Here is a 271,178-nt window from a genome sequence, read left to right on the forward strand (position 1 = left end):
GGCCAATATTGACATCAGGTAGTCTTATTCATAATGTAATTATTACCCTTTTGAGAAATAAAAAAATCTTGAGACAAATGAAAATGGAAACACAACATACCAAAATTTAAGGGATACAGCAAAAGCAGTTCTAAGAAGGAAGTTTATAGCAAATAAAAGCCTACATTAAGAAGAAATAAGATCGCAGATAAAAAACCTAACTTTATACCTCAAAGAACTAGAAAAAAAGAAAAGACTAATCCCAAAGTCAGCAGAAGGAAGGAAATAATATCAAAGCAGAAATAAATGAAAGACGGAGTAGAAAAACAATAGAAAAGATCAATGAAACTAGGAGTTAATTTTTTAAAAAAGATAAGCACAATGGACAAACTTTCAGCTAGACTAAGAAAAAAGAGAGAAGGTGCAAATAAATAAAATTATAAATGGAAGAAGATACATTACAACTGATATCACAGAAATAAAAAAGGATCATAAAGACCAGGCACAGTGGCTCACTTTGGTAATCTCAGCACTTTGGGAGGCCAAGGTGGGCAGATCGCTTGAACTCAGGAGTTCGAGACCAGCCTGGGCAACATGGCAAAACCTCATCTCTACAAAAACTATAAAAAAATTAGTCGGGCATGGTGGTGCTCCCCTGTGGTCCCAGCTACTCGGGAGGCTGAAGTGGGAGGATCACTTGAGCCCAGGAGGTGGAGGTTGCAGTGAGCTGAGATCACACCACTGCACTCTAGCCCCTGTGCCAAAAAGAAAAAAAAAGAAAAAAAAAGGATCATAAGTGACGATTGTCAACAATTATATGCCAACAAGTTGGATAACCTAGAAGAAATGGATAGATTCCTAGAAACATAAAACCTAGCAAGTCTGAATCATGAAGAAACAGAAAATCTGAACAGATCTATAATGAGCTAAGAAATTGAATCAGTAATCAAAAACTTCTCAACAAAGACAAGCCCAGGACCCAACAGCTTCACTGGTGAATTCTACCAAATATTTAAGGAAGAATTAATGCTAATCCTTCTCCAACTCTTCCAGAAAATTGAAGGAAAGAGAAAACTTCCAAACTCACTTTAGGAGGCCATTATTACTCTGATGCCAAAGCCAATAAAGACACTGCAAAAAAAATTACAGACCAATATCCCTGATAAACATAGATATAAAAATCCTCAACAAAATACTAACCAAATTCAACAGCATATTAAAAGAATCATATGCCATAATCAAGTGAGATTTATCCCAGAGAAAGGGTGGTTCAACATATGCAAATATGTAAGATCACATGAACAGAATAAAGAAAAAAATTATACGACCATTTCAAAGATATATAAAAAGCATTTGACAAAGTTTAATATCCTTTCATAATAAAAACTCTCAACAGATCAAGTATAAAGGAATATACCTCAACATAATCAAGGCCATATATGACAAGCCCACAGCTAATATCCTCCTTAATGGTGAAAACCTGAAAGCTTTTCTTCTAAGATTAGGAACCCGGCAAGAATGTCCACTGTTACCACTTCTGTTTAATATAGTACTGGGAGTCCCGGCAAGAACAATTAGGCAAGAAAAAGAAATAAAAGGAATCCAAGTTGGAAAAAAAAGAAGTAAAATTATCTCTATTTATAGATGATACGATCACATATACAGAAAATCCTAAAGACTCCACCAAAAAAACCTGTTAAAATAGACAAATTTAGTATAGTTAAAGGATACAAAATCAACATAGAAAAATCAGCAGTATTCCTATATACTAACAACAGACTATCCAAAAAAGAGATCAAGAAAACAATCCCATTTACAGTATATCCAAAAAAAAAAAATACTTGGGAGTAAATTTAACCAAGGAGATGAAAGACCTGTACACTGAAAACTATAAAACACTGATGAAAGGATGAAGAAGACACAAATAAATGGAAAGATATCCCCATGTACATGAATTGGAAGAATTAATATTGCTAAAATGATCATTGGCACCAAAACAATCTACAGATTCAATGCAATGCCTATCAAAATTCCATGACATTTTTCCCAGAAATAGAAAGAGAATCCTATGAAACCACAAAAGACTCCAAATAGTCAAAGAAATGTTGAGCAAAAGGAAGAAAGCTGGAGGTCTCATACTACCTGATTTCAAATTATACTACAAAGCTATAGTAATCAAAACAGCGTAGTACTGGCATAAAAACAAATGCATAGACTAAAGGAATATAATAGAGACCCCAGAAATAAGTTTATGCATTTATGTTCAGTTGATCTTCAACAAAGGTACCAAGAACATACAACGTTCAAGAAAGCACAGTCTCTTCAATAATTGGTACTGGGAAAACTGGATGTCCACATGCAAAAGAAGGAACTTAGACCCTTGTCTCACCCATAAAGAAAAATCAACTCAAAATGAAATAAAGACTTAAATGTAAGTCCTGAAATTATAAAACTACTCAAAGAAAACATAAGGGAAAAGCTCCAAGACATTGGTCTGGGAGATGATATTTTGGTCATATATGACCCTTGATACACAGGCAACATAGTGAAAAGAGAGAAATGGGATTGCATCAAAATTAAAAGCTTCTGTACAGAATAGGAAACAATCAACAGAGTGAAAAGGCAACCTACCAAAGGGGAGGAAATATTTACAAACTGCATACCTGACAAGAGGTTAATATCCAAAATATATAAGGAACTGAAACAACTCAATATTAAAAAGATAAATAATTCAATTTTAAAACAGGCAAAATACCTGAATAGATATTTCTCAAAAGAAGACATTTACAAGTGGCCAACAGGTATATGAAAAAATGTTCAACATCACTAATGATCACAGAAATGTAAATTAAAACCACAAAGAGATATCACCTCACACTGGTTAGTATAGCTATCATCAAAAAGACAAAAAATAGTAAGTGTGGGTAAGGGTGTGCAGAAGACAGGACCCATGCACACTGTTGGTGGGACTGTAACTTGGCACAGCCATTATGGAAGACAGTATGGAGCTTCCTCAAAAAAGTAAAAATAGAACTACCATATGATCCAGCAATTCCATTTCTGGGTATATATTCAAAGTAAATGAAATCATTATGTCAAAGAGATATCTTCATTCCCATGTTCATTGGAGCATTATTCATGATAGCCAAGATATGGAATCAACCTAAGTGTCTGTCAAGAGATAAATGGATAAAGAAAACGGGATATATCTATGCAATGGAATACCATTCAGCCTTAAAAAAGAAGGAATTCCTGGCTGGGTGCGGTGGCTCACGTCTGTAATCCCAGCACTTTGGGAGGCCGAGGTGGGCGGATCATGAGGTCAGGAGACAGAGACCACCGGGTGAAACCCTATCTCTACTAAAAATACCAAAAATTAGCTGGGCGTGGTGGCAGGCGCCTGTAGTCCCAGCTACTTAGGAGGCTGAGGCAGGAGAATGGCATGAACCCAGGAGGCAGAGCTTGCAGTCAGCGGAGATCATGCCACTGCACTCCAGCCGGGGCGACAGAGCGAGACTCCGTCTCAAAAAAAAAAAAAAAAAAAAAAAAAAGGCAAAAAGAAGGAATTCCTGTTATTTGCAGCAACACGGATGAACCTGGAGGACATTATGCTGAGTCAAATAGGCCAGGCACAGAAAGACAAATACTGCATAATTTAACTTATATGTAGAATATAAGAAAGTTGAAATCATAGAAGTGGAGAGTAGAATGTTGGTGGCCAGATGCTGGGGCAGAGTGGGGCTGGGATGGGAATGAGGAAATGTTGGTCAAAGAGTACGAATTTTCAGTTAGACAGAGGGATGAAGTTCTGGGGATCTCTTGTACAGCATGGTGACTATAGTTAATAATAATGTATTGTCTACTTGAAAATTGCTAAGAGAATAGATTTTATAATGTTCTCACCACAAACTAAGTATGTGAAGTGATAGATATGTTAATTAGCTTGGTTTAATGGTGTCACAGTGTATACATATATCAAAATATCACATTGTATACCTTGAATATATATAACTTTATTTGTCAACTATATCTTAATGAAGCTGGGGAAAAAATCAATAAAAAGTAAACACACACACACAGGACAACTGAAGATCACTTTTTATTTTGTAGAGACAGAGTCTGGTTGTGTTGCCCAGGTTGGTTTCAATCTCCTGGCCTAAGTGATCTTCCTGCCTTGGCCTCCCAGAGTGCTGAGATTACAGGTGTGTGCCACCATGCCCAGCGGAATATCACTTTTACTTAGGAATATAGGTCAGAAATATTTTTTTAACCAGCAAATCAAATCAAACAATATATTAAATAATCAATTTAACAAAATAGGATTTAATTTAGGAATTCAAGAATAGTTCGAGCACTGGAAGAACATGATTTAATATTTTAAGAAATGGAAAGAGAATAAAAACATGATCATAATAACTGAAGCTACAAATTCAACCAGACACTTTTGCATTCTTTAAAACTCATTTAAGATAAAGAGAAGCTTCCAAACATGTTGAAGTTTATTTCCTACAAATCAATCATAAACATTTCAAATAAACACAAATTATTTTCATTAAAATAGAAAAAAGAAGAATGCTGTCTACTACCCCTAATGGTCAACAGTCATTGCAGGGAGTATAACAGATAATGTGGTAAAGTAAGAGAAATAAATATGTAGTTTAACTATGGGGAAAAGCCTGTTTGATATCCTTTTCTATTTTGATTATAAATGTGCTTAGGTTCTTCAAAAGACGTGATCTGAGAGTAGCACATATTAAGGTCATGTCTTATTACTACAGGCTGTTCCAGAAAGGCCATGGGGCTTTCTCTGTTTATGGGAACAGCTGAATATGATCAAAACTGGATGGGCCAAGTGCATAGGGCCTGTGCTGCCAAGACATGCCTTCAAAAATAGGAAGTGAAAATCCAGTCCCATGCTTACGTATCAAATATAGCATTGGCCCTCAAGTTCAAACTGCTAGAGTATACTCAAATTGCTTCATTCAGCTAATTTTGGGAGTATACTAATGACCAAAGGACACTTTACTATAAAGTGACATTTGTTAATAGAGTTCCAGACTCCAAAATGCAGTTTCCAGGATACTTGTTAACAGAACATAGGGTAACCTAATAATTCTACCACTTAGTCACAAACCTATTTAATCCAACATTTTTTCGAATTCATTTACTTAAGAAATTAGATCATTCATTACAATTAATTTGGCAAGCAAAGACAGCCAGCTGCTCAAGTGAGATCCCAAATTTTCTAACAAATTGAATAAACACTAATTTGTTTATTTGTTGATATGATTATGGAATTAGCAAAATGGCCTATTCCTCAGCATGAAAAATTCAGGTCCAAATTGTTTCATTGAGGCTTATTTCTGTTACAAGTTAAATGAAAAAGAGAATCTATTATTCACAAATTTTTTAAAAAAATCATTATTAAAAATAAAGACCATCTGAGCATAGTTTGAAACTTCTAACTGCAGGTTTTCACCTCCATGTGGTCTTCACTTTTTCTCTAACGTGGAGCCCACAGCATACTTTAAATGGCACTCATCCTTCTGAGACCTCTAGTCTCAAAGTGCCTTCCCCATATTATAAGAGTATTATTTATTTATTTATTTATTTTATTTAAAGAGACAGAGTCTTGCTCTGTTGCCCAGGCTGGAGTATAGTAGTGCAATCATAGCTCACTGCAGCCTCAAACACCAGGGCTCAAGTGATCCTCCTGCCTCAGCTTCCCGAGTAGCTAAGACTATAGGCATGCACCACCATGCTCAGCTAAGTATTTTATTTTTTGTAGAGATGGGGTCTTCCTATGTTGCCCAGGCTGGTCTCAAATTCCTAGGCTCAAGAGATCCTCCCACCTAGGCCTCCCAAAGCGCTGGGATTACAGGCATGAGCCACCACACCCAGCCAGAATCTTATTTTTATTTATGTATTTATTAATTTATTTTGAGACAGAGTTTCACTCTGTTGCCCAGGCTGGAGTGCAGTGGCGCAATCTCAGCTCACTGCAACCTCTGCCTCCCGGGTTCAAGTGATTCTCCTTCCTCAGCCTCCCAAGTAGCTGGGATTATAGGCACACACCACCATACCTGGCTAATTTTTGCATTTTTAGTGGAGATGGGGTTTCACCATGTTGTCCAGGCTGGTCTCAAACTCCTGGCCTCAGATGATCCACTGCCTCGGCCTCCCAAAGTGCTGGGATTACAGACGTGAGCCACCTCACCCAGCCTCTATTTTTAATAGGATAAATTTTCATGAAGACCTTATACTGTATACCCTTTATACACATTTCCACTATTTGCTATAGCTTTTCATAATTTCAGGAAAATGCTAAATAAGTTAAGCTTTATTGTTTCTTATCATTTACATTTAAAGCACATTAATTTACAGAAATGATACATTTTGCTCCAAAAAATATTTTTTGTGCATCTGAGGAAAGGGAAATGCTTATTTTTATAAAGAGAAGGCACAGTACTGAAGAATATTTCAAACTTCTTTTCAATGCTTCTAACTCCCTGCTTTCCTTGAGACAAAGACAGACTTACCTGTTTGGAGATAGAGGGGGCAAATAATGGGTTCATGTTTGGTTCTCTCTCACTCTTGCTGCAGACTCATTTCTCTTCTAGCTCACTGCCAAGCCATGAACAGTGAGCTACACAGTGAGTGTACCAGGGAAGGGCCTAGGGCTGCTGCCAGGAGCTCAAAGCACTGTGCAGTGGGTAGGTCTTGAGGCAAGCTAGGATTTTCCATATGACTGGAGAGACAAGTATCTTAATCTCAAATCAGGTTGAATGGGTGCAAAAGCTCTAGATTTGTGGTAGGACAGGAATTTAGGAAGATCGAATCCAACTCAGCATACTTATGTTTGGGGATAATTATTTGATGTTGTTCTCAGCCTGTTAAATATAGTGAACTCCATGTTCCTCTTCAAAGAATCAGTATGTCAGTATGTTCAGTTCTCTTACTCTGTGTTCTCCATTTTAAAGTTTAACTTTCTGGTTCTCTTCGCCCCCTTGCCTCTAGCTTCAGTAAACAACTTTCCTGCCAGTTCTAATCAGTAGTTCACATCTGTTCCCCTGGTCACCGGCTTTAACCTGAGTCACCCCTGGTCACCTGCTCTGTCCTGACTCATCCTGAGTCACCCGTTCTGTAACCGCCTTTCCCGCCAAACTACTCACCCCGCCACTCTGGCTCGTACCCCTGCTCTCTTTAAAATAGCCAATGGGAATTACCTTAGACTGTGTGGTCTAACCCTAGCCAATAAGGGAACGACACAGCAGTAGGAGCTACCTGTGTCAGGAATAAAAACCCCTTCTCCTCCCTTGTTCAGGTGTGCTCTTGCCATTGCTCCATCCGCCAGTCATGCCCTTCTATAGAAGTAAAAATTGCCTTGCTGAGAAAATTAACTTTATGTGAGAGTGCTATTTCTTTGGCAGCACCGAAAATTTATTTATAACAAGCCTCATAGGGCTCTATGTCATTTTTTTTCCAAATTTATTAGAAGGCCCGAAGAAGTATATTTATGTTGGCACAGGCCCACCCCAACCCCTACACAATCACCAAATCACCCACTTCATAGTCTTGAAGAGTCCAAATTAAAAGACTACTGGAAATTATATCTCTGCATTTAACCTTAAATAATACTGGCCAAGGGGGGAAGAACAGATTACTGAAATTCTGAGTAAGCATCTAAATTCAACACTAGATGTCTCTATCCTGATATTTTGAATTATATGTAAAACCTTTTTTTTCTGTTTTATATTCTTCCTAAAAAAAAATAGTAATAAATGCCAGATATTTCACCCTAGATTATCATTAGCCAGATGACTTTTTTTTGGAACGCTTCTCCTTGCCATTCGTCTAGTCTCTGAGAACATAAAGTCTGAATCACTGCAACCATGTAATGTTTTGGAGCAAGGGTTCTCAATCTTGGTTACACATTAAAATAACTTGGCAAACTTTTAGGAAATACTGTGCCTGATTCTCCCCCAAAGATCGGATTTAAATGGTAGATGGTAGAGTCTGGACAGAAATATTTGTTTAAAGTTCTGTAAACCAAAATTAAATTTCTAAGACCCCTCTCCCACCCCCAACTATCTGAATGTGATACGGCTCCGTTGTCTGGAGAAACATCCAGGGTCCTTTGTCTCTCACCAAGAAAATTAGTGACATGGACACACATGGAGTGGTTTCAAGAAGTGGAAAGTTTAATAGGCAAGAAAGAAGAAAACTGCTCCCCTGTACAGAGGGAGGGGGGCTCCGAACGGAAAAACCCCACGTGCAGCGGAAAGCAGTCAGTTATATTGGGAGGCTGGAGGAGGCAGTGTCTGATTTGCATAGGGCCCAGGGGATTGGTTTGACCAGGTGTGTCATTCAGGTAGCCCGTGAAAAAACTGGCCCTGCCACCCTAGCCTTTCATATGCAAATGCGGTTTGCCATGATGTCCTGCACACGTGGCTTTATCTGGAGGTTGCCATGACACCTGGCACACATGGTGACAAGATAAAGAGGGCAGGAGACACCATGTTGAATGTACCTGGCTTCTAGCCGCCAGCATTTGCATATCAGTGTTTGCTAGTCTGGTTTTTTAAGTCGCTTTCTGTTAGAAAAAAAATGCTTTTGGGGTTGCTTTTCATTAAAGGAAAATTCCACTGAGAACTTTCACCCTTTCTGGCTGCCTAAAAATTATTTCTAAATAACTCCCATACTATTTCCACCATCTGGGGAAGTAAATCTAACTGCTGTTAGGGGGTGTTGGATGACAATTCTTTCTGGCTACTTCCTGCTGAAAAAGGGGCATCCTGTGAGGGACAGCAGTTGGGCCTCCTCCTGAGGTTGATGTAAGGGTTCTCAGAAGAATGGCGTGTCCATGTGAGGTTCTGTCTGCAACACCATTTGGAGTTTGATTGCTTCTAGATGAAAAGAGATGCATTTTATAAGAAGGTTTAAAATGTAGAGTTAGAACATGAATATTAAGATTACCACTGTTGGCTGGATGCAGTGGCTCACACCTGTAATCCCGGCACTTTGGGAGGCCAAGGCGGGCAGATCACCTGAGGTCAGGAGTTCGAGACCACCCTGGCCAACATGGAGAAACCCTGTCTCTACCAAAAATACAAAAAAAAAAAAAAAAAAAAAAATTAGCCGGGCATGGTGGTATGCACCTGAAGTCCCAGCTACTCAGGAGAATTGCTTGATCCCAGGAGGCAGAGGCAGTGAGCTGAGATCATGCAACTGCACTCCAACCTGGGTGACAGGACAAGAATCTGTCTCAAAACAAAAACAAAAACAAGATGACCACTGTTAGTGGAAGTCTTATAGACCCTAACTATGACAGTAGAGTTTGATACCTGTTACACCAATGGGTTGTAATACTGGCTTGCCTCCACTAGATGGCGCTGTACATTACCAGAAACATTAATATAAAAGTAACATTTTCCTTGAGAAAAGCATACATTTCCCCCTTGACTTGCCAGTAGAGAACAATTTTAGGCTTAGACCATTTTGTAACTTGCAATATGATTGGGAGAAATACGTTATTGGGTGGCTACGATAACTTTAGTGTTAATCTTGATAATTCCTTTCCTTTAATTACTAAACTCTTTCATGACTGAATTTCACAGACCCTCTTACAACATACTCAAACTTTCTGACCTGTTCTAAACACCCTTCCTTTAAACAACCAGTTATTTTCAGCTGCAGTGAGGGTCTGACTTAGGAGCAACATAACACCCCTCCATGTGAGGTCAAATACCTGAGTTAAATTTTGGAAAGTTTCTATATACCTATCAGGGTCTTTAGAAAATCAGCCTAAGTCTCCCTTTATTTGCCTAAGGTCCTGTAATAAGAAGGGAACTTGAAGGGGCCCCAAATAAGGGGGATCCTCAGATGATTCCCCTGGAAGTTGCTTCTCTAATTTGGGGGAATTAATCTCTTTGGGCCTGCCCAATATGACTGCTAAAAGAGCTGGGTTGATCTTACAACACTTGTAAAGGTTTAGTAAAAATGTCATTCTCTTGTGCAAAAAAAAAAAAAAAAGCCACTTTTCTCTTCAAAGTTCTGAGGTTAAAGAAGTTCCAGTGTTTCAGAGTGCACTCCAGAGGGGTGCAAGATGAAGATAATCTGTTACCCATCTAGAAAAAGAAGTGAGAGAAGGCATCCCTGTAGTCTCCTTCCTTTCTGTAAGTGACCCAGGGTGGAGAAGAAGACAGTGGGAGCATCCCCTCAACTATTTTCCCTCCCTGGTTCCTGGGTCCCGGCACCCTTTTAAATGTGCTGCCCATGGTTGTAGGCATGACCCTCCAAGCCATGGCACCAGAGAAACTAAGCTTTGGGGGCTAGTCATGCTCACCCTGGTAGCTCTAGTCCTCTGCTTACGATTTCCCTTTGACTTTCTAGACTTGTGTGACCTGCGTGCCTCCCTAAAAAAAATGCATCTTGGGAAAGGCAAGGCCCCTCTAATGGAGGGAATGTGGTAGATTGCCTGCTATTATGGCCTGTGCTAAAGCATTTACCCTGAGAAAAATGGTTCCAGTTAACTTCTGGACTTAAAATCCCTTTACTAATTAAGTACTGTCTTAATCAGAGACAGAGTAGTTGCCTTAAGGGGCCATGGGGACCTAATGGGGATTTCCCTGCTGATGGGACAGTACTGGGACCACAATTTGGCTGCGGAGGACATATTACTCCTAATTGTTGAAGGCAGAATTTTCTCATTCACAGGAGCAGCATGAAGCCTGGTTTCCAGTAGAAAGGTGCAAAAAGGAAAAATTGGGAAGCTGCAGTGTACCACAGAGGACCAGCAATGTGTCTTATAAAGAGGATCTCTATTTCCACTATGTAACACTGTTGGCTTAGAAATACCATGTGCTGGGCCAGACACGGTGGCTCACACCTGTAATCCCAGCACTTTGGGAGACCGAGGTGGGTGGATCACCTGAGGTCGGGAGTTCAAGACCAGCCTGGCCAACGTGGAGAAACCTTGTCTCTACTAAAAATACAAAATTAGCCAGGCATGGTGGCACCTGCCTGTAATCCCAGCTACTTGGGAGGCTGAGGCAGGAGAATTGCTTGAACCTGGGAGGCGGAGGTTGTGGTGAGCCGAGATTGCGCCATTGCACTCCAGCCTGGGCAACAAGAGCGAAACCCTATCTCCAAAAAAAAAAAAGAAGAGAGAGAGAAAGAAAAAAAGAAATACCATGAGGAATATTAGCAAAAAACAAATATTAGCGAGGAATATTAGCGAAAAAAAGAAATACCATGAGGAATATTAGTGAGTGACCTCACTGTGGGGGAAGGGGAGACCTCTGTTCCTAGATTACAACAGCATTTCCCTGAGCTATATCCATGGTTATTATAGCATTTCCTGATTTTGCCTAACGGATTACTTCTTCCCTAGGCTGTAAAAATTACCACACATTTGACACACAGAGAGAATAAGAGATATAACGACCGCTGATAGAAAAAGAAGGAAAGTTTTGGCCTGGCGTGGTGGCTCACGCCTGTAATCCCAGCACTTTGGGAGGCCGAGGCGGGTGGAACACCTGAGGTCAGGAGTACAAGACTAGCCTGGCCAACATGGAGAAACCCTGTCTCTACTAAAACTGCAAAAATTAGCCAGGCATGGTGGCCGGCCCCTGTAGTCCCAGCTACTCGGGAGGCTGAGTCAGGAGAATCACTTGAACCTGGGAGGCGGAGGTTGCAGTGAGCCGAGATCTCGCCATTGTACTCCAGCCTGGGCAATAAGAGTGAAACTCTGTCTCAAAAAAAAGGAAAAGAAAAAGAAGAAAAGTTTTGCAATAGGATAGCTGGGGATCTTTTACCAACACCCAGAGCAGGCTGTCAGAGGCTGGGTCCAGTCCAGAAGCCTTTGAATAACACCAGGGTGTGCCCCAGCCAGAAACTCTCAGTTATTTCAGAACCTTTCCTGGCCTCGCACAATGGCAAAGTTTCCCTATGAATAAAAACTGGTTTGAAGGATGGCCAACATTCCCAATAACCTATGGGTATTGGGGGGTTCTCCATGTCCTCCCCAGCAAGTCTGACATTCTTTAAGTCTTATAAGAATGTCAGCCACAATAAGGATATCTAGACAGCTGACAGATGCCCATTAATTGATCTGATTTAAAAATAGAGGCCAAGAGCCTCGGAATGATGGGATCGATTTTGAGTTTGCTCCTCTACTCACCGCTCCAATGAATGTTGTACCTTGGATTCCCAGCCAATGCACCAACATGACATGGCTCCATTGTCTGGAGAAACACCCAGGGTCCTTGGTCTTGCACCGAGAAAATTAGTGACACAGACACAGGTGGAGTGGATTTAAGGAGCAGAAAGTGTAATAGGCAAAAAAGAAGAAAACAGCTCCCCTGTACAGAGGGAAGGGGGGCCTCTGAATGGAAAAAAAACCCACGTGCAGCAAAAAGCAGTTGGTTATATTGGGAGGCTGGAGGAGACAGTGTCTGATTTGCACAGGGCCCAGGGGATTGGTTTGACCAGGTGTGTCATTCATGTAGCCAGCGAAAAAACTGGCCCTCCCGTCCCAGCCTTTTAATATGGATATGTGCGTCGCCATGATGTCCTGCACATGTGCTTTATCTGGAGGCTGCCGTGACACCTGGCACACATGGTGACAAGGAAAAGAGGGCGGGAGACACTATATTGAACGTACCCGCCTTCCAGCCACCAGCATGTGCATATCAATGCTTGCCGGTTTGGTTTTTCAAGCCACTTTCTGTTAGAAAAGAAATGTTTTGGGGGTTGCTTTTCATTAAAAGAAAACTCTACTGAAAACTTTCACCCTTTCTAGCTGCCTAAATATGATTTCTTAATAACTCCTGTATTAGACGGACCCCTCCTCTCTGCCAAGGATATTCCAAAGTTAACCTGCAGTACTAGTTTAGACCATGATGAGAAGGGGGTAGTCAGACATGCCTCGTTATACGCTCTTCCCTTTTGGAATTCAAGAAAAGCTGACCAGCATTAACATCAACACAGACCTTAAGTCTGATAAGAAACATTTACAATTTATTCGCCCTGGAGCCTGCTACCAGAGGCTTCATCTGCATGATAAAACTTTGGTCTCCACAAATCCTGATCATCGTAACCTAGACATTCCTTTCTATTGACTCTAGGTTGTTAGAAAATAATGAACTCTTTCAAACAATCACCAACCAGAAAATTTTTAAATCTACCTGTAATCTGGAAGCCCCCGACTACCTTGCTTCAAGTGCCGCGCCTTTCCAGATTGAACCAATGTACATATTACATTGTAATATTACAGGTTATATTGATGTGCATGTCTCTCTAAAAAGTATAAAAGCAAGCTGTACCCCAGCCACCTTGGGCACATGTCATCGGGACCTCTTGAGGCCTTGTCACGGGCGTATCCTTAACCTTGGCAAAATAAACTTTCTAAGTTGATTGAGACCTGTCTCAGATACTTTTGAGTTCACAGTTCATTGGGTGGCTCTGATGTGAAGCAAAGATTGAAACCCTCAAAGTTGGTGGTAAACGGCTTCTAAACTTAACTATACATTCTAATCACCAATGAGGTCCTCAACAGACCTACCGTAAGATTGGAAAAACCCTGTACTACACTCACACTCAATACACTTCTGTGACCAGATGTGTGGAGTTTTCCCCACACTGATCAGTTCTCTGACACCAACTGGGTGTCCTACAATGCAATTCAGTTCTGACACTAACTGGAATCTGTGCAGACCCCACAGGTTAAGGGTCCAGTCCCACACAACTGTCCCCCAGTTCAGATGACAGTTCCAAGTAGTAGGTCCCCAGGTTACCCACAATTTCTCTCTGATTTGGCTACAAATCAGAAGTTCCCACAACCCCCTTCTTGGGTTCAATAATTTGCTAGAGCGGCTCACAGAACCCAGGAAAATAGTTTATCTATAACTGTCAATTTATTACCAAGGAAATTTTGTTTGTTTGTTATTTACTTATTTTTGGGAGACAGGGTCTTGCTCCGTCACCTAGGCTGGAACGCACTGGTGTGACTATAGCTCACCGCAGCCTTGAATTTCCAGGCTTAAGCAATCCTCTTACCTCAGCCTCCTGAGTGGCTAGGATTACAGGTGCATGCCGCTGTGCCCAGCTAATTTTTAATTTTATTTTGTAGCGACACAGCCTCACAATGTTGCCCAGGCTGGTCTAGAACTCCTGGGATCAAGCGATCCTCCCACTTTGGTCTTCCAAAGTGCTGAGATGACAGGTATGAGCCACCACACCCAGCCACAGAGGATGTTTTAAATGATATAAATCAACAGCCAGAAAAAGAGACACAAAGGGCCCAATCTAGAAAGGTCCCAAGTACAGGAGCTTCTGTCCTAGTAATGTCGGGGTGTGCTACCTTCTGAGGATATTGATGTGTTTGCCATCCACATAAACTCTCCAAACCCCATGGTTCAGGAAGTTTTATGGAGGCTTCATCACACGGGCCCAATCAATTACCACCTCAAATCTCCAGCCACTCTCCCTTTCCTGGAGGATGGGGTTGGGACTGAAAGTTTCAAGCCTCTCATCATGGCTTGGTCTTTCTGGAGACCAGCCCCGATCCAGGAGCCTACCAAGTGGCACCTCATTAGAGCAAAGACACTCCTGTCACCCAGGAAATTCCAAGGGATTAGAAGCTCTATGCCAGGAACTGGGTCAAAGACTTATTAGAACAAAAGATATACTTAGCACCAGTATTGCTCAGGAAATTACAAGTGCTTTAGGAGCTCTGTGCCAGTAACTGGGCCAGAGAACAAATATATACATTTTTCATTATGTCACACCTACTCAATCAAAATTTCTGGTACGAAGCCCGAAATCCATATTTTTAAATGATCCAACTGAGACATGCCCCGGCATTTAAGAGTCACTAGACTGGTTTCCACTTTAGTCTATCCTCCAAGATCTTTTCAGACGTGCTGTCATCACACCTTCTCTTGGATCTCCAATTTAAGTCCCAATCTCTTCATATCTAGATTATTCTAATGAGTCGGTGTTTTCCCTCCTTCAACTCCTCTTGAACGCTGCCACAAGATTTGCTCCAAAAATGTGACTTTACTGCAGATATTTTGACAGAGGTTTCATTTTGCCACTGTGCCACATCAAAGGATCCTATCAAAGCATAAAGTCACTTTTTACAAAACAGTTTAATACTAAGTACAGAAGTTTACCAGGCAGTCCTGCCCCAGTCCCTTTCTAACCTTCAACAAGTTGACTCAGAGTCTTCTCCCAGCTCTGTCCCTTATTCCTCACTCGGATCCATCACTCCTTCCCTAATTCCATTTGGAGCCACCTCATTCCCCACTCTCACCCCTGACCACCACCCCAGGGATACAAATCGGCAATCATGTGAGGCTCAGGGATGGGGTAAGGATTGATATTTTGCAGATTATCAGTGACCTAAAAGCCTAACATTAGTGATTTTTCCCCCTAGATTACACCAATGGCCCCCCTACCACCAGTATCCAAGGTTCAGACTCCACATGTCCGATCAAAGCCACCTGTGGTCCAAGGAATAATTCCAGGTGAACATTTGCCATTCTTTGAGGGGTAAAGCAAGCCATAGTATGAGGGATGTCTGGTCACAGAAGTAGAAAGGGCCATTTTCAAAAGAGAGAAGCTTGGAGAGCATGTGAACTCAAGCCAATGACGATGCCAACCATTGCTGCAGAAAGCTGTGTAAGTGACAGCTTAATTCAACTGCTTGCACAGGACTCACTCAGGCTTCTCAGTGCAGGGAGCCTCACTCTCTGTTCCTGTGGGCCTCACTCTCTGGTCCAGCAAGAGCAGCATCTGGCGCTCCTGAGGTAGCTGCTCCATGTCTCAGATGCCCTGGCTGCTTGTGTATTGGCCTCAGCTCCTGCGGCAGCCTGATGATTTTGCTGCCTCTGTTTACTTCTCAGACTCACTCCCTACCACAGGCAGACTTCCTTTAGGTCATATGGAATGGAAGTAGTGAGAGAAGGCATCCTTGTCTTGTGCTAGTTTTCAAGGGGAATGCTTCCAGCTTTTGCCCATTCAGTACAATGTTAGCTGTGGGTTTGTCATAGATGGCTCCTATTATTTTGAAGTATGTTCCTTCATGGCCTAGTTCATTGAGGGATGTTGAATCTTATCAAAAGCGTTTCTGCATCTATTGAGATAATCATGTGGTTTTTGTCTTTAGTTCTGTTTATGTGATGAATCACATTTATTGATTTGCATATGTTGAACCAAACTTGCATCCCAGAGATAAAGCCTACTTGATCATGGTGGATTAGCTTTTTGAGGAGCTGCTGGATTTGGTTTGCCAGTATTTGGTTGAGGGTTTTTGCATCTATGTTCATCAAGGATAGTGGCCTAAAGTTTTATTTTTGTGTGTCTCTGCCAGGTTTTGGTGTCAGGATGATGCTGGCCTCATAAAATGAGTTGAGGGAGGAGTCTATCCTCAATGTTTGGGAATAGTTTCAGTAGGAATGGTACCAGCTCTTCTTTGTACATCTGGTAGAATTTGGCTGTGAATCCATCTGGTCCTGGGGTTTTTTTGGTTGGTAGGTTATTTCTTACTGATTCAATTTCAGAGCTTGTTATTGGTCTGCTCAGGGATTCAATTTTTTCCTGATTTAGTCTTGGAAGCATGTATGTGTCCAGGAATTTATCTGTTTCTTCTAGATTTTCTAGTTTGTGTTCATAAGGGTGTTCATAGTAGATGCTGATGGTTATTTGTATTTCTGTGGGGTCAGTAGTAACATCCCTTTGTCATTTCTAAGTATGTTTATTTGGATCTTCTCTCTTTCCCTTATTAGTCTAGCTACTGGTCTATCTTACTATTTTTTTCAAGTATCCAACTCCTGGATTTGTTGATCTTCTGTACGGTTTGTTGTGTTTCACTCTCCTTCAGTTCTGCTCTGATTTTCGTTATTTCTTGCTTTCTGCTAGCTTTGGGGTTGGTTTGCTCTAGCTTCTTTAGTTCTTCTAGCTGTGATGTTAAGTTGTTAATTTGAGATCTTTTTAACTTTTTGATATGGGTGTTTAGTGCTACAAATTTCTCTCTTAACAATGCCTTAGCAGTGTCCTAGAGATTCTGATATTGTACCTTTGTTCTCATTCGTTTCAAAGAACTTCTTGATTTCTGCCTTAATTTCATTATTTACCCAAAAGCTATTGAGGACCTTTTTTTTTTAATTTTCCTGTAATTGTATGGTTTTGAGCAATTTTCTTTGTATTGAATTCTATTTTTATTGTGCTGTGGTCTGAGAGTGTGGTTGGTATGATTTCAGGTTTTTTTTTTTTAATTTGCTAAGGATTGTTTTATGTCCAATTGTGTGGTTGGTTTTAGAGGAAGACATACATGCGGCCAAAAAGCATATGAAAAATGCTCAACATTACTAAACATTGGAGAAATAGCAAAGACATGGAATCAGCCTAAATGTCCGTCAACAGTAGACTAAATAAAGAAAATATGATACATAGTCCGGGCACAGTGGTTCATGCCTGCAATCCCAGCACTTTGGGAGGCCAAGGCAGGCAGATCACTTGAGGTCAAGAGTTCGAGACCAGCCTGGCCAACATGGTGAAACCCCGTCTCTACTAAAAATACAAAAATTAGCCGGGCATGGTGGTGGGCACCTATAATTCTGGCTATTTGGGAGGCTGAGGCAGGAGAATTGCTTGAACCCGCAAGGTGGAGGTTGCAGTGAGCTGAGATCATGCCACTGCACTCCAGCCTGGACAACAGGAGAGACTCTGTATGAAATATATATATACAGCATAAATATGATACATATACCCCATAGAATACTATGCAGCCATAAAAAAGAACAAGATCATGTCCTTTGCAGCAACACGGATGGAGCTGAAGACCATTAGCAAAGTAACACAGGAACAGAAAACCAAATACTGCATGTTCTCACTTGTAAGTGGGAACTAAATAACGAGAACTCATGGACACAAGAGAGGAACAACAGACACTGAGGCCTACTTAAGCACGAAGGGTGGGAGGAGGGGGAGGAGCAGAAAACATACCTTTTGGGTACTGTGTTTAGTACGTGGGTGACAAAATAATCTGTACATCAAACCCCCATGACACAAGTTTATCTATATAACAAACCTGCACATGTACCCCTGAACATAAAATAAAAGCTAGAAGGAAAAAGGCAGGTTATATTATCTCACTCCCTGAGGTAGTGGTCCTCTCTGCCTCTCCTTCACGCATTTCGTTTACAACATAGAACTTTCCAAATTTGCATGATTCTTGTATTTTCTCTCTGTAATGCCACCTATTCCTCTCATTTCCCTCTACAGATCCCTCACATCACGTATCTTCTCATTAATGCTTTTCCAATCTGTATTCTCACCCAAATCGCTTCACTACTTCCTCTTGGGAGAGTAATCTGCGTAAGAATAAAATAGATGTAATCTAGTAGTCTTTCTTCTGCTGATGAGGGTTGTATGATTGAAGCACATTTTATCATTCTAACATAATAGGAGGAAGAGTCATCATCTGCTGACATGACACAAAGTCTGTCAGCAAGGGATTAAGAAGAGCGAACAGTCTGTTCTGTTATAATTAAAGCATACTGTAGAGCATTTCATACCATAGTTTAATGTTGCAAATACAGCATAAATTCTGTGAGCACAGGCAGTAAGATAAGCATATTTTTATCTAAAGTACATTAATGCTATTTCCCAAGTAATTTTCAAGGGTTATAAAACTTGAAATTATCAGGCAGATTGACTGCAGCATATAAGTCATTAAGAAATTTCTTCATTATAAGTGAAGTTCATTATTAGATCCCACAATAATTGCTCTATGACAGTCTATAATTAAGTAGCACATGGAATGATGATAATACAGAGTCAGTATATTAGATGTAAATTGTCATGCACACTACAATTCCCCACCATAACAACTTAAAATGACATGCAATTGAAAACAAACTGCAAGTAGGTTGAAAACTACAATGATCCTTAATGATGTTCACTTCTTAATAAACTTTGAGAAAAAAGAATGAAATGAAACATCTTCCAAGAGCATCTTCCATTGCTCTTACCTAGTACAGAGTAGTCACTAAATAATTATTTCTCACATAATGTCTTGAGCCTCATGTTAGCTAGCCTTACCATCATTTCATTCTCCCTAGAATAGTATTACGAGCCTCTTCTCTTTCTGGAGCTGAAACTAACTCTTCAAGTACCAACAGATTACCTAATTTTTTCCTAGTTAACTCCCCTTTTTAGACATTGAGTAATCATAGGTAAACTGTCTTTTCAGTTCTGCCTGTAATTATAGAGCTTTAGGCAAGTTTTCTGGTTTTCATATATTAAACAAGAGGGTTCAACTGGAAGGTCATAACTCTAAAGCTTTAATGTGCTACACCTTACATTATTTTGATACATATCAGGAGGTACCATGCACATCTACCTTTCTTAGTCCTCTCTTTCTCTTCCCTTTTCCTCTTACCCTTCACTCTCATGCCCTTTCTTCCCATTTTCCCCTACTCCCAAAATGGATAAAGCTAAATTTTTAACATTCACCAATACAGACCCACAGGGGCCCTGAGTTCTTCTGGGCATGAGCTCTGAGAAAGAGACCAGAATTCCTGCTCTGATTCCTAAGATAACTGTTACAAAATCAAGAATTTGCCCGGGAGTGATGATGACCGTTAATGGGATAATGGTGGGAAGGGTACGAGCTGTAAAGAGGAAGGTGGAAGTTGATAAATGCGAACTTGGGACACAATTTGACTGAACTGTAGTGCAGATCCTTAGAAAGCAGGAGAGCACTGGTTACCTCTAGCAGGTTGCCGACGCTTCAGAAAGAACTAGGAGACAAAGCAAAGTTACTTTATAGAAATTTAATTTAACTAACTTCATGACTTTGCCTACAGCCAGCTGTAATCACATCCATTCATGTCCATGCAAAATTAAGGACATCCCAAGACTATTATCAAAAAGGTAAGAGATAGCAAGTGTTGGAGAGGACATGGAGTAACAGGAGCCCTTGCACGCCGATGGTGGAAATATTCAATTGGTACAGCCATTATGGAAAATAGCATGGAGCTTCCTCAAAAATGTAAAAATAGAACTGCCACACGATCCAGCAATTCCACTTCTGGGTGTATATCCAAAGTAAATGAAATCAGTATGTCAAAGAGAGATCTTCACTCCCATGTTCACTGAAGCATTATTCACAATAGCCAAGATATGGAATCAACCTAAGTGTCCATCAGCAGATGAATAATGTGGTATATATACACAATGGAATACTATTCAACCTCAAAAAAGAAGCAAATTCTGTCGTTTGGGACAACATAAGTGACCCTGGAAGACATTATGATAAGTGAAATAGGCCAAGCACAGAAAGGCAAGTTCCGCATGATCTCACTTATATGTAGAATCTAAAAAGCTGAGCTCATAGAAACAAAGAGTAGAATAGTGGCTACTGAGGCTGAGGTTGAGGGTTTGGGGGAGATGTTGGCTTAAGGACACGAAATTTAAGTTAGACAGGAGGAATAAGTTCAGAAGACTATCATACAACATGGCAATTATATGGTTGACTGTTGAACAACTTGCGGGTTGGGGCACCAACCCCACATGCAGTCAAACATCCATGTATAAATTTTGACTCTTCAAAAACGTAACTACTAATATCTCACTGTTGACCAGAAGCCTTGCCCATGACAAAAGGTTGATTAACACATATTTTGTATGTTACATGTGTGATATACTATATTCTTAAATAAAGTAAGCTAGAGAAAAGAAAATGTTATTAAGAATATTATAAGGAAGAAATGGAAGGGGATCATCATAAAGGTCTGTATCTTCCTCATTTTCATGTTGAGAAGGCTGAGAAGGAGGAGGAAGAGGAGGGGTTGGTCTTGCTGTCTCAGGGGTGACACAGGCAGAAGAAAATCTGCATGTAAGTGGACCCACACAGTTCGAACCTGTGTTGTTCAAGGGTGAACTGTAGTAATAACAATGTATTGTGTACTTGGAAATTGCTAAGAGAGAACATAAGTATTCCCACCACAAAAAATGATAAATGTGAGGTGATGAATATATTAATTAGTTTGATTTAATTATTTCACAATGTATATATCAAAATATCATGTTGCACATCATAAATGTATACAATTTTTATTTGTAAAGTAAAAAAAGTAAAAATAAATTTTAAAAAAAGAAGTTAAACACATTCAGCAAGTAATGATATTCTGTAAGATGGGGCTAAGTATTTCTTCGCATTTAAAAGGAGGATTCTCTGCAAAAAGCAAATGATAAATACAGGCAGTCCTTAAATACACATAATTACCAAAAATATACAATAAATTAGGAAATATTTATTTGCTCTGTTGAACTCCCTAAACTATCAATATTTAATAAATCAAAGCTAAATTTATTAGAACTTTCTGCCAAGAAAGAATACATCCTTGACAGTCTTGGCAGCACCTCACAAGGGGAATCAGAAATAGAATACTTATAGGGCACTGAGGTCTGAGTTCAAGTGTTTTAAAACAGGCCGTTCAAGGAATGTATATATTCTCTCCCTTGAAAGACCTGTTTTATATATAGAGAAATATATATATATTTCTATAATGTATCAATACAAATTACATGTACAATATATAAAAATTGTTTATATATTATACATACAATTACATATTTAATGATACATAAAAATGTTTATATGTAAATATATGTTTTACATAGTAGTTTAAGTTGGCAGTCACGGCAAAGCAAGGGTCTTGAATAGGTAAACTGTGGCTAAAAAGCAAGGGTTTGCCCAGATAAGCAACGTATTGTCTCCAATAAATTGGTCTGTGAATTTTGGAATTCAATGTATTGTCTCCAATTAATTGGTCTTGGCATTTCCTGAAGCACAGAGTAAAAGTACTTATTGGTGTGCAACCTTATATTTTCTGAATAGGTGTTGTCGGGAACAAAAAAAGTCATGTTCACATGGGTAGTTTTCTTAGTCCATTTTTTCTTGCTATAACAGAATTCCACAGACTGGGTAAACTATAAAGAAGAGATATTTATTTCTTACAGTTCTGGAGGCTGGGAAGGCCAGGGTTCAGGGGTTGCATCTGGTGAGGGCCTTCATGCTGATGGCAACTCTCTGCAGAGTCCCAAGGTGGCACAGGCCATCATATGGTGAGGAAGTAAGAGTGTGCCAGCTCAGGTCTCTCTTCCTCTTCTTATAAAGCCACCAGCCCCATCATGGATGCTTCTTCCTGATGGCCTTATCTAATTCTAATTACCTCCTGGTGTTTCTACCTCTTAATACTGTTACAATGAGGATTAAGTTTACAACACATAAATTTGGGGGGAACATATTCAAACCATAGCAGTGGCCTATAGTCTTTTATAAGAATCGACATACTTGTAAGGTATTTGCCCTTGTTAGAATTAATGAGTATACAAGGTGAAGAGAAGACATGGAGAATCTAAGAATGGCTGAATTGTTCCACATAAGAGCAAGCGTGGAGATACTCAAATAAGAAATATGGAAACTGGAGAAAGTAGGAAGAGCTTGGCAAAGTGAGTACTGGGGAGAGAAGAGGAGAACTAGTTTGGTGGTATAAAGGAGAATGTACAAAAGAGACAATAAGACAGGAAAGAGACTGGACATGAGAGCATCTGTGAAGACTGGAACTGTGGGGAGAGGGAGAGTTATCTAAATATGAGTATTAGGAAGTTTTTGTGGGTGTATGTGCATTGTGCAATATTAATTCCCTGCTTCCAAATCCTCAAGAACTGTTTGGTAAAAACTTGCATGAAAGTCCAGTTTGTGCTTCTTTTAGATGTGTAACCGTTCAGAAATTGGCTTCCAGGGGAACTGGGACATTTAGGTTGTTCTTTAAAAACAGGAAAGGTTGCCTGTACATTCCAAGTCATTCTTCAATAAATAACATGTCAACTGGCTGATTCTAAGATTACCCTGAGATGAAATTTGATGTCTAAAGTTAGAAACTTTGATCATAGTTATCAGTATAACCAGTCAAGAAGAAAAGAGACCTCAAACAGTAGGGGAAATAAAATGGGCAAAATAAAGTAAAGTTATTATATCCAGGCAGTGAAAACATTAGAGAAAAACCAAAATAACAGGTCAAAATCAGAAAGGAAGAATTATATGTTTGAAAGGAAAGAGTAGCCAAAGATTAAAATAGAATCAACATTGTAAATGTCAAGTGGAAGCTATTTCCACACCAAAAAGATATTGGGAGAAATGTGAAAGGTGAAATAAAAAGGAAAAGAGAACAATGATAATAGTTTTGTGTCTTGAAAGCCCATCTGTAGATGCCATATTAAGTGGCTTACTTGGCATTTTATTTTATTGATAATTAAAAGCAACCATTTGCAGTAAATATGTTATTTTTCAGGTGAAAGAAAAACCCAAGAGTCACTTGCCTAATGACATATAACTTGTCAGTAACAGAGTTAGAGTTTGAACACAGGTATATCTCATTCTTCTAATTAATTTATTTTTTTTTTTTGAGATGGAGTCTCATTCTGTCGCCAGGCTGGAGTGCAGTGGTGTGATCTCGGCTCACTGCAACCTCCACCTCCTGGGTTCAAGCGATTCCTGTGCCTCAGCCTCCCGAGTATCTGGGATTACAGGCACATGCCACCATACCCAGCTAATTTTTGTACTTTAAGTAGAGACGGGGTTTCACCATGTTGGCCAGGCTGATCTCGAACTCCTGACCTCGTGATCCGTCTGCCTCGGCCTCCCAATGTGCTAGGATTACAGGCATGAGCCACCGCGCCTGGCCAGGTATATCTCATTCTAAAGCTTATATTCTTCATTATTTGTGGTCTATACTGCTGGTTACTATAGACCACAAATCCAGTGTGTTATCTGGTGTGTTATTATAGAAATACATGGGTGAAGTTTACCACCATTAGCTACAGATTCTGATGGGAGAAAAAAATTTCCTTAACGCAGAATGTCAGATAGCACTATACTGACAGAAGGTTAACTAAGGCTCACGTGAACCCACAATCCTACGCATCAAACCAAAATGTAAAAGTAGTCTGAATAAACTCCCATCCCACAACTGCCTGATGTGTGAGAAGAAACCCTTTTATTTATTTATTTATTTATTTATTTATTTATTATTTTGGGGGGGGCTTAAAAACAAACTTTATTACAAATTATCAAAAAAAAGTGTTAACTCTGAAATATTTAACAGATTTCATTTAAACTCATATGGTCATAAAACTCAAACTATCAAACAAAAATAGCATTATGCACTTAACCACTTTCAATAATGAACATTTAAGAGGAAACACTTAGAGACTCCCGCACAATTTGGGAGCCATTAGGCAACACATATTTAATATTAAGCAAATACAGCATTAAAAACTAAAAATCCTCAAATTTCAAGAGATTGCCTGTTCAAGTCTTTGATATGCATTTGCACATGAGAAAAGAAATATTTTAATATTTCTTCAAATGTAATCTCCTGTCCACCCTTCATTTCATAACTGCATACCCCTCACTCTATTTCACCTACACTGAACCAGTGTTAGTTCAACATGATTGGCTTCACTCGAAGCCCTCTATATCCCATTTCATATATCCCATCGACCACCACTATTCCCTTACATGTTTGCACAGCCTTATACTGAGTATTACATTGCAACTGAGCTTGGGAATTTCAGGTATCCAAAGGTAATTATATATACGAACGATTGTTTTATTGCACAGTTCACAATATAGCTGGTGATTTATACAGCCAACCATCTTAAGATGAATATCGACTATTCAGACACAAACATCAATTTTCTCCTCAACCACTAATGAAACAAGAAAGACACACACATTCGCCACCATATCAAGGTTGTGTTTACTCTGTGGTGAAGTCCTGAGGGCTCATACCACTCTCAGTGTGTTCAGTACAGAATCCATAACATTTCTGGTGGCATCACACATGAAGTATAAGACACAAGACCATAAGTGTCCTGCACTCATGAGCCATTTGTGCCACATACGTAACAGAAAGGCCACTTTTAAAGCTTTTCAGATATTCAATCATGTTTGCCTTTTCAATTTCTTTATTTTTATTTTTTATTTTATTTATTTATTTATTTTGAGACAGAGTCTCTCTGTTGCCCAGGCTGGAGTGCAGTGGTGCAATCTCAGCTCATTGTAACCTCCGCCTCCCAGGTTCAAGAGATTCTCCTGCCTCAGCCTCCCGAGTAGCTGGGATCACAGGCGTGTGCCACCATACCTGGCTACTTTTTTGTATTTTTAGTAGAGATGGGGTTTCACTGTCCTGACCAGGCTGGTCTCAAACTCCTGACCTCAAGTGATCCGCCCGCCTCAGCCTCCTAAAGTGCTGGGATTACAGGCATGAGCCACCGTGCCTGGCCTGCCTTTTCAAGGTTATTACCACACTAGTTCACACTGAAGGTAAAAGCAATAATTAGAATCTCTTATTAACAACACATTTTGACTTCAAGTTCAGACAAAGCTGTTGGTTACAAGTTCTGCTAAACTTTTTGTCAAATTTAAGAAGTCTATAGGACAACACAAAATCATCCCTGGTAATGTATTTGCAGTTTGGTCTTCAAAAGCTGTAAAGAGTAACAGAGAAATAAAAAAAATGCTGAGTTAAAACCATTAAAAATATTTATTAATAATTGTTTTTAAATGCCACTTATTTGAGACAGCAGAAACCAAAGCGTTTTCCTTAGAATTCTCACTTAGCTTGTATTTCACAAAAGTGCTTTAGAACTCAAATTTCTACCACCTGTATGGAGTGTAAAGACAAAAGGAAGCCCAACAAAACCAAAGGCCCAATGGTGTCTATTCCCAGGGCCAAGGTATAACCCCAGGCTAACCCACCTGCCCTGGGCTGAGTAGCTGGACACGCCTGTGAGTGCTCAAAGTCACACACATGAATGAGGGTGTCAGGCACCAAGGTGCCTTTATTTATTCGTTTCTCAAACTCAATTCCCTTCAAATCCTGACTCTATTTAATAGGCCAAAGGATGCTACTCATATTTATTTGGTGCCAAATTATTTTTTTTTTAATCCTTACATCTGCACCTTGAAAGTAAACTGCAATATCCAGCACAACATTGTCAGACAGAGCTGCTATATGGCTATTTAGCTTTATTACCGTCTGGCTAATGCTTAATAAGTTTCATCCTTTACAGCTGGAAGAAGGATGTTCACTGTATTTAACCAGCCATAGTGCATTTAGAGGTAAACAGCTTTTATGGACTATTTGCCCAGAAACTTTCAGTAAACTACCAAGTTGAGGCCTGTATTTTGGTCAGTATGTGCACATATTCACATGCAATTACCCAGAAAGAAGAAAAACTGGTTAACAAGAAACCTACCATCATGTCAGATGCTGGAAATCAATCTTTAGCTACATGATATTTACAGAAAGGGTTTTAAGATTCACAATCCACTTTTTCAGTCTGTCTCTTATATTTCATTAGTCAATTGGAAGTGGCATGAGTTTCATCTGGAAAAAATATTTTCACATTTTCTAATACCTTTGACAAAGAAGTTTTCGTCTGTTAAGGGATGAGAATGCTATTTGGCTATTACCTACTTTTAGAGTTCAAACTAACCCTTCAAATGCCTTTATTTAGATCATACGCTCTCAAACTATCTTATTGTTTTACTGACACAATGGTAAAACTGGGTTCCCAAAATGTCAAAACCCTAATGGAGTCTCTATTTCCAAGAGTAAAATAAAAGACAGCGAATACTATGGGGTGAAAACTATCCTGAGCCTTTCCCGCCCCCCGCCCCACTCTGTAATATTTAGAAACTAGGGGGAAAAAAGTGGGATTGCATTAATAGACTTACAAAACAAAATGTTATGGAAGTGTTTATTTTTTAAAAGGAGAGTTTTAAGAGAACAGGATGCTTGAATATGACCAACTCCTACTCCACGGGAAAAATAACCACAGACCTTTGCTGAGATGGCATCAATAAGTCAAAGAAACCAAGCTAAACAGAATTTGATCTATACACAATATGAAAACTTCTTAACAGGATGGAACACCTATAACAAAATTTAAGTCCCTTCATCTTTCAGCAATGAAATAAGTGAAATTAACATAAGAATATTTTGGAAGGGTTGAGGGTCACAGTCAGAATCAAACAGAAAACTTTCAAACCTAGAAAGCAAAACGGGAACTTTCATAGCTCCTTGATCTACCATATCTAAATAGAAATAGTATAATGACTATCCAATAGGTGATTAGTTTCAAAACTAATACAAGCAATGTATCATGAAAAGCCTCTACATAACAAGCTGTTTTTCTTCTCTGTTCTGCCCCTTTGTCATATGCTTGAGCTTAATGAAGACTATCCTCTGCAGCTGCTCCTGAGGGCACAGAAGAAAGCAATGGAGTAACAAAGGAAGCCTGAGGAGCCCCTGGCCCCTGAGGACCTTCTCTCTGGCCGGTCATAGCAACTTATGTTTTAATGCAGGAGATTTCAAGACTGGTTTGAGAAAAAGAATCTTATCTTGGGGATTAGGTTCCCTGTCAAAGGCCATCAGATGGACAGCTATTTACCAGGCAATTAGCCTAAAGCTCTTAGGTAATGATAAAAAAAAAAAAAAAAGAAAGAAAGAAAAAGAAAACAAAACAAAAAAAAACCCTTACATTTTCCTATTGGAACCTTTTATTCTGTTTTGTTGATGCTTAAGGAAAACAGCTTTGCCCGTAACTCACTGTGGCCTGGAGTTATGACACGAACTTGTATTTGGCCAATTAAGAAAGAGGCCAAACTGCATTCTTCTTAGAAGGTCTATTCAGTTGATAAATGGCACTTAACTGATGGTTTTTTTTCATATAAATTTTAACAAGAACTCATAAGTTGCATTGATTATGCCCCAAGAGATGAGGGACCGATGGTAATTCAGATGGGCACCTCTGAAAAGATTTATCAGTTTTCTGTCCCGTTCCAGCCAGATTTTTTGGAAAACCTTGGGGAAAGACTGAAATTCCCCACCAATCTGAGACTGTAGGCGAGTTTTTACAACATTAATTGGAAAACACAAGAATCCCAACATGGCACCCAATAGACCTCCACCGATAAAATCATTGACCAAATGAGCACTGTGAGTCGTTGCGGTAGGCAGATGCTCCTTAATGGGACCTCGAAGGCCGAAAAACAAGACATTGCTGAGTCCATTCCGGAAAAGAATGGGCACCAAGCCTCGATAATACTCTCCAATTCCATGACATTTCAGTGCCTTGAAAGCCTGATAAGTGTTGGTAAATTTGTCATGATGCTTGTGGTTTTGAAGCAATGTCTGAACTCTTTCCAGTGGAGTGAAAATTGCTTCTGCTGTCCCTGCAAGCACTGCCGCCACGCCATGGGTTGCAAACTCTGGAGCACGGACATGCTTCCGGAGAAGGCAGGATAAATCCTCATACAGACCAAACATAAGTGCAAGCGTAGTTGTCTTCTGCATCAATGGGGGAAGGATTCCACGATACAAATTTCGAAATCCATCCCTTCTCAACTGAAGTACTGCATCCCGGGTTTTGATGCCATACAGCTGTTGCCGAAAGAGGACCTTCTGAATGGGATATGTGATTGCGACGTTGTTGAAGGCTGCACAGCAGCCACACAAGTAATGCTTCATTTCACCAACATTTGTAATATGAGGTGATATATCTTGTTTTGAAGATGTAAGTATTGGTGGCCTCTTTTCATGAGCTTCTGAATCTATCATGTTGCTTAAGATCTTTCTCATGAAGGGCATTTTTTAACCTGTGACATCATCTGAGCCTGGAGTTTGGCAGGATGATAGCTTTGTGATAATGTTCCCAATTTCTTCCATTGTTATTGTTCTGTTAGGTTCTCTCTTCCCGAGTCCATTTTGATAACTGGATTTCCGTTCTCCAGGCGTCCATTTCCCCAACCCATCGCCGCCGGCGCCCCGCAGGACTGCGAGCAAGCCGGGACCTGCGCAGGCGCAGACCATGACCGACCCCGGGGCGGGGGCGCAGCGTGACGCTCTGGGCGCCGCTGGGATCCGAGAAGAAACCCTTTTAAAGCAAGCATGGCAATTTCTTCTAAATAAGCTGGATAAAATTAAAAACTCATTCATCCAAAGATCCTAAAAAATCAACAAATTCCTAAATATTAAATGGTATAGACACAAGTGTTTCTTAAATCACATAACCTTCTCCACGGACACTGTGAAGATGTGTTGCCAGTGGCTTCCCTAAGAGACTGTGAAACTTTTTAAATAGTGTATACATACAAGAAAAGTGGATTTTAGTGTAATCTTGCAGAAGAACAAAACAAACATGGTATCTAAGAGTACAAAGGCACAAAAGTTGAAATTTCATAGTCACTCAGGCCTTGGAGTACTGTATTTTCTTGAAAGGGAAAAAAGTAGGCCAGGTGCAGTGGTTCACACCTGTAATCCCAGCACCTTGGGAGGCCAAAACGGGAGGATCGCTTGAGGCTAGGAATTTGAGACCAGCCTGGGCAACATAGCAAGACCCCTGTCTCTACCCAAAAAAAGAAAAAAGAAAAGAAAGAAAAAAGTAGGTGGTAAGGAGAAGTAAGGAGAAGATGAATTTTTTTTTTAAAAAAAGTTCTGTATACCACATGAAATTTTACTGGGAGGAAAGTGTCTGAGGTTTTAAGAGGCATAAATTAAATAACCTTGAAACCCATTTTGCTCTAGGACTACCCATGTGTTTTCTAGAGTAACCAATGTGTATATTCCATGTATGTGAATGAGAGATGAAAGGAAACAAAAATAACTTCCCTTCCAGGAACAGTGGAAGGCTTCAGCCAACAAAGTAGGTCACAGCATCAGACTACATTGCCTGCTGATGTGTACTGCCTAGTTTTTGAATAGAATCAAATGACAGCTTCCTTGAGATTAAATGACAGTTTCCCTGACCATCATCTTAAAGCACGCCTATGGTGGATCGCTCTAGAATGAACCATAAACCCGAAGTTCTCTTTAAGCTTTAGTGAAACGAAATAGTAAAAGCTTTTCACGGAAAGAGAAGGGAGTCTCCAACATTTATACTGATTGATTTTGGCAGCAATGACTTTCATTAGAAATGTAATTGCTGGGTATGCAAAAATTAGCACTGTTGGGGCTAGAGAGATCTTTGTTTTCCTTTCTTTTGTTTTGTTTTGCTTTTTTGCCTAATATTGATAGTGTTTTCTCGGTTTTGCCATAGCCCTTCTGTCAAGATGCTGGCAATCAGTATATCATGAAAAACAGACTGCCCTTTCTCGCATTTATTGAAGAGAGATTCTCATGATCCTATGGTAAGATAACAATTGCTTTTTTTCAATCCATCCTCCACACTGCAGCCAAAGCAGTCATCTTAGTAACAAACGTGAGCACGTTTTCCCTCACTTAAATCTTTAAATGATTTTACACCTGAAGGACAAAGGTCCCCCATGGTCTGACGTTTTCCTACCCTTGGCGCCATCTGCCTTCACATTTCTAAAGGCACCTTCCGTCCCCGCCATATCAAACTACTCGGGGTCTCCAGAATGAAGAATAATGTGCCATCTGACACTCCTTTGTCTTTATTCGGTTATTGCCTCTGCCTGAAATGTCCTTACTTCTAGTTCCTACTCAGCTTCTGGAAGCCTTCGCTAACTCCTTAGTCCAAATGAGGACCCCTTCTCCACAACACACCCTATACACACTGTGAGTGTGGCACGTGTCACACTGTACAATGTCCACGATTCACAATGCTGAGGGCTTCTTGAAGACACAGTCCACTTCTCATTGAACTTTATTCCAGTTTGTGTCCCCAGTGTCCAGGCATCTGGTTAGGTCTCCAACTGCTTAAGAGTGTAAAGAGTGTTGATGAGTTCTGTATTACTCATGGGTCTTGGTTATAAGAGCCAAAAATACCATTCCAACTGAAGCAAGCAAATCTAGGGGGTAAGGAAAGGAGAAGGAAGAAGGAAGATGAGAAGGAGGTAAGAAATCAGGAAAGGATTTAAAAAGGTGGCATCTGGGCAACATTTAAGGCAATTTTCCAGCTTCTCTCATTTGCACCAGTAGGAGTGGGCCATGTGGCCACAGAGGAGAACATTTCCGAATACCCTTCTGGATCCTGCTGATTTTGGGGGGTACTTACCTCCTTCTGTCCTCAGCACCCAAGTGCCAGATGAGGCAAGTGAATTCCTTTGCAAGAGAGGAAAGAAAGGCAGTTTCAGTGAGAAAATAACAATAAAAAGTGAAGTGGGGGGAGAAATGTATTAGTTCGTGTAATGAAAAAGTTGAGAAATCCAGAAGTAGCAATCACTTTAGGCATTGCTGGATCCTAGAGGTTCAACCACCATCACAAGTACTTAACATCCCTCTCCACGTATATATTGCCCAGCTATACATTCCTCAGTTTTAACTTCATTTTCAGTCAGCTCTTTCTACAGAGTAACATCCTACCTGAAGCTTATTCTGCTAATTTAGCAACTGAAGGATGAAGTGCTTCACTTTCCCAACAGTTCCTGCAAAACAACCCTAGGATTGAGTCTCATTGCAGTTAGTTGGTCTGAACCAATCACTGGGATCAGGGGGATGGAAAATGATACTAATCAAACCTGAGTCACTTGCCTCATCCTGCACTTGTCAGGTAAATGGGGCAGAAGGAGGTAAACCTCCCATCCCGCCCACCACCCAAACCACTGGGACCTAGAAAGGTATTAGGAGGTGTTCCCCTCTGAAGCCACACAGCCCACTGCCATTGGTGCAGATGAGAGGAGCTGGAAAATTGCTTTGGAAGTTGAGCCATTGCCACCTTTTTTTGGTCCAAGCTTGCAGTTTCTTGGGCAATGTAACTATACAGTTTGAAATCAGGCAACTCAGGCAGGCGCGGTGGCTCACACCTGTAATCCCAGCACTTTAGGTGGCTGGGGTGGGGGATCACCTGAGGTCAGGAGTTCAAGACCAGCCTGGCCAACATGGTGAAACCCTGTCTCTACTGAAAATACAAAATTAGACGGGTATGGTGGTGCACACCTGTAATCCCAGCAACTTGGGAGGCTGAAGCAAGAGATTCACTTGAACCCAGGAGGCGGACGTTGCAGTGAGCTGAGATCACACCATTGCACTCCAGCCTGGGCAACAAGAGCGAAACTCCATCTCAAAAAAGAGAAAAAAAAAAAATTAGGCAACTCTACTGACCGATGGCCCAAGTCAAATATGTTTGGTCACAGTCCTAGATTCCAGACCCTTTATTGCGGGATTTTTGTCTCAGCACAGGCCCTAATGCTCTGCTATCCCACCTAGTCCTCAACCTAGTGTTGTCCATGCTGGCTGCCCCAGGGCAGAACCAGCACCCTCAAAGCACAGATAACTTGGCCCTTGCCCCTTGGTTATGTCTGATGGGTGACTCTTTACAATGGAGACCATTGTCACCCTTCTCAGGCTGCTAAATGTCTGCAAGATGTTTGGGAGAAGCCTAAAAGAACAGGAATGAAGCTTCTCTCTGACTCCTATCTTATCTTCTGATATGTTTTCCACACCCTAGGCTTTGTGAGAAGTAATATTAGTTGATGACAGAGAACCCCACTTTTCAATTCAGCGAAGCTCAGAGACGTCTAATCTAACTTTCTATTATTTTATTTATTTAATTTTTTTGAGACAGAGTTTCATTCTGTTGCTCAGGCTAGAATGCAGTGGCACCATCTTGGCTCACTGCAACCTCCACCTCCCAGGTTCAAGCGATTCTCCTGCCTCAGCCTCCCAAGTAGCTGGGACTACAGGCACATGCCAAGACACTTGGCTAATTTCTGTGTTTTTAGTAGAGATGGGGTTTCACCATGCTGGCCACACTGACCTGGCCTCAGGTAATCCCCCAGCCTCAGCCTCCCAAAGTGCTGGGATTACAGGTTTGAGGCACCACGCCCAGCCAGGGACATCTAAGTTTCTAAGTTGATGGCTGTAGGAAGAAAGGGCCTCCTGTAGCAAAGCTGTCTTTTCTTCCCTTGCTGCTTTCAGATTGCCCATTTCTAACAAAACTTGTTTTTCTGGTAGGACCTAACCGAAGGCTACAAAATAAATTCATCTTATTCCATCAGCCTGACATTTTTCTACCATCTCTCTTTAACTTTCAACTTCAGTAGGCTCATGGTCAGAGCACCAAGAGAAAATAGAATAGTTTCACCACTGCCTTGCTATTACTGCACAACAAAATTGCCAGCTTCCTGCCCAAAATCGAGAGGTCCTCACTGCCCCTATCCCATCTTGACTGAGCCACGTCTCTATTTGACAATCTGCAACATGTACTCTCTCACCTCCAGATACGAATTTAGAAAGTGTTCAGAGTCTTGTATTAATTTGTTCAGGCTGTCATAACAAAGTACCATAGACTGGGTGGCTTAAACAAAAGAGACTGATTTCCTCACAATTCTGGAGGCTGGAAGTCCAAGACAACCGTGTTGGCAGGGTGGGTTTCTCCCAGGGCCTCACTCCTTTGCTTGCAGATGGCCACCTCATTGCTTCATCCTCACATGGCCAACTCCCATTCTGTGTGTGTCGGTGTCCTAATCTCCTTTTATAAGGACACCAGTTATAGTGGATTAGGGCCTACCCTGATGAGCTTGTTTTAACTTTATCTCTTTAAAGATCCTATGGAAATACAGTCGCATTTTGAGCTACTGTAGTAGGTACTGTTAAGACTTCAACATATGAATTAAGGAGACACAGTTCAGCCCCTAGGAAGTCTTTCAGTGACAAAAATGCCACTCAAACTGGCTTGAGCAAAAAGAAGGAATGCGTTGTCTCCCATAACTGAAAAGTCAGTAGGGATTGGGCTAGGCTGCATGCAGGGTCATATAACGTCAGCACGAGCCATTTGTCTCTTTTGATTATATTTTTGCGGATTGGCTCTTTCTGTGGTACAGTGATGGTTGGAAACAGCTCCATGTGTACAAACTGTTAGTTGGGCAATGTTATTTGATATAGATTCACTTTACATATAGTTCCAGAAAAGGCTTAGGGTGAAAACTCATTGACCTAACTGGAGTCACATGTCCAACAATGAACCAGTCCATATGGCCAGAGGAATGAAATATATCAATTGCCCATACCTGAATATCAAGCCCACATCTAAAGAAAAAGCATCAGCCCATCCAAGCTAAGTGAGCTCAGACAAAAGGCAGTAATGTATAGAGGTTAGCATCAAAGAGTCTGGAATTTGACCCCTGGATTCAAATCCACACTGACCAACTGTGTGACCTTGGGCAAGTTACTTAACCTCAATTTTGTAAAGCAGGACTATAGGAAATCCAACACCTATAATAACACGCCTCTGTATTTCTTACTGTGCAAGATAACAATGTACTTTCACTTTTTGTTTTTTCTTATTTTTTTTTTTTTTTTTGAGACAGAGTCTTGCTCTGTCACCCAGGCTGGAGTGCAGTGGCATGATCTCGGCTCACTGCAAACTCTGCCTCCCGGCTTCATGCCATTCTCCTGCCTCAGCCTCCCGAGTAGCTGGGACTACAGATGCCCACCACCATGCCCGGCATTTTTTTTTTTTTTTTTGTATTTTTAGTAGAGACGGGGTTTCACTGTGTTAGCCAGGATGATCTCAATCTCCTGACCTGGTGATCCGCCCACCTTGGCCTCCCAAAGTGCTGGGATTACAGGCGTGAGCCACCGCGCCCGGCCTACTTTCACTTTTTCTTGACCACAAGTCAAAAGTCATTTTATCCCAAAATGCCCTTAATCAGAAAAAAAACAACAACAACTTTGGAGCCTTCTTGATATTCCTAACAGGAGAAGAAAAAGCAAGGAAAGGAAGAAAAAATATATCCATTAGAATGTTTTTGACAGCAAGTAATAGAATACCTGCGAAAGTGGTATAACAATAAAAATATTGGTGTCTCACTCACCAAGAAGTCAAGAGGAGGGCTACCCCAGAGGTCACACAGTCTTAGCAATGTCAGAGCTCTGACTCCACATCCCTGCCATTTCTTGGGCCTTCCCCCATGCAACGTGACAGCTGCAGAAAATCAAGTATAATGTCCTCTGATGACACTGTTCAAACTTGAAAGGAAAATAGATTTCTCTTTGTAACATGTTCTTCTTTTAGATGAGAGGAAGACATTTCTAGAAGACCTCCTCTTACATTTTCTCTGTTGCATGCCCACCCCTAGATCAGTCACTGGCAAGGAGAATAGAATTACCACATTAGCTGAGACCAGCCAGGGCATATGGCACTCCAGACAAAATTGGTGTCCTGTTAAGAGGAAACAGGAGTGGCAGATGAGGAGGTAACTGATGGTGTCCGCTAATGACACAGAATAAGAAAAGAAAGGAATGGAGAGATAAATCAAAAGAACCAAGAAAAACAGTGATATACAAAGGAAGCAGGTGGATGAGACCACATGTGCTGCGGAGGAAGCATAGCATCCTCTCCCTCAGACACTCTTCCTTATCCTCTGTCATCCATCAATTTCTCAGTAGCATTGGGGGCATTTATGATTCACACCAAAGGCAGCACAGCACAGTGATACAGATAAAGCCCTGGATTAGCATACTAGCTGTCTATTGCTATGCTGGGGCTCAGAAAATAGTACCCCAAAATAAAGGACTTAGATGCAACCTCAGAAGCAAAAATTTTTCTTTGTTCTTCTCCTCCCCTCCTGTCTCTCAGTCCCATCCTCTCCCGAGGCTAGCCATAGAAACTAGAATTCCTCTTCCCCAAGGTGGGTAATAGAAACCAGAGCCCCTTTTGGTCAAAGTCAGCCATAAAGCCTGAAAATATCACTCTAACTTTCCCTCCATCTTTCCATGTAAAAACTGGTCCTAGGGAAATTACCTGACCTAAGTTTTTTGACTGTAGGTCCTTAAGATCTCCATTCCAGAGAGGGCCCTGCCCCACACCCAGGAGGAAGGAATGCTGCTCAGAGAGGCCAAGAAGAATCTAGACGGGCAGGCCTTGTGGGCTTTCCCCACTCAGTCTATTAACCTTAGATCAAACCCTTTGTGTCCAATCATATTCCCATATGGATGTCTACATTTTGTTGAACCTAAGCATAAAAATGGACAATGTCTCCTGTACCTTTGGGTCTTCATTCTGAAGGCTCATGTATACACATGTTAAAGAAAGATGTATGCTTTTTCTCTGACTTAGCCAGCAAGTCAGAGGTGGCTTTTGGCAGAAGGCCTTAGTTCTTCCCCACAGGGCCTCTTCAAGGGGCTGCTTAGGTTGTCTTGCAGGCTGCTGGCTGACTTCCTCAGACTGAGCGATACAAGAGTGAAGGTAGGAGTGACAATGTCTTTTATGACTTTGCCTTGGAAATCATCCATGTACATTTCCACCACATTTCATTTGTTAGAAGCAAGTAAATAAATCCAGCTCATATTCAAGGAAAGAGGAAAAGCCTATTGAGGAGAGGATTTTTAACACATGTCGATAAATTGGTGGACATATGTTAAAACCACCACAAGAAGCTCCCATTTCAAGCTATCATAGGTTGACTTCCTTCAGGTTTGGAAGGACTCAGCTTTAACCTGACTACATCCAGTCTGAGTCTCCTGGTGTGGTCCCTTTCTGCAATAGTTACATTGTTTCTGAATTGCTTATTCCTGCCTACCACCTTGTCTTTGCTTGAACAGCACAGGGCTGCATTTGACCCTCTTTTGAGGATCCCTTTCTTCCTGTGTAGTTGCTAGTTTATCTATTCATTTATTTCTTTGTTACTTTGCTTTCCCCTTTTTCCTTCCTTCTTCCTTCCTTCCTTTCTTCATCAATTATCTATACACAGGTACTGTGAAGAGTAAAAACATACATAAGACATGCTTAAAAGGTATTCTGAGTTAGAGATTTTCATTCATAATGTAATTCCACTCATCAGCCAAGCAAATTCACCAAATATCTGAATCTAGTAAACATAGATTCGGATTTCAAGATATTTGTATTATAGTGAATCTAGTAAACATAGATTCGGATTTCAAGATATTTGTGTTATAGTAAATCTAGGCATTGATAGCATCAAACATATTCTTCCAGAGTGAAAAGTCCTAACAAATTAAGCTGTTTGGCTAGTAATGAATACAGACAAAGAGAAGAAAGGGGAAGGGGGAAACTGAGTTGAGGGATTTTGTGAGGTGCTGCTAGGGAGTTTAAGAAATTATTGGAAATCAGAAGGGGACAAATTTTGGAAAAAAAGTGGAGAAAGATTCTCTGATTAAAAGAATGTTCTAAGACATTGAAGTATTGGCAGAAGAATAGACGAATAGATCAATGGAATGGAAAAGAGAGGCTAGAAATAGACTCAGACAAATATAGTCAACTGATCTTTGATAAAGGAGCAAATACAATTCAATGGAAAAAGGATGGTCTTTTCAACAAATGATGTTGAAACGTCTGGACATCCACATACAAAAAGAGAAAAAAAATGAATCTAGACATAGACCTTATGCCTCTCACAGAACTTACTCAAAATGGAATAGAATATATGATGCAAACTATAAAACCGAAGATCACGTTGGAGAAAATCTAGGTGACCTTGGATTTGGCCTGAATTCTTAGCTACCACACCAAAAGCATAAAAGAAAAAATGGGTAAGATGTACATCATTAAAATTAGAAACTTCTGTGCAAAACATCACTGTTTAAGGAATTTTAAAAAAAGACACAAACTAGGAGCAAATCTTTGCAAAACACATAGAAAAGGACTGTTATCAAAAATATACAAAGAACTCTAAAAACTCACCAATAAGGAAACCAGCAAAACAATTTTTAAAAATCTAAATAGACAAGTCACCAAAGAAGACATACACATGGCAAATGGGCATATGAAAGGATTCTCAAATCATATTAATTATTAAGGAATTTCAAATTAAAACAGCAATGAAATATTACTACATAACTTTAGAATGGCCCAAATCCAAAACACTGACAATATGCTAGTGAAGATGTGGAGCAATAGGAACACTCATTCATTCCTGGTGGGAATGCAAAATGGTACAGCCAGCCACGTGAAAGACCATTTCTTACAAAATTAAGCATACAAATAACCCCATTAAAAATTAGCAAAAAACATGAACATACACTTCTCAAAAAAAGACATACGAGTGGCCAAAAAACATATCAAAAAATGCTCAACATCACTAATCATCAGAGAAACGCAAATCAAAATCACAATGAGATACCATCTCCCACCAGTCAGAATGGCTATTTTTAAAAAGTCAAATAACATCAGATGCTGGCAAGGCTAAAGAAAAGGGAATACATTGTTGGTGGGAATGTAAATTAGTTCAGCCAGTGTGGAAAGCAGTTTGGAGATTTCTTAAAGAATTTAAAACAGAACTACTGTTCAACTCAGCAATCCCATTACTGGGTATACATTAAAAAAAAACTTTCTATCAAAAAGACACATGCACTTGTATGTTCATTGCAGCACTATTCACAATAGTGAAGACATGGAAACGATCTAGATGTCTATCAACTGAGAATTGGATAAAGAAAATGAGGTACATATACACCATGGGATACTACGCGGTCATAAAAAAGAATGAAATTACGTCCTTTGCAGCAACATGGAGGAAGCTGGAGACAACCATCCTAAGCAAATTAACGCAGGAACAGAAAAGCAAATACCACATGTTCTCACTTATAAGCGAGAGCTAAACACTGGGTGCTCATGGACATAAATATGGCAACAATAGAAACTGGCAACTATGGCCGGGCACGGTGGCTCATGTCTGTAATCCCAGCACTTTGGGAGGCCAAGGCGAGCGGATCACAAGGTCAGGAGTTCGAGACCAGCCTGGCCAATATGGTGAAACTCTGTCTCTACTAAAAATACAAAAATTAGCTGGGTGTGGTGGTGCACGCCTGTAGTCCCAGCTACTTGGGAGGCTGAGGCAGGAGAATTGCTTGAACCTGGGAGGCAGAAGTTGCAGTGAGCCGAGATTGCACCATTGCACTCCAGCCTGGGCAACAGAGCAAGACTCCATCTCAAAAAAAAAAAAAAAGAAAGAAAGGAACTGGCAACTACTAGAGTGGGGAGGTAGGGAGATAGGCAAGGTTTGAAAAACTATTGGGTATTCTGCTCAGTACCTGGGTGATGGGATCATTCCTACCCCATACCTCAGCATCATGCAATATACTCAGGTAACAAACCTGCACATGTACCCACTGAATCTAACATAAAAGTTGAGGGAAAAAAAATAAACATACTCTTACCATATCATCCAGCAATCACATTCCTTGGTATTTATCCAAGTGAATTGAAAACTTATGTCCACAAAAAATCTGCACACAAAATGTTTATAGCAGTTTTATTCATAATTGCCAGAAATTGGAAGCAACCAAATGTCCCTCAGTAGGTGAATGGATAAATAAACCGTGGTACATCCACACAATGGAATATTATTCAATGCTAAAAACAAAAACAAAAACAAACAAAAAAAAACAATGAACATCAAGGCTGGGTGCGGTGGCTCATGCCTGTAATCCCAGCACTCTGGGAGGCCAAGGTGGGTAGATCACGTGAGGTCAGGAGTTCGAGACCAGCCTGGCCAATATGGTGAAACCCATCTCTACTAAAAATGCAAAAAAAATTAGCCGGGCGTGGTGGTGCGTGCCTGTAATCCCAGCTACTCAGGAGGCTGAGGCAGGAGAATCGCTTGAATGCAGGAGGCGGAGGTTGCAGTGAGCCAAAATCCCACCATTGCACTCCAGCCTGGGCGACAAGAGCAAAACTCTGTCTCAAAAAAAAAGAAAAGAACATCAAGCCACTAAAAGGCATGGATGAATTTTAAATGTGCATTGCTAAGTGAAAGAAGCCAATCTGAAAATGCTACATATTGTACCATTCCAACTGTCTATAAAACATTCTGGAAAAGGCAAAACTATATGGGCAAAAGATTAGCTGTTGCCAGGAGTCAGGGAGGAGGGATGAATAAGTAAAGAGAGTGAAATTTTAGGGCAGAGAAACTACTCTATGATACTTTAATTATAGATACAATATCAGCATATATTTGTCAAAACTCATAGAATATACAACACCAAGAATGAACCCTAATGTAAACTATGGACTTTAGTTAATAATGATGTATCAATATTGACTCATCCATTGTAAAAAACTCCACAGTGCCTTAACGCAAGATGGTCAAAATCATACACAAAGAGAAAATTTGGATAACCATCTATCCACTGTAAACCAGACACTGCTTTGAATTTGTAGATGTAGAAAAGGGCTCACAAGGCCATCTAGTCCAATGTTGCTCAAACTTCAGCCTGCATATTAATAGCTTGTGGTGCTTGTTTAAAATGCAGATCCCAACTACTCAGCCATAAAAAGAAATGAAATAATGGCATTTGCAGCAACCTGGATGGAGTTGGAGACCATTATTCTAAGTTCTCACTTATAAGTGGAAGCTAAGCTATGAGGGTACAGAGGCATAAGAATGACACAATGGGCTTCGGGGACTCCGGGGGAAGGCTGGGAAGGGGGTGACAGATAAAAGATTACACAGCGGGTGCAGTGTACACTGCTTGGGTGATGGGTGCACCAAAATCTCAGAGATCACCACTAAAAAACTTATCCATGTAATGAAACATCACCTGTTCCCTGCAAAACTATTGAAATAATAATAAGTAACTAATTTAATTTAATAAAAATAAAATGGAGATTCCACATCCTGCTTTCCAAATTGATTCAGTTGGTCTGGGGTGAGACCAGAGAATATGCTTTTTCACAAGTCTCCCCTTATGACTGACAGAAGATGCAGTAAGTCAGAAAGTTAGTGGGAAAACTTGAATTAGAATCCTCAGAGATCTTTCCAGATCTTCACTGTCTCCTAATGAGAAATGTAAAATGCAAATATAAGGAAAACAGACCCTTATTTTGATTCTGAGACATCAGGACTCAGCTACTCTTGGGGCTGAAGCAACAGTCAAATAACAGATATTATAGTACCTTCCCTGCCCTATAGGACTAGGTTTTTGTATCTTACGCAACACATTAGACATATCCCAATTTTAGTATTAATCGTATGAATTTTTAACTTGCCTCTTCCTCTTACCAGGTTATGAATATCTTAAAAATAGGAACTGTGTCTTATTCACCTTTGTGACCCCCAATACAAGGGCCTGTCATACAGCAGAGCCTCAATAATATTTATCGAGTAGACATTTGGATTAAAGTTTCCTTTTCCAAAGTATTTTAAAACAGACAAAAACGTACAGAGTTAACATTGCATTTTTAATCAATATTGCAGACATTTTAATTATAGAAAACAATGTGATATACTGCCCCAAATGGTCAATTTGTGTAATCAAAGCAACTAAGTTGATATGGAAAATAGGGTATGTGGTATTACCCAACATGGCTTCAGCTTGGCACTTCCTCCATTAAAACCAACTTTTTAATGGATTAATTCCCATGCTAAACAAAGTCCCCAGTTCTGTAATATTTTATTTGAAGCACTAATACTTTCATTCAAACCAGATTTCAAGGTCCTCCTTCCTTAGGATTGTCAATATTCATATTTTAAATAAAATCTTCATTTGGCAAATTAAAACCATTACCTCCTGGAGAATGAGTTAATGGTATTACAGGGATCCATCCAGGTGTTATGTAAGGGGACAATCTATTTATGCTTCAGACCCCAACAGAAGTGACTCTTCCCCACAAAGATGTATTAATAGTTAAAAATAGGCCAGACACAGTGGCTCATGCCCGTAATCCCAGCATTTTGGGAGGCCAAGACAGACGGATCATCTGAGGTCAGGAGTTCAAGACCAGCCTGGACAACATGGTGAAACCCCGTCTCTACTAAAAATACAAAAATTAACCGGGGCATGGTGGCACACACCTGTAATCCCAGCTACTCAGGAGGCTGAGGCAGGAGAATGGCTTGAACCCAGAAGATGGAGGCTGTGGTGAGCCAAGACTGCACCATTGCACTCCAGACTGGGCAACAACTGAGCGAAACTCCATCTCAAAAAAAAAAAAAAAAAGAAAAAAAACAAAAACAAAAACACAAAGTTCTCAGCACAGGCAGGGGAAGATCTGTGGCTCGTGCAGCATTCCTCATGCAGTTATAGAAGCAGGTAACCAGAAAGGCATACTGGAGAGAAGCAAAGACTTCTTGGTAAAACTGAGGAACTTAGATTCAATTCCTAAAGTAAATGTTGATATTTCCAGATGTCAAGACTAAGAACTGTCTGCAGATACAAATCCATAATCTCTCATCTGAAACCCTTGGAGCAGTTGTGTTTCAGAATTCAGAATTTTCAGCATTTCAGAAAGGATACTGTGAAACCCAACTAATGTGGAACACCCGTAGCAGGATGTGTAGCAACGTCTCATATAAAACAAATTAAAACTTCCTCCACGAATTATTAGTAATATCCCATATGAAGGGGTAAGGAGCGTGACTAGCCTCTCTCTGGCTCGAGCGTAGTTTTGCAGTCAAATCAGATCAGGAGAGGGCAGTTTCGCCACCAAATGGGTTTCATTTTCAGAGTTCTTGGACTTTGGAATTATGGATAATAGACTGTTAGTTGCTATAGTAAAGAGATCTAACACAAGAAAATGATACATTAGTGTAGCCGAGGGTAGGAAACAAGAATGTGGGAAACAGGAAAATATAAGCAGACTCTGAAAGAGGACAACAGACCACACAGGCAAACTAACCATTTTCTTAACCACAGTGGCTGAAGGTCTTCGTGACATGGAACTAGAGGCTGGTTTCAGAAACAACTGCATTTCTTTAAAATTACTCTGTAACAGGAAGAAAAACAGCCCTCTCCCACACATTTGGGGACCTGAGAATGACAGATGCCCACCCCAGCTCTCTTTCTCTTAGAAAGCTTACCTGAAAAATTGCCTAAAAATTCAACACAACACTAAAACTAGAAAGAACAAACTTTTTATTTTAGAGCCTTTGATTGGCTTAGGAATGAGCATTACTAGGGGCTTTGTTCTTTAATATATTTCAAGGCACAGTCTGAAAAAAGCAAAGGGAACAAAGGCAAGTGCCTCCGTTGTTGACCCTTTACTTAACTCTTTTTTTTGGCTGGAGCAAGCATCCTGAGTATTTTGCAGATAGAAAAATGTATATGGATGTATTATACTGGCATAGCTGTGAGAATCAACGTTTGTCCTGGGGAGCGTACTGTGTGTTTATGTGTGTGTGTGTCTAATTGATATATTTACTAGTTACCTATTGGAAGTTCTAAAAGGATGAAGAAACATGTTTGTGTCTGCCATTGCCATGGAGACCACAAAGGGGAGCCGACTTGAAGTGGCAAAGCCGACAATGGACCGTTCTTTGGAGCTGAGAGTTGCAAGGGCCCCTTGGTTTGAGCTGCTCAAATTCCAATATCCCAGCTCCATTCCTCACTGGTGCTGCTGAAGACTGAGTAAGTTAGACTTGGGAAACCTCATGCTGAGGATTACCACATCCCACAAGCTACTCAAGATGGTGATGGGGTTCAGGACATGCCACCTCAAAATACGGCACCTTGGCTTTTGAGGAAACAGCAGAAGCAAGATGGTTACTGTGATCTTCTCCTGCCCTTCCCGCCTAAAGACAGGCCATGAAATAATTATCTGGCCTTCCTCTGAAGTGGGCCATAAGGCCCTCATGTGCCCTATACCTGTGTAAAAAGAAAAGTAAAGTACAAGTTCCTCTTCAAAGACTTCCCTCCCTGTCTAATTAGGAATAAATAGTAACTTGTCTTAGAAGCAAAATTTATTCAAAAACCTGTGGTAACATTCTTAAATATCTGCTAGCCGTAATAAAGAAATCAATGTACTTTATATTCTTAGCTCCCACAATTTAGCCTAAATATTTGCCCTGGCATGCTTATACTGGTCCAAGCAAGTGTTAGGCCATAGCCTGTTCTTCTTCCTTCTTTAAAAGTGTTATTACCTTTTTCAGCATTCCGAAAGTTACTTCCTCCTTCCTTTGTTCTCCTCTACCTTTGCCTCTTTTAAAAAGTTCTAAGTTGCTAACCAATCAGGACAAATACAGAATGTGAGGTCCCGTTACAGCCAATGGAAACCAGACACAGCAGTAGGGTGGACGCATCAGGTTAAATGACCCTGTCTCCTTTGTTCGGTGTACTCTCGTGGCAAAACTGCTGGCAAGTGTATCCTTTCTGCAGGAAGTAAAAATGGCCTTACTAAATAAATTAAATTTATGTTCAAGTGGATTTCTTTATGGCACTGGGGAACAAGCATTTCGAACACCTGGAAGAAAGGAATGTCACACTGGGGCACACGGAAGAATCTGAACAACCAGGCCTTGCTAAGTTCTCCCTAGTTTATTACCATTACGTCAGATCCTTTTGAAAGTTGCACATACCAGGATGAAAGCACTTTTGTCAGACCTAGACAAAACAGGGCTGGGAAGGCCTGAAAGAGCGGAGGCTCATGCTACGTGTCTGAGAAGAAGAACTGTTTCCAAGGGCTCTCTAAAAACCCTTCATGCATCTTTTGCTTTGATAAGGCTCATCACTAGACATCCTTTAGGACTGCAGCAATTCGGGGAAGACACACTCGGAAGAACACTTGCCGAGCAATGGCATCTCCACCAGCGAACTGAAAACAACTCTGGCTTTGACCCTCTAGAACTAATAAACTCTGCTTCCAAGCAGCTTGTTTAAATTTCTTTTTCCTAATAAAACTTCCCCTTTACCCTTCTGTCACCGAATGCACTGGTGGCTTGCCATTTACTTCATACATCCTAGATTATAGTCCTTATTTCTATTCCCAAATATTCCCAACATATTTAGAGAGAATTTTTTCTAGTGTCTTTTTTTTCAGGTTGACACTTTTGTCCCCCAATCTTATTTCTCCACAACTGTCCACCTTTTCATCCAATTTAATATAAAAATACAGAAACTTCCCTGTTTCTTTGGGTCACATTTCTTGAGGGCTCCCACGTCACATAAAACATATAATAAATTTGTGTGCTTTTCTCCTGTTAATCTATCTTTTATTACAGGTGCCTCAGCCATGAACTTAGCAATGGGTGAGAAATCTTTTCTCCCCTACAATGGCAAGGTGGGAGTTGATGGGGAGGGGCGGCAACCTAGAGCCAAATTATCAGCCTCTATCAGGATTTACAAAAAAAGGGGTGGGCTTCTAAGAAGACTCTCTCAGAGAAAGCTGTGAACTGGAACACAGGGGAGGGAGGTTAGGATTTGAGGAGTTCCACAAGGTGGACCACCTTTGAGAGATTAAATTTTTGTGCTTTTCATTTGGACTACAGGGAAAATTAAATGAAGCTATTACTGATGTGGAAGGAATAGCTTCCTGTAACAGGAGACTGTGGCTTCCTATAACAGGAGACTATCACAGTTACCAGCAGGTATGTGAACAGTGGCCCACTGCAGAGTTAGGAGCAGAAATGAATCAAATTTCCTCATTTCCTATTATTCTGGAGCAGTGCTTCTCAAACTGTAATGTGCATATGAATCACCTGAAGATGTTATTGTTGAAATGCAGTAGATCTGGGGTAGGGCCTGAGTCTGCATTTCCAACAAGCCCCCAGATGATGCCAGAGCTGCTGCTCCTCCAACCACACTTTGAGTACACTCAGACAATGACCACTGAACAAGGGAGGGCAGCCAACTCCGGATACAAGTAGGGGAAGCAGCATGTTGGGTACCTAATATTTATCCATCGTTGTATGGTGAGATAATTACGGTTCTTCAGTCTCAAAAAGCCTGTCATTATCTTCAAAAAAGGCTAAATTAATGATGCCTCTAAGATATTATTGTAGATTGCTATTTGGAGCAGGGACTCATTTGACTATTTTCTTTGAGATTTAGTCTCTCAAAGTGGACAAAAATTTCTCTAACTAGTTGCTGGCAGTGTTTACTAATCATTGCATTAACAGAGGCAACAATGGTCAGAAATTATTACTGGGATATTGAAACCACCTTTGCAAACATTGTGACACTGAGAGAAGTCTAGCATGGCTGACTCCATCTTGCTTCTAGCCTCATAGGCTGGCTGTCCTCGCTCATTCCTGGGCATAGGCCCGTCAGACCATGGGAGGAATTTAGTTTATAGTTTAACTTGGAAGCAAGAATGATAATAATACCTCCCTAAAGCTGACCCCCTCCTTGTTCAGGGACTGAAACCACATTTGTAAGACTAATGAAAGATCACAAGATTAAGATTATGGGAGGAGCCCAAATTCTGCTACAATGTAGGCATTAGTTACATGATAACCAGCCATTGTTCCCTGGCTTGCTTTTCTAGAATCCCTTACTGCTCAGGAGTCATAAAGCTGGAAGTCACAAGATATGTAACTTCCCCAGTTGCTCCTATAGATGACATCACTATTGTCAAACCTAAGATTGATTGGTCTTTGAGATATTTCTTAGACTTTCGCATTCTGATAACCAACTGACTCCACCTGGACCCATACGAAGGAACTGACTCAACTGGTGACTCCCACCCAGAAATTGACTCAGCACACCAAAACCATTTGGACACTCCTATGGACTTCATTCCCATTCAATCCAGAGCATCCATTCCTTACCCCCCTGCCCACCAAATTATACTTACAAACCCTAGCCTCCAGGCTCTCAGGGAGGCAGATTTGAGAATTATCTCCTGTTGTTCTGCTTGGCTGGCCCTATGATCATCAGACTGTTTCTCTGCTGCAATACCACTGTCTCAGTGAATTGGCTTTATCTGTGCAGTGGGTCAGATGAACCCATCAGGTGATTACAATATTTGTAATTCCTAATAAAAACTACAAGAAGGTTAGAATTTTCTGGGGTGAGCCAAATTAAGAAAAAAAAAAGAAATTCCAAATTATAGGGATTATCAAGCAACATTAGCAAAGATTCTCATCATGTGACTATTATCCTAAGAACATCACCTGGATTGCAGCCTTGTGAAGCCATGAGAAGAGAACCCAGTGAAACTGTGCCTGGACTTCTGGCCTATAGCAACTGTGAGATAATAAAATGGGTGTTTTTCTAGGTCATTAAATTTGTGGTAATTTGTTGCAAAACAATTCTATGCAGCAATAGAAAACTAATATATTTACTGAACTTTTTTCCTACCAACTCTAATCTATTAAGCCTACTGAATGAATTTTTCATTTCAGCTGTTGTACTTTTTATTCTATAATTTTTCTTTAGTGCTTCATTATAGTTTCCATTTCTCTGATTATTCCTTAAAACCATATTTTCTTTAAGTCCTTGGTATATTTATAATAGCTTTTTAAAAGTATGCATTTGTTAAATCCAATGTCTGAGCTATCTCAGCGTCTGTTCTACTTTTTTTTCTTAGCTCTTGCTCTTCTTTGCATGTCTGTTAATTTTTTTTATTGTTTAGTAGACATTGTTGGTGATACATTTTATAGATTCTGAATTTCAATATCTCATTCTCTAAATAATGTTAAGTTATGCTCTTCGGCTGTTAATCATGGTTGATCACTTTGAAGTCGCATGGGCTTCCTTAGGGAAAATCTGTGGAAGACCCAAGATATTTACTAAGCCCACAGAAATCTAATTCCAACCTCTGTTTACCCAGTAGATTTTGACAAGGCTTTGTTTTAGAGGCTTTTTTTTAGAGTGATCTAGAATAAGCCTTGCTCCAGGACATAATCCTCATGACTAAGGCATGGCCTTCATAAATTCCTGGGATATTAATGAGGTCACTCTACTCTGGCTGGAACTCAGTCAATGTCTCTCAGCACTGTTTGATTTCTCATATTGTTCCAAACTCAACTGTACAGCAGCAGCTCTCTGGTAAGACTCCCAAAGGTTCAGTCTGTGCATGTGCAGCCCAATCCTCAGATAAAAACTCAGAGATCCCACAAACACATACCTGCACCCGCCATTTTGCACAGGTGCCTCCTTCCCCATTCCCAGCCCTACCAATTCCAGGCATCTTGGCAGCCCAAACTCTGATCTTGGCCTCCTTAGCTCCACAAGACCACTCATCTTGGCAAAGCCTCCACCTCTCTATGCCACAGCTTGGAAATTGCCCCCAGACAGAGATTCTAGATGAATATAGAGCTTACCTTGTGAGTTTTTCTTATTTCAGTGATCACAGTCTTCTACTACCTGTTACCCAATGTCTAAAACTGTTGCCTCATACAATTTTATTGTTTTCATTCAGCAAGAGGCCTAATCTGGTACTAGGTGCTCAGACATGGCTAGAAGCAGAAATCTTTTTTCATCCCTTTTTAAAAACTGTGGTAAGAACACAACATGAAAGTTATCTTTTTAACACATTTTTAAGTGTACAATATAGCATTGTTAACTATAGGCATAAGGTTGTACAGTAGAGCTCTGGAATTTATTCGTCTTGCATAATCCAGGCTTTATGCAGATCAATTAGCCATTCCTAATGATCCCTTTCTCCCAGCCCCTGGCAACCACTATTCTACTGCCTGCTTCTATAAGTCTGACTACTTTAGCTATCTCATGTAAGTGAAATCACGCAGTATTTGTCCTTCTGTAACTTGACATAACATTCTTAAGGTTTATTCATATTGTTGCATATTATAGGATTTTCTTCCCTTTTTCAAGGCTGAATAATATTCAATTGTATGTGTATACCACATTTTTTAATCCGTTAACCTATCAATGGACTCTTACGTTGGTCCCACACCTTGGCTATTATGAATAATGCTGCAAAGAAGATGGGAATGCTAATGTCTCTTCAAGATCCTGATTTCTATTCTTTTGGATAAATACTGAGAAGTGAGATTACTGGATCATATGGTTGTTCTATTTTTAATTTGTTGAGGAAAGTGACTTCATTGATATTACACCAAAATCACAAGCAACAATCATAAAAATAAGCAAGCAGGACAACATCAAACTGAAAAGCTTCCGTATAGCAAAAGAAACAACAGGGGAAAAGACAACCTATGGAATGGGAGAAAATATTTGCAAACCATATATCAGATAAGGAGTTAAATTTACAAAATATATAAAGAACTATGACTCACTTGGAAGAAAACTAATAACTCATTTTTTTAAATGGGCTAAAGACTTAAATAGACATTTCTTTCATCCTTCCTTTTTAAATGATTGTTTTTCTTTATTATCAATTTTAATATTGAAAAAGCTCTTGTTTTCCAAGTTTTCATAGCCTCTGATGCAAAGGCTCATCAAGTGTTTTAAACTTGGAATAGTTTTTTTAAATATAAAATCAGATTGTATATATGCAACAAAAAATGCTGGAAAGCACTATTACTGCTTTGTCATTTCTTTAAAGTATCATTATGACACACGTATCATTACAAAGTATTTCTCAGGCTGGTATATATCACACAAAAATCTCATCTTTTGATACAGTCTGAGTGGCCAGATCAAGGTCACTTTAACTCATTGCCATTCCTTAATCCTGCAATGAGCAACGAGTGGTAAGAAAGGGAAGGAAAGATGGTTAGGTAGTCTGCCAACATACTGGTCCTCAGATGAGGAGAAAGGGATGTAGAAGTATGGGGCTAAGGGAGAAGGTGACCCAGCGGCTGCCAGCCTGCCAGCCAAATGCGCCAGTGAGAGCCAAAGTGGACAAACAGAAGCTTGGGTCCTCTGATGCCCCAGGAGGGAGAAGGGAGGAAAAGAACATGATTTTCTTCCCTGATGCCAGGCGAAATGTGACATCGAAGTTGAGCATATCCTTCCTAACTTCAGGAGTCCATGTAAATCAGGGATATTAAATTAAGGACTGACTAATGATTATTACTGTCGCAACAGCACTTACATGTCAAAACAGGCATATTTTCACTAATGTGCTTTTTAATGTTTTTTTTGTTTTTGTTTGTTTGTTTGTTTGTTTGTTTTCTTTTTAGAGATGGAGTCTCGCTCTGTCGCCCAGGCTGGAGTGCAGTGGCGCGATCTCGGCTCATTGCAAGCTCCGCCTCCCGGGTTCATGCCATTCTCCTGCCTCAGCCTCCCCAGTAGCTGGGACTACAGGCACCCGCCACCTCACCCGGCTAATTTTTGTATTTTTTTTTTTTTTAGTGGAGACGGGATTTCACCATGTTAGCCAGGATGGTCTTGATCTCCTGACCTCGTGATCTGCCCGCCTCGGCCTCCCAAAGTGCTGGGATTACAGGCGTGAGCCACCACGCCCGGCCTTTAATGTTTTCTTTTAAAACACTTGTTACATTAAGAATTGACACCAGGCAGGCATGGTGGCTCACACCTGTAATCCCAACATTTTGGGAGGTCAAGGCAGAAGGATTGCTTGAGCCCAGGAGTTCAAGACCAGCCTGGGTAACATAGTGAGAGCCTGACTCTACAAAAAATTTAAAAATTAGCCAGGTGTGGTGGCGGGAGCCTGCAGTCCCAGCTACTTGGGAGGCTGAAGCAGGAGGATTGCTTGAGCCCAGGAGTTTGAGGCTGCAGTGAGCTATGATCTGGCCACTGCACTCCAGCCTGGGGACAGAGCAAGAATAAAAAAAAAAAAAAAACAAGCAAACAACAATAAAGAATTGACACCAACATAAACCTATGATGCCATAATAATCATAACATTCAAATATCAGCAAAATATCACTCTGTCATTGAAGACTTAAACAAAATTAGCTGAAACATTCCTACCTACAAAGTGTAGGAGATCTAATGCTCTCTAAAGATTTCTGCAGCTTTCCCAGGGTTTACCTTCTCATGTGCAATTCTGGCTCATGGTTTCTGCTCTGGCAGGACTCACGAATCTCAGTATACCTTGTATACCAAACTAGATGTCAAATTCAACTCCTTGTCCTTGGTTTACACACACACACACGTGCACACACACACATGAACTCATACAAGGCTTTCGTGTGTATAGCAGAGTTTACTGAGGTTTGGAGTTGACAGAGGCATTCACAACTTTGCATTTCCAACAACTTAAAAATTAGAGGAAGTCTGTGCTTATATTTCCTTTGGCTAGCTTGCCATGTTGTTCTGTGGCCTGCATACCTCCAACACCATTCTCCTCTCCATTCCTTCCTCAGAAAATCCACAGAAATTCAATTTCCTCACTTTATTATGTAAAACAATTAAACTTACCCATGCTGTTTGGTGATATCAAGAAAAAAAAAGTAGTTCCCAAACTAAGAAATGGAAGAACTGTGTATTCTGCACCTTTTGGAGCTTGAATAAAATGATTACAGGCAATAACCTGTTTAAAATATCACTGCATTGGCCCCATTTGATCTTTTCACGTTGATTGGCCTAATCAGCACCTCAGTCAAGGGATGAAACTTTGTTATTCCAATTAGTAGCACCACAGATGTACCTTCATCATTTGCTTGTAGATGGCTTTTCTTTCTTGACTGGTAGATAGCTGCCTACCATCTCAGACCACCTTACCGCAGACTTTTTTCTAACCACGGATAGGGTCATGATGAAATGACCTACAAATGTAGGAAATGAAACTGCAAACTATTCTTACATTAAAAAACATTAGCTACCTATGCAATTATTATCTTTCCTATTTAACCCCCTTATTATCAGTCTGTCTGTCTTGTTCTCTCTCTCTTTTTCTCTCTCCCTCCTGTTTTCACTTTACAGGTTCCATTGACACTAGCAAATTAATAAATTTTGACACAAACTCAATATCTAATTTGTCTAAGGACAATGAACTCTTCTAAATAAATAATCAAAAGGCACATGGAAAGATGCTCAACATAACTATTCATGTAAGAAATGTAAATGAAATCCACTATTAAGTTACTACTCCATACCTATTAGAATGGCTAAAACTTAGACTTGACCATACCAAGTGTTGATGAAAATATGGAGGAATTCGAACTCTCATATACTACTGGTGGTGAAATAAATTGGCACAGCCACTTGGAAAACACCAACAATTCCTAAAATGGCTAAGCTTACACTTACTATATTATGCAGCAACTCTGCTCCTAGGAATTTGTCCAAGGGAAATGAAAACATGTCTATACAAAGACTTGTACACAAAAGTTCATAGCTGTTAGCTATGTACATTATGATAACCTAAATCTGGAAATGACCTAAATGCTCAACTACAGGTAAACAAATAAACTGTAGCCTATCCAAAAAGTAGAATACTATGTAATAAGAAGAAACAAAGTATTGATACAGACTGCAACATGGGTGAATTGCAATATCATTATGCTGAATGAAGGAAGCCAGACCAAAAAAAAAGAGTACATGCTTAAAATTCCATGTATGTAAGGTTATAGGAAATGCAAACTAATGCATAATGATAGAAAGCAGATCAATGCTTGAGGAGAAACAACAAAGAATCATAGGGAACTCTTGTTGGGTGGGAGGGTAAAAGATATGTTCATTATCTTGATTCTGGTGGTAACTTCACAGGTGTACACATATATCAAAACTTATCAAATTGTATATGTTAAATATGTGCAGCGTATTATATGCCAATTATACATCAGTAGAGCTGTTAAAGATCTTGGCTATCTTCCATAACCATTCCCTAAATGACAATAAGAGAATGTTCTACGGAAATAGAACTACCTATGTTTTCATATTGTTTCATTTTCTAAATACGTTTGATATTGTGATAAAATGTGAATTATGGGTGATTTTTATTGTTTTTAAATGAGTTTTTAAAATACCTATGAAATGTTATAATATACGTGTATTTTTTTTATTGGAATAGGTATTGGGCTCTGTAAGAGTTCTCAGGAAGTTCAGAAAATGACACTTGTCATGAGTTAGATTGTGTCCTCCCAAAATTCATATGTTGAAGTCCAGACCCCAGTACCTCAGAATGTGACCTTATTTGGAAAGAGGATCTTTACAGAGATAATCAAGTTAAAACGAAGTCGTTAGGTTGGGCCCTAATCTAATAAGACTGCTTTTCTCATACAAAGGAGAAATTCAGAGACAGGCACAGATACAAGAAGAAGCTGTGTGAACATGAAGACAAGGCAAGGCGAGAGGCCCAAAGCAGATTCTCCCTCACAGTCCTCAGGGGGAGCAACCCTGCAAACACTTTGATCTTGACTTTCCAGCCTCCAGAATGGTGAGATAATGAATTTTGGTTACTAAAGCCATCGAGTTTGTGACACTTTATTACAGGAGCCCTAACAAACTCATACAACACCACTGTGAAGCAGAGAGATGACATTCTCACCTGGAACTCAGGACCAGCTCCGGCATTTTTGAAAGAACCCATGAGGAAATTATCACTTGGACCACTCAGAGTAAGAAGCTAATTGCAGCAAAAATAAATATATATGGCTTGAGAGGATTAATAATTCCTTAACTAAGTTACAAGGGGCCGGGCGCGGTGGCTCACGCTTGTAATCCCAGCACTTTGGGAGGCCGAGGCGGGCGGATCACGAGGTCAGGAGATCGAGACCATCCTGGCTAACACGGTGAAACCCCGTCTCTACTAAAAATACAAAAAAATTAGCCGGGCGTGATGGCGGGCGCCTGTAGTCCCAGCTACTCGGGAGGCTGAGGCAGGAGAATGGCGTGAACCCGGGAGGCGGAGCTTGCAGTGAGCCAAGATTGCGCCACTGCACTCCCACCTGGGCCACAGAGCGAGACTCCATCTCAAAAAAAAAAAAAAAAAAAACTAAGTTACAAGGAAAAGAATGTTGGTGAATAGCAGTGATCCTGTGGTTCCTGTTACAAGTTTCTTAAGAGGCAACCGGGGAGAGTCACTGGAAAGAAACCTGGGACTGAAAGGCAGCAGCTGACAGAATTTTGACTTATGAGTCACCGAGGCTGGAGTGCAGTGGCGCAATCTCAGCTCACTGCAAGCTCCGCCTCCCGGCTTCACGCCATCCTCCTGCCTCAGCCTCCCGAGTAGCTGGGACTACAGGTGCACGACGCCCGGCTAATTTTTTGTATTTTTAGTAGAGACAGGGTTTCACCGTGTTAGCCAGGATGGTCTCGATCTCCTGACTTTGTGATCTGTCTGCCTCTGCCTCCCAAAGTGCTGGGATTACAGGCATGAGCCACCGCTCCCAGCCTATATGATGTTATTTTTTAATAAATAATTTAACTTATAGTGATCTTAAAAAGCTGCTATTCAACACCACTGATTATCAAAAATTAGATATTATATTTATAACTAAGAAAAGTCAGAGAAATAAAAATAAGATCAGAAGTGACAAATATGGCACTTACGCCCATGATTTTATTCATTTTGCTCATTAATGTTTAAAATACTTAGTTAAAATTATAAAATAAAATGGTTAGAAAGAGTTAAAATAAAAATTCGACATGGGTGAAGATAATAATCACGTCATAAATGGAGAGCTTCACAGCAGCTGATTTTTAAGAGCAACGCTCTTCTGTTTTTAATCCCACTTTCAGGGGTGCCTGAGAGCTATCTGAATGCTAATCGTGACTCTCATGGAAACAAGAAATTCAGCCTCCTGGCAATCTCTTTACCAGAAAAATCTATCAGGTAGCTCAAAACAATAGCCATTAAATTTATGAAATAGTTAATGTAAACTTTCTCCAATAAATTTCTATGAATCTAATTTTTTCTCAATATCATAGTCAATGACTTTTGTTTGAAAAATGCAACAGAACATTTCCAAGTACCGGCCGTTTCTACCCAACCCCAGCCAGCTGCTATCTGTTCTTGGAATACTGCTCTGAAACTGAACAAGTGAAACTAGAATACATCCAAACCCTTCTCTTAATCAATTACTCCCCATGGTCCTAAGGATATTTTTAAAGAAAAGAAAGTGAAAGTTTCTAATCTCCTCCAGTCATCCCCAGAAGCCAGTGTAGTTCTGGTCCTGGGTTTTTTGAGAAGTCTAAATGTCATAAAATTTGATGACTCTCAGGAAAGACTCATAGCCAAATCTCCACCTATGTGGGTCTGCTATTGATGATTGAATTTTCCACCGTTAAAGAAAAATTACTTTGCTTAAAATATTGTCCTTTTTTAAAATGTAAAAAATTCCAAGAAAACTAAAACTAAACAAAGGTCTATATTTAATGCCTCAGTTAATAAATGATAGCTGACAGAAGATACTGATCGGATGTAAATACACAAATAATATTTTATATCCGATTAGAGCAGGGTTTCTCAATCTTATTGCCGTTGGAGCTAGATAAGTCCTTGTGCTGAAGTTGGGGATGCGCAGGAGGCTGTCCTGGGCATTGTTTTTGTGGGTTTTTTTCCTTTTTTTTCTTTTTTTGAGACGGAGTCTTGCTCTGTCGCCCAGGCTGGAGTACAGTGGCACGATCTTGGCTCACTGCAAGCTCCGTCTCTTGGGTTCACACCATTCTCCTGCCTCAGCCTCCCGAGTAGCTGGGACTTACAGGTATCCGCCACCACACCCGGCTAATTTTTTGTATTTTTAGTAGAGACCGGGTTTCACCAAGTTAGCCAGGATGGTCTCGATCTCCTGACCTCGTGATCCACCCACCCCAGCCTCCCAAAGTGCTGGGATACAGGCGTGAGCCCCCGCGCCCGGCCCGTCCTGGACATGTTACATATTTAGTAGCATCCCTGGGCTCTAAACACTAGAGACCAGAAGCAACTACTCAGTTGTGGCAACCAAAAATGTCTCCAGACCATTTTAAATGCCCCCTGGGAGCAAAACTGCCCTTGATTGAGAACCACTGGACTACAGCTTTATTATGTAATGAGGCTACTAATACATGCAGTAACACAGAGGAATCTCAAAATCACTACGATAAGTGAAAGAAGTCTTGCCTGAAAGAGTATTATTGTATGATTCCATTTATATGAAGCTCTAGAACAGCCAAAACTAAGCTATAGTGTGAAAAAAATGGAACAGTGGTTGTCTATAGGTGAGTGGACACAGCGGCCCACGGGATGAGATATGAGGGGACTTTCTGGGATGATGATAATGTTTTATAGCTCAGTAGGAATTTGGGTTACACACGTGCATGCATTTGCCAAAAATCAGCAAGCATACACTTTAAGATTTGTGCATTTTATTTTATCTAAAGGAAAAAATAACACTAAAAAAATGTTGAACTAATGACATGGATGCTGAAGTATTCAGGGGGAAATACACTGATGTCTTCAATTTACTTTGCAATATATTAAAAAAGGTGACTTGGTGGATCAACAGAAGATGTAGAGAGATATGTGATAAAGTAAAATGTTAATGGTAGAACCTTTGCATACAGTAGTATATGGTATACAATTTTTTAAAGTTGTTTAAATGTTTAAAATTTTTTCATAGTAAAACACTGAGGAAAAAAGATTATGTGGCTAGTAAGTGGTGTTCAAGTTCCTAAGTCAGCAGCTTTATAAATATTTGTGCTGATAAAGCCAGCCCTTTGCTCCCTCACTTCATCCACGTCTTCATTCGAACACCACCTTGTCAGTTATCTCTGACCCCCTTCTGTAAAATAATGCCATGATCCCCTGCCAAGTCCCCAGCTCTGTCTTCTGCATCATCTTTCTTTATAGCACTTACCATAGCCTGACACATATTTATTTCCTATTTATCTCCTTCTGCCAGAACATAAGCTCAATGTGATCAGATTCATTGTCTGTTTTACACACTGTGGACTCCCCAAGGTCTAAAACCATGTTTGATACACAGTAGAAGTTCAACCATTGTCGAATGAAAACAATGCTGAAAGGATCAAGAAAATTTTTCATGTGCAATTGCTGTGTGCAAGATGCTGGGCCAGAAAAGTAAAGCAAGATTGGGTATACTCTCTGTTCTCAAGGGATCTTCAGTCTAGTTGGGCAACATAGGACGCTGATAAATAAGATCATAACAACACACAGCAGTATATGCTAAGTACCAAAGGAAAGCTAAAGAACAAAGCACAAAAGGCCCCTTGGAAGAGAGGAGACTTAAGCTTTTTCTCAAAGGAACAGTAATGACTGCCTGGTTTCCTTGGAAATGATACTTGTCATTATAAATTAATACATTGGGATGCCACTTTTGAGGGTTGTGTGATGTATCAGTTCCCATGAATTCACTCAACTTGATGTATGCTGGCATAATAACACTGTGGGAGTTCCCAAAGCGTTATTGGGATAATGAGATGGGTAATGAGAGGAAGAATTCGAAGACCCAGAATAACTAATAGAATCAGTCTCAGAAGAAGGAATGTGATTTACAGCCCAGGTAGAGAAATTGACTTGGGGCAGGAAAAAGAGGATTTCTCCTTCTGAGCCTACAGGGGAAGAAGTTGCTTGTAAGACTAGAATTGAGTAGGCAGAAGACAAGAAGATAATGGTGTCTATGCCTTCATTTGCCCTCTGAAAGGGGAAAAGGACCTTGGTCAAAGCCTGAGTGTCCAGGAAATGGATAGAGGCAATACCACGTAGTGGTTAAGAGATTCTGCAGACAGAATCCTGGTTAATGCCAATTCTGTTACTTAGTAGCCGTGTTACAGTAGGTAGGCAGACATGAGCAGCGTGGGAGGGGTCCCCCCCACCACCCCCAACAGGAATATCAGGCGACCATCAGGAGATGATGGTCAGGCAGTTCTTAAATGTCTCTCTAAAATAATAATTGGTTGCAGCCAGCGCCAGAGAAAGGCAGTCTCCTAGTAGACAGAAAACACCTGAAACTGGTGATCAACAGCTTCCCGATAAGGTCTCAGGAACTGCGTGAGTGGGCTCGAGCATGTGCACGAAGAGGTAAAATGGCAGAGTTTAACTGGTATATGACCTTCCTCTAGGAGCACTCGACTGGTAAGGAAAGAATGCCTTTAGTGAGCATGCGCACAACTTTAGTAAACACACTGCACATGCGGCCCCTCCCACGTGCTGGCAGGCCAGTGTGCAGGCGGACAGCCCACCCCAGGGGAAGAATCAGGGGAGAAGTAACGCAACCCCAGAAGCACACTCAATGTACTAAACCCCAAGTCAAAGGTCAAACTATGTACTTGATCTCTAAAGTCACCCACTTGGCCCTCCAAGTGTACTTCCTTTTGTTCCTGCTCTAAAGCTTTTTAACAAACTTTCACTCCTGCTCTAAAACTTGCCTGGGTCTCTCAGTCTGCCTAATGCCCCTGGGTCAAATTCTTTCTTCTGAGGTGCCACGTGACTCAGATACGTTCCCTAGTGGTAACAGCTATGTGATCCTAAGCAAGTCACATAACTTATCTGTGCCTTAATTTTCTCATCTATAAAATAGGGATGTGAGATTATAATAGTATCTCCCCCACAGGGTTGTTAATTTAAATAAGTTAATACATGAGAGGTGTTTTGAATAGCGCTTGGCACATAGTATTATTTGGAGGTCTAAGGAAAGTGGGGAAGGTTCGTGAGAGCTTTGCAAGAAAGCATTAAGAGAGGAAGGTTAGGCCAGATGCGGTGGCTCACACCTGTAATCCCAGCACTTTGGGAGGCTGAGGCAGGTGGATCACCTGAGGTCAGGAGTTCAAGACCAGCCTGGCCAACATGGTGAAACCTTGTCTGTACTAAAAATACAAAAATTATCTGGGCGTGGTGGTAGGCCCCTGCAATCCCAGCTACTCAGGAGGCTGGGGCAGGAGAATCACTGGAACGTGGGAGGCAGAGGTTGCAGTGAGCCGAGATTGTGCCATTGCACTCCAGCCTGGGCAACAAGAGTGAAACCCTGTCTCAAAAAAAAAAAAAAAAAAAGAGAGAGGAAAGTAAAATGAATTTTCTCTGATGACCAAATGAGGTCATAGACTGTAGATTAATTGTTGTACTAATCTAAAGACTTAGATTTTCTCCAGAAACACTCAGCCCCCTGTTGTTGGAGAATAGAAAGTGGACTTTAAGATGTATCCAAGATTGAAGGCCTACAAAATGAGTTGTATGGAACCACAATGGATCTACGAGCTGAAAATGCTGAAGAAAGGAGTAGTTCAACTGGTCAACCTGAACACACAGGTCTAACAGAGATGGTTGTAAAGATGTGAGTTTGGGGCGTGGGGTCTTACACTCATGGAAGTCACCCAGGGTGGCAGCAGGAGTGAGGGTAGAAAGGAGGATTTGATTCTGGGGTGAGAGTCATCATGTGTTTGGGAGATTCCTGATGTTCAATCAATGGTGACAACAGGGAAAGGTGCGGGGAGGTGATGTTGTCCATAGAGAGGGGTTAAAAGACAGGGGTCATTTAGGGAAAGCAATTAGCTCTTTCAGGCCTCACGGAGTGGTATTCCTGGAGTGGGGGACAGGAGAGTGAGGGTGTTATGGACTGAATTGTGTGCCCGCCTCCCCCAACCCGTCATATGTTGAATCCCTAATCCCTAATGTGACTGTATTTGGAGATAAGGACTCCAAAGAGGTAATTAAGGTTAAATGAAGTCATTACCTCATTTTGCTCATACTGCCATTAAATGGCAGTCTTTTTAGCCTAATGTCACAACCTGCCTTAGACCCAAAGGATAGTTGCATATAAAGCCTTCCCTTTCTATTCCTCCTGATTTGGTGCCATCCTTCGTGGTGCTGTGCCTGGGTTGCTACAGGAGTATATAGAAACCGCACACCACCACTGTTCTATCCTTTCACCCCCACGACTAGTGTCCTTGTAAGAGGAGGAAGCCCCAGGGGTGCACACTCACAGACGAAAGACCATGTGAGGACACAGTGCGAAAGCAGCCACCTGCGAAGCAAGGAGAAAGGCCTCAGGAGAATCTAACTGGGCCTGAGCTTTGATCTTGGACTTGCAGCCTTCATCACTGAGAGAAAATAAGCTTCTTTGAAGCCATCCAGTCTGCAGTATTTTGTAATGGCAGCCCTAGGAGACTAACACAGAGGGCATGGCCCAGGATCTCACCTTCGTCTTTGCAGGACTAAAATCTAATTTTGTTTGTTTACATGATAGATAATCATTCCAGAACTGACTCATATTTACCAAACTCATAAAAATTTGCTGTGTAGACCAGAAGAATAATTTGATTAACATAGCAAAATAAAGCCTCCAGGAGAACTGGAGCGCACTCCGTCGATGCCAGTGCATTCTCTCCCTGTTGGCAAATATTTGGGAAGCTAAATTATTATCTGAAGGTCACTTGGTGAGCATGGTTTTAAAAGAAAGAGAAGTGGAGAGTATTGAAAGACATTGCTGTAACTCAATGCTGCCAGTGACATGGGCCTGTGACCACAAAATAGGTTTACATCCTCTTTGCTTATTCAACTTATTATGACTCTAACACCCACTGGTCCACTTCCTTCAAAGCGCCTTGCCAGTTATTTGTGGGAGTTTCTCTAGGTCTTGCCTCAAGGGAACTATGCCACAGATCCCTGTTGCTTCTTAACCCTCAACACTGACCATCTTTGTAAAATAGCCACCTGGTGGGGACAGCTGTCCCTCATGATGCCCACTCTAATGCTTCCACTCTGCCCTCAGTGTGGGGACCCTGTTGCCACTAATTCCCCGGAGGACAGTTCAGACCAGACAGTGGCTTTTATTAATTTTTAGTAAAGTAGGAAGACAGAAAATGATGTGGAAACTATCTTATAACTGCTACTGACCATAACCTCAAGAGTTCCTGGAGAGCTTGCAATAGACCTCCTCATAATAAGAGTAGGCCTGACTCCCCAGGCACCTCTAGGCATCCCCACAAATTAAGTTCAGACCCAATTGCACCCGAGGGGATGTCCTCTCCCACTCCGTCCTACCTCAGGATGACTGGCAGTAGAAACAGGTATTCCCCGCAGGGGAGGAACCCTCACACTCACCATGTGATGTGGCTTCACGGCTCAGACACTGCAATAGCAAAAGCCAACACTACCCTCAGTCTTAAAACCTCCCTTTTCTTGACACTTCCACCTTCTAAAGATGCCAAGTATATGGATGTGACTGTGAAATGTGCCCAGATAAATTTTAAGGAGATACAATATTGACTCCTGAGTGTTAAACCAATAAATTACAACATAACAGATGTGATTCACCCTGTTCAAAGGTTACTTTAGAGGTTATACTTTCTCCCAGGCCATAAACAGGAATAACACATAAGGGCAACTGATGCTTGATTGGACACAAAAGGAGACTAGCTTTATCACTGCTATGGACACATCGGAGACAGAATAGGTGAGCAGAGGATGTTGTCTATGTGACGGTAATAGATGGGTATTGGATAATGAGAAGCCATTCATCAGAGCCCAGGAAGAAGAAACCCAGAGCCTGGGAAGAAGAAACACTGAATCTGAGAAACTCAGTCACCAGAGAGTACTTTTCTGGGAAGCTGTGGTTTATGGAAAAGAAGGAATGCAGGTTGGAAAAGCAAAAAGAGAGCAGAGGACAGCTGCTTCCTAATTCCACAGGTAGCTCCCACCTGGGCTATCTCTAGTGTATGGCTCTTGAGACTTCATATTTATTTAGATTCTGCTTTACAGTTTACAAAGGGCTTCATATGTCTCTTATATGCTGAGGAAAGATAGTGGTGTTATATTGCTGAGGGAAACTGAGGCAAGATTTTAGTACTAGTAGAACTATAGAACTGATCTAGCACCCAGATCTTCAGCTTCCAATTCAAAGACATTTCCCCTCTAGGATTGCTGATCCAAACCAGAAGCTTGTCTCCGCAGCTTTGTCTGCCCTTTCTTGTCAAGCCTCCTCATGCCATTGCACTTTCCTACTTGCCTTGAACACCTTCCCTTTATATTCCTCCTGATTTGGTGCCATCCTATGCCTGGGTTGTTACAGAGAGTATATAGAAACAGCACAAGGCCATTGTTCTATCCTTTCACCCTTTGAGATGCAAGCACTATTTATCTTGGAATTTTTCATTTGGGTAATAACTAGACAAAGAATTACAGTACCTACTCCTTTCCTCCTTCAGCAAGGAGTCCTCAGGCAAGGTAACACTACTGGGGCCAGGTTCTCAGAAGAGAAGACTGTGAGAAGGAGGAGGAGGAAGAGGAGGAGGAGGAAGAGAGGAGGAGGAAGAGGAGGAAGAGAGGAGGAGGAAGTGGAGGAGGAGGAAGAGGAGGAGGAGGAAGAGGAGGAAGAGGAGGAGGAGGAGGAGGAATAACAGCCATTTATCATTCTTTGTATTGTTAGCTGGTGAAGCAAAATGGATACACTTTGTCTCTACAAACACACATTACAGCCAATGAGACATAAAAAAGGTGAAAATGGGCTACATTTTAAAAACATTATTTGCCTTGCATATTTTTATGAGTCTCCTTGACCCTGAAACTGAGGAAAAAATAACCTTCAAAGCAGAGAAGGGAGGTAGTGAAAGCAAACCAAACCAGAATACGAGATGAACATCATTGACATCAGAAACCATCTGCTGGTCTTTGTTGTTAAGAAAAACCCGTTAGCCTGGTTTAATGGGGACAGATCAGACAGCATGAGGTGGATTGTGCTGAAAGAAAACATGCAACTATCCCCCTATCCTTTGGGTATAAGGCAGGTTCTGACATTAGGCTAAAAAGACTGGCATTTAATGGCCCTGCATTTGCATAATGACCTTCCTTCTGTAGCTTGTGATATCTCAGCTAATTGCTTTAGAACACTTCTGCTACATCTGGGGTTTTTTTGTTTTTGTTTTTGTTGTTTGAGACCAGCTTTTCACTTGTTTCCCAGGCTGGAGTGCAATGGCGTGATCTCGGCTCACTGCAGCCTCCGCCTCCTGGGTTCAAGAGATTCTCCTGCCTCAGCCTCCCGGGTAGCTGGGACTACAGGTGCCCACCACCACATCCAGCTAATTTTTATTTTTTATTTTTGGGGGTTTTTTTTGTTTGTTTGTTTTTGAGATGGAGTCTCACTCTGTTGCCCAGGCTAGAGTGCAGTGGCATGATCTTGGCTCACTGCAACCTCCAGCTCCCGGATTCAAGCATTTCTCCTGCCTCGGTCTCCCAAGTAGCCAGGAGTACAGGTGCGTGCCACCACGCCTGGCTAATTTTTTGTATTTTAGTAGAGATGGGATTTCACCATGTTGGCCAGGATGGTCTCCATCTCCTGTCCTTGTGATCCACCCACCTCAGCCTCCCAAAATGCTGGGATTACAGGCGTGAGCCACCACGCCTCGTCCATCTGTTAGGTTTTACTACTTTCTAATCCATTCAAAATCCTCACTACCGGCCAAGTCCCAAGCCACTTAAAATTTTTGGAACATGAGGTTGTATGAACCAGAATTCATATGATTCACCTGGTGAGATATATGTGATGTGCTATCAGAAAGAAGGTAATGCCCAGAGAGAACACAAAGTCATAAAAAAAAAATCCTGATTTCTATGTCCTCTTATGTCACAGGGATGAGCTTTGAACAAAGCTTTGTTCCTTCCCATTGAGCTAGAGGAATCTTCCTGTGGATAGAATCTGTGATTCTATGAGTCAGGCAGTTCTCAAACTCCTCTGTGTAACCTGTAACTGAAGAATAAGGAGGTTCATAAATTTGGAAAGGAGAGCTTAATTTCTCAGCAAGACTTGCAGCCTGTATGGTGGCAATTCTGACAGGCTGGGAAGCACAGCCTTCAGTCAGAAGCCAGAAACAGACACTTTGAGGGAGGGGGAAGGGGAACAGGAATTTATGCAAGCAGGGTGGACAATTAGCCATAGATAAATATATCTTAGTTCTTCAGGTAATTCTGATATGAATACCCCCCACATTTAAAAAGCTGTAGGAGGAGTCATGAATATTTATGAGAGGAGAAACGTGCATGTGCAGCTGAGCTTCATGCCCCTTCATGGGTCCCAAAAAATGTCGGCATTGGCACGATCCGATCTTGGCCCTCTAACATCAAAAAGTAAAGTAGAGGACACAAAAACCCTCACTATGCATCCTCTGTGGACTGGCCAGAACCAATCTGTGGTAGGTGGTCTATCATTAGGAAGGAAGCCTGATTGGTTGTGGTGTCAACACTGCAAAAGGGAAGGGCAGCATCTGGCTGTTGGCTGATATCTGCAGTGGTGTCTTTCAGAAAGGCTGGTTTCTGGCCAGTCAAGGTGGCTCACACCTGTAATTTGAGCACTTGGAGAGGCTGAGCAAGAAGGATGGCTCGGGCCTAGGAGTTTGAGACTAGCCTGGGCAACATGGCAAGACCCTGTCTTGTATTTTTTAAAAACTTTAAATAAATACATAAAAATTTAAACATTTTTTAAAAATTAAAAACCAAAAAGGCTAGTTTCTGTTTAGCCATCAGGGAAGAAAGCCCTAATGACGTCAGCAAGGAAGGAGGTATAATGAGGGATGTTCAATCTCTCATCTCATCATGGCTAGGAACTCAGCTTCCAAGCTTTCTCTGGGGTCCCCTTGGGCAAGTGGGGGATCCATTCAGTTGGTGAGTGGGCCTAGAATTTTGTTTCTATTTCTGAAACCTGAGAGTGGTCCCAGACTTTTGGGAGAGAGGGTCCTGGTACCCACCATAATAAAATTCAAATTCTGAACTAATTGTGGTCTTATCCGCCTGTCCCAGGGGCAGTGTGGGCCAGGCACTCTCAGGCCCCGCTTAGGCTGAGCTCCTATTCTATGACTTCATTTTCTCAGCAGGTGAAGCGGGGGCTTGCCCCAGGAGCCAACAGAAAATCATCATGGTGAGGTGGGAAGCACGAGGACTGGAATCAGCAGATCTGAATTCTAAACTTGGTTGGCTACTGACAACCTGTATGACCTTAGACACTTAGCTCTAGGAGTCATTTAATAATAACTAAAAGTATCTATCATATATTAAGAGCCTATATGTGCCAGAGCCTATATTAAATACCTTACATATTTTAATTTATACATGTAAAATAATAAAATATATGTTAAATAATTCTCACAACAACCTAAATGAAGTCTAATATATCAATTTTTATTCTCATAGCATTTTATTTGCTAGAACAAATGAATACATTTAGCTCTATTTGGTCTATAAAATATTTGGAGAAAGCTAAAGTCTTTAAGTATTTTATTTTAGACAATAGAATATAAAAACTTAGTTGATGTCATTACTGGAAAATTATCCAAATATCAAAGATTTTCTCACATAAATCAGTGGATTACTTATTCATACAGTTAAATTCCAGTAAATACAATAAGAAGACAACATCTTCAAGGGTCAGAATAGGGTTTGATGTGTGACAAAATATAATTCAAGTTTATTTCACTAAAAAAAAAAGGTCAATTAGAAAGCTTAGTGGGACAATCAGAAGGGTAGCAAGCTCTGATCAAGGGATAGCAGAGCGTTGTCTCTAAAATGGTGTAATTTTTGTTTTCATTTTGCCAGCAAATGAATGTTGTCAGGGTTCCCTGCGATGGGGAAATTAGGTTAAATTTTGAAAATCAAACTGTTAAAATCCATCATGCTATGCAAGTCCAGACTGCTGAGAAAAATGACTAAACTACAGAAAGTTTTTTTCAGTGAATGGTTGAGAATGTGGGGTTAGAAAGGCAGTTATCCCGTTCCTCACTCATCATTAAGGGTCGTGTCAACACTCCTATAACAAAAGACAGTTAACAAGAGAAAAGCACAACAAATTTACTTAAAGTTTTACATGACATGGGAGCCTTCGGAAATGAAGACTCAAAGACCCAGAGAAAACTGTCTGTTTTTTTGCTTAGGTTTGATGAAGAATGGACAGCTGTGCGAAATGTGGTTAGACAAAAGGTGTGATCTAATGGTAATAGACTCAGGGGGACCCAGCAAGACTGATGCAGATTCTTCTTGGCCTCTCTGTGGGGCATTCCTTTCCTCTGGGTATAGGACAGGACACTTGTCACATGAGGGTCTTCATGGGCAAAGGGAGATTAGAGTGACCTTTCTAGGTTTTATGACTTGCTGTGGGTAACAGCAGTTCTAGTTTCTATGACTCCCCTTGGGAAAGGGGAATATTGCCTTCTGTGACTCCCCTTGGGAAAGGGGAATATTGCCTTCTATAACTCACTTGGTGGGAAAAGGAGGGGAGAAAGATGGGAGGCCAGGAAAAGATCAGAAAGACCTTCTTTTGAGACCTCCCAATCTCCTTTAGTTCAAAGTACTCAGCATGCCAAGACACCATACTTTGGGTATTGTGTTCTGAGCCTCAACAAGGACATGTGGCAAATCACATGTCCATCTGGAGGATCAGGATGTATTTTCTGGAAAATATAATTTTAGCAATATATTTGGGAATTTAACATAAATATGTTGCTGTGTAATTAACTATAATAAATATATAATAAATGTAATAAATGAATTCAGCTAACTTAATGCAGTCTCCTTAACCTCACAATGCATTTTGAAGAATAGGAAAATAATTTTAGATTCTTAGGCCCTTTTAGAAACGTCTTAGGCCTTTTTATACTTCTCATTGTTTTCAATATTTTGTTTCACTTTATTTTTATTTATTTTTTTTGAGACGGAGTCTCACTCTGTCACCCAGGCTGGAGTGCAGTGGCACGATCTCGGCTCACTGCAAGCTCCACCTCCCGGGTTCACGCCATTCTCCTGGCTCAGCCTCCTGAGTAGCTGGAACTACAGGTGCCCACCACCACACCTGGCTAATTTTTTGTATTTTTAGTAGAGACGGATTTCACCATGGTCTCGATCTCCTGACCTCGTGATCCACCTGCCTTGGCCTCCCAAAGTGCTGGGATTACAGGCGTGAGCCACCACGCCCAGCCTGTTTTCAAAATTTTAAATCAGTCCACAAAAGTAAATATAATTAGATATTTATCATCTTGTATTTAATTAGAAAATTTAAATATATGTAGATTAAGGACTTGCCCAAGGAGTGAATGGGAAGGCTGGATCGTGGATTTGTCTTCTGATAATATGATACTCTTTAGAATATTGCTTAAACATGTAAAGCAGAATCTGCAATCAAAGTAAATAATTATCCAGAGCCGACTTTGGATCACATTACAGATATTGACTCCTTTGTACCCTTTGGCTTTTTATAAACACAGCTTTAAACACAAGGTGAGTTACAACTCAAGGTGAATTTATATGAGTGAGTTGAGTCACTTTACCTCTCATTTGCCTTTCCTTGCTAGCAACCTTAAGACAGGATCTGTGTCTCTGTGAACCTAGGGGAAAAAAGGACCAGGCACAGTGGCTTATGCCTGTAATCCCAGGACTTTGGGAGGCTGAGGTGGGAGAATGGCTTGAGCCAAGGAATTTGAGACCAGCCTGGGCAACCTAGTGAGACCGTGTCTCTATTAAACTAAAAAAAAAAAAAAAAAAAAAAAATATGTATAAAAGAATCTATACATAGGCAAGGTGGAATGATTAAACTGGGGAAAGCAAACTATTGTACTCGCAAAAGAAGCTGAGGCAGGAAAATGTAGGAAGTTTCCCCATTGCAGATTGTGATGGTTAATACTGAGTGCCAACTTGATTGGATTGAAGGATACAAAGTATTGATCCTGGGTGTGTCTGTGAGGGTGTTGCCAAAAGAGATTAACATTTGAGTCAGTGGGCTCGGGGAGGCAGATCCACCCTTAGTCTGGTGCACACAATCGAATCAGCTGCCAGCGAATACAAAGCAGGCAGAAAAACATGAAAAGGAGAGACTGGCCTAGTCAGTGACTAGAAGAACAACGCCTAGTGGGCCTATTTGGATTTTTGGAAACAAGACATTCCTCATTTGGGTGTGTTACTCTGGCCCATTTATCGAGTGACCCAAAAGGCTGCTAGTTTTGAGTGGGGTCCAGAACAGGAGAAGGCTCTGCAACAGGTCCAGGCTGCTGTGCAAGCTGCTCTGCCACTTGGGCCATGTGACCCAGTAGATCCAATGGTGCTTCAGGTGTCAGCGGCAGATAGCGATGCTGTTTGGAGCCTTTGGCAGGCCTCCATAGGTGAATCACAGTGGAGGCCTCTAGGATTTTGGAGCAAGGCCCTGCCATCTTCTGCAGATAACTACTCTCCTTTTGAGAGACAGCTCTTGGTCTGTTACTGGGCTTTGGTGGAAACTGAATGTTTGGCCGGGCATGGCGGCTCATGCCTGTAATCCCAGCACTTTCGGAGGCTGAGACGGGCGGATCACAAGGTCAGGAGATTGAGACCATCCTGGCTAACATGGTGAAACCCCATCTCTACTAAAAATACAAAAAAAAAAATCAGCTGGGCGTGGTAGCAGGCGCCTGTAGTCCCAGCTATTTGGGAGGCTGAGGCAGGAGAATGGCATGAACCCAGGAGGCGGAGCTTGCAGTGAGCCGAGATCTCGCCACTGCACTCCAGCCTGGGCGACAGAGCGAGACTCCGTCTCAAAAAAAAAAAAAAAGAAAGAAACTGAATGTTTCACTATGGGTCATCAAGTCACCATGTGACCTGAACTGCCCGTCATGAACTGGGTGCTTTGTGACCCATCTAGCCATAAAGTGGGTTGTGCACAGCAGCATTCCATCATCAAATGGAAGTGGTATATATGTAACTGGTCTCCAGCAGGTCCCAAAGGCACAAGTAAGTTACATGAGAAGGTGGCTCAAATCCCCATGGTCTCCACTCCTGCCACCCTGCCTTCTCTTCCCCAGTCTGAACTGATGGCCTCATGGGGAGTTCCCTATGATCAGGTGACAGAGGAAGAGAAAACTAGGGCCTGGTTCACAGATGGTTCTGTACGATATGCAGGTACCACCCAAAAGTGGACAGCTGCAGCACTACAGCCCCTTTCTAGGACATCCCTGAAGGACAGCGGTGAAGGGAAATCTTCCTGGGGGCAGAACTTTGAGCAGTACACCTGGTTGTGCACTTTACATGGAAGGAGAAATGGCAAAGGAGATTAACATTTGAGTCAGTGGGCTGGGGGAGGCAGATCCACCCTTAATCTGGTGGGCACAATCTAATCAGCTGCCAACAAATATAAAGCAGGCAGAAAAACGTGAAAAGGAGAAGACGAGTCTAGGTTCCCAGCCTACATCTTTCATTCTGGATGCTTCCTGCCCTTGAACATTGGACTCCAAGTTCTTCAGTTTTGGGACTCAGACTGGCTCTCCTTGCTCCTCTCAGCTTGCAGAAAGCCTATTGTGGGACCTTGTTATCGTGTATGTTAATACTTAATAAACTCCCCTTTATATATCTACATCTGTATGTATATAAACACACACATATATAGATATATATATATCCTATTAGTTCTGTCCCTCCAAGAGAACACTGACTAATTCACAGATCAATGAGAAATACAACTAATTATCTTTAAAATGTTTGTACAGGGCCGGGCGTGGTGGCTCATGCCTGTAATCCCAGCACCTTGGGAGCTTTAGATGGGAGGACTGCTTGAGCCCAGTAGTTCAAGATGAGCCTAGGCAACATAGCAAGATCCTGTCTCTATTTGTTTCTAAAAAAGTTTGTGCAATAAATCAACAATTATTATTTACTTTAAATGGAACCATCCATTTATTACATAAAGCAAGGCAAGTCTATAGCTCCAAACCACACTCTATTATTTATACCCATTTTGAAAAGATTTTGTTTTCAAAGTCTTTTTACGTCCTTCTTGATATTGTAGGAAAAGGGGTGGTGAAGAACAGCCTCAGAGTTACTCCAAAATATTCCAGCCTTTGGCCCTCTGCTGTGCAGTTCTGGAGTCTCAATGTTTGTTCATACAGAGGTGATTAGGCCCAGAGAATATTGTGTTACAACATGCAGGCTCAAACTGGACTAACTTGATACAGAAAGCTAATTTCAACACTTACAGTTAGAAATATCTCTTTTCACTGGGAATCTACTTGGAAAATGCAATTGAGATGGTTTTTAAAAATGGAATCAGAACCCAAAACGAATTGAGATGGTTTTTTAAAATGGAATCGGAAATGTCTAGTTTCTATTCAATACTTTTAGTGTTTTAAACTGCTATTTCTATTTTTCTGATCACATACTCAGCTGCCTAATTGTTTCACAATGGTAATACCAATTATCCTCTTGTCTTCCAGAAAGAACACAGGGCTGTTGTCCCTACCCTGGGGAGCAGGCAGGTTAACATTAAAAGAAACTTCCAGATCCTCTTCATCCATTTCTCTTAAAGCCCAGATCCTGTTGCCAGTTCTATGAAACCAACAACATGCATTTTCTTTTTTCAGTCCCACCCAAAACACCAAAATCCCAAAATCTTTTCCATGTTAAATGCCACTTCACCATACAAAGCATGGGGAAGGGAGGGATTTGAAGGAAAAACAGAAAATTCCTATTCTGAAGATACTAGAGAAAAATGGAGAAGATAAGAGTCTCCCATCTTCCGTCTCAAGGTTGGCATTGGGGGAAAGAGATGAAGGGAGTAGAGGGAAGAACAGTTCCCTGTCCCAGCCCCACTATCCAATTCTCTCTTGCCTCTTTTCCCCATCTGTTCTCTTTGACCACCCTCATTGCCTTTATTCAATTTTCCTTTGCAGTATTCTCCCCCTTCAGAGAGCTGCAGTGGTCTAAGCTAAGCAATTCTTTAAATCTCTCTTCCTCCATAAATACATAATCACTGAGAGCCTAACACAATAAGATGAACTAATAGCTGCTTATCACTATCAACATCACCACCACCAGCAACAAAGCACCTCTGCTCTGTATGGCCTGTGGACGAAGCCCAGCCGGTGAAGTTCCACTGCTGTGAGAATGCACTGCCTGGTATTGCTGTCAGAGTGTTTTGACTCTCTTCTCCTCTATGTCACTGCACTTCTTTTCTCCTCCTTTATTTCTGGATGTCCCCTAGATGTCCTTTTTTAGCCTTCCCTCCACATTCTCCCCCTCACCTCTACCTTCCTTTTTCTGAGAACATTCATTCTCCCTGCTTCTGCTCCTTGGCCACAGTGGATTGGTCAGGGGTGCAGACTTACCTCAGGTGAGGCCAGTGTGGCCCATTCCTGGGATCTGAGATCTTGGTATCAAGAAAGAATCATATACAGAATCTAGAGGTTCTAGAATCAACATGATGGTATAATCAGATAGGTACAGAGAATCATATAGAATGTGTATAGATATATAGAATATAGATATGTAGACTCATATAGAAACTATAAAATGTAAGGGGTTTGGAGCTGTTGATAGCCATGTTTCCAATTACTTCTGATTAGAACTGATTGGGTTTTCTCACTCGCAACAAAAAGAATACAAATAAATGCTTCCCTCATGCCAGCCCCTAAACACAGCTTCAATAAATACCAGCCAGATCATGTTTTATTTCAAGGCTCCATTAGCCAATAAATATAAAGCTGACTACAACTTCTCACTTCCTGAAACATGGCCATTCTCATTTTAACGTTCTCATTCAAACATACTGCCAACTAGTATGTTTGGTCAGTTAACACGTTACTCACAAACAGAATCTTCTACATTGAGGTAATAGGTGTTTCACTCTCTAGTCTTTATGCAGGAAAGAAAACATCTCCTACAAGTGAAGATAATCTTTTTGTCTTTCAAAGGAATCCCACTGAGTTGGTAACTATATTATATTCAATATTTTTAAAAACAACCTTGTTAATTTTGTTAACCCCCATGTCTAAATTTCCCATGAGCATGCATTATAGGTCATATTTCTACAGAGTATACAGCGGAGCTTGCTCTGAACTGAAACGTTGTAGACATGCAGGCTACCAGACAGAAGTCGCAACAAACGAGTTGAGTTCCAGACAATATGGCTCATTTATCAAAATGTCAGAAGCACAATTAACTCAAACTTTCATGTACCATGAGCCAAGTCTGAAATTCAACTCCTGTGATGGGCTTTACTCTGCTTCTAATGTACCACCTATTTCCAACATGGTGCTGGCCCTCAGAGGGCCTGCCAGTTACCCTCTCTTCTTGGGATAGCAGCAAAACAAGGTTCCCTTGTTCTTTGGGTAGTTGACGCTACAATCTAAACATAACCAATTAGACCAGAAATGCATGCCTGACACAAATATAGCCATCTAACGCAGTATTTCAGAAACATCTAGAGCATTTCTTATAAACCAGTCTTGTAGGAACAAGCCCAGAGCTACAGGATCAAATTTCCCAAGAAAGGGTTATGAATTCTGTATTATAAAATACCACCACGTGATTCTGATGATAAACCCACAATCAGAACACAAAGGGACATACGAAGTGGCCTGAGACTTCTTCACAACAGGGCTGTGAGGAAGACACCTGTCACGCCTCTGAGCCCAAGCTAAGCCATCATATCCCCTGTGACCTGCACATACACATCCAGATGGTCGGTTCCTGCCTTAACTGATGACATTCCACCACAAAAGAAGTGAAAATGGCCTGTTCCTGCCTTAACTGATGACATTGTCTTGTGAAATTCCTTCTCCTGGCTCATCCTGGCTCAAAAGCTCCCCCACTGAGTACCTTGTGACCCCCACTCCTGCCCGCCAGAGAACAACCCCCCTTTTTCCTTTACCTACCCAAATCCTATAAAACAGCCCCACCCATCTCCCTTCACTGACTCTCTTTTCGGACTCAGCCCACCTGCACCCAGGTGAAATAAACAGCCATGTTGCTCACACAAAGCCTGTTTGATGGTCTCTTCACACGGACGCGCATGAAATTTGGTGCCGTGACTCGGATCGGGGGACCTCCCTTGGGAGATCAATCCCCTGTCCTCCTGTTCTTTGCTCTGTGAGAAAGATCCACCTACGACCTCAGGTTCTCAGACCGACCAGCCCAAGGAACATCTCACCAATTTTAAATCGGGTAAGCGGCCTCTTCTTACTCTCTTCTCCAACCTCTCTCACTGTCCCTCAACCACTTTCTCCTTTCCACTCTTCAATCTCTCCCTTCTCTTAATTTCAATTCCTTTCATATTCTGGTAGAGAGAAAAGAGACACGTTTTATCCATGGACCCAAAACTCCAGTGCCAGTCACAGACTGGGAAGGCAGCCTTCCCTTGGTGTTTAATAATTGCAGGGTCGCCTCTCTGATTATTCACCCATGTTTCAGAGGTGTCAGACCATGCAGGGACGCCTGCCTTTGTCCTTCACCTTTAGCAGCAAGTCCCGCTTTTCTAGGGGAGGGGCAAGTACCTCAACCCCTTCTCTCCATGTCTCTACCCCTTCTCCGCCTTTCTGGGGGGCAAGAAACCCCCAACCCCTTCTCCATCACTCTTAGTGGCAAGTCCCGCTTTTCTGGGGGAAGGGCAAGTACCCCAACCTTGTATCTCTGTGCCCCAATCCCTTATTTCCGTGCTCCAACCTCTTATATCTCTGTGCCCTGATCCCTTATTTCCACACCCCAACCTCTTATATCTCTGCACCATGATCCCTTATTTCCATGCCCCGACCTCATATCTCTGTGCCCCAACCCCTTTCCCACTTTTCTGGAGGGTAAGAACCCCCGAACTGCTTCCCTCCGTGTCTCTACTCTCCCTTTTCTTTAAACTTGCCTCCTTCACTATGGGCAGCCTTCCACCCTCCATTCCTCCTTCTTCTCCCTTAGCCTGTGTTCATAAGAACATAAAACCTCTTCAACTCTCGCCTGATCTAAAACCTAAATGCCTTATTTTCTTCTACAATGCCGCTTGACCCCAGTACAAACTTGACAGTGATTCTAAATGGCCAGAAAACGGCACTTTCGATTTCTCCATCTTACAAGACCTAAATAATTTTTTGTCGAAAAATAGGCAAATGGTCTGAGGTGCCTGACGTCCAGGCATTCTTTTACACATCGGTCCCTCCCTAGTCTCTGTGCCCAGTGCAACTCGTCCCAAATCTTCCTTCTTTCCCTCCCACCTGTCCCCTCAGTCCCAACCCCAAGCGCCACTGAGTCTTTCTAATCTTCCCTTTCTACAGACCCATCTGACCTTTCCCCTCCTCCCCAGGCTGCTCCTCACCAGGCTGAGCTAGGTCCCAATTCTTCCTCAGCCTCCGCTCCTCCACCCTATAATCCTTTTATCACCTCTCCTCCTCACACCGGGTCCGGCTTACAGTTTCGTTCTGCGACTAGTTCTTCCCCACCTGCCCAAAAATTTCCTCTTAAAAAGGTGGCTGAAGCTAAAGGCATAGTCAAGGTTAATGCTCCTTTTTCTTTATCCAACCTCTCCCAAATCAGTTAGCATTTAGACTTTTTCATCAAATATGAAAAACCCAGCCAAGTTCACGGCTCGTTCGGCAGCAACCCTGAGATGCTTTACAGCCCTAGACCCTAAAAGGTCAATAAGCCGTCTTCTTCTCAATATACATTTTATTACCCAATCCACTCCTGACATTAAATAAAACTCCAAAAATCAAATTCCAGCCCTCAAACCCCACAACAGGACTTAATTAACCTCATCTTCAAGGTGTACAATAATAGAGGCAGCCAAGTAGCAACGTATTTCTGAGTTGCAATTCCCTGCCTCCACTGTGAGACAAACCCCAGCCACATCTCCAGCACACGAGAACTCCAAATGCCTGAACCGCAGCTGCCAGGGGTACCTCCAGAATCTCCTCCCCCAGGAGCTTGCTACAAGTGCCAGAAATCTGGCCACTGGGCCAAGGAATGCCCACAGCCCCGGATTCCTCCTAAGCCACATCCCATCTGTGTGGGACCCCACTGAAAATCAGACTGTTCAACTCACCTGGCAGCCACTCCCAGAGCCCCTGAACTCTGGCCCAAGGCTCTCTGACTGACTGCTTCCCAGATCTCGGCTTAGCAGTTGAAGACTGACACTGCCCGATCGCCTCCGAAGCCTACAGGACCATCACAGACGCTCTGGGTAACTATCACAGTGGAGGGTAAGTCCATCCCCTTCTTAATCAATATGGAGGCTACCCAATCCACATTACCTTCTTTTCAAGGGCCTGTTTCCTTTGCCTCCATAACTGTTGTGGGTATTGACGGCCAGGCTTTTAAATCTCTTAAAACTCCCCAACTCTAGTGCCAACTTAGACAATACTCTTTTAAGCACTCCTTTTTAGTTATCCACACCTGCCCAGTTCCCTTATTAGGCCGAGACACTTTGACTAAATTATCTGCTTCCCTGACTATTCCTAGGCTACAGCCACACCTCATTGCTGCCTTTTCCCCCAGTTCAAAGCCTCCTTCACATCCTCCCCTTGTATCTCCCCACCTTAACCCACAAGTATAGGACACCTCTACTCCCTCCTTAGTGACCGATCATGCACCCCTTACCATCCCATTAAAACCTAATCACCCTTACCCCGCTCAACGCCAATATCCCATCCCACAGCATGCTTTAAAAGGATTAAAGCCTGTTATCACTGGCCTGCTACAGCATGGGCTTCTAAAACCTATAAACTCTCCTTACAATTCCCCCATTTTACCTGTCCAAAAACCGGACAAGTCTTACAGATTAGTTCAGGATCTGCGCCTTATCAACGAAATTGTTTTGCCTATCTACCTCATGGTGCCAAACCCATACACTCTCCTATCCTCAGTACCTCCCTCTACAACCCATTATTCTGTTCTAGATCTCAAACATGCTTTCTTTACTATTCCTTTGCACCCTCATCCCAGCCTCTCTTCACTTTCACTTCGACTGACCCTGACACCCATCAGGCTCAGCAAATTACCTGGGCTGTACTGCCGCAAGGCTTCACAGGCAGCCCCCATTACTTCAGTCAAGCCCAAATTTCATCCTCATCTGTTACCTATCTCAGCATAATTCGTCATAAAATCACAGGTGCTCTCCCTGCTGATCGTGTCCAATTAATCTCCCAAACCTCAATCCCTTACAAAACAACAACTCCTTTCCTTCCTAGGCATGGTTAATGTGGTCAGAATTCTTACACAAGAGCCAGGACTGCACCCTATAGCCTTTCTGTCCAAACAACTTGACCTTACTGTTTTAGCCTAGCCCTCATGTCTGCGTGCAGCGGCTGCTGCTGCTTTAATACTTTTAGAGGCCCTAAAAATCACAAACTATGCTCAACTCACTCTCTACATTTCTCATAACTTCCAAAATCTATTCGCTTCCTCACACCTGACATATATACTTTCTGCTCCCCAGCTCCTTCAGCTATACTCACTCTTTGTTGAGTCTCCCACAATTACCATTGTTCCTGGCCCGGACTTCAACCCTGCCTCCCACATCATTCCAGATACCACACCTGACCCTCATGACGGCATCTCTCTGATCCACCTGACATTCACCCCATTTACCCACATTTCCCTCTTCCCTGTTTCTCACCCTGATCACACTTGGTTTATTGATGGCAGTTCCACCAGGCCTAATCGCCACTCACCAGCAAAGGCAGGCTATGCTATAGTATCTTCCACATCTATCCTTGAGGCTACCGTTCTTCCCTCCTCCACTACCTCTCAGCAAACCGAACTAGTTGCCTTAACTCAAGCCCTCACTCTTGCAAAAGGACTACGCGTCAATATCTATACTGATTCTAAATATGCCTTTCATATTCTGCACCACCATGCTGTTACATGGGCTGAAAGAGGTTTCCTCACTATGCAAGGGTCCTCCATCATTAATGCCTCTTTAATAAAAACTCTACTCAAGGCTGCTTTACTTCCAAAGGAAGCTGGGGTCATTCACTGCAAGGGGCATCAAAAGGTGTCAGATCCCATTGCTCCAGGCAACGCTTATGCTGATAAAGTGGCTAGACAAGCAGCTAGCTCTCCAACTTCTGTACCTCATGGCCAGTTTTTCTCCTTCACATCGGTCACTCCCACCTACTCCCCTGCTGAAACTTCTACCTATCAATCTCTTCCCACACAAGGCAAATGGTTCTTAGACCAAGGAAAATATCTCCTTCCAGCCTCACAGGCCCATTCTATTCTGTTGTCATTTCATAACCTCTTCCATTTAGGTTATAAGCCACTAGCTCGTCTCTTAGAACTTCTCATTTCCTTTCCATCATGGAAATCTATCCTCAAGGAGATCACTTCTCAGTGTTCCATCTGCTATTCTACCACCCCTCAGGGGTTGTTCAGGCCCCCTCCCTTTCCTACACATCAAGCTCTGGGATTTGCCCCTGCCCAGGACTGGCTAATTGACTTTACTCACATGCCTTGAGTCAGAAAACTAAAATACCTCTGGTCTGGGTAGACACTTTCACTGGATAGGTAGAGGCCTTTCCCACAGGGTCGGAGAAGGCCACCGAGGTCATTTCTTCCCTTCTGTCAGATATAATTCCTTGGTTTGGCCTTCCCACCTCTATACAGTCTGATAACGGACCAGCCTTTACTACTCAAATCACCCAAGCAGTTTCTCAGGCTCTTGGTATTCAGTGAAACCTTTATATCCCTTACAGTCCTGAGTCTTCAGGAAAGGTAGAACGGACTAATGGTCTTTTAAAGACACACCTCACCAAGCTCAGCCACCAACTTAAAAAGGACTGGACAATACTTTTACCACTTTCCCTTTTCAGAAGTCAGACCTGTCCTCAGAATGCTACAAGGTACAGCCCATTTAAGCTCCTGTATAGACGCTCCTTTTTATTAGGCCCCAGTCTCATTCCAGACACCAGACCAACTTAGACTGTGCCCCCAAAAAACCTGTTATCCCTACTATCTTCTGTCTAGTCATACTCCTATTCACCGTTCTCAACTACTCATACATGCCCTGCTCTTGTTTACACTGCCGGTTTACACTGTTTCTCCAAGCCATCACAGCTGATATCTCCTCGTGCTATCCCCAAACTGCCACTCTTAACTCTTGAAGTAAATAAATAATCTTTGCTGGCAGGACTACGCTGAATCTCCTCAGGCACTCTCTAATCAGATGTCCTGAGTCATCCCAATTCTTAGAGCTTTTATAGCTGTTTTTCTCCTTCTCTTATTCCATTTAGTTTTTCAATTCATACAAAACTGTATCCAGGCCATCACAAATAATTCTAAATGACAAATGTTCCTTCTAACAACTCCACAATATCACCGCTTACCACAAAATCTTCCTTCAGTTTAATCTCTCCCACTCTAGGTTCCCACGCCGCCCCTAATCCCGCTCGAAGCAGCCCTGAGAAACATTGCCCATTATCTCTCCATACCACCCCCCAAAATTTTCACCGTCCCAACACTTTACCACTATTTCATTTTATTTTTCTTATTAATATAAGAAGACAGGAATGTCAGGCCTCTGAGCCCAAGCTAAGCCATCATATCCTCTGTGACCTGCACATACACATCCAGATGGTCGGTTCCTGCCTTAACTGATGACATTCCACCACAAAAGAAGTGAAAATGGCCTGTTCCTGCCTTAACTGATGACATTGTCTTGTGAAATTCCTTCTCCTGGCTCATCCTGTCTCAAAAGCTCCCCCACTGAGTACCTTGTGACCCCCCACTCCTGCCCACCAGAGAACAACCCCCCTTTTTCCTTTACCTACCCAAATCCTATAAAACAGCCCCACCCCTATCTCCCTTCACTGACTCTTTTCGGAATCAGCCCACCTGCACCCAGGTGAAATAAACAGCCATGTTGCTCACACAAAGCCTGTTTGGTGGTCTCTTCGCATGGATGTGCATGAAAACCCCCCATCAGATTTTCCCCTTGGGGTGTCCAAAGGTGACATACATGGATAAAAAACAGAGTCCTGGCCCGGCGCGGTGGCTCATGCCTATAATCCCAGTACTTTGGGAGGCCAAGGCGGGTGGATCACCTGAAGTCAAGAGTTCGAGACCAGCCTGGCCAACATGGTGAAACCCTGTCTCTACTAAAAATACAAAAATCAGCCAAGTGTGGCGGCAGGTGCCTGTAATCCCAACTACTCAGGAGACTGAGGCAGAAGAATCGCTTGAACCCGGGAGGCAGAGGTTGCAGTGAGACAAGATCGTGCCACTGCACTCCAGCCTGGCAACAGAGCAAGATTCTGTCTCAAAAACAAAACAAAACAAAACAAAACAAGAAAAAAAAAAAGAAAAGAAAACAATTCTGAGCAGCAAAACCTGAGAGACTCTCAGAGAGACAACTGTGTGGGGAAAAGAAAGAGAGATCAGACTGTTACTGTGTCTATGTAGAAAGAAGTAGACATAAGAGACTCCATTTTGTTCTGTACTAAGAAAAATTCTTCTGCCTTGAGATGCTGTTAATCTGTAACCCTACCCCCAACCCTGTACTCGCAGAAACATGTGCTGTGTGGACTCAAGGTTTAATGGATTTAGGGCTATGCAGGATGTGCTTTGTTAAACAAATGCTTGAAGGCAGCATGCTTGTTAAAAGTCATTACCACTCCCTAATCTCAAGTACCCAGGGACACAAAACACTGCGGAAGGTCACAGGGACCTCTGCCTAGGAAAGCCAGGTATTGTCCAAGGTTTCTCTCCATGGGATAGTCTGAAATATGGCCTTGTGGGAAGGCAAAGACCTGAAAGTCCCCCAGCCCGACACCCGTAAAGGGTCTGTGCTGAGGAGGATTATTAAAAGAGGAAGGCCTCTTTGCAGTTGAGGTAAGAGGAAGGCATCTGTCTCCTGCTTGCCCCTGGGCAATGGAATGTCTCTGTGTAAAAACCGATTGTATGTTCCATCTACTGAGATAGGAGAAAACCGCCTTAAGGCTGGAGGTGAGACATGCTGGTGGCACTACTGCTCTTTAATGCACAAGATATGTTTATGTATGTGCACATCAAAGCACAGCACATTTTCTAATCTTGTTTATGACACAGAGACATTTGTTCACATGTTTTCCTGCTGACCCTCTCCCCACTATTACTCTATTGTCCTGCCACATCCCCCTCTCCGAGATGGTAGAGATAATGATCAATGAATACTGAGGGAACTCAGAGACCGGTGCCGGCGCGGGTCCTCCGGCGCGGGTCCTCCGTATGCTCAGCGCCAGTCCCCTGGGCCCACTTTTCTTTCTCTATACTTTGTCTCTGTGTCTCTTTCTTTTCTCAGTCTCTCGTCCCACCCAACGAGAAACACCCACAGGTGTGGAGGGGCAGGCCACCCCTTCACAACTGTAAACTCATAGGTAGAGACCACGGGAAAGATAGAAATTTAAGCAAAGGCAGTATTACCTAGATTCATTAGAGGGATTGGCAGCAGAAACAGCACTAAAATGGAAGTACCATTAGAACCCGAAGCGATGGTGGAGCAGTAGACAGACGAGCTGCCGATGTGATACCCGGATGCAAAATGGCGTGCTAGGTCCACAGTATTGAAAGCTCAGTAACTGGGATGGTTTCTTCTGCTTCTTGACTTTCCTTTGGTTTCCTATGATAAACTCCCATCACCTGAGATACCCTAAAAGACCTAATTCACTCACTGGTTTTACTTCTTGAAAAAGAAGAAAGGATTTTTAGAGGAGCGTGCCCTTTCAAGGGCCATAGCAAAGGCTTCTGAAGCATGATTTCAGTCATTACACTAACTGAGGTGAACAGATAATGTATGACATCTATTAACTTACAAAAGCAACACTGTGCTGGTGTGTGTGTGTGTGTGCGCGCATGTGTGTGCTCACCTTACTCTATACAAGTAATAAATCTCTGGCTTTGACAGAAAACTAGGAAGAGATTTATTTCTGAGAATTAAACGCTTTAGAACAGTTCCTTGAAAGCAACGAACCAGCCCAGGTAAATACCATTTATGAAGACTCCTGGGAGTGACAGCCAGGCTTAGTCTGGCAACACCTGGGCTCTCTCTTTTGAAAAAATTTAACATTAAATTTACATAAGCAGGCTAATCTCTTAACATTCAAAATGGCAACAGTATAAAAGCTACTATAAGAAAATTTAACAGGTGACAGAACAGAGCCCTCAGAAATAGTACCACACATCTACAACCATCTGATCTTTGACAAACCTGACAAAAACAAGAAATGGGGAAAGGATTCCCTATTTAATAAATGGTACTGGGGAAACTGGCTAGCCATATGTAGAAAGCTGAAACTGGATCCCTTCCTTACACCTTATACAAAAATTAACTCAAGATGGATTAAAGACTTAAATTTAGACCTAAAACCATAAAAACCCTAGAAGAAAACCTAGGCATTACCATTCAGGACATAGGCATGGACAAGGACTTCATGACTAAAACACCAAAAGCAATGGCAACGAAAGCCAAAATACACAAATGGGGATCTAATTAAACTAAAGAGCTTCCGCACAGCAAAAGAAACTACCATCAGAGTGAACAGGCAACCTACAGAATGGGAGAAAATTTTTGCAATCTACTCATCTGACAAAGGGCTAATATCCAGAATCTACAAAGAACTTAAACAAATTTACAAGAAAAAATCAAACAACCCCATCAAAAAGTGGGCGAAGGATATGAACATATACTTCTCAAAAGAAGACATTTATGCAGCCAACAGACACATGAAAAAATGCTCATCATCACTGGCCATCAGAGAAATGCAAATCAAAACCACAATGAGATACCATCTCACACCAGTTAGAATGGCCATCATTAAAAAGTCAGGAAACAACAGGTGCTGGAGAGGATGTGGAGAAATAGGAACACTTTTACACTGTTGGTGGGAGTGTAAACTAGTTCAACCATTGTGGAAGACAGTGTGGCAATTCCTCAGGGATCTAGAACTAGAAATACCATTTGACCCAGCCATCCCATTACTGGGTATATACCCAAAGGATATAAATCATGCTGCTATAAAGACACATGCACATGTATGTTTATTGCAGCACTATCCACAATAGCAAAGACTAGGAACCAACCCAAATGTCCATCAATGATAGACTGGATTAAGAAGATGTGGCACATATACACCATGGAATACTATGCAGCCATTAAAAAAGGATGAGTTCATGTCCTTTGTAAGGATATGGATGAAGCCGGAAAGCATCATTCTCAGGAAACTATAGGAAGGACAAAAAACCAAACACTGCATGTTCTTACTCATAGGTGGGAACTGAACAATGAGAACACTTGGACACAGCAAGGGGAACGTCACACACCGGGGCCTGTCATGGGTTGCGGGGAGGGGGGAGGGATAGCATTAGGAGATATACCTAATGTAAATGACGAGTTAATGGGTGCAGCACACCAACATGGCACATGTATATACATATGTAGCAAATCTGCACATTGTGCACATGTGCCCTAGAACTTAAAGTATAATAAAAATAAATAAATAAACAAAAAATTAAAATTAAAAAAAGAAAATTTAACAGGTGAAAATGTGAACTTAATTTAAATTAACAAATTGAGAGCTTCCTTTGTATAAAATTTTATTAGTGGGACATTGTTTTGATCATTACAAATAATTTTAATTTTCAAAGTAGCTCTTTTTATGGATCACTAACTAAATATACACATATGTGTATTTTAATATTATAAACTAGGAAGTATCACACACACATGACATTTTCTAATGCACAAATGGAGAACATGTAATTTTAAATCCCAACCCTACAATCACTTAGAAGTTAATATAAATCAGAGTTTAATTTTTTCAATTAAGATCAGCTTTTCTTTCTTTTTAAAATGGTATGTTTCCTATCATACCATTCCATCCCAGAAAAAAATAAAAGAAATAATTAAAAATACTACAAAATATGAGAGTTGTGATATCCCTGTCATAAATAAGGGACTAACGGTAAAACTGATTTTCCTGCAAAGAGTTAAAAATCCTTTATAATATCACACCATCTCATAAGGGGGAACGGTTACACTAAATATAGAACGTCTTGAATGCCTGCAAAGCCAAAATGGTGAATAATAAAAAGGAAATAAGCTGTGAACCAGGTATCAGCCTCCTCAAAGAGAAAAGTTTGTGTGAATATTGGGAACCCTAGAATTGCTTTATCAGTCATCTGAGGACATCCAGACTGCAGAACAATTGTCTTGATCTGCAAATAATTTCTGCTTATCATCAGACGGTTGTGGTGTAATACCAAGAAATAAATGTCTAGCACAGACTTTCTGTTTATGATGTTACACTAGAGGATGTATGTAAAAATGGTTTCTGAGGCTATCCTTACTCCTTGGCTCTTGGCTAGCAATCTTAACAATTTCTTGATATGACACTTTTTTTCCTTTAAGATTTTACTCTAAGGATAATTTTCCAAGTGGGTTGCATTCTGAAATTGTTTTGTTACTCTTAACATTACTCAAAAAAAAAGCTTCTCAGATGTGCAAAGGTATTTTCAAGGGATATAATGGCTGCTTTCTGTTGGGACATAATTCTTCATGAAGCTCTTGCGTTTCTGCATCTCTTGTGAGCCAAAGCATTAACTTCCATTTTGTTTCAGACTACCTTTTCCTGGATGTTTGTGTCAGCCTTGGAAGGTTGAGATCTGTCTCTCTCTAAAACTGACAGTTGGTTGCTTCCTGTCCAGTATAACAAAGCTAATATATCCCCCTACAGTGAAGGTCAGGCAGGTTTGCTTGCAGCCCTCTATAATAGATATTCTATAAATATTTTAGAAACCAAAGTTTGAATCTATGTTGCCCCATAATCAGCCAGTGAAAGCCCATTGAGACAAATGGAACAATGAAGACTGAAATTTAAACTTTTGTTTCAATGTGGAAATTTTGCTATTTGGGCAATTTCACTCATTTAGAAAACAGACTGTAGTTGGTGTCCTTGTTAACCCCAAGTCTTTGCTTAATTATTATTCAGTGCTGCAGCTTATAGTATTAGCTGTGATTTGGGGCCTTAAGGAAGGGCTTAGATTGGCCACAGTCAGGACAAAGCAGCATGAAAAAAGCTGTGGCCAAAGAGAAGCCTGTTACCTGCCAGTGGCCAGAGGTGACCCTGGAAGCCAGCACAGCCGCTGCCCAGACAAGAACAACCAGGACGGCTGTGAGTATCCTGGTGGATGATGAGGGGAACCTGGTCAAAGACTAGACTTCTTCTTTTTTTTTTTTTTTTTTTTTGAGATGAAGTCTCACTCTGTTGCCCAGGCTGGAGTGCAGTGGCGCGATGTCGGCTCACTGCAATCTCTGCCTCCCGCGTTCAAGCGATTCTTCTGCCTCAGCATCCTGAGTAGCTAGGACTACAGGCATGCACCACCAAGCCTGGCTAATTTTTTGTATTTTTAGTAGAGATGGGGTTTCACTGTGTTAGCCAGGATGGTCTCGATCTCCTGACCTTGTGATCCACCCACCTCGGCCTCTCAAAGTGCTGGGATTACAGGCGTGAGCCACCGCGCCCAGCCCAAAGACTAGACTTCTAAAACATCATCTGGGCGGGGTGTGATGGCTCACTCTTGTAATCCCAGCACTTTGGGAGGCCAAGGCGGGCAGATCACCAGGTCAGGAGTTAGAGACCAGCCTGAACAACATGGTGAAACCCCAACTCTACTAAAAATACAAAAATTAGCCAGGTGTGGTGACGCACACCTCTAGTCCCAGCTACTCGGGAGGCTGAGGCAGGAGAATCGCTTGAACCCAGGAAAGGGAGGTTGCAGTGAGCTGAGATCACACCACTGCACTCCAGCCAGGGTGACAGAGTGAGACTCTGTCTCAAAAAAAAAAAAAAAAAAAGATTCTGGGACAAATGCCCATCAACGATAGACTGGATAAAGAAAATGTGGCACATATACACCATGGAATACTATACAGCCATAAAAAAGAATGAGTTCATGTCCTTTGCAGGGATACAGATGAAGCTGGAAACCATCATTCTCAGCAAACTAACACAGGAACAGAAAACCAAACACTGCATGTTCTCACTCATAAGTGGGAGTTGAACAATGAGAACACACGGACACAGGGAGGGGAACGTCACACACTGGGGCGTTCCCCCAGGGCAAGGTTGGGGGCAAGGGAAGGGATAGCATTAGGAGAAATACCTAATGTAGATGAGGAGTTGATGGGTGCAGCAAACCACCATGGCACATGTATACCTATGTAACAAACCTGCACGTTCTGCACATGTACCCAGAACTTAAAGTATTAAAAAAAAAAATGACTCCGAGAGACGAGAATTGAGGGGATAAGTGGTCAACAATAACAATACTAAACTCAGCCAAATTAACTGCTGTATTAAAAATTGGGTTTCAATAATAAAATGTGGCACATCAAACCAGCCTGCCCCTATAAAAATATCAGGTTGATCTATTCATCAAACAAATATTTTTGAACATATAGTCTATGCCCAGGCACTGCACAAAATCCATAGGTATAACATGATGAACAACATGGCTTCCTGCTAGGATCTTAAACACTCAGAGGGGACAACACACCTTACTGGCAATGGCAACATAGTTTTATTAGTTAGGGTATGTTCAGCAAAAAAAATCAATAGGTTTAATAAAATTAAACTTTACTTCTTTTGCACAAAAGTCCAGATAGACAGTCCCAGGCAACTATGTAGACTCCACAATCATCGGGACGATGGGCTTCTACTAAATTGTTGCTCTATCATCGACACATGGCTTCCACCTTGTGGAAGATTCCCAGTAATGGGAGATCTCTCAAGAACCCACAAAACATTCCCTGGTGCCCAGAGACCATCAATGCCAGGTTATCACAGTACCGGTGAGGTAAGGCGTTCCTACACCCTTGCTACTCCTACTTAGGTACTTTTACCAAATTCTGGAAGATTCAGAGTCAGCCAAGTATATTAACACAGGAAGGAGAAGCACACAGTAGAAAAATGGAGAAGTTGGCCATCTTCCTCCCAAACTGAAAGCTTCCCAGGAGAGAAGCCAATGTTAACTTTATGAAATTCAGAATGCTGGTTATTAAAGTTCTTGGAAATTTTAATTATTGAAATTGAGGCTCTTCTTGAGATTTAAAGTGATCAGAGGGCATTGGTCAAAAGAGTTATGGTACCCAATATCTCATTCATCAGTTCATTTCTTCTATTCAATTCAACAAGAATTTCTAGTATGTGTCCTGCATTGTTCTAAGTATTAAGGAATGATATGAAAGAAACAAATCTCACAGTTGATGTGCCAAGCCCCAAGTTTACAATCAAAATAAAGCCTAGAATCTTGAACAGAATTGGTAACTTAAAATAGTGCGGTGGTTGCTATAGAGTGTCGACCTTAAAGAGATTCAAGAAATATGGTTAAATATAGCATTTAGTCAAGCACAAATTTTAAGGATAGGCATCCAGGAACACAGATTCCAAAGAATGGAAGCCAGTGCTCCAAAGTGGAGAAGTTTTGGGGGTCATTTATATAAATAAGGTTTGGGAAGCTTAACAATGTTTCAACATTTTCCACACAAGGCTAGCACACAGTTACAGTAATCTGATTAATTGAGGTGGTGTTCTTTTTGGGAAAGGTATATTTAACATTCCACATTGAGGATATAACAATCATGGAGTCTTCCGCACCATCTGATCTGAGTTAGATGCAAGATAATAAAGGAGGAAAGGCTAGCCATCATCAGGAGGGGGAGGTCTTATGTCTGGCACCATTTAGTCTTTCCTAATTGATTTGCAGAACAAGAACAACGAGAAAGAATGAATCTATAACCTGAGAAGCAGAAATTGCAGCCACATGCATGTGCTCAGACCACACAGTCACATTTCCTTTAAGGCTCAACATAATTTTTAGGCTTCTAAAAATTATAATTAAGTTTGAATTATTTAGGTTTCATACAGCCATTTGAAATCACATCTATTAGAGGGACTTACAGAGGGACTTACGAAGTTCAAATGGAATTTAAGTAAATCATGTTTTAAAATGATACATTTTTTGAGAACTTATTACTGTCAGTCACTGAGCTAAGAAATGTATGGAATTAGGTCAGCCGATCGTCAAAACGACCCATTGAAATAGGAATTATTGTTGCTACACTATACAGATGAAAAAACTCAGATGGCTGGTTAAGTTACTGCCCCAAAGTCTTATATTTGGTAAGGAGGAAAGCCATGGATTGAAAGCTGGGTAGTGTGATTTAGGAACCTTTCAATACTAGCTGTTCCAAGGCAATCTTGTTTGCAGAGATGACAGCCTGTATTAGTCTGTTTTCACACTGCTGTAAAGAAATCCCCGAGACTGGGTAAATTATAAAGGAAAGAGGTTTAATTGACTCACAGTTCTGCACGACTGGTGAGGCCTCAGGAAACTTACAGTCGTGGTGGAAGGTGAAGGGGAAGCAAGGCACCTTCTTCACAAGGCAACAGGAGGGAGAATGAACGCAGGAGGAACTACCGAACACTTATAAAACCATCAGATCTTATGGGAACTCACTCACTATCACAAGAACAGCATGGGGGAAACTGCCCCTGTGATTCAATTACCTCCACCTGGTCTCTCCCTTGACACATGGGGATTATGGGGATTACAATTCAAGATAAGATTTTAGGTGGGGACACAGCCAAACTATATTATAGCCTGTTATTCGCAAGTAAACTCATACATCCAAAAACGTATTATTGTTTAGAAAATATTACAACCTACCTTTAAATTCTTAAAATATTCAAATACTTTCTATAAACTTGATACATCAATCTTGATATCGATTTTGAAATTTAAAGGTACCAGAATATGCCCCACAAAAAATATACCACTTTGACAAGAATTATTTTGAGTTATAGGCAACTGAGAACCAGGAGATGCAGGAAAAGCTTTTTACTTCCCCCTATCTAAAAGGAAAGTATAAAATTTTCCTTTTATAAAGGATATTTATATTTACAAAGGAAATTTCCATTGTAAAGATGTCTCCATACCAAGAAGAGAGGCTCCTGGAGACAACTCTTACCACCTGATATGGTTTGGCTGTGTCCCCACACAAATCTCATCTTGAATTGTAGTTCCCATAATCCCTGTGTGTCATGGAACGGACGAGGTGGGAGGCAATCTAATCATGGGGGTGGTTCCTCTCATGCTGTTCTCGTGAGAGTGAGTGAGTTCACGGGAGACCTGATGGTTGTATAAGGGGCTTTGCCCCCGTTTGCTCAGCACTTCTCCTGCTGCCGCCATGTGAAGAACGACGTGTTTGCTTCCCCTACCACCATGATTGTGAGTTTCCTGAGGCCTCCCCAGCCACGCTGAACTGTGAGTCAATTAGACCTTTTTCCTTTATTAATTACCCAGTCTCAGGTATGTCTTTATTAGCAGCGTGAGAACAAACTAATACACCACCTGAGAGGCTCTTCTCAGCATGACAAAACAACTTTTAGTTACCATGCATTTCCTTCACTCTCCTTCCCAGAACTTGCCCCTAACTCCAGCCCAAATCCCCCTTTCTTTTGTTTAGCCTAAAATGGTATATAAGTTTCAGTCATCTGGCCACCTCCTCGGGCCACATTTTTTCTTTGTGAACTCCTCCAAACTCTGCTATGTGTTACCTCATATAATGCTAATTTCAACATTTTAAAGGCAAAGGGTATGGACAACATTGATGCAAACTTGCACTCCTAGTGCCCTCTAGTGGATATAGTTGGTTTCAGTTATCACTTGGTAGGTTTTAGTGAAACTTTCCATAAAAAGGAATGCTCTGTCACTATACTCTCTCCTCTCTCCTTTCTCTTCCTCTATTTTTTGGTCTTGTCCATGTTCCCAAGATACACTGACAATGTTACTCAGTGTTAATGCTAATAAAACTCTATTTACAAAACAGGTGTTTATTTAGAAAAATAGCCGTACCCATTTATTTGTGTCTGGTGGTTTTTGTGCTGAAACAAAAGAGCTGAGTAGTTGCAACAAAGACTCTATGACCTGCAAGGCCTAAAATATGTATTATCTGTCATTTTACAAAAAAAGTTCACTAACCTCTAATCATGGGACATATCACTAGTTCTGAAAGATGCTTTGGCTAGGAAAGGCTATTCCCTAGTTGAATATGTTTGGGAAATCCTCCATTAACATATTAAGCAGTAAAGAAACCTCTTTAATTTTAATTCTATATTTATTTACTTAGTTTACTCTGGGAATTCTTTTTTTCACCTAAGACCTATTAATATCGTATTCAATGAAACGTATTTTGGGAAATATTACTTTATAATATTGTGTTTTCTTGGAGTCAACAATTCTGTTTTTCACAGTAGAAGAATTGCTTTCTAAAGAATAGCACTATGCTTAGCTTTCATTTATTAAATAACAATATTTTAAAAATCCATTTTCAGCTGGTTATTAAATAACAATATTTTAAAAATCCATTTTCAGCCGGGCGCAGTGGCTTGCGCCTGTAATCCCAGCACTTTGGGAGGCTGAGGCAGGTGGATCACCTGAGGCCAGGAGTTCGAGACCAGCCTGGCCAACATGGTGAAACCCTGTCTCTACTAAAAACACAAAAATTAACCTGGCGTGATGGCGCACACTTGTAATCCCAGCTACTTGGGAGGCTGAGGCAGGAGAATCACTTGAACCCTGGAGGCAGAAGTTGCAGTGAGCCCAGATTGTACCACTGCACTCCAGCCTAGGCAACGAGAGTGAAACTCTGCTTGAAACAAAAAAAAGGGGGAAAAAAAATTCATTTAATCTTGTTATTCTGGAATTTTTTTTTTCTGTTACACTGCTCTTTCTTTGTTATCTTCTGCTTTTTTTTTTTTTTTTTTTTTTTGAGACAGTCTTGCCCTGTTGCCCAGGCTGGAATGCAGTGGCGTGATCTCAGCTCACTGCAGCCTCTGCCTCCCGGGTTCCAGTGATTCTGCTGCCTCAGTCTCCTGGGTAGCTGGGATTACAGGCACATGCCACCAGGCCCAGCTAATTTTTGTATTTTTTGTAGAGACGGGGTTTCACCATGTTGGCCAGGCTGGTCTCAAACTCCTGAACTTAGGTGATCCGCCTGCCTCGGCCTCCCAAAGCACTGGGATTACAGGCATGAGCCACCATGCCTGGCCTGTTGTCTTCTTTATTCATTCATTTAGTTTTTGAGCATGGTCAATTTTTAAATGCTTAATTATGCACCTCGAATATTCAGAAGAAAATGCACTTCTAAAATGATTTTCCGTGATTATTAATGCAGGATTCCACAAAATATGGAAATTAAAAAAGAGTAGGAGTAGAAACTAGCCCTCCTTTTAATAGAAATTTCATACCGTGCCAAAAGCAGCTAGTTCACCTTTTAACAAATAATTAGGCCTAACTGTTGAGGGTTGAGTAAAGCAAAGTGAGTTTACAAAGGAGACTGAGGTAGGGCACGATGGCTCATGCCTGTAATCCCATGTAGGCCCATGCCTGGCCCAAATGGTGAAACCCCATCTCCACCAAAAATGCAAAACTTAGCTGACGTGGTGGCACATGCCTGTGAGAGAGGAGATAAAAAGAAACTAGTTAGGCAGATGGTTAGGGCAAAGAGTCCTTGGCAGAACTTCCCTTCTAACAAAAAGCAGCGCAAGAAATCACTTCTCTTCTAACAAAGAGCAGCCTGGAAGATCAGGCTGCAAACAAAGATAAGGAAGCAGCTCCGGCAAAGAAGGGGAGCTTCCTGGGTAATCAGTAAGCTTCACTTACATACGGTGGGTCCCAGTAAGCACATTCCTTTCCTGTTTTGGACATACTCAGATAAGGAAGCTGGAAGTTTGCATGGAATATGCCTGCAGCTGCACCGATAGGAAGGGTTACCTGGTGCCAGGCACGTCAACCACGGGGGCTTCACCTTCCCCTTTTTTTAAGCACATGCACAGTAGGAAAGAGATAAGCAACATGGAGTAGCTCAGGCCAAGGACCCGCCTACATAATAAAAGGTTGGGGTGGAGCTACCAGACATTCATGCTTTATGCAAATGAGATGCCCAGCCCTCAACAGTTTCTTATAATTCAACTGTAGAAGGGGCAACACTTTTTGGGACACCTCTCTGCAGCAGAGAGCTGTTCTCTTTCTTTCGCATATTAAACTTCTGCTCTAACCTCACCCTTGGTTTGTCCATGTCCTTGATTTCCTCAGCCATGAGATCAAGAACTTTGGGTGCCACCCAGGCAATGAGGCCATTTCACCTGTAGTCCCAGCTACTCTGGAAGCTGAGGTGGGAGGATTGCTTGAGCCCGGGAGGTTGAGGTTGCAGTGAGCCAAGATCATGCCACTGCACTCCAGCCTCAGCAACAGAGCAAAACCCTATCTTAAAAAAAAAAGGAGACTGAAACGAGTATCAGGAATGTTAGAGGAAAACCAGAAGTGTGCCCATCACACTTTTATTTCCATGCTTCCATAGAATCTTCAGTTAATAATCATGGAAAATCATCTTCAAAGTGCCTTTTCTGTGTCTGTTGTGACAGCCAAGATGAGAGTGTCCCTTTTTTCAACTGGAATATGGAGAAAAACAGAGAAGACAGGGCTGAACAATTTTACCGGCAACTCATTTTTATAAGAAAAAAATAATCTTGCAATAAAGCAGGGTGGAGGTAAAATATTCAGCATCAATTTCTGTATCTGCTAATCTTGGTTGGCTGAAAAGTAGCAAAGGCTAAAATTAGTTGTATATATAAGTTTTGATCATAAGATAAATTACTGGAACACAGTATTACTACAGTACCATCTTGCAAATAGTTGGTCAAGAAACTCCTTTTAAAAATGAGTTTAACCAGGCATGGTGGTGCATGCCTGTAGTCCTAAGCTACTTGAGAGGCTAAAGTGGGAGGATCACTTGAGCCCAGGAGTTGAAGACCAGCCTTACCACATAACAAGACCCTGTCTTAATATATTTTTTTAAATAAGTTTAGAAACCAGACTAGGTATGTATAGAAAATAATACAAGAAAAAAAGGAAGAAAGAAGAAGAAAAATTGTCTGAATGATGTTATGGAGCAGACAAAATATGTAACCAAAGATATACCCATAAAAATTTTAAAACTAACACTTAAGGAAACATTTCGCTTTACATAACAAGAGTACAAGGCAGATATATAAGATTACAGAGACAAGATGATAATAATGACATGAAAAAAGTGAAAAATAAAAATATAACCAGGGTACCTAACCCTGGGTGGTTATTTAGCCTTTGAAAAACACAGGTCAGGCCATATTCTAAAGTGGCTACCAAAAGACTTTCAAATATCAGCTGTCTCAATAGCACTAGTGAGTTTATTAATCAACATTGTTGACAAAAAGAAAAGCAAACTCTGTAAAATATTTAAAGCTGTTTATTTCCAGCTAATATGCGTGACTGTGGCCCTAGGGATAGTCTCGGGAGGTCCTGAGAAAGGGTGCCGGAGGCAGTAGGGTTACAGTTTGGTTTTATACATTTTGGGGAGACAGAAGTTACAGGCAAAGACATAAATCAATACATGGAATACATAAATTATATATACATTGGTTCAGCCCAGAAAGGCAGAACATCTTGAAGTGGGGGCCTCACGGGTTATAGGTGGATTCAAAGATTTTCTGATTGGCATTTGGTTGAAGGAGTTAAGCTTTGTCTAAAGATTTGAAGTCAGTAGGAAGAAATAGTTAAGGTAAGGAGGGTTGTGGAAGCCAAGGTTCTTTTATGTAGATGAAGCCTCCAGGCAGCCGACTTCAGACAGAACAGATGATAAATGTCTCTTTTCAGACCTTAAAATGTGTCAGGCTCTTAGTTAATCTCTCCTATATCTGAGAAAGGCCTGGCTGTAATAATGAAGATTTTCTATGGATGCAAACTTCCCCTACAAAAGACACCTTTGCAGGGCCATTTAAAAATATGTCAAAGAAATATATTTTGATGTAAAATGTTTTTATTTCCCTCATGGTCTGCTGTCATGGGATGCTATACCAGTCAGATTGCAATTTGGTACCGTATTGCCAGAGGCTGTTTTGTCAGTCTTGTGTTCTCTAATTTAATGTTAATGCTGGTCAGCTATGTCTGAACTCCAAAAGAGAGGAGGTATAACAAGGTGTGTTTGACTTCCCTTCCTGTCATGGCCTGGAATTTAGTTTTTCAGGAGTTTCTGGGATCCCCTTGGCCAAGCCTAAAAGTCTGTTCAGTCGGTTGGGGGCTTAGAATTTTATTTTTGATTTATAACTTTAAGGAGATATGAGTGGTGTTCAAACTAGGTGTTTGACCAGAGATATTGTACAAACTCCTACATGCTTGGATGAAGTGGCTTAAGAATCTAGTTAGGGGCCGGGTGCAGTGGCTCATGCCTGTAATTCCAGCACTTAGGGAGGCTGAGGCAGGTGGATCAATTGAGGCCAGGAGTTTGAGACCAACATGGCCAACATGGTGAAATCCTGTCTCTATTAAAAATGCAAAAATTAGCCAGGCGTGGTGGTATGCACCTGTAGCCCCAGCTACTTGGGAGGCTGAGGTGGGAGGATCTCATGAGCCCAGGAGGCAAAGGTTGCATTGAGGCAAGATCACAGCACTGCACTCCACTCTGGGCGACACAGTGAGACCCTGTCTTAAAAAAAAAAAAAAAAAAATCTAGTTAGGCCAGTAGCCCATACCTGTCAGAGGAACTTGAACCAGAGAGACTCCATTTTGAGTGAGGTTTAGGAAAATGAGGCTGAGACTGGCTAGGCCGCATTCTCAGAAAAAACAGGCATTCCTAGCCTCTAGACATTTACAGTTAAGGGAACAAATTAATAATGCTTACTAAAACAGACCCAGACTTGGGAATGTCCCGATATCCTGATGTCTGGAGAACAAAGACATTCCTAATTTTGCTTTAAAGATGATAATAACGATTCTTGCAAAATATAGTAATTAAGAAAATTAATTCTTTAACACAAACCCTTGTGGCAGAACACATCTCCCCACATATACAAGCATTGTACCTAGGATGGATGTGTTCCTCCTCTTACTTTCGGGAACGTCCTACTCTATGTATGGAGTAGCTGTCCTTTCACTTTACTTTCCTAACAAACTCCCTTTTGCTTTGCACTGTGGACTTGCCCTGAATTCTTTCTTGGGAGAGATCCAAGAATCCTCTCTTGGAGTCTGGATCGGAACCCTTTTCCTGTAACATACCCATTGGAGTGGCATGCTCCACCCAAGGCTAAAATTCAGTCCTGGTTCTGGTCACTAAGCTATCAGAGGGTTCTGTCCCTTGATTCCTTGTTGTCCATCATATCCGAATTGAGTGACCCCTTCTGCCAAAAGGTAGGGAATTGGAATTTCCCCAAGCATCTAAGTAATCATATGATTGCCTTGTTAATATGAAGTATTTGTATATGTGGCCAAACTCATTGTAACATACTAGTGGGTAGACAGCCTGAGAGGAGGAGAGCTGTAGTGGATGTGAATACACATCCCAGTGTTAGTGATACAGCACTGATGAGTGGAGGAACACCAGGGCTCTTGTCTCACGCGAATTAGATGAAATGACAGACACACGTGGAGTGGTTTTTAAGGAGTGAAGACTTTAATAAGCAAGAAAGAAGGGAGAAAACAGAGGGAAGAAGCTCCCCCGTATAGAGACAGAGGGAGGGGGACTCCAAAGCCGAGAGAGGAGACCCCCAAGTGCGGTGGATACCAGCCAGTTATATGAGGAGGCTGAAGGAGGCAGTGTCTGATTTGCATAGGGCTCAAGGGATTGGTTTGACCAGGCATGTCATTCATGTAGCCCACAAAAACTGGCCCTCCCACCCTAGCCTTTTAATATGCAAATGAAGGGCACCGTGATGTTCTACACACATGGGGATATGTGGGGGTGGCCACATTGCCAGGCACATGGGAGCAAGGGCAAGAGAACAACGGTGGGAATCACCATGTTTGGGGGGATCCAGTTTCTAATGGACTGTATTTGCATATCAAAGGTTGGCAGCCCAGCTGTAAGACCTGGGGCTTTCCTGCTAGATGAGAAAGGTTTCTGGAGCTACTTTAAAAGAAACAACTTAGCTGCTTTAAAAGAAACAACTTTCGTGGCTGGGGGAGGGATAGCATTAGGAGAAATACCTAATGTAAATGGTGAGTTGATGGGTGCAGTTAACCAACATGATACATGTATGCCTATGTAACAAACCTGCACGTTGTGCACATGTACCTTAGAACTTAAAAGTATAATAATAAAAAAAGAAACAACTTTCCAAGGACCCCTTTTCCTATCTGCCTGAAATAATTTATTAATAACTCCTACCACATGAGGCTCGGAATATGATACCCCGAAATATGGCCCTTTGACATGCTGAACTAAAGCAGCAGCCTCAAGGTCTTTCTACCTCCCACCTCCACACTGACTCTACCCCAGCCCTATTTCTCCTAAAGCACAGGATAAGGTTTTTCTCTGATAGTCCTTTATCTACCTTAAGACTGGACTCACCAGAGGGACTGCCCCCTCTTCCCTCTCTGAAATCTCATTTTCTATCTCAGAAAAGACTGAGGAATGAAACCACACCTGGAAAGACTTTTACACAAGATAATGTTTGTCACACGCGTCCGTGTGAAGAGATCACCAAACAGGCTTTGTGTGAGCAACAAGGTTGTTTATTTCACCTGGGTGCAGGCGGGCTGAGTCCGAAAAAGGAGTCAGCGAAGGGAGATGGTGCGGGGGCAGTTTTACGGGATTTGGAAAATTACAGTCAAAGGTGTTGAGTCAAAGGGGTTGCTCTCTGGCAGGCAGGAGCAGGGGTCACAAGGTGCTCAGTGGGGGAGCTTCTGAGCCAGAAGGATTTTCACAAGGTAACGTCATCAGTTAAGGCAGGAACCAGCCATTTTCACTTCTTTTGTGATTCTTCAGTTGCTTCAGGCCATCTGGATGTATATGTGCAGGTCACAGGGGATATGATGGCTTAGCTTGGTCTCAGAGGCCTGACAATGTTTGCCTCTTGGGCTCATTGAAATTCCAGAGAGTCATTTACAAGTTACTGCCTCCAGGTCCATTCACTCCCACTAATTATCATTTACTACTCCTCAAAATTGCCACACCTCCATCTCCCTTTCTTCTATGAAGTAGTACGCATCTGGATCTCACTGGGTTACTGGGAAATTGTTCTCATGTGACTCCCCTGTGCTTAAGCAGGTTAAATAAGTTTCACATGTCTTCTTCTATGATCAGCTTGCTGTCAGTTTATTTTCAGTGAACCTTTTGAAGGCAGAGGGGAAGCTTTCCCTTGGCCCCTACAGCTTGGTGCCCAGAACAGACCCAGTTTATCCCATTGTCCCCATAATTGTAATTGTTAATAGTGCCCTCTTTCACTCTCAAAATGTCTCTTTTGGGATGAAAACTTATGTGGTCATCCTCTCTATAACTCTCATCTACCTATACCTAGTAGAGACTACATGTATCGGCCCAAAATAACCTAGTAATTGTGAATGGCAAAATAGGCCAACCAACACCAAAAGCTTGTAAGAGTTCATAGTTCTGATCAAAAGCCAAGAAATAATAAAATTGATAGGCAGGCTGGGATTGTCAACCCCAGCCTTATCAAGTGTTTAACCTAACTGAACAAATGCGCTACTAGAAACTCAATTTTCATTTCAATATCCTTGAAGTAGAAAAGTAGTCTTTGAACAAATCACTGTATCTTAGAGGCATGTGTTTAAAATACTGGCCTAGCTACCAAGAACTTTTAAAGATTGACATTTCCATGATGTGCCTGACAATTTAATCGACCTTATAAAGTGCTTCTCAGGCTTCCTGGGACAATGTTTCCCAAAGTGTACTATGCAGATCCGTTCTTCAGAACCGGGGCTTGTTAAAATCCCAAGATTTAAAAACAACAAATGAAAACAAATGGAAATTAACAACAAAAACAAAGTTTCATCCCCAAACCAGACCAACGAAATTGGGTTCAGAAGGTAGAACCTCTGGTATTACATTTTTATTAACTCCCTAATGATTATGCTCCTCCTACATTTTGAGAACCATTGCCCCACTGGGTTCTAAAAGCTGCAAGATTCCATAAGATACCTTAGTTCTTGACCAGCTGCAATGTAGATGTCGGAACATTTCTCATGGTCTACGCCCAGAGGTATGCTGATGAATGTTTATCAAATTATTCTCCAGGGGAAAAAATCTTTTAAACTGCTAAAGTTTGTGTAGCACACACTTTACAAGTAACAATAAAATATGCAATACTCTTTATTGTAAATTCCAAAAAGCCAATTGATTCTCAGAGAAGTTTTTTTTTTTTTTGAGGCGGAGTCTCGCTCTTTCGCCCAGGCTGGAGTGCAGTGGCGCTATCTCGGCTCACTGCAAGCTCCGCCTCCCGGGTTCACGCCATTCTCCTGCCTCAGCCTCCCCGAGTAGCTGGGACTACAGGTGCCCGCCACCGCGTCCGGCTAATTTTTTGCATTTTTAGTAGAGACAGGGTTTCACCGTGTTACCCAGGATGGTCTCGATCTCCTGACCTCGTGATCCACCCGCCTCGGCCTCCCAAAGTGCTGGAATTACAGGCGTGAGCCACCGCGCCCGGCCACTCAGAGTAGTTTCTTTGATTTTTGCTGAGCTCTTGTATAGAAAACCAACCTATGTTGCAATTGATAAGCGAGAATAATTTTAGTATGAATGCTGGTTGATATTTCTGTTTACATTAACGAGGAAGAGGAAGTGAGAAAACACATGTTGGATCTTCACTAGTTCATCAGTGATACGGGCAACTTCTTTGTTGAACTGGGTAAAACTTTTCAGATACTGCAGGAATATTTTCCTAAACTATTTGTGCTACTCGTTACAGCTACAAATATGCAACACTTTTAATATGCATCACTAACATTTTCTCCATCACTTTCTTAGGTCTAGCGTAGACAACAAAAATAAATAAATCAAGCCCTGGTGTGTAGCATTTGCTGGTTTTCCTGAGGTAAACATTCTACTATCATTGATTTCAAGCTACCAGCAAGTCACTGAATGTAGGGTTGGCAAGAGATGAGCAGAAACACACCATTGTGTAGTATTTCCAGGATACAGATAAAATAGACATAAATAATCCTGAGTAATATTCAGGAAGTAATTTTGAGTGCTTTATTACCTTTATTTTTAATATATTCAGTTGTAGGTTTATATAGTTTAATTTTTTTATTAGTGTCTGTTTAACAATCGGTTCAATTTAATATTCAGCTGAGTGGTTTAAATATGAGATACCACTGTGATTATGCCTCCTCATTCTTGTCTTTCCTCCTCAGACTTTTTATAAGCCCATGGCCCTAAACTCTCAAGAAGGAAATGAGTGTCCTTAGAATGTGACCTTCCTCTCCAACTTGTCCCACACCTGCTAAGACACAGAGTGGAAGGAGCTGAAAAGCCAGAGACCCACTTAAGATCCAGAAGCATAAGCAGCAGTTGCAGAGAGGCACACAGACTAGCCACCCATCTCTCAAGAAGAGTTGTTCCAAGTACAGGTTTGGAATCTTCAGTCTGAAAACGGGGTCTTTTGATCTCTCCCCACTTTGGTGCAGTCTGCTCCGATTAGTGCCGAGATTGAGACTGGAACAAACCATGGTAGCTGTCAATGGCACAAGGACCCCATCTGCTCCAGACTTGACTGACCCTGGCTCTTGTACTCCCTGCCACCCACTCCTACACCCTGTCTTCCCTCCTTCTCCAATGACAAGAGATATTCATTGAAACAACCTTGCTCCCATTTCTCTATCTGCAGCAGGGCTGAATTGAAATTTCTTATGTCCAAATGCCCATTCTCTGAATAAAAAAATATTTTGAAACCAGACTTTCTAATCAACAGATACTAATACGCTATACAGTGAATAGCATGTCTTTATTCTATTTACAGTATATTTGTTATAAATATAATACATTTTTGAAAAGCTTATTTTTAATTAACTTGAGATTTATATTTTAAACAGATCAACTCAATAGTTAACGTTATATAATAAAGAATATGGTAATTTTAATGACAAAAATCGTATTGTGAAATAGCGCACTCTATACTGAGATGAATGAGGGGAAAAAAGTCAAAACTCCTTTCAAAACTATATTCAAAGCATCAGAAAAAATTTTTTTTTCTTTTTACAAAGTTATGTATAAGTCATAGGGACCACCAAATACTGAAATATGAAGACTCTATGACCAAAGTTCAAAACTGATTTTAAGGAACTGTGTGAAGCAAGACAGGAAAATTTGTATTTAACACTCTATAGAACTTCACAGTAAAGCTGGAATTTAGAGACTAATGGCTTAACAGGAGTACTGCCAACAAGGCCTTTCCTTTCTCAGAATCATCTCCTAATATTCGTATACCATTGACAAGTTGTAACAGCAGACTTAGACTTTGTGTTTTCTTAAGATGGGGCTTAATAAGGTGCACAAATATGCTGATATCCTGTATTATGAGCATGTAAATTATTCTCAGGGTTTAAAGAAATACAGAAAAAGAATGTTAAGTATTCTCAGTCCAACGTGCTTTGCATCATCAACAAAATGACAAGTCAAAGTATTTTGCAGGGATCAGATATCAATCAACCTCCATAACAAGTTAGGTATATCAAATACTGCTGTAAAACCCATCCAGCAAAAACTGATTATTGTGGATTTCAGTACAAATTTCCAAGTTGTCACACATTACTGATGATGATCAGGGCAGGCATGGAATTCTGCTGACTTGTTTCAAACACTGTAACTTGGTCCGATAACTTGGCAAATACCCTAGGAGTTCCAAGGTTATAAACACCTGTATGAACAAAGCATGCTTTCAGCTGCAGACTGTGAATCTCCTGGCTTTTAAGTTGAAGTTTATACTGTGTTTGTCCAAGCCATGTGAATGATCCATGGATTTCCAGTGCTTCTGGACTAAGGGAGGAGGAAAATGTAAGTTGCAGGATTTTTTTCTTTTTAATTTTTTTCCCAAAGTCACATTAACATATCCCTTTCAGCTGGGCGCGGTGGCTCACGCCTGTAATCCCAGCACTTTGGGAGGCTGAGGCAGGTGGATCACCTGAGATCAGGAGTTCAAGACCAGCCTACCAACATAATGAAGCCCCGTCTCTACTAAAAATACAAAATTAGCCAGGTATGGTGGTGCACGCCTGTAATCCCAGCTACTCAGGAGGCTGAGGCAGGAGAGTCACTTGAACCTGGGAGGCGGAGGTTGCAGTGAGCTGAGATTGCACCACTGCACTCCAGCCCATGAGAGAGCAAGACTCCATCTCAAGAAGAAAACAAACATCCCTTTCATCTAACAATTCTATTTCTAAAAATTATTTTATGAAGCCAACTGTTTATTAATAATAGCAACATCATTACTATAACAGCTAACATTTATTATTTAATAGTTTCTATTCTCTAGGCACAATGCTAAAAGTGGATTATTTCATTTAATGCCCTAAGAGTTAGTATATGTTGGAACTTGATTTCAAACCTAAACTTTTAACTCCTTAGTTAGCCATATATAAGTGTCTGTACATGAATGCTTTTAATATTGAAACTGTTTATAATATTGAAAAATGGAAAACCCAGTACCCAATAAAGTATTAATAAATTTATGATACACAAAATCACATATATAGGTGTGTGTTTGGATTTCAGAGAACTGTCCCAGATCCTGTTTGGGGTGTTATACAAAAATATTAAGTATACGCTTTATAGTATTTTTCCAAAAATTCAAAAATTTCTGAATTCCCAAAAGCATTTGGCTCTAGGAGTATCTGATGTGGGACTGTGGATCTGGATTTTTTTTTGTTGTTAAGTACTATTTTATAATCAAGAAAAAAAAATCTTTAATATTTAAAGCCTCTGTAACACATCTGTAAGCCTTCTATATTACCAAACAAAAAACCAGGACAAGCTTGAGTAACTTTCTTATCCATGTTAGGTAATTATTTGCATAATTTCAAAATATTAAATTGCTCCCAAATCAAATAACCTTGCACTAAACAAATCTTTACCTTGTTGTTTTATGCCGAAGATCAACTATGACATCTACATCAGCCTTAGAACAATTGGAAAGTAAAAGAGTGACTGGTACTAAACAAAGGCTATGGAAGAAAAATAAACAAAAAAGTTATATATTTTTTTCTTCTTAAAAGCAATTTTCCTGAAAATAACACTTAAGACTATGTAACAGAGCATAAGCTCCTTAAAAACAATCAGATTCAAGAAGGAAAAAGCTCAAGTTCCAAAATCACTCAAGACAAATTATATTGTAAATAAAAAATATATTAATACAATGACAATATTAAATATCAGAATATATACATTCACAGAACTATTTTATTTTCATTTATTAATCTTCTAAAAACAACTAAAATGTTTCTAGATATTTCACAAAATGAAAAACAAAATCTCAACTTAGATCAATGAAGAAAAAGTAAACCATGAAAATGCCAACAACTAATACTGTTGTCTTTGTGCTTATTAAAAATTACTTAATTTTGAGAACTTGGCCTAGACTGACATTTGTTTTTCTATCAAATTTGCACAACATCATGTTTTGAAGAATATAAGAATGATTTCTATATAGTTATGAGGAAATCTCTTTCGAGTGGATACATTTTGCTCAGGTAGCCTAGTTTCTGATACCATAATTAATAAATTACTAAAGCATAGGAAAAAAGGCAGTGATAGAAGAGGACATGCGAATAGAGTGGTACAGATTTCAAATCAAGAATGCAAGAAATGAATATAACATGTACAAATGAAGCAGGGTTATATACTATTATCTACCTTTTACTCTATAAACACAAAGATAGTAAAGAAGAAAAAATAGTAACCGTATAAGTTCATACACATTAACTTTTAAATTCTGCTCAGATAATATATTTTATACTTTCAGAAACTTTATATCTTCTTACTGAGAAATACTTTTTAAACAATACCGCAAACGTCACAGGTTTCCCTAAACAAAAACTAAGATGATTTAAAATACATACCAGGTTGTACTGGTGCTATGCCCTAACTTCCCCCACAAACTTCTCATGTGGCAAGAAGGGCAACAAAGACTACTGGGTAGGTGTCCAGTCAGTCTGAAGCATCTCATTAAATTAAGTTCCAATTGCATAATTTGTAGCCCAAAGTAAAAATTCAGGAACTTATGCTATTCTGTTCCCATTTGATCCTCAAATGTCAAATTCTTTGTACCTTATACAAATGCTTCTAGTAGAAGAAGAAATGTGAACATGTGGATATCTCCTGGTCCAAAGTGAAACTCATCATCTTCATTCCAGTGAAGAGCACCCCCATCTACCCCAGCAAACTGTAAGTATCATACTGATTCCTCCTAACAGTCACTAACCTCCACTCCCAATGTTCTTCACAAATTCCTGCCAATTCTCTCACCCACACATCTCTGGAACCTGGTTACTTCACTGTATCTCATTTTCCTTACAAGTTCAAGTCTCATGTCTCATTTTACTGCAAGAGCCTCTTAATTAGCACCACAATGCAATCTATTCTTTAACCATGTTTCTCACACTTGAGTATGCACCAGAAATACCTGGCAAGCTTGTTTTAAAAAACCTGCTGGGCCTACTCTCAGAGATTCTGATTCCATAGGTCTGGAGTGTGGCCCAAACATTGCATTCCTAGGCTGGGCACGGTGGCTTGCGCTTGTAATCCCAGCATTTTGGGAGACCGAGGCGGGCGGATCACAAGGTCAGGAGATCAAGATCATCCTGGCTAACATGGTGAAACCCCGTCTTTACTAAAAATACAAAAAGTAGCCGGGCGTGGTGGCAGGTGCCTATAGTCCCAGTTACTCGGGAGGCTGAGGCAGAAGAATGGCATGAACCCAGGAGGTGGAGCTTGCAGTGAGCCGAGATCACACCACTGCACTCGAGCCTGGGTGACAGAGCAAGACTCCGTCTCAAAAAAAAAAAACAAAAAACAGAAATTACATTTCTAAGTTCCCAGATGATACTAATACTAATGCTCCTGGTCTGGGATCACATTTTGGTTGTTGTTGTTGTTGTTGTTGTTGTTTTTTATTCTTTGAGATGGAGTTTTGCTCTTTTTGCCCAGGCTGGAGTGCAGTGGCACGATCTTGGCTCACTGCACCCTCAGCTTCCCAGGTTCAAGCTATTCTGCCTCAGCCTCCCCAGTAGCTGGGATTACAAGCGCTCGCCACCACACCCGGCTAATTTTTTTTTATTTTTTAGTAGAGATGGGGTTTCACCATGTTGACTAGGCTGGTCTTGAACTCCTGACCTCAGGAGATCCGCCCGCCTTGGCCTCCCAAAGTGCTGGGATTACAGGTGTGTGCCACCAGGTCCAGTCTTGGGACCACATTTTGAAAACTGCTTTACACATTAGTTTTTCTAAAATGCTAATCTAATGAACCACAAACAGGGCTGAGAAATCAAAGTTCTGACAACTATTCTCCCACCACTGCATCCAGTGAAAAAGCTGGGCTCTAGAGTCAGACTGCTACCTGTACCTCAGTTTTCTCAACTGTAAACTGCAAAGAATAATAATTGATTCTACCTCTTGGGTTTGTTGTGATTAGGTAAAACATGTTAAGTGCTGAGAATGGTGACTAGCACATGTTCAAAAGCTCCATAAACATTATTTAATATAACAATTTATGCTCATGGCAGCTAAACATAGTATGATTTTATCTTTGTTATCTCCTGTCACCTATTCTTTCTTCTATTCTCATACCTCTACTGCTCTGTGTCCCACTACCATGACCAAACCTCCTACTGTCCCATTTCCTCACATTTCTACTTGTTTTCTGAAACCCCCATTAAATTAAGAATGCTTCCTTATATCCTCCATCTCTTCTCTTTGTGTTTCTACATCTATCTTTAACTGTATTGTCCTCTCAACAATAGATGCTGTATTTCTTCCAACATCTTCCATACCTCAGGGTGGCTGATGTAGTTCTTAATGATTTCTTTCTACTACCTCTCCTGTAAAGATGCCTCCACTTTTTCATCATAAACTACCTTAAGGTTTGTATTCTTTTTTCTGTTCCCATTCTAACAAACACAGTGACAGTAACTCAGTACAGCGAGAATTCTTTGGGGGAAAGGGGAAGAAATGGATATTCTGAAATATTTGAGGTAAAGATGAAGCATGTGTAGTCTGAACATCTGCTTTACCTCCCATTTGTGAATTCATCTGCTGTATCGGTCAAGCAGAGGCATACACCTAGTAAGACACTATTCTCTCGCTACCCTCCTCTGTACTATCTATTGGCATAATTTTAAAAGTGTCAGGGAAGTTTGTTTTCTTCCTTCAACTCCAAGTCTTGTCATCATTTTGGACAACTTCACTGTCTAGGTATATGACTTATTCAGCACCTTCCCAAATCCTGGACCTATCATCTCCATAATCTTCAGTACTATTCAAAACTCAGCCACACAACTTCCATGACCAAACCATGAAATTTTTTCCCATCACATTAGACAACTATCCCTAACATAATACTCGGTCACCCCACTTTGACCACCATCTCCCAACTCTCTAGCTTTCTCAATTATACTCTCTCATCTGTTTTTGAGTTTTACACAGACACCCAGTCACTTGATCCTTCATTTCAATGGTTCTCAACCTTGGTTACTGTGGTAACTGTGAGTACTGCTTAGCAGTTATTCACTCTCTCTGTGGGACTGTGAATCATCCTTGTTGATATGGAAGTGAGGCTATTTGGTCAATGAAATATTAACATCTTTTGATGCAAGCAAAAGTCTTAAATGTGCTTTTGCAATGTGGCTCACTTTTTATACTCCGGAGACATGCCACCAGAACATACTCCAGGTAGCAGCTGCTCCTTTGGACTGGGCCCAAAATATATGTGGCACAGACGGGAACCCAAGTTTCTTCAGGTGCCAAATCCAAACAGCACACAGACCAAAGCACAGCTTCGGCCAAATTATCAACTGGCAGACCCATGAGTATGGAAATAAATGCTTTGTTATAAGCTACTCATTTCTGAAATGGTTTGTTATGAAGCATTATTGTGGCAACAATGACTAATAGAGATGGACATGGGTATGATCTGCAGACATTTTAAAACTAGAGATGCCGGTACCCTGCTTCCAGAGAATCTGATTGAATCAGCCCAAGCATTGGAAATGTCAGAAATTCCCAAATGATTCTAACATGCAGCCAAGGAGAAAACTGCCACATTTTATCCTTGAACCTGCCTTGTTTTCACATACTTCCATGCAGAGTTTTGATTTTGGAATGCTTCATTTAACCCACTCTTCTACTTTAGTTTGATCAAAACTTTCCTGTTTCACATAGATTCCATAGGGTTTTTTAACCCCTAAGTAGAATGATGTAGAGAACTCCTAAACATCCTAGCCTCTCAATGCAGCAAAGGTTTAACCACTAAGGTTAAAAAGAAGCACCAAGGTTATTCAGAAAGTACATGAAGCAGGACGGGTTTAATAAACAGAGCTGAAGTAGAAGATTGGGTTAAAATGAATCACAGAATCAAAATTGTTCATAGAAGTGTGTGAGGTTCAATAAGGATAAAACACAAACATTTTTATTTTCACTTATGGTTGCATATTAGGATCACCTGGAGAACTTAAGAAAATCCAGATGCCAACCCCTACTCTGGGCCAATCAAACTGGAACCTCTGGGGGTAGGACTGAATGAAGCATCTTTCAGTCTTTTTTTTTTTTTTTTTTTTTGAGACAGAGTCTCGCTCTGTCGCCCAGGCTGGACTGCAGTGGCACGATCTCGGCTCACTGCAAGCTCCGCCTCCTGGGTTCATGCCATTCTCCTGCCTCAGCCTCCCAAGTAGCTGGGACTACAGGTGCCCGCCACCACACCCGGCTAATTTTTTTGTATTTTTAGTAGAGATGGGGTTTCACCGTGTTAGCCAGGATGGTCTTGATCTCCTGACCTCGTGATCCGCCCGCCTTGGCCTCCCAAAGTGCTGGGATTACAGGCGTGAGCCACCGCGCCCGGCCCATCCTTCAGTATTTCTTACATTTCCCCAGGTGAACCCTGCATACATCTGTATCAGAGAAAGGAACAAAGCATGAGTACTGGGCAACATTAAGACCATGACAAAGACTTAGGACCACAAGTATTTAAAAAATAACTTAGGATAAAATTTTTTAAAGATCCAACAAGAGTTAAGTGCTGGTGAAGGTATCAAGCAGAAGGAATTCGCATATGCTGCTATTGGAATATGCAAATTAGTAAAACCACTTTGGAGACGTTACTATGTAAAAAAAAAAAGGCAAGCACATATGTACAAGGAAAGGTGTAGAATATTCACAGCAGAATTCAAAATAGTTCAAATCAGAAACTATTCTATGGCTGAGCGTGGTGGCTCACGCCTGTGATCCCAGCACTTTGGGAGGCCGAGGCAATCTGCCTGAGCCCAGGAATTCAAGACCAGCCTGGCCAACATGGTGAAACCGCATCTCTACTAAAAATACCAAATTTGGCTGACCTGGTGGTGTACAGTGCATGCCTGTAATCCCAGCTACTCAAAGGCTGAGGCACGAGAATCACTTGAACCTGGGAGGCAGAGTTTGCAGTGAGCCAAGATCGTATCACTGCACTCCAGCCTGGGTGACAGTGTGTGACTCTGTCTCAGAAAAATTTAAAAAAAGAAAAAGAAGAAGAAGAAAAAAAAATATTTTAAAAGTCCATTAACACTTAAGTAGGTAAACTAATTCTGGTATATCGAAACATACTCACATGCAATGAAAATCAATTCTACAGGTTCCTGCAATGGCTGACTCTTACTAACACAGTATTAAATGAAAGAAGCTAGACATACAAATATACTCTATAATTCTACTTATATAAAGATTACAGAGATAATCATTTAGGTGTTAGCTTTGTTAAAAAAAAAATCACTTAAAAAAAAAAAAAAAAAAGAGAGACAGGGTCTTGCTGTTTTGCCCAGGCTAGAGTGCAATGGTGCAAACATAGCTGACCGTAGCCTCAAACTAATGGGCTCAAGCGATCCTCCTGCCTCAGCCTCCCAAGTAGCTGGAACTACAGGTGTGTACCACCATGCCCGGCTCTAAGTTACTTTTTAAAATATTTTTTCTCTTAAAGTCACTGTCAAGGTCTTAATTTTGCCCAGTACTCCTTCTATGCATCCTCAGCTAGCATCTTCTCAGTAGCTATCCTAAAATTTCACTTTTTTCAAATTCTCTACCCTTTACTCTTATCTCCTAGATTAATTAGCTAACCTTGCTCTTATAACTACCCCCTGAAATGGAGGCACTACATAACGTGTAAGAAGGTCCCTTCTTTAGCGCAAAGCAAATCCTGTCATTCTTCAGTGCATGTATCTTATCTTTCCATCTACTAAGGATTTTGTTAGTTTCCCTGTATCTCATCATTTTCTTCAAGACCACAAACATGCCTATATCGTACCTAGTAAGAACAGATACTCCCTGATCCCTTTTCATAGCCCAGTTTCTTGAAAGGATGGTCAACGCGGTATCTTTACTTTCTTACCTCCTATTTGCTTCTCAACCTATGATGTCATGCTATTCTACCCTCTATACAGTGGCATTCTTCTCAAAAATCATGATCTCCTTATTGTCAGATCCAATGACCTTTTGGCCCATTTACTATTTGACCTTTCTGTAGCATCTTAAACTATTAACCACTTCTCTTGAACTATTCTCACTCAACCTTTGAGATAGTTTCTTTTTATTGGTCTTTTCTTCCTAATTTTTTAATTAGTTCTTTTTCTTCAGTTTTCTTCATAGGCTTCTTTTTCCTTAGCTTCTTTCTCAGATGTTACTGTTCCACAGGTCACCATCCTCTTTCTGTTCTATTCCATCCTATCCCCATCCCCATCCAGGGTGTTTGCACCAAAATTCATACCTTCAATTATTACTTAGATTGTTTCTAATAGGCTTCTCTCCATCTTTTATTTGCAAAACTGGCAAACTTTTGAAGTGTTGCCTGATTCAGGACTTCTTATTTTTAGAATTTTAGAGATTTATATATTCCAGCTATTTACCAAAATTACAAATATATCACATTTGCCATGAAGTTTACTTAATAAATCTTTAACTGATATTGTCTAAACTTGAACTGTTTAGTTCAAGTATTCTATAGACTCAAAAACATTCTAAATTTCCTCTTCAATATTTGGGTTAATGTCACTGCCAAAATAAAAGAAACAAATACACGTGCCAGTGTGTTGTAGAAAATTTTGGTAACAAAAATAAAGCTCAAACCTTTTTTGATGAAATGGATGATTAAATGATTCTGGGTAGTGAAGACTCGTTTTAATGAGACTAGAAAGCTGCTCTACTGATGGCCTTGAGGAAACTGTAATGTTTTCTGGCCTGAAAAATTTCAATAGTTCCATTTCTGGTGGCTCCTGAGAAAAGAAAGAAAAAACATATGACAATAAAAACACTACCTTGTTTAAAAAAAAAAAAAGCATAGTGTATATATACAAAAGTTAAAATCAGCAGAGATAATGTAATGCATGAACAGTACTTTTCTGCTGTTAAGCTAATAGCTGCTATCATTTGCAGTGTAATCTAAGATAAAAAAATCAGTATCTGGAATCATTTATTCATTCCTCACTTATGTGTTGGAGTTAGACTTGAATCTCAGTAGCTTTACATATTAGCTCTGTTATCTTGGATAAGTTACTTAATACTTTAATAATTAATTTCTTCATATGTAAAAAGAAGTTCATGACAATAATAACTTCAAAGGTTGTTGTGATTCTCATCTGATAATACTGCACAGGACTTAGGACTGCAGACATTCGATTGCATAGCACCTATTTTAATAGCTGAAAATCTAAAACTGTTTAATATTTCATTCTGAAAATATCCTGCTGCATTGTATAGTATAATCTATACTATAATGTGCTTCAACTACACTAGCTAAAGGTTAAAATGCACGTAAAAAGTATTAACATAGCTGTTTGTCAGGCACATTATGACTATTTCAATAAATAATCATTATCATCTAATGAAAATAGAGGTCAGGCAGGGTGGCTCACGTCTGTAATCCCAGCACTTTGGGAGGCTGAGGAGGGCAGATCACTTGAGGCCAGGAGTTGGAGGTTAGCCTGGCCAACATGGTGAAATGCCATCTACTAAAACTATACAAATTAGCCAGGCGTGGTGGTACACACCTGTAATCCTAGCTACTCAGGAGGCTGAGGCAGGAGAATCACTTGAACCCAGGAGGCGGAGGTTGTAGTGAGCCGAGATTGCACCACTGCACTCCAACCTGGGCAACAGAATGTGGCTCTGCCTCAAAATAAATAGAGAGACAGAGGGAGGGAGGGAGGGAGGCAGGGAGTTGGGGAGGGTGAGAGAGAGAGAAAGATGAAAGTAGAGAAACATCCCATTTCTACTATTATTTTCTTTCTTGGTTATTTTTTTTTCTCTATTTTCCCTCACCACCCAGGAGAATATTTGATTTATAATTTTCTGATAGCCGAGTTTGATTTTTATCTATACCAGCAATTGGCAAACCATAGCCCATGGGCTAAATCCAGCCTGCATCCTGTTTTTGTAAAGTTTTATTGAAACGCAGCCACATCCATTTGTCAACATACTGTCTATGGCTGCTTTTTGACTTCAATGACAGAAATGAGTATTATGACATAGTCAATCTGGTGAGCAAAACCTAAAATACTTCCTGGCCTTTTTCAGTGTAAGTTTGCTGACCCCTTATCTACACAGTTGCAAAAGCAAGAGCTAAATTTGCTGGAAATAAAATAAAAGCTGGCACTGGTTCCAGATTCATCCCATTAACAACTAACAAATTAACCATATTATATTCAAGTAACACCCTGGGGCTACTGGTAAAAAAAAAAAAAGACAAATTTTAAAAAACACAAACAAAAAAAGATTATAGCCTAATCAGTGGTAACAGACAAGCATATAATCATATGGCCAGAAATTTCATTTCCAGAAATCTATCCCACAAAATATGTAAAAAGCAAAATATTTGAAACTGGTATGATATACAAATGTATGAAAATTGACCAAAAATATCATATAGTCAAATAAAGTTTAACAGCATGTTAAAAATACATATATTCCAATGCTTATATTTGCATAAGCATGGAACATTTCTGGAATAGAAAAGGAACTTGATTATGGGTAATTTCAAAAAGTGGCCCTGAGGAGAGAAAAGAAAACCAGAATTTGCTTTCTCATTTGTATATTTGTTTTTTTTGTTTTAAATTTTTTATCTTTCCAATTGACAGCTTGTGGATATTTTGCTTTTTTGCAATAAAAATTACTACTTTTATAATAAAAATTTTAAAAAATCAGATAAACCAGAGTATATGAAAGAGAACAGAAATGTGATTAAGGGGAAACCAGAGAAAGAAACTATCTGATACAATGTAATAGCCTTTACATGTGGGATGTAGGTGGAAGTATTTTTGCATGTTTAAAAAGAGGAAAATTAATTCAGAAACGTTAAAAAAAAACTGAAGATCTTTTTTAAGTGGCAGAGATTATATACAAATACAGTTCTATTTTGAACTACTGTGCTATACTGCTTTGGCAATTAAATTTTCCTTCTGCTAATCATATGACTTAAAATTATAATTTTATATGCCTGCTGTTGCCTAAACAGAGGATTCAGATTATGAGGACTTCTACCTATACCTCACAGGGTTGTAATTTTAAGTACTGATGTGAACCAACACTTGACAAATACCAAATACCTTATGAATGGTATCTATTATTGTTATTTACCTATGTGGATTACTTTATCCCCCAGTATCAGATAACTTTCTCTAGCTGAATGTTTTTAAAATTTATTTAAAAAAATAAACTATCTCAGACTTGTTTTCTTTAAGAGACAGGGTCTTGCTATGTTACCCAAGCTGGTCTTGAACTCCTGGCCTCAAGCAATCCTCCCACCTCAGTCTTCTATGCAGCTGGGACTAAAGGCATGTACCACCACACTCAGCTTCTTTCAGACTTTAAGGAAATTTAGATTGGTCAATTAGAGATTCAAATACAAGACTAGTATACCCTTGGTACACAAGCATCTTGGTGTATGTATGGGCTACTTGCCAGCTTTTCACAGGATTCAAAATATAACACTTATATTGGTGATTTTACCTTTGTCCAAGGTGTGTCATTTGGCCTTATAGACTGGTATTTAATCTCACTATTTTCTCAGAGTTAAGTAATGGTGAGATGTTAATCACTACAACACAGTTAATGTGGATGAATGCCAATGTATAGTGATAAATATAATTTGCTACCAACTGACCAATGTGCACAGGGTTTCTGTTGGTAGTTTACTTAGGAAGCAAAGTTTCAGAACACTGATTGTGAGACATGAAATCAGACAAGGGATATTAGTGAGGTAACATAAATGTCGACTGGCATCAGGCTGATCACCTGCACAATGAAGATGTAACTACAGAGACACCAAATACTAATGTGGGTAAGCAGAACCTACTTATCCCATGACAATGGTTGGATGAATATTGGCAATGTCTTTTTTATTCTATAATTTTATAACTGACTGACTCCCCTACTGATGGACAGTTTCTTTCTTTACTTATACAGGATGAGCAGCCCAAATCCAAAGATGCAAAATCTGAAACGCTCTGAAATCAGAAATGCTGCAAAATCCAAAAAATTTTGAGTGTTGACATGACACTCACAGGAAATGCTCTTCAGACCATTTTGGATTTCAGATTTTCAGACTAGGGATGCTCACCTAGCAGGTATATGATGCAAATATTCCAAAATCCAAAACACTTTGGGTACCAGCATTTCAGAGAAGGGATACTCAATCTCTTATTTTCTCTCAGGCTGAATTCAGTTTGTGTATGACTAGGAATGCTCTTTCAAATCTTGCATATTTCTGCTCTGATCCATTACATAGTTTTTTTTTATGTGAATGAATCACTTTATGAAAAGAAAAAGATCTAAAGGTGAATATATTTTCAAGGCAAAAAAATTCATGTACAAAATAGTAAGATAAAAAGTAGAAAGACTTTCCTTTTATAAATTCTTAAGGAAAAATGTTTCTAAAACACTTTACACTTAAGGGTTGTATATTAATCTGCAACACAATCAATTTAGCAGGCTCTTATATTTAAAAATAACAAGAGAAATTATAATTCCTTTCTTTTTATAACAACCATTCAATGAAACCTGTAGTTTATTAAACAATATCACCTCTTCTGTCTTTTTTCTTTTTCGGTTAAAATTTTACCATTCATTAAGTGAGCTGAATGAATGTTTACGTGAACTTCATATGTAGTAAATGCATAACATAAGCACACATATAAGTTCTGGAAATAGAATATTTGCTAAAGGAAATAGATTTTGTTGTTACATTGGTAAAATAATTTTGTGCACAGCATTCCCTATATTTATTCTTTATAAGGCAGAACAAAAATTAAAAGACATGCTGATTATAGAACTGCAATGTTGAAAGTTGCAATCTTAAAGCTTACTGTGTACTATCTATTTGTGTGCAAACTATTAGTATGACTGAGCCACTCATATCTGGTTAAAATATTTTTGGTTTCTTAATGCAGTGGAATGAATTTGGTAACTCAGCATTCTTTATTCATTTACTTAATAATTACCAAGTACTTATTATGTGGTAGCACTATCCCAAGAGGTTGTAGTAAAATAGTAAATAAAGCAAACAAATTCAACCTCAATAAATAAGTCTACCTGGGGGATAGACGGAACAATGTGAAAACTGATAAATTACAAATCCTCAATCAACAGATTTCTATTTTCTCTCAGACAATTTTAAAACTGAAAATTATTATGAAATATTATAGCTGTACTTATTTCACAGAGTCTCATTTGTAAAATGGGTGTAATTCTACCTGCCTTGCTTACAGAGTATGAGGACCAAAGGAGAATAAAAGCCACTTTGTAACCTGCAAGAAACACAAATTCAATATGCTCTCAATCAGTTTGGGTACATTTCCTTACTTTCTGCCACCATAATATCTTCTGGTTCATCTTGCATTTTCTCTGCCCCAGCCCTAAAATCAACCATTTTTCCAAGGAACCCTGGCTCCTTTTATTGGAGAACAGTCAGTAAGTTTTCAGGTGAAATTTTTGTTGCAAATAAAAAAACTACAAGTATACCAAACAATATGGATAAATTTCACAAACACAGAAGTTGAATAAAAGAAGCCGAGGTATATATTGTATGACTATTTACATAAATTCAAAAGCAGTAGTTTTGCTTTTGACTTGTAAGTCAGAAAGAAGTAACTATAAGTTTGGTCTGGAAGAGAAAGATTTCTGATTGGAAAGGAACAAACGCAGAACTTCTGGGGTGCTGGTTAGGTTCTAGTTCTTGATCTGGGTCCTGGTTTGGAGTGTTCCTCAGTTTGTGAAAATCAAATAAGCTATTTACTTTTCTGTACTTATGTTACACTTCAGTAAAAAGTTCAAAAATGTATTATTAATATATTCAAGTCACCAAAAAAATACAAGCTATTTATTTGAGACTTCTAAATTATACTGAATACATTTCTATATACCACCTGTCAGGAGGAAAGCACGTGAACAATGGCCTTAGAAGAATACCTGCAACCTTGCAGTGAGCCGAGATTGTGCCACTGCACTCAAGCCTGGTAACAGAGTGAGACTCTGTCTCAAAAAAAAAAAAAAAGAAAAGAAAAGAAAGAAAGAAACCAGACATTTATACCACCTCAAATTATCTCCGCACAAATTACTTACTATTATGAAAGGAAAAACAGTAACTTGACTGTGAAGAAACATGGCACCACCTTAAATGATCCAACACTGATGAGGCAAATTAACATCATGCACTTTCTTATGCAACACATCACTTAGTATAAACTTAATCTAATCATGAGGAGACATGAGAAAAACCCAAAGAGGTATTATTCTAGAAAATAGGCCGGGCACAGTGGCTCACGCCTGTAATCCCAGCACTTTGGGAGGCCGAGGCGGGCGGATCACGAGGTCAGGAGATCGAGACCATCCTGCCTAACACGGTGAAACCCCGTCTCTACTAAAAATACAAAAAAAATTAGCTGGGCGAGGTGGCGGGTGGCCACTGCACTCCAGCCTGGGCGACAGCGAGACTCCGTCTCAAAAAAAAAAAAAATAAATAAATAAATAAAATAAAATAACTGGCCCAAGCTCTTCAAAAATGTCAATGTCATGATCAACAAATAAAGGCTAAGTAACTGTTTCAGATTAAAAGAGACTAAAGAGATATAACAACTGAATGCAAAGCATGATCCTGAACTGGATCCTGGATAGAAAAGAGCAAATAGTTACATGGATGGAATTAAAACCTTTGATAGCATTTGAATATGGATTGTAAAGAAGAGTACTGCATCAATGTTAAACTTCCTGAATGTGATAATGTTGTAGTTTTTTTTTTTTAATGTAAGAGATTTGTCTTTCTTCTTAGGAATACTCAATGAAGTATTAATATTTAGGGACAGAGTGACAGGATGCCTGCAATTTACTTGGGAGTAATTAAGAACGATTAAGGGAAAAAAACTAATACATATGTAAATAACAACAAAGCAAATAATGCAAAATGTCAACCACTAATAACCTGAATGAAAGTTATAAGGGAGTCTTTTACACTATTCTTGAAAGTTTTCTGTAAGTTTGAAAATTATTTCATAATAAAAAGTTGTCAAAACTAATGGGAGGGGTTGCCTTCAGGTCCACGGTGAAATAAAAAAAATAGTAATAATGGAGGTGGGGCCCTGAAAATTAAGATCTGTTATTTAAAAACAAAATACAGGGCCATTGTTTGAATTACTAGACTAAATGTGCTTATATTCTATTCATATTTACTATGAAAGTTTTTCAGTAAGATTAAGTATTATTTTAGGAAAAATAAGAAAGCATACTCAATGCTATCAGCAGCTGCTACACAACTCCAGAGGCCACCTTTTACATATTACAATATACCCTCGGAGCTCTGCAATGATATCCTGTTATAACAAATAAGAAAATATAGAGATATAGTTTCTCTACTCTTAAGCAAATCAATTCTTTTCATACCTATGAATTCTGGATTCAATATGGAATGTATGTGAGGAAACCCCAAAAACCATAACTGCATCTTAATACTCTGATAAAGGTGCTAATGAATTTTAAAATCAATTTATGTTCACTTTTAACTTTAATCATTCTTCTGTCACCAACACCCAACCCAAATACCAATATAAAAACCTGAACATGGCAGTGCGTGGTAGCTCACGCCTATAATCTCAGCACTTTGGGAGGCCAAGGCAGGAGGATCGCTTGAGCCCAGGAGTTCAAGACCAGCCTGGGCAACATGGTGAAACTCCATCTCTACAAAAAAACACAAAAATTAGCCAGGTGTGGTGGCACACACCTGTAGTCTCAGCTACTCAAGAGGCTGAGGCCAGAGGATCACCTGAGCCCGGGGAGGTCAAGGCTGCAGTGAGCCATGATTGTGCCATTGCAAACCAGCCTGGGTGGCAGAGTGAGATCCAGTCTCAAAACAACAACAAAAAAAACCAAAAAACAAAACCTGAACAAACCAGACCCCTTCAAAAACACAAAAGCCAACCAACCAAACAACAACAAAAAAAAACCCACAAGTTCACCAGAAAGCTCCAAAGCAAACTATGTTATCACCTGTTTCTGAGGATATGAAAAGGCTTCTTTTCCTATAGTGCGAAGAATAACATGATGTTGACCTTCCAAAATAAGCTGTTTACTGTCTTCCACAACGTATGCCTAAAAAATGCAAAGTACAAAAACGTTACCGTGCTTGACAGTAACCTCTAAAGTAACCAACCCAATACTTGATAGAAAGTGGAAATAATATGGCCAATATCTATCAATTATTGACACTCCTGGCAATGTCACCATTTCTACTTTTAGTTATTCATTCAATCAATAAAGTATCTATCCAAAAAACAAATCTTTTCACCTCAATATAACACAGTTGGCCTGGATATTTGAGAGAGATACATCATGAAATCCTTTCCAACATTCTTTAGAATTCTTAAGAAACTACTTTAAAAGAACTGTGCTATAACACAAGCTGTTTTCTTTATTGAACTACCAATATACAGCTAAAAGGCTTATTCTTACAGCCTAGCTTCTGAAATGTCCTAGGGTTTATCACACAGCTGAGCAAAATCAGTGAGTACAATCATAAATCCTGTAAGTGGAAATGTTATGTTCATAAATATAAATACATATGCTTTAAAAAAGGCTTTTTTCTTCCAATATAGTGAGCTGACTTTATCTATATTATAATACTTGTTCCAGTTTATAACTCTTCTCTCTCTTCAATTGCTTCTGTGTTGGGGAAAATATAATCTATAAATGGCTCTGATCTACTGTCATTATCACATTATGTGCAAACACAAAGGCTTAATTTTTTTGACAAGCCCGGTATTTTTACTGTTAGGTTCAAAAAACATAAAATTACTCAGTCAAAATGCTATCAAAGTTTCTTCTTGTTTACTTTCAATTTCTATACTTATAATGGACTAATGACAGTTTGCCATCCACAGAACAAACTTTGAGTAGTGCTGCAGTAAGGCATAGGATGGCTCAGGACCTGTTCAGCGTCTATATTTGCAAAACCCAGAAAGGCAGGAGAAGTTAAACACCTGATAGGGTAATGTTTAATCAAGAAGGAATAAGAGCTGACAGATAAGGGTCTGAGACTTGTCAGATGTCTTTTCTGATGATGTTATGGCATTGAGCGACAGTCACCCATAGCCATGGCTAATTCTATAATGCATCCTCCTGCTTGTGCAAAACCTTAGATTTTTAAAACTAACCTTTATTTTGGATTAAAGTTGTTTAGGAGTTGTATTATGTCCCTTTTTCAACTGTTTTTCTTCACAAAAATGTTCAAGCTCTTGGTTTTCTCCTGAATCATATTTCATTCAAGAGTCCTATGCTTCCTGTGCATCTTACTCTACAACTTTAATGACTTTTCAAGTTTTCTTTAATCTAATGAATCATTTTTACATTATCCAGAACTCTAACTAAAACAAACAAAAATCTACCAGTCACTTTCTCCATTGAGTAAATTATAAACTTACCAGGGTACTAGCCACTACCAAACTTAATAACCCATTATTTAATGTATTCAAACTTCCATTTCCCAGCCAAGGAGCATCACAATCTTAGATAACTTTCTTCTTTATGTGATTAGTGATACCAGCAGTGGGCTTTAGGTTCAGGGCCATTTCTTAAAAGATAACACTTTTCCCCTCATCAAAGAATACCATGCACTTAACAATGAGTACAGAATACATTACACAAAACCTTGTCTCAGAAATATTATAGATTGCTACACGGCATAAACCTATTGAATGAAGACACAAATGCCAAAGATCGTTATACACTTATATAATATGATTCTAAAGTTCGGAAGAATTTGATTTCGCCAATAATGTATAACTGATCTTCTTAACATAAAATGCCTTCTATAATCAACAAAAGTATCAATTTACTTAGTAGATTTCATTTGAAACATGCAAAGTCAGCTTGGTTTCAAAAAAATGTTTATTTAAAAACATGGTTTAAAAAGAAACACTTCATAAAAACTTCTGAGTCAATTTAAAATACATGTATTGATCACCTAGTATGAACATGTCTCTTGCATCAAACAACACAAAATCAAAACCTTGTCACAAAGTTCGGGTGATTATTCTTGGACAAGATCCTTAATTTTACTGCAGAATAATTTTTAAAAATAGGTAGTACATGCATATGATACAAAAGGGTGTAACGTAAGAATTAAGACTCCTTTGCAGTATAGTTCAGTTAACTTTAGGGAATACTAATGTCTAAATAATCTCATTCTGGTCTGCCATGTGTGAACCTTATTTGGATCTGATTTTTTTTTAACAGGGTAAAATAGTATATTTAAATAATCTGGAAAAAACTGAACACAGACCATCAATTAGATAATTAAGAATTATTAATTTGGTTGGGAAAGATAATACTGTGCAGTTATATTAAACAAAAAAGTCTTCATCTGTTAAAAGTACATATAAAAGCATTTACAGATGAAATATGTCATTTTAAAAATACTACAGCAAAAAAATTAACAATAAAAGAGAAGAGAAGGTAAATGGATTATATGAAATATGAATAACAAAAAATTAATGGTTTTTGGAGCCAAGGTAGTGGATTTCCAGAGGTTCATGGTGCTATTTTTCCCTCTGTAGAATGTTTGGAAATGCCCCGAACAGTTTAATACCACCTGCTTTCAGAGCTTATCATGTCTACAATATTCTCGGTAACACACAGAAATAACAGTAACACAGAAGAATGTTATCTAATTTGAATGAATTCTTTTTTTAGGCCAAAAAAAAATATGTAACTGTTAAAGTTTCAATATTGAAACTAGAAAAGATAAGCATAAAAAATATAAATAGTAATATACGTTTGTGCTTAGCTTAAGACTCGAGTATCTATAAGTGAGGCTTGCTGAAATAATTTAGTAGCACATACCTTCCATAATATGACAATATTCAAATCTACCTCACTGCATTTTTGAATCAATCTCACAGCATCCTCTGTTGACTGTTTTTCTGTATGCACAGGCAAGTGAGCTTGTGGTTTTTTCAATTCAGAAGATAAACTTCGATAAAAGAAGTCTGCACATGGGCTTGCTGAACTTATTATCTGTTAAAAGAAAATCACTTGTGTTCATAAATGCTTTTAATTATGTTGTCAAAATTTATTTTGTATAACTCAGTTTTAATTAAATATATCCTGCCAAAATTTTTATTTCTATAGCTTATACATACCCAAAATACTTATTCAATAATTCTTGTCAATGTAGTTGAATACAGGGAGGCCACTTGAACATTCAAAAGATTTGGTACAAATTACCCTAAATCTTTTTTTTTTTTTGATACAGGGTCTTACTCTGTCATCCAGGCTGGAGTGCAGTGGTGCAATCTCAGCTCACTGCAACCTCTACCTCCTGGGCCCAAGCAATGTTCCCATCTCAGCCTTCCGAGTAGCTAGGTTACAGGTGCGTGCCACCACTCCCGCCTAATTTTTGTAGAGACGGGGTTTTGCCAGTTTTGCCATGTTACCCAGGGTGGTCTTGAACTACTGAGCTCAAGCATTTGCCTGCCTCAGCCTCCCAAAATGCTGGGATTGCAGGTGTGAGACACTGCACCCAGCTGCAAGTTACCCTGAATCTTAAAGCCGTCACCCCAAAATAATTAAACTACGCTCCCATAACATTAGCTTTGACCTTCCAAGTATCTAGGGAGAATGAATGGGTATCACCAAGAAAATAAAAATAAAATGTTGAAAACCTGTATTTTAAAATGACAGAAATATTTCTCATTTAAATCCAAGGCAATATCCAATGAAGCAGAATGCAAATAGAATTATTAGCATTAACTTGGCTTTCAGGCTTAAACAATGAAAGCATGAGATAAGAATTTTAAATGGACTCAATTACAGGATTTCCCTTAACTAATGAATATTATGCCACATAATAACATCTTTATATTTATGGTTTCCTGTATTACAGGCTATGTATATATCATGTAGATGTTAAACTTCAAGTTAATTATTAAATAAGTATTAAATATGAATATATACATTTTCTCCTTATGAGCGAACTTCTTGTAAAACACTGTCCCCATAGTTTTCTCATTAATCTGTAGTGCTTGGCAAGTTCTATTTATTCAACCAGGTTCATCAAAATGAAAAATGTGTTTCTTTCTGCCTTCACCAGTGCTCTTACACTAAATTATTTAACAACAAACACAATAAAAATTACAATACAAGAGTCCTGCTGATGTTTCTGGGATTTTAAAAGTTTTTAAAGAAATTTAAAAAAAAATAACTAAAGTCCTGAAAACTAAATTCAACTATTCAGGAAGCACAGTATCTCTGAAAGTAATGCATATTTTGAAATTACTGAGCTTTTGAAACTTGGAGATATTTCTAAATAGCTGTTTCCTCAAATGGTAAAAAGATAATGATGAGTCAGATGAAAGCAAATGATAAAAGAAGTACAAAAATATAAGGATGTTTAGAATTATCAAGGAGACGAGCAGAAAGAAGAAATCATCCCACTAATAGCACACAATTATATGAACTTTTACACCCCAGATTCAGCATTTTTCAAAGCAGGTCACTACTTCAGATTATCTTCAGGGATAGCTTAAAATGCATACTCCCAAAGTCCACCCAAGATATAATCAACCAGAGCTTTAGAGGTAGGGGAGGTAAAGCCTGTATTTTTACAAAATCTAGGTCCAATTATGGTCTGCAGGCTAATAATGTCAACCTCACCTAGGAGCTTGTAACAATTTAGAACCTCAGGTTCTACCCAAGTCCTGTGGAATCAGAATTTGCATATTAACAAGATTTCTGATAATTTACATTGGACACATTTTGAAACTTTGAATACCACTGTTCTAGGAGGCTCTTTTTTTTTTTTTCTTTTAAGAGACAGGGTCTTGCCTTGGTCTCTGACACCCAGTCTGGTCTTGAACTCCTGGCCTCAAGCAATCCTCCTGCCTCAGCCTCCCAAAGTGCTGAAATTACAGGCATGAGCCACCACATCTGGCCCTCTACGTAACTCTTATACATAATTAGGATGGAATATCACTGCCCTAGAGAGTAATAGCTTTAAAATCACAATGGAGTCTTATGTATCTACCTTATTATCTGGGTCTCAGAATATGATATGATATGATACGGTATGCCAAAATTCAGAGGGTTATCATCTATATATTCCATTGTGACCACTTTCCCTAATAGAAAAGCTCCCTCATATAATCTTGCTTTTTAAAAAAAATATCCCAAGAACTATACTTACTTCATACGATAGTCTCAAAAGAAAGTTAATTTTAAATAACTACTTAAAATGGTATAGTCCATAAGCATTTTTGGTTTGTTTTGGGGACTGAAGGCAGGTTGCAAAACTCAATAAAGTTCAGATGTTTATTATCCTCCAAAGAGTCTGAGGAGGCTGGGTGCAGTGACTCACACCTGTAATTCTAGCACTTTGGGAGGTTGAGGCAGGCAGATCACTTGACCTCAGGAGCTGGAGACAAGCCTGGGCAACACAGTGAGACCCTGGTCTCTATAAAAAATAAAAAAACTAGCCAGGTGTGATGGCTGATGCCTGTAGTCCCAGCTACTCAGGAGGCTGAGGGGGGAGGATCACTTGATCCTGGGAAGTCGAGGCTGCAGTGAGCTGTGATCACGCCACTGTACTCCTGGGAGACAGAGCAAGACCTTGTCTCCCCCCCAAAAAAAAGCGTTTGGGAATTACTGCGATAAGCCTTGCCAAAAATACCCAGATATGCTATAACTATGACTTAACATCAAACACTACTATGCTTACTTGCATACCTGTTCATTTCCAAAGATGATATCTGCAAAGGTATATTTTTCAGAGGACTGTGTGGCCGCTAAAAAACAGGGGAAAACAAACTAATCATATCATTGGCATAAAATATAAAATGACCATTTAGTAAAGTGTAAAAGTAAAGTGAATTTACCTTCTTCTTTCTCACATCTTATTGCCTTAAAGCAAAACTTTCCCTTCTCCCTACTGGCAAGTTTGGTATCTAGGAAGAAAAAGGGAAATTTCAAAGATGTTTCTCAGTTCATCACATGATAAAAACCAATTCATTATTTAGACTTCCTTGGTCAAAATAGAAAATAATTCGTAATTATAAATAATGTTTAATGAAGAACATCTTTGTTTTTATCTCAATGAAATGACCTCTTAAAAAGGATAAATTTCAATTTTCTCAAAATACATATCCATGTGTGCACATGTATATATATATATGTATTCATATATGCGACATTTCAGATAAACAGTAAGTTTGAAAGATCAGAACACAGGGACTGGAAAGCCCATAATCCTGCCACTCTACCACTTCTTCATTTCCTTTCAGTATGTTTCATATGCATGATTTATACCAACATTACTATACGAACACACTCTGCTATATGTTTTCCCATAATTGCAGGCACTTTTAAAATGGTACTTTAAGTAATTTCTGGTACACATTCTTTTGTTTGAATGTTATATAAACATGACAATTCACAGAAAAGCCAGTCAGTACGTAGGTATGGCTATTCACAGATAAACTCACCAGTGGTAAAGGAAACAAAGAGAAAATTCCATATTCTAGTCTATATATTTTTGTACCAGTTAAGTTTTGTTTTGTTTTGTTTTTTGTGACAGAGTCTTACTCTGTTGCCCACGCTGGAGTGCAGTGGCATGATCTTAGCTCACTGCACCCTCTGCCTCCCGGGTTCAGGCAATTCTCCTGCCTCAGCCTCCCGAGTAGCTGGGATTACAGGCGCCTGCCACCACGCCCAGCTAATTTTTGTAGTTTTAGTAGAGACAGGGTTTTACCATGTTGGCCAGGCTGGTTTCAAACTGCTGACCTCAAGTGATCCGCCCATCTCAGCCTCCCAAAGTGCAGGAATTACAGGCGTGAGCCACCACACCCAGTCCTGGTTGAATTTTTGACAGTAATCATGTACCCAAGCACTGATTTTACAATAAAAAACAAAAAGAAGAAAATACAAGTATAAAAGATGTGGGAGGGAATTTAAAAAATGGGAAAGACTGGATCAAGATAGGTAATTTGACTTACAGTTAGGTAAACTAATGAAATCACAATTTAATGCTTAAAAAAGTTAATCCTAATAATCTTAAGACATTCTGGTACTATTCTGGAAAACCAAGTAATGAAGTTTCAAAATTTATTATGTAGCAGGAAAAACAAACAAACCTTTGTTTTCAGAAAGATTTACAGATTTCTGTAACTTCCAGTGTTTGCTACTACTTGATACTTGCACTATGTGGAATTCCTTAACGCCTGCTTCACTCTGTCAAAAAAAAAGATAGGAGTCATTCAGGATTTAGAAGCACTAAATCAGAATGTTCCGATGAGAATAAAATTCAGACACTGCTACCAAAGTCAATGTCAATTAACATAAGATGCAATTACAATATACATTTCCAAAAACTTATTTAAATCCCTTTCTAAACACTTTCAGAGACATCAACATTTTGTCCAAGAAGTATTTTTGACTATAATGCATACTCAATGGTAAATTTTAAAATACTGAAAGCCACTGAGTTATTAAAGCCTATCACAATGAGCTATTGGTAGTATTTAAAAGATAAAAAATTGTCAATTTTTAATCAAAATTATGGCATTTTCTTTTTATTTCTCTACTCTGAGATATCTCATTCTTATTAGGCAAAAAAACAAGCAACAAAAACTCACATAACAGAATCCTAATATATGGTCAGTACACATGAAATTATTTAAGTAGCATGTATTTTTTTAATTCTCCTGAATAAAAGCTAATCTGAAATTATTAAAATATTCTCACTCTTACTATAAAAATATTGATTTTTGGGGGGAGATCACCAAAGTACAGCACATTAGCCCTAAATATCCTAGAAAGCAGACACCTTACAAATTTAAGAAGTTAAAAGTAAAGAACATTACAGAATTAAGTAACATTTCAAATAAGTACCTGAATTGAATCAATCTAATGCTAAGAGTCCTATTTCAAACATGAGAGATCACACTCTCATCTTTGAGAATACTCATTTTTGGCCGAGCACGGTGGCTCACGCCTGTAATCCCAGCACTTGGGGAGGCCGAGGTGGGCGGATTACGAGGTCAGGAGATCGAGACCATCCTGGCTAACATGGTGAAACCCTGTCTCTACTAAAAATACAAAAAAATTAGCCGGGCGTGGTGGGTGCCTGTGGTCCCAGCTACTAGGGAGGCTGAGGCAGGAGAATGGCATGAACCCGGGAGGTGGAGCTTGCAGTGAGCAGAGATCGCGCCACTGCACTCCAGTCTGGGCGACAGAGCAAGACTCCATCTCAAAAAAAAAAAAAAAAAAAAAAGAATATTCATTTTTACAGCCTGGCCAACATGGTGAAACCCTGTCTCTACTAAAAATACAAAAAAATGAGCCAGGCATGGTGGCATGTGCCTGTAATCCCAGCTACTTGGGAGGCTGAGGCATGAGAATCACTTGAACCCAGGAGGTGGAGGTTACAGTGAGCAACCTGGGTGACAGAATGAGAACCTGTCTACAAAGAAAAAAGAAAAAAAAATGTTCATTTTTATATTAGAGTGCATAAACAGGAATGGCAATATTTCAGAAATTTACTATATAAAGGAAATGGCACTGTTAGAAATGTGCAAGTGAAGATTACCAAGTTAATATTGAATGTGATATATTAACAGAACCTCACAATTTAGTAACACCAATGGATCTCAATGGTGAGACCTAGAAAGTATTTTATGAGATCTTTTAGAATGAATTAATGGAACTATATAGCATATCAGTGTGTACCATATTAATATCAGAAGATCTTTTTATTTGAAGACAGACTAAGGGATAAAATCACAAATCTAATGAAGAATTAAGATGATTTCATACTATTCTACATGAACATTCCTAAAATCCCTAGCTTATGCTGTCTTGTAAAGGAAAACAAAAACCACTACTAAACACAAGGGAAACACTTCAAATATAATTAAAAACAAAATTCAGTTTTAAACCAACTTACAGTATTGGTATTTTCCACATCCACAAAGACTAGCATATTGCCTCCTCTGCCTTCTTCATTTTCAAGAGAATTACTTCTGCAGACAGTGGCCCGTACATTTAAAGACCGACTGGTACAAATAATTGCAGTGTGTCTTAATATTCTGTGCCTGAAGTTAAAAAAAAAAAAAAAAGCACATTTAAGCACAGAGTCTCTATGTTATAATTATCTAATTCCAAATAAAGATTTTAAAAACTGATCACTCTCAGGACCATTTATACTCTAAAAATCCATAGAATACATTAAGTAAAATTACATAGTTAGCCTAACTTCAGTTCAATTCTTTCTATCCAATTTGGAAGGAAACTACTAGTCTCCCTGTCTAAGTTTTTGCCCTGCTTATCAAATTCATCTGTATAACACATAAAAATAATCTTCATATGGTAATGTTCTGATTGTGCTTCTTTCTCTCTCTTTTTTTTTTGAGACAGAGTCTTGCTTTGTCACCCAGGTGGGAGTGCAGTGGGGTGATCTCAGCTCACCACTGCAACCTCTGCCTCCCAGATCAAGCGATTCTCCTGCCTCAGTCTCTGAGTAGCTGGGATTACAAGCATGTACCACCACACCCTATAATTTTTGTATTTTTAGTAGAGATGGGGTTTCGCCATATTCATCATCTTCATCATAAGGTGTCTGCTTTCTAGGATATTTAGGGTTAATGTGCTGTACTTTGGTGATCTCCCCCCAAAAATCAATCATATTCACCATCTTCATCAGCCATATTGGTCAGGCTGGTCTTGAACTCCTGACCTTAAGTGATCTTAAGTGAGGCCCACCTCAGCCTCCCAAAGTGCTGGGGTTATAGGTGTGAGCCACTGCGCCCAGCCTTGCTTCTAATAGTGGTTCTGAAGCTACTGAATGACTACCAAATAAAGTTCAAACTTTAACCTGGTATTCAAAACTCCTCACCATATATAAGCTTTACATTTCAAAGGTTTCTTCCTCTTTACTTCTTTTACAAAAATTTTACACTGTGGCTGAACTAACTACATTCAGTTTGTGTTCTCTAATCTGTAAATCTTTACAAATAAAATATATACAGCCGCTCCCTAGAATAATACCCACTACTCTCTTGCATATCCCTCCCTTGATATTCAAATGCTAAAATCTTTTTTTTTTTTTTTTTTTTTTGAGACAGAGCCTTGCTCTGTCACCCAAGCTGGAGGACAACGGTATAATCACGGCTCTCTGTAGTCTTGACTTCCTGGGCTCAAGCGAATCTCCTGCCTCAGCCTCCCAAGTTATTCCTAGTTAATTTTGTAAAAATGACAATGGAGGTATCAAAAGAAAATATTCTGTTGAACAAAATATAGGTCATAGATCCTGGATGAGCCAGTTAGCTTTGATTTCTTCAGTGATCATCTATTGTAACACCATTATAATCTTCTCTTCTGTAAATATGTACTGTTTTTCATACATTCTTGTGGGGCAAGGGGGAACACTAGGGAAAAGGTAAAACAAAACAATTTTCTTAAAAAAGGATGACTGAGACGACCAGGCAGGTTGTCTTCATACATAAATGACGCCCTATTTTAATACATGGTACCTGTTAATTTCATTATTATGTGATAGCTCTGTCTACAGTACTTAAATCGTATCAAACAATTGAGAAGTTTACAGACAGAAGCAACTAAAAAAATGTGTGCCGTTAAATTTTATTTTTTCATTTTTGGGTACCTAGAACTTACAGTTCTATTTGAGACAATTTCAGATATAAATATCCTGCATAATCTGGAACAGAGTAATTTCTTAACATGTTAGTAAATATCAAAATGTTTATCTGAATATGTGCATATACATTGAACATAGATGTTAAATTTTATAAGTTTTATAATACTAACCGTATTTTTGGCTGCTTTTTGACACTTTCATAGTAAAACAAAAAGTTAATTTCATGGACACCTTCTTCATCAGGCCCACGTAACCACATTGGCAGCTGCACTGAGGCTCCGGGTAGAAGAACAGTGTCAGGAAGGGGAACAGGAATCACCTCTGGTTGACTTCCTGTGCCAATGCCAAAGTCTACAGAAGAAGCTGATGATATGAGTGCTGTACACACAGAGGTAGCATCTGTCACAACAGTCTTGTAAGCACTACAATTCTCAGAAGCTGAGGGACTTAGTGGTGTTAGAACAGCAGTATTACCACCGAAAGTAAAGAACTCTGGACGTTTAGAAACAACCTTCAATCCAGTAAGTGGACATTTGCTGACATTGACAAATTCTACATATGCTTTTCGGATTTCTCCACAGAGAAGCCCTGTAGGAAAATGTATAAAGAACACCTGCATTGGAGGGAAAAAATATTATTATTTGTCTGTTAAAAATTTTGAACCTCTAATGAATAACACTTTAAGACACTTTTTTTTTTTTTTACCAAAGGTTTACAAGTGTTTCATTAATTCTTTGGTATCTCCCTGAATATGTGGCAGTTAATGACTCCATTTTAGAAAATATGATGAGACAGAAGAATGTTACTCTGCCACTCAGTAGTGATTCTAGACTTATGAATTAAAGGTATACTATCAGTACACAAGAGGGCTAACATGTCAAAATTTCACAACTTGGTAGATTATGGACCAGAAAAGTTGAAAGTAATTTAACACGGCTATATGAAGTAAATATCAGTTTTATAACCCTTATAACTGTCAACTAAAGAAGCAGCTCAACTACTTATGTCTATATCATCAAGATGAAAAGATATGCCAGATTTACTATGGGTTTTAAAGTGAAAGAATGGGCAGATCTATGATTTCATATCCATAATTTTAAAATCCAAAAAACTCCAACCTCAGGCTTTTAGTAACTCATGTGGGGGCAAAACCTGACCTAATAGAGGCTTTTTATATTCTTTCCCATTTAGTGTGATATTAATACAGTTCATGCAAGAAATATTAATGTTTGGTTACTAGGTGCTGCCACAAAGCAATGGGGTTTACATAACTTCACACACACACTTCTAAAAAAAATTTTTAAATTGATTTCCAACACACATGTGGCCTCAATATTTCAGATGAGGGATTGTGGACTTGTGCTTAAAGAGACAGAAATTTGGGCTAATGAAATCATACAGTAAGTTATCTGCATTTAAAAGATCTTTAAGTATACTGGCTGGGCACAGTGGCTGATGCCTGTAATCCCAACACTTTGGGAGGCCAGAGTTGGTGGATCCCAGAGTTGGTGGATCCCTTGAGCTCAGGAGTTCAAAACCAGCCTGGGCAACATGGTGAGACCTGTTTCTATCAAAACTACAAAAAATGAGCCGCACGCCTGTGGTTCCAGCTACTGGGGAGGCTGCAGTGGGAGGACTGCTCGAGCCCAGGAAGCAGAGGTTGCAGTGAGCCAAGATTGTGCCACTGCACTCCAGCCTGGGTGACAGAGTGAGACCCCATCTCAAAAAACAAACAAACAAACAAACAAAAAAACAGATATTTAAATGTCACAACTAACATCTAAGCAAGCAGGAAGATAAAGGTAACAATATGAGTGAAATGTTCTAATAAAGTTATAGCTGGCAGTCACTTCATGAAATTCCAGTGAAAATATGTTTTTGAATCTAAATGTGAGTGGGACTTCATTATGGCCATATTCTTAAAAAGAAAAAAATCAGATGAAATTTGGGGACATTAGAAGCTTTAAAAATAAATGAGAAAACAAGGGATTAATGTAGAAATCCCGCACATAGATTTAATAGGATAAAAAAATAAGCTAGACATAGCATTATACTGAAGACACTGACTCTCTGTACTGATTAGTCAGTGTCAAGCTTATAGTCGAGCTAAAACTTGTGGAGGAATTATTAATTTTGTTATTACATCCAACACAGCTGCATTAACAAAAAGTGAAATAGAGTATTCAGTGTGTAAAAACACACTAAAATACATAGAGACACCTAGATACCATCAAGAAGGTTACAGCATTGGTAAAATGGTAACAGTGATAGAACACATAAAAGACTAGTGGTACCAACTATGTATAGGATCACATGTACCTTCAGAACACAGGTTTACTAAATACACTATTTTGACTCTTTAAGAAGAACAAGGCCAGGCACAGTGGCTCACGCCTGTAATCCCAGCACTTTGGGAGGTGGGCAGATCACGAGGTCAGGAGTTTGAGACCAGCCTGACCAACATGGTGAAGCCCCGTCTCTACTAAAAATACAAAAATTAGCCAGGCATGGTGGTGCGCACCTGTAATCCCAGCTACTCAGGAGGCTAAGGCAAGAGAATTGCTTGAACCTGGGAGGCAGAGGTTGCAGTGAGCCGAGATTGCGCCACTGCACTCCAGCCTGGGTGACAGAGCAAGACTCCGTCTCAAAAAAAAAAAAAGAACAAGTATATTTAGCCTTTACCTCAAATGCTCAGTTGCTGAAAGTCCTTTTAAATAGTTGATATTTGTGATAGCTTCAAATATAAATGGAAAACAAGACCAAGAACTCACTATCTCACTTCTAATTTATCCTGAAGATATACATGTGTGAGTACAAAATGACATGCTTAGGATTATTCATTGTGGCTTTGCCTGTAACAGAAAATGACTAGACACAAATCAAATGGTCTAGTTGAATGATACATATATATAATAGTGCTTGTGCGTAAGAAATTAAAGGAGTTTGCTCTTTTCTCTGCTTCTCTACATGTTAAAATTATTCCTAACAGAAACAATTGTATTAAAAAAAAAAGATTTAGGGGGAAAGATTTCTAATCCACATAGCTCATTGTTTGAGTTCAGTATGCTATACACATAGTAGTATGCAAATGACTCTTATTTTTATCTTCTCTCAATGAGCTACAGTAACTTTCATTCTCACCCTTGTTTGATAAATATATATTGTTACAGATTATTTCATCATACAGTATAGATGGGTAACTACTTCTACTATTCCCTTAAACATCTCAAATTCCATAAAATATTTCTGAAATATTAGGCACAGGAATATTCTATGAATTTTTTCACCAGTTTTCATGTCTTCCACTGTCTGTCCAAATATGATAAATGGTCTATTAGCTGACTTCCATCATAATCATACCACCTTGTTGAACTAACCAACTTCCCTATTCTCTTACAAGAAAATACTGAGTGATGTTTATGGAACTGAACATCAGTGGCTTTAGGCTTTCTGTAATGCCCATCATATTCTCCTTTCAAGAGTCACTATCTATTCCCAAACTTGTTCACATAAATTAAGTATTGTGTAAACTGCTTTCATCCATAGCTGAAAGTATAGCTTTTATCTGTAGATAAAAATCCAGACATACACAGTGTTTAGATTACTTGACAAACTGTCTAGATTCTCACTCTGAAGAAACCAAAACTGGAAACATAAAGTGCAACTTATGGATGTAGTTTAATGCATGAAACAAGATGAAACTCCTATCAGGAAACCCATACCAGCACTCATAGAAAAGGTCTCTGCTCTAAATCCACCCCCGCAGAAATGGTGAATAAATGTACATCAGTATGTTTTAAATTAAGGTAAAATGTTTAGGGTATGGATCTACTGATTTTTTTGTTTTTCACTTTACAAGCTTTGTTTCATCAACCAAACACCATTTTTGTTATGTAGAATAAGAGGCCCTCTGCTCTAAAATACCCTCTTCAAGAACTGCCTCTATAACAAAATTTTTCTAAAATTGTGATATGCAAGAAGCAAAGTTAAATACAGACCTAGCAATATCAAAAACCAGATGAATGTAAATATAAAGACTGTTAAGTTCAACAGAGTTAAAAATCCAAGAAGATATCTGGTTTAAGCTTCTTTCCTAAGTGAAAAAACTTTCACTTAGAAAATGAAGGCCAGATAATTAGGGATGAGGCTTAAACAATGTAAAAGTAAACCTCTATTCATAGGAATATGTTATTTGAGAAGCATTGCATTTAAAAACCATCTGTACATTTAACAATCTTAATAACTGAAGAATATTTAAATGATATGGCTTATTGAAAATCATAGGTGCTGGGCACGGTTGCTCATGCCTATAACCGCAGCACTTTGGGAAGCAGAGGTGGGTGGACTGCTTGAGCTTAGGAGTTTGAGACCAGCCTGGGCAACGTAGTGAAACCAGTCCCTACAAAAAAACACAAAAAAATTAGCCAGGTGTGGTGGCATCCACCTGTAGTCCCAGCTATTCAGGAAGAACACTTGAGTCCAGGAAGCCAAGGCTGCAGTGATCAGAGATCATACCAAGCACTTCAGCCTGGGTGACAGAGCGATCCCGTCTCCAGAAAAAAAAAAAGGGGGGGGGGGGCGGTGGGGGAGGAGAGAAAAAAATCAAAGCTAGCAGCTAGCACAATCATTAAAAACAGTATATTTTGGTGTCTTACACTGATTTATTTTGACCACACAGATCAGAATCTTCCCATCTGAAAGTAAGCTCTAACAAATTTTTAGAAACGTAATTCCAAACAAAATGTTCATTAGTTCAAGACTTTTAAACAATAATGGTGAATAACCCTAAAATAACATTTGACTCCTGACTCATTTCAATTCATCATCAGCTTTTTAACTCCTAGGCTTTACCAATGCAATTCTAATCAAAATTATTATTGTGGGAACTTGCAAAGCCTGGACGAAAATGGCACAAGTATTAAGAAAAATGAAAAAAATTAAAGATTATAAAAGGGACTTGGCTTGCCAGATTAAAAAAAAAAATGATGAAGCAACAGTATAGTACTGACACAGAAAGAAATAAGGAAATATTATCAAACAGAGTAGACTGCATCTAAAAGAGAACCTGGTATGGATACTTTCAGAATATTAATATAATAGAAAGATGGCATAATGAGTTGCCCACATTCTATTAATGGTACTGGAACTAAAAAACAAAGTTTGAGCCTTATCTCTTGACAACCAGAAACTGGCATTTGGGTCAGTCCATAAGTTTTTTTTATTGCCCTACAAAATTCTTTACATGCATCACAATTAAGCAAGGGTTAAATGTGGACAGAATATGGGTAGTTCAGCAATGCCCACCTCTCAGCACACACCACCCATCACCATTTTCATGAGTATGTTACCTATATCACCACTACATGTATAGGATTACTACCATAAAAATCATCCAGTAAGAAGAAAGGAAATAACATCCAATTAAAAGAGTTCCCAAGCACTTTGGGAGGCCGAGGTGGGCGGATCAGGAGGTCAGGAGATTGAGACCATCCTGGCTAACACAGTGAAACCTCGTCTCTACTAAAAATACAAAAAATTAGCCGGTGCATGCTGGCACCTGTAGTCCCAGCTACTCAGGAGAATGAGGCAGGAGAATTGCTTGAACCTGGGAGACGGAGGTTGCAGTGAGCCGAGATCCTGCCACTGCACTTCAGCCTGGGTGACAGAGCAAGACTAGGTCTCAAAAAAAAAAAAAAAAAAGAGTATAAGCAGGCAATCATATGGACACATGGAGGGGAAAAAAATCATACAAACAAAAAACACTGATCAACCCTATCAGTTATCAGAGAAATGTAAATAAAAACATCATTTTTCAATCTGATTTGCAAACATTAAAAAACAAAAACTGATATTATCCAGAATGACACAGATGTAAGGCAACAGGTACTCTCACTCTGAAGAAAAGTGCAATTTACTATAGTTTTGCTGAAGGTTATTTTGTAGTGTATTGCGAAATTTAAAATTTATATATCTCTCCACCCAGTAATTCCATTTTTAAAGTTTAGTCAAATCTAGAACATGGACAAAATATATACATGATATTTACTGCAGAATTGTCTGTATTGATGAAAAACTAGAAGTAAACCCATTAAGAGCATGAAAATATATTACAGTATATCCAAATAAAAGAATACCATATGTAACGGTTAAAAAGAAGACTGAGTTATGCTGTTAAGGACAAAAAGCAAGTACAGGATAAAACGTGTAGTATGATTGCATCTATAATTATTAAAACTATATATAAGTGCACAATGCAAGGTCTGAAAAGATAAACAGCAATTTGGTATCACTGGCACTTTTGGAGGTAGGTTGCTATCCTTGTAAACCCCCTACTAGAATAACTTGAGGATGTGGGAGGAAGGGCCTTTTTCACCCTTACATTACATGACCCTACCACCTTTGCCCTGCTCCTCAGGTATAAGCCTGATCCAAAGTGGACCACATCTTTCTTCTAGAAACTTGAAATTTGAAGTGGCTCAAAGACTGAAAATTGCTGGACTAGGGTTATATCAAAAGCAATGCTTTCTAGAGGCTTTAAAACATTTGCTCTTAAATTCCCTGGAGCTTCTGCCACTTCTTGTTCTATTATACTAAAGTATAATACTAAAGTATTATAGAACATATTATAATACTTTATTATAATATGTTATTATAATATGTTCTATAAAATATAAAATATATATTTATATTATGTATTATATAATATATATGTTCTATAAAATATTATAATACTTTAGTATTACAGAACAAGATCCTTCAACTAAATAATACATTTCTCTTTCTCTGGCTATACTACCTAGCAACAGGTTCTATCTTTTCCAAATTTTAATTTGTATGGTATAAAAGTAGGATAGGATGGGATAAGAAGGTGAAGATAGGAAGAAGGTGAAATACTGCTTTTTATTCAGATGCTTCTACATTGCTTAAGTTTTTTTATAAGCATTCATTCACAAATTATTTTTTATAACTTATGAAAAAGAGTCACTCATTTTTAAAATCAGAGTGGATTTTTTAGAAGTATTTTTCCCAATTTCCATTAATATTTTGAGGGTTATATTTTATAGCCTGGCTATGACTTAATGGCAATTTGCATGATTGCCTTACATTGTGAATTAAATATATTTAACACTAGCTTAATAATAATTTAAAAGTATAGTTCAATGTAATATCAAAAACCTCAGAGCCTAAAATTAATTTACTCAGAATATTTGCTCATATAGATAAATTAAGTCCATGAAATTTTAAAAAGTGAAATACCTCCAACAGTGGCATTTCTTCTGTGATTATGGGATCTAAACGTCGATCAGGGCCATATTTAACAGATGTTTTCTCTTCTTTTGTGTTGTTAAGTCGAGGACCTTGAATTTCTAAATCCTGCTTCCCTCGGACTGACATACTCAAGGAATATTTTCCTGAAATAAAAAACAATCAATGCCCTAAAATAATTTGGTATGTTAACTGACATCAATTTAACTTGAATATGTGAATATTGTAAGTTTCAGATTATTTCTAGAAAAATTCTAGACAATTTTGATTAACATGATTAATCAAAGAATTTAGTATATTTTCATTCCATGTTTAACACCAACTAAGGTATGCTACTTAATTTCTCACTTGGTTTTAGATATACTTTGCAAAAAAAGACTACACATTACTCAATAGGAAGCCCTCTGAAATCTGTATTTAACCATGTGCCTATTAACTAACAAAACCTGAGAGAATAATTATCTTAGGTCCAACAATTTAATTTAGGCCATGAGAACGGTATCTATTCACAAAGAAAAGAAGTGGAAAACAATGAAAAGGTCAACTTTTTACTTTTACTCATATTCAAATATATACACTAATTTGAATTATTTCTGGAATATAAATAACTGAATCTTCTCAAGAGACTGCACAAAGAAAATTAAATACAGTAGAGTTTTCTCAAAATTAAACTTGTTTAATATTCATGTGAAATTTTTCCCAAAAGCTTCCATGTAGTGCATGTATGTGTGAAAAAAGCTAGAGTATACAACTATCTTTCTTGCAGGACTACTTAAAGCCTTTAATGTGCCGAAGGTCACTGTAATAATCTCAAGCCAGATATAAAATGTATTGATTCCCACACTTCATGTGACCCAAATCCTTATTAGCATTTTACATAATAATGAGCTATACTAAATCATGAAAACTCTGCTTAGAAGATAGGATTTTAACAGTTAATTCAGTCTCTTCCCATTAATATTATACAATAACATATAAAGTATTTTTTAATGCATATATTTGGTGCCTTAAATAAAACAACTACCTATATTTTACTGACAACCATAAATTTGTGTACTAGATTAAGATCCTAGTTACATACAAGTGGGAAAAGAAAGGAGATTCAAAAAGCTGTTAATATCCAGTTATCTTGCTTTAAAAATGCAATAAATTAGCATTTTTAAATTATAAATAATTTAAATTATAAATTATATAAATTATAAATAAACTTTGTCTGGTTCTTGTCAACCAAAAAATACAAATACAGTACTAAAATGCAGAATACCTTACTCAATTTTAGTGCAAATTTTTTTCTTTAGTAAAATGTTTTTAGTTTCTATGGATTCATTTCACTTATTTTTCTTAAATGGTGTACTGAATTATCCTAGATACCCAGGGCAAGTATATTTAATTGAAAGTTAAAAGAACCAACAAATTTTCCAAGTGTTCCCACTTTCTCAATGTTAATAATCAGCTTTTGTAAATGCTAAATTCATGTTTGTCAAGGACTATTCAACTTAATTTGTTGTAAAATAAGACATATCTATTAAAATGAGCCAGAAGTAGGAAGTTTCATGGTAAACTCCCTCTCCTAGCATCTTTTCAACTTGAACTCAAATAACTACACACAGTAATTACATGGTAATGTTAAATCTTGAAGGGTTCCCTGAGTTTAAAAAACAAAGAAAACTATGTTAAATGCACATATCGTGTAGTTTTCCTCTTCAAAAATGTGTAGAACATACTGTATAGTGCACCAAGAATATCAGATTAACACTAAAGCCCTACTCTTTCAAGACAGAAGATAGAACTTAAGGTATTTAATATCCAGTGATGTGAAAACATAGGTCTTTAATTTGTTCCATGTTTTATAAAAAGGAAATATTCAAAAAAAAAAGAACATATTAAGATGGTTTTTATATTGGCAGCAGACAATCAATGGTTAGAATTTATTTGGTTAGAATTTACTAAATTTGGATCAGTGACAGAAAAAAATACAGTCTAAAAATTAACAAAAGAAAATATATCAGAAGGGAATCAAGTTGTTTACTTTTGACGCTAGAGATGATGTTAGAAGTTAAAATAATCTAAATTTGTCATTCTTACATCTGGCTAAATGTCTTTACTTAACGATACATTAAACCTATTTAGAAAATACATCATTTTTGTCCATTTTATTCTATGGAGTGATTTAAGAAAGTTTTCTAATTGTTTACCAATGCTATAGCCTTTACCTGTGTGACATCCGGGAAGAGCACCAATGCCATCTACTGTCATAGAGCCCTGAATAGTGCCAAGATTATAAACAACTCCCAGAATATGCAGCTCCCCTATGTGATGGGGAAAGAGCTTTAGTCTTGCCTGTGGAGATATTTAAGTCAGTCTTATTATGTTTTCATAATATCTTAAATAGCACAATACCTAATTCTATAATGTTGCAAAAACATAAACTCATGACCTAAACTTTTAAAATGCCAATTAATTTATGAAAAGCATCTTCTTCAAAAGAAAATGTCTAAATTTAACAATTATAGGCCTAAACCCTCAATAATAACTTTTCATAAAAAGCATATCAAGAAGAAAGCAACAGGCTTCTCAGGAAACTAACAAATCAAAGACCACTGCAAACCACCAATTTCCTCCTGAGCAATTCCTATGTCCTAATCTTCCAAATTTTAGTTCTTAAGAAAACTAGAATATAAAATAAACTGAATAAAGATTATTTAAAAATTTGTTTTCACCTTACTTTCAGAAAGGCATAAAGCAGAGAAATGATAAAATAATTACCACTTTTGATTCTTCGCCATTAATTAAGAACTCTGAAATAACTTCAGCTCCAATCATTTCAGGTTCACTTGTAACCTAAAAAATAAATTTCATAAATTATACATTCCAATGAACAAAGTATCAGATTATTAACACTCCTATATATCAATACTTCAAAAAAATAACACTAATTAAAGTCTGCATTTACTTGGTTTTTACCACATGCTGAGCTCTACACAAAGTGTTTTTATTTCCACAACTAGAGTAGACCCAGGCTGTAGTAGGCACTCAATATATATTTTTTTCATTTTGTTCAGTCCAATTCAACTGAGAAGGATAAGCAATCGATTCAAAGATGCCACTATCCACATGCCTGTAATCCAAGCTACTCAGGAGGCTGAGGCAGGAGAACCGCTTGAACCCGGGAGGTGGAGGTTGCAGTGAGTCAAGATGGCGCCACTGCACTCCAGCCTGGGTGACAGAGCGAGACTCTGTTTCAAAACGGGAGCATATCAAAGATACCGCCACCAAGATAATAAAACCCTGAGAGAAAATACCTAGCTGCTCATAGTCAACAATGGCCAAATGGTCATTTAATTTAATCTTACAATAATAGCAAATTTCTTCTTTTGCTCTGACCAGCCTCTTTTTCAAAATTGGTCAATTACATAGAAAAGATAATGGTGGGCTAAGCATGATAAAGAAAGACAGGTAGACAATAACAGCAGTGGGAGAGAAGGGAAAAAGGCCTGTTTCCCCCAAAGCAATGACATTTCTCTGGTCATGTAGCAAAGCAGAGCTAATTGGCTCATACTGGAGATAAACCTGATCCTCATAAACGCTATTATACTTTCACCATGACATTATTTAGCACAAGAAACAAAAAACTCCCTACATTCCAGTTCAGCATCTTAGTCCATCACCATCTTAGTCCATTTTCTTCATTTCTTAGTCATGAAAAAATCCAGAGTTTGCAATTTATAGAAAAATATTATTTTAAGAAACACTTCATCATACAAATGAAAATATTCACTTAACTTTAAACCTCCTTTAAAATCTCCCATATTGAACAGACTAATATACTTAAAAAGCTAATAAATCTTTTTAAAAAACGTTTCCAAGTTTAACCGCTCATACTGAGTATTCCAGGCACCCAAAAGATTAGAAAAATTGCAGAAGTTGCTAAAATTCAAGTCAGAATACAGCCTGGGAAATCTCATTCAAATTATTAACAATGAATATAAATAATACAAAATATCTTTGACAAATTTAACCAGCAAGACTTATTTATTTATTTATTTATTTTTTATTGTTTGTTTACTTGTTTTGTGGTTTTTTTTGAGACAAGATCTTGCTCTGTCTCCCAGGCTGGAGTACAATGGCATGACCTTGGCTCACTGCAGCCTCAGGTTCCAGGACTCAAGCAATCCTCCCACCTCAGCCTCCCAGGTAGCTGGGACTACAGATGTGTACCACCACATCTGGCTAATTTTTAAATTTTTGTAGAGATGGGGGTCTCACTATGTTGCCTAGGCTAGAGCAAGACTTAAAATAAGGCAATCTTGAAAAAATCAAAACACTTGAGCACCAAAATGCTGGGTTATTTCCCAGTTCCAAAATCCTTTTTTTTTTTTTGCCACATTATTAAAGCATTTAGCAAGGTAGTATAAAAAAAGCAAGTTATATGATAGATACTGGTGACTAAACTAATAAATTAGTAAGTAAATATATCTATTTGTCCAAGTTATTTCATTTACAGTCAGGTGGGTATTAATAAAGAAACTATTTGGCCACATCATTTCTGCTTCAAAATTAAGTATCTTAGATACATAAAGGACTTATTAGACACGGAAATGAAAAGAAAAAAATATAAATGAGGTTTTGAATAGGCAATTCACAAAAGAGGAAAAACAAAGAGTTTCAACTTCACCAGCAATCAATGAAATGGAAAATAAAACAGTTAAGATGGCATTTTAAAAATATCAAATCAACAAAGTTTTTAAGTTAATACTGCTTACTGTCATAAAGATTAGACACCCAAACCCATATGCTGCTTAGTAAGAAGCTCATTGGTATGAACTTTTATGAAACCAGCAGGGCACTACAATACTTTTCCCTAAAATCTTCACTTCATGCCCTGGAATCTTCCCCACAAAAATAATCTAAAGGTAAAAAGCCACACACAAAAAAGTGCACCACAGTATTACCGTGATAGTCAACAAATGGAAACTTGCCAAAAAACTATCAAAGATAGTAAAATAGCTTATGAATCACTCATATGATGGAATATTATGCAAAAATAAAATATTAAGACACTTTGATATCAGAATACGCCTATAAAACAACACAGAATGTAAAAAGCAACATACACAGTATGAAGGAATCCCAAATATGTGGGAAAAACATACAAATGAAAATAACTGGAAGGCCGGGCGCGGTGGCTCATGCCTGTAATCCCAGCACTTCGGGAGGCTGAGGCGGGAGGATCACGAGGTCAGGTCAGGAGTTCGAGATCAGCTTGGACAACATGGTGAAACCCCATCCCTACTAAAAATACAAAAATTAGCTGGGCGTGGTGGGGTAAGCCTGTAATCCCAGCTACTCAGGAGGCTGAGGCAGGAGAATCACTTGAACCTGGGAGGCAGAGGTTGCAGTGAGCCGAGATGGCGCCACTGCACTCCAGCCTGGGCAACAGCGTGAGACTCTGTCTCAAAAAAAAAAAAAATAAAAACAAAATGACTGGAAAGATACACAGCAAAATGTTAAAGTGGTTATTTCTAAATATTATGAAGACAGATGGTTTCACTTCTATTCCTTATGTTTTTATGTATTTTCAATTTTCAAAAATAAGTACATATCATAATTTTTATAACTAAGGAAAAATAAACCAAAAAGAAGTATAGCTCACTGAACAGAGTACATTGAAATGTTACTACAGCATTTGTTAGGCTGTAGCTGAAACATAATTACAAATACCTTTTAATAACTTACTAGTTGTTTAACTTCTTCATTATCCTTTCCACTGAAATCTTTAGGATGAAACTTCCAAAGCAATGACAAATCAGTCAACAAAAGTAGAACTTTCAAAGGGTTTCTAAAAGCCACTTCCACTGTAATTGGTTCTATTAAAAAAAAGGCCTAAATTAATAACTTTAATAAACATCACACCTCATTCTCAGCTTCGATCTTCTAAATGCATCTTGCTTTCATAGCTCTGCATTTCTGCCTAGACTGTCCTTTATTACCTTATAAATGTCCACGTATTCAGGATTCTGTTGTAATACTACATTACCTCCTTGAAAAGATTTCCCCAATTTCTCTGTACTAAAGAATGCCATTCCCTCTTGTATATTCCAACATCACATTGCAAATAGCTGTAGAAGAGTCCCCCTTGTCTGGTTTTATAAATGCAGCTCAGTAAATTATGAGTTCCTAATTTATTTTTGCATCCCCAGCACCAATTATGTGTGCCAAACAATAAATTATCTTCATCATGCTGTAAGTAAAACAAATAAAAAACAGAAATAAAAATTCAAGTATATCACCTTCTACAACTGCAAGTGGAAATCTTGAATTATCTGAGTAACTGTTCAAACAGTATTGTGTGGGATGAAAATTGGATGGAATTACTCCTTTGTTAACCACAGAAACAACTTGTTCCTCAAGTTCTCGCCACTGCTGAGAGGATTCAGAATCATATTCTTGATCAAGACTTACATGAGTAGCTGCTTGTTTTTCACCTAAAAAAAATTTGTTAACAACACGTTTATGAAGACTTGCCCTCAAATAAAACATATTTTAAATAGACATAAGGTACAGAAATAAAAAAATATATATATATACATTCACTCTTGCCTATTTCTAATTCTGAGTGAAAAATATCCTCTCATTAATCCTAGCTTATCTGGATTTTGCTTATAATACTGATGTTCTTTTCCTCCTGACTCTGAAAGAATGTATTTTCCCTCGTGTCCACAAGCAATTTTTATATAAAACATTTCAAATATACAGAAAAGGCATGGAGACTAATATAACAAATATTTGTATACTAAAATTTAACAAATGTCAACTTTCACCTATGATCCCAAATATTTTTAATAAAAAAAAAACATCACAGATAGAGTCGATGTCCTCTCTGCACCACCCCCAATCTTATTACTCTCCTTCGCCCCCACTGGCATCACTTCTTCCCAGAGGTATTCCAAAGTTAAAGTGTATCATTTTCATCCATGATTTTACCACATAAGTATATCTAAAAAATGCATAAAATTAGTTTTTATGTTTGAAACTTATACTGTAATTGACTCTTCACTCAGCATCAAGTTGTGGGAAATGTAGAATTAGCATGAATTCTCATGTACTGCAGCATGAATCCATTATGTGAATATACAAAACCATATCAATTAATCCTCTATTAGGAATTCTATTTCTTTCACTCTTTTGCTACTACAAACAATGCTACTATGAATATGACAATTTAAAAAAAAAATACTAAATCGTATCTCAAGGAGAAACGTTGATTAAATTCAAATATAAGAATGTTTAGAATGACAAAGTTTAACAGCCATCGAGAGCTTTAAAATATATGCATTTATATAAAATATATTTGTATAGATTTAGGGGGTACAAGTTATGTTTTGTTATACAGACATATTTTCTTGGTGGCAAAGTCTGGGCTTTTCGTGTAGCCATCACCCAAATAGTATACATTGTACCCATAAGTAATTTCTCATCCTTCATTCCCTACCCTCCCAAGTCTCAATGTCTATGTGTACACATTATTTAGCTCCAACCCCAGTTATCGATGGGAGCATGTAGTATTTGACTTTCTGTTTCTGAGTTATTTAATGTAAGATAATGAAGAGCTTAATATATTTATACTTTTGTTCCATTATTGCCATTCTAGGGTTCAATCCTAAATAAATCATCCTGCATTTAAAAAAAAGTCTTACAAGAACAGCAGAACATTGGTAACTGTTCTTTACTTCTATGTACATTTGAAAATTTCCATAAGACATTTAAAAAACAAATTTTATCTACAAAGATGTCCATCACAATACGATTTTTTTTTTTTGAGACAGTCTTGCTGGAGCGCAGTGGCGAGATCTCGGCTACTGCAACCTCCGCCTCCTGGGTTCAAGCGATTCTCCTGATTCAGCCTCCCGAGTAGCTGGGACTACAGGCGCATGCCACCACGCCCAGCTAGTTTTTTGTATTTTTAGTAGAGACAGGGTTTCACCATGTTGGCCAGGATGGTCTCAATCTCTTGACCTCATGATCTGCCCGTCTTGGCCTCCCAAAGTGCTGGGATTACAGGTGTGAGCCACCACACCCGGCCACAATATAATTTTATATAAGCAAAAGATGGAAACAGTCTATATATATCAAGTGGATGTTAAAATAAAGTACTTTATAAGCACTGAATAGAATATTTTACTAACATTAAACGTTTATGAAGATTATATAATAACAAAAGCATTCTTTAAGTGAGAAAAGCTGTTGTAATTACAACTGTTTTGTTTTCATTTCATTGTTTTTAGTTTTTAAAGCTGGAAAGAGAAACACCAAAATAGTAGTTATCTTCAGGTGACAGGACAAAAGAAGTAATAGAGAGCTATTCATTTTCCTTTTTTTTTTTTTTTTTTTTTTTTTTTTGAGACAAAGTTTCACTCTGTCGCCCAGGCTGGAGTGCAGTGTCGTGATCTCAGCTCACTGCAACCTCCGCCTCCCGGGTTCACGCCATTCTCCTACCTCAGCCTCTTGAGTTGATGGGACTACAAGCATGTGCCACCACGCCCAGCTAATTTTTTGTATTTTTAGTAGAGATGGGGTTTCACCATGTTAGCCAGGATGGTCTCGATCTCCTGACCTCATGATCTGCCGGCCTCAGCCTCCCAAAGTGCTGGGATTACAGGCATGAGCCAATCGTACCCGGCTGAGCTATTAATTTTCAAATATTCAACTATACATCGTTTTTTAAATGGAGAAAGGAAAAGAAGTTTTTTTTAAATTGTCATTAGGTAATTAGGCTAAATAAAACTTTACTAACCATCCGCTGGTCGTCTGTCATGGCCAAAAAAAACCCGTGTTGCTGAACTGTTAATATACGGTAAAGGAAGCTGTGGCAAAGGACCATCTGGTGACAGCTGACTTACATTCTGAGAGAAATATAAAAGGGAAAAAAAGTAGTTTTTGTGAAAATGGTATTTTTATTTGTTTCCTCGTTTCTTAATACACAAGGCATTAAAAATATGTTAAGCAAGAATATTAAGATATGTAATTACTAGTTTTATTTCTCATATCAGTCATAAAATTTTACAACTCAGAAGCACTTCAGATATTTATTCTGCCTCAAAAGAATCTTACTGAGGTTACTCAGCTAATTACCTGGATGTTAAATATGCAAAACTTATTTTAGTAAGCGTTTTACTTCTTATGACTCATTATAGCATCCTATCTGCCAAAATTCTAACCCATATAATTTCAAATTAATAAAGTCTAGACCCTAAAGGTAGTTATTTTCTGCACGATAGATATAATATGCACTATTCATAGGCCTTGGGAAAAAATTTACAACTTCCCATTTTTTCCATAAAACAATGCTTTATATGTTTATCTGCTTGCCTCAGTGAAACAGTCCTTCTTCCTGTTAATTTTTCTCCATTGCACCATAATAGCCTGTCTACTTTCCACAGATCCATACCCCCTCATCTTTCACAAGGAAAAGAACATAGAATGTCCATCTCCAAAGGATGGTAAAGAGAACCCACTTAAAACCAACTGTAAAATCAGTTGTGAGTCTATAAAAGCATGATGAATAAAGAATCCAGAAAACCTGTGGAATCTTTTTTTTTTTTAAGATTCTAAGAACAGCCACAAATCAAGTGTTCATTGTAATATTAAAATTCTCTTTTCAAGAACTGTGGAAGGGGCAATGTAACCAAGATCTATAGCCAAAAAGCCTAGCCTGCCACAGCTTTTTTATGACTGATAACTACATATATTCTAATAAAACTATCGTAAGATATGGTAATAAATAAATACTTTCACACTAAAATACAGTTTTAATATCTATTCCTGAATGAAAATAAGCAGTCACCTTGTAAACATAAAGATATTCTCTGAGGAAAGCCCCCTGTTGAGCAGCAGATTGTTTACTTTCATTAATTAGAATATGCCTAAAAGCAGACACAGCATTATCCAGCTGTCTAAGAGTATAGGACTGGCGCCCAATAGTGAAATTAATGTGATCCTCTGCAAGAGACCAGCCTTTTCCTTTGTAAACTTGCATGGCTTGACAATAACAGCGTAAAGCATGCTTTTTCTGTAAGAAAATAAACAAAATAATGTATTATACTCCAAATTTGTTTGAACTAGAAAAAACAAATACAAACACACACATAGAAACAATTAAGTAACTGGTTCTTCCTCTAAGGGGGACTGGGATAATGAAGAAAATAAAACTAACATTTATGATAATCCCTTCACAATTATATATGGAATGATATAGATAAAGTTACCTGAGCCATTGTGTGTGTGCGTTAGATAGGAGTAGGGTACCTAAAGGAAGAAAAGGGAGGCCAGACTGCTTTGACATTTACCCACTACTTCTCTGAGCCACAATTTCAAAACGTCAACTTCAGAGGAAAGAGCTTACTTCTCAACTTGACTTTATCTACCTTAAATTCTTTCTGGAAAAAGGCAAGGGATATGTAAACAAACTTCAACATTTAAAATGGTCAGATTTCACTAATATGATGATGAAAAAAATGTTCTCATACTTTAACTAGAAGCATGCTATGTCTACAAAGAGTTTCTCCATATTAAGTAAAACAATAAACACATTTATCAAAGTTTTTTCTTGCCTACGATCAGAGACTTACATTGAATGTATGTGGCCACATATGCCACAGTTTTCCACAGTACAAATAATATATAATAATATATATAGTAGTATATATAATAATATATAAATAAACTTTTTTTTTCTATATTAAAAATTCACATACTGGACCAACCATGCTGATCCCAGCCTGCCTGCCTGCCTGCCTGCCTGCCAGAACTCACTGGCCAGTGTTGTGACCACTGAAAGGTTATGCCTCACACGGTTCAAATAAAGCAGTGGGCTAGGACAGCAGCACAGTAAACACTGCCTGGGCAAGACATGACGGGGTTCTCTGCCAGCATCAGGTGCTACCACAGCCTCCTTTTCAAGGTGCTGTTGGCAAGTGTCAGGGCATACTTCCTGGTATTCAGTGCATTTACTGCAGGACTTAAGAAGAGCAAGAGATTAATAATATACCAGAATGATATACAAGATGTGTGTTCAAAATGGAAAATTGCAAGGAATGCCAAAATCTTACAAGTATTGCAATAAGAATGCAATATTTGTGGCAATAAACATCATCAATGTAAAAAATCAAAAGAGGTACACAGAAAGACAGATCCTGCATGTTCTCACTCATATGTGGGAGCTAAAACAGTGGATTTCATGAAAATAGAGAGTGGACTGGTGGTTACCAAAGGCCAGGGAGAGTGGGTGATAGAGAATGAAGTTGATTAATGGGTACAAATACATGGTTTGATAGAAGAAATAAGACCTAGCGTTAGACAGATCAGCAGGGTGACTATAGTTTACAACCATCTACTCTACATTTCAAAATAGAGAATTTGAATGGTTCTAAGGTGATGGATATCCCAAGTTCACTGACTTGATCTTTATAAATTATATGAATGTATGAAATTATCACGTATTATACCCCAAACTATGTATGTTTATTATGTATCAATTTTTTTAAAAGGAGAGTATTTTCTTCAAGATCGCTTACAGCCGGGAGGGGTGGCTCACGCCTGTAATCCCAGCACTTTGGAAGGCTGAGGCGGGCAGATCATGAGGTCAGGAGATTGAGACCATCCTGGCTATCATGGTGAAACACTGTCTCTACTAAAAATACAAAAAATTAGCCGGGCATGGTGGCGGGCGCCTGAAGTCCCAGCTACTCAGGAGGCTGAGGCAAGAGAATGGCATAAACCTAGGAGGCGGAGCTTACAGTAAGCCAAGATTGTGCCACTGCACTCCAGCCTGGGCTACACTGCGAGACTCCATCTCAAAAAAAAAAAAAAAAAAAAAAAGATCACTTACTAGGGACCTCAGATCCTCAGATGCCAGTTCTCCTCAGAAAGATCAAAGTAACTAATTATCCAAACAGAAAACTGAGAAAAGACAGCCAGGATATGATGAAGAACCCATGGAAAGAAACTAGAGTGCAGGAAAGAAAAACAACAAGAGTTTGGCAGGGATCGAGTGCTGAGGAACACAAAACCCCATGGAAAGGGTAAGTGGGAGTACTTCTCTGCTGCCCTCACCCCTCTGACCATCTGTTCACCATCCAACTGATGGGGAGTCCCTCTGCCCTCATGATGCAGGACAACACTAACAGTGGCAGTTTGAGAACGTCCCAGGGACAAGGATGTGGGTGGCCAGCTCACACAGGCATGCCCGCCCTCCTTTCAGGCCTGAACTGAGACAGGAGATACCACTGCCCTGCCCAGGAAATCTCTGCTCTTGAGTCACCACCGCACCACCAGATCCCTAACATATTCACAACTGCTGTGACATTAGCAAGTTTAGGAGACCAGTGGGTCCCCAGAGAAGGTGTGAGACCCATGGAGATGTAACCGTTAATTTAGGCTGCCCCTAGGGGAAGGGGGGACAGTAGCCTGCCAAAGCCCCACCTTGAGACAAAGGTAATGCAAGCAAGCAACAATCGCTGAAGTGGGCAGCCCCAGCGGCTGGAAATGAACATGAAGAGGGGATCATTTCCCGCCCACCCCATCCACTGTTGTGAACACAGGAGAGGTTCTCCCTGCTGGGAGCTGGCAGACGTGTCCTTGGGGAAAGCACTTTTCATGCTTTTTGTGGTGGCTCCATCACAGCTAAAAGTGAGCCTGGCCGGGCGCGGTGGCTCACACCTGTAATCCCAGCACTTTGGGAGGCCGAGGCAGGCAGATCACAAGGTCAGGAGATCGAGACCATCCTGGCTAACACGGTGAAACCCCGTCTCTACTAAAAATACAAAACATTACCGGGGTGAGGTGGCGGGCGCCTGTAGTCCCACCTACTCGGGAGGCTGAGGCAAGAGAATGGCATGAACCCCGGGGGGCGGAGCCTGCAGTGAGCCAAGATCGCGCCACTGCATTCCAGCCTGGGCAACAGGGAGACTCCGTCTCAAAAAAAAAAAAAAAAAAAAGTGAGCCCATGGCCAGGCACGGTGGCTCACGCCTATAATCCCAGGCACTTTGGGAGGCCAAGGCGGGTGGATCACCTGAGGTTGAGAGTTTGAAACCAGCCTGACCAACATGGTGAAACCCCGTCTCTACTAAAAATACAAAATTAGCCAGGCGTGGTGGCGCGTGCCTGTAATCCCAGCTACTCGGGAGGCTGAGGCAGGAGAATCGCTTGAATCCAGGAGGCAGAGATTGCAGTGAGCCGAGATCGCACCATTGCACTCCAGCCTGGGTAACAAGTGCAAAACTCTGTCTCAAAAAAAAAAAAAAAAAAAGTGACCCCATGCCAACTGGGCTTGCAGGAAGGGCAAGGCCCAATTCCCCCTCCCTACAGAGAAGCATCCGGGCAACAGAAGGTGGACAAGCTGCAAAGCTGTTTACTCTGTACTAGAGGAAGAAGTTCCGCCCTGAGCCCATTTTGGTGGCAGCTGCCCGTTTTGGTGGAAGTGTACTCTGGTCAGAGCCTAATGGACAAAGTCTACATGAACTGATGGTTGTGAGCCCTCTGACCGGGGCGTGATAAGGAAGCTTCTGTCTGCTCAGGATGAGCAACTGGTGCACCCCATCCCAAAAAGGATCAAATAATCTATAAAGTAAATATTATCAGACTAACAACAGACTTCTCAGAAGAAACCTTACCAACAAAAAGAGATTTGGGGCCTGTTTTTACCCTTTTTAATGACAAATAAAAACAAAAACAAAAAAACTACTAGCCAAGAATTTTACAGCCTGCCAAACTAAGCTTCATAATTGAAGGAAAAAATAGTATTTCTCAGACAAGAAAATGCTAAAGAAATTTGTCACCACCCGACCAGCTCTACAAGAAATGCTCAAAGGAGTTCTAAACACGGAAACAAAAGGATGATACCTGCTAACCATAAAGATACACGTAAGTACAAAGTTCAAAGATCCTATAAGGCAGTTATACAATTGGGACTACAAAGCAACTAACAACATTATGACAAATACAAAACCTCACTTATCAATATTAACTTTGAACAAAAATAGCTTAATTGTTCTACTCAAAAGACAAGATCCAAGCATATGCTATCTACAAGAGACCTATCTTCTGTGTAACGAGATCCACAGGCTCAAAGTCAAGGGGTGGAGAAAGATCAATCACGCAAATGGAAAACAAAAAAGAGCAGGGGTTGTTATTCTTGTTATCAAATAAAATGGACTTTAAACCAACAACATAAAAAAAAAGACAAAGAAGGGAATTATATAATGATAAAGAGTTCAATTCAACAAGAAGATTTAACTAGCCTAAACATATACACACTCAATACCAGAGCATCCAAATTTATAAAACAAATACTACTAGACTGAAGACAAGACAAGCAGCCATACAGTAATACTGGGGGACTTCAACACCCCACTGACAACACTAGACAGATCATCGAGGAAGAAAACTAACAAAGAAACTCTGGAATTAAATCGGACTTTTGACCAAATGGACCTAATAGACGTCTACAGAAGATTCCAACTGACAACTACAGGATATACATTTTTCTTATCTGTGCATGGAACATTCTCTGAAGTTGACCATATACTGGGTCACAAAGCAAGTCTCAAAAAATTTTAAAAAGTCAAAATCATATCAAGGATCTTCTCAGACCACAGTGGAATAAAATTAGAAATCAATACCAGGAGGAACGCTCAAAACCATACGAGTACATGGAAACTAAGCAACTTGGTATTGAATGACTTTAGGGTAAACAATGAAATTAAGGCAGAAATTTAAAAAAATTTTGAAACAAATGAACACAGAAACACAACATATCAATACCTCTTGGATACAGCAAAAGCAGTGTTAAGAGGAAAGTTTACAGCACTAAATGCTTATATCAAAAAGACAGATCTCAAATTAATAATGTCACATCTAGAGGAAACAGAAACAAGAACAAACCAAGCCCAAGCTGGCAAAAGAAAAGAAATAAAGATCAGAGCAGATCTTTATTCTTTAAATGAAATTGAGACCAAAGAAATCATACAAAGAATCAACAAAATAAAGTTATTTGAAAACACAAACAAAATTGATGAGACTACTAGGCAAGATTAAGCAAGAAAAAGAAGAGATGATTTTAATAAGCACAATCAGATATGACAAAGGTGACATCACAACTGATACCACAGAAATACAAAAGGTCCTCAGAGAATACTATGAACCTCTATGCACACAAACTAGAAAACCTAGAGGAAATGGGTTAATTCCCAGAATCATACAATCTCCCAAGACTGAACAAGGAAGAAACTCAAATCTTGAATAGGTCATTAAGTAGTTACAAAATTCCATCAGTAATTAAAAAAAAAAATAAATAAACAACCAAATGAAGCCCAAGATAGCTGGATTCAAAGCCAAATTCTACCATATGCACAAAGAAGAGCTGGTACCAATTTTACTGAAACTATTGAAAAAAAAAATATATATATATATATATATATATATATATATTTTTTTTTTTTTAAGGAAGAAAGATTCCTCCTTAACTAATATCATCCTGATATCAAAATCTGGCAAGGACATACACACAAAAAGAAAACAAGTCAATACCCATGATGAACACAGATGCAAAAACCATCAATAAAATACTAGCAAACCAAATCCAGCTGGACATCAAAAAGTCAAATTAATCACAATCCAGTGGGTTTTATTCCAGAAATACAAGGATGGTTCAATATTTGCAAACCAATAAATGTTACTCACCACATAAAGAGAATTAAAAACCATATGATCATCTCAATAGATACAGAAAAAGCATTCAATAAAGTCCAAAATCCCTTCATGATAAAAGCTCTTAACAAACTAAGCACTGTAAGAAACATACCTAAAAATAATAAGACCCATATATGACAAACTCACAGCCAAAATCATATTGAATGGGGAAAAGTTGAAAGCATTCCCCCTAAGAAGGGGAACAAGACAAGGATGTACACTCTGCACTCACACCACTTCTATTCAACATAGTACTAGAAGTCCTAGCCACAGCAATCACGCAAGAGAAAGAAGAAAAAGCATCCAAATAGGAAAAGAGGAAGTGAAATGATCTTTGTTCAATGATGACAAGATCCTATACCTAGAAAACCTAAAGATTCCTCCTAAAGACAGTAGTCATTAGGATAAATGACTTCAGCAGTTTCATGATACAAATTTAATGCACAAAAATCAGTTGTGTTTCTATACAGTCATAAAACTCAGGATGAGAACCAAGTAAGAACTCAATCCCATTTACAACTGCCACACACACACAAAATAAAATACCTGGAATACATTTAACCAAGGAGGTAAAAGAGAACTACAAAACACTGATAAAAGAAAGTACAGACACAAACAAAAGAACAAAAAAAACCCACGCTCACAGATAAGGAAAAATCAATATAGTTAAAATAACTATATTGCCCAAAGCAATCTACAGATTCAACAAACTATCTATCAAATAAATAATGTCATTTTCCACAGAATTAGAAAAAACTATTCTAAAATTCATATGGAACCAAAAAAGAGCCTGAGTAGCCAACAAAGTCCTAAGCAAAAACAAAGCCCGAGGCATCACATTCCCCAACTTCAAACTACACTACAAGGCTATAGTAACCAAAACAGCATGGTACTGGTACAAAAAATAGACACATGAACAATGGAATAGAATACAGAACTCAGAAATAAAGCAGCATACCTGCAACCAACAGATCTTTAACAAAGTCTACAAAACTAAGCAATGGGGAAAAGGACTCCCTATTCAATAAATGGTGCTGGGATAACTGGGCTAACCATATACAGAAGAATGAAACTAGACCCCTACCTATCACCATATGCAAAAAATTAACTGGAGATGGATTAAAGACTTAAAGATAAGACCTCAAAGTATAAAAAAATCCTAGAAGAAAACCCAGGAAATACCCTTCTGGACATCACCCTTGGCAAAAAATTTATGAGCAAGTCCTCAAAAGCAATGCCAACAAAAACAAAAATTGACAACTGGTACCTAATTAAACCAAAAAGCTTCTGCACAGCAAAAGAAACTATTAGCAGAATAAATAACGTCCAAAATCTGAGAAAATACTTGCAAACTACACATCCGACAAAGGACTAATATCCAGAATCTAAAAGTAACTTAAATCAAGAAAAAAAATCAAATAATCCCATTAAAAAATGGGCAAAGGACGTAAGGTACTTCTCAAAAGATACACAGGCAGCCATGAAAAATATGAAAAAATACTGAACATCACTAATCATTAGAGAAATGTAAATCGAAACAATGAGATACCATCTCATACCAGTTTAGAATGGCTATTTTAAAAGGCTATGGAGAAAACAGAACAGTTATACACTGTTGGTGGGAATGTAAGTTAGTTCAGCCAGTGTGGAAAGGAATTTGGAGGTTTCTCCAACAGATAAAAGAGAACTACCATTCAACCCAGTAATCCCATTACTAGGTATGTACCCAAAGAAAAGTAAATTGTTCTACCAAAAAGACACCTGTATTCTTATGTTCATCACAGCACTATTCACAGTAGTAAAAACATGGAATCAACCTATGGTGCTCATCAATGGTGGACTGTATAAAGAAAATGTGGTACATACACACCATGGAATATGACACGGCCATAAAAAAGAATGGTATCATATCCTTTGCAGCAACATGGATGGAGGTAGAGGCCATTATCATAAGTGAAATAAATCAGAAATGGAGAATCAAATAGGCATGCTCTCACTTATAAGTGGGAGCTAAACAATGGGCATGCACGGACATAAAGAGGAAATAATAGACACTGGGCACACCAAAAGGGGAGAAAGAGGAAGGGAAGGAAGTGAGGGTTGAAAAACAACCTACTGGATAATATATTCACTATTTGGGTGATGGGTTAGTTCTCTGAAGCCCAAATCACAGCATTACACAATATACTCATGCAGCAAACACAGACATGGACCTCCTGAATTTGTAATTATTTTTATTTTTATTTTTTTCGAGACAGAGTCTCGCTCTGTCGCTCAGGTTGGAGTGAAGTGGCACGATCTCGGCCTACTGCAACCTCTGCCTCCTGGGTTCAAGCGATTCTCCTGCCTCAGCCTCCCAAGTAGCTGGGATTACAGACGCATGCTATCACGCCTGGCTAATTTTTGTATTTTTAATAGAGATGGGATTCCACTATGTTGGCCAGGCTGGTCTCGAACTCCTGAACTCGTGGTCCACCCACCTCAGCCACCCAAAGTACTGGGATTACACGCATGAGCCACCATGCCTGGCCTCTGTAATTACTGTTTTAAAAGAGGTACAGCCAGGCGCAGTGGCTCACACCTGTAATCCCAGTACTTTGGGAGGCTGAGGTGGGTGGATCACGAGTTCAGGAGTTCGAGACCAGCCTGGCCAACATGGTGAAACCCCATCTCTATTAAAAATACAAAAATTAGCAAGGCGTGGTAGCGTGCGCCTGTAATCTCAGCTAACTGGGAGGCTGAGGCAGGAGAATCACTTGAACCCAGGAGGCAGAGGTTGCAGTGAGCCGAGATCGTGCCACTGCACTCCAGCCTGGGTGACAGAGAAAGACTTCATCTCAGAAAAAAAAAAAAAAAAAAAGAGAGAGGTACAGACCACCTCTCAGTGCCAGCAGCAGTATGTCTGACAGAAAAGATGACCAAAAAAGAAGGGATGGGAAATTGATGCTGACCAAACACACTATAAAAGTACACCCTGTAGAAAACCAAAAAAGCAGCAAAAACACCAAAGCAGTTATCCAATGTCAGCCACCACAAAAAGAAGATAGACAGTAGAGTGGGTAGCACCCACTGTAACAGCTAGAAGACTTCCCACATCTCTACATCAAAATAAATTTCCAAAGAAAAAGGTCCAAGTTCCAGTCAATCACAATTCATGGGGATAGCTTTCCTCCAGATCTGGCTCTGAACTCACCAGGTACTAACCATTTGGCCATCACTGCCCAACTAATGAAAGAAGTGAACACTGAAGAAGATGCTACATCAAAAGGATCAAATGTTTTCAAAAAAGAAAAGAGGACTGCAAAGTTGAAGGCTGATTTTTAATAACAGGTATCTCAAATAGAGACAAATTAACCAGACAGAAGAAACCCAAAAGTGGTAACAGTTCTAAAAATCTAAAAGTTTTTAGAGCTGCAGTTTAAAAACCAAGAGGAAGTCCTGAAACAAGCAAGCATCTGCTTTGTTCAAAGGCAAGAAGTATATGAACTCAGTAATAATAATGACTGTGAAAAACCAGTTGGGAGGTCGAGCGTGGTGACTTACACCTGTAATCCTAGCACTTTGGGAGGCTGAGGCAGGTGGATCGCCTGAGGTCAGGAGTTCAAGACCAGCCTGTCCAACATGGTGAAACCCCATCTCTATTAAAAATACAAAAATTAGCTGGGCTTGGTGGCAGACACCTGTAATCCCAGCTACTCGAGAGGCTGAGGCAGAAGAATCGCTTGAACCTGGGAGGCAGAGGTTGCAATGAGCCGAGATGGAGCCACTTCACTGTAGCCTGGGCAAAAGAGTGAAACTCTGCCAAAAAAACAAAAACAAAACCAGATGGGAGTTTCCAGAGCATTAGCATATGGAGACATGGATAGAGTTAGAGGCTTTGTTATTATCTTGTAACTAGAAGCTATTTTATGAAATTTAATTTTGATGTGGTCATCCCTCTTTATACCACTGCACTGGCCTGAATGGAAATACCAGCGTGTGCTAAAACTGCATGTGAGCATATAGTGAATGTGTGTGTATTTATGTGTGTGTATATATTTATGATGTATGCACATTTTTACACAACTGGTTTGTTCTGTAGTGATAGAGTTTGGTATTCTTTTCTTCTGGCTATTGCTGCACCCTATCACAAGCATAAGCAGCTATTTGAAATTACTTATCACTGCCACTCTCTGAACTCAGACAACCTCCATCCTAAAAAATGGGATTTGGTACCAAGAAAAGGCTTTTTTTTCACTAAACTTTTGTTTCAAAATATACTAGTTTCCACTGTCCTCCACACGTGCCTTACAGTATTGTCAGAATTGTCTTTGAGGGGGTTTTTTAAAGAAATATTTTCTTGGCTGGGTGTTGTAGCTCATGGCTGCAATCCCAGCACTTTGGGGGGCCAAGGTGGGATGATCTCTTGAAGCCAGGAGTTTGAGACCACGCTGGGCAACACAGTGAGACTCCATTTCTTAAAAAAATTAAGTTTTTTTTTTTTTTTTTGAGATGGAGCCTCACTGTGTAGCCCAGGCTGGAGTGCAGTGGCGCGATATCAGCTCACTGCAAGCTCCGCCTCCCAGGTTCACGCCATTCTCCTGCCTCAGCCTCCCGAGTAGCTGGGACTATAGGCACCCGCCACCACGCCCGGCTAATTTTTTTTTTGGATTTTTAGTAGAGACGGGGTTTCACCGTGTTAGCCAGGATGGTCTCGATCTCCTGACCTCGTGATCCGCCTGCGTCGGCCTCCCAAAGTGCTGGGATTATAGGCGTGAGCCACCGTACCCAGCCAAAATTAAGTTTTTTTAAAAAAGAAATACTTTATTGATTAAGCGATAAATAAAAATAGTCTGCCACTGGACGGCATGAAATGAGAACACAGGATGTCTTCTGTATATTCCTACAAACATACCGAATTTGAATCTCATCATGAAAATAGCAGAGACATGTAACTTGGGACAATCTACAAAAATAATTGGACTGTAACCTTCACGAGTGTTTAAGTCATGAAGTCAAACGATCCTTTGACTAAAAAAGGATAAAACATCCTATGCCCTTTGATAAAGGACATGCATGAGATGACTGTCAAAATCTGAATGGGGTCTGAGGATTACACAGTAGCTCTGTATCAATGCCAATTTTTTTTTACTTTGATGGTTATGCTATGGTTATGTAAGGGAAAGTTCTTGTTTCTAGAAAATAAGAAATATGGGCCGGGCACGGTGGCTCACTCCTGTAATCCCAGCACTTTGGGAAGCCGAGGTGGGCAGATCACCTGAGGTCAGGAGTTCGAGACCAACCTGACCAACATGGAGAAACCCTGTCTCTACTAAAAATACAAAAAAAAATTAGCCAGGCGTGGTGCATGCCCGTAATCCCAGCTACTCGGGAGGCTGAGGTGGAAGAATTGCTTGAACCTGGGAGGCGGAGGTTGCAGTGAGCCGAGATCGCGCCATTGCACTCCAGCCTGGGCAACAAGAGCAAAACTCCATCTCAAAAAAACGAAAAATAAGAAATATGTCCTAAGGTATTTGAGGATAATACGGCAAGAGATAAACCACTTAACACTCAAATGGCAAAAAGAAAAATTTCTGAACGGCGCTTGCAACTTTTCTATAAACTTGAGATTGTTTCCAAATTATTATTATTATTATTTTGAGATGGAGTTTTGCTCTTGTTGCCCAGGCTGGAGTGCAATGGTGCAATCTTGGGTCACTGCAACCTCCACCTCCCGGGTTCAAGCAATTCTCCTGCCTCAGTCTCCCGAGTAGCTGGGATTACAGGCATGCGCCACCATGCCTGGCTAATTTTTTTCGTATTTTTAGTAGAGATGGGGTTTCTCCATGTTGGTCAGACTGGTCTCGAACTCCTGACCTCAGGTGATCAGCCCACCTTGGCCTCTCAAAGTGCTGGGATTACAGGTGTGAGCCAATACGCCCAGCCTGTTTCCAAATTAATTTTTAAGTGATGTTTCTTGAGGAAAAAAAAAAAAAAAAAAAAAGGCAACCCTATCTTTAGCATTTAGTAAAGGAACACAGTATTAAAAACTGATAGATATAGAAAAAGAGTTGAATGTGTCTTGTGTGTTCAAGTGGATTTTCGAATGTGTTCAAGTGGATTTTTAAAGATTTTTTTGGAAAAGAAATTTAAATGAGGTAAAAAGGTTTGAGTCAGCTTTTTATAGTAAGAACACAAAGGTTGTCTAATCACATACACTCTTCCCCAGCGTTTTTTGTTTTTTTACTGACTACTTTCATGCCACTTCTTTTTAAAATGCACTTTACTTTCTGATATTCTTAATGAAAAATAATTGAACTATAAACAACTTCTGGGGGTGCCGAGCGCAATGGCTCATGCCTGTAATCTCAGTACTTTGGGAGGCTGAGGCGAGCGGATCACGAGGTCAGGAGTTTGAGACCAGCTTGGCCAACATGGTGAAACCACGTCTCTACTAAAAACACAAAAAGTAGCCAGGAGTGGTGGCACGTACCCGTAGTCCCAGCTACTCAGGAGGCCGAGGCAGGAGAATCACTTGAACCCGGGAGGTGGAGGTTGCAGTGAGCTGAGATTGCACCACTGCACTCCAGCCTGGGTGACACACACACACACACACTTCTGGGGCAAGATAAGCAATTCAGCATGAATTCTCAAATAGAGGACTAAGAGAAACGGCATTACTCTATAACTTCTTCTCTCATTCTCACTCATCCCTACCAATACAACCCTGTTTTAAATTCAAATGTCATGAAAAGTTGGTGCTTGTCATCAAAAAGCTTATCCACCACAATCAAGCTGGCGTCATCCCTAGGATGCAAGGCTGGTTCAACATATGCAAATCAATAAAGGTAATGTATCACATAAACAGAACTAAAGAGAAAAACCACATGATTATCTCAATAGATGCAGAAAACATTTTTGACAAAATTCAACATCTCTTCATGTTAAAAACTCTCAATAAACTGGGTATCAAAGGAACATACCTCAAAATAGTAAGAGCTGGCTGGGCGTGGTGACTCACGCCTGTAATCCCAGCACTTGGGAGGCCAAGGCGGACGGATCACCTGAGGTCAGGAGTTCAAGACCAGCCTGGCCAACGTGGTGAAACCCCATCTCTACTAAAAATACAAAAAATTACCCGGGTGTGATGGCAGGTGCCTGTAACCCCAGCTACTTGGAAGGCTGAGGCAGGACAATTGCTTGAACCCAGGAGGCAGAGGTTGCAGTGAGCCGAGATCACGCCATTGCACTCCAGCCTGGGCAACAGGAGCGAAACTCCATCTCAAAAAAAAAAAAAAAAAATAGTAAGAGCCATTTACGACAAACCCACAGCCAATATCATACTGCATGGACAAAAGGTGGAAGTATTCCCCCTGAAAACCAGCACAAGACAAGGATGCCCTCTCTCATCACTGCTATACCAGCACAAGACAAGGATGCCCTCTCTCACCACTGCTATTCAACATAGTATTGGACGTTCTGGCCAGGGCAATCAAGCAAGAGAAAGAAATAAAGGGTATTCAAATACGAAGAGAGGAAGTCAAATTGTCTTTGTCTGCAAATGACATGATCCTGTGTCTAGAAAACCCCACTGTCTCAGCCCAAAACCTTCTTAAGCTGATAAGCAACTTCAGCAAAATCTCAGGATACAAAATCAATGTGCAAAAATCACAAGCGTTCCTACACATCAACAACAGACAAGCAGAGAGCCAACCAAAAAGTAGGCAAAGAACATGAACAGACACTTCTCAAAAGAAGACATTTATGTAGCCAAAAAACATATGAAAAAAAAGAATGCTCAACATCACTGATCATTAGAGAAACGCAAATCAAAACCACAATGAGATACCATTTCATGGCAGTCAGAATGGTGATTATTAAAAAGTCAAAGCTGGGCATGGTGGCTCACGCCTGTAATCCCAGCACTCTGGGAGGCTGAGGAAGGTGGACCACCTGAGGTTGGGAATTCAAGACTAGCCTGACCAACATGGAGAAACCTCATCTCTACTAAAAATACAGTATTAGCCGAGCATGGTGATGCATGCCTGTAATCCCAGCTACTCGGGAGGCTGAGGCAGGAGAATTCTGTTTTATGGCACACATATGTTCACTGCAGCACTATTCACAATAGCAGAGACATGGAATCAACCCAAATGCCCATCAATGATAGAATGAATAAAGAAAATGTGGTACATACATACACACAATGGAATACTATGCAGCCATAAAAAGGAAAGAGATCATGTCCTTTGCAGGGACATGGAGGAAGCTGGAAGCCATTATCCTCAGCAAACTAACACAGGAAGAGAAAACTGAACACCGCATGTTCTCACTTGTAAGTGGGAGCTAAACAATGAGAACACATGGACACAGTCCAACACACACTGGGGCCTGTTGAGGGGTAGGGTGGGAGAGGGAAAGCATCAGGAAAAAGAGTTAATGAATGCTGGGCTTAATACCTAGGTGATGTGTTGATGGGTGCAGCAAACCACCATGGCACACGTTTACCTATGTAACAAACCTGCACATCCTGCACATGTACACTGGACCTTAAAAGTTTTTTTTAAATAATAAAAAATTGGTGCTTCTCAGAAACAACTAGGCCTCAAGTCAGAATTATATGTGTTCTATGCACCCTAACTTCCAAGGAAGAGACTGTTCTTGATGAACTTCAATTAGATATATATTGTATTGGCTTATCTAGTAGATCTTAATTTATAGTCATATTCTCAGATTTCCACAAACTGTACTGTTTTGTGAAAGAGCTGTCTTGGGTTCAGGGTGTACAGAGTGGTCATGAAATAGCAAACTCAGCTACCCTGAATCATTAACTTCACAGGGTTATATACTACAGTAAGAGGTGATTACGAAGCCAGATAGCAAATGTATCTCAACCTACCACAAAGGTAGCATTTTTAACTTGTTAGGTATTTCCTAGAAGCAATATGCTCTATAATCTGGGAAGGCAGATACAAGCAGCTGTTTCTAGTTCCAATGACATTACCATTCTCACAAATGAAACCATTCACAAAAGTGGACAAAGATGTAGAAAAATGACGACTTATTTTCAATAGGAGACAATAGACCATTCCTAATGGGACATATATTTTCTTTCAAGCAAAGGAAACCTCCTGCTTAATACATTTTGTCATTTTTTGAACAGAAACCTTTTAACCAGAGATACACAGTGGCGTAACATGTTTCAGATGCACTTGCATTTACTATTGAAGAAAAGCCATGAAAAGTAGTAATAGTTATTTCTTTAAGTTTTTCTCATGTTAGAGCCTGAGAAATTCTAATTCATGGAGTGTATCAATTATTATAAAGACGTTTAATTTTATATTAAGATTTGAAAGGTTTTTTAATGAACATTAAGCAAGTCCACATATTTTCTAACTTTCCACAGGTTCCAAAAATAAGAGGAAGGAACCCAATTTTGAAATGTTGGTTTTAAAAAATTACAATATTTTTACATGAAATTGAGAGTAATTTCTGAACATCTTTACTTCTTTGTACCTTTGAAATAATGTACATTGTGTAAAACACTGGGATGCTTTGGTTAGCACAGACTTAGAAAAATTAAGGATGTTCATAGTTACATTTCATACTTAGTAAATTCATATTAACTAAATCTTTAAAAGATCCTCATATGCCCCTAATAGATCAAAAGCTCCTTAAGACGTAAGACCATGTTGACTTTATGGGTGAATGTTCAGCTCCTAGTATACTCTCTGAAATATAGAGATGGTTGTTTAATCCAAGTTTCCATTTATATTTATAGTAAATCATCATCTCCCTACTGCTACTCTCAGCCTCCAAGAAAGCTAGCTCTCTCCGACTAATGGTTCTAGGACAACTGGGGCCGGATAAATCTCTCTACATCAGTAAAGATCCCAGCAACTCAGCTGCTTCAAGAGACAACAGACAGAAGATGTCTATACATTAAGTATTTAGTCAATAGCATTATAAAGCACTCTGAAACAGAAAGAGCAGGATTTTTTTAAAAAGTACTTTGAAAGAGAACAGAAGATCACAGCTGAAATAGGGAGAATGCATTCCTGCTTGAATGCATACAATCTATCTGGCCTTTCACAAATGTGATTTAGTTTAACCTAACCAAAATTTGGATAAAATTACAAATTTTATAAATAAAAAAACCCCGAGGCTCAGAGAAGTAGCTTGACCAAAGTTGTGAGTAGAAGATCAAAATTTATAGCCAGATTTGTCTAAATCCAAATCTCACGCCCTTACCAATACATTACCTCAGAACAAAATTTAGTTTTTAAGATCCTTTTTAAATAATAAAAATGGACAAATGACACACATTTATAAAATAAATAGCAACTTTTCATTGTAAAGCAAATGCACTCACCTGCCCTGCTTTACTAAATCGATGGCCTGCCAATATCATATGAAATGCATATTTTCTAACCATGGGACTTTTCATGTTTATAAAGCAATGTGCTGCCTGTTCCAAAAGAAGTGCACTTCGAAGATCAGAATCCTAGTGAATGTTTAAAAGAGAAAAAGGTTAGTTTCACCAAGTTAAAAGTAAATAGATAACTAGTGAAAAAAACATTTAATTTCTTAATATATAGCATATCCAATGTTTAACTTAAGAGTATATGAGGGCAAAGATCAAGGGGAAAACCAATCTTGATTTTTCCAATAAACACAAAATTCTTTTAAGCTTTGAAAACATCTTCTACCATGAAATACTTAGCTTTTCATAAAAGCCACATGTCTGGTTATGATATGTGCCATGTACCAAATCTGTGAATAATTGCAATCCTTTCTCAAATGGCAAAAAAGTATGTAAACTACAAATTTAATACAGGTATACCGATAAAAAATAAACCAGAAAACATTTACACCAATCGAATTTCCTCTGAAAATTGACTTGTTGGCATATTTTCATCCACCCAAGAAAACATGTACATAGATTATGAAATATTCTAATCTACTATTTCATTCTCTGTAAAATTTTACTGCATTTAAAGGAATCCTCAACTTTTGCTATAATTCTAGAGGGCCAAATCGACTGCATTTCATTAAAAAGTTCACAATGCTTCTACTTCAAAGATTTTCTTTTCACCTATTATTACATTAATAAAGAATACAACTCAAGTAAGTTTCCACTTCAACTGAATCTTACAGTACAGCATCTACAAAACCACATACTACATTACGTCACTGCCCTTAAGACAAATCTTTTGACTGAAAGAGTCATCACTTTACAGATAACTGAGAAAGTACTGAAGGTTGCTGATTAAATATCAACAACATTTTCACCAAAACTTTCTCCAGGTTTTTAGCTGTTCTCAAGCTGAACTTACCATGCCCTTCCATGTGTTCTGCTGCCATTATTTTCCCCAGGGAAAGTTGAAAACAGAAAACATTGACTTTAAATGCGATAATCTCAACAAATTATAGTTACATCAAAAGTGTTCACAGACCATTGATTAGCATAAACTGTCTCTGCGTCAATCATAGAATTATACTAGAGCTGAAACAGACTCGAGGAAATCATCTAGAAAGCATTCAGTAAATGGCAGCTATTATCTATTTCATCCTCCTCCTGACAAAAACTAAATGATTAGATGATTGCTCTAGTAATTAAGATCCAAAAGCTAGTAAGTAAAAAAGTCAGAAATATGTAATTAATGAGTGGTTCTTAAAAACGGGTTTGTGTCAGAAATACTTAGGGGAGCTTGGGAGCCTATTTTATTTTTTAGAAAAATGTTTTCTTTTTAGAAATTATTAATACAAACTAATTTTTTTAAAAAGAATACATGTTTGAAGAAAAAAGTGAACATCTTTCCTAGCCCATGCTTCATGTCATTTGCCAGAGTAACTATTCTTTACAGCTTAATAGTGTTGTGTCATGTCACCCCTCCTATATATGTATGTGCATGTGTTTACATGCCTAATACATATGCATTTTTAAAAATACACATATATTTTGATACGTAAGTGGTATTTATATGGAGTACCTTGCTTTTTTCACTTATGTAATGGACATCTTTCTAAGACATCTACATCTGTCTCATTTATTTTAAAGCTACACTGTCTTCCATTATATAAATGTACCCTAAATTACCGATTGTTTCATATTTTGTTACTACATAAAATGATTTGATAACTATCCTTATAGAAACATTTGAATAATTATTCAAATATTTTTAATAGAGAAATTTCTGGAAGTAGAACTGTGGAGTTAATGAAAGCTATGCATATACTACTTCAGATTCTAATCAATATAGCCAAACTGCTACAAAAAAAGTAGCACCAATACATACTCTCATCAACAAAGAATAAGAGTATATGTGTTCCACTCTACTCAGCCAAAAATCTTTAAAATTTTTAGCTAATAAAATAAAAATGACACCCGGGAGCTCACACCTGTAATTCCAGAACTTTGGGAGCCGAAGGTGGGGGATCGTTTTGAGCCAAAGCGTTCAAGACCAGCCTGGGCAACAAAAAGAGACCCCTGTCTCTACAAAAATTAGCTGGGCATGATGGTGAGTGTCTGTGGTCCTAGCTACTTGGGAGGCTGAGGCAGGAGAATCACCTGAGCCTGGGAGGCTGCGGCTGCAGTGAGCCATGAATGCACCACTGCACTCCAGCCTTGGTGAACGAATGACGCCTTGTCTCAAAAAAAGGGAAAAAAAAAAAAAAACAACATCTTGTTCCTTAACATACATTTCATTGTAGGACTGTTAATCTTTTCATATGTTTAGGGGATTTTGTAATTTTCCTATGAATTGCCTGTTTATGCTCTTTTGTGAATGGTTTGTTGCGATTTTCTGCTTTGTAAGAGCCCTTGTATGCTCTTAATATTGGTCCTTTGTGATATATTTTGCAAATAGTATTTTCCAGTTTTGACATGAAAGAGTTTATTCTTTTGCAGGGAAGCACACTCTCTTTGCCTTTATAGTGTCAAGATATTACATCAAACTAAGAAAGGATGTTATCATTCCAGGACTTTAAAAAGTGCTCTCCTAGTATTTGCTTCTAGGTGTGTGTGTGTGTGTGTGTGTGCGCGCGCGCGTGTGCCTGTGTGTGTGTTACCCTGGTTTCATTTTTTATTATAGCTTAATCAAGCCATAATATATTAAAACACAATGAATAAGCTAAGATTCCAACCCAAACAGCTGGTTAGATATCACAATACCATTTTGTGAGTAAGTTAACTTTCTCCACTGATTTTAAATGATACCTTAATCATATGCAGTATTTAAATTCTCATTCCAGCCCATTAATATGTCTATTCTTATCACTGTATAGAGTTTTACTTTCTGTAGCCTTATATTTTAATAGCCATATTTTAATATCTAAAATAGGTAATTCTCCCTAATTATTGTTTCTATTTCAGAATTTCACTTAGGCCTCAACAGAGTTCAGTTTTTTAAGTGCTGTAATTTCTTAAGTCTATTCTTAGCACACTGCACATATGCATGCATACATACACACACACGAAAAAATAAAATAAAATAATATACACACACACACTTTTTTACTGCCTATGAAGCTTCACTAAACTGCAAAACCTGGATGGGCAGCAATCCTGGACATTCTCATAAGCTAAGAATATCCCCTGAGAATATTTAATGGTTTGCAAATGATTCTAACGCACAATCCAGTTAAAAACCAAAATGAGAAACCCTTAGCATTCCCAAATTTAACACTCAAGAACTGACCAACTGAAGGCAGATGTGGAAGTCCATGGCCTTCCATGGTATTAATTTGGCTGAAACAAAATTTTGACTCTTGCATGTGGAGAATCAGTTTCTAGACTGACTGAGAATCAGTTTCTAGAGCTGAATACCATGTTTTCATATCTTGGTCCAGCTTTATTCTTCATTGGACCCTGACTCTTACTGTGACACCCAAAGTGGTAAAAACATTGTTTTGAGAGGAGGAAAATTGCCCTGAAAAGAATGACAACTGGTATCAGTGTTGATGGAAGAGAAATAAAAGGATTTTTACAAAGTGATGGTTTTATCCAGAAAGCAAAGGCTTTAAATGAACTGAAAGATACAATTTTAATACAGTGGTGTATTTCATACTATCGAATAACAAGTTTTGTTTATGTTCTATAAGAAACTAAGAAAAAAAAATCTGTTGATAGCACTTCAACAAGAACTCTGGCCTATGAAAATTCTCCACAACCAAGAGATAATTTTAACAAAAGATAAAAAGATAACAATAACTTAAAATATGAGAGTATGTACAGGAAAAAAAAAATCACCTGAGGTAGAGGCCTCAATTAACATTTCAATAAAAACACAGTTGATAAAGCCACCAGTTGCAGCTAATTAACTGAATCAAACATCAAACAAAAGATGGCTCTAAGCTTTTAAGATTTCATCTCTGCATACTTGTGAAGTTAACAGGAAAGGTGCTATCAGCTGATAAATTTCCCATAAGACCAGTTACTCCTAAGCTGAAGAAACTTACAAAAAACTGGTATTAGCATCCCTAGAAACTGATTTTTCATATTTAAAATAGTAACAGAAAAAATGGGTTATAAGACCAGAATAAGTGTTCAACACAGAAACAGACACAAGTAGGTATGTCTTAAGCACCAAATTCATATACATCCTATGCGGTGATAAAGGTAGCATGTTTCACCATTAAACTGGGTTTGCTCTGCCATTCTGAGAATCCCAGGGCATAAAACAAAAAATATGATTCACTTGACCAAAAATTTGCAGTACACAAAGTCAAAGCACAGCTCCTCCTTTTGCCTAGGCCTCATTAACTATCTTTTGCTATGACGGTATTAGCAAAAATCTAGGGAACACAGCTCAGGAATGTCAAGAGTATGTAACTCAATTCTCCAGCTTCAAAACCAGTGTACATCTCTTGATATTATACAGCCTTTCTAGTTAACAAAATACATACAGTAAATGTAAATTGTTGGTAAAGATTTAACATAATTTATAAACATGCCTAATAATCATTAGTCTCAAGTTATCTCAAAGAAATTTATGAAAGGTATAGCAGAAAAGGCCATTAAGAATCACGATTTCTGGGTACGTGCACCACCACCTGCCCCCTCTCCCCACCACATGGCAGCAAATAACAATGATACATTTTCTAGACTTTCATGATAAAACAAATCATCCAGATTTGAGAAAGAAAAGTGGAAACAAAGAGTTGGAAAGAAGAGAAAAATGACAAAAAATAACACGGTTATAATGCAGACAGGAGAACTTGCTCTGAAGAAATTTTATTCACATATGTGGATAGAATGGCATATTGAAATCATTTAAGCAAGGAAGAAAAAAAGGAATTTTATTGAAGCTCCTGAACCATAAATTCTTTTTACATTCACTGATAATCCTTAGGTTGAAGAACACGGCAACACATTCAAATCCAAGTTAAGATTATTTATTATAATAGAGAATATCAAAATACTCAAAAGCCTTATTCAGCTCTACAAATAGTTTGTCTGTTATCTGTTCATATTTATTAGTCAGTGTCCATGCAATAACAATTATTAAACATTTTAAATATCACTTCTGAACCTAACTAGTTAGACCTTACAGAAACTTTTGTAGAAGAATTAATGGTTCAGTTACAACAAACACTTGTAGAGCATCTAATCCATGTGCCAAGGCCAGTGTTAGGCAACAAGAATAAAAACAGAAGGCAACACGGTTCCCTGCCCTCAAGAAGCTAACAGCTTAAGAAGCTTAAACATAATTTCCAATATAATATAATATGACAAGTCAGGTTTTACAGCATTGTATGAGAGAGAAGAACAGAGACACTTAGGACAAACAGGTGTATTAGGAAAGACTATCTGAAGTACACAACTGGTATCATGACTAGTAAATTAGGCAAAGCAAAAGGAAAAAGGCCGCAGTCCCAAAGAGAAAATATTAAGAATGAGAACTAGAACAGTAGAAGTTTAAGAAAAACCAACAACAAAAGAAAGAGAGAGAAGTAAACTATTTGGAGATACAAAAAGAAAATATATTTTTAAAGGTTAAAATTGTTTTAATTAAATAAATAATGTTTAAGAGCTTGAAAACAAAAATTACTCCCATCCCCACCCCCACCTCCATTCTGCACTGGATTACAGACAGGATATGAGAATACAGGAATATCTCAAGCCATTTCTGCCTTGAGCAAATAGAGGGCTAGTTAGTGATAACATAATTTAAGATCATGATATATTAGGTAAAAAATTTTATGGGTTTATTTATATGTTAATTTAAGATGCCTTGGAAACACGCAAGTAGATAAATCTTTGTTGTTGTTGTTGTTGAGACAAATGAGTCTCGCTCTGTCGTCCAGGCTGGAGTGCAGTGGTGCGATCTCGGCTCACTGCAACCTCCACCTTGTGCTCAAGCAATTCTCCTGCCTCAGCCTCCTGAGTAGCTGAGATTACAGGTGTGCACCACCATGCCTGGCTAATTTTTGTATTTTTAGTAGAGACAGGATTACACTATGTTGGCCAGGCTGGTCTCAAACTCCTGACCTCAGGTGATCTGCCCGCCTCGGCCTCCCAGAGTGCTAGGATTACAGGCATGAGCCATCATGCCTGGCCACAAGTAGATAAATCTTAAAGACAGTTGGCCATACAAATCTAAAGCTCAAGGAAAGGTCAGGGTTGAAGACAGATTTGAAAGTGAAAAGCATGGCTGTGAACAAGATCATCCCCAAAACGTAAAGAGTTAAAAAGTGCATTGGTCCAAGGATTAAAATCCTAGGATAATTTAACATTTAAGGAGCAAACAAAGGAGGTGTTTGATTTTGTTCCTTCGTTCTTCAGTATTCATCTAAAAAATGTGTTATTAACAGTACTTATAAAGGAATTACTACCATTCTTTACAAGCCTGCAGTCAATGTAACTCAATAATATTTGTTGTAAAATCTTCAACAACTATAAATGAATTACTTTTTTCTCTTTTAAAATATTCACAATATAGGTTTTTTAAATGTTTAAGATGATTTTCTTAAAAAGTTCATGCTAGTTGAAAGTAAAACTAAAAATTCCTCAGTGATTAATCTTTTAAAATTAGCTTTATCTCCCTAGCAAGCAGACTCAGATAACAAAATATGAGTAACAAAAAATAAAATATCATTTTATATTAGGAACAATGCACATGCATATTGTTTTCAATATTCTTATTCAAAGGACAAAACGTAATAAGTCACAGAGTATGCTCAATACATGTCTGTAGTTAATAATGAAATGTAGGCTTAAAATATGTAAATAAACTTAATTTATAAAAAATTACATTTAAAATTAACTCAACAAAAAACTAAAATAGCCATGTTGTAAATTCCCAAAGACAGATTTCCCTGGCTAATTTTATGTTTTGTAAAGCCTTTCAAGAAAAAAGATACATCTTTTTAAAAAAAAAAGAACAATGCTAATTAAAGCAAATACTACACAGTTTCAGTACCTCACTGGTCAACCGTATTAGGAGAGCTGCAGCCTCTGAATATTTGCTTTGGCTTTTTAAAAGTTCAGCACTAAGCAACACACATCTTTCAGCCAACACCATATTCCTATAGAAAAAAGGACAAGAAGATAAAATAGCACAATAATACCTTAGCACATCAAAGTAAATGTGTTCAGCAAAAGATTCCAATTACAGTTTTAGAGGATAGTTGCAGGGAGATGGTTCCAGGACCCTCCAGGATACTAAAATCCAAGGTTTGTCAAGTTCCTTATATAAAATTGTATAGCATTTGCCTATTAACCCATACACATCCTCTTATATAATTTAAATAATCTCTATATTACTTATAATACCTACTACAATGTAAATACTATGTAAATCATTGTTATACTTTATTTTTTATTTGTATTTTAAATTTTTGTATTGTTATTATTTATTGTTGGTTTTTTCCCAAATATTTTTAATCTGCAATTAGTTGAATCTGCAGATGCAGAACCTGCAGATACATAGGGCTGACTGTAAAAAGAAGAAAAGAAGTCTATGTCCTTGTTTTGCACCTACCAAAAAGGTTTTTTAAAAAAATCTTCAAAGACTTCTTATAACTCATCAAAACTTTTCATTATCATGTAATTTGGCAGTAAGAATACAATGCAAAGTCATATCTCCTGCATGCAAAAAAGCTAGAACTGGTTCCAGAACCTATTTAACAAAGTCTGCTTTGAACAGAAAAATATAAACATGTCACACATTATTTCTTTCTCCTTCCCTATGCAAATTCTGACTGTGTTTCATTTTGCTGGCTACTTTGAGAAATATTTAGGTATTTTCCCCCTGGTAGTACCATTAGGATATTTCTGCTGGAGATGGCTTACAGCCAGCGTTGTCTGATTGATTCCTGATCCAATTTTAGTTTTTTTTGTAAAAACATAATCAGTTGATTTTGTGGACTACTACATCAGTAATCTAGAATTAGATTATCCATTTTAGAAAAGAATAAAAACAAATGAAAACATTCTTACTATGAAATTACAAGATGGAATCCTATTGCTGGCAAACAGCAGCAAAAGTTTTTCTTTTTACTTTCTAATCCTTATAGAATCAAAAATATCACTTGGCTTTAAAATTATTAATATAACTAAAGCTTGCTAACTTGAATTTACTTTGGAAACCCATTCTAAACGATGAACAGTATTTATTTTTGAAACACAATTTACTCCTTTCAAAAATTCAAAAATTACTATACTGACTTGTCATAAACTTTCTACAAATCACACCTTTTCTTGGAGGTTAGATATTTATGAATACCTAAGACTGTTTTGATGAACACAAAAGACTAACTCCTATATACTAGCAACTACTTATATAATAGGTTCAGTTCTTAAAGATTTGTCTTCAGTAAATTTTATAAACTCCCTTAAATCTTAACACTTATTTTACTTATTTATGTTTGATTCCAAAACCATTTATCCCATATGGTCAATTACTTCAGTTTCCTCATCTGTAAAATGAGGATAACAATAGCATTCACGATTTCAGAGGTTTGTTATTAAGACTAAATGAGCATATAGATTTCTTCTGCATGGTGGCGAATGCTGAACACTCAAAAAATGTTTATTATTATCTTATTAATGATGTTGTTTTGTTCTAACCATGTTACCATTACGATGACTACTTTTACTTCAACATTATAGGGGTCTTATAGGGGTCAAAATTGCCTCTATATCTGCCTTCCAGTGCATCTATTCTGAAACAACAGATAAGTCGGATTAATCTTTCCGAAAAATAACTTTTATTACGTCAACTCTCTACTCAAATATTCGGTAATTTTCCATTTACTACTACGTAAGTCTTCACTGAAGCTTAATAAAAATAATACATGGGCCTGGCGCGGTGGCTCGCACCTGTAATCCCAGGATTTTGGGAGGCCAAGGTGGGCGGATCATGAGGTCAAAAGTTTGAGACCAGCCTGGCCAAAACAGTGAAACACCTTCTCTACTAAAAATACAAAAAATTAGCTGGGCATGGTGGCAGATGCCTGTAATCCCACCTACTTGGGAGGCCGAGACAGGAGAATCACTTGAACCTAGGAGGTGGAGGTAGCAATGAGCTGAGATCACACCATTGCATTCCAGGTGGGTGACAATGCGAGACTGTCTCAAAAAAAAACATGGGCTGGGCATGGTGGCTCATGCCTGTAATACCAGCACTTTGGGAGGCCGAGGTGGGTGGATCTCTTGAGGTCAAGCATTCGAGACCAGCCTGGCAAACATGGTGAAATCGTCTCTACTAAAAATACAAAATAGCCAGGCATGGTGGCGCGCACCTGTAATCCCAGCTACTCCAAAGGCTGGGACAGGAGAATCACTCAAACCCAGGAAGAAGAGGTTACAGTGAGCCAAGATTGCGCCACTGCACTCCCGCCTGGACGACAGAGCAAGACTCCTCCTCAAAAAAAACCAGAAACAAAAAAATAATACATGACAGTAAAGGTTCCTCACACAGATTTATCTCAAACCTCCTTTCCAAATTTATCATCCAGTACTTTCCCTATACAGCAACCTTCCAACCTAGCCAGGGCTTTCTTCTCTTTAGCCAGTAATGCACATCTAAAACATTATGCCTGCCAATCACAATTCCTGATACGTCTTCATGGTTATCAAGTCCTAACCACCTTTCTTTCAAGGTCTATCCATCAAATATCCCATGAAATCTCCCCTGACCACTGGGGACCAGCTCATAGTCTCCTCATAGGTGGTGAGTTCTCACTTTTATAGGGTTCCAACAGAAAGCACTATGAATACAATATTGTTTAACTATTTGTGTTTTGCCTATTTAACAAAGAAAATGCAAAATGACTAATTCCTAACTTGATAGCAGTTTAAAGCTAGAAATGTCCCCACAATACAAATTACCTTCAATGTAACATATAATCTCAACATTACATAACACATTCCTAACCACCAATCCAAACAAAATAGAAAAGAAAAAGGTATAATAAAACACTAACTTTTTAAAAATCACCTCAACTTGTCTCCGACTATATTAACTTGATTTGGGAGTTTAGGAATGGGGAAAAAAAAAAAAAAAGAACAAACTGACCTTTAACTGGATACAATATAAATCTTATATAGTCACCTACTTGCAGATATCTCTGTATGTCTGAATTGCTGTATCCATGTAATGAGCAGGATATGGCCTAGGTGCTCCTGGTTGAAGAAAAGCAGACACTGCTGCCATTTCCTAAAATAAAAGACATAGTTTACATATTTCAAAAGAAGAAACAGTCTTACAGTTTAGATGGGAAACTAAAAGTTGGAATGAAATTTGCTGTTTTTTTTTTAACTGGATACACATGTATAAACTTCATAGCCTAATGCAGACTTGAAAAACACATTTGTAGCCCAGTCACTCTTCAGAGAAGATGGGTGATCTGACTCTGGAAGGACTGAAGTCAGAGAGGTCAAAAGAGCACCTAGAATTCAAGTTAAGTAATGAGTAAGAGTCTTACAGAAACCTCCAAGTAGCACTGTCTTACTTGGCTCTTGTGAGCAAAGACTGCAGTACCTTCAATTAAGGCCTTTAAAACATATCCTTAAAGACTAGTGGATCCTTGGCCAACTGGTCTCAGAGAAATCATGAGAGTAACAGGCATTTCTTTATTGTATTTATATTATTCTCTTTCTACTTTCCAATTTCTGAACACCCTCTAATGACCACTGTTTTGGGATGTGTTTTTCCTGAAAGAACATGGGGAATACAGAGATCAAAAGGGAGAGGCTTCCATTACAGGTAAAGTTAGATCAGATAAGATTTAGCAGTTAAACTCCAGGAAAATGAAGAATGAATTCTGGTGTCCAGACAATTACGAAAGGCTCAGGCAAATATAAGGGCACCACTGGCTACATGGGGAGCAAAGACTGCCTCCTAAGATTTGTTTAGACCCCAGGGAGGTCTTCACTTTTGCCTAAACTCAGATTTGCCATGGAAATTCCAGAGCAGACATTTGGATTTGTCCTCCTTTGGGCGTCTACGTGAATGTTGTGTGGCAGTGTGAGTGGGTGCACGTATATACAATGTGCTTATGGGTGAATGTTTGGTCAGGCCTAGTGGTTAGGTGTGTTGTCCATCACTTTTATTTTGTCCAGATTTTTTAATCTTCTGTTTTCTAGAGCTACTCATGTTTCCCCTTCCTCTTTGTCACTGTAGTATTTGACAGTTATCTTTTCCCACCAAAAATATGCTGAACTGGCCGGGTGTGGTGACGCATGCCTGTAATCCCAGCACTTTGGGAGGCTTAGGCGGATGGATCACTTGACATCAGGAGTTGGAGGCCAGCCTTGTGAACATGGTGAAACACTGTCTCTAATAATAATACAAAAATTCCTGAACACCCTCAACAGCCAGAAGTGGTGGCAGGTGCCTGTAATCCTAGCTACTCAGGAGGCTGAAGCAGGAGAATCGCTTGAACCCGGGAAGCGGGGGTTGCACTGAGCCGAGATAGTGCCACTGCACTCTGGCCTGGGCAACAGAGTGAGATTCGGTCTCAAAAAACAAACAAACAATAACAACAACAACAAAGTATGCTGACCCTACACTGGTCCGAGCAACCTCTTGGTCACAGCAAGAGGTTATTTCTGTTAAGCAGCATCTTACCCCCAGTGTTCTCCCAGATATTCTGCCTAACAGCTTTAAGTGGGAGGTTGAATAGTCAGTTTATCTAAGCCATCTATTTTTCCAAACTAGCTTGAAAGGTATTTCCATTTATGTTTACTCCATGGGCCTCTGATATGCTGAGATGTAACACAGTTTTGGTTGTGGTATCATCTGTTATAGAGACAAAGGGAAAAAAGGTTGGCCAGGCCCAACATAACCAGCGTGTTAGGTTGCCACTGGAGATGGGGGAGTCAGTCTCCACTTTGCACAGCTGGGGCTTTTCTCCTCTAACCCATTTGCCGGGTTTTCTGTTTGAAAATAGCCCCTACTGGCCAGGCGCGGTGGCTCACGCCTGTAATCCAGCACTTTGGGAGGCCGAGGCGGGCGGATCACGATGTCAGGATATCGAGACCATCCTGGCTAACACAGTGAAACCCCATCTCTACTAAAAATACAAAAAATTAGCTGGGCAAGGTGGCGGGCGCCTGTAGTCCCAGCTACTCGGGAGGCTGAGGCAGGAGAATGGCGTGAACCCCGGGGAGCGGAGCCTGCAGTGAGCCGAGATCGTGCCACTGCACTCCAGCCTGGGTGACAGCGAGACTCATCTCAAAAAAAAAAAAAAAGAAAATAGCCCCTACTCCTCTCCAGTGTCCTGCTTTTTGATTGCGCGCGTGCGTGCGTGCGTGTGTGTGTGTGTGTGTGTGTTTTCCCTGTGACACTGGAAGTGGCAACAATTTTCCACCCAGAGAGAAGCTTTGGCCCACAATGCTCCAAGAAGGAATTTCCAAGTATTTGCTGGTGGAAAAAGAGCAGAGGCTACGACAAGAATGATTTAGGGTTGTACTTTCAGAAGAATTATCTACGACAGTAATATAAGTAATACATTTATATAAGCTTTCAATCTTAAAATTCTCTAGTTAATATCTGAAGTCTCCCATTCAATATATAAATGAGATTTTCAAAAAAACCTAGTAAACACTTTGGGTTATGGTGTATATATACTACCAGATTAGCCTAGCTTAAGATTTCTACTATCACCCTCCTCCCTGTTCTTCCCTAACCTTCAATAAGTAGAGAACAGACCAATGATGGATCACAAAGAGAAGAAATAAAGTACATCTCTTTCCAATTTATTGGCAACAATATAAAATCAGAGCTCACAACGGCTTGCCTTATCAATATATTCTGCCAATTACAAACTCTAGTTTATATCCACTATCTTATAGACAGTGCAAAGACCATTTTTCTTAAGCCTATTATTACTGTCAATTTCCTAGATCATATTTCATTTTAAAACCTCATTCTGGATGGGCACAGTGGCTCACACCTGTAATCCCAGCACTTTGGGAGGCTGAGGCAGGAGGAGTGCTTGAGCCCAGGAATTCAAGACTAGCCTGGGCAACATACTGAGATCTGTATCAAAAAAAAAAACAAACTCATTCTACTGGCAATAACTAGGACTTTAGTTAATAATTCAAATAATATACAATGGTGGTTAAAGGATTTAGAAATGAAGATTAAGCACAGTGCCACATGCCTGTAACCCCAGCACTTTGGGAGGCCAAGGCAGGGAGAATGCTTGAGCTCAGGAGTTTAAGACAATCCTGGACAACATGGCAAAATGCCATCTCTACAAAAAATATAAAAATTAGCCACACGTGGTGGCGCATGCCTATAGTCCCAGCTACTGTGGGGGGCTGAGGTAGGAGGATCAGTTGAGCCCAGGAGGTGGAGGCTGCATAAACTGTCATCGCACTACTGCACTCCAGCCTGGGCAACAGAGCAAGACCTTGCCTCCAAAAAAAAAAAAAAAGAAAAAAGAACCTAAGTTTTAATGGAAATGGCTCACGCCTGTAATCCCAACATTTTGAGAGACCGAGGTGGGTGGATCACCTGAAGTCTGGAGTTCGAGACCAGCCTGACCAACATGGAGAAACCCTGTCTCTACTAAAAATACAAAATTAGCCAGGTGTGGTGGTACATGCCTGTAATGTCAGCTATTCGGGAGGCTGAGAGGGGAGAATAGCAGGATGGGAAAGCCATAATTCACTTTTAAGACAAACAAATGTACTTCTCTGCAACATTTTTTAAAATAGAAGAAAAAACAAATAATGATTTGAGAACTGAAATATGATTAAAGCCTTTAACCTGATAGTTCCATGAATGACAATATGAACGATATCTATTTTAGAATGCCTCTGTATCCTCAGCACTCAGCAGTATCTGCTCTAAAATTCACTGAAGAAGCTAAATAAAATACATAATATCCATGTGACAAAATATCGTACAGCTCTAAAACATGTTTTCTTGGCCAGGCCCAGTGGATCACGCCTGTAATTCTAGCACTTTGGGAGGCTGAGGCAGGCAGATCCCTTGAGGTCAGGAGCTCGAGATCAGCCTGGCCAACTTGGTGAAACCCCATTTCTACTAAAAATTCAAAAATCAGCTGGCAGTGGTGGCACATGCTTGTAATCCCAGCTACTTGGGAGGCTGAGGCAGGAGGATCACTTGAACCCAGGAGGTGGAGGATGCAGTGAGCTGAGATCAAGCCACTGCACTCCAGCCTGGGCAACAGAGTGAGATTCCATCTCAAAAAAAAAAAAAAAGTCTGCAAGCATTCCTATTACTGGTTTTGCTGTGATATTTATTTTGCCTTTGTAGTTACTATGACTAAATATCTTCTATAATTTTCATCTAAAAAGGCATACGATCTAGTCTATTCTACTACAACACATTTTTATCTTATCAATTAGTTAACATGTGAATGGTAAGGGAAGTGATATCAGTTCAAATTAAATTTTTATTCATACATAATTTTTCTTAGGCAAGGGAATCAAAAATAGCAGTATTATAAACTTATATCCTTCAGTAGGAAAGGAAAAAGCCCTGAGCTCAGCTGCTGCACAGAAAGGCGCTCTTTCAGCTGCTAAAAACTGAATGCCTACACTTTGGTGCATATGGACTGTGTCTCCAGAGAAGTACACCACCAGCCTTGCACAGCTCTGGGCTCAGGGCAGGCTGTACTTTCTTCTATGATCAGCTTCATGGCAGCTCCATCGGTTGGGAACTCTTCTTGCTCATCCCCATCTCTATAAAAAAATTATTTTTTATATTCCCTGAGGTATCCTCAGCCATGCTAAGCTGCCTATCTAGATTATTTAGGTAATCTTCCAAGGTACCATTTAATGTTTTTGTTTGTGCTCTGGTTACAAAGATGAATAGGTTTCAAGAAGACTAACCCAGTCTAACTTTTCTCAGAAGCCCATTATTTTTAGGGTAGCTTTTAAAGGCTAAGTGATTTTCAGGTGCACATATATCATCTAAGAATAAATATGCCTTTATTTTCCAGTGCTATATTATTTTCTCTCAAATAGCTACTAATACTTCCAGTTGAATGGCTTAAATGTAGTTTTTATCAAACATTCTACTTGCAGGTACATTAAATAAAAATTTCTCATTACAAATGCATACCTAGGTTATAAGGTATTAATAATAACATGAAGTATTTGTGATTTCATATTAGCTTAAATTGGATGACTATAATGAGCAATCAGAGAATATTTAGCCAAGGAAAATTCACTTATATTTTCAAACACTTCTCATGAACATAGCATATTTTCCATTTCTATGAAAGGTTTTTAAAAACTTGGTTGGCCGGGCACAGTACATTGCCTGAGGTCAGGAATTCGAGACCAGCCTGGGCAACACAGCGAAACCCTGTCTATACTAAAAATACGAAAAAAAAAAAAAAAATTAGATGGGTATGGTCGGGCATGCCTGTAATCCCAGCTATTCAGGAAACTTAAGCACAAGAATCTTGAACCCGGGAGGTGGAGGTTGCCGTGAGCTGAAACTCTGTCTCCAGGAAAAAAAAAAAAAAAAAAAGTGGGCTGACTTTTTTCATTAAAAAATTAGAGAACCAGAAAGCAATAGTAATATAATTTTGCTATTCTGGCTTCCATTTTTAAGTTACATATTTTATATATGCACAGTATTAAAATAAATGCAAAACAAATGCCAGTTATTAAACAAGTATCTGTCAGCCTGTGAATATTTTCTAGCTAAAAAAAAGTATCTACACAATTACCTATGAATTATTCTTATAAACTTTTTTCTTCACTTTTGTTTATAAGCTTACATGTCTTTTAAAAGATTAAATAAAAAGTAACAGTGCTAATTTTACTCTTTTCTGAACACATAAAGCAGATTACACATATATCTGTGGTAACTTTTCAAAAACATTAAAAGGTTTTAGGCAACAAGTATAGCAAATTCTTTGGAAATACCTGGCTTTGTAATCAATTACAAAACTAACACAACTGATATTACTGACAGCTTATTATATATAAGGCATTATGCTAAGTGCATGCTTTATACTTTATCTGATCCTATACCATTAGGATTCGCATATTTTACAGGTCAGAAAACTGTAGCTTAGAGATATTCAATAACTTGCCTAAGATGAGAGAGTGTCTCACACCAAAGTACATGTTCTTGATGTATGAAGTCATACATCAAGCAACTTAAAAATGTTTGTCAAGGTTTAAAAAAACTTCTAAAAAAATTTTTGTATTTTAAATATATTAGAAAATGAAATACAATTCTGAAAGCTGATGCAAAAGTTGGAAAGTACTAATAAAGAAAGAAACCCTAATACATGACCATTTTTTAATTACCTAGTTTTTTGGGTTTTGTTTTTAAGAAATAAGTTTTTTCAATTTATTTTTAAAGATGCAATCTTACTATGTTGCTCAGGCTGGTCTCAAACGCTTGGGCTCAAGCAATTCTACTGCCTCAGCCTCCCAAGCAGCTGGAACTACAGGCATGTGCCACCATACCCAGCTAATCAACTAGTCTGAGGGAAATCCATCAACTCAGCATTAAGGAATTAACAATCTGTAAAGTACTATATGCTCTTTGAGTACAACTTTATCCCTAAGGATTCTGTTTGCCACCAAGAGAAATTTCTAAATAATTTATGGTAGCAGAATTAAGGAATTATAATACCATAGAATACCAACCAAGGCACCAGCTGCATAAAGCATTGCTTGATCATTAAGAAAATCTTTCTTTGCAGTATGATAGCAACTGTAAGCCAAATCATAATGCTGCACCAAAAAACATAAGTCAGCCATTTTCCTGATTTGAAGTTCTGGTGCTTCCGGCGGATACCTGTAAATACAAAAGAAAATAATTTATAATTTATTACCCCCCAAACCATTAAAATTATAAAATACATTAACAAGCTGCCATGTTCTTCTAGAATATGAAGAAAACTAATGCTGTTTCAAAGAAATTCTACCTCCAACAAGAGTGTCAGTTCTCAAAAATACCTGGAAACAGAAAGTTCCTTGTTTTATTATTTATAGCCCTGAGAATGTCTGAATGGCAGGCAAACATTTTCTCCATGGTCAAATAATGAAGTAAATGGTTAATTCCAAGTGACTCACATTTATATACAACCAGGAGAAAGATTAAAATCCAAAATGGATTAATTATATTTTTTCCTTAAAATGGTTTTTTGTGTAAAGCAAAATTTATTAAATGTGTCCCTTGTCTTAGAATCATCAGGCCATTACATTTTAGATATAGAATGGTTACTAATGAATACCTAGTCTAACTTCATTGTTTTACAAATAAGGAAACAGACCAAAAGTGACTTTCCCATTTGTTTTTAGATGTCCAATTACTTAGTTTTTAAAAAATTAATATGATTTACTTGAGTCACTCTTCTTATCCACCTGAATTTTCACCAATAAGAAACTAAGAAATTAAAGAGATAGTTATCTTCTGCAGGATATACAATCAAACACTAGTCAGAGAGTTAAACAGAGGAAAAACAAAAATGATAACACTTTACTCACAGCAAGCCAGATGTATTTTTCAGGTCATTAATGCTCTTTTCTGGAACTTTACTGCCACTAAACCATTTTTTAGTTGCAGAAAATAGAGATCGACTCAAACCTTTTCTTGATATTAGCTTTAAAAAAGAGATTAAATATGTTGACAAACAAAGAATTTAGTATTTTTCCTTTACATAAAAAAATTTTAACTAAAAAGCTTTAATAGCAAATGTTCATTTTAATAAAACTGATTTAAAGAAAACTGTCCAATATGCTGGCAAAATCCTATTGAAAATGAATAAGCCTCTTCTAGAGTTGAACAGAATTTCATCATTGATAGTAATTTTGGGAAGTCTTAATATTGGCCTATCTTAAAACGAAAATAAAACAAAACTTCAAATACGTTTAATAATTCTTAAATTTACTATTTACTTAAATTTTTAAAATACTAATCCAAAAAATCAAACCTTACCTGATCGTTTAATTGCCTAATTGTTTTCTCTATATGTGGCAAAAGGCCCCGAAATGTGAACTCTTGTATAAACTGTCGAATTCTATCATGATCAGTAAGTGTTAAACATGCACCATGAATTATTCCAGTATTTCCTTTCTTTGTTTCATGTAACGATGAAGCAGATCTTAGATGATCTGGGCCATCAATACTGTTAGAAGGGTCACTGGATTGCTCCAACTGAAGTGGGTGAGCTCTAAAGTTATTTGGTAAGCCATCTACTGAAAAAGAGATTATTTCTTTTACTCTCAGAATGCAACAGAAAACAGTGCTAATACTACCATACTGCTAAAGAAAAAAAAAAAGCAGAATGTTAAAATCCTTTATCTTTCAGTATAGGTAAATGTCTAAGATAAAACAGCAGTAACATCCCCCAGCCCCAAAATTAATGAGCTTGAGTTAATATTTGTTTTGGTACCTGTATTAGTAATTTGAAAATCGGTATAAACCAGGAAATGGAGAAAAATACTTTATTTTAAATAATATAAAGAATGACTTTTAAATAGTACAACTAAGCCGTAAGAAAAAATATAACAAAAAAAATTTGTTATCATTACAAAAATCATAAAGTCAGAAATAAAGCTCTCAAAATCATGTAAATTTTTAAATAATTAATGCTGTGCATCACATCTTCCCTTGCTTTCTACAAAATATTTTAAAAGAAATCTATACACTACTCATATAAAACAAATTTTTAAGTGTCAAAAACAAACTCAAGTAGCTCAGTAAAATCTTCAGAAGAAAAACTAACCTGCCCAATATCTTTCTGTATTATGAAAAATTTCCCCCATCTTTTATCTATAAAGGTTAGCATGATCTGACAACAGTGCATATTTTCAATCAAAAGAGAAACTTAGAGAAAATATATCAAGACCTTTGACTTCGTTATCTAATCCATCCAATGAAAGCAAGTTATTATCAGAATTCTTATTTGAAGTTATAGTACAAGGGCCATCTTCATATGATTCCTATCAAAATAAAATTTAAAAAGCATTAGCAGTTATACTTAATCATACTTAATATACTATCAAATCCATCAACAACTATGGTTACTCTGCTAACTGTTGGCCTCATTTATTTGCTACAGTGAGCATTTTCTCGTCCTCCAAATTCATAACTTCTTCCATGGATCTTATTCTATCACTCCAACTCACACCTACTATATTCTTAAATCCCCTTTCACACTCAAGCTACTATCCTAATTCTTCTTAATTCAAATTATCTCTCAGGATATCTACTTATATATGATATGTATATACACGAGTGTTCATATAAGCACATACATATGCTTATGCCTCTTAAGTAAGGAATAATGGCAAGAGAGATGGACTACTAGAGTCAGACGGGGAAAGAAGAGAGGCACAGATATGAAATTCTTTGGGTCACAGTGTAAGCAGGTTGGAGTGAATTCTGAATATACTGAAGTGTTTTAGAAAAATATCTAACGCAACGTTTATTTGTGCAAAGGAACTGGTTTCTCAGTTAACAAAAAAACACTTAAACTAAAAATACCCAGACTACTCTACAAGACCAGTAAATATGATGTATTATTCTGAGTGTCACACTTTGAGGGAATTTACATAAACTAGAACTCAAGAAGAAAGTGACCAGGACAAGAAAGTCTGAAGCCACTCCTTGAGAAAGAGTTGCAGAAACTAGGCATATTTAGACTGGAAAAATATAAAAGAGGACATGAGAATTATCCTTCTATATTTTGAAAGTTGTCTTAATGGAAAACTAACATAGTCACTCCCAAAGGATCAAGCGTACAAGCAAAGGTCAAGAATTTTTTATTGATCCTTAAGCAAAATGAGAGAATTTTTGGGTGATCAGACATGCAATAGGTCACTTAATAAGAATACAGTGAGTACTGTCAACAGACGCAGTCATTCGTAAGTTTAAAGAAATTAAAGCATTAGATCAAGCATTGGATGTAAAACCTCTAAACTATTCTCCAACTTTGAGCTTCTAGGATGCTAAGGCATAGATTTCTGATATTTCTGCTTTCTGCTAAAAGTTCTCATACTGCACAATCTTCTTCATGTTCCCCTTCACAACCTTAGGTGACTGAACTCTAAAGTGTATTTTTTTCAGTACTGTTCTTATTCTTAGAATGGCCCCTAAAAGACCATTTTTAAAAATAAAGTTCCTTCACATCCAACTGGTACTTCTTTGCTTTTCCCCAGCATTATCTTAAAGAACGTCAGTAATCACCTCAATACTAAAGTCAGTAAAATACCATGATAGCACTACATTTAGATTTAAAGATTCCATTTATGAGACAGAAAAATAAAGCAAATAAACAGATTAAACAATACTTATATCAGAAGATCAAAAATTACATAAGCTTTGTAATTGATTTTTTAAATGTCACACACAGAGTGCATAATATAGTTTAATTGAACAATATAAATATATTTTCCATTTACTTAAGAATTTCTAGGCCAGGCGCTGTGGCTTACGCCTGTAATATCAACACTCTGGGAGGCTGAGGCGTGTGGATCACTTGAGGTCAGGAGTTCAAGACCAGCCTAGCCAACAGGGTGAAACCCTGTCTCGACTAAAAATGAATCGCTTGAACCCAGGAGGTGGAGGTTGCAGTGAGCCGAGATCTCGCCACTTCACTCCAGCCTGGGCAACAGAGTGAGACTCCGTCTCAAAAAAAAAAAAAAATTTCTGGCCGGGTGTGGTGGCTCAGCACTTTGGGAGGCTGAGGCAGGGGGATAACTTGAGGTCAGGAGTTCGAGACCAGTCTGGACAACATGGTGAAACCCCATCTCTACTAAAAATACAAAAATTAGCCAGGCGTGGTGGCGGGCGCCTGTAATCCCAGCTACTCGGGAAGCTGAGGCATGAGAATAATTTGAATCCAGGAGGCAGCTGTTGCAGTGAGCCGAGATCATGCAGTGAGCCGAGATCATGCCACTGCACTCCGGCCTGGGCGATAGAGTAAGACTCCGTCTCAAAAAAAAAAAAAAAAAAAAAAAAGAATTTCTTCTAGGCCGGCATGATGGCTCACACCTGTAATCCCAGCACTTTGGGAGACCAAGGCCTGGGCGACAGAGCGAGATCCTGTCTCAAAAAAAAAAAAAAAAAAAATTTTCTTCTAAACAAAAAACAGTGACTCTCGATTATCTGAACTAAGCATAGGAACTTGGCATTTGACTACTACCAAGCGGCATACTATTGTACCTTAGAAGTCTGACAAAACATCAAACGCCCATCAACTTAAGCCAATAGGACAATCAATCTTATTCTAGAACTCGAGGTTAAGAAAGGAGTAATTAAAAAACAGTAACTCCTGAGAGTACATAAAGAAGGGAAATCAACGGAAAGTTGGAGGGAAATGCCCACCCACCTAAAAAGTATGAGTTCCTGAAGGTGGCTATAAAAGCATGTTAAAAAGGTACGAAAGAGGCTGGGCATGATGGCTCATGCCTATAATCCTAGCACTTTTGGAGTCTGAGGCGGACAGATCACCTGAGGTCAAGAGTTCGAGACCAGCCTGACCAATATGGTGAAACCCTCTCTCTGCTAAAAATACAAAAATTAGCTGGGCGTGGTGGTGTGCGCCTGTAGTCCCACCTACTTGGGAGGCTGAGAGAGGAGAACTGCTTGAACATGGGAAGTGGAGGGTTGCAGTGAGCCAAGATCGCGCCATTGCACCCCAGCCTGGGCAACAGAGCGAGACTCTTTGTCTCCAAAAAAAAAATTAGCCGGGCATGGTGGTAGGTGGTGGACGCCTGTAATCCCAGTTACTCAGGAGGCTGAGACAGGAGAATTGCTTGAACCCAGGAGGTGGAGGCTGCAGTGAGCTGAGATTGTGCCACTGCACTCCAGCCTTGGCGACAGAGCAACACTCTGTTTCAAAAAAAAAGAAAAGAAAAAGAAAAATGTAGGGAGCAACCCCAGAGCATGTAGATAATAAAGAATTGACTGTAGGCATTCATAATGAATTAAACAGACAAGTCAGAAATTCCATTCTGCACGTCTAGCCTATCTAACTCAATTCTTAACGTGTAATTCACTTTTAATCTTTTAAGAAAGAGATCAGTCCAGGCGCGGTGGCTCACACCTGTAACCCTAACACTTTGGGAAGTTAAGGTGGGCAGATCACTTGAGGTCAGGAGTTCAAGACTAGCCTGGCCAATATGGTGAAACCTCACCTCTACTAAAAATACAAAAATTTGCCTGGCATGGTGGCATGTGCCTGTAATCCCATGTACTTGGGAGGCTGAGGCAGGGGAATCACTTAAACCTGAGAGGCGGAGGTTGCAGTGAGCTGAGATCACACCACTGCACTCCAGCCTGGGCGACAGAGCAAGACTCTGTCTCAAAAAAAAAAAAGAAAATGATTAATTCACACTGATAGTACACACCTGAAAAGAGTGCACATAAGGGATTACTGCAGTTAGTTAAAAACAGCTTTTAAACCACTGACCTAAGAGCTCACCTCTGACAGATCAAAACTGACCAGATTCCACACAATTAATATGAATAATTATACTAGTTAAACCAAAACGTAAAAACTGAAGTATCGTTTTTGTGGTTTGCTTCATTTATTTTTTACATATACCTGGTTTTGAATACTATTTTTCTGGAGATACTGACTCCAAGGATCTGGTATCTGTTCATCTGATGCTCGATTAGATGTTCGAGAATTAATTTTAAGTAAATAGCAACCCTGAGTTCCATATTTCTGTTTCATTTCTTCATAAATTGATTCAGCTCTAAAACAGAAAATGGAAAAAAATCTGAAGTAAAAGAGGAGCAGGCCTTAGGCAATAATAGAGACTAAAGTAGTACAAAAATAACATTAAAATAATCCCCCAAAAAGGCATATTTAGACTGGAAAAATATAAAAGAGGACATAAGAATTATCCTTCTAGAAAATTAGGACAGAATAACCTAAAAGCGAAAACAAAAATCATGATGGCAATTGAAATTTAGCTAGCTTAGATACCACCTTAAAGCAGTTACCAAAGTGTGTTCCGTGGAATAAAATTCTGCAAGACACTCCTCTACGTTATTCAAAGAGAGAGCTCTGGTGGTCAAACTAGATTGCGGGGGGAACTACAGGAAACAAAACAAGTGTTTTGACTCAGCGTGGTGGCCATAATCCCAGCACTTTGGAAGGCCAAGGTGGGAAGATCACTTCAAGTCAGGAGTTAGAGACCATCCTAGGCAACATAGGGAAACCCTATCTCTATCAAAATTAAAATTAACCAAAAATGGTGGCACACACCTGTGGTCCCAGCTGCCCAGGAGGCTGAGGTGGGAAGACTGCTTGAGCCCAGGCACTGCACTCTAGCCTAGGCAACAGAGTGAGACCCCCATCTCAAAAAAAAAAAAAAAAAGGAGGAAAAACAAGAAAAAAAAAAAAACAACCTGGAAAACTAACCACATTCAAATGTAAATACTAATACTATGTAAGCAACAAGCCTAGCAAACAACAAAATGATATTACGCACTAAAAAATTATGGCTGGATAAGTAAAATAGTTATAGAAAATTTGTATAAATGCAGATGCATGTGTGTGTACACACACTGAAGGACAATAAAGCAAACTCCTGCTCACGTTACTAATGATACTGCTAAACCTAAGAACCATTCATCTGATACTTGAATTACTACCTTAAATATCCTAGTTACAACCATTCAATACGGAAGACACACTCCAAATTGAACTGACAGAAACTAATTCTAATAGTCATTTCAAATTTTTTCTATTAATATAGTAGTACACCTTATCCAACGGGCTACAGACATTTCAAAATATCCTAAAGATTAGTAATCTTCAGAGTAATTAACTGGATCTGCAGAGGAAAATTTAATAAAAAGATGGTGGTCCATGCTCAGGACAAGGCGGGTAATGATTATTAAACTACATTTCCTCAGTGGCACTAAGGCATCAGAATAGTTTCAAACAAAACATTAATCTGCTCCACACCTTGCACCAAAAGCCAAAATAAGCTCCAAAGCCATGCAAGTAAAATTACTGCGTTTATCCTATTTTTCAAGAATTTATTTTTAAAGACAATCTATTCACATATCCCAAATACAAAAGGACTACTGCAAACAACAAATCATGAATATTAAAGGGAACATTAAAAAAAGTTTGAATATTTCTAAGGCTATGAAAAATATCAAGGCTATAAATATGAAGTCACAAGAGAGTGGACAGTGGAAAAAGTGCCTGTAAGCAAGTCAGGCCATGAAAAGTGAGAGGAAAACTGGGAAGCAGAAAAGAACAAAGAAAGAGAAATAATTTTATATAAAACCAGAAATAACAGCTATGATCTACAGTTGTGAAATGACAAGTGTTTTTGTACAGACTGTATAACAATTATACATTAAAAAGAAAGTTTGGGTAAGCATATGAAATCTAACATAAGGCCAGGCGAGGTGGCTCACGCCTGTAATCCTACCACTTTGGGAGGCCAAGGCGGGCAGATCACCTGAGTTCCAGAGCAGCCTGGCCTACGTGGTGAAACCCTATCTCTACTAAAAATACAAAAATTAGCCGGGCGTAGTGTCATGTGCCTGTAATCCCAGCTACCCGGGAGGCTGAGGCAGGAGAATCGCTGGAACTCAGGAAGCACAGAGGCTGCAGTGAGCCAAGATCGTGCCACTGCACTACAGCCTAGGTGACAAAGTGAAACCCCATCAAAAAAAAAGGGGGGGGGGGCGCAGGCGCAGTGGCTCCCGCCTGTCATCCCAGCACCTTGGGAGGCCGAGGCGGGCAGATTACTGAGGTCAAGAGTTCAAGACCAGCCTGGACAATATGGTGAAACCCTATCTCTACTAAAAATACAAAAATGAAGCCGGGCGTGGTGGCTCACGCCTGTAATCCCAGCACTTTGAGAGGCCCAGGCAGGCGGATCACGAGGTCAGGAGATCGAGACCATGGTGAAACCCCGTCTCTACTAAAAAAAATACAAAAAATTAGCCAGGTGCAGTGGCGGGCGCCTGTAGTCCCAGCTACTCAGGAGGCTGAGGCAGGAGAATGGCGTGAACCCAGGAAGCGGAGCTTGCAGTGAGCTGAGATCGTGCCACTGCACTCCAGCCTGGGCGACAGAGTGAGACTCCATCTCAGAAAAAAAAAAAAAAAAAAATTAGCTGGGCATGGTGGCGGGCACCTGTAATTCCAGCTACTCAGGAGGCTGAGGCAGGAGAATTGCTTGAACCCAGGAGGCGGAGGTTGCAGTGAGCCAAGATCGTGCCACTGCACTCCAGCCTGGGTGACAGGGCAAGACCTCGTCTCAAAAAAAAAAAAAAAAAAGAAATCTAACATAAAATAACTTGACTGTTGAATATAATGCCAGGATAAAACATAAAGTTAAATGCTTTATTAATAAAATTCACATTAAACTTTTACATTCTTGTATCAAAAATAAATCCAAAACGTAAACAAGCTATCTCCAAATTAATGTTAAATCATTTAACTGGAAAAAATTTAAAACTAAAATAAAAACTTACCTCTGTTCATCTCCTGCACTTACATCATGTAAAAGTACATAGTATTTAAGTGTATTTGGTATAAACCACTTGGGGTAGGAATAATCACTGTTGTGCTGAATTCGATGCTGTTCTTGTGACAACTTTGAAAACTGTTCCACAGGTTCAGCTTCACTAGATGACGCTACCAACATACCTTGTAAACCATATTATTAAGGTAATTATCGCTTATTACTCAATGATAAATATTGTCCTACTGAGATAAACAGGAGGTTTTTGTTTGTTTGTTTGTTTGTTTCTGAGACAAAGTCTCACTCTGTAGCCCAGGCTGGAGAGCAGTGGCGTGATCTCGACTCAACACAACCTCCGCCTCCCAGGTTCAAGTGATTCTCCTGCCTCAGCCTCCAGAGTAGCTGGGATTATAGGCGCAAGCCACTGCACCCAGCTAATTTTTTATATTTTTTGTAAAGACGGGGTTTCACCATGTTGGCCAGGCTGGTCTTGAACTCCTGACCTCAGGTAACCCGCCCGCCTCAGCCTCCCAAAGTGCTAGGATTATAGGCATGAGCCACCGTGCCCAGCGGTATTTTCACAGCAAAAAAAAAAAAAAAAAAATCCAATTTCATTGGTTTTAATTGCAAGCACAAAATAATTTCTCCAACACTCCAAATAATTCAATACTCCAGATAATTCTAACAGATTTTTTTTGTTGACAGTTTTTTCGGCCATTAATATATATGTAACAAGGAAACTCATAAAAATAAAAATGGACAACTGTACAACTTCAACAGAAATGAATTCTGCTGCATCTTGCTTCTCTCCACTCTATCTCACTGCAGTTACAAATTTCATCCTACCTCTTAACTTTCGTCAGTAACCGCATTAAGAAAACTAAGCCACAATCATAAAAAAATACCCATTAAAAAATTACTAAAAATATCCAAAATTATTTTTCATGAGTCTTAGGATAAGCAGTCAATTCTGAGGCAATCAGCAAAAGCAGTTAACATTGTTTAGATTTTCTTTCTAAAATGGCTAAAAAAGTTATTAAGCATGAAATATTCAAGCTAGGGGGCTAAAGAAAAATAAGCAAGCCCTCTGTAGTCTTATTTTATAATCAAAAACCAAATTGATTAAAAAATTGTTATAGCAGTCCTGTATCTAGGAGGCCATTTAACAAAATAACAAGACTCCGTGTATTGTCAATCTATAAAAAATAATTTATCTATTCTCTGTATCTTCAACAATTTTGCCTTCATTAACTATTTCTGAGATTAATAACTTCCATAATATTTGATTTGAGGAGAACATAAATGTCAAAGGATACATGCTAAATAGTGGTTCAGAAATTCATGATCCAATGCTGGCATCGACTGAAGAAAGGTTTCTCTGTAAGACTCAAACCATGGAGTAGTGGCTAAAATTAACAATATACAAAACAGTTAAAAGTATTCAATAGAATCAGTTTACAACAGACAAAATTTCAAGTCCATATTCCTAAAAGGTATAAAAAAAAAATTTCTAACAGTAAACAAGCATTTTTCACCTGTGCTTTCAGATGTACATGTGTGTATATATAAAATGTGTATAGGGCCTGGCACGGTGGCTCAGGCCTGTAATCCCAGCACTTTGGGAGGCCAAGGTGGGTGGATCACATGAGGTCAGGAGTTCGAGACCAGCCTGGTCAACATGGCAAAACCTCGTGTCTCTACTAAAAATACAAAAATTAGCCGGGCATGGTGGCACGTGACTGTAATCCCAGCTACTCAGCAGGCTGAGGCAGTAGAACTGCTTGAACCCGGGAGGTGGGGGTTGAAGTGAGCTGAAATCACACCACTGCACTCCAGCCTGGGTGACAGAATGAGACTCCGTCTCAAAATAATAATAATAATAATAAACTGAGTATATATGTACACACACCTTTTAAGCCATTCACAAGAATATATTCACACAAGAATATATTCATATATTCATGAGTATATATATTTGCAAAAATAAAATTGAATTATTCCCAAACCTAGTGTTCCCACAACCTACTTACCTATTAATGCTCTAAATATTACCTACATGAGTAAAAAGATTATTTCTTTAGAACTCAAGTTCTGTGACCCTGCCACTAGTCACACTGCCATAAGTAGATCTTTTTCAAAAATAACACTTAGCATAGAGGTTCTCAACTGAGCATGATTTTGACCCCCAGGAAACATCTGGCAACGTCTCAAGATATTTTTCGTTATCAGTTCTGGGGTAGGTGGCTTATGCTACTGGCATCAAAGAGGTCAGGAATAATGCAAAACATCTCACAAGACAAGACAAGACAAGACAGCCCCCACAATAAAGAATTATCTAGTTCAAAATGTAAATGGTGATATGGCTGGTAAATCTTACTTTGTAATTTGATTACTTGAATATGACAGTAACAAAGCCTCTTAAATGAAATTTCGAAGTACATTTACCTTACAATCAAATACAAACAAGTGTATTTTCATTGTTTGTATAAATGTATATAATGTGATTCTTAAAAAGTCAACTCTCTCTTGTTCCACATCAAGTATTTTGTATCACAATTATTCTTTTTATTTGAACTTACGTAAAACTTAGTGGTTTCACTAGGTTTTAAGCAGATTATCTATATCACAGTTTTACTAAAAGGACTCCATTCCAATGCTGATTTATGCTGATATATCAAATCTTATATTCCTTTTGCTTTCATCTTAACCACTGAAAACAGCAAATATATTCTTTCTGCTTATATTATAATACTATATTAAACAACTGGAAGGGCTGAGGACAAAGCCATTCATCTTAACCAAATAGCATTCTAACCTGGTGCCAAATATACAGATATTTTAACTCCAGCAAATGCCTCATGAGAATGACCCATATATTACATATAGTCTGATTAGGAGAGCAACTACTATCACGATTTCATGTTCATCGTTATAAAAGAGGAAATGGGCAGGGCATGGCGTTTCACACCTATAATCCTAACACTTTGGAGGCTGGGTGCGGTGGCTCACGCCTGTAGTCCCAGCACTTTGGGAGGTCAAGGCAGGCGGATCACTTAAGGTCAGGAGTTCGAGACCAGCCTAGCCAACATGGTGAAACCCCATCTCTACTAAAAATACAAAAATTAGCCAGGCATGGTGGCGCCCTTGTGCAATCCCAGCTATTCGGGGGGCTGAGGCAGGAGAATCACTTGAACCCAGGAGGTGGAGGTTGCTGTGAGCTGAGATGGCGTCACTGTACTCCAGCCTGGGCAATAGAGTGAGACTCAGTCTCAAAATAAATAAATAAATAAATAAATAAATAAATAAATAAATAAATAAATAAATAAATAAAATAATAATAATCCTAACACTTTGGGAGGCTGAGGTGAGTGGACTGCTTGAGCCCAGGAGTTTGAGACCAGCCTGGGATACATGGCGAAACCCCATCTCTACTAAAAGAAATACAAAAAATTAGCCAGGTATTGTGATGCATGCCTGTAGTCCCAGCTACTCGAGAGGCTGAGGTGGGAGGATCACCTGAGCCCAGGAAGTCAAGGCTGCAGTTAGATGAGAATGTGCCACTGCACTCCAGCCTGGGCGACAGGAGTGAGACCCTGTCTCAAAAAATATAAAATAAAATAAAAATAAAAGAGGAAAACATTCCCAGAAAACATTACAATCTACATTTTAAAAAAAGGCAAAAATTGGAGAATAAATGAAACACACAAATAGGAAACTAATCTTGTCACCCACCACGAACACCTACCCTTCTCCCCAACTCAGTCAAAGTAAGTCTACCTGGAAATCTAATGCATATGTAGTACCAATGATAAGAAAATAAGAAATACATAATGAAAATTATCGTTAAATAGAAAGGGATCTCCACATATACAAGGAAATTACTATCTCCACCTTTTAAAATTATTTTTTCTATTTACTTTGTTGCTTCAATGTTTCCTGAATTAAACAAATGACAGATAAATTATAGTCATATGAAATTGGGTTTGTTTCATGGTGGAGGTGGAAAGTTCTGAACAAAGCAGATTTTCCAAAATAGCTCTTCTTAGCAACACTATCTGTAATGACATTGAAAGACTAGAAAACACAACGCGCTCATCAGGAGAAAACTGATGAACAACAGTTCATGATGGACAACAGATGTCTCATGAGAATGACCCATATATCCTACATAGTCTAATTAGAAGAGTTACTACTGTAACAATTTCATGTTCATGCAATACCAGCTGCTTCATGTTCATTCTTATAAAAGAGGAACTAGGACTGAAGCAGTGGCTCATGCCTGTAATCCTAGCACTTTGGGAGGCTGAGGCAGGCAGATCGATTGAGCTCAGGAATTTGAGACTAGCTAGGCAACATGGTGAAACCCCATCTCTACTAAAAAAAAATACAAAAAAATGGCCAGGCACAGTGGCTCACACCTGTAATCCCAACACTTTGGGAGGCCGAGGCAGGCGGATCACCTGACGTCAGGAGTTCGAAATCAGCCTCGACCAACATGGTAGAACGCTGTCTCTACTAAAAATGCAAAAATTAGCTGGGCATCGTGGCATCCACCTGTAATCCCAGCTACTAGGGAGACTGAGGCAGGACAATCGCTTGAACCAAGGAGACAGAGGTTGCAGTGAGCCGAGATCACGCCACTGCACTCCAGCCTGGGCAACGTGTTAGAGCGACACTCCGTCTCAAAAAAAAAAAAAAAAAAAAAAATTAGCTGGGCATGGTGGTGCACATCTTTAGTCCCAGCATTCTCTTGAGGTGTAGTTAAATAAATTATGGCCTAACCATTAAAAAGATACATTAGCAGCTGTAAAAGAAAGGGGAAAAATCTCTACATATTACAATGAAGTGTTCTTCCAGATATATTAAGTGAAAAAAGCGACAGCAGAAAAGTATGCATTTTTGTGCAAAAAAAGGAAAATATGAAGAGCCATACCTATATTTGCTTATAGTTTCAAAGAGAAGTAACAGAATAAATCTACTACATTTAATTATCTATACAAGAGAGAAGAGAAAGAAGGGAGATAAGAAAGGAGAGGGATCGACCAAGTGCTGTGAATAAAGAGATCTTTAGGTCAGGCACGGTGGCTCACGCCTGTAATCCCAACACTTTGGGAGGCCGAGGCAGGCGGATTACCTGAGGTGGGGAGTTCCAGACCAGCCTGACCAACATGGAGAAACCCTGTCTCTACTAAAAATACAAAATTATCTGGGTGGGCGGGGTGACACATGCCTGTAATCCCAGCTACTCGGAGGCTGAGGCAAGAGAATCACTTGAACTCGGGAGGTGGAGGTTGCAGTGAGCCAAGATCGCACCATTGTACTACTCCAGCCTGGATGACAGAGCGAGACTCCGTCTCAAAAAAAAAAAAAAAAAAAGTTATCTTTGAGATTTGATTTGGTCAGAAAAGCCTCTAATCCACATTGTCAACCTCAGAGCTTTCTGCAATGTATAATGTAGCTTTCTCATCTCACCTTCTGGAAAACGGAATGTGATTACATATTTCATTTATTACGCTTCGATTTTCTTGTATCTGGGTTCTACTCTTAGGATGAGGTTATCCAATTATATATATATTTAGAGGAAGAAATGAAGGGGAAATTCAATATGTTTATGTCACTTTCTTATTGCCTGAAAATTGAATAAAATCAAATTTATCAGTTGTTCCCCCTAATTATGCAAAAGATCTTTTGAAAACTATATTACATGAGTGCTTCTGCCTCTTTAAGACAAAAGAAGAATGTAACCCAAAACTGTCATTTTTTCTTAAAGTTCATCATAAAAGTACTAAAAGAGTAACTGTAATTAGATTTTTATTGTGTTTTAAGTAAAGTAAGGTCTATGTGTTTGAGGGGAAAAAAAAGAAGGGACATGAATAGAGGACAAGCCTTCTCTGTATCTTGCTTTATATAATTTTGAGTTTGAAACTATGTGAATGTACACATAATTAAAAATAAATTAAAAAGCAAAATACATACACATACAGACATACACAGACATACTCTTAAATTGCAATAACTTTCTAAATACTAGTAGTAACTGGTAGCTTGTGGCTGGGCGTGGTGGCTCATGCCTGTAATCCCAGCACTTTGGGAGGCTGAGGTGGAGGGATCACTTGAGCCCAGGAGTTGGAGACCAGCCTGGGAAACATAGCAAACCCTGTCTCTACAAAAAGTACAAAAATTAGTCGGGAGTGGGACATGAGGCTGTAGCGCTGGCTACTCGAGAGGCTGAGGTGGGAAGATCGCTTGAACCCAGGAGGTCAAAGCTGCAGTGAGCCAAGATGGTGCCACTGCACTCCAGCCTGGGCAGCGACAGAGCAAGACCCTGTCTCAAAACGAACAAACAAAAAACAAAAAATTTTCTTGGACTTATCTTGGGATAAAAATCACTATTTTCCTCATATCCCTTTCCATCTCTACATGTTCTTTCTTTGGAATTGAAATAGCAACCATGTTTTCCTACTAAAGTTTTCTGGCCATGTTCAGTGGCTCACGCCTGTAATCCCAGCACTTTGGGAGGCCGAGGCAGGCTGATCACTTGAGCCCAGGAGTTCGAGACCAGCCTGGGCAACATGAGAAAACCTCATCTCTACAAAAAATGCAAAATTAACCGGGCATGGTAGCCCACACCTGTAGTCCCCGCTACTCGGGAGGCTGAGGTAGGAGGATCGCTTGAGCCCAGGAGGCAGAGGTTGCAGTAAGCCAAGAGAGAGCCACTGAACTCCAGCATGGGTGACATAATGAGACCCTGCCTCAAAACAAAACAAAACAAAAACATGCAGAATGTACTGTTTTACCTGGTAAGGAAGGGTAATATGGTCTTCCTTCCTTTTAAAATAAGATGCAGCCCAAAATATACCATTCAAAGACTATGCTTGGATTTAACACATAATGCTGTAAGAGTAAACAGGATAATGGATGATAAAATAGATAACAAAAGTTGAAAAAAATAGATACATTAGACCTTCCTCATTTTAGAAAAATTAGACATGTCAATTGGGAAAAATACAAAACAGTACCTAAGTGGGGAAAAAAAGACAACAGAAACGAAGTAGGTGAGAAAAATCTAGAAAACTGAAACCATCACAAGAAATCCCTGTATATAACAGACTTTCAACTCCATCAATGTGTCTTTCCAATTACTGTACCAAGGAATAGCAGCTTTAAATGACCGATCTGAAGAAAACACGGCACTGTTAAGCTTATGAGGTAAATATCTAACATCTATTTCTTTAACAGAATGAATGAAAAGTATGCTGACTCACATTAATGGTGAAAATTAGAAGCATACATCTGAATATATAAGAATTAATACCTTATTAAAATGGATAAAATCACTTTTCTATGATCTCCAAAGAGTATTATTCTGTTTAATGAAATTTTACTAAAATTAACGTAGTACTTCATCGTATCTCATTCTCAGTCTTCATGGCCAACATAAAAATAAAGCTGAAAGGAGGTGCCTTTCAGTAAAAGGGAAAGAAGCTAAAAAAAAAAAAAACTGTTTTCTTCTGGTGTGTAGTTTAATCCTACTTAAGCCCAGGAGTTCGAGACCACTCTGGGCAACTTAGTGAGACCCTATCTCTAGTTCTAAAAATAATAAGGCCGGGTGTGGTGGCTCATGCCTGTAATCCCAGCACTTTGGGAGGCCAAGGCAGGAGGATCACCTGAGGTCAGGAGTTCAAGACAAGCCTGGCCAACATGGCAAAACTCTGCCTCTACTAAAAAAATACAAAAATTAGCCAGGCGTGGTGGCTCATGCCTATAATCCCAGCACTTTAGGAGGCTGAGGTGGGTGGATCACCTGATGTCAGGAGTTTGAGACCAGCCTGGCCAACGTGGTGAAACCTCATCTCTACTAAAAATACAAAAAATTAGCCAGGCGTGGTGGCGGGTGCCTGTAATCCCAGCTACTTGGGAGGCTGAGGCAGGAGAATTGCTTGAACTTGGGAGGCAGAGGTTGCAGTGAGCCGAGGTCGCGCCATTGCACTCCAGCCTGGGCAACAAGAGCAAGAATCCGTCTCAAAAAAAAAAATACAAAAATTAGTTGGGCGTCGTGGTGGGCGCCTGTAATCCTAGCTACTTGGGAGGCTGAGGTAGGGAGAACTGCTTGAACTAGGAGGCAGAGGTTGCAGTGAGCCAAGATCGCGCTAGTGCACTCCAGCCTGGGCGAAAGAGCAAGACTCCATCCCTCCCCACCGAAAAAAAAAAAAAAATGGCCAGGAGTGGTGGCTCACACCTGTAATCCCAGCACTTTGGGAGGCCAAGGCAGGTGGATCACTTGAGTCCAGGAGTTCAAGACCAGCCTGGCCAACATCATGAAACTCTGTCTCCACTAAATATACAACTAATAATACTAATTTTTTTAAATCTGCCTGAAGCAGGAGAATCGCTTGAACCCGGGACGTGGAGGTTGCAGTGAGCCAAGATCGCACCACTGCACTCCAGCCTGGGCAACAACAGCGAAACTCCGTCTCAAAAAAAAAAAAAAAAAAAAAAAAATCCGCCTGAAGAGTTAAGCTATAGTAATTGCCTCCACCTGCTTTTAAATGCAAATAGCAATCAATCCTCCCGTATGAGGAGATGTTGGCAGGGATCTGAGAATGCAAGTAATATAATTAGATAAAACAATTTCCCACAACCAAATCATAACTATGTTCCTATAAATGATCTGCCAAACCACTTTAATAGAAAAAAAAGGCCCAGGACACAGCCAGAGAGCAGATTTCAGAATCCTTCTCTGGATAAACTAAATGGCCTCAAAGAAAAAAACTATAAGTAATAAAAATTGGGCAACCCTTAAACCTATTCTTAGCCTTACCACCCAATAAAGAAGTCTACTAACTGATAAGCTTTCTTATACTCAGTCAGGGTTTTAATGCCTCAATTTGAAATAGAAAATAATGCCTGGTCTAACCAAAGATTTGAGGTAAGTGTCCAACATGAAAAAAATCAAAACAAATAAAAATAATACGAATGAAAAAAAAAGGCACAGGATAGAAGAAAACTTAAAAAAACAGCCAACAACAATTTATTACTATCTTCAGAGTTAAGACACTATAACATAAAACCTTAATAGCATGTCACAATAAAGGAAAATCTAGAGAAGAAAATAGCTCCAAAAAAACCCCAAAAAGACACCAAACATTAAAACTTCAATAGAAGGATCAGAAGATAAAGTCAAGGATATTCACACCCAGAAAAATAAAAAGACAGAGATAGACAATTTTAGAAAAAAAGAACATTAGAGGATCAACTCAGGAAGTTCTACATCCAACTAACAGTAGTTTCAGAAAGAACAGAGAGAACAATAAGGGAGAAATTAACAAAGAAAGAATACAAGACAGTTTCTCAGGGCTAAAAAGTGCATAACCAGACTGTCAAAAGAAGCTACTCAGTAAAATAAGTGAAAAAGGAGTTATAAACCCCAACGTGAAATTTCAAAATAGCAGGGATGAAGACCTTCAAAAACTTCTAACAGCTGGAGGGCTGGGGGTAATACATATAATGGCTTCTAGCTTTTTTAAGAGCAATGCTTGAAGCTAAAAGAAAGTGGATCAATTCTGAGGGAAATGATTTATAACTAACAATGTACACAGTCAAACCATCAATCAAGTATATAAAATAAGAACATTTTCCAACATTCATTCCTCAAAAATTTTATTTTCCATGCACCCTTTCTCAGGAAGCTACTAGAGATGTCCTTCACCATACTAAGGAAATACACACAAAATATATATAAATGAAATACTACAGAGAAGTGAAGGGAAGGAAATCCTCAGGATGACAGCTGTGGAGTGGGCCTCGGACAGCAACCAGTCCGACATAAAATTGAACACCATTTCCCAGCTTTTATTTCATTATATTCTCTGTGTTTTACAGCTTTTTTCTAATCAATCCTTTCCCCCGATTAAAGTATTTTTTAAAATAACACCACAATTGTATTGTGTATCTATTTATGCATGGAGACCCTTTGGAGAGCCACAGACCACTGTAATAGCTAAGATTTTTTTGTCCCCCAAGGACCAATTTTTACCACATAGGAATATCATCCTTAATGAGAATATATGCAGTAACAATAGAGATTTCTTGAAGGAGCCATTGATAAATGGGTTATTTGACAAATTAATCTCTCGAGTAGAAAATACAGTTGAAGAAGTCTGAGAAACTAGCAACAGACACAAAGAACTGAGCAAGATGTTTTGTTTTGGTTTTTTTTTTTTTGAGACAGAGTTTCGCTCTTGTTGTCCAAGCTGGAGTGCAACGGTGGGATCTCGGCTTACTGCAACCTCCGCCTCAAGCAGCTGGGATTACAGGAGTGTGCCACCACGCCCAGCTGATTTTCTGTATTTTTAGTAGAAACAGGGTTTCACCATTTTAGTCAGGCTGGTCTTGAACTCCTGACCTCAGGTGATTCAGCCTCCCAAAGTGCTGGGATTACAGGCGTGAGCCACCACAAGATGTTTTTAAAAAGACAATTACTAACTCCTGAAAACACAAAATACTGTATCAGAAAGCCCAATAATTGGCTAAGCAGTGAAGAAGTGAATGACATTTAGTCATATTATAAGCAGTGAATATTAACCAAAAACTATGAGATGGAGTGGAAAGGATAGACAGTAATTAAGCCAAATCCTTATCAATGATAATGAGAAGTCAATAAATAAAACTTATTTAAATTTAAAACTTATTACGCCATAGACAGCCATATAAAAATATTACTTAGAAGCACATAATCAATACCCGAGGAAAAGACTACAGAAATTGGTGGGGCAAGGTACAGATCACTGTTGTTTTTTCCTTTAAGTCTTTTTATCATTTTGTCTATGTACACATATCATTTTGATAAATTTATTTTTCTTTTGAGGCAGGGTCTTGCTCTGTCACCTAGGTTGGAGTGCAGTTGCGCAATCACAGCTTTTTGCACCCTTGACTTCACAGGCTCAAGCAATCTTCTCACCTCAGCCTCCTGAGTAGCTGGGACTACAGGTATACACCACCACACCCAACTAATTTTTTTTTTTTGAGACTCACTCTGTTGCCCAGGCTGGAGTGCAGTGGCGTGATCTCGGCTGACTGCAACCTCTGCCTCCCAGGTTCAAGCGATTCTCCTGCCACAGCCTTCCAAGTAGCTGGGACTACAGGTGCCTGCTGCTGGCTAATTTTTGAATTTTTAGTAGAGACAGGGTTTCACTGTGTTGGCCAGGCTGGTCTGGAATTCCTGACCTCAAGTGATCCACCCGTCTCAGCCTCCCAAAGTGCTGGGATTACAGGCGTGAGCCACCATGCCCAGCTACCAGCTAATTTTTTTTAAAAAATTTTCTTCAGATGGGGTCTCAATATGTTACCCAGGCTGGTCTTGAACTCCTGGCCTCAAGTGATCCTCCCACCTTAGCTTCCCAAAGCGCTGGGATTAGAGGCCTGAGCGACTATGCCTGGCCTTAATAAATTAAAAGTAACAGGTATATGGGCTTTGGAGGTTAGCAAAATATTTGCAGTATGAAAAAGATACTTTTGGTCAGCATCTGAACTCATTCCTGTCATCTCAGCACTTTGAGAGGTGGCTGCTTGAGGCCAGTGGTTTGAGACCAGCCTAGGCAACATAGCAAATGAGTGGACCTGGTCACTCATGCTTGTAATCCCAGCACTCTGGGAGGCCAAAGCAGGCAGATCACTTGAGGTCAGGAGTTTTAGACAAACGTGGCCAACATGGTGAAACCCCGTCTCTTATTAAAAATACAAAAATTAGCCGGGTGTGGTGGTGCACACCTGTAGTCCCAGAAACTCAGGAGGCTGGGGCAGAAGAATCGTGTGAACCCAGGGGGAAGAGGTTGCAGTGAGCCAAGATCGTGCCACTACACTCCAGCCTGGGCAAAAGAGTGAGACTCCGACTAAAAAAAATAAAATAAAATAAAATAAAATAAAATTAAAATTAAATAAAATAAAAAATACATAGGCCAGGCACAGTGGCTCACAACTGTAATCCCAGCACTTTGGGAGGCCAAGGTACGAGGATCGCTTGAGGCCAGAAGTTCAACACCAGCCTGCTAATAAACACAGCGAGACCTTATCTCTACACACACACACACACACACACACACACACAGATTTTAATTAACCAAGCATAGTACACACCTATAGTCCCACCTACTCAGGAGGCTGAGATGGGATGACCCCTTGAGCTCAAGAGTTCAAGGTTACAGTGGGCTATGATCATACCACTGCACACCAGCCTTAGGGTGATAGAGTAAGACCCTGTCTCTTAAAAATAAGAAAAAAAAATAAAAGAAATAAATATAAGACAAAAAGATATTTTTGTTTTTTAAATATGATAGGTAATCCCTCTCTGTGCCCCTTTAGCACTTTTGGCATACCAGGTATGCCACAGCTCTATTACAATGTATTGTTGATATTAACGTATTATAAATTAGACCTTACTATGATTACTGATTAACACGTTTGTCTCCCTACCAGATTATAAACTTTAAAGCATGTGTTATTCATCTCTGCATCTCAATACAAAGCACACAGCAGAAATCAATAAATATTTGTTGCATGGCTAACAAACTTGTTAAGATCCTGCAAAACAGAATCACATATAAAGGTCTACGAGAGGCCTTAAGAAAGAATCCAGCCAGGCCAGGAGTGGTGGCTCACGCCTGTAATCCCAGCACTTTGGGAGGCTGAGGCAGGTGGATCAGTTGAGGTCAGGAGTTCGAAACCAGCCTGGCCAACATGATGAAACTCCATCACCTCTAAAAATACAAAAAATTAGCTGGGCGTGGTGGTGGGCACCTGTAATCCCAGATACTCGGGAGGCTGAGGCAGGAGAATCTCTCGAACCCGGGAGGTGGAGGTTTCAGTGAGCCGAGATCATGCCACCACACTCCAGCCTGGGTGACAGAGTGAGACTCCGTCTCAAAAAAAGTGAAAAAAAAAAAAAGAAAAGAATCCAGCCAAACTCCTGTTTTCAGAGGTGGAAACAGAGTCTCAGAAACACTAAGTGACTTGGCTGGGCATGGTGGCTCATGCCTGTAATCTCAACACTTTGAGAGGCCAGGGTGAGAGGATCACTTGAACATAGTGAGACCCTGTCTCTACAAAAAAATTTAAAAATTAGCCAAGCATGGTGGTGTGCAGCTATAGTCCTAATTACTTGGGAGGCTGAGGTGAGAAGATTGCATAAGTCCAGGAGTTCAAGGCTGCAATGAGCAATGATTACACCACTACACTCCAGCCTGTGTGACAGAGAGAGACCTTGTCTCTTTTAAAAAAACATATTAGCCTGGCATAGTTGGTAGGCTGAGGTGAGAGGATCACCTGAGCCCAGGGAGGTTGAGGCTACAGTGAACTGTGATAGCACCACTGCACTCCAGCCTGGTTGACAGAGTGAGACCCTGTCACAAAAAATACTATAAATAAAAATAAAAAGAAACACTAAGTGACTTATTCAGGTTATCTAATTAACTAATGACTATGGTAGTACAAAAACTTGGACACTCTGGCATTTGATTCATTGCCCTTCACACTACAACACTGATGAGAGAAAAATAACAGTTCAAATTCTATTCCTTTCTCCAAGAAATACCCAAATTTTTGCTTCATATTGAAAACATGCTAGGAACTGTTAAGAAATTCAGATTTTTTTGACTGGTAAAGATAACCATAATATTCTCAACTTAAAATTATCAAGTTGACTCATCTTGCTGGAATTAAAACTAAAGGCAAAGAAAAAAGAAAAAAATACAGAACACTTAAACGAAATAATTCTACAAATATTTTTAACTATACAAGAGCAACAACTAACTTGGTGACCTAACATATGCCTGTTTCAAATTCTCTGCGTATGTTTAGGAAAAACTTTTTTTTTTTTTTTTAAACAGAGTCTCGCTCTGTTGCCCAGGCTGGAGTGCCATGGTGCCATCTTGGCTCACTGCAACCTCTGCCTCCCGGGTTCAAGCGATTCTTCTGCCTTGGCCTCCCAAGTAGCTGGGATTACAGGCACCTGCCACCACACCCAGCTAATTTTTGTATTTTTAGTAGAGACGGGGTTTCACTATGTTGGTCAGGCTGGTCTTGAACTCCTGACCTCAAGTGATCCGCCTGCCTCGGCCTCCCAAAGTGCTGGGATTACAGGGGTAAGCCACCACGCCTGGCTGCTTAGGAAAATCTTTAAATATGATATTAGGAAGTATTAAAGTATTAGATTATAAACTATCCTGGCCTAAAAAGATTACTTTATTAGACTGCTGAAATATGTTAATTTGATGATGTACTTTGAATATTTTCCCTCTAAAATATCTACCCCATGTCAATTAAGACTTTTTAATATTGGAAAACAGTTAGACCAAATACTTCTAATTCACTTTACATATTAATATATAATTTCAGGCTGGGAACAGTGGCTCACACCTGTAATCCCAGCACTTGGGAAGCTAAGCAGGAGGATCACTTGAGGTCAGGAGTTTAACACCAGCCTGGGGAACATAATGAGACTCCCTATCTCTATAAAAATTTAACTTAAAAAATAAAACACAGGAGGATCACTTGAGGTCAGGAGTTTAAGACCAGCCTGGGGAACATAATGAGACCCCCTATCTCTATAAAAATTTAATTTAAAAAATAAAATACATATGTACATATATGATTTTACCTACCAATCTTGTTATGAAAACATTTACCATTCAAGTTAAAGACGTACTCACAACAGATTACATATTTACGCATTTTATAAACATTTCCTCCACTTAACACCAAGCAAGATAAAAATACAATAAACTTAATGCTTATTTAATTATAATATTACTTATGTCACAAAAGAATTTTTTAATTTACTGTTAGTTCTTTCATTCAACAAATATTTATTATGCATATGTTCTAGATACTACTTTAGGTCCTAAAATAATAAACAGGCAAAGTTCCTAGGACTGTTTTCAACATTGTATTCTCAGGCCCTAGCACTTAGTAAACTCTTAAATACATGTTGATCATCTCCCAAGTCATAGAATCGCTTTTTCTAACAAAACGAAATTTCACTCAAAAAATAACAATAAACCTTGTTACATACCACTGATGTTAAGGTCATAATCTCCTGCTGTAATCACATTAGCTACTAATCCTTCTGCAGGCTGACTGCCAGAAACAACATCATTCAAAAGCTTCCGGATGGCTCCAGGCTGAGGTGGCTGGGTGACAATGTTGCTTACTGCTATCTTCAAATTTTTAATTACGTGAAGTTGATTATTAGGATCTCTCATGTGAACTTTAAAGAAAAAAAGAAAAAAACTTGAAATTAATTCTATACAATGCATAATAACCCAAAATTGGGCTGATGGTTTACAAACAAAAAGGATGTACAAAGCAGAAGCCAGCAATTCCAAGTGGAACGTTCTTCCAGAAATATAAATGGTTGACAACATTCCCTCATATACCAAAAGGGCTAGCTAGACAGTTTATTAACCACAGGATTCCTTCCCCTCTCACTACTGCTCAGCTTTCCTACTGTAGGTCCTCTCCTTTCCTATGTTTGGAGTTGCCAGAAACCAACTACTATCCATACCACTTCCCTTATTCTCACCTCACACTAAAGCTGGTCCAAGGCAGCGTAAGGTCTATGGTATTAACACTAGAAACAGTAAAAGGAAAAAGAAAGGGGAGTTAAAATGTTGCACTTGGGCTTCCTTCTTCTTTCCCTAGTCGGCCTGCATTCTTAGCCTCTTTTTCACTCTCATAAAAATCAATGCCCACACCAGTGCACGATGCTGTGGTGGAGGCTGTGCATGTGCAGGGCCAAGAGGTATGTAGAAACTCTCTGTACTTTCTGCTCAAATTTGCCATTAATCTAAAACTGGTCTTAAAAATAGAGTCTACTTAAAAAAAAAACTCTGGCCAGGCGCGGTGGCTCACGCCTATAATCACAGCACTTTGGGAGGCCGAGACAGACAGCTTGAAGTCAGGAGTTGGAGACAAGCCTGGCCAACATGGCAAAACCTTGTCTCTAGTAAAAATACAAAAAATTAGCTGGGTATGGTGGCGGGTGCCTGTAATCCCAGCTACTCAGGAGGCTGAGGCAGGAGAATTGCTTGAATCCGGGAGGCGGAGGTTGCAGCGAGCCGAGATTGCACTGCTGCACTCTAGCTTGGGTGACAGAGTGAGACTTGGTCTCCAAAAAAAAAAAAACAACAACAACAACAAAAAAACAATGTCCAGATCCCTTTTACCACCCTAATACTTCCTGCCTCCACCGTCCTATAGTCCTTGTTTCAGCCTATACAATTTATAACCAGTAAGTAGTTCAGAGATTCAGGACAGGGAATAGGTTCTGAGGCAATTACAGCAAGAAGACAGTGTCCACAGTCCACAGAACAAAATGTGAGCATATTTTTTCACATAATCAGACAAAATGTTCCACAGTAGCATTAAAAGCAGTCCATTACAGGGCTGGGCACAGTGGCTCACGCCTGTAATCCCAGCACTTTAGTAGGTAGAGGTGGGTGGATCACCTGAGGTCAGGAGTTCGAGACCAGCCTGGCCAACATAGTGAAACCTCGTCTCTACTAAAAATACAAAAAGTAGCCAGGCATGGTGGCGGGCGCCTGTAATCCCAGCTACTGGGGACGCTGAGGCAGGAGAATCACTTGAATGCGGAGGCTGCAGTGAGCCAAGGCGGAGGGTTGCAGTGAGCCAAGATTGCGCCACTGCATTCCAGCCTGGGCGACAGAGTGAGACTCCGTCTCAAAAAAAAAAAAAAAAAAAAAAAGCCGGGCGCAGTGGCTCACACCTGTAATCCCAGCACTTTGGGAGGCCAAGGCGGGCAGATCACGAGGTCAGGAGACCGAGACCATCCTGGCTAACACGGTGAAACCCTGTCTCTACTAAAAACATAAAAAATTAGCCGGGCGTGGTGGTGGGCACCTATAGTCCCAGCTACTTGGGAGGCTGAAGCAGGAGAATGGTGTGAACCCGGCGGGCGGAGCTGGCAGTGAGCTGAGATCGTGCCACTGCACTCCAGCCTGGGCAACAGAGCGAGACTCCGTCTCAAAAAAAAAAAAAAAAAAAAGGAGTCCATTATAATGATTGAGGACCCAGCTTTTGGAGTTGGACCTTGATTTAAATCCCAACCCATTACTTATCAACTGGGTTACCCTGAACAACTTAACCCTTCTGTGCTTCAAATTCTTCATCTGCACATGTGATTACTATCTACTTCACGGGATCATTTTAGTGATTTAGGTGAACTATTGTTAGACAGTAATTGCAAAGCACTGAGCACCATGCTCAACAATACATAATGAAGGCGGTATAGCAGCAGCAGCAGATACAACATCACCTATTTCACCTGCACCATGGGTTATTATCACATACAAATAAGAGGCAACTTTGGGAAAGTGGTCTGGGTACCTACAAATAAAGAATGACACATTCTTCTCAATGGAAAATGCCTTATACCAAAATCAAGGCCTGCGTATATTTTAAATAAAGTTATATGCATACAAACTTTTCTACATTTCCTATGTGTTCTATTGATTTCTAACATTTTTTACTAAAAAAAAAGACTCAAAAACGTTTTTAAAATACTGTATGTGGTACAAATGTGTATTTATATTGTAAACATAAATATAGATACACAAAAAGTATACATGCAGCCGGGCATGGTGTCTCACTGTTGTAATCCCAGCACTTTTGGGAGGCTGAAGCGGGCGGAACACTTGAGGTCAGGAGTTCGAGACCAGCCTGGCCAACAAGGTGAAACCCCCATCTCTACTAAAATACAAAAATTAGCCAGGCATGGTGGCAAGCGCCTGTATTCCCAGCTATTTGGAAGGCTGAGGCAAGAGAATCACTTGAAACCAGGAGGCAGAAGTTGCAGTGAGCCAAGATTGCGCCACTGCACTCCAGCCTGGGCGACAGAGACTCCCTTTCAAAAAAAAAAAATGGTACATGCAAATTCTATGATAGTGGTTGCCTATAAAAGGAAGGAAAGAAAAGAGACTAAGATAAGGTAGAAAGAAAACTTCAACCTGGGAAGTCTGTCCTATAACGTTTGATTTTTTTTTTAAAAGAAAAGATAAAAAGCAAATATGATGGAGGGTTAATATTTGTTAGTTCTGGGTAGTGGGGAGGTGGATGTTTCTTGTATTATCTGCATTCTTCTATAACTGTTATGTTTTCTAACTTAAATAAACATACCAGCCTCTCTCCCTAAACTTCCCAGTCAGTCTAATTATGCAGCAGAGAAACAAACAAACAAACAAAAAAACTATGGTGCATTTCTGATATCCTTAGGAACATATTGGACAAGTATTTTCCTTAAAGTTGCTTCATAGCTGGGCGCAGTGGCTCACACCTGTAATCCCAGCACTTTGGTAGGTCAAGGCGGGCGGATCACCAGAGGTCAGGAGTTCAAGACCAGCCTGGCCAACGTGGTGAAACCCCGTCTCTACTAAAAATACAAAATTAGCCGGGCATGGTGGCACGTGCCTGTAATCCCAGCTACTCTGGAGGCTGAGGCAGGAGAATCGCTTGAACCCGGGAGGCAGAGGTTGCACTGAGCCGAGACCACACCATTGTACTCCAGCCTGGGCAATGAGAGCTGAGATCACACTACTGCACTCCAGCCTGGGCAATGAGAGCTGAGATCACACTACTGCACTCCAGCCTGCTGGGCAACAGAGAGAGGCTCCGTCTCATAAATAAATAAATAAATAAATAAATAAATAAATAAATAAAATGTATTTTGAAAATAATGACATCTTTTATGCTTTTACCCAGCATATAAAACTGTACAAAGAAAACAGGCTAGGCCGGGCGTGATGGCTCATGCCTGTAATCCCAACACTTTGAGAGGCCTTGGCGGGCGGATCACCTGAGGTTGGGAGTTCAAAACCAGCCTGACCAACATAGAGAAACCCCGTCTCTACTAAAAATACAAAATTAGCCAGGCGTGGTGGCGCATGCCTGTAATCCCAGCTACCAGGGAGGCTGAGGCAGAATTGCTTGAACCTTGGAAGTGGAGGTTGCAGTGAGCCGAGATTGCGCCACTGCACTCCAGCCTGGGCAACAAGAGCGAAACTCCACCTCAAAAACAAACAAACAAACAAACCAAAAAAAAAACAGGCTTTATAAATAAGTCTGCAATTACAGGCTGGAGCCGCTGCACCCAGTGGCTCAAGCCAGCTACTCGGCAGGCTGAGGCAGAACTGCTTGAACCTGGGAGGTGGAGGTTGCGGTGAGCCAAGATCGTGCCATTGCACTCCAGCCTGGGCAACAAGAGCGAAACTCCATCTTAAAAAAAAAAAAAAAAAAAAGCAGGCTTTATGAACAAGCCTGCGATTATAGGCTTGAGCCACTGGACCCACTGCACCCAGTGAGTGCCTCAAGCCTGTAATCTCAGCATTTTAGGAGGCTAAAGCAGGAGGATCACTTGCACCCAGGAATTCAAGACCAGCCTGGACAACAGAGGGAGAGAGACCCCATTTCTTTTTTTTTTTTTGAGACAGAGTCTCGCTCCGTCACCCAGGCTGGAGTGCAATTGCATGATTTCAACTCACTGCAACCTCCGCCTCCCAGGTTCAAGCAATTCCCCTGCCTCAGCCTCCCGAGTAGCTGGGATTACAGGCGCCCGCCACCACACCCGGCTAATTTTTTGTGTTTTTTTAGTAGAGACGAGGTTTCGCCATGTTGGCCACGCCGGTCTCAAACTCTTGACCTCATGATCCACCCACCTCGGCCTCCCAAAGTGCTGGGATTACAGGCGTGAGCCACCACACCTGGCACAAGACCCCATCTCTATAAAAAAATTTTTTTTAATTAGCTGGGTGTGATGGCACACACCTGTGTGCTACTCAGGAGGCTAAGGTAGGAGGATCTTGTATACTTTATACATATAAAACTTTACCATATTAAAAAACCCTCTGGCTGGGTGTAGTGGCTCAAGCCTGTAATCTAGGCACTTTGGGAGGCCGAGGCTGGCAGATCGCTTGAGTCCAAGAGTTCAAGAACAGCCTGGGAAACACAGCAAAACCCCATCTCTACAAAAAAAATTTTTTTTTTAATTAGCCAAATGTGTGATGCAAACCTGTAATCCCAGCTACCCAGGAGGCCAATGTGGAATGATCGCTTGAGCCCAGGAGGTCGAGGCTGCAGTGAACCATGATCATGCCCCCTGTATCCAGCCTAGGTGACAAAGTGAGACCCTGTCTCGAAAAATTAATAAAACAAAATGAAAACAAATTTCGAAAAACTGACTTGAATTTTATTCAGAGTTTGGTACTTCCACACCTTGGAGATTAATTACTTCATTATATAAACATGGTAGTTAAGATTGATGAAATATTTCCAACTAAAAGAAATTTAAGAGGCCAGACGCAGTGGCTCATGCCTGTAATCCAGCACTTTGGGAGGCCGAAGGCGGGTGGATCACTTGAGGTCGGGAGTTCGAGACTAGCCTGGCCAACATAGCAAAACCCTGTCTCTACTAACAACACGAAAATTAGCCAGGAGTGGTGGCCCGTGCCTGTAATGCCAGCTACTTAGGAGGCTGAGGCAGGAGAATTGCTTGAACCTGGGAGGCGGAGGTTGCAGTGAGCTAAGATTGTGCGACGGCACTGCAGTCTGGGTGACAGAGCAAGACTCCGTCTTTAAAAAAAAAAAAAAAAAAAAAAAAAAGGAGCCAGGCGCGGTGGCTCACGCCTGTAATCCCAACACTTTGGGAGGCCAAGGCGGGTGGATCACGAGGTCAGGAGATCAAGACCATCCTGGCTAACATGGTGAAATCCCGTCTCTACTAAAAAAACACAAAAAATTAGCCAGGCGTGGTGGTGGGCGCCTATAGTCCCAGCTACTCAGGAGTCTGAGGCAGGAGAATGGAGTGAACCCAGGAGGCGGAGCTTGCAGTGAGCTGAGACGCACCACTGCACTCCAGCCTGGGTGACAGAGCGAGACTCCGTCTCAAAAAATAAAAATAAAGGAAAAGGAAAGAAATTTAAGGCCGGTCGCAGTGGCTCGCGCCTGTAATCAAAGCACTTTGGGAATCCAAAGCGGGTAAATTGCTTGAGTCCATGAGTTTGAGACCGGCTGGGCAGCATGGCAAAACCCCATTTCTACAAAAACTACAAAAATTAGCCAGGTGTGGTGGTACATGCCCATAACCCCAGCTACTGGTGAGGCTGATGAGGGAGGATATTTTGAGCCAGAAGGTTGAGGCTATAGTGAGCCACGGAGTTCAAGACCAGCCTGGGCAACAGAGTGAGGCTCTGTCTCAAAAAAAAAACTGCTCACTTCAGCAGCACATATACTAAAATTGGAATGATACAGAGAAGATTAGCATAGCTCCTGCACAAGGATCACACAATGTTTTTCAAGAATTCAAAAAGAAAAGAAAAAGAAATTTAAGAAAACTGGAGATATTAAATAGCCTTCAAAAGTTATATCCTAGTCTACTTTTTTTTGTTGTTTTTTTGAGACAGAGTCTCGCTCTGTCACCCAGGCTGGAGTACAGTGGCAAAATCTTGGCTCACTGCAACCTTCACCTCTCGAGTTCAAGTGATTCTCCTGCCTCAGCCTCCCGAGCAGCTGGGACTACAAGCGCCCACCACCACACCAGGCTAATTTTGTACTTTCAGTAGAGATGGGGTTTCGCCACGTTAGCCACGCTGGTCTCAAACTCCTGACCTCAGGTTATCATCCAACTCAGCCTCCCAAAGTGCTGAGATTACAGGCCTAAGACACTGCACCTGGCCTACTTTTTAATCCCTTTAGTAACCTTAATTTCAAAATAAAATAATATATAACCCACATACTTCCAAGTTAGTGTTTAAGTGAAATTTTCTTAAAACTTACAGAACATCTAAATGATATATTGCAACATTGTTTAGAACTATCAAAGAACTATCACTAAGCAAAAACAAGGCTTAATTTTAATTTTTTGTTGTTTGCTTGATTAATTAATATTAATACCACGACTCTTTGAAACATGGCCAGTGGAAATTCTTTGAGTATTAGGATCTCAAAATTTGTGTCAAACAATGACTACATTAACTCTCAAACATACATCAAGCATAACAATCACAGAAAATACATATAATAAATTTAATTATATATTTTAATATAATTTAATTTTAACATAATTTAATACTCTTCAGGTTTTAAAATGTCTCTAAGGAACCTAAAATGGCTCTCCGTTGTGTAATACATCAAGTCTAAACTGTATTTTGAAGGCCCTACACACAAATAGTACTCAAATCTCTTCTACCAACCCTCTCTTTGGTATAGCTTTAAACCAAGTGTTTTCTACTAAAATCTAAAAATAAGTCTCCTGACAATACTTGGCACTGTACTTGACACTCCTTGAAAACTCAGCAGTCAAGGCAAAGTTCTACCCTAAGTAAAGGCATACCTACAGGCCAGAAATTGAGTCTTCTTTTTTAACATATTTTTTCTCCCTCTAAGGAAATGTTAGCTGGTTTTAGTCAGTTGTATTCTTAAATTACATTGCCTGAAATTATATTCTCATGCCTCACTTGCTAAAGAAAAGCTGTTGCCTAGCTCAGTGGCTCATGCCTGTAATCCCAGCACTTTGGGAGGCCAAGGCGGGCAGATCATGAGGTCAAGAGATAGAGACAATCCTGGCCAACATGGTGAAACCCCATCTCTACCAAAAATAGAAAAATTAGCTGAGCATGGTGGCACGAGCCTGTAGTCCCAGCTACTCGGGAGGCTGAGGCAGGAGAATCACTTGAACCCGGGAGGCGGAGCTTGCAGTGAGCCAAGATCTATCTCGCCGCTGCACTCCAGCCTGGTGACAGAGCGAGACTCCGTCTCAAAAAAAAAAAAAAAAAAAAAAGCTGTCTTTGAAGAATCCCCACACTTGAAACAAAAAGTAGCTGTTCTAGGTGGTAAAGAATTCTAAAATGTATTTATACCAGCAAAAAACTAAAACCAAGAAAAATTAAGTCCTCTTTGCCAAATTTCTAATGCTACTATCATAGTCCATGTTCATCTTGAAATGTAAAACTTGTATCTACTTATATCTATCCTTATAAACCACACAACTCACTAATCTCCAAAACTTTCAACTCATTAATGTCCAAATGTTTCAGACCCTCAAGAATCTACTCACATTTACCATTAGACATAAAATCGCAAATCCCTTTCCTAGAATTCAAGGTCCTCCCTTTATCTAAGCATCCTCTTACTACTCTGTACCCCAGTAAGAGTTTCCTCCCTGTTTCCCAACCATTCAGTCATAATTTAGACCTTTTGCCCATACCATTATAACCTCATACCACTCCTTCATAGGGAATGACTGCCCTCTTGCTTTCTACCAACTGTCTACCTGTCCACTAACGTCCAACTCATTATACTCCTTCACTAGGCTGGACGCAGTGGTCCGAGACGAGCCTGGGCAACAAGGAGAAACCCCATCTCTACAAAAAATTTAAAAATTAGCCAGGCATGATGGCATGTGCCTGTAGTCCCAGCTACTTGGGAGGCTGAGACAAGAGGATAGCTAGAACCTGGGAAGTTGAGGCTGCAGTGGGTGAGGGAGCTATGGTGATACAATTGCACTCCAGCCCTCCCAGCGTGGGTAACAGAGCAAGACCTTGTCTCAAAACAAAAAACAAACAAACAAAAAAACTCCTTCCCTAATCTTCCCCAGTCTCCTGAAGGAAATCAGAAGTGTACTGACAATGAGCCGCTATCACAGCACTGTCCAATACAGTAGGCAACAGCTGCATATGGCTACTGAGTACTTGAAATGTGACTAGTACAAATTGAGATGTTAAGTATAAAAGGCACACCAAATTTCAAAGACTAAGCAATAAAAAAGAATGTAAAATATCTCATGAATATTTTTCACATTGATTACACATTGAAATAGTAACATTTTGGAAATACTGAGTTAAATAAAATACAGTATTAAAACTAATTTCGGCCGGGCACGGTGGCTCACGCCTGTAATCCCAGCACTTTGGGAGGCGGAGGCGGGCGGACCACGAGGTCAGGAGTTCGAGACCAGCCTGGCCAACATGGTGAAACCCTGTCTCTACTAAAAATACAAAAATAAGCCGTGAGCGCCTGTAATCCCAGCTACTCGGGAGGCTGAGGCTGGAAAATCGCTTGAACCTGGGAGGCAGAGGTTGTAGTGAGCCAAGATCGCGCCACTGCACTCCCAGCCTGGGCAACAGGGCAAGACTCCATCTCCAAAAAACAAAAAACAAAAAAACTAATTTCACTTGTTTCTTTTTACTTTTTTAATGTGGCTACTAAAATTTTTTGTTGTTGTTGTTTGTTTGGTTGGTTTTGAGATGGAGTCTCACTGTGCCTCCCGGGTTCAAGTGATTCTCCTGCCTCAGCTTCTCGAGTAGCTGGGACTACAGGCGCCCACCACCACGCCCAGCTAATTTTTGTATTTTTAGTAGAAACGGGGTTTCACCATGTTGGCCAGGATGGTCTCGAACTCCTGACCTCGTGATCCACCCGCCTCGGCCTCCCAAAGAGCTGGGATTACAAGCGTGAGCCACCGCGCCCGGCCGAAAATTTTTTAATTATACCTGTGACTCACATTATATTTCAATTAGACAGCACTGCTCTATGGTGTAAATACATAATTCTAAATACTGTCAGGAGATAAGATGATTAAGAACACAATGTCTTGAGTCACACTGCCTGTTTCAAATCTTTCCCAGACGCAAAACTGTGAACAAATTAACACTTCTATGCTTCAAGGTCCTCAAATTTAAAATTGCAATAACAGGATTCAATGAGGACTAAAAAAGAAAAGTTACACAAAGCAAGTATCAGGTATTAGCATTATTATTATTTATTAAGAAAGAAGGAAAGAGTACACATATAAAAGTAAAACTAGCTCAAGTGTTTGTGTTTTTTTAGGAATTCAAGGCCGGGCGCGGTGGCTCACGCCCATAATCCCCGCACTTTGCGAGGCCGAGGCGGGCAGATCACCTGAGGTCGGGAGTTCGAGACCAACCTGACCAACATGGAGAAACCCTGTCTCTACTAAAAATACAAAAATTATCCGAGTATGGTGGCGCATGCCTGTAATCTCAGTTACTCAGAAGGCTGAGGCAGGAGAATCGCTTGAACCTGGGAGGCGGAGGTGGCGGTGGGCTGAGATCGCGCCACTGCACTCCAGTCTGGGCAACAAGAGCGAAACTCCATCTCAAAATAAATAAATAAATAAATAACAAAAAAATAAAAAACGTAGGGCATTTTGTTGCTCTTAAGTCCAACACTGAAGGAACTGAGACTGATGGCTACGATACAGGCTAAAGAAAATCCAAAAGTTTCCAAACTTTGTTTTTTTGGACAGCTCCCTCTCTCCGCTAAAAACAAAAGCTAATTTATAATGGAACTATTCTCCCAAAAAACATGGTAGCGCAAAAATGGTACAGCACTGATTTTTTTTGTGGATAAGTCATATTAAGCTAACAAACATCACAGTCGTTTGCCTGACACAGGCTTATTATGAAACCCTTCAGTTCTTACCGACCTTAACAAAAAAAACTTTACTTGGACTTTGTTGTTTGCAAGATATTGGCTAAAACATGCTTGAAGCTTTACCACATTATTTTCTCCTAATAAAAAAATCCAAAACTGGAGAAAACGGGTAGCTTCTTAACAAGACATTCATTAACAAGAGAAGACATTTCCATCCCTATAACTATAGATAACTCCAAATATCCAGGTTAAATTAACCACAACTTGGGCTTGCTTCCTCTTCCTTAGGGCAAAAAGCTGCTTCAAGTTTTATTCTTCTTATAATACTTTTAATTTTCTTGAGAGGTTAAGCAAAATACCGTATAGCTAAGAATATATTAGTAAAACAGCTACACGGTAGTTCAGACAGAGATGACCCTCAACGCTACAAGAATGTAATAACATCCACAACTACTTTCAAAGTCCAGTTTAACATCCAAGGGAGGATGACAGGTCTTCCTTACTCAGACCCTGTCGGTCTAAGAGGCAGCATTTTCCTACCTTAGCTGCTTTGCAAGTGCCTAATTCCTTCGCTATGGCCGTGGAGAACAGTCTCAATGCCGTTCTCGAAGACTCACGTTTATCTTTGCACCAATTACTTAACGACCTAGGTTGTCCGAGGAAGAAAGGAAGTGCCCAGAGAAACTGGAGCTTAGGACTGCGCTGTCTTGACAACCTCACGGTCCCTCCTCCAGCCGCCCCCGGAGCACCGCGGGGCCACAGCCCCAGACGCCACGGTACCGGCTCCAGGACGTAAACACTGCCCTTCTCTTCCCTGCCCGCCCGCAACTTCCTTCTCCCGACCACGGCTTTGCGGGAGCCCACTGGAAAAGGGAGGATACCACATACCCTCGGAAGTGAGGCGGGAGAAGGGCTTAAGCAGCTCCGCGAAGCTGAGGTGATTGAGACGAGTGAGCCGCTCGGCTTCGTCGCTGCACAGCGCAGCGACACAGGGGACGAAGGAGTCCGGGATTAGCTCCTGCACTGATTGTACACACTGGGCCATCGCCGCAGCACAGGCAGCGGCGGCGCCCGCCCTCCGGCCCACCCTGCGAGGTTATCCTGCGGCTGCAGCAGCTACCGCCGCCGCCCGCCGGCCTGGCCCGGCCGGGCGGGGCCCCGAACGCACTGGAGCCTAGAAACAAGAAGGAACAGACGCCGCCGCTTCGGTTTCTGGGGCACAATCCACTGACCCCCCCCTTCCCGTCACCGCCGCTTCTCAGCGCTCGTCCCCGCGTGCTCGCATTCCACCCCGATAGGTGGAGACGCCGACAGTCACCACTTAGTCCTTCGGACGGCAAAACCTTGGTCACTGCCCGGCCGGAACCGCCATGTTGAGGCCGAACCCTGACCAACCGGCAGTACTACTCCCAGCTGCCCCCGCGCGCGTCCCTCACGTGACTGTGTTAAAGGAGACGGTAGGGGCAAGGGAAGAGAGCTGAGGAGAGGGAAGTGAAAAACGACGGAGGCCGGTTGGGAGGCTGGAGCCGGAAGTGTTGTGACGGAAGCTCCCTGGGCGGGGCGGGGCTACAAGTGCGGTGGGCGGGGGCGGGGGCGGGGGCGGGGGCGGGGGGAGGTGCACAACTGTAGGCCGGGTTCTCAAGCTCGCCCTTAGCAGAGCAGAGCTGAGAGCCACCTACTAGCGGCAGGTGGAGCCTCGAGACGGGTGCTGTCGTGGTGATGGAGGCGCACGCTCGCTTCCCACGCAGTTTGGCCTTTTTGACGTCCCTGGCTGTTGTGGGCAACCGATTTGGTTGGTCGCGCTGCTTCCTACGCTCGCCGGCGGAGCAGCTAGTGGCACCTGCTCGGAGAGAGGGAGTGGATCTCTCGGAAGTGCTTGGGGTTTCGCTGAAGCGGACCTGAACAGACCATGTGTCCTTTAAATACAGCCATGCTTTTAGAAACGGACTGTCACTTTATGTGGACTCAACCATTGAACAGAATGTGTGCTTTTGTGAGTGCTGCAATTCCTTCAAGTGTAATTGCGCTACTGCATTTTTGTTGGTCGCAGGGAAGGGGTGTGCCTGCAAATGTCCGCGTGGTTCGTCCTCAGCCTCTTCCTTTTTACACTGTGCTAGGATGTTTACTTGCTTGTGGTGGAGGTAGGGGAAGCCAGTATTTGTGTACTGTGTACTGTCCTGAACCGGCTTTCATTCCTAACTTTTCAAAGATTGCTTTAAAGGGGGGGGGGCGCGGGTCAAATATTGTTTTAAAGGGGGGGACGGGGTGAGGTCAATGGTGTGTGCCTTGTAAGTAGAAATGAATGAAAGGAATTTTACTAATGTGTCACTCAATTGTTTGAGCTCCTTCTGTTTTGCATGCCAAAAATATAAGGCAAGGAAAAATGTATCATTCTATCATGATTTTATGGTGCTCTAATTAAAGGTGTCTTCCCCAACGTCAATGTCTCAAATTTTTCGACTTCTTGACACCCTCAGGTTTTCACTAAGGTAATAATTTATGACAAGTAAGATGTGTGCTTCTCATGTAAGTTGATAAATGGGAGGTAGGAAGGCACAGTAGGACATATTGATGACATGCCTTGGCTACAGATTAATTTATAAGAGAGTCCATCACTTTAGGAGATTTATTTGCCGAAGTTAAGTACGAGCCCAGGAAACAGGTCTATGCCTTTCTTCGAAGATGATTTTGAGTGCTCCAAATTTAAAGGGGAAAGGGCGGGATATTGAGAAGCACACCGTTTTCATGTAAGGGGGCGGTAGGAGAAAATAGTAATTCTTGCCTTTCTCTGGCTCAGTGAATCTGCATTTTTTACATAAGATGACATAAAATGGGCAGAGGAAGAATGTGGGAGTCTGCATTTTTCATAAGATAACAGACAAAATGGGGTAGGGGAACAATCAGATAGGCATTTGTGTCTGGCGGGCTGGGGTGGCCACCTGTAAAGATAAGCTATCAATTTGCATTGCCATGAAGTTTTAACAGCACACTAAGAATTTCCTTGTGGGCAAAATACGGGGGAGAGATGTAGCTTTTCATCTTGCAGCAATCTTATTTAGGAACCAAAAGGGGGAGGCAGATTTGCGTGACCAGTCCCAGCGTGACTTTTCCCTTTGGCTAAATCAGTTTGGGGTCCCAAAATTTAATTTCCTTTTGCAAGAGATAACATGTTACACACAATCCCTTTTCAATGCTTCTGATTCACTTCCTTACCCTTTATAATGTGAGAATCTCACATAATTTAGTGTGACTCAAGTTATAAGATACATTTTTTATAACAGGACTCCCAAATGCAAACATACTATTTATCTAGTACTCTAAAAAGTTTCAAAGGCCATTTATTTTTATGCTGAAAGTAAAAACAGCTGAATTAGACTCTTTGAAAAGGACTTTCAATGGTAATTTAGCCAAAATAGATTTTTCTGAGATATAATTCACATGCCATAATATTTACCCCTTCAGATGAGTGTACAATTCATTGGTTTTCAGTTTATTCCAAAAGTTGTGCAACCATTACTACTATCTAATTCCAGAACATGTTCATCCCAAAAAGAAGGCTTGTACAGGCTTTTATCATTCTGCACCCTGCCATGCCCTCCAACTCCTGGCAATCACTAATCTACTTTCTGTCTGTGTAGATTTACCTATTCTGGACATTTCATATAAGTGAAATTATACAATATGTGGCCTTTGTACACATATTACTTCACTCATCAATATATTTTAAAGGTTCATCCATGTTGTAACATGAATCATTACTTCATTCCTTTTTATGGCTGAGCCTAAATGGATTTTTGTCTTATGCATTGACTTTGCAGTTGTTGTTTTTTTTTTAATATATAGAGATGAGGGCTCACTGTATTGCCCAGGCTGGCCTCAAACTCTGGGCTCTGGTGATCCTTCTGCCTCAGCCTCCCAAAATGCTGGGATTGCAGGTGTGAGCCACCACACCCAGCCTGACTTCACAATCTAATACCACACCCATACACAGTGTTTCCAGTGAGTAACTTCACTGTGTAAATCTAATTCTTTCGTAGTCTATCCTGGTCTCTTCTTTCTTTTGACAAGGTACTGTTTGAACTGTGGAAACACCTTAAAGGAGATGATACTGAGGACTTAACTCTGACATTTTTCCCCTCCTCCCCGAATTCCTATCTAAGGGGCCTGTGGAGTCACACCCTACAAAACATAAAATGTTATCAAATGGGCCGGGCGCGGTGGCTCACGCCTGTAATCCCAGCACTTTGGGAGGCTGAGGTGGGTGGATCACGAGGTCAGGAGTTCGAGACCAGTCTGGCCAACATAGTGAAACCCCGTCTACCAAAAATACACAAAAAATTAGCTGGGCGTGGTGGTGTGTGCCTGTAATCCCAGCTCCTCAGGAGGCTGAGGCAGGAGAATCACATGAACCCAGGAGGTGGAGGTTGCAGTGAGCCAATATCGTGCCACTGCACTCCAGCCTGGGCAACAGAACGAGACTCCGTCTCAAAAAAAAGAAAAGTTATCAGATGGGTTTTATGTAAACTTATATAATATGGCTTACTTTCCAACTTGACTCTGGCATAACATCACATGACAGATAAAGGAAATCAAAGTATTTTACCTCAAAATATATTTCTTTGCCGTATTTTGAAATGCCCCTGCAAAGCTATTTTGTGGGGAGAGAGGTAATTGCATCTGTTAAGAATCTCTGTTGGCTGGGTGCAGTGGCTCACACCTGCAATCCCAGCACTTTGGGAGGCCGAGGCATGTGGATCACCTGAGGTCAGCCCGGCCAACATGGTGAAGCCCCGTCTCTACTAAAAATTTAGCCGGCCGTAGTGGTGGGCTCCTGTAATCCCAGCTACTCTGGAGGGTGAGGCGGGAGAATCACCTGAACCCAGGAGGCAGAGATTGCAGTGAGCCAAGATCGCACCATTGCACTCCAGCCTGGGCAAGAAGAGCAAAAAACTCCATCTAAAAAAAAAAAAAAAAAAAAAAAAAAAGAATCTCTATCAACATAATTAGATGTTTCCCCCTTCCAGGCCCTCCCAATTCTGAAGAGATTAGCTGAGAGTCTAGCCCCTTTTACAGGTCAGAATAGGAAACATTTGCCATCTATTGTCTCTAAGGATGGCCACCTAGGAGACTTCATCTACATAATAAGAACCTTAGTGTCCACCACCCCTTATCTTAATCCAGGCATTCCTTTCTGTTTATTCCAGGTCTTTAAATAGTAACTTCACTCTTTCAACCAATTGCCAATCAGGAAATCTTTTAATCCACCTATGACCTATAAGCCCTCCCCCAAACCCTCTTCAAGTTGTCCCACCTTCCCCAACCAAACCAATGTATACCCCAAATGTATTGATTGGTGTGTTATGTCTCCCTAAATTGTATTAAAACCAAGCTGTAACCCAACAGTCTTGGGCACATATTCTCAGTACCTCTTGGGACTATGCCTCAGGCCTTGGTCACTCATATTTTGTTTAGAATAAACCTCTTCAGGGCCGGGCACGGTGGCTCACACCTGTAATCCCAGCACTTTGGGAGGCCAAGGTGGGCGGATCACAAGGTCAGGAGTTCAAGACCAGCCTAGCCAACATAGTGAAACCCGGTCTGTACTAAAAATACCAAAATTTTAGCCAGGCATGGTGGCGCGTGCCTGTAGTCCCCTACTCAGGAGGCTGAGGTGGGAGAATCACTTGAACCCGGGAGGTGGGGGTTGCAGTGAGCCAAGATCACGCCATTGCACTCCAGTTTGGGCAACAGAGTGAGAGTTTGTCTAAAAAAAAAAAAAAAAAGAATAATCCTCTTTAAATGTTTTAAAGAGTTTGATACTTTTTGTCGACAATATTTACTGTGACCATAGTAGCAGACCTTTTAGTCAGGATTCTTTCAATGTCAAAACAAAGCAAATTAGGCCAGGCACACAGTGGCTCATGCCTGTAATCCCAGCACTTTTGGAGGCCGAGGCAGGCAAATCATCTGAGGTCAGGAGTTCGAGACCAGCCTGGCCAACATGGTGAAACCCGTCCCTACCAAAAATACAAAAATTGGCCAGGCATAGTGGCATGTACCTGTAGTCTAAGCTACTTGGGAGGCTGAGAATCGCTTGAACCTGGGAGGTGGAGGTTGCAGTGAGCCAAGATCACTCCCGCCTGGGCAATACAGCAAGACTCCATCTCAAAAACAAAAAAGGCAAATTAAATTTATACTAACGTCAGCAAACTAGAGAATTTAATGGCTCATGTAACTACAGGTAGAGATGGGATAAAGGTCACAGGAAAGAAGGAAGAGCTGCAAAAATAATGGCTTCAAGGACCAAAGGCCAGGATTTGTTACCAGCAAGTCCCTCTATCTCTAATTTCTAATTCTGTTAGGCTTCGTTTTTCAGGAAGCCTCTGTCTACATGATAGGGTTTGCCCACATCCCCAGATCATATTGTTGAGGCTCAGAATGTCGACAAAAAGAGTCGAATTCTGTAAAATATTTGAAGATATTTATTCTGAGCCAAATATGAGTGACAATGAGGTCCTGAGAACATGTGCCCAAGGTGGTCGGGCACAGCTTGGTTTTATACATTTTAAGGAGGCTTGAGACATTAATCAAATACATTTAAGAAATACACTGGTTTTAAGGGAGGAGACCACCCCTCATATTGTCTTATGCTCAATTTCTGCCTCCAAAGAAAGAAGTAAAAACTAAAAGGCAGAAATGAAATCCACCGGCGCACAGCCTGGTGCCGGACCTGGTTAAAGGTCGACCCCTGACCTAACTGGTTATGTTATCTATAGATTCCAGACATTGTATGGAAAAGCATTTTGAAAATCCCTGTCCTGTTCTGTTCCGTTCTGATTACCAGTGCATTCAGCCCCCAGTCAGGTACCCCCTGCTTGCTCAGTTGATCACAACCCTCTCACGCGGACCCCCTTAGAGTTGTAAACCCTTAAAAGGGACAGGAATTGCTTACTCTGGGAGCTCAGTTTTTGGAGATGTGAGTCTTGCTGAAGCTCCCGGCCGAAAAAAGCCCTTCCTTCTTTAACTAGGTGTCTGAGAGGTTTTGTCCGCGGCTTGTCCTGCTACAGTTTGATCCGGAAAGATGGGACAACTCAAAGTGGGGCAGGGGGATTGGGTTACCAAACACCTTCTGGTTGATAATTGGTTGAGTTTGTCTAACTGGGATTCATCCGCTTAGATCGCACCACTGCACTCCACCCTGGGCGACAGAGCAAGACTCCATCTCAAAACACAAAAAACAGAAAGGGAATGTTCAGTTTAAGATAAAAATTGTGGCTGGACGCGGTGGCGCACGCCTGTAATCCCAGCACTTTGGGAGGCTTAGGTGGGCGGATCACCAGGTCAGGAGTTCGAGACCAGCCTGGCCAGCATGTTGAAACGCCATCTCTACTAAAAATACAAAAATCAGCCAGCCGGGCATGGTGGTGTATGCCTGTAATCCCAGCTACTCAGGAAGCTGAAGCAGGATATTCGCTTGAATCCAGGAGGCGGAGGTTGCAGTGAGCCGAGATCGTGCCACTGCACTCCAGCCTGGGCGACAGAGTGAGACCCCGTCTCAAAAAAAAAGAAAAAGAAAAAAAAGATAAAGATTGTGGAGGTCAAAGTTCTTTTTAAGTCTTATAGTGGCTGCCCTTAGAGACAGTAAATAACAAATATTTCCTATTCAGATCTTAATTAATCTCTTTAGGATTGGGACAGTCTGGAAGAGAAAGAACTAGCTATGTTAATAGAGATTTTTTTCTTTTTTTTGGACAGAATCTCACTCTGTCACCCAGGCTGGAGTGCAGTGGTGCGATCTTGATTCACTGCAACCTCTGCCTCCTGGGTTCAAGTGATTCTCCTGCCTTAGCCTCCCAAGTAGCTGGGACTACGGGCATGTGCCACCATGCCCGGCTAATTTTTTTTATTTTTATTTATTTATTTTTAAGACGGAGTTTCACTCTGTCGCCCAGGCTGGAGTGCAGTGGCGAAATCTTTGCTCATTGCAACCTCCGCCTCCCAGGTTCAAGCAATTCTCCTACCTCAGCCTCCCGAGTAGCTGGGACTACAGGCGCATGCCACAATGCCCGGTTAATTTCTTTTATATTTTAGTAGAGACAGGGTTTCACCGTGTTGCCCAGGCTGGTCTCGAACTCCTGAGCTCGGGCAATCTGCCTGCCTCGGCCTCCCAAAGTGCTAGGATTACAGGCGTGAGCCACCACACTCAGCCATTTTTTTAATTTTTAGTAGAGACGAGGTTTCACCATGTTGGCCAGGATGGTCTCGATTTCCTGACCCTGTGATCTGCCCTCCTCGGCCTCCCAAAGTGCTGGGATTACAGGCATTAGCCACCGGGCCAGGCCAGAGATTCTTTATAGATGCAAATTTTCCCCCACAACTAACAGCTTTGCAGGGCCATTTCAAAGTATGGCAAAGAAACATGTTTTGGGGTAAAACATTTTGATTTTCTTCTTTGTCTTGTAATGTTATGCCAGAGTAAAGCTGGAAAGTAAGTTGCAATATATAAGGTTAAATAAAACCTATCTGTTGAGAATTTATGATTTGTAGAGCATGACTCCCCAGACCACTCAGATAGGAATTTGGGCAAAATAAAAAAAATCTGAGTTTAGTCCTTAGAAACCAGTATCTCAAAATAAGGTGTTTTGACCTGCTGAACTGAAGAAGCTGCAAGATCTGTTTGACCCACCCTCCCCCATTGAAGTTGAAGTTCTTTATTTACCTAAGATCCAGACCTACCAAGGAAAACTATAATTTTTTTCTCCCCCTCCCTGTAATCTCATCTATTGTAGAAAATAAGACCAAGATGTACCCACAGCTGAACAGACTCTTTCACAAGTATAATGACTGTCTCCAAGGATCATTTGCATTTCAAAAAGAACTCTTTACACATTAATTTCTGTTTCCTGATCCAGTCCTTCTCCCCAGTAATCATTTATTGCCCCTCAACAGAATTCTTGTCCTCACTCCCATAACCTGTTTTGCAAGGATCTAATGCTCCCATTCTTTCTGTAGCCTCACGATGGTATATAATTAGCTGGTGTGGTGATTCTTGCCTGTTGTCCTAGCTACTCAGGAGGCTTGGGCAAGAGAAACACTTCAGCTCAGGAGTTCAAGGCTACAGTGAGGTGTGAGCCTGCTACTGTACTCCAGCCTGAGCAACAGAGCCAGACCCCATCTCTATTTAAAAAAAAAAAAAGAGATGGTATATAAGTTTCTGTAACTGAGGGGTTGAGTGGTCATTCTGAAGGCTCCCACGTACGCATGTTAAATACATTTGTATGTTAGCCAGGCAGTGACTCATGGCTGTAGTCCCAGCGTTTTGGGAGGCTGAGGCAAGGGCTTCACATGAGCCCAAGAGTTCAAGACCAGCCTGGACAACATAGTGAGATGCTGTCTCTACCAAAAAAAAAAAAATTACCTGGGTGTGGTTGTGCACACCTATAGTCCCAGCAACTTGGGGGGCTGAGGTGGGAGAATCGCTTGAGCCCAGGAGGTTGAGGTTGCAGTGAGCCATATTCGCACCACTTCACTCCAATCTGGGCAACAGAGCGAGACCTTGTCTCAAATGAATAAATAAATATATAAATAATAAACGTGTATGCCTTTTCTCCTGTTACTCAACCTGCCTCATGTCAGTGATTTTCAGTGAACCTCCAGGGGTCCTGGAAAGGATCAATATACCAATCCCAGGGAATGCCTCTGATTTTCCCTGCTTGTATCACATGCCTTTCCCTTGAGGACTAACCTCTGATTTTTTTTTTATCTTGTCTAAATTCCTAAGGAGTCTGGGAGTCATGCCCTACAAATCCTAAATTATCATCAGATGGGTTTTATTTAACCCTATATATCATAATTTACTTTCCAACCTGACTGTGACATAACATTACGAGACAAAGAAGAAAATCAAAATGTTTTACCCCAAAACATTTTTCTTTGCCATACTTTGAAATGGCTCTGCGAAGCTCTTCTTTGTGGGGGAAAACTTGCATCTGTAAAGAATCTCTATTAACTCCTGGCCAACATGGTGAAACCCCATCTCTACTAAAAATACAAAAATTAGCTGGGCATGGTGGCGCATGCCTGTAGTCCCAGCTACTCGGGAGGCTGAGGCAGGAGAATCACTTGAACCCAAGAGGCAGAGGTTACAGTGAGCCAATATCCCGCCACTGAACTCCAGCCTGGCGACAGAGTGAGACCCCGTCTGGGGGAGGGGGGGAAGAATCTCTATTAACATAGCTAGATCTTTCTCTTCCAGACCCTCCCAATCTTAAAGAGATTAACTAGAATCTAAATAGGAAACATTTGTCACCTATTGTCTCTAAGGGCAGCCACTATAAGACTTCAAAAGAACTTTGGTCTCCACAATCTTTATCATAACCTAAACATTCCCTTTCTAGCTATCCCAGATCTTTAGACAAATTCAACCAATTGTCAACCAGAAAATGTTTAAATTCACCTATAGCCTGGAAGCCCCCTGCTTTGAGTTGTTCTGCCTTTCTGGACCAAACCAATGTATTTCTTAAATGTATTTGATTGATGTCTCATGCTTGTCTAAAATGTATAAAACCAAGCTGTGTCTGACCACTTTGGGCACATGCTCTCAGGACTTCCTGAGGGCTGTGTCATGGTCCATGGTCACTCATATTTGACTCATAATAAATCTCTTCAAATATCTTACACAGTTTGACTCTTTTTGTTGACACCCTGAACCAATCGATTTCCAGGTAAATGGGCGATATTACCAGCCAGGCATAGGTCATATTTCCATTCCTGTAGGCGGGGAGATAGAAACTATGATGAGTAAAATGGGAATGGGAAAGTTCACTGGCTAAACAAAAACAATACCCATCATATACCACAAACTACCCATTGGCTTCTCAGCATTCACACATACCCTTCTTCTCATATATATGATTCCAAGAATGCTGCTAACTAGTAATTATCCCCTTTAAAACTGAAAATAGGCTTATCATGCATCCAAAGGAAAACAAGCAAAAAATCACATCCAGCCAGGCACAGTGGCTCAGGCCTGTAATCCCAGCTCTTTGGGAGGCCGAGGCAGGCAGATCACAAGGTCAGGAATTTGAGACCAGACTGACCAACATGGTGAAACCCCATCCCTACTAAAAATACATCTACATCTCTACTAAAAATACAAAAATTAGGCTGGGCTCGGTGGCTCACGCCTGTAATCCCAGCATTTTGGGAGGCCAAGGTGGGCAGATCACAATGTCAGGAATTCGAGACCAGACCAACATGATGAAACCCCATCTGACTAAAAATACAAAAATTAGGCCGGGCTCGGTGGCTCATGCCTGTAATCCCAGCACTTTGGGAAGCCGAGGCAGGTGGATCATGAGGTCAGGAGTTGGAGACCAGCCTGACCAACATGGCGAAACCCTGTCTCTACTAAAAATACAAAAATTAGCTGGACGTGGTGGTGTGCACCTGTAATCCCAGCTACTTAGGAGGCTGAGGCAGGAGAATCACTTGAACCCGGAAGGCAGAGGTTGCAGTGAGCCCAGATCACACCATTGCACTCCAGCATGGGCGACAGAGCGAGACTGTCTCAAAAAAAAAAAAAAAAAAAAAGTCACCACGCACAGTTCCAAAGCAAGGGATCTCTTGAGGGTGTGTGCTCTTCTTGGTCAGGTCTTCATGGTCCTATTTCAAATGACTAAATTTTAAATAAAAACAACCCCATTTCATCTCAATCCAGACCTTAAAAATAAAAAAAATTAAAACAACCCCAGTCAACAATGAAAGAATACAGGACAATCTTTTAATACCATATTTTAAAGGAAAGACAATTTACAATGGCCACTGGACAAGGACAGCAAAAATTCATTCTCCAGTCAGTGGAATGAATCTTGTGGTCAAACTGATCTACTTCCAGTCCTGCTTGCTAGGAGGATATCCCTTAGTCAATATCCTCTAAGGCCATTCCTAAGAGAGATGAAAAAGGCAGAGATAGAATATTCTCTTGATTCTGCACCTACTTCTTGTTTGCAAAACTATAAGGACTTGGGAATGATCATAAAGTATTTTCTAGAGGAGTTGGAGACAAAAATCAATAAGGAACAAATCTTTCTAGCTTATTGGTCTACCATCGTCTAAGATGTTATCCGCTTCTACAGGATTAAAGCTGAGTCACTGCCCCATCTGCTTTCTGGCCTGCAGGAATAGGGAAAAGAGAATGAAAAAGTACATGTCTAATGGTTTAAAGTCAAATCATAGCTGGGCATGGTAGCTGACACCTGTAATCCTAGCACTTTGGGAGGCCGAGGCAGGCAGATTGCCTGAGCTCAGGAGTTCAAAACCAGCCTGGGCAACACAGTGAAACCCCATCTCTACTAAAAAATACAAAAAAATTAGCCAGGCTTGGTGGCGGGTGCCGGTAGTCCCAGCTACTTGGGAGGCTGAGGCAGGAGAATTGCTTGAACCCGGGAGGTGGAGGTTGCAGTGAGCCGAGATTGTGCTACTGTACTCCAGCCTGGGCGACAGAGTGAGACTCCGTCTCCAAAAAAAAAAAAAAAAAAAAAAAAAATTTAAATTTAAAAAGTCAAATCATAGAAATGCCATTCAATAACTTCAGTCAATCCCACTGGCCCCATTGAGTCTCATGGACACACCTATCTCAAAAATAGGCTGGAAAACATAGGCGCAAGGATTCTGTTGCTAAAGGAAGAGGAGTAGAATGAATGTGGGATAATAGTGATCTCCACCACACTTTATCAGGAATGAGGTACCCAGCAAGAGGTATTTCCCTGGGGTCTAGGATATCACATTACTTGTCTGTGTCTCTGAATCATCTGGCATTGGGCCCTGCTTGCATCACATGCCCTTTGGACAATTTATCACGTCCAGTAAAAGTGAGAACCTATGATTACCCAGGTTTGGTCATGTGCCAGCCTTCAAGGCCAAGAGGACAGGGTCTGTCACTAAAAGAGAGGAAGCTTGCTGGACAAATTAATAACAAAAGCACAAGCAATTAAGGACGTCTTTTCCCAGTACTGAAGATGAAACTTGTCAGGCCTCTGAGCCCAAGCCAAGCCATCGCATCCCCTGTGACTTGCACGAATGCATCCAGATGGCTTCAAGTAACTGAAGATCTACAAAAGAAGTAAAAATAGCCTTAACTGATGACATTCCACCATTGTGATTTGTTTCTGCCCCACCCTAACTGATCAATGTATTTTCTAATCTCCCCCACCCTTAAGAAAGTACTTTCTAATCTCCCCCACCCTTAAGAGGGTTCTTTGTAATTCTCCCCGCCCTTGAGAATGTACGTTGTGAGATCCACCCCTGCCCGCAAAGCATTGCTCTTAACTTCACCGCCTATCCCAAAACCTGTAAGAACCAATGATAATCCACCACCCTTTGCTGACTCTCTTTTCGGACTCAGCCCACCTGCACCCAGGTGAAATAAACAGCTTTATTGCTCACACAAAGCCTGTTTGGTGGTCTCTTCACACGGACGTGAGTGAAAAAACTGTTTATTTCTCTCCTCAAATGGAAGAATCCTATCAACTGTATGCTACACCAGTATATAGTTTAATATACTTTTTTTTTTTTTGAGATGGAGTTTTGCTCTTGTCACCCAGGCTGGAGTACAATGGCGTGATCTCGGCTCACTGCAACCTTCACCTCCTGGGTTCAAGCGATTCTCCTGCCTCAGCCTCCCCAGTAGCTGGGATTATAGGCACATGCCCCACATGCCCCGCCGGCTAATTTTTGTATTTTTAGTAGAGACAGGTTTCACCATGTTGGCCAGGCTGGTCTCAACCTCCTGAGCTCAGGCAATCTGCCTGCCTCAGCCACCCAAAGTGCTAGGATTACAGGTGTGAGCCACTGCTCCTGGCCTGAGTCTAGCATTCTTTATCTTTAAGCTTAGAAAGTTGGGACTAGATTTCTTGTATTCATTTACATGTGAAGCTCTGAGTCTGTCATTCTTTTCTTCAAAAAAAAAATTATCTTCTTCCTAGATCAACACCAACCAGATATTATTCCCGCTATTTTTTTTTTTTTTTTTTTTTTTTGAGACAGAGTTTCGCTCTTGTTGTCCAGGCTGGAGTTCAATAGTGCAATTTTGGCTCACTGCAACCTCCACCTCCCGGGTTCAAGCGATTCTCCTGTCTTAGCCTCCCGAGTAGCTGGGATTACAGGCATCCACCACCACACCCAGCTAATTTTGTATTTTTAGTAGAGGCGGAGTTTCTCCATGTTGGTCAGGCTGGTCTTGAACTCCCGACCTCAAGTGATCCATCCACCTCAGCCTCCCAAAGTGCTGGGATTACAGGTGTGAGCCACTGTGCCCAGCCCAGCTTTTTGTATTTTTATTACAGATGGGGGTTTCTCCATGTTGGGCAGGCTGGTCTCGAACTCCTGACCTAGGGTGATCCGCCAGCCTCTGCCTCCCCAAGTGCTGGGATTACAGGCATGAGCCACCGCGCCGGCCAATAACTGTACATTTTAAACTAAAGAGTGTAGCCTGGGCACGGTGGCTCATGCCTATAATCCTAGCACTTTGGGAGGCTTACATGGGTGGATCACCTGAGGTCAGGAGTTCGAGACCAGCCTGCCCAACATGGTGAAACCCTGTCTCTACCAGAAATATAAAAAATTAGCCAGATGTGGTGGCAAGTGCCTGTAATCCCAGCTACTTGGGAGCCTGAGGCAGGAGAATGCGCTTGAACCCGGGGGGCTGAGGTTGCAGTGAGCCGAGATGGTGCCACTTCATTGCAGCCTAGGTGACAGAGCGAGACTTTGTCTCCAAATAAATAAATAAAATAGTATAATTGGTTTGTTTGAGGGAATGGATACCCCATTCTTCATGATGTGCTTATTTCACATTGCATGTCAGTATCAAAACATTTCATGTACCCCATAAATGTATACACTTATGTACCCACAAAAATAAAAACTAATCAATAGAAAAAAGAATGCAGGATGAAGTCAAGGGACAAAGAAATGAAGATGTATTCTTATGCTGATCACATTTCTCTGTGGGGGTCTTCAAACTACTTGCTGGAAGTCAGGGTGTGAAAAACATCTGAAGTTATTTATTTATTTTGTAGACGGAGTTTCACTCTGTCACTCAGGCTGGAGTTCAGTGGCACAATCTTGGCTCACTGCAACCTTCACCTCCTGGATTCAAGGGATTCTGGTGCCTCAGCCTGCCGAGTAGCTGTGATTACAGGCATGTGCCACCACGCCTGGCTAATTTTTGTATTTTTAGTAGAGACCAGGATTTCACCATTTTGGCTAGGCTGGTCTTGAACTCCTGACCTCAGGTGATCTGCCCCGCCTGGGCCTCCCAAAGTGCTGGGCTTATGGGAGTGAGCCATTGCTTAAGGTGTTAAGTGATTCTTTTTTTAGATGGAGTTTTGCTCTTGTTGCCCAGGCTGTAGTGCAATGGCGCCATCTAGGCTCACTGAAACCTCAGCCTCCCAATTAGTCGGGATTACAGGCACCTGCCACCATGCCCGGCTAATTTTGTATTTTTAGTAGAGAGGGGGGTTTCGTCATGTTGGTCAGGCTGGTCTCGAACTCCTGACCTCAGGTGATCCACCCGCCTCGGCCTCCCAAAGTGCTGGGATAACAGGCGTGAGCCGCTGCGCCTAGCAAGTGACTTGTTGTTGTTTTTGAGATGGAGTTTCACTCTTGTTGCCCAGACTGAAGTATAGTGGCACAATCTCGGTTCACTACAACTTCTGCCTCCTGGGTTCAAGTGATTCTCCTGCCTCAGCCTCCCAAGTAGCTGGGATTACACAGGCATGTGCCACCACACCTTGCTAAATGTTCGTATTTAGTAGAGATGGGGTTTCACCATGTTGGTCAGGGTGGTCTCAATCTCCTGACCTCGTGATCCGCTTGCCTCAGCTTCTCAAAGTGCTGGAATTACAGGCATGAGCCACTGTGCCCAGCCTACAAGTGATTCTTAAACAAAAGTCTTATGATTCCAATGTCAGAGAACGTGCCTATAGGAACAAAGGGGATGCAAATCAATTCTTTTATTTATTTCTTTTTTTCTTTGAATTTCCTTCCTCATGTTAAAGCAAATCAATTCTTAAACAGTCTTACAACCCTAACTTCAGAAATCCTATCTATAGGAATAATGGGAATGCAAATGGTCAGTACCTGGTGCTACCTGACTTTTAGCAACAAGGAAGTGGGCCAAAGTACAGCCTGATTAATACTTAGTTATGACTACATATCAGTCCAGAACCCTACATGCAATTCTTGTCAATCCTGTGGGGGTGGTTTCATATATATATGTGTGTGTGTATATATATGTGTATATATATATTTATATATATAATCCTTTAATATGTTGTTGGATTAAATTTACTAATATTTTGTAAATAATTTTTGAGTATGAGGGATATTAGCATATTATATAATTTATGAGGGATATTGGCATATTATTTTATTTATTTAATTTTGTAATATATTTGTCTAGTTTGTGGTTATTATGGCCACATAAAACAAATTGAGTAGCCAGGTGCAGTGGCTCACGTGTGTAATCCTAGCCCTTTGGAAGACCGAGGTGAGCCCAGGAGTTTTAGACTCCTGCTTGAGCCCAGGAGTTTTAGACCAGCCTGGGCAACATGGCAAGACCTAGTCTCTACAAAAAAATTTAAAAAATTAGCCAGGCCTGGTGGTGCACGTCTGTGGTCCCAGCTTCTCAGGAGGTTGAGGCAGGATGATGGCTTGAGCCCAGGAGGTCAAGGCTCCAGTGAGCTGTGTTCACACTACTGCACCCTACCTTGGGCAAGATAATGAGATTCTGTTTCAAGAAAAGAAAAAACAGCTGGGTGCGGTGGCTCATGCCTGTAATCCCAGCACTTTGGAAGGCCGAGGCAGGTGGATCACCTGAGGTCAGGAGTTCAAGACCAGCCTGGCCAACATGGTGAAACCCCATTTCTATTAAAAATACAAAAAAATTAGCCGGTCGTGGTGGCAGGCACCTGTAATCCCAGCTACTTGGGAGGCTGAGTCAGGAGAATCGCTTGAACCCGGGAGGCAGAGGTTGCGGTGAGCCTAGATTGCGCCATTGCACTCCAGCCTGGGCAACAAGAGCAAAACTCCATCTAAAAAAAACAAAACAAAAAAGAAAGAAAGAACAAAAAACAAATTGGGGTTGAGCTCAGTGGCTCACTCTTGTAATCCCAGCACTTTGGGAGGTCAAGACAGGAGGATCACTTGAGCTTAGGAGTTTGAGACCAGTCTGGGCAACAGACGGAGACCCCATCTCTAAAAATGAGGAGTTGTTCTTTTCTCCTCTTTTTTTGAAAGAGTTTATATATGATTGATGTTATTTATTTCCTGAATATTTAAAAATTTTCAGCACTGAAACTGGGGTTTCTTCATGGAAATATTTTTTTCTTTTTTGAGACAGGGTTTTGTTTTGTTTTGTTTGTTTTGAGACAGAGTTTCACTCTTGTCACTCAGGCTGGAGGGCAATGGCACAATCTCAGCTCACTACAACCTCTACCTCCCAGGCTCAATCTATTCTACTGCCTTAGCCCCCCAAGTAGCTAAGTACCAAGGACCACAGGTACCCACTGCCACGCCCGGTTAATTTTTGTATTTTCTGTAGAGATGGGGTGTCACCATGTTGCCCAGGCTGGTCTTGAACCCCTGGGCTCAAGCCATTGACCCACTTTGGCCACCCAAAGTGCTGGGATTACAGGCGTGAGCCTCTGTGCCTGGCCTCTTTATTTATTTTTAATAATGTCAATACTCTTAAAATATAAAAGCTGCCCTCTCCCTCTCCCTCTCCCTCTCCCTCTCCCTCCTCTCCCTCTCCCCACGGTCTCCCTCTCCCTCTCTTTCCACGGTCTCCCTCTGATGCCGAGCTGAAGCTGGACTGTACTGCTGCCATCTTGGCTCACTGCAACCTCCCTGCCTGATTCTCCTGCCTCAGCCTGCCGAGTGCCTGCAATTGCAGGCGCGTGCCGCCACGCCTGACTGGTTTTCGTATTTTTTTGGTGGAGACGGGGTTTCGCTGTGTTGGCCGGGCTGGCCTCCAGCTCCTAACCGCTAGTGATCCGCCAGCCTCGGCCTCCGGAGGTGCCAGGATTGCAGACGGTGTCTGGTTCACTCAGTGCTCAATGGTGCCCAGGCTGGAGTGCAGTGGCGTGATCTCGGCTCGCTACAACCTCCACCTCCCAGCCGCCTGCCTTGGCCTCCCAAAGTGCCCAGAGTGCAGCCTCTGCCCGGCCGCCACCCCGTCTAGGAAGTGAGGAGCGTCTCTGCCTGGCCGCCCATCGTCTGGGATGTTAGGAGCCCCTCTGCCTGGCTGCCCAGTCTGGAAAGTGAGGAGCGTCTCTGCTCGGCTGCCATCCCATCTAGGAAGTGAGGAGCGCCTCTTCCCGGCCGCCATCCCATCTAGGAAGTGAGGAGCGTCTCTGGCCGGCCGGCCATCGTCTGAGATGTGGGGAGTGCCTTTGCCCCGCCGCCCCGTCTGGGATGTGAGGAGCGCCTCTGCCCGGTCGCGACCCCGTCTGGGAGGTGAGGAGCGTCTCTGCCCAGCCGCCCCATCTGAGAAGGGAGGAGACCCTCCGCCTGGCAACCGCCCCATCTGAGAAGTGAGGAGACCCTCCGCCCGGCAGCCGCCCCGTCTGAGAAGTGAGGAGCCCCTCTGCCCGGCAGCCACCCCGTCTGGGAAGTGAGGAGCGTCTCTGCCCGGCAGCTGCCCCGTCCGGGAGGGAGGTGGGGGTCAGCCCCCGCCCGGCCAGCCGCCCCGTCCGGGAGGGAGGTGGGGGGGTCAGCCCCCCGCCCGGCCAGCCGCCCCGTCCGGGAGGGAGGTGGGGGGTCAGCCCCCCGCCCGGCCAGCCGCCTCGTCCGGGAGGTTAGGGGCGCCTCTGCCCGGCCGCCCCTACTGGGAAGTGAGGAGCCCCTCTGCCCGGCCAGCCGCCCCGTCCGGGAGGGAGGTGGGGGGGTCAGCCCCCCGCCCGGCCAGCCGCCTCGTCCGGGAGGTGAGGGGCGCCTCTGCCCGGCCGCCCCTACTGGGAAGTGAGGAGCCCCTCTGCCCGGCCAGCCGCACCGTCCGGGAGGGAGGTGGGGGAGTCAGCCCCCCGCCCGGCTAGCCGCCCCGTCCGGGAGGGAGGTGGGGGGGTCAGCCCCCCACCCGGCCAGCCGCCCCGTCCGGGAGGTGAGGGGCGCCTCTGCCCGGCCGCCCCTACTGGGAAGTGAGGAGCCCCTCTGCCCGGCCAGCCACCTCATCCGGGAGGGGGGTGGGGGGGTCAGCCCCCCGCCCGGCCAGCCGCCCCCTTCCGGGAGGGAGGTGGGGGGGTCAGCCCCTTGCCCGGCCAGCCGCCCCACCCGGGAGGTGAGGGGCGCCTCTGCCCGGCCGCCCCTACTGGGAAGTGAGGAGCCCCTCTGCCCGGCCACCACCCCATCTGGGAGGTGTGCCCAACAGCTCATTGAGAACGGGCCATGATGACAATGGTGGTTTTGTGGAATAGAAAGCTGGGAAAGGTGGGGAAAAGATTGAGAAATCAGATGGTTGCCGTGTCTGTGTGGAAAGAAGTAGACATGGGAGACTTTTCATTTTGTTCTGTACTAAGAAAAATTCTTCTGCCTTGGGATCCTGTTGATCTGTGACCTTACCCCCGAACCCTGTGCTCTCTGAAACATGTGCTGTGTCCACTCAGGGTTAAATGGATTAAGGGCAGTGCAAGATGTGTTTTGTTAAACAGATGCTTGAAGGCAGCATGCTCATTAAGAGTCATCACCACTCCCTAATCTCAAGTACCCAGGGACACAAACACTGTGGAAGGCCTCAGGGTCCTCTGCCTAGGAAAACCAGAGACCTTTGTTCACTTGTTTATCTGCTGACCTTCCCTCCGCTATTGTCCTATGACCCTGCCAAATCCCTCTCTGTGAGAAACACCCAAGAATGATCAATAAAAATAAAAATTAAAAAAATATATATATAAAAGCTGAATTTAGATAGAAGTTATGCTATCACATGAAATGACAGGAGCTAGGGTTCTTTTTTTTTTTTTTTGAAACAGGGTCTCGCTCTGCCACCCAGCCTGCAGTGCAGTGGCACAATCACAGCTTATTGCAGCCTAAACTTCCCAGGCTCAAGTGATCCTCCCACCTTATCCACCTTACCCTCCCAAGTAGCTGGAACTACACAGGCACCACCATACCCAGCTAATTTTTCTTCTTTCTTTCTTTTTTTTCTTTTCTTTTCTTTTTTTTTTTTTTTTTTGAGACACAGGGTCTCCTTATGTTGTGTGGCCTGGTCTCAAACCTCTGGGTTCAAGCACTCCTCCCACCTCAGCCTCCCATCGTGCTGGAATTACAGGCATGAGTCATCACACTCGGCCTAGGGTTCTTATTTTTGGGTAAAATGCCTTCACAGCACTTCCTATTATCAGTTTTAAAGATCAGACTCTTCCTCCATGCCTCGCCGCTCTTCGGTTCTACTCTGTCCACTGCCATGGCCCAAGCTGACATCGTGCTGATCAGATTGGCAGTCATGGGCCAGAACTTAATTCTGACCATGAAAGACCATGGCTTTGTGGTCTGTGCTTTTAATAGGACTGTCTCCGAAGTGGATGATTTCTTGGCCAATGAGGCAAAGGGAACCAAAGTGGTGGGTGCCCAGTCCCTGAAAGAGATGGTCTCCAAGCTGAAGAAGCCCCAGCGGATCATCCTCCTGGTGAAGGCTGGGCAAGCTGTGGATTATTTCATCAAAAAACTGATACCATTGTTGGACATTGGTGACATCATCATTGATGGAGGAAATTCTGAATATAGGGACACCACAAGACGGTGCCAAGACCTCAAGGCCAAGGGAATTTTATTTGTGGGGAGCGGAGTCAGTGGTGGAGAGGAAGGGGCCTGGTATGGTTCATTGCTCACGCCAGGAGGGAACAAAGAAGCATGGCCCCACATCAAGACCATCTTCCAAGGTGTTGCTGCAAAAGTAGGAACCCTGCTGTGACTGAGTGGGAGATGAGGGAGCAGGCCACTTTGTGAAGATGGCGCACAACAGGATAGAGTATGGGGACATGCAGCTGATCTGTGAGGCATACCACCTGATGAAAGACGTGCTGGGCATGGCACAGGACAAGATGGCCCAGGCCTTTGAGGATTGGAATAAGACAGAGCTAGACTCATTCCTGATTGAAATCACAGCCAATATTCTCAAGTTCCAAGGTGCTGATGGCAAACACTTGCTGCCAAAGATCAGGGACAGTGCAGGGCAGAAGGGCATGGGGAAGTGGACCACCATCTCTGCCCTGGAGTATGGCATACCCGTCACCCTCATTGGAGAAGCCGTCTTTGCTTGGTGCCTGTCATCTCTGAAGGATGGGAGAATTCAAGCTAGCAAAAAGCTGAAGGGTCCCCAAAAGTTCCAGTTTGATGGTGATAAGAAATCATTCCTGGAGGATATTCAGAATGTCCCTCTATGCTTCCAAGATCATCTCTTATGCTCAAGGCTTTATGCTGCTAAGGCAGGGAGCCACCGAGTTTGGCTGGACCCTCAATTATGGTGATATTGCCCTGATGTGGAGAGGGGGCTGCATTATTAGAAGTGTATTCCTAGGAAAGATAAAGGATGCGTTTGATCGAAACCCAGAACCTCAGAACCTCCTACTGGACGACTTCTTAAGTCAGCTGTTGAAAACCACTAGGACTCTTGGTGGTGGGCAGTCAGCACTGGGGTCCAGGCTGGCATTCCCATGCCCTGTTTTGTCACTGCCCTCTCCTTCTATGACAAGTACAGACACGAGATGCTTCCAGCCAACCTCATCCAGGCTCAGCGGGATTCCTTTGGGGCTCACACCTATGAACTCTTGGCCAAACCAGGGCAGTTTATCCACACCAACTGGACAGGCCACGGTGGCAGTGTATCATCCTCGTCATACAATGCCTGATGATGATGATGCTGCTCCTGTCACCCTCCACGATTCCACAGACCAGGACATTCCATGAGCCTCATGGCACTGCCAGCTGGCCCTTTTTTTTTTTGAGACGGAGTCTCACTCTGTCGCCCAGGCTGGAGTACAGTGGCGCGATCTTGGCTCACTGCAAGCTCCGCCTCCCGGGTTCATGCCATTCTCCTGCCTCAGCCTCCCGAGTAGCTGGGAGTACAGGCGCCCGCCACCACACCCAGCTAATTTTTTGTATTTTTAGTAGAGACGGGGTTTCACCATGTTAGCCAGGATGGTCTCGATCTCCTGACATCATGATCCTCCCGCCTCGGTCTCCCAAAGTTCTGGGATTACAGGCATGAGCCACCCCTGGCCCAGATCTTTTTAAAAAGTGTTGTAAGAGACTCCAGAGGAAGGCACACAGTTTATTTGTAAAGTAGCTCTGTAAGAGCTGCTGTGCCCTCTGCCCTTGCCTCTTGGGACTGACCAGGAGCTGTTCATGTGTGTGAGAGTGGGAACCACCTCCTTGCAGCAGTGGCTTCCGCATGCCCCATGTGCTGGTGTGGTTCCCATCACGCAGACGGGAAGGGTCTTTGTGCACTCTGATCAATTGGAACCTCTGTATCATGCGGCTGAATTCCCTTTTTCCTTTACTCAATAAAAGCTACATCAGACTGATAATAAAGAAAGAAAGAAAGATCAACAGTGATTCTCCCTGGGTAGCCAATTGAGGTAGTTTGGATAATTTAGTTCTTTCTTTATCCACTTTTATTGCTGATCCTCTAGTTTCAAAAATAAGTAAATTTAAAAATAAAACAAAAAAGGCCAGGTGTGGTGGCTCACACCTGTAATCCCAGCACTTTGGGAGACCAAGGTGGGCGGATCACTTGAGGTCAGGAGTTTCAGACCAGCCTGGCCAACATGGTGAAACCCTGTCTCTACTAAAAAACACAAAAATTAGCCTGGACGTGGTGGCTCACGCCTGTAATCCCGGCACTTTGGGAGGCCAACATGGACAGAACACAAGGTCAGGAGTTCGAGACCAGCCTGGCCAATATGGTGAAACCCCATGTCTACTAAAAATACAAAAATTAGCTGGACGTGTGGCGGGCACCTGTAGTCCCAGCTACTTGGGAGGCTGAGGCAGGAGAATCACTTGAACCTGGGATGCGGAGGTTGCAAGTGAGCCGAGATTGCACCACTGCACTCCAGGCTGGGCAACAGATTGAGTCTCCGTCTCAAAAAAATAAGGCCAGGCGTGGTGGTTCACACCTGTAATCCCAGCACTTTAGGAGGCCAAGGCGGGGGGATCACCCGAGATTGGGAGTTTGAGACCAGCCTGACCAACATGGAGAAACCCCATCTACTGAAAATACAAAATTAGCCAGGAGTGGTGGCACATGCCTGTAATCCCAGCTACTTGGGAGGCTGAGGCAGGAGAATTGCTTGAACCCAGGAGGCAGAGGTTGCAGTGAGCTGAGATTGCACGATTGCACTCCAGCCTGGGCAACAAGAGCAAAACTCTGTCTCAAAAAAAAAAAAAAAAAAATTAACCAGGCATGGTGGCACATGCCTGTAATCCCAGCTTACTCTCAGGAGGCTGAGGCAGGAGAATTGCTTGAACCCAGGAGGCAGAGGTTGCAGTGAGCTGAGATGGCACCACTGCACTGCAGCCTGGGGGACAGCGAGACTTCCACTCAAAAACAAACAAACAAACAAACAAACAAACAAAAAACCAATTTAGTCATAGTTATTGGACAGTTCAGGCCAAAACAGGTCATTTGGCTTGAATTACATGGTTTCCTTTTCCCAGTTTAATTATTCTACCTTGCCTGGGTGTGGATCCTATCTTAAAGTTGCTGGCACGGAAAAGCAAATGAGAGGTAAAATGACTCAATTCACTAAGATAAATTCACCTTGGACTTTAACTCACTGTATTAGTCCGTTCTCACGCTGCTAATAAAGACATACCCTAGACTGGGTAATCTATAAAGGAAAGAAGTTTAATTGACTCACAGTTCCACAGGGCTGGGGAGGCCTCAGGAAACTTAAAATCGTGGTGGAAGGGGAAGCAAACATTTCCTTCTGTACATGGCAGCAGAAAGGAGAAGAAGAAGAAGGAAGCCACTTATAAAACCATCAGATCTCACGAGAACTGACTATCATGAGAACAGGATGGGGGAAACCATCCCCATGGGTCATTTATCTCCACCTTGTCCCTCCCACACATGTGGCAATGATGCAAACTCTAATTCAAGATGATATTTGGGTTGGAACACATCCAAACCATATCAATCACTTTCCATTTAAAACTATGTTTATAAAGACACCAAAGGGAACAAAAGTATTAATAATATATGTAACCCAAAATAAGCTCTGGGTATTTATTTACTTTTGCTTGAAGATTATGGTTTACCTGTGTAAGCAATGCTCTAGAGATAATCAGACTATCAGAAGACGGAATCCCTATGCCAGTCTTCCTCATTCATTCCCTGGGCAAGTCCCTTAATCTACATATATCTAAATTCTCTATTTTTTTAAAAAAAGATGATACATATCTAAATATTATATTTACTTTTGTCTATTAATTAAAATTCTGAAAACAGAGGCAGACGTGGCGGCCGCGGCTCCGTTGGCTCTGGTAGCTCCCACCTCCCCAGCGCTGGCAGCATACCCACGCCAGCCCGGAGGAGCAGAGGATATTGCAAAGGATACAGATGAAGAGATGCATAGACCAGGTATGGGAGGAGTGCAGAGCTTCCATGCCATACCTAGGCGCCACCCTTCAAGAACCTTCATGTGTTCAGCCATCCAGAAGCTTCCTGAACCTGTCCTTTTATGTTTGTCTGGAGGATTCATTATGGAGACACGATTGACTAAATGATTGGCCATTGGTGATAAACTTAACCTTTAGTCCCCTCCCGGGACTGATCCTGCCTTTGCCTTTCTGGTGACCAACCCCATCCTGAAGCTGCCTAGGGGCTGCCAGCCCTCAGTCAATCATTCACAGGCAAAAGGCATCACTGTGGAGATTCCAAGGATTTTAGTCTTCATTTCTGTGTCGGGCACAGTGCTAAGTGCTAGGTGTTCAATGGTGATGAAGCAGATGGAGGTTACCAAACTTGTGGACCAGAGCCTCATGTAACAAACGTGGACCTCACTGTAGCCTAGTCATGGCTTCCAGCTTTTTGGATCTGAGCCTCCAAAGGAGGAAATGACCGTTCAGGGTTCTTGCTCCAGCTTGATTATGGAAACTGAACCTTCACTGGGTGTGCACTTACCAAGGACAGGAAAGTTTCTCTCTTTGAAGGGCTTTAAATTTGTAACAAAGAAAAGTGATGACTTTATCTATCAGATAGCAGATGAAAAACATTGTGAAAAATTACTCAGAGGCAGAAATCAAAGTCCAGGAGGCCACCTCCAATGACCCATGGGGCCCATCCAGCTCTCTGATGACCGAGATTGCAGACCTGACCTACAACATGGTGGCCTTCTCGGGGATCATGAGCATGATGTGGAAGCGGCTCAATGACCATAGCAAGAACTGGCAGCATGTGTACAAGGAGCTGCTGCTGCTGGACTACCCCATCAAGACAGGCTCCGAGTGCATGGCCCAGCAGTGCCGTGAGATCATCTTTGCCATCCAGACCCTGAAGGACTTCCAGTACATTGACCAAGATGGCAAGGACCAGGGCATCAACGTGCATGAGAAGTCAAAGCAACTGGTGGCCCTCCTCAAAGATGAGGAATGACTGAAAGCTGAGGGGGCCCAGGCTCTCAAAACCAAAGAGCACATGGCCCAGGTTGCCACTGGCATGGGCAGCAACCAGATCACCTTGGGCGAGGCTCCAGCCAGCCCAACCTCTCCACCAGCCACTCGGAGCAGGAGTATGGTAAGGCCAGGTGTCCCCGGGCTCCTACCATGGCTGTGAGTAATGGAAGTGCTTCTCACCCTTTGCCAGAGCAGCAGCAATGGGTGACAGGTGGGATGGGTGTCCCCAGGCTTAGGGAGCGGTGGCTCCCGCAGAGCTTGAATCTATCCTCGGTACTGAGCCTTTGGCAGCCCAGGCAAATTGTCCTCGGTCTGGATTGAGTTTGGTTATAAAGGGACTTTTAGCCCCTTGGCTGCTCTGGTTCAGGGGTCTCTAAGGCCCTTTGCTGCTCTGTGGGTCTCATTCTGTACATCTGGGCAGAAGGTGGGCAGAGGCAGGTCTTGTCTGCTTCCTCCTCAGAGCGGGTCTGGCAGCAAAGGGTTGTCCTGCTGCATATCCAATGCGGAGTTGACTCTGGTAGCCAGGAGGAAACAAATGCTTTTTCTTGATAATCTTGTTTCTTTTTTTTCTGAGACAGAGTCTCACCCTGTTGCCCAGGCTGGAGTGCAATGGCACAATCTCGGCTCACTGCAAACTCTCCCTCCCGGGTTTAAATGATTCTCCTGCCTCAGCCATCCGAGTAGCTGGGATTACAGGCACCCACCGCCACGCCCAGCTCTTCTTCGTATTTTTAGTAAAGACAGGGTTTCACCATGTTGGCTAGGGTGGTCTTGAACTCCTGACCTCGTGATCCACCTGCCTTGGCCTCCCAAAGTGCTGGGATTATAGATGTGAGCCACTGCACCTGGCTGATAATCTTGTTTGTTTAATCTCATATTAAATGTCTTTCCACTGACTGAAAAAAGTAATAAATAAAAATAAAATAAAATACTGAAAACAGTAAGAAGCATACTTTCTATAAAGGTCTAAGGTTCTAAAATTCTTTTTCTGTTCTTCAAACTCTGTGGTAAGTTAAGAAAACTGGTGAGGTGTGGTGGCTTACACCTGTAATCCTAGCACTTTGGGAGGCCGAGGCAGGTGGATCACCTGAGGCCTGGAGTTCGAGACCAGCCTGGCCAACGTGGTGAAACCTCGTTTCTACTAAAAATACAAAAATTAGCTGGGTGTGGTGGCATGCGCCTATAATCCCAGCTACTTGGGAGGCTGAGGCAGGAAAATTGCTTAACCCAGGAAGCAGAGGGTGCAGTGGAGATTGCACCATTGCACTCCAGCCTGGGCAACAGGGCAAAAACTCTGTCTCAAAAAAAAAAAAGAAGACTTTTGCTTAATTCTTAGAACTCCAAGTAGACATCCTTGAATAATGATAGCTACCATTTACAGAGTGTTTACCTAAATCCAAGCAATATCAAAGTGTTCTACATGTATTGATTCATTGAAACTTCACAACAATTCTCAGAGGTAGGTCTTATTATTCACAACCGAGGAAACAAAGGCACAAAATTAATTGACTTCCCTCAGAAATCCCCTGTATTTAATTTAGAATTTAACTTAGAATTTAACTTAGAATTTAACTTAGAATTTAAACAGTATGGCTTGACTCCCTACTGTTACTTTTTTTTTTTTTAGATAGGGTCTCACCCTGTCTCCCAGGCTGGAGTACCGTGGCATAATTTTAGCTCACTGCAGCCTCGACATTCTGGGCTCACACGATGCTCCCACCTCAGCCTTCCAAGTAGCTGGGAATACAGGCACACACCACCACACCCAGCTATTGTATTTTTTAGTAGAGACAGGGTTTTGCCATGTTGCCCAGGCTGGTCTCAAACTCAGGGACTCAAGCAACCTGCCCACCTCAGCCTTTCAGAGTATTGGGATTACAAGTGTGAGCCACAGCACCTGGCCAACTCCATACTCTTATCCATTATATACTATATCCCTTCCGTTGCCACAATGCTTCATAATGTCATAACTGGTATTTTGGCTGTATCCTCAATAAATACTTGTTAAGTGGGTCTGAATATAATTCTTAATATGTATTTGAGAAATAATAGAGTTGGGATTTTCAGAGAAAGACCTTAAGTTGTAAGACTGTTAATTTGTGGCCATTAATATATATTCATTGTGATATATAATGAGAATGCTGTTTCTTTGGATATAGTTGAAGAGAGCTGGCCAGCTTTTGCATGCCCTGATAATCTGACCTTCTCTTGTCTAAAAATACACACCTTCTTTAGCACATTCCTTTATGTATGATTTTAAACTCCCTCTCCATTTTCCCACTCTTCTATATGAATATTTTTGGGCCGGGCGCAGAGGCTCACGCCTGTAATCCCAGCACTTTGGGAAGCCGAGGTGGGTGGATCACAAGGTCAGGAGTTTGAGACAAGCGTGACCGACATGGTGGAACCCCGTCTCTACTAAAAATACAAAAATTAGCCAGGCCTGGTGGCGGGCGCCTGTAGTCCCAGCTACTTGGGAGGCTGAGGCAGGGGAATCGCTTGAACCTGGGAGGTGGAGATTGCAGTGAGCCAAGACTGCGCCACTGCACTCCAGCCTGGGTGACAAGAGCAAAACTCCATCTGAGACGGAGTCTCACTCTGTCGCCCAGGCTGGAGTGCAATGGTGCCATGTTGCCATCTGGGATTACAGGCGTGAGCCACTGCACCCGGCCAAAGGCTTTTAGTTATTAATTTCAAAAATAATACTCAACATTTCTGCTTTAGTTTGAGGAATCACTGGCACAAGACCTAAAACTACATTAACATAAAGTTTATTAGAATAAACCAGAATAAATATATAAAATGCATCCTAGACCCTTCATGCTTTTAAGCATTTGAGTGAGTGTCCTGACCAAACTCTCTTTGGACAATATTCTGCACCCACAGAATTACAAACTCTAACTTTCCAAACTACACAGTAGGCTAGAATGTGAGGTTGGGAACATGATCTTTGTATTAGTTATTGCAGGAGTAAAATGCAGACAACATCACGGACACCCACTGAATTCACTGACCTTTAATGACATTTGATACTCTGAATTTGGCAGTCAGCAAGCAGGTTTGGGGCTTCAAAAAATTCAAGAAAATATTAACATTTCTACAATGTTATGTTTGGTTCCATAAAAAATGTGAAAGAATTTTGAAAACTATAAGATAGCATTGAGACAAAAAGTAGTAGTATTACCATCATCAGAATCTGTTAAGTGTCTCCATTTTCAACATCAATAGATTGAAATCTGATTATACAATTCTCCTTTCATCCATCTAAGTGTCCTTCCAGAAAGGGAGAGACACTTGCTTTTTCCACAGTCTCCTTGCATGCATCTTTGCACAATCTCTGCTGCTCTGCTAAAGGTTCTAACCACCACTTTCTGTGACACCTGCCAGTCCTCCCCCTCTCCTGCTGATCTGCATCCTCCTACTTCTCTCCTCCCTGCCCCACCCCCACGTATGCATTGCCTGGATCCTATGACCCTCACACTCATCCCTCACTCAGAGCAGTGCATCCGTGAGTAATACTTTCTAGAGGCACTCTGCCCATCCACTGGATGCGATATACATAGGATATGATTTCCATCCTCCTTCTGAAAGTCAGAGAGCACTTCCCAGGATGATTCTCTGAAAACTGATAGCAGGTTTTCTTCCAGAAAATTGCAGGACAGGTTGAACTCAATCTATTTAAAAAAAAAAATACACTTGAAGTTTCAATTTTTAAAAAGCTGGAAAGCTATATTTCTGGCTCTGTAAGTAATCCATATCTCTGAACTGTGTCCTTAAGGTCATGAGATATTTTATAGTATTTATCCTTGGAAATATACATCAGAAATACGAATGAGATCAGGCACAACTTGCAATTAGTTAAGAGCAGTGAGTAACAGGGTTTCAAAGAAAATACCTAGGTTTATGTCAACTTATATAAGCTAAAGCTTTTCAAATGTATTGTAGAATTACAAATTGTGGCCTAAGTTTTCATCAGATTCTGAGTTTCACATTGACTAAAGATCAAGAAGGAACATAAAATCTAATATTCAAAATAGAATTAAAAGCTACATGCCAGGCCCGGTGGCTCACCCCTGTAATCCCAGCACTTTGGGAGGCTGAGGTGGGTGGATCACTTGAGGTCAGGAGTTCGAGACCAGCCTGGCCAATATGGTGAAACCCTGTCTCTACTAAAATTACAAAAATTAGCCAGTGTGGTGGTGGGCACCTGTAGTCCCAGCTACTTGAGAGGCTGAGGTGGGAGAATCGCTTGAACCCAGGAGGCAAAGGTTGCAGTGAGCTGAGATTGTGCTACTGCATTCCAGCCTAGGCGACAGAGTGAGACTCTGTCTCAAAAAAAGTTACAATATTCCAGCAACGTGGTAGTCTAGTCTAAGCCTGTTTACTGCTGATAATCCAGAATTCATTGAATACCAAAGCAAAGACCTAATCTAGGTCTTAGATTGAGTTGAAACATGACTCCTCATGACTTCTAGTCTTTTTCTGGGTTTTACTTTCCATTGCGATATATAAAGAGAATGCTGTCTCTTTGGACATAGTTGAAGAGAGCTAGCTAGCTTTTGTGTGCCCTGATCATCTGCCTTTCTCTTACACACCTTTATTTGGTGGGGGGTGGAGGGCGGGGACGGAGTCTCGTTCTGTTGCCCAGGCTGGAATGCAGTGGTGCGATCTTGGCTCACTGAAACCTCTTCCTCCCGGGTTCAAGCAATTCTCTGCCTCAGCCTCCCGAGTAGCTGGGATTACAGGTGCCTGCCACTACACCCAGCTAATTTTTGTATTTCTAGTAGAGATGAGGTTTCACTATCTTAGCCAGGCTGGTCTTGAACTCCTGACCTCGTGGTCCACCCGCCTTGGCCTCCCAAAGTGCTGGGATTGCAGGGATGAGCCACCGTGCCCAGCCCAAAATAAACACCTTCTTTAGCATGTTCGTTTATGTATGATTTTAAACTCCCTCTCCATTTTCCCCCTCTCTTCTATGAGAATGTTTTTATTTGCCTGTGTTGCCCTAAAAATGCAATGCTTAGAATTGAACACGCAGTTCCAGATGAGGTCTGACCAGTGTGAAGTACAATGCAATGTTCTCTTCTACCATCTTGACAGTGTACTTCTTATAATGTCATTTAACAAATAGAAAGTTAAAGAAAAAAGTTTTACAGCTATTGGAATGTATGTAGCTGGCAATCCAAAAGTATTTCTGAATGTTGTTAAACGAAAAGCCAGGCTGGGAATGGTGGCTCATGCCTGTAATCCCAGCACTTTAGGAGGCCAGTGTGGGAGAATCACATGAGCCCAGGAATCAAGACCAGCCTGAGCAACATAGCTAGACCCCCTTCTCTACAAAAAAAATTAAAAATTAGTCAGGCATGGTGGCATGCACCTGTAGTTCCTGCTACTCAGGAGGCTGAGGTGGGAGGAGTGCTTGAGCCCAGGAAGTCGAGGCTGCAGTGAGGTATAATCATGCCACTGCACTCTAGCCTGGCCAACAGAGTGAGACCAAAAGAAAGAATAAAGAAAAGAGACCGGGCATGGTGTCTCATGCCTGTAACACCAGCACTTTGGGAGTCCGAGGCAAATCACGAAGTCAAGAGGTCTAGACCATCCTGGCCAACATGGTGAAACCCCATCTCCACTAAAAATACAAAAAAATGAGCTGGGCATGGTGGCACATGCCTGTAGTCCCACCTACTCTGGAGGCTGAGACAGGAGAATCCCTTGAACCCAGGAGGTGGAGGTTGCAGTGAGCTGAGATTGTGCTACTACACTCCAGCCTGGCAACAGAATGAGAATCCATCTCAAAAAAAAAAAAAAAAAGTAAATAAAATAAAAAACCAAAAATCTAACCAAACAAAACATGCCAGCTTTTCTATATTATTTATTTTTTGAGATGGAATCTCATTCTGTCACCCAGGCTAGAGTGCGGTGGCACAATCTTGGCTCACTGCAACCTCTGCCTCCCGGGTTCAAGCGATTCTTCTGCCTCAGTCTCCCAAGTGGTTGGGACTACAGGCAGCTGCCACCACATGCGGCTAATGTTTGTATTTTTAGTAGAGACAGGGTTTCACCATATTGGCCAGGCTGGTCTCGAACTCCTAACATTGTGATGCACCTGCCTCAGCCTCCCAAAGTGCTGGGATTACAGGCATGAGCCACTGCACCCGGCCTATTTTTGTTTTTAAGAAAACTTGCAGAACAAGGCCAGCCACTGTGGCTCAAACCTGGAACCCCAGTGCTTTGGAAAGCTGAGACAAGAGGATCACTTGAGGCCCAAAGTCCACTGCCAGGATGGGCAACATAGTGAGACCCTGTCTCTGCCAAAAAAAAAAAAAAAATTTAAATTAACCAGTTGTGATGGCTTGCACCCATAGTCCTAGCTACTCATGAGACTGAGATGGGAAGTTTCTTGGGCCCAGGAGTTTGAGGCTGCAATGAGCTATAATGTGCCACTGTACCACAGCCTGAGTGATAGAGTAAGACACTGTCTCTTAAACAAACAGGCTGGGCTTGGTGGCTTATGCCTGTAATCCCAGCACTTTGGGAGGCCAAGGTGGGGAGATCGCTTGAGGTCAGGAGTTCAAGACCAGCCTTGCCATGATTGTGAAACCCCATCTCTACTAAAAATACAAAAATTCACTGGACATGGTGGCACATGCCAGTAATCCCAGCTACTCAGTGTTGGAAATAAGAGCTCAGAGTTGTAAAGAAAATGAGCATTCAAATAAAGGATTTCTCAGCAAGGCAAATGTGCTTCTGCAGAAGGGTGCTGCTCATTCTTGTCACTGCAAGAGCACACTGAACAAAGAAGGGAATGGGTTTTTATCCCTAACACAGTCAGTCCCTACTACTGTGTCCAGTCCCCATTGGCTGGGGTCAGACTGCACAACCTAAGCTGATTCTGATTGGCCACATAAAAATGGAGCAGGGGTGGGAGCTACAGCGGTGGGAAGAGCAGTTTCGGAACTAAGGGTGCCAAGTAATGCACAGATGTGGATTGTTACAGATTGGGAACGGATGTGGGTTACAGATTGGGAATGGATGTGGATTACAGATTGGGAATGGCTGGAAATTTTTTACCATAACTAGGGGCAAGGAGGCAAGGAAGATAGGCTTTGAAAATAGAGGACAATGGATCTTTGAAGAGGAACTCAATGTTTCCTACTACTTCCCCCTCTTGATTTTCATAATTCTTCCTCTTCAAACTCTTTAACATGTCTTGACTCTGCTGTTCTGCTTGGTTTTCTAAAAGTAGGAGTTTATCTGAGTAAGGTGGGGGAGAATTAAAGGTTTTGGTGAGAGCTGTTTCTATAAGTCTCTGCACCAATCCATGAATACAGGGTATGATGCAGCATCCTACAAGAATAAGTACACCTATAACAATTGCAAGAGGTAAGGCCTTGTAATGCCTTTGTAATTGTTCCACTGGGGGCTATGTTATTAGGGATGGAATAAGGACAGGACAGACTGGTTGGTAAGCTCTTGGAAGGGGTTAAGCTCACTGCATCCCATTACGTCTCCAAGGAATGCTAAGTTTTCCTCCTGTCATGAGAGACAGGAGGTAAAATTGGCATCAGGAGACAGAGGCTGGATGGCCCTCGGAGGCTGACCCACAGGGTGTCAGACTTTAGGGAGTAGCAGAGAAAGAGATCAGCAGAATTCATTACCCCAGGCTGTGGGGTCTTGGAAGAGAGCTACCATAAAGCTCATGCCCTGTCGAATGGAAGACCATCCAAGTGGTCACTGGGTATGGAAGGGATAAAGGAGGTATAGGAGGGTTAAATTGTTATTAGCTTTAGTTTGGTAGGACTCTCCTCCGGAACAATGGCCCATGACTCTGGAAGTGGTGACACCTTCTTGACTTGGGTATGATGAGTCCATCCTCTTTCTGCTGTTTGGACTGCAGTCTCAGTGGTTACAAGCACTAGGTAGGGTGCTTCCCAAGCTGGTTCTAGTTTTCCTTCTTTCCAACTTTTGATGAGGACATAACCCCCAGGCTGATGCTGGTGTGCTGGGAACTCTAAGGGTGGCACCTGTGCTAAAAGACCTTTAGTTCTGAGAGAAGAGAAAGTGGAAGATAGACCGAGTATATAATTTCTGAGAAACTGATCTTTTGTTTCAAACATAGGAATGTCAGCAGTGGAGTGTAAATAGGGCAGCCCATATAGCATCTCATAAGGGGATAAACCAACATCTTTCTGAGGGGCAGTTCAGATTCTTAACAAGGCAATGAGTAGGCATCTAGTCCATGGCAACTGAGTCTTTTAAGACTAATTTGGTTAAGTGACTCTATTTTCTCCACTCTTCCCCAATGAAGGTGGGTGCCAGGGAGTATGGTATTCCCATGTTATGTCTAGTGCTTGGGTTAATTTCTTAATGACATGCACAGTGAAATAAGTCCCATTATCTGAACCAATATTTTCTGTTAGTCCATACCTGGGTATAATATTTTCAATCAATGCTTTGACTACATTATTAAGTTGCACTTGAAAAGGGAATAGCTTCCACCCAGTGAGTAAGGTGATCTACTATCACTAATAAGCACTTTAGGCGAATGAATGAGGGCATTTCAGTGTAATCAACTTGGACACTTTGGAATGGTCTTAATCCTGGACTTCTTCACCAAGGGGTGGTTTTCTAAGGGTCTACTTATTAGTCTTTTTGCATATTAGGCAACTATCTGTAACTTGTCTTGCCAGAGTATAAATTCTTATACATCCATAAACCCTGAGAACTGCATCACACATAGCTTGAGGTCCCGTTTTGATGCAAGTGAGATAAGACTTCTCTCATGAGGGGTTTGGATAACATTTATCTTTGGTCTGGTAGCACCCATTTCCCTTCTGAATTTTCTTTGGCACCTATTTTCATTGATTTCTCCCTTTCAGTGGAAGAGAAGATGGGGACTGGTCAGGGGAGGAAGACAAGGGATTAGGTGAAAAGTGGGTGTTTCAGAGGAAATGGCAGCTTGTTTGGCTATTTGATCTGCAAGGTTATTCCCTCGACTTTCAAAAGAAAGACCTTTTTGGTGTCCTGGGATATGGACAATAGCTGTCTCTTCTGGCAGCTGGAGGTTATCTAATACTTGAGTGATTAATTGCTTGTGGACAAGGTCTTGGCCTTTGCTATTGAGACCTCGTTCAGTCCAAATTTTCCACAGGTGTGAGCTACCCCGCCTCCAAGGCATACTTGGAATCAGTATAAATAGTCCCTTCCTGGTTTTGCAAGTGTTTCAAAGCCTGATTTAATGCAAACAATTCACAAGTTTGGGTGGACGAATTGTTAGCCAATCTTCCTGACTATATTTCTGCAAGAGCTTCCCCATCAACTACTGAATACCCATTATGTCTCTTTCCTTCAATTACCCAGGAAGGGCCATCTATAAATAAATGCTGTCCTGTTTTGAAAGGGGTCTCTCTTAAATTGGGCCTGACTTTTGTGTGATAATCAATTAAATCTAAACACTGATGCTCAGGTCCTTTTAGATTTGGATTTCCTGTTAGAAAACCTGCTGAGTTAAGTGAGTTATCAGTGGTTAGTGTTAAATCATCTCTTTCTAATAGGATAGCTTCATACGCTAAAATCCTTGAGTCAGTGAGCCACCATCCTGCTTTCTGGTTTAAAATAGCTCTAACTTGATGGAGTGTGCTTACAACCAAAATTCCCCCAAAAATTAGCTTTCTGCTTTCTTCAGTTAACAAAGCAGTGGCTGCAATAGATTGAACACATTCGGGCCATCCACAGGTTACGGGGTCTAAAACCTTTGATAGAAAGGCTACAGGTTGCCAGTGGCCCCCATGTTCTTGGGTAAGTACCCCTAAAGCTACCCCCTTGTTTACATTAACAAAGAGGTAAAATGGCTTTTCTAGGAGTTCCTGCTTAGTTTTAGGCAAAGTTAGGGATACAATTCCTTCAACTCGCTCAGGTCCTATCCTTCGTTTGTCCTTACTTATTAAGTGCCCTAAGTATTTAACTTCAGGCTCTACAAATTGGAGTTTTCCCTTTGAAACCTGTAAGCCTTTTTATCCGAAATGGTTAAGGAGGCCAATGGAGAGTAATTTCAGTGGGCCTTATCCTTTGGAGCCCCCTGCTGGAAGGTGGATAACATAATACTTGCTTTTTGTTTTTGCTTACGTATACTTTCTGAGCTTCCCTAAGGAGTTCATTCATGGGACGGTCTTTTCAATTCTCTATCTTTTGTCTTTAGCATTCCCTGCCCAAGGGGATCTTCATATTTTCCCAGTGAGCTGCATTGTTATTGTCCCACTGGGGGTCTTAGGCGGATAATTTTTGGTCTGCGGCGGGAACATTTTGATGTGAGAATGTTCGTGTTCCCAAATTACCATAGCAGCTCTACAGATTATTCTCCTTTCTTCCCCTGAAAAGAGGATGCCCATGATGGACATTAATTCAGCCCAAGTATATAATTGGAGTCCTAAAAATTGGTCAATTTTATCTGCCACTCCATAAGGGTCATCTAACAGTGGCTTGACTTTTTTTTCAAATTTCAAACTTCTGAGCTGGTTAAAGGGACATTCACAAAGCCAATGGCTCCCCCTCCTATGGGCACCTCTCTTAAGGGGAGGAATGTTGGAGCTGATTCCCTAGAGGTAGAGGGGAAAGGGAAGTTCTGAATATCCTTTTTACATTGCTCTACCTCACGTTGAAATCCTTTTAGGGAAGGGTACTTAGGAGCAGGCTCATGCAATGATAGTTCCCAAAAGTCAGGGTCATAAGGAGGAGGAACAACGTGAGTAAGGGAAGGATCTGGGGCAGTAGTGGCTGTCTGAGGGGGAGGGAAGTTAGGATCAGGGGCATTAAGCAGGGGAAGGTGGTCTACAGGATCCCATACTCTGGTGGACTGTTTGGAGGTAAGGACCCTATTCTTTTCTGAGGAGTTGGTTTCTGACTTACTTCCTGTAGTTTTTAGGGGATAAAGGAAGACTGGGGGTTTCCCATCCTGGAGATTTGACCTGAGGCCCAATCCCTCATCCTAGAGATTTCTTACCTTTCCTTTCTCTAAAGGCTCAACCCCCCTTACTGGAGATTTCTTGCCTTTCCTTTCTCTAAAGGCTCAACCTCCCTTACTGGAGATTTCTTGCCTTTATCCCGACCACCAAGGAAATACTGTGTCGCCCCCCACGACGTTTCTTACCTTGGTCTGTGCACAGAGTTACCTGGTTGCTGCAGTATGTGAGGATCCTTTCTGCCCACATTGCTGAGTGTCCAGATTTATTCATCACACCGGGTAGGGCCCAATTCCTTACCCTGAGGCCACCACAACAAGGCAGTGGGATGCTTCTCCTCATGGGAGGGGACTGAAGACCCTTTCCCAGAGGAGAATGGGAATCCCAGATGAGCCCGGGAAATAAGAGCTCGGAGTCACAAAGAAAATGAGCACTCAAATGAAGGATTTCTCAGCAAGGCAAATTTACCTCTGCAGAAGCGCTGCTCGTTCTTCTGGTCACTGCAAGAATACACCAAATGAAGAAGGGAATGGGTTTTTATCCCTAACACAGTCAGTCCCTACTACTGTGTCCAGTCTGCATTGGCTGGGGTGGGACCACACAATCTAAGCTGATCCCATTTGGCTACTTCAAAATGGAACAGGGGTGGGAGCTACAGCAGAGGAAAGAGCAGTTTCGGAACTAAGGGTGCCAAATAAGGAACAGGTGTGGGTTGTTACAGATTGGGAATGGCTGTGGGTTACAGATTGGGAACAGATGTGGATTACAGATTGGGAATGGATGTGGGTTACAGATTGGGAACAGCTGAAAATTGTTTACCATAACTAGTGGCAAGGAGGCAAGGAAATTAGGCTCTGAAAATAGAGGACAAGCAGAACCTTTGAAGAGGAACTCACTGTTTCCAACATCGGGAGGCTGAGGCAGGAGAATCGCTTGAACTCAGGAGGCAGAGGCTGCAGTGAGCTGAGATCATGCCACTGCACTCCAGCCTGGGTGACAGAGTGAGACTCTGTCTCAAAAAAAAAAAAAAAAAAAAAAAAAGCAAACTTGCAGAATATGACGCTAAAGTTTTATGGGACCTTTAATTTTGTATCCACCTTCTCAGTATATTTGATATACTGGCTTCACATGGATACTTCACCTTTTTCAAGGATCAATTTCATTAGCATCAGTAGCCACTCTCTTTTTTATTTATTTTAACTTTCATTTTAGTGTCAAGGGTACATATGCAGGTTAGTTATATGGGTACATTGCATGTCTCAGGGGTTTGGAGTACAGATTATTTCATCACCCAGGTAATAAGCATGCTATCTGATAGGCACTTTTTCAGTCCTCACCCTCCTCCCACTCTCTGCCCTAAAGCAGGCCCCAGTGTCTGTAGTTCCATTTTTTGTGTCCATGTGTATTCTGTGTTTAGCTCCCACTTACTACTTTCATTTAACTCAACTTTGAAGCAATCTGCCAGCTCAGAAGTGATTCTTGCCTGAACAGAATTCCACTGGATAAGACCTACTCCAAGCATGAATACATAGTGAATGTTGACCAGCTATTGTTGGATATTGGCAGCAATAAATGATGTCATGTTTTTTCTCCAAGAGGGAAAGGAGAATGTTATCGGAGGAAGCATCCATAACAGGAAACTGGCATGATCTGTTTTCTAATGTCAATATGAGTCATATATTTATTTATTTATTCTTTTATTTATTTTGAGATGGAGTCTTGCTCTGTTGCCCAGGCTAGAGTGCAGTGGTGTGATCTCGGCTCACTGCAACATCCACCTCCCGGGTTCAAGCAACTCTCCTGCCTCAGCCTTCTGAGTAGCTGGGATTACAGGTGCCCACCACCATGCCCAGCTAATTTTTGTTTTTTTTTTTTTACTAGAGATAGGGTTTTGCCATGTTGGCCAGGCTGGTCTTGAACTCCTGACCTCAAATGATCCACCCCCCTTGGCCTCCCAAAGTGTTGGGATTATAGGCATGAGCCACTGTGCCTGGCATAGATTTATTTTTTTGAGCAGATTACATGTTTCTCTGAAATGAGGAAATGTTTTCTGTGATAATGATAGTGATCATGTAAAAGAATGGCCTGATCTAAAGGAATCACCGTTTTGTCCAAACAGGTGGTTACTGGGAACAGAATGTAAAAATAATTTGCTCACTGTTGTATCTCCAGCAATTGATACAATGCTTGGTAAAAAGCAGATCCTCAAAAAAAAAAAAAAAAAAAAAAAAAAACAACTTTAGAAAGTAAATAAAGAAAGGGGGAAGAGAGGAAAGCCAAGAGAATGAGGAAAGAAGTTTCAAGAACATCAGATAAAAGCCCAAATATTGATGCAGGAGAGGATCTCCAAAATCTATGTCCAACTTCCTTATTTTAGATATAGGAACTGCAGACACAGAGGAGTTCACTAACTTCCCAGGGTTATAATATCTCAGGCTAGATGGTTACTGTGTCATTCCCAGATGTTAGGATTTTGGACTGGTGTGTGTGTGTGCGTGCGTGCACACACGAGAGTGACTGTTGCCCAAGATGGAGTGCAGCCTAAGTAATTTTTGTGTTTTTGTAGAGACAAGGTATCCTCCCCCTGTTGCCCAGGCTGGTATTGAACCCCTGGGCTCAAGTCATCCACCAGCCTTGGCCTCCCAAAATGCTGGGATTACAGGCATGAGCCACTGCACCTGGCCAGGACTTTGGACTTCAGTCTTCTTAATGTAACACTAGTGGAGCTACAGGAAGTATCATCAAAGGAAGACCCTGGGATCTTGCACTCTGACTCCAGATTAGCATGCTGAGATTGGAGGAAGCTTGAGAAGTCTTAGCCACAGACTTGGAAGAAACTCTGGGATTTAAATGAGAGAGCAAAAGCAAGACATAGTGGAGCAATTTAATTCTAAACACCAGACTAAAACTGAGCAAATCCACAGGTGCTGTTATTTCCTTACTGTCAATGGTCTATACTTCTCTACACACATGCACCATTGTCCCCTCTTGCTAACAATCTGGGTTAGACTGCAGTAGTTAAAACTCAGGGACAAAAATTAGCTCTCTCAGAGATTATAATTTGCCAGTAGAATTCAGAGACTGTGATGGCACAGATGATAGTGGCTTCTCTCGACATCTGTACTGGGGCATGTGAATAGATGTAATCCTTGGAATACAGCAAAAAGTTCTGCAGCCAATCATTGGAAAAAGTGGAGTTACACAGATTTCTTCACGGTGAGACTTTATAAGGCCTTTAACAAACTAATATGAGTTTTGAATCTCAAAAAGGCAAATTGGTTCGTAGACTTTCCAAACTTTTTTGACCCGTACACTCCCTACTTTGATTTTGAGGACTTATTTTCCAAGGGACTATACTTCCCCAATGGTTGTTCTTTTTTTTGTTTTTAAACTGTGATTTCATATCATAAACCAGTTCACACATACTTCTAAAGGTAAAACTAAGACAAAGGTTTCATAAAATATTACGTACTTTTTCTTTTTTTTGAGATGGAGTCTCACTCTATTGCCCAGGCTGCAGTGCAGTGGTGCGATCTCGGCTCACTGCAACCTCCGCCTCCCGAGTTGAGGTGATTCTCCTGCCTCAGCCTGCCGAGTAGCTGGGACTACAGGTGTGTGCCACCATGCCCGGCTAATATTTTCTTTTTTTTTTTTTGAGATGGAGTTTTGCTCTTGCTGCCCAGGCTGGAGTGCAATGGCGCAATCTCGGCTCACCGCAACCTCCGCCTCCTAGGTTCAAGTGATTCTCCTGCCTCAGCCTCCCGAGTAGCTGCAATTACAGGCATGCGCCACCATGCCCAGCTAATTTTTTGTATTTTCTTTTTAGTAGAGATGGGGTTTCTCCATGTTGGTCAGGCTGGTCTCGAACTCCTGACCTCAGGTGATCTGCCCTCCTCGGCCTCCCAAGGTGCTGGGATTATAGGCAGGAGACACCGTGCCCAGCCTATCTCAAGGTTTTGAGTGTTTTGAAGGCCAGGACTATGTCTTATTCTTCTTGGTATCACCAGCACCTAGTATAATACTGTGTACAAAGTAGGCCTCAATAAATGCTTGTTGAATTGAATTTACTTGAGTTTCCAGAAATGGGGAGGTCACCAGAGAAATGTACAGACCAGGAAAAGGCGATTGAACTCACTCCAGGGAAGTTTTTTTGTTTGTTTGTTTTGTTTTGTTTTGTTTTGTTTTGTTTTGTTTTGTTTTTGAGACGGAGTCTCACTCAGTTGCCCAGGCTGGAGTGCAGGGTGCAATCTTAGCTCGCTGCAACCTCTGCCTCCCAGCCTCCCCAGCCTCAAGCCATTCTCCTGCCTCAACCTCCCCAGTAGCTGGCATTACAGGTGCCTGCCACCACATCTGGCTATTTTTTGTATTTTTAGTAGAGACAGGGTTTCACCATGTTGGCCAGGCTGGTCTTGAACTCCTGACCTCAGGTGATCTGCCCACCTTGGCCTCCCAAACTACTGGGATTACAGACATGAGCCACTGCTCCCAGCTAGTGTTTTTAAATAAGGGAGAAATTATAATGACAGGCAGAGATGTTTTGGAAAGTATTTTTGTGGCAAGTGCCTAAAAGTAGGAGTCAGAGAAACCCAAGTCCGTGAGTTGGCCAAGAGACTGAAAAGACCCTCAAGAGAAAAGACGGGATGGGAGGAAGGCAGCTGGAATCACAGCCAAGGCAGCACTACAATGTGCTGGAACTCCCCAGCATTCTGACCCAATGACCTACTTCGTGCAAGGCTGGGAGTGCTGTAGATTACAGCAAGGTGTAACAACAGAGCCCTATAAGTGCAAAACACCCTGTGCCTATGTGCCCTTTTTTGAGAACTACTTGTACTTTAACCAGATGATTGGATTAACAGCAGCGCTTGCCCTATTGCAGGAAGTGTGACTATTTTCTCAGAGTAAAACAGGCACTAATTTTGGGACTTGGCCCTGGCTCACATAGGAAGGGGGCGGGAGAGTCTGACTCAACTGACAATGGAAGTCCAGCCAGGAGAGCAAAGAACAATGTCCTCAGGTAAGGCCATTAGTGTCTGGCACATCTGTGGCTTGGTGGTGACTTCCATTCACCAACCAGCCTGGGTTTTGGGGACAGGCTCTCAGGCCCCAAGGAGAGAGTAGGCAAATGCAAGGCAAAGCTCTCAAGCCAGAAGAAGTATGGAGAGTGGGCCTGGCAGTACCGTATGAACCTGCTGTCTTGATATAATGATAAATAACATGCTTTTTTGTCCTCAACGGGCTCCTACTTAGGACGATAAATTATATGTCATTTTCCGCATGGAATACTTGGAAGAATCCCAGAAAAACAACTTTGCAACAGGAACCAAGGCAAAAGCCAGCTTTATAAACTGGGTCAAGAAAGAATCCAGGTGGGAACTATGGCCCACCTTGGATAGGAAAAGCAGGCTATCCTTGTAGTTACTAGAAATCTCAGAGACAGTACTACCCATATCCTATGCAGAAAGCAATGACGGTCTTTGTCCTTATTAACAATGGCACCCGCGATCCTCCAAAATGCAGGGGGAGATAGTCTTCCTATATTGGTGTTTCTGTTATCAGACTCATCATTGAGAATCACTACTATTTATCCCTGAAGAAGAGAATGTTTTGCACAGGGTGTTCTTTCCAAATATATGGACAAGACAGTCTGCTACATCATGCAGAGGTTGCAAGTTGCTTATAAACTAATTGGAAAGTTAAATAATTATAAAAGATTTAAATAGTAGTCCAAGAGAGCAACAGAAGAGTTATCAAAAACTCATGCCTGGTTAATAGTCAAACCAGTTGTGTTAGCTGTAATGTTTATGAGAGTTCAAAGAGAAAGTGTAACCGCTTCAGATTAGGAAGATAAAAAAATATTTCACAGGAAACGGGACATCAAGTCTTTTTTTTTCTAGACAGAGTCTCACTCTCTCACCCAGGCTGGAGTGCAGTGGCATGACCTTGGCTCACTGCAACCTCTGCCTCCCGGACTCAAGCGATTCTCCTGCCTCAGCCTCCAGAGTAGCTGGACTTACAGGTGCGTGCCACCACACCCAGCTAATTTTTATATTTTTAATAGAGACGGGTTTCACCATGTTGGTCAAGCTGGTCTTGAACCCCTGAGCTCAGGTGATCCACCCGCCTCAGCCTCCCAAAGTGCTGGGATTACAGGTGTAAGCCACCATGCCCAGCCGGGACATTAGGTCTTGAAGGACTTCCCATTTATTAAGTACTTACTATTTGCCAAACATTTTCACATATGGATTATTATTTCTTAGAACAATCCTATGAAATAGGCATTGGTATCCATAGTCTACAAAGGAGGGAACTGAGACGCTGAGAGTTTAAGCAACTTTTCCTAGGTCACCCAGCCAGTAAAAAGCATAGAGGTTCAGACCCATATGTATGTTACTTCAAAGTTTCTGTTTTTTCTGAAGCGGGGGAGTTGGGGGAAGAAAAAGAAAGGAAACCAGAGGCTTCCAGTCAGGTTGAACAAGCTCAGCTAAGTCTAATAATGGAAGGTATATTTGGAGTTCTCCAAATAGCCCTATTTGATAGGAGTAGAAATTTCAGGAAAGTGAAAGGGTGGCATTCCACCTAGAAAGTTAAGGAAGGAGTAGTTTGTGAAAGGCCTTAAATAGCAGTGCAAAGAGTTGTGGGGAACTATTTATGTTTGAGCTTGGCCCTCTATGCGTGGAGCCAAAGATAGGGCATGGAGCTCAGGGTCCTAGGTTGTACCCATTGAGGTTGAAAGGGCAAGGGCAAGGTTTCTGATATCAAAAGAGAATATAGGCTAAAACTAGAAGGTACAGATAACCTGCAAACTAGAAAGGAAAATAAGAAATGCTAGTGTCATGTCATATAAGAGCTTTAGAGTCAGTTGAGTTTAGATCTTGGCTTTCCCACTTATTATATGTATGACATTCAGCTGGTCACTCAACATCTTTCAGATTCAGTTTCCTAAATTATGAAATATACCTACTTTATATTAGACTTTGTGGTTGACTCCCCCAAATCCTTTCCACCTCAGTTGATCCATCTAAAGCCATCATGATAATCCCATTCTCCTTGCTAATGATTGGCCCAGGGATGGCTAATGAAATATGCAGAAGAATACAATGGACCGAACTCTGTCGTCCCAAAATTCCTATGTTGAAGCTCTAACTCCCAGTGTGATGGTATCCGAAGACAGAGCCTTTGGGAGGAAATTAGGTTTGGAAGAGGTCATGAGGGTGGGGCCTTCATGATGGGATTAATGTCCTTGTGAAAAGAGACACCAGAGAACTTGCTTGCTCTCTCCCTCTCTGCCATGTGAGGACACAATGAGAAGATGGCCATTTCCAAGCCAGAAAGAGAGTCCTCACCTCACCTTACCAGGGTGGCACCCTGCTCTTGGACTTCCAGCCTCCAGAACTGTAAGAAAATAAATTTCTGTATTTTGTTATGTCAACCTGAGCTGGCTAATAAAAAGGACTTAATGGACCCGACATGGAAGCTCACGCCTATAATCCCAGCACTTTGGGAGGCTGATGCAGGCAGATGACCTGAGGTCAGGAGCTCGAGACCAGCCTGATCAACATGGAGAAACCCCATCTCTACTAAAAATACAAAATTAGACAGGCATGGTGGCGCATGCCCGTAATCCCAGCTACTCGGGAGGCTGAGAGAGGAGAATCACGAACTCAGGAGGCGGAGGTGGCAGTGAGCCAACATCATGCCATTAACCTCCAGCCTGGGCAACAAGAACGAAACTCTGTCTCAAAAAAAAAAAAAAAAAAAAAAGGGCTTAATGGGGGTGCTGCTAGGTAAGTAGGTAAGTTTTCCCTTGCTCTTGCTCTTCTAAGGGAAACCATGGTCTCTTTTTTACTTCATATATCAAAAAACACAGAAATATTGCCAACTGCTACCAGTACCCATTCCACCCCACCAAGAACAAACCAACTTGAGAACAAAGCTGATGTATATAATTGGGCAGAATTTCAGGGAAATGGAGAGAGAACCCTGATCAAATCATACCTGAAGTCAATAGCGCAATATTATGGCACTTCCTGTTATTTGGGCCAATATAATTTCTTTCTTTTTTTTTTTTGAGATGGAGTTTCACTCTTGTTGCCTAGGCTGGAGTGCAATGGCACAATCTTGGCTCACTGCAGCCTCCGCCTCCCAGGTTCAAGCGATTTCTTCTGCCTCAGCCTCCCGAATAGCTGGGATTACAGGCATGGGCCACCACGCCTGGCTAATTTTGTATTTTTAGTAGAGACGGAGTTTCTCCATGTTGGTCAGGCTGGTCTCAAACTCACGACCTCAGGTGATCTGCTTGCCTCAGCCTTCCAAAGTACTGGGATTACAGGCGTGAGCCACCATGCCCAGCTGAGCCAATACAATTTCTTATTGTTTAAGTGAATTTGCGTCAGGTTTATGTTACTTGCAGATTATAGCAACCCAGGGTGACTGGGAGAATAAATCCTAATAATTAAAGATTTTAGTGTAGTGTGTAGTACATATATATAAAAATGATAGCTATTAATATTATTTTAGGTAGAGACCTAATTTGTAAGTCACTCAATGTAGTGATCATGACTGGGAGATCCATTAGAAGTCACCTATTGGTGCCCGGGCGTGGTGGCTCATGCCTGTAATCCCAGCACTTTGGGAGGCTGAGGCGGGCAGATCACCTGAGGTCGGGAGTTCGAGACCAGCCTGGCCAACATGGAGAAACCCTGTCTCTACTAAAAAATATAAAATTAGCCAGGCTTGATGGTGCATGCCTGTAATCCCAGCTACTTGGGAGGCTGAGGCAAGATAATCACTTGAACCCGGGAGGTGGAGCTTGCCATGAGCCGAGATTGTGCCATTGCACTCCAGCCTGGGCAACAAGAGAGAGACTCCGTCTCAAAAAACAAAACAAAACAAAACAAAACAAAACAAAACAAAAAAACACCTAATGATAGGGGTTGTGATGAGAAGACTCAGTCTCTGAAAAAGAAAGAAGACTGGAATAAGGGGTAGAGAATTGGCTTGAGATTTGCCTCTGGCAAACCAGGTTTAGATTCTGGTTGACAGGCAAGACACTAGCAGAAGAAACAAAGCAAAACTGATATAAATGTTGAGGATGTGGTACCCTTCCTAATTTCCAGATTTCAGCTGGGAGTTTTTCTGTGGTCCTAATAACTCAAATAGCCAGCTCTGCTTCAGAAACTTCCTTATGTCCTTTCTTTGCCCTCATTAGAGCTCCCATTATTGGTTTCCCTGGAATGTGCTCTTAGACAAACACTACTTCTGTTTAAATGTTTGCATTATTTAAACAGGTGAAAATAGTAAAATTAAAGGAGCTCATTTCATTCTTATTCAGTTGTACTTTTTTAAAGACTCAAATGGCTTAATTACGTATTTTAAGCCAAGCAATAAAAACATCTAAAAATTGTTCCAAAACCACATTGTTTGCTTGATGGTGAACAGTTTCTAAACAAAACTAATGTAGCCAGGAAAATGTTGTCCTAAGCCACTGGACAGTTCTTCCTTGAATTGTTGTAGCTGGTAATTAAGCTGGTATGATTGTTAATATTTTCTATTTTTATCAAATTGCTCTTCCAAATTCTGAAAACTATTCAGTCCTTGAGGGCATATGAAATCATTTCCTTGTTATTAAGAAACATGTAAAGCAGATTAAATTAGCAATTATGATCCTAAAGCAAAAATTAAGGAAATGTGCAAGGTTTGACTACCAGGATGTTCATTGAAGCTTTATTTATTTATTTATTATTTGATTATTATTTTTGTTTTGAGATGGAGTCTTGCTCTGTCACTCAGGTTGGAGTCCACTGGCGTAATCTCGGCTCACTGCAACCTCCGCCTCCCAGGTTCAAGCGATTCTCCTGCTTTACCCTCCTGAGTAGCTGTGATTACAGGCGTGTGCCACCACGTCCAGCTAATTTTTGTATTTTTAGTAGAGACTTGGTCAGGCTGGTCTCGAACTCCTGACCTCATGATCCTCCAGCCTTGGCCTCCCAAAGTGCTGGGATTACAGGCGTGAACCACCGTGCCTGGCCTTTTTTTTTTTTTTTTTTTTGAGATGGAGTCTTGCTCTGTCATCCAGGCTGGAGTGTAATGGTAAGATCTCAGCTCACTGCGACCTCTGCCTCCCAGGTTCAAATGATTCTCATGCCTCAGCCTCCTGAGTAGCTGGTACTATAGGCATGCACCACAACACTGGACTAATTTTTGTAGTTTTAGTGGACGGGGTTTCACCCCATTGTCCAGGCTGGTCTCGAACTCCTGACCTCAAGTGATCCTCCCACCTCAACATCCCAAAGTGCTGGGATTACAGGCATGAGCCACTGCGCCTGACCCTGAAAGATGATTATTAATATGTGTGCATGTCTTCTATAGACAGATAAAGCATTGGAAAATTTACTCATTTTCACTTTTCCCAAAAAGAATAATTTTCACTACATAAATACAAATGATATATATTTATACATTTTAGAAAAGCAAATTGTTTTCAACCACTTTCAACTAATTTGGAAGTCTTATTTTGCTAATGAGGTGATGTTGGCATTAATATTGGTAATTTCATTTCTTGTTCTTTTTTTTTTTTTTTTTTGAGACAGAGTCTCGCTCTGTCACCCAGGCTGAAGTGCAGTGGTGAGATCTCGGCTCACTGCAAGCTCTGCCTCCCGGGTTCACGCCATTCTCCTGCCTCAGCCTCCTGAGTAGCTGGGACTACAGGTGCCTGCCACTGCGCCCGGCTAATTTTTTTTTTTTTTTTTTTTTTGTATTTTTGGTAGAGACATGGTTTCGCTGTGTTAGCCAGGATGGTCTCGATCTCCTGACCTCGTGATCCGCCCGCCTCGGCCTCCCAAAGGGCTGGGATTACAGGCGTGAGCCACCGCGCCCAGCCTAGTAATTTCATTTCTCAAGAACTCACTATATTTCTGCAGTTTATGCTAGATTTATAGATAGATGAGAAAAAGTTTCATCCTGAAGATTTCATTTTAAAAATATTAGTAAATGTGGAATAATTGTGAACAACTAGTTACCAGGAACTTCCATTTGCCGTTTAACAATCTTTGTTCATGTTTGTTTGTGTGTGTGGTTTTTTTTGTTTGTTTTTGTTTGTTTGTTTTTTTTTTGAGACAGGATCTCACTCTGTTACCCAGGCTGGAGTGGAGTGGCATGATCTCAGCTCACTGCAACCTCCGCCTCGCAAGTTCAAGAGATTCTCATGCCTCAGTCTTCCAAGTAGCTGGGATTTCAGGCACGCGCCACCATGCCGGACTAATTTTTTTGCATTTTTAGTAGGGATGGTTTTTCACCATGTTGGCCAAGCTGGTCTCAAATTCCTGGCCTCAAGTGATCTGTCTGCTTTGGCCTCCCAACGTGCTGGGATTACAGGCATGAGCCACCGCGTCCGGCCTTTGGTCATGTTTCCACTATGGTTAAGACCTTGTGATAAATTGTCAGATTTATAAAGCTGAATGAGATCAAGTTCCTAATTGGGGAAACAGACACAACGCCCTATTTTATTTAACCATGGACATTATGCATTTTTATTGATTTTTTGGCATTTTTACTTATCCTTTGATGGTAATGATTGGAAAATCATACCATCTAATGTAAAATGAACAATAAGCCACCATTATAAAAGCAATATAAGTAAAACCAAATAAATTAATTTGATAATTGCCTCTCTTGGCCACTAATAATCACCTGTTAAACATTTATCTCTAAACTATATTCTAGAATAAATTATGTCTCTTTAGCAATTGTTTTGGCTGAAAGAACAGTTTCGGATTCTTGAGTACAATTGGAGGAGATTATACTGCAAAATTTTCCAAATTTGTCCATGCTTTATATATCTTGCCCATCAAACCAGTCAATCCAGTTGAGTCACTAATGGAGCAATGTATAGATGATTCTTCAATATCCATTACTTCATTTACTATTTTTTAAGCCAAATTATTGAGAAACAGGGAACAGTTACAGGGATGTGCCCCAATTAGATAAATCCATTCCATTCCCCAATTATTACTTCAGGATCCCAGGCCTAAATTATTTAGACCATTCTTATTTTGAGACTGTATATAACCTGATTCAGATTAATAAGATAAATTTGTTAGGACTTTTTGAAAGTGTCACTTTGGGCCAGGAGCAGTGGCTGACTCCTGTAATCCCAGCACTTTGGGAGGCTGAGGCGGGCGAATCACCTGAGGTCGGGAGTTCGAGACCAGCCTGACCAACATGGAGAAACTCCGTCTCTACTAAAAATACAAAATTAGCTGGGCGTGGTGGCATGTGCCTGTAATCCCAGCTACTTGGGAGGCTGAGGCAGGAGAATCGCTTGAATCCGGAGGTGGAGGTTGCAGTGAGCCGAGATTGTGCCATTACACTCCAGCCTGGGCAACAATATCGAAACTCCGTCTCAAAAAAAAAAAAAAAGAAAGTGTCATTTTGAACATCTTATGACCATTCAGTTCTCAGGTAATCTCCATGACCTGGAAAGTCTGTCATCAGGGAAGAAGTTGCTTAATAGATATTGATGTTAGAAGAGGATCTATGCTGATGTTCAAATATGGACAAGGACATGGGATAAAAGAAAAACTTCTAGAAGACAGAACTAGGGCTCAATAAGGGGAATAGAAAGGGCAATCTTCTCAGAGGTACTGCCTGAGACTGCCAGTGTGGTTAATCAAGGGCCTCAACCCTGTGCATGTCACAGAGCTCTTGCTATTCCTGTCCAACAGGATGTGGTATGTGTTCTGGAAGAGTGGACAGTGTGTATTGTTGCCCAGTCTCTTATTTTCTAACTTTTTTTCTAAGACAGAGTCTCACTCTCTCACCCAGGCTGGAGTGCAGTGGCGTGATCTCAGCTCGCTGCAACCTCTGCCTCCCAGGCTCAAGCAATTCTCCTGCCTCAGCCTCCTGAGTAGCTGGGATTACAGGTGCATGCCACCATGCCTGGCTAATTTTTTTTATTTTTAGCAGGGATGAGTTTTCACCATGTTGGCCAGGCGGTCTCAAACTCCTGACCTCAAATGATCCACCCACCTCAGTCTCTCAAAGTGCAGGGATTACAGGCACGTCCCACAGTGCCTGGCCTATTTTCCAACTTTTTAACAGTAATCTTGTTCTTTGAGTACTGGGGTGTTGGAAGGTAAGTTATCATTCTGAGAAGCTATAGCCAGGACTGATAAACATGACAACACAATGCCCAGATTGCTCAGCTTGGTGCTGGTATCACAATTAGATGGGTCTTTGGGTTGACTTCTAGGTGAATGCGTCTCATATAAGCGGGGTTATGACCAAAGCACTCATTCCTGCCAACTGCCAGGAGTGAAGTCGGCTAATGGCCCACAGCCAAGTCCCCCTCTAGGAATTGTCATGTCTCCAAATTATACCTGTCCTCAGGGAAAGCCTACACCCAACATACTCTCAGGGAAATAGGGAAACAGAAGTGTGGAATGATGAGTGGTACAAAGGCCTCAAGTGTCATCCCTGCTGCACCTCTCCCGTGGGGATAGGCTGAGGCCTCTGTGGCATCTGCATCACTGTTCAACCCCTCTCTCTGCCCAATCCTGCTTCTTTCTCTTATTCACAGTGGTTGATCCCAAAAGTACTACCCAATAACCTTACTACACCCAAATCCCTATCTCAGGGTCTAACTACGTGTCATCCCAGCTACCCAGGAGGCTGAGGCAGGAGGATCACTTGAGCCCAAGAGTTTGAGGCTCAGTGAGCTGTGATCACACCAATGCACTCCAGTCTGGGCAAAATAGCAAGATCCTGTCTCTAATTTTAAAAAAAGTTAATATTAAAAAGTCTATCTCAGGCCAGGTGCAGTAGCCCATGCCTGTAATTCCAGCATTTTGGGAGGCTAAGGCGGGTGGATCATGAGGTCAAGAGACAGAGACCATCCTGGCCAACACGATGAAACCCCGTCTCTACTAAAAATACAAAAATTAGCTGGATGTGGTGGCGCACGCCTGTAGTCCCAGCTACTCTGGAGGGTGAGGCAGGAGAATCACTTGAACCCGGGAGGCAGAGGTTGCAGTGAGCCAAGATCACGCCACTGCAACTCTAGTCTGGCGACAGAGTGAGACTCCATCTAAGAAAAAAAAAAGTCTATTTCCTAGGAATGCAACCTAAGATAATACATAATAATGATAATAATGTTAGGAAGCTGGGTGCGGTGGCTTGCGTCTGTAATCCCAGCACTTTGGGAGACCAAGGCAGGTGGATCACCTGAGGTCAGGAGTTTGAGACCAGCCTGACCAACATGGAGAAACCTCATCTCTACTAAAAATACAAAATTAGCCAGGCGTGGTGGCGCATGCCTGTAATCCCAGCTACTCGGGAGGCTGAGGCAGAAGAATCGCTTGAACCTGGGAGGCGGAGGTTGTGGTGAGCCAAGATCATGCCATTGCGCTCCAGCCTGGGCAACAAGAGCAAAACTCCATCTCAAAAAAAAAAAATAATAATAATAACAATAATAGTAATAATGTGTTAGGAAATACTTAGGACTTATTATGAGCCAACCACTCTTCAAAATGCTTTACATATATTAACTCACTTAATTCTCACTGCCCTATGTGGTACATGCTATTATTAATTTTGTTTTATGGATGGAAAGAATGTGGCACGGAAAGGTTCAGTTAAGCTGTCCAAGTTCACATGCTGGTAACTGCCAAATCTAGGATCCAAGCCTAGGCAATCTGTTTGCAGAGTACTGCACTCTTTAGTATCTTGGAGACACTTAGATAGTATTCATGACATGCCAACACCTTGCACCCAGCACCACTACAGAGAAATTCAAGGCCAAGAAAAATATCAAGTTGCTGTAAGAAGCAGGTGCAGACCAGATAAAATGTGGCAGTGGGCTCAGCTTGCCCATGGCCAACAGCATCACCGACTCTAGGCGTTCCCCGGCTCACCCCTAGCTTCTTGGGCTGTCTCGGAAGGGGCAGTCATTGGCCATGTAGAGGTTACGGGGAGCACAGTCTCCTTAACACAGACCAAAGACTCCAGTGTCTCCTTTAAACGAAGAATGGGACAGGGGCAGCTGCTGCTGAGAACCGGAAAAAGACCCAGAGGAAAGCCAAGAATCTGAAAAATCTCAGGCACTCTGCCTTCACAGCCCGCACTATTCATACCATACGTATTCCTTCTCAGTAAGGAAGGGGAAGGGGCATGTGTAAGGCAGATAACAAACCCCTGGCTGAGCCCAAGGTGACATTGTGGTAGAATCTCCGTCATCTATTCTGCCAGGCCCTAGAGTGGCAGCTACATCCTTCCAGAAAGTGACCCTGATGCATCTCCATCCTGCTTACCAGATGCTAGTTCAGGGCCTAACCTCAGCACATGACTGTACCCTGGTCACAGGAATTACTACAAGAATCAGGACCAGACTGGGCATGGTGGCTCACACCTGTAATCCCAGCACTTTGGGAGGCCAAGGCTGGTGAATCACCTGAGGTCTGGAGTTCAAGACCAGCCTGGTCAACATAGTGAAACCCTGTCTCTACTGAAAATACAAACATTAGCCAGGCATGGTGGCAGGTGCCTATAATCCCAGCTACTTGGGAGGGTGAGGCAGGAGAACTGCTTGAACCTAGGAGGCAGAGGTTGCAGTGAGCCAAAATCACAGCACTGCCCTCCAGCCTGGATGACAGAGTGAGACACTGTCTCAAAAAATAAAAAGAAAAAAAGAAAAAAAAAAGAATTCAGCCCAATGAAAATGTGCTGGGGAACATTGGAAAAGTTTCCTTGCACTCATAGGCAGCAGTTATCTCACCACTTGCCCAAGGATGAGGTGGACATGGAGGAGGCAAATCAGAAGAACAGCAGGGAAATGGTGCTAGAGTCCCTGGAATAAGTCATCCCAGAAACCTGCACTTCCTCCGGACTCGTAGCTTCCTGAACCACTAAGTCTCCTCACCATTTAAGTCAGCATGACTTGGACTATCTCCCCTTTTGGCGGAGAGAAGGAGCATCTTCAGACTTCACTCCAACCCTTTCCCCTCCAGACCATTGAGAAAATGTTTACAGCATTTAAAAAAGTATTAATTTGGATGCTTTTGATTGCAAGTAACAAGAGTAAATAGTAGCTAACTTAAGCAAAAGAGATAACTTTTTTGGAAAATTGGAACATTTCATGGAATCCAAGGACAGAGTCACAGCCTGGCCTCTGGAATAAGCCAATTGTAAGGAATTCAAGAGTCCTTTTTCTTCATCTTTTTGCAGTGCCTTTTTTCTTACTGCCAAAAAGGCTTTCTTTGTTCTTCAGTCCACAATTAAGAACATAACTACACACAGCTTTTGAATTTTCCGTGTTACAGCTAATGCAGAGAGACTGATTTATTTTCTCTCCCTCTCTTCCTCCCTTCCTCTCTAACTTTTGAAATCTCTCTGTCTGAATTTTGAAATTCCTACAGAACAAACTTAGCCCAGCTTGGGTGAGGTAGCCATGCTTGAACTAATGAACAGTGGCTGGTGGCTGATGAAGGGGTGTCGGGTTGAAGGCCACTTCTAGGAAAGTGGGTACTATTGCTGTACCAAACGGATAGAGCAGGAGTGGAGAACAATAAAGAGAAAAGAAGTTCTTAGCAATATACACTTGAACAACAACGAAAGGGAATATGAGAAAACGAAAGCATTTATCAAAGTTATGAAATTATTTATGAGGTTATTCTTTTAAATTTTGTATTTTAGAACAGAAAACATAATGCAGGCTGGACGTGGTGGCTCACGTCTGTAATCCCAGCACTTTGGGAGGCCGAGGCGGGCAGATTGCTTGAGGTCAGGAGTTTGAGGCCAGCCTGGCCAACACAGTGAAACATCATCTGTACTAAAAATACAAAAATTGGCTAGTCCTGGTGGCTCACGCCTGTAATCCCAGCACTTTGGGAGGCTGAGGTGGGCGGATCACCTGAGGTCGGGAGTTCGAGGCCAGCCCGATCAACATGGAGAAACCCCGTCTCTACTAAAAATACAAAATTAGCTGGGCGTGGTGGTGCATGGTTGTAATCCCAGCTACTCAGGAGGCTGAGGCAGGAGAATCGCTTTAATCCGGGAGGCAGAGGTTGCCGCGAGCCAAGATCACGCCATTGCACTCCAGCCTGGGCAACAAGAGCGAAACTCCATCTCAAAATAAAAATGTACAAAAATTAGCCAGACGTGGTAGAGTGCGCCTATAATCCCAGCTACGGGGGAGGCTGAGACAGGAGAATCGCTTGAACCTGGGAGGTGGAGGTTGCAGTGAGCTGAGATGGAACCACTGCACTCCAGCCTGGGCGACAGAGCAAGACACCGTCTCAAAAAAAAAAAAAAAAAAGAAAAGAAAACATAATGCAGCAGATAAAAAACTAAAACTTTGTTGTCACACTCACCCCCCGCCACCCCATCTGCATTCCAGCTGCACCACCCACAAGCTGCATAGCCTTGTACCATTTATTTAACTGTAAATGAAGATAACACCTGTCCAAAAGTTAAGGATGCAATGAGTGAGTCGATGTAATATGCTCAGCACCATACTGGTACATAATGAGTGCCTTACAAGCAGTAGCTGGTATTATTTATAAATTTTCCTTAATTGGTTAAAATACCATTTAAAAACAAATAAAAGGTAGAAAGGGGGGGATATTTCTGCTGCTTCGTCTGAACCAAGTTATACATTATTGGTACCGTAAGATATAGTTTTTGCTGGGGCCTGTGGGGTGACGCTGAGCCGGGTGGTCACCTATGATGGAGGTCAGTGGTTCCTGAGATGGAAAGTCTGTAGAGCTGCATTACTGTATTGATTAACTGTGAGGGAATTTTCTCCACAGGGGGTTTAACAATAGCAGAACCATTAGCAGCATCTCCTTGAGCGCCATCTGGCATTGATTTTTCCACCGTACTTCCTGAGGGAGGACTCTCCGGGGACTTAAAGTGAAGGAAACAATGATTCTTCTCTTACCTCTGCAACTGCTGACTTAGAATCTTTTGTTTTAGTTTTTTTTCTTCATTTATTCACTTCGATAACACAGAGACAAGCTAGAAAAAGGGCACTGCTATGCTGTATAAAAAAAAAATCACTTCTGAGTTAGGTCTTATGTGTGCCACAAACCCTGTAGTTCAGTTTAAAATTTTTGTTGAGTTTTTATTCCGACAAGACTTATGTTTAGGGTAGAATTAACCCATTATTTACTTATAGTGTCAGCACAGGAAGCAATCACATTATCTGAAAGTAAAGTCTGTAGGTGGGCATAGTTGCGGGCACCTGTAATCCCAGCTACTCGGGAGGCTGAGGCCGAGGGAATAGCTTGAACCCCGGAGGCAGAGATTACAGTGAGCCAAGATGGCACCACTGCACTCTAGCCTGGGCGACAGAGCAAGACTTCATCTCAAAAAAAAAAAAAAAGAAAGAAAGAAAGTAAAGTCCGAAGCATTGACATTCTTCTGTGACAAAATGACAAAAGATGGTTAGTTGTGTAGGTAATAGAAGAATGTCCAATAGAAAACTATTGATATAATTGTTGGTGTTGTGCAGTAAAAAATTAAAAAATTACAAAAAGGCCAGGCACGGTGGCTCACACCTGTAATCTCAGCACTTTGGAAGACCAAGGTGGGCGGATCACAAGGTCAAGAGATCGAGACCATCCTGGCCAACATGGTGAAACTCTGTCTCTACTAAAAATACAAAAGTTAGCTAGGCGTGGTGGTGTGCATCTCTAGTCCCAGCTACTCGGGAGGCTGAGGCTGGAAAATCGCTTGAATCTGGGAGGCAGAGGTTGCAGTGAGCTGAGATTGTGCCACTGCACTCCAGCCTGGAGACAGAACGAGACTCTGTCTCAAAAAAAAAAAAAATTACAAAAAGATCTTTTAATTGCCTGCAATTAATCACCCATGGACTGCTTTGTTATATTGCTTCTAATTTTGTTTTATTTATTTATTTATTTTGAGACAGGGTCTCGCTCTGTCACCCAGGCTGGAGTAGGGTGGCATGAGCAGGGCTCAATGCAGCCTCATGATGCAAACTTAGCCCCAACTAATTTTTAAAAAAACATTTTGTACAAACAGGGTCTCACTCTGTTACCCAGGCTGTTCTCAAACTCCCGGGCTCAAGCGATCTTCCCACCTCAGCTTCCCAAAATGTTGGGATTACAGGCGTGAGCCAACACGCCCAGGCTAATTTTGTTTTAAACTACTATTTAAATAGTTTATTTTTTTAAATGTTTTTACCATTTGTGGTTTTACCTTACCAAATAAGTTACATCCCTTCTACATAGGCTAGTGCTTTCTAAGTACTGTACTTAATGACTTAATTTTTATTTCAAATGTGTTGATCTGGAAAGTTGAAGGATGTAATATTCCAGATACAATATGCTTTCACCTCATTGAGAGTCAGTTTGCTTCTCTGCAAAATTAGAGAATTGGGTCAGATGCCCTTTTTGACTTTTCCCATTCTAAATATGCCATGATTTCATGCATATTGAGCTAGAACACCCCAAATGTGGAGTTGATTCAAACATTACCCAGTTTTTTTGTTTTGTTTTGTTTTTTGAGTCTCGCTCTTGTTGCCCAGGCTGGAGTGCAATGACACAATCTCGGCTCACCACAACCTCCCCTTCCCAGGTTCAAGCGATTCTCCTGTCTCAGCTTCCCGAGTAGATGGGATTACAGGGCATACACCACCACGCCTGGCTAATTCTGTATTTTCAGTAGAGACAGGGTTTCTGCCTGTTGGTCAGGCTGGTCTCGAACTCCCAACCTCAGGTGATCCGCCCGCCTCAGCCTCCCAAAGTGCTGGGATTACAGGTATGAGCCACCACGCCTGGCAAACATTACCCAGTTTTGTTGCCAACTGACAGCTGCTGAAATATTCACTGGGTTATTCCTGGAAGAAGACAGCATGCTTTGAAGGTATGCTGTAATGTGACTGCCCACAGTTGAAGTAAGCTGCAATGGTCAGAATGTCAAGAAGACAGCTGCCCCCAGTATGCTATCTGGGGGGCCTAGCAACAAATAGCAATGAGATTGGCTAGCAGAAAAACTGAGGGCAATATGCAAGTTTGAAAATCCAATTGTGCCAAAATCAAGGCAGAAGATTCAGGTTCTTGGCTGTCTTACCTGGGTGAACTCATAAATCCTTCATTCAGCAGAATTTTATTTGCGATTATGTCCTTCTGGCTTTAAGAGATGGTGCCTTGTTTTACCATCAAATGTTGCTTCGGATTGAGGAGGTGTGCTTTTCACATTCATATCTCAGATGTTTGTATTTCTGTAGAATACTGTGAAGCTTTATTACTCTCAATAGGTTTATAGATAAGAATTTTTTAAAAATTATCTTATTAACTGTAGAAATATCTATGTTTCAGTGCCAGGATATTTAACCAGTGTAATGTCATCCAGTAGTGAGGAGGCAGAGTTGTGGGCAGAAGACACTAGAATAAATGTGAGTAACTCCCTCCTGCCACCTGACGTCCCTCCTGCTGTCAAAGTAACCTGCAGAGTCTGCTGTGGTCCATCACGTAGGACCGTATATATCAAAGAATGGTCTGCTGACCCCTCCAGAATCAACCAGGAACTGCTAAAAAATGTAGCTTTTGCAGCTCACCCCGACCCACTGAATTGAAATATCTCAGAATGGGGCCATTTTAACAAGCTCCTCAGGTGATTGATGCAAGATAAAGTTTGAGAACCCTTGACTTAAACTGAATGACTTGTCAAAGTTGTAGGTATGGCTCTCTCCCTCTTCTACCTAAACCCTTAATGGGCTCCACAAAGCCACAGAAGCAAGTTGAAAGTTTTTAACCTGTCAAATACAGCTTTAATGACTTCTCTGCCTAGGTCTCCAGTTTTATTCTCTCCCCACTGAGTGCCGTGTGCTTAAAATTCCAGCAACAAGGAACTGTTTGCAGTCTCTGCAAACAGAGCTTGCTGCTTCTGGTCTCCTTGTCTGGGCTGACCAGGTCCCCTCTATCTGGAATGCCCTCCCTCCCTCCCTCCCTTCCTTTCTTTTCTCTTTTTTTTTTTTTTTTTTGAGACGGAGTCTTGTTCTGTTGCCAAGGCTGGAGTGCAATGGCGTGATCTAGGCTCTGTCGCCCAGGCTGAAGTGCCGTAGCACAATCTCGGCTCACTGCAACCTCCACCTCCCAGGTTCAAGCAATTCTCCTGCCTCAGCCTCCCGAGTAGCTGGGATTACAGGCACCTGCCACCACACCTGGCTAATATTTGTATTTTTAGTAGAGACAGGTTTTCACCATTTTGGCCAGGCTGGTCTCAAACTCCTGACCTCAGGCAATCTACCCATCTTGGCCTCCCAAAGTGCTAGAATTACAGGCATGAGCCTCTGCGCCCGGCCTCTTCCTGTCTTTTCTTTCCAGGCCTCTCTATCTAGAATGTTCCTTCTTTCTTCCTGCCTTTCATTACATCCCCTGAACTAAGTTAACATGGCTGCTCTTTCTCTTTGTAGATCTGTATCATCAGTCTTATCATATTGAATTATAAATGCTAGGGCTATTTTTCTTTTTTTTTCCTGAGACAGAGTTTCGCTCTTGTTGCCCAGGCTGGAGTGCAATGGTGTGTTCTCAGCTCACCACAACCTCCGCCTCCCGGAATCAAGAGATTCTCCTGCCTCAGCCTTCCGAGTAGCTGGGATTACAGGCATGTGCCACCACGCCCAGCTAATTTTGAATTTTTAGTAGAGACAGGCTTTCTCCATGTTGGGCAGGCTAGTCTTGAACTCCTGACCTCAGGTGATCCGCCCACCTCGGCCTCCCAAAGTGCTGGGATTATAGGCGCGAGCCACCGCACCTGGCCTCAAGGACTATTTTTCTATACATATCACATAATAGGCCATGAAAGTCTTGAGGACAGGATAAATGTGTCGGTTAGTTTGGTTGCAGGCAACAGAACTCAAATCTGAAGAAAGAAGTATTGGTGAGATGCTGCATAGCTAAGAGATAAAAAAGAAGTATTTCAACTATGCTTACAAAGGGCAGACACTGGGGAAGCTGCAGGTCATAGCAATAGGAACTCCTACCCATGTCAGAGGAGGGCCATGAAGGACAAAAAGTGGAGACTATCAGTGGCAGCCTCAACAAGTCATTGTTATGTCACTGAAATATACACATGCATACGTACACATACATTACATTTAACATTGTGTGTGGTTCGTGTCAGGCCTCTGAGCCCAAGCTAAGCCATCATATCCCCAGTGAACTGCACATATACATCCAGATGGCCTGAAGCAACTGAAGATCCACAAAAGAAGTGAAAATAGCCTTAACTGATGACATTCCACTATTGTGATTGGTTTCTGCCCCACCTTAACTGATCAATGTACTTTGTAATCTCCCTCACCCTTAAGAAGGTTCTTTATAATCTCTCCCACCCTTAAGAAGGTTCTTTGTAATTCTCCCCGCCCTTGAGAATGTACTTTGTGAGATCCACCCCCTGCCCCCAAAACATTGCTCTTAATTCCACCGCCTATCCCAAAACCTATAAGAACTAATGATAATCCCACCACCCTTTGCTGACTCTCTTTTCGGACTCAGCCAGCCTGCACCCAGGTAAAATAAACAGCCTTGTTGCTCACACAAAGCCTGTTTGGTGGTCTCTTCACACGGACACGTGAGACATTTGGTGCCGAAACCCAGGACAGGGGGACTCCTTCAGGAGACCGGTCCCCCGTCCTCGCCCTCACTCTGTGAGGAGATCCACCTATGACCTCGGGTCCTCAGACCAACCAACCCAAGGAACATCTCACCAATTTCAAATCGGGTAAGTGGTCTTTTTACTCTTCTCCAGCCTCTCTCGCTACCCTTCAGTCTTCCTCTCTCGCTACCCTTCAATCTCCCTGTCCTTCCAATTCCAGTTCTTTTTCCTCTCTAGTAGAGACAAAAGAGACACATTTTATCTGTGGACCCAAAACTCCGGTGCTGGTCACAGACTTGGGAAGACAGTCTTCGCTTGGTGTTTAATCACTGCGGGGATGCCTGCCTGATTATTCACCCGCATTTCATTGGTGTCTGATCACCGCAGGAATGCCTGCCTTCATCATTCACCCATATTCCCTTGGTGGCAAATCAATTGCAGGGACGTCTGCTTTGGCTGCTCACCCACATTGCAGCCCAGGGCTGCTCACCCACCCCCTTCTCCATGTCTCTACCCTTGTCTTTAAACTTGCCTCCTTCACTATGGGCAACCTTCCACCCTCCATTCCTCCTTCTTCTCCCTTAGCCTGTGTTTGCAAGAACTTAAAATCTCTTCAACTCTCACCTGACCTAAAGTCTAAGCATCTTATTTTCTTCTGCAATACCACTTGGCCCCAATACAAACTTGACAGTAGTTCCGAGTGGCCAGAGAATGGCACTTTCAATTTGTCTATCCTACAAGATCTAGATAATTTTTGTCGAAAAATGGGCAGATGGTCTGAGGTGCCTGACGTCCAGGCATTCTTTTACATGTCGGTCCCTCCCTAGTCTCTGCTCCCAATGTGACTCGTCCCAAATCTTTCTTCTTTCTCTCCTGTCTGTTCCTTCAATCTCCACCCCAAGCTCTGAGTCCTTTGAATCCTTTTCTATGGACTCATCTGACCTCTCCCCTTCTCCCCAGGCTGCTGCCAGGTCCCGGTTCTTCCTCAGCCTCTGCTCCCCAATCCTATAATCCTTCTATCACCTCCCCTCCCAACACCCAGGCCTGGCTTACAGTTTCGTTTTGCGACTAGCCCTCCCCCACCTGCCCAACAATTTCCTCTTGGAGAGGTGGCTGGAGCTGAAGGCATAGTCAGGGTACATGTGCCTTTTTCTCTATCAGACCTCTCTCAGATCAGTCAGCATTTAGGCTCCTTCTCATCAGACCCCACTAAATATATACAGGAATTCTGATATCTAACTCTGTCCTACAATTTAACCTAGAGTTACTTAAATGTCATCCTAACTTCTACCCCCTCCCCAGATGAATGGGAAAGAGTTTTTTCTCTAGCCCAATCTCACACTGACAACCGCCGGCTTCATGAGCCAGACCTCCAGGAAGGCATTAGAGCAGTTCCCTGAGAAGATCCCCAATGGAACTATCAGGCAGATTCCCCAGGTATAGCTAGGCGAGATTACATGGTTTCCCGCCTAGTTGAAGGGCTTAAAAAGGCAGCTTACAAAGCTGTTAATTATGACAAACTTAAAGAAACTACCCAAGGTAAAGATGAAAACCCAGCCCAGTTCATGGCCTGCTTAGTGGCAACCTTAGATGCTTTACCACCCTAGACCCAGAGGGGCCAGAAGGCCGCCTTATTCTTAATATGCATTTTATCACCCAGTCAGCTCCTGACTTTAGAAAAAAGCTTCAAAAATTAGATTCTAGCCCTCAAACCCCGCAACAGGACCTAATTAGCCTCACCTTCAAGGTGTACAATAATAGAGTAGAGGCAGCCAAGTTTCAACTATTTCTGAGTTGCAATTACGTGCCTCCACTGTGAGAGAAACCCCAGCCACATCTCCAGCACACAGGAACTTCAAAACGTCTGAACTGCAGTGGTCAGGCGTTCCTCCAGGACCAACTTACCCAGGATTTTGCTTCAAGTGCCGGAAATCTGGCCACTGGGCCAAGGAATGCCCCTAGCCTGGGATTCCTCCTAAGCTGTGTCCCATCTGTGCGGGACCCCACTGGAAATCGGACTGTTCAACTCACCTGGCAGCCACTTCCAGAGCCCCTGGAACTCTGGCCCAAGGCTCTCTGACTGACTCCTTCCCAGATCTTCTCGGCTTAGTGGCTGAAGACTGACGCTGCCCGATCGCCTTGGAAGCCCCCTAGACCATCACGGATGCTTTGGGTAACTCTCACAGTGGAGGGTA

At 40.8% G+C, this 271,178-nt stretch overlaps 2 protein-coding genes and 4 pseudogenes across 13 annotated transcripts, besides 19 other annotated features; 4 read left to right on the forward strand and 2 right to left on the reverse strand.

The window, feature by feature from the left end:
* Positions 6,279-7,478: an enhancer, noted in NCBI's record as "P300/CBP strongly-dependent group 1 enhancer chr18:29318221-29319420 (GRCh37/hg19 assembly coordinates)". NCBI's record gives its function as "activates an origin of replication core promoter dependent on BRD2, BRD4, P300/CBP, MED14 and CDK7 cofactors, with strong dependence on P300/CBP, by STARR-seq in HCT116 cells {active_cell/tissue: HCT116}" and the evidence as "EXISTENCE:reporter gene assay evidence [ECO:0000049][PMID:35650434]".
* On the reverse strand, positions 27,605-28,901 carry SLC25A52 (solute carrier family 25 member 52). The gene has a single exon (NM_001034172.4). It carries the CDS (start codon positions 28,680-28,682, stop codon positions 27,789-27,791), a length of 894 nt encoding a protein of 297 aa, NP_001029344.4. The 5' UTR covers positions 28,683-28,901; the 3' UTR covers positions 27,605-27,788.
* Positions 60,592-60,651: an enhancer, noted in NCBI's record as "active region_13207". NCBI's record gives its function as "activates an Ori minimal core promoter by ATAC-STARR-seq in GM12878 lymphoblastoid cells {active_cell/tissue: GM12878}" and the evidence as "EXISTENCE:reporter gene assay evidence [ECO:0000049][PMID:35858748]".
* Positions 71,653-72,444: an enhancer, noted in NCBI's record as "OCT4-NANOG-H3K27ac hESC enhancer chr18:29383595-29384386 (GRCh37/hg19 assembly coordinates)". NCBI's record gives its function as "activates a minimal SCP1, AML or CMV promoter by ChIP-STARR-seq in naive and primed H9 embryonic stem cells {active_cell/tissue: H9 hESC(naive and primed)}" and the evidence as "EXISTENCE:reporter gene assay evidence [ECO:0000049][PMID:30033119]".
* Positions 77,065-77,842: an enhancer, noted in NCBI's record as "OCT4-NANOG-H3K27ac hESC enhancer chr18:29389007-29389784 (GRCh37/hg19 assembly coordinates)". NCBI's record gives its function as "activates a minimal SCP1, AML or CMV promoter by ChIP-STARR-seq in naive H9 embryonic stem cells {active_cell/tissue: H9 hESC(naive)}" and the evidence as "EXISTENCE:reporter gene assay evidence [ECO:0000049][PMID:30033119]".
* Positions 77,843-78,620: an enhancer, noted in NCBI's record as "OCT4-NANOG-H3K27ac-H3K4me1 hESC enhancer chr18:29389785-29390562 (GRCh37/hg19 assembly coordinates)". NCBI's record gives its function as "activates a minimal SCP1, AML or CMV promoter by ChIP-STARR-seq in naive H9 embryonic stem cells {active_cell/tissue: H9 hESC(naive)}" and the evidence as "EXISTENCE:reporter gene assay evidence [ECO:0000049][PMID:30033119]".
* Positions 78,621-79,398: an enhancer, noted in NCBI's record as "OCT4-NANOG-H3K27ac-H3K4me1 hESC enhancer chr18:29390563-29391340 (GRCh37/hg19 assembly coordinates)". NCBI's record gives its function as "activates a minimal SCP1, AML or CMV promoter by ChIP-STARR-seq in naive H9 embryonic stem cells {active_cell/tissue: H9 hESC(naive)}" and the evidence as "EXISTENCE:reporter gene assay evidence [ECO:0000049][PMID:30033119]".
* Positions 87,433-87,933: an enhancer, noted in NCBI's record as "H3K27ac hESC enhancer chr18:29399375-29399875 (GRCh37/hg19 assembly coordinates)". NCBI's record gives its function as "activates a minimal SCP1, AML or CMV promoter by ChIP-STARR-seq in naive H9 embryonic stem cells {active_cell/tissue: H9 hESC(naive)}" and the evidence as "EXISTENCE:reporter gene assay evidence [ECO:0000049][PMID:30033119]".
* Positions 93,789-94,334: an enhancer, noted in NCBI's record as "OCT4-NANOG-H3K27ac-H3K4me1 hESC enhancer chr18:29405731-29406276 (GRCh37/hg19 assembly coordinates)". NCBI's record gives its function as "activates a minimal SCP1, AML or CMV promoter by ChIP-STARR-seq in primed H9 embryonic stem cells {active_cell/tissue: H9 hESC(primed)}" and the evidence as "EXISTENCE:reporter gene assay evidence [ECO:0000049][PMID:30033119]".
* Positions 94,335-94,880: an enhancer, noted in NCBI's record as "NANOG-H3K27ac-H3K4me1 hESC enhancer chr18:29406277-29406822 (GRCh37/hg19 assembly coordinates)". NCBI's record gives its function as "activates a minimal SCP1, AML or CMV promoter by ChIP-STARR-seq in primed H9 embryonic stem cells {active_cell/tissue: H9 hESC(primed)}" and the evidence as "EXISTENCE:reporter gene assay evidence [ECO:0000049][PMID:30033119]".
* Positions 94,881-95,426: an enhancer, noted in NCBI's record as "NANOG-H3K27ac-H3K4me1 hESC enhancer chr18:29406823-29407368 (GRCh37/hg19 assembly coordinates)". NCBI's record gives its function as "activates a minimal SCP1, AML or CMV promoter by ChIP-STARR-seq in primed H9 embryonic stem cells {active_cell/tissue: H9 hESC(primed)}" and the evidence as "EXISTENCE:reporter gene assay evidence [ECO:0000049][PMID:30033119]".
* On the reverse strand, positions 97,218-211,149 carry TRAPPC8 (trafficking protein particle complex subunit 8). Of its 12 annotated transcripts, none has more exons than NM_014939.5 (29): positions 210,629-211,149; positions 199,350-199,544; positions 185,599-185,688; positions 184,293-184,467; positions 181,390-181,543; positions 177,688-177,781; positions 176,775-177,031; positions 176,324-176,439; positions 175,481-175,631; positions 168,946-169,046; positions 165,807-165,912; positions 158,756-158,887; positions 142,501-142,725; positions 141,451-141,559; positions 138,947-139,141; positions 138,393-138,523; positions 135,423-135,497; positions 134,870-134,996; positions 132,648-132,802; positions 125,561-126,003; positions 123,681-123,828; positions 121,870-121,966; positions 120,616-120,684; positions 120,467-120,525; positions 117,587-117,760; positions 114,737-114,838; positions 107,333-107,478; positions 100,105-100,194; positions 97,218-99,010 (listed from the first exon to the last, which is right to left on the reverse strand). In NM_014939.5, the coding sequence occupies exons 1-29, from the start codon at positions 210,783-210,785 to the stop codon at positions 98,776-98,778; spliced, it is 4,308 nt and encodes a 1,435-aa protein (NP_055754.3). In that variant the 5' UTR covers positions 210,786-211,149; the 3' UTR covers positions 97,218-98,775. The 12 variants fall into 12 exon arrangements, with proteins under 12 accessions (NP_055754.3, XP_005258290.1, XP_016881104.1 ...); XM_005258233.4 differs by having other exon boundaries at positions 176,775-177,034; XM_017025615.2 differs by lacking the exon at positions 210,629-211,149 and adding an exon at positions 204,360-204,472.
* Positions 128,913-129,113: a silencer, noted in NCBI's record as "peak3103 fragment used in MPRA reporter construct". NCBI's record gives its function as "represses an SCP1 promoter by STARR-seq MPRAs in K562 erythroleukemia cells {active_cell/tissue: K562}" and the evidence as "EXISTENCE:reporter gene assay evidence [ECO:0000049][PMID:32103011]".
* On the forward strand, positions 151,281-151,894 carry LOC100421591 (family with sequence similarity 76 member A pseudogene; annotated as a pseudogene).
* Positions 169,153-169,353: a silencer, noted in NCBI's record as "peak3104 fragment used in MPRA reporter construct". NCBI's record gives its function as "represses an SCP1 promoter by STARR-seq MPRAs in K562 erythroleukemia cells {active_cell/tissue: K562}" and the evidence as "EXISTENCE:reporter gene assay evidence [ECO:0000049][PMID:32103011]".
* RNU6-1050P (RNA, U6 small nuclear 1050, pseudogene) lies at positions 205,554-205,660 on the forward strand (annotated as a pseudogene).
* Positions 210,044-210,822: an enhancer, noted in NCBI's record as "NANOG-H3K27ac-H3K4me1 hESC enhancer chr18:29521986-29522764 (GRCh37/hg19 assembly coordinates)". NCBI's record gives its function as "activates a minimal SCP1, AML or CMV promoter by ChIP-STARR-seq in naive H9 embryonic stem cells {active_cell/tissue: H9 hESC(naive)}" and the evidence as "EXISTENCE:reporter gene assay evidence [ECO:0000049][PMID:30033119]".
* Positions 210,044-210,873: a biological region, named in NCBI's record as "NANOG-H3K27ac-H3K4me1 hESC enhancer GRCh37_chr18:29521986-29522764".
* Positions 210,754-210,873: a silencer, noted in NCBI's record as "silent region_9386". NCBI's record gives its function as "represses an Ori minimal core promoter by ATAC-STARR-seq in GM12878 lymphoblastoid cells {active_cell/tissue: GM12878}" and the evidence as "EXISTENCE:reporter gene assay evidence [ECO:0000049][PMID:35858748]".
* Positions 210,924-211,133: an enhancer, noted in NCBI's record as "active region_13208". NCBI's record gives its function as "activates an Ori minimal core promoter by ATAC-STARR-seq in GM12878 lymphoblastoid cells {active_cell/tissue: GM12878}" and the evidence as "EXISTENCE:reporter gene assay evidence [ECO:0000049][PMID:35858748]".
* Positions 214,281-214,964: an enhancer, noted in NCBI's record as "OCT4-NANOG-H3K27ac hESC enhancer chr18:29526223-29526906 (GRCh37/hg19 assembly coordinates)". NCBI's record gives its function as "activates a minimal SCP1, AML or CMV promoter by ChIP-STARR-seq in naive H9 embryonic stem cells {active_cell/tissue: H9 hESC(naive)}" and the evidence as "EXISTENCE:reporter gene assay evidence [ECO:0000049][PMID:30033119]".
* Positions 214,965-215,648: an enhancer, noted in NCBI's record as "OCT4-NANOG-H3K27ac hESC enhancer chr18:29526907-29527590 (GRCh37/hg19 assembly coordinates)". NCBI's record gives its function as "activates a minimal SCP1, AML or CMV promoter by ChIP-STARR-seq in naive H9 embryonic stem cells {active_cell/tissue: H9 hESC(naive)}" and the evidence as "EXISTENCE:reporter gene assay evidence [ECO:0000049][PMID:30033119]".
* Positions 225,153-225,212: a silencer, noted in NCBI's record as "silent region_9387". NCBI's record gives its function as "represses an Ori minimal core promoter by ATAC-STARR-seq in GM12878 lymphoblastoid cells {active_cell/tissue: GM12878}" and the evidence as "EXISTENCE:reporter gene assay evidence [ECO:0000049][PMID:35858748]".
* PGDP1 (phosphogluconate dehydrogenase pseudogene 1) lies at positions 230,150-231,737 on the forward strand (annotated as a pseudogene).
* On the forward strand, positions 234,981-235,566 carry LOC100287539 (epsin 2 pseudogene; annotated as a pseudogene).

The sequence above is a fragment of the Homo sapiens genome, chromosome 18, assembly GCF_000001405.40.
Source record: "Homo sapiens chromosome 18, GRCh38.p14 Primary Assembly".
In the NCBI taxonomy this organism is placed as follows: domain Eukaryota; kingdom Metazoa; phylum Chordata; class Mammalia; order Primates; family Hominidae; genus Homo; species Homo sapiens.

Excerpts from the sequence above, each read along its gene's own strand:
- SLC25A52 (NM_001034172.4), bottom strand. The coding sequence starts at position 28,682 with ATGATAGATTCAGAAGCTCATGAAAAGAGGCCACCAATACTTACATCT.
- TRAPPC8 (XM_005258233.4), bottom strand. The coding sequence starts at position 210,785 with ATGGCCCAGTGTGTACAATCAGTGCAGGAGCTAATCCCGGACTCCTTC. Across the intron at positions 177,035-177,687 it reads ATTAGATAACGAAGTCAAAG|TAGATGGCTTACCAAATAAC; the intron begins GTCTTGATATAT and ends TCTCTTTTTCAG. Across the intron at positions 169,047-175,480 it reads TTTATGCAGCTGGTGCCTTG|GAAATGGCAGCAGTGTCTGC; the intron begins GTTGGTATTCTA and ends CTTTTATTTTAG.